Source organism: Corvus moneduloides, chromosome 3 (genome assembly GCF_009650955.1).
Source record: "Corvus moneduloides isolate bCorMon1 chromosome 3, bCorMon1.pri, whole genome shotgun sequence".
Lineage (NCBI taxonomy): Eukaryota > Metazoa > Chordata > Aves > Passeriformes > Corvidae > Corvus > Corvus moneduloides.
In genome coordinates this window covers 73,660,998-73,904,467 of record NC_045478.1, presented here as the reverse complement: position 1 = coordinate 73,904,467, position 243,470 = coordinate 73,660,998, and the positions used below count along the sequence as shown (strand labels likewise).

The 243,470-nt window shown below is 37.4% G+C and overlaps 2 protein-coding genes and 1 long non-coding RNA gene across 8 annotated transcripts; 2 read left to right on the top strand and 1 right to left on the bottom strand.

Annotated features, from left to right (window-relative positions):
- The first annotated feature begins 22,885 nt into the window (after nt 1–22,885).
- FMN2 (formin 2) lies at nt 22,886–189,176 on the top strand. 4 transcript variants are annotated; one of them, XM_032102200.1, is made up of 21 exons: nt 22,886–22,950; nt 37,145–39,134; nt 55,393–55,559; nt 67,825–67,972; nt 69,839–69,847; nt 72,268–72,329; nt 84,995–85,027; nt 88,230–89,905; nt 90,946–91,090; nt 101,560–101,647; nt 122,419–122,480; nt 129,961–130,052; nt 130,191–130,320; nt 131,211–131,357; nt 133,153–133,212; nt 133,393–133,513; nt 143,629–143,721; nt 158,057–158,108; nt 174,666–174,815; nt 186,907–186,988; nt 188,361–189,176. In XM_032102200.1, the coding sequence occupies exons 2-21, from the start codon at nt 37,196–37,198 to the stop codon at nt 188,385–188,387; spliced, it is 5,283 nt and encodes a 1,760-aa protein (XP_031958091.1). In that variant the 5' UTR covers nt 22,886–22,950; nt 37,145–37,195; the 3' UTR covers nt 188,388–189,176. The 4 variants fall into 4 exon arrangements, with proteins under 4 accessions (XP_031958091.1, XP_031958092.1, XP_031958094.1 ...); XM_032102201.1 differs by lacking the exon at nt 69,839–69,847; XM_032102203.1 differs by lacking the exon at nt 84,995–85,027.
- A 1,055-nt stretch (nt 189,177–190,231) lies between these two features.
- GREM2 (gremlin 2, DAN family BMP antagonist) lies at nt 190,232–234,788 on the bottom strand. Of its 2 annotated transcripts, XR_004238793.1 has the most exons (4): nt 234,473–234,788; nt 198,470–198,596; nt 193,192–196,361; nt 190,232–192,545 (listed from the first exon to the last, which is right to left on the bottom strand). XR_004238793.1 is itself a non-coding variant. In XM_032102217.1 (2 exons), the coding sequence occupies exon 2, from the start codon at nt 196,358–196,360 to the stop codon at nt 195,854–195,856; it is 507 nt and encodes a 168-aa protein (XP_031958108.1). In that variant the 5' UTR covers nt 196,361; nt 234,473–234,787; the 3' UTR covers nt 193,498–195,853. The 2 variants fall into 2 exon arrangements, 1 of the variants encoding a protein (XP_031958108.1); XM_032102217.1 differs by lacking the exons at nt 190,232–192,545; nt 198,470–198,596 and having other exon boundaries at nt 193,498–196,361; nt 234,473–234,787.
- Nucleotides 233,884–243,195, top strand: LOC116440888. 2 transcript variants are annotated; one of them, XR_004238794.1, is made up of 4 exons: nt 233,890–234,074; nt 235,794–235,848; nt 237,229–238,180; nt 240,690–243,195. It is a non-coding gene; the product is annotated as an uncharacterized LOC116440888 (long non-coding RNA). The 2 variants fall into 2 exon arrangements; XR_004238795.1 differs by having other exon boundaries at nt 233,884–234,074; nt 238,068–243,195.
- The last annotated feature ends 275 nt before the right edge of the window (nt 243,196–243,470 follow it).

Sequence of the window (243,470 nt, the reverse complement as noted above, 5' to 3'; positions counted from 1 at the left end):
AGAGCCAAAACAAGGGCAGAACACAGAACAAGCAATTAAGAGAAATGTAATTGTTTTGATTGAAGTAATTTGAGATTAGAAGTTGCAAGAGGGGTAAACAATCTAGAAAGTGTTTTGAAGCCTTCATCATGTAGATGCTTTCCTTTGGGGAAACTGTCCTTCCCTTCACTATGGGAGGATTCCCTTTAGATGCAGATCTGTAGAAGGAAATTTTGACTCCATTAATATACTACAATATTCTTTGACTGCTCTTAATCCACTTAATGACCCAGTCTGTTGCTCAGTGAATTTGCTCTGTGCTCTCTTCGCAATGGTGAAAAACAGCCTTTTCCAAGGGCTGATTCAAGCCCAGCTCCAGCTGATGGAAAGGCTCCCTCTGTGCTTCTGAAATGAATATTTTTCCCCAGATGAGCAGGAGGCAGCCAGGCCCCTGCACCATAGTGTGGGGCTGGACTGTGTAGCCTCCCATCAGCATTACAGACTTCCACTTCTGTACCCCCCACCTTGCACTCCCTAGGTAAGAGCCTGCAAAGAAATTTTCTTGGAAAACATAGATCAAACAGAGCAAGCCATCCCCAGCCATTTTCATACCTACATATATATATGTGTGTGTATATATATATATCTCCTTCCAGTTCCCGTCCTCCTTCCTGCTGCCCAGTGACAGCATATTCACACAACAAAAACTGTGGCTTCTAAAATAATTTCCAGCTGAATTGTAGACTTCAGTGGTCTTTATTACCAATAACGTTAGAGAAAAATGGAAATGAGGAATTACACAGCTCTGCCCTATTTATGACTCCTTTTCTTCCTTTCTCATTTAAATGATGTACACAGAACATTTATTTGTTTGGAGGAAAGATTGTGGCTTACTGGTGCAGCATTCTGATAAGATATTTTAACTTATTCAGAGAAGAGAAAATTCAGTCTCACAAATAGACATCTTGAATTTCTTTTTTATTTCTTACCAAATTAATTGCAGGCAGTTTAAGACCCACCTCTGCACAAGTGTCTTCCTGTGTTTTTGACAATTGAGCAATTGTGTCACATGTGCCAGTTTGTTCAAATTTTCTTTATCTGTTTTCTCACTAATGGTTTCTGAATTATCAAGCCTTTACCTTTTTGATGGTGCACAGAGTCTGTTTGCAGCAGCTTTAGTTTAAGTTATTGGGAGTGATCCAGCTGCAGTACGAATTTCCTGCACCTTACCTTATTTTACAGCTTGAATTAGACCCTTGGCATTCTCAATTATCACATTCTCAGCAGCCAATGAGTTTTGGCCAATTCTTTTAATCTTCATAATATTTAATAAAGAAATCATGTGCATATAATTGAGGTTTTAAAAATACAAATCCATAATCCATCCCATTACTTCAAAGTACCATACAAAATATATTTTCCTATTAGTTGTGGAAGGAAATATGTCAGTGCATAGCCATGACTAGCTATGTAGTCTGTAATGACATCTAATACAAAACAGATATTCTTCAAATAATTCATTAAATAATTTGACCTAATTCATCCTGGCTAAACAGACTTAGTTTAGCTCAACCCTGCTGTTAATCTTTCTTCAAAATTCTCATTAGCATCAACGGAAATTCTAGAAAGAGCAGATAAATCAGTCTCTCATTATAGGACAGATAAATAACACTTTGGGTTTATATTTCTAGCTAACAAATGTAATCAAATTACTTAAAATATAAACACTCAAAGCCTGTTCTGTGCCCTCAGGGAACCCCTTTATCCCACTGCAGTAAAGCTGCATATAGCAGGATATATTCCACTAATACAGTCAAAAATATATGGGTGTATATGACTAAACATCTTTAAAAAATCATACTGTAAATGATGTGATTGAGTGAAACTGTATGTATACTTTTAAGTCTTCAGAATAGTTGAAGTTTTAACTTATTTCAAATTTTTAAGTTGAAATCTATTCATATTTGGGAATTTTGTACAACCTTGTAAAGTTAAATACTATGTCACTGTAATTTATTTTTGTTGTCATATATTGACACATGCTCATTTATATATGAAGTGTACTGTTTATCAATTGCTTCTAAGGCAGCAATAAAAACATGAAAGTTGTTCTCATTTTCCTGTCACAGCTGTCATTTATATCCAGTACATTATTTAAATAATTGTAATTCTGTTGCTTACCTAAACACATAGTGTCCTGCATTCTTAACTATGTGTCTTCCAGTTCTCAGTGAACACATGGGCTATTCTTGCTTGTACTGTGAAAATTTGGGGATACACTTTGCAGAAGTCCTGGAAAGAGATTGCTGCTTCAGTGCATCACTCCAAGAGGACATCAGAAAGTGAAGGGGAACAAAAAGTCGGAACTCCTTCTCTTTTCCTACAAAGTTTGGTTTTACTTTTTAACTGAAAGGTTTCCACGTGATACCATGTGTATCAGCACTCCAGGCTCTCTGGAGTGTGGGGCATTCAGACCTCTTACAACAATGAATGTGGGTAGAAGTTGCAGAGCACCTTAAAAAAATCAGTCCCACTGTTGAGATTTGATTCCGTAAAATAGCTCTTCTCCAGTTTCCCTTCATCCTGAAGTAAAGGCTTTAAAACTATCCTCCACAAACACAACCTGTAGAGGTCTTAAGTACTTTCTTCACCTTGTACACTATGGGATGTACCTGCAAATTCACAGCCATTTGGAGTGGTTGTACATGTCCAGCTTTTTCCTTGGTCCAACCCAAAGGCCAGGTGTGTAACAAGGTGCAAGTATATGTTCCATACATCAAGGACCATTGGTTACTATGGAATACAATAATCTAGAGACATTTGTGTCATATCTACAGCCACTATGAAACAGAGGGCATGGGAGAAATGAACTTAACTGGAGGGGTTTCCTACAGTGATTCAACTTCTTTTTCTCCTTGCTGATCTGAGGAACATAAATGTAAAGGGAGCTCCAAACAATCAGTGTCACTTTATGTGATGTTCTCTGCAATAAAGTGCTAGAGGAAATAGGTAAAATACAAGAAGACAAAGACAAGGGCCTGGACATTGACCACACATAATAGAAAAGGGAAACAAATGTTGTGAAATGGGTTTGTTTGCTTTTTATGGTTACTGCAAAGGTGGATTATTTTCTTGTTATATGTAATTTGGCATCTGCTTGTGTCATGAGCCTTTCTTTTTCATCACTATCAAATTTCACCTGTTCATTTTCCTTCCTTTTGTTACAGGATGGAATAGACTTTTTGTCACCCTTTCAGGAATGACTGTGAACTGTGGATCACAGAATAACTCAAGCAGCTGGAGCACAGCTGGATGCAGTGAGCAGCTGAGGGTGCCACTCCTCCAGCCCCAGCCGGCTGATCTACAGTGGGCTGCTTGTGACAGGCTCAGGAGGGAGATGAGCGGCACCACACACTCCCAGTTACAGCTGAAAGTGGTAACTCTCCACCCAGATTAGGAATGCCTTCACAGCTGATACAAACTGACCTATTTATGCTGTAAGAGATGAAATAAAGAGTGGGGGTAAGGAAAAGGGAATCTGGGTTTTTCCTGTAGTGCTTTGTGTGGCTGACATGGGCTGGTAACTTTGGTTGGCACAGTCTAAGGGAAGGCCTGGCTATTGGAATGACAGTAGTGAAAGACCTGTCTTGAAAAGTCTTGTTGCTGCATTCAAAGGTCAGTTGCTTCAAGTTAGGCTAAAGCAGTTATAGGTTAAAATCCTGGATTAAAGTTTCAAAGGTGCTTTTAAGCAGTTCTAAAGAAACTCTGGGTTGGGACTAGAGTAAACTCCTGATGTGTGTACCTTGAAATTGTATAGTCCAACTGATGCTCAGAAGCCCAAATAAAAGTCCTTATGAAGCTACTTATTCCAAATTCTCTGAACATCCTCAGAAAAAGTCTGTACACTGCTTTGACCATAGCAGTGTTGCCTGTGGGAACTTAGTGGAAAAACAGGGAAAAATGAGAAGTGGATATAATTGTTAACAAGAGAGATCTACTAAGCGCAGAGAGAAGGATGATACGGAGCAACTACAGGTGTGTGGATATTTGTGGTTTTACTATGTTTTTCATTATTCAGAATTATTGTAGCTGTATAGTCCAAAAATGAGTCTGAGCCCGCTGCCTTGCTTTTGCGGCTGTGTGTTCTTTGCCAGCATCTTCCCTTGTGAGAATAAACACCATTATTTTGTTGAAATGGAGGGAAGGGGGAAAAGAAGAAAGGATGTTGCATGGAAGAAAATAATCTCAGGCTTTTGCATATTTCATTTTAAGAAATACCAGCAGATTCAGCATCTGTTCCTTGACTTAATTTGTAATGAAATTAATTTTTCCTAGTTCTCAAGCCTAAGTCTGATTCCTCCTGAATAGGCATGTATTTTGCTTCAGTGATTTTCAAGAGTAATAGCACATATAGAATATCTAGCCCTTCACATCCTGGTTATCTTTAGGAAAATAAGGAGAATGACCAGATAGCAGATGGTTGGTTGAGATGGAATATCTCCAATGGTAAGAACTATTTAATTGTAATAAAAATTAACTGCAAAGATATAGGAAGTGCACAAGGAGACCAGGTCTACAGATTTTCTGTTACAGAAAGCAAAAGAAAATAACATTTTGTCTTCAGTCGTCTGAGCATTCTCATAACTTTGAGTGGTGTGAATTCTCTATCTGTCAATACAGGGTGTTGTTAACCTTGTTTTGAATGCCTTTTTCAGAGGAGACCAAAAAGGAAAGGAACTGCAAAAGCAATCTCTCAGCTGCTGCAGATTAGTGCATGGAACACCAGTGAGGCTCAGTGAGTGGTCTAACAACAGCTGACTTATAGTTGCTGGTAGTTCCTTGTCAGAAGACTTACTTAGAGCTGCCTGACTGGCAGATCATCTAATCTACATGTGATCACTTTCTTCAACAATTCCTTCGTATTGTAGATATTCACCATTTTAATGACATACTAATACATTTTTAAAAACTTTAAAACCTGGCTTCCAGCTATTGTCTATTAACAACAGCCCAGTACTACACCACAGAATGGTTAAAGCAATGGATTAGACAAGTTTTGGGTAAGTTAAATTTGCTTTCAGTTCATCTACTATTTTTGGGAAGTGACAGAAACAGGGCACAATTATTTTATAAATCTGGGATACTTTGAGCTAACTGAGCTGAAGACAGGACAGCCAAAAGTTAGGGGAGGTGAGGGAAGTTAAATTTAACTGGAATAGTTTAATCCTGAAAAGTTTTGGCTTCTTTCCTGCTATGTGAAGGTGCCTAGGGAGATTCTTGATGGAGTCGATTCTGAAGCTGCTTTTAAGCGAGGACAGTGACTCCAAATAGGCAAGGTAAAATTAAAGCCCAAGAATCAGAAGCTGTGATACTTTGCTGCACAAGGGATGCCTGCCAGCTCTGATGGCACACAAAGCACAGAGAGGTCTGGCTCTTCAGCTGAGCCCATTCTCTTGCAAGGAGGGGACTGGGTTATGTTGACATTTTTTGTCATCAGTGACAAGTGTGTCAGATGGGAGGAGCATTATATGCCATACAAGGACATAATCTCTGATTGTGTATGTATGAAGACTATACAGACCATTATTCTGTCATAAGGAACAACACAGATAACATCACAACTGATAAATGTGTGCAACACCTGGCAATAGAGCACACCCTATCAGCGCCTCCTTACAGAGCACAGCAACTGCAACTCTTCTTACATGCTTTAGAATGATTATCACTAGTAAGTGGTTTGTTGCTTGTGGTTTAGCTTTTGTGGGACATGTAATACTAGAGTCAAGAATTATCCAAAGTGAGGAGGTAAGTGATTAATCATTCAAGACAGTCAAGGAGCAAAGGCTGTGAAGCTCCAGATGATGTTGAAGAGAGTATCAGTAGGAATGAATATTAGAAGCATTGATTTCTTCTATTGCCAATGAGGAAAGCTTGAAAATAACTGAACCAAATGACTTGGCTGGCAGTAGGAAGGTTCTGTTTGGGATCATGATGTAGCTTTAGATTCAGTAAGTGCACACCCATAAATTCCAGCTAAAATCCACAAGGATGTTCAAAGACCTGAGGATGTAAAGATGCGATATTTAGTGATGTATTAAGTATTGCTTATAAGAGTAGAAGTTGTTTCAGGTGAGCTTCATCTGGGCTGTTACACAATGACTCATCTAATGCAGATATCTAATTATGGCCCTCATGAAAGAAGGTGTTTGTCTCAATCACCTATAGTCATCTCAACAATTAGCTCAGAATAATATTTCTGTTGCAGGTATTTCAAATTAAAAGTTAGGATTCATCTTGCCATTAGTTGTAGGGGGGAAACATCACCACATAAAAAGAACAGGAGCATTTTCCCATCAGTTTGTTTTCTTATGTCATTGTTGCCGATACTTCATAGACACAAATAAGCCTGGTGTATGAGGTCAGTGGTTGCTTGCTCCAGGAAAGCCCTAGATTGAAAGCTAGATGGCTTCAATAAGGTGTCAGTGTGCTCAAGCACATCCATAAGCCCTGCTGGTTGTATACTTGCTTTCAAATCAGACCTTGCTCACATCTAGCCAGCTTGGTTAGATGAAGTGAAGGTAGGTCATCCAGCAGTGGGCTGTGTGCTCCCCAGTTGTAGTGCTTCACACAGGTTTCTCTGGAAACTCCTATTCCACTTTTGGCATCCCTGTGTTAGGTAAAACACTTAGGTACACTCAAGCCTAAATTACAATTTTGAAGTGTCCTGTATATGTGCAAGTAGAACACACAGAGTTATACAAGATTACAAACTCTGTTTTCAATTACACCTGTGAGTTACAAATTTGATCGTTCCCAAAGTTTGGCTCATGTTAAGCTCTGAGGATTTGGTGTGACACTAATTGTAAGACGAGGATAAGGCTAATTACAGCAAAGTAAACTGACCTAGTAAGAGAAACCAGATCCTTTAATCCTGTAAACATACAGATCAGTTAATTGCTAACACAGTTGGTACCAATTGCTCCCTCCCTTGTGGAGGGAGAGGCAGACAGCTATGTAGTCTCAAAGACTGTTCCAGTTTCACAGATAACATCTCACAGAAGTGAAGCAGCTTGCCCGGGATTCTAAACCAAGTTGGTGGCTGTAGCCCTGTATGCCAGCTCGGGGAGAACCCAATGAGGTGCATGCTCTGGCTCTTTGGGTTTTGTACAAAAGGTGTTTTGTGCAGAAGGAAATAAGAGGTCCTAGCTGGAGAAAAGTGTGTGGGGAAGAAGTAGTTTTTCACACCAAGAAACATACTGACCAAAATTATGTTGGAGCTCCTACCGCTAAAATCACTGAGCAGGGCTGCAGCTGTCAGTACCAAGCAGCCCCAGAAGGAAATAGGAAATCAGAGGATGCAGCTCTGGAGAAATTCAGAGCTGTTATCCATGCATCTGGAGAAGGCAGTACTCAGTAAAATGGGCTTTTGGACTTGGGGGTCTGTGTGGTCCCAACAGCAGCTTTAGCCTGCAGAAATGTTGCACAGCAAAGGTGAAGAGTCAGTGCTTTGACCTTCTAAGAAAAAAGAAAGCAAGGGAAAATGTATATTGATTATTAGAGAGAAGGTGAAAGACTACCTTTAAAAACACTCTTGATCTTGGACTCTTGCTTATACAGAAGGCAAGAACTTGTAGTTTGCTCAGAACACAAAAAATCAGGTATCGACCAGAATTAGTCTCTGCAGTATTGAGCTCAGAAAGGCTAGTGGCCAGATAAGCATGGTCTTCTGCCTGAACTTATACATTGTGTTTAACTATTCATTCCTCTCTGTAAATGTTTACTTTTAGCTTTAGAATGTTTACTTACAATGCATTCTTTGGGCATAGGTGTTGTGGACTTATTTGTGTTAATATTACCACAACGGCAAGAGACAGTGCATTTTTCTGTTTTGTTTTTGTATGATTAACAGAGAGCAGCAAAAAATTAAAACAAAAATATTCAATTTTTAATTGTACTTTTAAACTCCTTTTTGTATGCAAATATATATATATATGAGGGTTTTATTGCAGGGTAACTCCAAAGGCTGTGGTAACATTTAGTGCATGTCAGTATTTATTAAGGCTGGGCACTCCTACTCACAAAGCATTAGCCACCTCATTACACATGCATTAAGAGAACAGGTTTTGGTAAGAGACAGCATCACATGCCTTCCTTGATAAATGGCATGTGCCTTGAGAAAAGTCCTGTCAGATATGGGAAATGTATGGCAGATGTCTGGGAGCTGCTCTGTGAGCAGCCTGGTGCTGCTGATTAAAATTCCACTAAATTGTATTAGCAAGTTGGTTTGCTATTGCCAACAAGAAATGAAATCTTTCAGAATCAGACACCTATGATAATATCCAGAGCAGCAGTGTTTATATGTGACAGGGCAGAGGAGCTATTCCATTTCAATAAGGAAGAAATATACGCAAGCATCGTGGCAGCCAAGGTCTGACCTTACAGAAACACTGACAACCAGTAATGTAAGCAGGCTTCCTCTGAACATTTTGGGAAGAATGGTAGCAAGTGAAGGCAAGCTGTGTAATTTGCACACCCTGTTTGCAGTTATGCCTATGCACCACAGTAAAAGCATTTGCTTACTAACAGCACAACTGAGATAAGAATTTGGCTGTGGGACTCAAGTGGAGACCTCTGCAAGCAGCCACAGGGAAAGGATGGCATGACAAGGAGAGTGTGCTGAGTTTCACAAAAGCCTCCCAGCAGCCATGAGTGAGGCAGTGGGGACTGTCTGCCTTGTCTGATAAGGCACAATGCCTTAAATAAACTTAAATCAAAATAATGCTCTTGTCAATCTATAGTAGCACTATCTTTACAAAACTCAATAGTGAGAGAATTAAAGCACTGTGCTATTTTTTTTCAATCCCTGAGGCTAGAAGAGTTGGCTTAAAGCAGAGTCATCTACTGGTTAGCACAATATTCTAAGGTAACAGTTGGAAACATGTCACTTTAATTGTATTCCTGAAACTGAATCCCTCCATTTTTAATGGAATTACACTGCAGACTCTGTCCCCACTTCCCATGTTACATGATTACATTGAAATCTTTTGCTACCTGCATCTTGAAATATTTGATCTTCATGGATTAAGGAATCTTAGCCCCTTCTGCATAGAAACTCCTGCAACATTTCTGGGGGAGACTTCTCTTCATGGGGTAATGCAAAGAGATGCTGATTCATGATCTATTTCAAGGTTCAGTGCTTCTTATTATTCCAGCAGTGCCCAGCTGTGAGCTCAGTTGTTGACTAGATGCACTCAGTATATTCCAGGTTCAGATTTGAGGGAATAAAACAGAACTTGCTGCACAATTCTGATAATTTGAAATTGTAATCTTAAAAGAAGTCAAGTGCAGAAAACGTCTTTTCATGTACTCAGAAAAAACATTATTTTCCTCTACTTTGATCAGGGGATTTTATTATTATTTTTCAGAGTATGGATATTGTAGCCATGACAACAGTGGGTGCCTAGATGAAAAGTGTGGAGATGCAACAGATATGTCAGAAATACATTATTTGATGTGATAGAAGAGTCCTTCAAGACCTTTGAGTCACAAAACTAAAGTCCCTTAGAGGGTATGTTAGCTCATATTATTTTCAATGAAAGAGGGGCAGGGTAAGCTCCACAGCAAATGAATGGAAAAAAATCCCCAAACCTTTATTCCGTCCCTGTCTGCATTCCACTTTCTAGGATCTCGACTGGTACATTCGCATTACAGCGCTTAAAAAATAGAAGTGAGATTTTTCTTTCCATCTTAAAATAGCAAATAATTTTAAAATTTCAGTTTCAATTAAATGTAACAACACAAATATTTTTGCAAAAACCCTAATAGGAAGGAGGGAAGGAAGGTCTGTTCCCTCTGCCCCTAGCTAGATATCCACTCAGCCAGAATTTAGGACTGAGGACAAAGGGACCCCATCAATTTCAGTGGGAATCTTTCTCTTGTGTTCAGTCCTTACTGGTTCTGGCCCTCAAGCTGTATTCCCCTATACCTGGAATCAGAATACAGGCCTTCTAAAGTGTTCCCGGCTCCTGGGAGCCTTAGCAGGTTTCCTGATTTAGCCCCATGTACCCTCATGTGCATATTAGGGTAGGACACCTGCAGGTAAGTGCCACACTGTCAGAACAATGAGGTAAGTTTTGGGTTTCTTACAAACTTCTGATGCCATTGCCACATTACTTGGGGGCTCATCCAGGAGGGGATCCCTTGGCTGACTTGATTGCAAATCCTTCTGTAAATCCAGAGCATAGACACAGCACACCTCATTTTCCATCCATCACAAAGAGATGCACATTTTTATCTCTCCCCTGTGAGCAAGCTCACAAACAGAGCGTACAACACTGTGTCCATGGTGTAGGTTCAAAGTAAGGTTGACACTGAAGCTGTGGTTTGGTTTGCATTCAAAACCAAGGTACAACATGCAAGTGTGCTTATTTGCAATGGAATTAACTCCATTGTGAACGATGGAAGCCTCAGCCTCTATACCCATGGCAAAGGAGCCTGGCAGTTCCTTATGCCTTTGCCTACCCATATGATCCACAAAGAGTTGCACATTTGCCCCTTCTTACTGCATGCAATGCTTGAGCTGCAGCACAGCATAAATGCTGCCAAGCATCAAATGATCTCAGAGCCCTATGCCCTGGGGAAGGCGATTGCTTTGTCACTGGGTTTGTGTTGCCTCTCTACACCGACCACATGACGCTTTTCCAGCAATGCTGTTTTCTCTGTCTTATCTTGTTTCAAAAAGTGTTCCAGGGCTCTCAGGGAACTTGTGATCAACTGAGACAAAGTGATCAAAGCCTGAATGAGGAAGTTCCTAAGGTACTCTATGGTCAGAAAATGTGGTTTTTGTACAAGATTACAATAAAGCAAATTTTCATGCTTTGTGCTTAGAGACTAAAGAGGTAAAGTCAGTCATTTTTCACTATTGCAAGACCTAGTATGTTCCTTGCAGTGGTTGTAGGGATGATTTGTTCAGTCCAATACTTAGTCCAAACACTTTCCATTGCAAGTGATCCACAAAATGTCAGAATTAAATAACCATTAATTTTGTAGGCTTTAGCATGAAAATAAACTTTAAAAAAAGATGGATTTGCTCAAATACAACAAAATCTGTAAAGTACTAGGCAAACATAAATCCATATATATTTTATAATTTAGGAGATGATTCTTTACATGCAAGCCAACAGTGCCATCCACTGATTTTTTGTATGTTTTCACACAGATATTCTTCAAGATGTTCTAAAACAACAGGTGATCCTAAAAGCATTTTTAAGGATGCTTGCCTAAAAGGAAAGAATCCTCTTGAACAGATGAACAAATAGTAAAGAAAAAAGCCTATTTCATGGTGTGGTTGGATTTTTAATGGCTTAGTTCCTTATATCTGCGGGAAGCTGACCTGTATTAGTTAGACACTTCCTCATACCTTCCAAAAATTCCAATATCAAGAAAAAGTCTAAAGGTCAGATGGACCTGTTAGTACTGTTTATGAAATATTAGCCCTTATTCATTTATCAAAGGACCTAAATTTGCACTAGTATCATGCATGACTCTTTCAACTTGTTACATACTCTAGAGGGGACCCAGAAATCTGTACAAAATGAATCCTCTGAAAAAATCTGTTAATTCACTCTCTCTCTGAGGGGAAAGTGTTTTGATCCAGAATATACAGTCAGTTTCCACACTACAAATGGAAAGGTCATGCATTAGCACTCCCAGAATTAGGGACTTTTAAAAATATTTATGTATAGTTAAAGGAAGCCAGGATGTAGGAAAAATTATTTACTTAACACTTTGGTTTTTAAGCCTTTGATGTTTGTGTTTTTAAATTGTGTTCTGTAGCTGTTACATGCTGGAATCCTGTTTATTTTTGTTTGTTTGCCTTTTGATTGCTTACATAAAGGTTCCAATTACCACATAAGTATTTGAGATGCAGATCTATTTTTCTGTGGTCAATCATATTTGTTGTAACTGGTCTTCTCAAGCATCACTTCTTAATTGCCTTTTGGAAGTTTGGTAACTTTCTATGTTGTTCAGATAAACATGTTTTATATGCCATAGTAATAAATGTGAGCATCCTAAAACTGACATAAAAGTAAAATTTTTTAATATTCTACAAAGAAATGATGTTAGAATAATATTGAGGGAGGGTAGGAGGGAACAGCATAACCACCCTTCCTCCTAAGAGTCGAAGAAAATCACTTCTCTAACAACCCTTTAGAGAAGTAGTTGTTTTCAATTAAGTGTTTTTTCTGCAAACCTCAGCAGCAACAACTAGGTGGCACTGCATGACCATTTGAGAGAAAAAAAGTGTTATAGGAAAGAAAAGACAGCATGAAAATATATCAAGATAGTTAATATCTGAATTTTTTAAAAAATCAGCTTGTTAAAAATTGATTAAATATGTTCTATTAAATTCACTTGTAGTCTCAAACATTAAATATATAGCTATATGAGTATCTGTATCTATATATCTATATATACCTACACCATGTACACACTCCAAAAAAAAAGTATGCGATGTTAAATGGTATTTATTCCTAAATTCTACTTTCTGGACAAATAAAAACCAAGAATGTACCTCTTCAGTAAAACAGCTATTGTTCATGGTTCTTGATACAAAAGTGAACGTGACACAATGGAAAAGAAAACTTGTAACAGAACTACTTAATATTGTTCCTCTGTTTTTTCTTCAAAGGCAGAACAATCAGGAGTTAATCATGAGGGGTCAGTGTCATCTTAGGGTTTTTCACTCTAAGCAAAATACACTCATCTTACTACAGCTCAAACACCCTATTGTCAGCTCTCCAGGTGCCCATGCAAGAGAATTGCTGAGACCTGAGGAGGGTGACCTGAACACCTGTTCCACAAAATGTCTCTCTTGCTAAAGGCCACGTAAATCAATGCACCTACAGACTCCTAGGAGAAAGGACTGAAGAAAGAGGCCCACCTTTATTTATGCTGGAGGGAGTCAGCATCCCCTGTGCTGGATTCCCTTCCCTCTCAGCACAGACTGGCTGTGCCCCAGGCTCAGCAAACGCACAGGAGCTGCCTGCTACCTCTCTTGGCTCTTACCCTTCTCTAACTGGTGGCCAGAGTGTTGCCCTGGCCATATGGACAGGGAGCTTGACCTTTTCCACGTTTCCTACATGTTTAGCCAATTCCTGCTCAGCAAAAGCACTGTACCACTGCTAACTCTTGTCTGTACACAAGAGCATGCCCACTTTGGTTAGAAAGCTGCCCTCCAGGGGGAGGATGAAATTCTGAATCCCATGTATTTGGATACACCTATCTCAGAAACCGAAAACTGTTGAGAGATTACCTCAAGCTTTGGGATTTCTGCTTGTTGGGTTTAGGCAGCTTTTGTTTAATATTATAGGACAAGGAGTTACCACTTTCAGGAGCCTTCACCTCACAACAGGCTTTAAAGGTTTGCACCATTTATGTGGGCCACTGACATTAAGAAAGATCTTTTTTTTCTCCTAGTACAAATGCTTTAATTTCAAAAGTATACCTTAGTATATTGCTTCCTTCAGGATTAACTAACCCAAAAACTAATTGCCTCTAACCTATATAATCTTTCTTTCTGCCCTGGCAGGAAAGGATCATCATTTTTTCAGCCTGCTTTCCCTGTTAAACCCAAATGACAAATAAAAGCACTATAACTTCTCAACAGTCTCATCATCATACCTGGGGTTTTTCATATTCGTTTCCAGGTATGAATTTTTATCATATAATTTTAACAGAAAAAGATAACTCTTTTAGTAAGAGAAAAGAAGAACAAAGGACTGGGGCCTAGAGAAAAAGAGCATCTTTAGGATATACAAAAAGTGGGATCAGAGAAGGAGCCTAGGAAAGGAAAACTGGGGAGCAGAAAGAGAAATACAGTGATGTCTAAAAGCTGCAGAACTGACAGCTTCCACCAGTTTGGTGTTATGCTGCAGTGTTTTCCTAATGCTCCACTGTCTGGAGTTGGATGGTTATATGAAATTGCCTATTTGTTTGGTTTAGGGGAGAGAAAATTAATTCAAAATATATGGGCTATATTTGATTAATAGTAATTATTCTAAATAAATTGCTCGCTTAGCCATATTTATTTATTTAGATGTAGAAGAAAAGAACATAATATTGAACAGTAAAGAGACCAATATAACCTTTCCTAAGTGCTGTCCTGCTGACATCACTGGCAATACTAACCGGGAGATGGATTCCCAATTTCATCATTAGATTTTTAATTTGGTTGCTAAGTCTAGCTCCACTTAATTATTTGCTGTATCAATAAATGTGAAAGACAACCCATGCCTGTGGACTGTTTATTTTTCCATTATGCTATTTTGCCAATCAAACTATGCAGAAAAGCCTAACAAATGCATGTGAAACCAAATGAAACAGGCATTCTTAGTATCATCTAAAATGCACAAACATGCACAAAGTTTTTCACAGCTTAACTCTAACAACTTTCTGATGAAAGTGTAGCTGGTAGAGTCATAACCAGAGATATGAACCTACAGCTTTTTTTCTGTTCAGCCATCCACACGCTTGCCTTTATACAAGTACTGGCACCTTATTTGATTAAAAGGTAAGTGTAAGAGCTGATATATGTATTCTCATACTGGGGCCATCACCCTTACTCTCATGGCTGAGTTAGTTTGTAATGTTTTTGGTTAAGTGATAGAAAAATCAATTTTTTGCAGGCGTAAAAGTCTACATGTGTGCTCGTTTATACCCCATTTTGGGACAAAAATACGAAGTTATTAAATTAGTATAACAGTAAAACCTTTCCAGAAGTTAATGTGGGAATAATTTAATAATCTGTCGGCCTGCTTTTAATTGAAATGAAGTATTTGCCAGTACCCAAATAAAAATATTTTCCTGGAAATTAATCTTGATTTATATTCTAATTACTGTGCTGTGTCACAGTTATCTCCTGTCTTCACTACTCTACCTGCATCCAGCTCCCTGTGTAGGCAGCATCTTCCCTGTTTCAGAGCTGTGAGTTTACTGAGCCTCAGCAAGCATAATTCTAGTGCTTCAGAACTAAGATGTTAACCAGATGTTATTTATTGTGCACAAGACAGATTTTTCTCCATTTTTTAAGACTAGCCCAAAGTAAATTTGCAGCGATGATTTAAAAGACTTTTTATGCATGGGGAAAGCTGGTGTTGCTCATAGATGTCAATGCCAAAAGACTGGGGATCATACTGCTACTATCCTAGTTGCCTTGCCAGCCTACAGTGAATGGCTCTGGACGGTAAAGCCGTGTTACATCTGTTCTGCCTAAAACAGCTCCAGAAGAACTCAGTGCCAGCCCTCACATTTTTGCATTTCACTATGCAGGCAGAGCAGAGAGGATCTGCTACCAGTGAGGAGGCAAAAGGCCCTCCTGCTCTGCCAGCAGGACTGCCAATCTTATGGGAAGGCATTCAACAGCTCCCTCCTGCTTGAAAGAGTGTGGTTGTTTCTGCAGCCCAGAGCACTTCATTTAGCAATATGCTAAGTCTCCTGCCTCACAGCCTTGTATGCCTGGCTAAGCCCTGATTCCCCCACCAGTCACAGGGGCACACAGCTGGTCCTGGGCTGGGGAGACCCTCCTGCTGCCATTGAGTAAAGAATCCTGGTGGAACCCTCCTCTCAAGGGAGCCAGGCTGATGGTCATGCTCTTAAGGAATGCCTGCCACTGCAGGCCTTTCCTACCATGTGTTGTGATCCAAGAAGCAAAGGGAATAGAAAAAAGTTTGTGCCGTATTCTTTCTACCTAAACTCTTTTTGTCTCCTATTCTAGTTTCTTTCTTGCCCGCTTAATTTTTTTGTTTTATTTATTATTTATTTATTATTTATTTGTTTTATTTCTGCTATTTTCTCCTTTGCCCTGCTCTACTCTCCTCCACAATATTCATCCATCTTCCTCCAAATGCATGCCTGGTTTAAGCTGCTCACTTAAGAGCAATAATAGTAATAAAAAATAATAATAAACAGTAACAATAATAAACAGAGATTACTATGATGTTTGTGTACTGTATAAGTTGTTATGCTAATAGCCTTTTAGCAGGAAAGAGTCTTTCAACTTATGCTCTTCAGGGAGCTCTTCTTTTCCCCCTTTCCTGTATTTTTCAGCCTTTATTGTTTTCTGGTTCCTCCCTGTAAAATCTTAATACGGCCCACAGAGAAAACTACCTGAATATCCTTTGCTGACAGTAGTAATGCAGCCCTGACACAGGCACTGGGACACCTGTGGCAGAGTCAGGAGAGGTGGTAAAGAGTCACAGGTGCAGTTTCACAGCCCTGAAGAAATGGTAATTTCTACCGATGATTTATCAAAAGAGGGAAAGGTAGGTCTGACTTTCAGTGCTTAAACAAGACATGTAGGCAAAACACCTTAAAACTGAAATTTTATCAACTGGGTTCTTCATCCTGAACTCCATAGGAAAAGGTAAATGTCTCCATATGTATTTATATTTTTTTAAAGGAAGAACTAAATTATGTCATTTTTTTTTCCCTGATATTCACCAGTCACTCCTTAATTGTTATCTGTCTGACAGTGTACATGCATCTCTCTGGAAATGAAATGAAAAATCTTCCTTTCTCCTCTTGTAAAGAAGCATTATCTAAATGCTTCTTGGCAGCTGATGATAAGTACACAGCCTGTAATACATTTCTCCAATTAATTTCAGGCAGAAAGCCAAATGTTACTCCCATTCAGTTTGCCAGACCTATAGGAGCTCTTAGATTCTGGCTATCTGTTTTTTGACCACTACAGAGGTGGAAGGAGTCAGTACTAAGTCTTGCCATAAGCATTTGATTGAATAGGAGGTAAGAGAAAAACTAGAGCCTCTGTGCTGATTCTTCTTAAGGTAAGTTTTGCTGTCATTTTAGTGAATTCCTGGGGTTTCTACTGGGTCTTAAGATACTGTCTCAAGAAATGTATCTTTATATATTTATTAAAATCAGAATTGTTTGAAAGTTTGTAGGGGGTATTTTTATATTTTGTTAATTTTTAGACAATATTATCTCTGTAAAAGTTATTTTCACACCTAAAGATGTCTTGCAAGAAACCTTTTGCAAACAGAAATAATTATAGATTTTTTTAAACATGTTGTGTATACAGCTAATGTTTTGTATCTTAAGGGCAGGAACCTTTTAACTGGAAGCAAAATGTAGCTTGCTTTATTTCAAACTTAAATACCAGAAGGTCGCCAAGTTCAAGAAGAGGAATATTGTGGATAAACTTCATTCAGGCATCCATCTTAACATATTCAGACATTCAACATATTGCTCTGGAGGGAGGAAAATGTTCATAAGAAAATTTGGTTGTTTTTTTTTTTAAACAAGGAACTGAGCCCTGAATGAAGAAAAATAATTGAAGAGTGAGGAAGTGGCATATAAAGTATACAAACTGTACATCAAAATAATGTGCTTCTGGTCAGTGGGAAACTTCAGGCTGGTGGATGAGTTTGGAAAGCAATGTGAGAACATCCGTCGCAGCACTTGTAGCCTCAGGTTTAGGTAGGATGTGTTTTTGTAATAAACATTAGAGAACATAAACCTGTGTGGCTGCTGACACATGGCATCTCCATCTCTTCCCTGAGAAACACCTAAAAGGAGATGCATCCACACCCAAATCTTTCTCTGTCCTTAAACAGTGTCTGTCTCATTTGGTGCCACTGGCACTACCATGAAGGTACAGCTTTAGACTTCTCTGACAAGTGGAGTCTGAGGATCAGTTGGGGCCTCAAAACAGGGATACAACTTTAGTTAAGGCAATGGGCTTTTTTGTAAGGATTATAGTCTTCAGTGACTTGGACGCAGGCCTTGGGCTCGAGGAAGTTCTGTTACTTGTTTCACAGCTTTTGGAAAGGCACATTGTCTGTGCATTCCTTCATACTTGTAAAAGGGACAAAAAAATACCAAGGTATCAGTGAGGCTGCTGTTGCTGGGGACCCCTCCTGATTCATGTGTTTGCCAAGCATGTAGAGCATTACATACAAGTTCAGCTGTGTGAGTTACCCAGGATCTGCCCAGAAGACAATGACAGACACTAGAATTAAGTTTCATTTTGAACTGTGAAACACTTTCCCAATCCTTGCAATTTTCAGGAAGAAGCTTCATGGTTTTCTATAAACAAAGTCAACAGCTTTACTTTCTTAATTACCAGCTTTCATCTTCTCTTTATCTGCTTGCTATCTTTCTCATAACACAAGTTCTTCTTTAGAAGCTGCATGAAAGACCCGGTAGGCACAGTGTTAAAATCTGGAGCATATTCACTGGCAGGCACCTAATTTCTGAGGTAATAGGGTATTATCCCATATACTGGGATTATGATTCTCCTCAGAATCCCCTGCCTGGTGGTTCTCCCTGCAGCTGACAACAGCCAGTAGAGCAATGAAGTTGCTGTTTCTGGCTGAGGACAAGAATCACATGTTTTTCAATAGTGTAGTTATTGTAGACACATTCTGTACTATTTCTGGCCATTTGTGCTGTCTGATGGGGCTTTACTGGGAATTCTGCCTCTGCCTTTGAAATGTAGAACATGATGTAAAACCAAGTTGATACTCTAATTGGTTTATGAGTCTTTCTGTCTCCATAAAATGAGTGTTATCTCTGTACGGGCTACCATAAAATTTGATAATATCCATCTGGTGTTCTGAGGATGTTTTATATCGCATAAAAAACTGCTTATCCAAAGTAACTGCCTTAACTTACTCTGCAGGAACTCTGACAAAACAGTATGTTCGGCAGTATTTCAGTAAATGGATTTGAAATAATTATTTTATTTTTTTAAATTATTATTATTATTATTTTATTATTATTATTTTACCAGGAAGTAAAATAAAGACTAAAAATTAAAGAGAAATTTACAGAGATTTATCACTTAATCTCTTATGGTTTTCTGTGCTAGAGAAATGAGTCACCTGGCAAAATATCCACAAAAAAAAAAAATAAGGATATTAGGAGATTTTCTCTTTCTTTCTCTCTATGTGTAAAGAAATACTTCTGAGCAGTTATAATGACAGTGCAGACCTTTATGTTTCTCCATAATTTGGCTTTTTCCTGTGTCCTTTGAGTGCCTTCACTCTAGGTGTGATTCTCTTCTGTCTTGATCAACAACTCAGTTTAAACTGCTTAGTATTTCTGTATGCAAGAATTTCAGTGCCTGGACCATCACAAGTACCAAGGAATAACACACCTAAGAGAACCAAGAAATCAAATCAAATATTGTATCACAGGATTTGAGAGCAGTGAAAGGCCTTGCCCAGTACTGAACCTTCAAATTAAGGAAAATGGACATACTGAACACATTTCCTTATGTTAAAACTAGTTTGTTTGCTACTTTGCACTTCTACAACATCAGAGTGATGTGTTCCAAGTGAAAGTTCTTAAGTCACATGTGTGGCTTTCCGTCTTAAGGCCCCATTTTGGTAATGGGGGTAGGATTAGAACTTGTTACAGCTAAGTACTCTGTGATTTTGGTAATGGGGTAGGATTAGAACATGTTACAGCTAACTACTCTGTGATCCTTCAAAATTTGATGTAACGTCCCATTTCCCGCATATGGGATCTTCGCCTCTGGAAAGATTGAATTACATATAGAAACCAGAGTTCTGACTTTTTAATATTGAGAACCTCTGCAAGATTCTTCTTCAAAAAAGCTATTGTACTTGGCAACTCAGTTTCCAAGAAATAACATTTGGATGCTGCTTTGGGCAGTGGAATACCATTCCAGTATTGCTATCCTAGGCATGACTTCTGGCACGGCAATGATTTTAATGCATACTGCCTTCTATTTCTATTTCACCAGCATTAAATTTCTACTTACGCCCTGAGCAAAAACCAAAAAAAAACCCCAAAAGACCCCCTAAACCAACAGAAAAAACCTGAACAAAAATCCACAAACAATCAAGAAAAAATAAAATCAAACAACCAAAAAAATCCTATGTTCTCTGGCTCTTTTACTGCTGTGATTTTCTAGACAGTAGTACTAAATATGGCAATTTCACTATATTATTTTCTCCTGAAGGATACGAAAAACCAAAATCCACTTTCCCCTCTTGCCTCTTTGTAACACTTGGAGACATGTTGAAGCAAAACACATCCATGTAGGTGCTTTTCTTGTAGGGCATTAGTTCTTATCATATTTGTCTAAACATTAAGATAGAATCATTTAATAGTTGGAGGAAAATTATTTGCATCTGCAGTTAAATTAGCTTATGTAGTGTTAAAGATACAAAATCCACCCACATGTGACTCAGTAAAAGATCAGTGCACAGCCCTCTGTGGAGGGTTGAAACCAGGATTGTAAGTTCAGGTGATCCCACACACAGTCTGATAATTGAAGTGGAGAGAGCTCTGTAGATCGGTGAGATGGAGCATATTCAGTATCTGTTTAATTTGCTGTGGTGACGGCTCTATAGGCAAAATTAAGTCAAAAGGAAATTTTCCCATTCAATTTCTGAAGCAATCTTGCCACAACTTGCGGGTGTTTTTTTGTTGGTTTTGGTTGTGGTTTTTTTTGGGGGGGTGGAGGGTGTCAAGATTTTTTTAAACAATTTTTCTGCCTGTCCTGTATCTTCTTATATTGCTTATGCTATTTTCCTTCTTTTCAATATCTTTGCTTCATAAGCTGTCTTCATGAAATAGTCTCAAACGATATCTTCATGATAACCTTGCTAACCTATCCTGCATAACCCACTCTGGCAGGAGATTCCCCCTGTTTTGAACTGTGGATTTTTCAGATGGTCATGATGTCTTTGTCTAATTTAGTGTCTTAATAATGATGATGCTGTAAATATGAGGGTGGAGAAAACAGTGAGCTCATTAATATCCTTTAGATCTAGTCTTTTAAATCTAATATTGGGGGAAGAAATCTCATGAAGCAGGCATACTGTGGTTTCACATGGCTGCGTTTGAAGTTTGCTGGAATTCTTTATTCTAGAGTATGGAAGTTTCACACCTCTTGGCTAAAACTATATATTGTTTTAAAGAAACACTTTAGCTGTAATATAGACTCTAATATAGACTGAAAATAAATAGTAACATCTCATGCGCTCAAACTAAATGAAACTGCTCTACTCGCTGCCTCATTGTATTTAACTTTTGGGATGTACATGCAGGGTCATTCCCGAGAACTGTCTATGTTTCAGGGGAATTTTCAAAATGAATTACAAGATCATGTCTACTCTCAATTATTTGCAGGCATCAGACTGATTTGCCAGTGTGGGTGCTACTCCAAAAGTATAGTAGCTCTTACTGAAACACCACACCCCAACCATTTCTGTGGAACACCAACACTGGCTGTGTAGCTCATTCTTATTCAGTGTAACATGCTGCTGGTGTCCAAAATGCTTATGGAAGAGGCAGTTTCCTGTCAGTAATTCGTCCTTGAGGGACATGATCATTAATTTAGACTACCACTAGATTCTGAACAACAACAAAAGTCATTTACAAAGGGATACTCTTTGCTTCTGTCCTTTGCTCATCCAAACACAAAAAATTAGCCCCTTTCTGACAAATGTTGGATGAATTTAACGTAGAAATATGATACAGGCGATCTGTGCTTAGTTGGGAAATCTGATGGCCACAAAATATGTATAGGCTTTCTTGCATAACTTGCACTAGTAAGCAGGATTTTACCAGCTGTGTTAGAACAGCTAGTCACTGTACACTTACCAATTTATTATTTCTCCTGTACCTAGCACAGAATCTTGGTTTGACAATTGCTTGGTTACCTTTTTAGTGAAGGTGCAAGAGCTGTGGGAATCATATTAACGGGGAAAGAGGAAATATATGTCTTCTTTTCCTCTGTTTTTCCTTAGAAAAATACCAACATTCTGCTCCCAGAACCATGAAAAAGTTATAAACAATGTGCATGTATTGGTTTTATCTACATTTATCTGGCTTGGAGTTATTTCTTCCTCTATCCCTGACCTTAAAAGGGAAAAGGTTTCAAAACTTCTAAATGCTCCTGGTAGGCTTCAAGAGGTTCTTTGATTTTTTTTTTTTTTTTTTTTTTTTTTTTTTTTAATTAAAAGGACAGATTTTGGTTTTTTGTTAAAAGGACAGAGAGTGTAGAAAGAAAGTATCTCAAATGGGAGGAAGGCTTAAAATAATCCATGTAACTTCCATTTACACTTAGAGGAATGAGAGTCTGTCAGCTCAGACTTACCCTGCAATACAATGATTCAGGGACAGAGCAATACCACTTGAAGGTCACTTTCTGAGCATGAGACTTCCTTAGAGCATGAAATGAATTGGAACAGAGAGATGTATTCTGAGTGTCTCCATTACTGCAGTCCTATGAAATGTAAACCACAAATCTGTCATCTTCCCTGCCCCCTCCGATGCAGAGCTCCTTCAAATTAAGACAATGAAAATAAATCACTTTACAGAATTAAAAAATGTGTTTAAAATAAATAAAGGGAGGGAAGGGAGCTTACTGGACACTTAGGTGCCAATCACAGATTTATTCTAATCCACTACTTTTGTCAGTTTGTGGAATTCATCCCATTTAATTTGTCAAACTCCAACACCCATTTAAAATTAAAATGTCAGATTCTTCCCTGATTTGCACACAAGTTCTACTTTAGTGAGACTGTAAAGACATAAAATTTGGAAAAAAAACTTTATTCAATATGGTTTGCCCCACTACACAATATATAGTTATGTGACATATTACTATGAACACCTATGTTCCTCCAAATAAAACACATACCACACTTTCAATAACTTTTGTGCTAAGTCTTTCACGCAGTGAAATTTCTTAAGGCATTTATGATTTATTTTTTTAAACATTCCTGCAAATGTCAGTGGCTGTTAACATCTGAATCAAACTGTTCCCAGTTCATGTGACTGGAAATGGTGCCCAGAGCAAAAAAGCCAGACATTCTGACTCTCGTATAAGTATAGTCTGTGTGGAAATGTTTCTACTGAGCAGAAGTAGAACTTGCTGAGTTCACATCAGAATACATTTTGGCAGGAAACAAGGTAAGGCTGCCTTATGACCACTTTATTATTATTATTACCTTTATTAAAGGTATGTTTGGGAAATAAATGGTCTAAGAGCTGAAGAAAAACACAATGACCTGCTAAATAAGGATTCTGGCTGGACACAAGGCTAAGTGGCCCACATATTGGTGGCAGTATCTGAAACTTTTCTGGGATTAGATTGGAATTACCTCACAGGTAGAAGGCTGAATTTGGGGCTTTAGCTTATAGCCACTCCAGGGAGCAGTTCTGAACAGCCTTAGGCTCTTAAGAGGTTTTCCACCTTTTAAGTAGAAGGAATGCCACACAGCAACCAGCTGTGCATAAGGGTAAAGGGCAATTTTAGCAATGAAGACTGAAAGAGATAAACCGAACTCTATGCACATGTGAATGAGATTTATTTGGAGTGTCGCATGGGTGGTATCAAAGACAGAAAACTGTGCCACTCAGAGATGGCTGGACTGGGAGCAGCTGTAGACTTGCATTTGCCTCCAAAGGTGTTAGTGCAGCTAAAGATATTTAAAATATAACACTTGACATATGCACATACTTTCAGAGAAATTGGAAGATCTAAAAGCACAGCAGAAAAGCTGTAACTGAATACCTAACTCCCTATGAAGCTCCCCGTCCAAAAGAGAAAAGCTTTTTTTGTTATCATTGTAAAAATTTCGATCATAATTAAAGATTCAGATGAGTTCTCTAAACTTTATCTGTCGTTTAGGAATAAGCCTTTTTTAAGACTAACCACTGGATGGCCAATGTAGATAGTTAGGGTATGTGTTTAGACACTACTTTACTGAAAGAAGGAACAGGGAACAGTAATTAACTCCTTCTCCCCAGTCTCCAGCTACCTTCTCTCGTTGTTACCCGATACTGTTTGCGTGTTCTCGGCTACACGGAAGCAAGCAGTAGCTTCAGAACATGACAGCTGTAGTGCTTTGTTTCTCTTCTCTTTGCTTTGCATCCTGCTTACAGCATGTGCACAAGAGGAGAGGAACAGGATAGAGAAGCAGCTCCACCACACAGGAGGTTCGCTGCTTTGGCAGGACAGCATTTGTGTTCCAGTGCAACTACAGGGCAGGGTCTTCAGGCTGCCTACATAACACTGGACTTATATTTATGGGAACCAGGCTACCTGACTGAATGGATGGATTGCTTGGGGTTTTTTTTTTTCCTTTCATCAAAAAAGTTCTTTCCTCCGTGCCTTTAAGTGGAGCTATCGTGGCAGCTAAGAAAAATAGGTGTCAATAATTGGACAAAGGAGACTAATAAAATAGCCTTGTTGTGGTGCCAAACTGTGCTTGTCCTATCTATGCTGGATGTGGATTTTGTTTTAAAGAAAAATCCTCAAAGAAAAACATGATGAGTGTGTTAAATAAATAAATAACAGATAATGATGCATTAGAGCAGCTCGTATTCAGTCTTCCAGGATCTGCAAGTGTTTTCCCTAAGCTGAATTGCTATCATTATCTTACCATTTTTAACTGATAAAAAGTTATGAGTTGTCTAGGGATGTTGAGTGAGAAGCAGGGGGAAATCTTACCACAGACAAAAAGCTATACCCCCCATGTTTAAAAATAACAAACCAAGTAGGCGGCTTAGTACATCAGACCTGTTTTATCTGGTTTGAGATGATAAATGAGGTGGCAATATAAACCCAGTTTTTGTGGATATTTCTTTAGCAGAAGAAATGGTGTAATATATATGCAAAAAGCCACAAACCACTGAAATAACTAATACCACATAATCAAAGTTATATCTGTGTGCCTGTAGAAACCAGTTGCACTCAAGAGTGCAGAAGAATTCAAAAGCATCTTGTTTTGAGGTTTTATTAAGAAATTTTTTAACAAAGAAGTCAGAGAATGTTTTTTCATTAAGTCTTTATACAAATGGCTCTATAACAGAAAAATCTAGATGTGCCAGGCTTAAGTAGTGAGAACTTACTGTAGATATGAAACAGTCTTTGTAATCAATTCTAGTTACTGAAATTCTTAGTGTTTACAAAATACCTGTAAGATTTCTCAGTCTGATTCAGCAGATGGCAAGAACTCAAAATACCCCAAAACTCAGCAGTTTTCAAAGTTTATCGTCATACTGAACATATACAATGATTTTTGTGATTTATGTGTACACACATTCCTGACCTGGATCAAACTTCCTTACCTTTTTTTTTAGTAAATTAATTTTGCAGCAGAAGAAGAGAATTATTTGTTCTATCTCAAGATCTGAAGTCAAAAAATATTTACGTGTTCAAAATTTTAATCCTTACCTATACTAAATTCCTTATAATGTCTTCACAATTGTACATAAGAAAATTCAGTTTCTTTCCAATGCTTTAATCATTACATTCTGATCTGGAGGTTTCCTGCTTCATCCAACAGCCTGGGTCTTTAATATCTTTTCTATCAGAAATTTATGACTTTCTTCAGTGTTGTACTCTGTAGCACAGCAGTTTATATACAGGCTATATTTCAATGGAGAGTTTAAATTTGCATTCTCTAAAGCTGCCTTTACATATACTCATCATAAATATTTCAAGACTCTCTTCTCTGCACTTATTTTCATGATAGAATTGGAGGAGAATGTGGAATGAAATGTAATCAAAATAGAATAATAACTCACAGCAGACACTATCATTAGAGGAATTTTTAAGTAACTTGATACTCTATCTCTTTGAAATATAAGCTATACTGCATGCTAATATTTGAGTAAGAGATAGTTTTCTAGGTCATGAACAAGATATTTCTGTCTTTTATCTGTATGCCTTCCTCAGAAAACAGTGGGCAGGATCTATTCATTTCAAGCTACAACAACAGGAGTACCAAGGGTTCTAGGACACATCTGGAGCAGACCCTAATTGAGGGATCAAGGCAGCTGTGTCAAGATATATATATATATTTATAAATAAAGACAACTTTGGTGTGGGTTTTGCCTTAACGTCTCCCTGAAATCCTCCATGCAGTCAGGGCTTTAATTGGCAACATAAGCAGCCTATTAATACATTATTTGAGCTAATGCCAGTTTAAGGAACTGTAACTCTGCTGAGGACCATAGGAGTTGAATTTGAAAAGTGTATATATTTTATGCTTTTTATATCTTTAAAAGGAATTATTACAGATATGAAAATTTTCTGACTTATATTATCAGAAAAATCTTATATCCTGCATACTGCTAAAGAGATGTTTATTCACAGCTATTTCCAATTGACTTATTCCTGCCTATGCAGACAGTCTTGAGAACTGTGGTTTAATGGAAAGCCATCTGATTTCCTTTCTGGGACACAGCTGGATTTCCACATCAGAGGGAGTAATGTCAGACTCTTAATATAAAATTTCACACAGAAACTTTGGACTGCTTAGAACCCTGTTATGGCACTTGATATATTTTATATTAACACTGAGTTAGAAGGAACATAAGAAGCTTGTGTCTAATCAGATATTGACATAATGATTGAAGAAAAACAATTGTGTCATGAATAGTCCCTAATGGGAGTGAATAATAGTAAGTTCAGTAGAGTGGAACAGAAAGAAAGCAAGATCTGTAAATATCCTGTCAAATTCTTTTCTCCTTGTTTCTCAGACTGATGTAATGATCTGACAAGATTGAAATAAGGTGCATTTTCTAATATTGCATATTTCTGCTTTATCTGTAGATGTCTTGTGCCCTAAATTAAATAAAAAATAAAAATATAAATAAATGAAATCAAAATCAACAAAAATCACCAAGCAGACTCCCCAAAACCCGAGACTTTGTCTTCTGCTATGTTTACAGGGTCCTTAGAGCACAGTGAGCTCTTGATCTATATTAGAACCTAGTGTCAATATTGGTCCTGTCATGAGTTTCCTTCTCTTTCGCATACTCACATTGAGCTATAGCATCTTGCCACAAAAGTAGTACTGGTAACAGCAACGGCTGAAAAGAAAGCTTAATACATCAACGTGAGTAATTATATGTTTCTGCAATTGTGCAAGAGAAGTCCAGCACTTTGGTATCTGTGGGGCAGAAAAGCTCTTTGCTTTGCTTGAGAATTCATTGAGAGCTTGAGAATTCATGTATTTGGATGAAATAGAAACATGAGGCTAATTTCTACACCCACAGATAAGCCACACAGAAATCAGAGAGTTCAAGGCAGTTCTTCCTTATGATGTATTACAGAAAAGACTGATCTTCCATCTGTCTTCAGTTTTCCTTTTCCAATTCTTCCTTTACTTTCCTTAGCTTCTTTATAACACTATATTGTGATTGAGCATTTCATGTCATATTCATCCCATGTCAGTGACACGTATGCTCTGTACTGTCCTGAGCTTTTGTGTAGCTTATTGTCCTTTGATTTGAAAGTACTGACAGATTTAGCACTCTTTCTTTTCCCACTTTACACATACTTGCTGTAAACATGAAACAACCACTTTATTTTACCAGGCCAAGAGTCTATCCTTTCCACATTAAGAATCTATTTCTAGTTCATATTTTCTAGAAGGCTACTGGTATTTGTCTATCAAATACCTCTTTGCTGCACTGTGATGCAAAAGCGAAAGCAGTGAAAGGCAGGGGGAAGAGAATAAATGTAATTGAGTTAATGAGGTTATCCATGTGAGTCTACTTAGATTATCAGCTCTCTGGAGTAGGAATGATGTGCTTGTAGCACTTTGCTTAGTGTTTGGTGCAACTGGTCCCACCTTTGACTGACGTGTCTGTGAGCACAAAACACAGCTAACATGATAGCACACCCTGAACCAGGCACCCAGCACAACTGTTTGGAGTTGTGAGACTCAGTCAAAACAAACAAACCAACTCCCTTATCTAAGGACATTCATTAATAGGAATGACAGACTTGTGGAATTAAATTTCCCATTGCTTACTGTTAGAGTGTTTCCTACAACATTGTCTATACTGACAACTGCTGGAAGCTTGCTCTTGAACCAGATGTATCTGCAATCCAAATCCCCTTTTTTTTTTTTTTTAATTTTTCCGGTAATATATCCTGAAATATTTCAGTATCTGTGGATATTGGGCAGATTTCTGGCACAGAAGCAACTAAAGCACCAGATTATAATGGAAACACCCTATTTAAAAGTCACAAGTCTTCTTATGACTTTTTTTTCTTCTTTAGACTATGCTAAGGTAGCCTAACACTACTTTAGTAAAGCAGACACCTCCTGTAATAACACCCCAGGTGATCTGGCTCAGGGAAGACCATCAGAATTTTGTTAATTGAACATTTAATCGTTTTTTTCCCCAGATGGTGTTTTTCCCTTGGTGCTGAGTACATTATTTTAAAAAATTGAAAGGTAAGACCTCTTAGGGCATATTTTATCCTTCGTATTGTAAACACATACAAAAAGATGAGCTGCTCTATGGACAGTTCACACAAAGTGTCTCTAAGTTTAATTTAGGGCTGTTCCTGAGTGTTTAAATTTTGTTTACTTGAACATCTTTCCTGAACACAAATGAAACGGAAAAGTAATGTCATTTAATGTGTGAAACTGACCAACTCGGATGTTGGGAAGGACTCTGCTTTCTAAATAATTTTATGTAAGCTCTTAATATGAAGATATTGGCAAGGTTGGGGACAGATCACAGTAAAACATTTGCTTGAAATTTTTCTTGCCAGTTGTTGCATAACTTAATGCTTGTGTATTACTTCAGGTTCTATAACTAATTTCCTAAAGCACTCTAGGCTGCCACATTTTCATAGAATCATAGAATTTGCTTAGTTGGAAGGGACCCATCAGGATCATTGAGTCCAACTCCTGGCCCTAAGCAGAACACCCCAAGAATCACACCATGTTCCTGAGAGCATTGTTCAAACACCTCCTGAGCTCTGATAGGCCTGTTGTTGTAACCACTTCCCTGTGGTGGACCATGTTACAGTTTTAGGAGAAATTAAGACCTTGACCAAGCAAGCATCCCTCAATTATAACTCCCTACACTCTTTGCAATTCTCTCACACCTAAATTTTCAGTAATTAAATATAAATTTCCTTAATCTCTTTTCTACATTTTTTCACAGTGTAAACTCTATCTAAAAATATAGGGAGGCAAATATTTAATTCTTTCCTTTCTTTCTGATCAGTTCTGTTTGGATTGTGACACTGCAGAAGACTGGAATCCAACTAAGGGTATTCACAAAGGGAAAATGAATCTGCTGCATAAAGCTAAAGTAAATTGTATAAAAATTATAGAAAAAAATAGATGATGAATACAGAACATCCTTTACATTGTCAGTCATGTCTTGACAATATTTGAAAGACATGGGCATTAACATTTACTAATGTTATCCAAGAACCAAGATATGGAAGGCAAAAGTAAAAGCAATTAAAATGTCTGAACTGTAAACTGGTGAGATAATTTCATTGTATTCCTTATCCACAGTAATACATGAAAGAAAGTGATGCTTGGTCCTACATGCTTCTACTCATTACTGACTATCTGTCAAGAGTTGGAAGTGACTCCTTCCATCATAGTCACAGCTGTGCCTCTAGGTACAGTTAACAAGACTTTGGATTAAAAGATAAAAAATGAGTGATGATACACCATTTAAGGACAGGACAGTTATCATGTGTAGAAGAGAATGAGGTTAGTTAGCAGAAGGGAGAAATGGCACTGCAAGGGGAGGTGCATTAGAAACTGGCAAACCAATTAAAGTGTTTGAAATGATCAACAGCTTCAGAAAAAGGAATTAATGAAGATAAATTAGTATAGGAAAAGAGGTGCCATTTTTCATCTAGAAGCAGGTCACCCATCATATTGAGGATATTCTTGGTCTGTGGATTACCTTGGATAAGTCAGGAAATGAGACAAGATATCAAACAAAAAAATTCTTTTATACAGCAGTGGTGGAGACTAAGTCAAACGAGTTGCTCGGGACAAAAAAGACAGTAGGACAGTTGATACTAGATACTTGGTCAGTTGAAGACGTTGAAGTTGAGTAAGACGGCATAAGACTGAAAGACTGGGAATGGGTATAGTGAGCAGAACAGCGATCTGGTAAAATTTTAAGTTTCTATTGCTCATGGAATGAACATTCAGTTCCCTAACTAGATCACACTAATTGTTCTATTTATTTAGCCCTACAAAAGCTGTAGTGGTGGCTTCTATGCATGTCATAATACCTTTGATATAGAAATCTCATCATCTTAATTGAATTTCATTACCTTTGTCTGGGCATCTGGGTTATTTATCTGTTATTTATTATGTTTCTTCTGTCTTACTGTAGTTAAATAGTTTGCCACCTGTTCATCTGCAACATACTTCCTTTATTGCCAATCAGGACCTTAACTCAGCTTATTATGATAACCATTCAGCTGACAAAAGGAAAGACATTTAAACCACAAAACCAGTAGGAATTCACTGTGCTAATTAGGCTTTAGGTCCCTCATGCTAAGGTCTAACTGAGGACATAATACATAAATTATGGTTTGAGCCCACTTCACATAGTTACAGCCGTCTCCATGTAGTTAATTTCCACCACAGCTAGTTCAGCCTAGTGAGGCAGCCAGGACAGCTTGGGTGTTAGCAAGCACTGTGTGTAGGTGGACTTCTAGCCCAGCTGATGTCCATTGTCCTGCTTTCTAATTGCCAAAAGTATTTGAAACAATGCAACAAATGAGTACAAAATCAAAATAATCACATTTTTTAAACCTCCCTGAGTGTTTTACAGAGAGAGTTTGCCCCAGGGTTGTTTCCACTATGGAGAGCATAATGGCAATTGACAGGAGAATGGTTGGTGTTTCAACAAAAAATGAAAGCTGATCAAACGCTCTCTTTTTTTAATTTGACACAAATTTTACACATCCACATGTGTACATGCAACAGAATAATAACTGATGCCCAAAATAAGAGAGTAAAAAATTAATATCATTTATTCTCTTCACATATTTTTAAATCAAAGTTATTGGTTGAGATTTTAAAAAACTTTAAAGACTCTCAGGAAAAACTGATCTTTGTCAATTTTTCCTTGAGACTAGTAGGTAATTTCTGCAGTAGAAAAGATAAAATTAGAGTGCTAAGTACTTTCGTTAATCTCTTGTCTCCTGCAGAAAAGGACTAGGCTCAAAAATACGCCATTGTTTCATGACATTTTGGGCTCTCTGCAGGCAAAAAGGTTCAGTGATACGATCAAAGTCTACATTTTTCAAACCTGTCATTAAGTACTCTGGGAGTTGTCCAAGAAAACCAACAAGACAATATGTAATTTTCCACTTGATTTAACAGAATATGTTCTTTTCTAAGGAATGAAAATGAGGAGGCCCAGTTTCCTACAGTTTTGTGTTCTTTGTTCCTTTCTCTATCCTCTAGTACAATAAATCTTGTCCACTCTCAGTTTTTCCTATGAAATGCTTGCTTGTGGTGGGTTGTCCTAAACTACGTTAATCCTGTTTGATTGACTGACACAGCCAGTTCTGCTTATCTTTCCCCCTCTACGTAAATAGTGATTCTGCACATGTATGAATTTTGCAGGGGTTTAATGGTTTCCATCTTAAAAGTTTGGTTGGTGTTTCCTACTGTGTTCAAAAGCTATTATGATGTCTGAAGAAATAACCTTATTGCTTAAATTTCATTTGTTAGGAAATAAAAGACTGATACTCCTATTTTTTTTATTGTACTTTACAGTGGTTTAAATGGTAGAAACTGTTTTTTCTGTGCTTTGACAGTCTGGTCAGCAGATATTTTGCTAATTATTTTTTTCTTGGTGTAGCCTAAACTGTGTTGCATTGAATTTGTTTGGCACATACTAACAAACAGATGCTGGCAATCTGCATTCAACATAGAATTTGTCTGAAATAAACTTTGTTCAAGGAAGAGGGGAAGCTATGCCACAAGATACCTCACTTTTCAGTTGGTAATAGGGAACAAGCCAGATTTTCAGACTTCCTCATTGCTTGGGTTTGGATGCAGCAGTAGTGTAGTACACTGTGCTCCAAATGCAGGAGTATCTGGCTGTAGGATTTGCAGAGGCCTGGACTTTTGGAGCCTTCTGTGACCTAACCCTGAAATGTAATGCATACATCTCCAGAATGCTGGCAGGGATTTGACTGCAGCTGTTCAGCCAACTCCCCCTGCATGAGTAACTGTGATAGGTTCTGTAGAGCATTTATGATGAAAAGTACATTTTACAATAAAGAAGTAGTAAGAATATGGAAATGCAAAGGGAAAACAATAAAGCGACTTACTGGAATGTGTATGAGTTTTGCTGTGTCGAGCTGGTCATATTTTTAAACAAAAAGAAGCTCTATTTCACAATGCATAAATGTATTATTGCATTTAGGTGAAGAATTCAGGAGGTTAAATGCTTCATAGAGATTTTGGCTCCTAGCCAGTGGCCTTTTGCAGCATGTAGTTGGCAAACATTGCATTGCTGGAGACACTGCTTTTTCAGATACATTAATTTTAAATGATAACTCTCACTAGATAGAAATTATGAGAAAGAAAGTTCAGCATGATGTAGCAGGCATTTGAAAATCCTAGTCAATATTTTTTCATGCACTAAATAAAAGTTCCTAAGTAAGTCAAATCTCACCTAGAATCATTGCTTGCTAGGTTCAAGCTCCTTGAACCTTCCTAAAGGAAGCCTTTCAACAGGTAAACTAGGTTTCCCAGTAGCTGGATCACCCCTACTTAATATAAATACAATGCATACGGCATGATTTCATACTGCTTAAACAAGTAATAAAAGAAAAAGCAGAATCTCATATCCACTAGAAACTAAATGAAGCAAGGGCAGGACCAGCTTTAATCCTGGCCACTATGGTCTCTTAATTTACTTCATATTTTCTGATCTTCTGACTTGTCCCTTGCCAGTCACGCCTAGAGCTTGTCAAGTCCTAAAAGACAATTCTCCCTATGGCTGAAAGAGATGGGACTGTGGGGGCAGGAAAAAATTTTCAGCTGCTTGGAGCATGACTTTAGCAATATAAGGGAATATTTAATGGTAGCTGATGCCTTCTGAGAAGATAAATTTTACATCGTGCTCAAAATGGCGGCCAAGGAAGGCTTCTTGATGCCACAGGACAGCAGGAACCGAGACCAGGTTCCAGCACTGGGCTGACAAGAATGAGCATGAAAATTCAAGCTTTAGTAACATAGATGGGTGGAACATCTCGGTCTGCTAAAACAAGTTTTTCTTCACACCCTCTGCATTACCATATGCCAGTAAGTAATGCGACACCAGAGCACTTTAAAACCCTGCTGTTACTCTATGTACCTTTATCTCCAAACCAAACCCATGCTCATTTAGCAACTCATTAAAATTAATCTCTGCAGCATGTGTATGGCAGATGTGAAGATGCCCTGCAGCCATGTCTTCTCAGGGAGTGGTGTGAGAGGAGGGTGGAGAGCATACAGCGCTGGCGGAGCAGAGCCCAGCTCCGAGGGCACTGTCATGGCATCTGGGCCCTGTAGTACAGTGCTGAGGCTCTCACGCTGCTGCTGCCCCAGCCTCAGCCCACCTCTGTGTGAAGCCTGAGTCCCTGGATATTGAGATTCAGCCCCCTCTAGTCAGCCTCTACCCTGGCCTGCCATGTTGTGTCTTAAACCCAGGAGAGCACCTGCCCTTGGCTGCAGCAGCCTCATCACCCTCCATACTGAGTGTCCCAGCAGGAAGTGACAGGACAAAGAGCCCAAGTTTGTAGCCTGACCAGCCACTTTGGGCTCCTGGAAGAGCTGGCTGTGAGTACAGAGCCTGTTCCTCAGCCACTGTGCAGGGTGCTATGGGAACACGGGGCACAGTTCATTCTCTGCCCTCCACATCTTTGCTGCACAGTGGTGATGGTGCAGCATCACTGCCAAGAAACTGCTTTGGGTCCTTTGTGTCTTGCCAGCACTCCTGTGGATTAAACCCTTTCCTGGGGTCCTATGGGTGAAGCCTAACCCTGCCCAAAGGCTTGTCCTCCAGCAGGCACAGCCTGAGGCAGTAACAGGGTGTTATCTCCACTCTACTGGGACTTGCTCAACAACTAATATTGAGAACCAAATGAAATATCACAGCCAGTAAATCATGGTGAAAACTCATCCACTCCAAGAGAGATGTGTCTCTTCGGAGCAGGCTTCCCTAGGTACCCCTCTTTTCCTCCAGGCAGCCTGTGTTTGCCATAGGTCCAAACTACCAGGATGCCAACTGGTCACCAGCGTTTTTGTAAGGAATTGGAGGGAACATTCCTGACCCAACAGGAGGGCAGTGCTCTGCCTTGGCTGCGCTCCAGGAGGCTGAGTCCTGAACCCAGGTGTGGGCAATCACTGCTGCCCTTCCCCTCCCAGCTGATCAAGGGGATAGGCAGGCAGTGCTGGGGGATCTGCTCACCCTTCCAGGGAGGCTGCAGGAAATGGTAACTATCTTGAAGATAATCACAATTCTGTAACAGGTCTTGCATTTTTAACAGGAATATGTTAACATGAAGGTCTCTGGGAGCACAAAGATGATATATCTTGAGTTGTAAGTTTTGACTCTCCTCTGTGTGTTGCCATTTGCACCTCCTCAGCTTTGGAAGAGAGTGAGAGATGAGGAGGATCTCAGGTCTATGCCTGCAATCTCACACCTCAGTGGTTCTGGCTGGGCACTGCAAATACTGAATCAGGCAGGCAGGCTTCCTGATTAGCCTCAGTAGCTTGTTGACAATTTATACCAAGAATAAGTTAAGAACTTATTAAGAATAAGTTATACTAACTCTGAATGAGTTACTATCACTCTTAAAAATGAAATATCCTGCTTGAACACCTAAATCCTTTTCTTTTCCCCATTTAGTTTCTGTTGAAATTCTGTCTTTTTTTGGTGGAGAATATTGGAATACTTTGTTAGCTTTTAAAATGTAGCTTACACTGATGCCAAAATGTTCTGGTTTCTTGCTGAATTTCTTTTTGATAACATATTTTTCCTTAGAAGCTAAAAGACTGACTGAGAAAAAACAGACCCCAAAACATTAACTTTTTTTAAAATGTAATATATCTAAACTTTGGAAATATCTATGGCTCTACATTATGTGGGTTTTTTTTGAAGAACTGACTCATCAGGATGTGCTCTGTGAAGACTTCTAGGAAATAATGCACCTACGTGATTAAAACTATTCTAAGTTTCTAGTTTCTAATTTAAAAATTAAGATTGATCTTTAACTTGACTTTCTTACAAGCCTACCTGTGTCAATGGCTTGGTTTTGCAAAACAATTTGCAGAGTAATCACTACTGGTGAGTTATCAGTAGTTGTAATGAAAGTGTATGGGTTCTGCCAGGCAAGTTTACAGAGAAGGAAGGAAAGAGAGTGTTTTAGAACATTAAAGTAGTTCTACACTTCTGTTACACATTCAGGCCATTGTATCTTTATATTACTCGTGCAGTATGTTAATTTCTGGCAGGTTTTAGTGGGAAAAGAGTTTTTAAGTGAGGTTGGAAGATACAAGTACTCCAGTTGTAATCAAGGCTTAGATCCTTGTCAGTTCTAGTCAGTGAAAATACCCATCAGGGTATTATTCTACTACTATGGTTCTCTCAAACTGTGCCTTAAGTAATTCTTTCTGTGTATCTTCAACTGGACTGAAATTATATGCTCTTTCAAAAGCCTTTTCCAAATACATAATAATGATGCAAGAGGTAAAATACTAAAACAAAGTAGAAACTAAGTAGGATAGCAGAACCCAAAAGCAGGAATGGAGTAAAAAAGCAAAATCACTTAACATGCTCTTGCAGGTTTTGCTATACTAGATCTTGTTAGTATATTTATAATTTTTAAGTGTTAAAGGTGGAAAAAAATAGATGTTTGACTTGGTTAGATAAGAGAAAACTAAAAAAAACCCAACCCAAATCATCCCACTGAGTATACAAAGTCATCTGATCCACATAAAACACTCAAGTTTTGTAGACAAAAGGTTTCTCAAGCCTGAGCCACAGGCCCCTCAGAACAGGGCTTACGTCAGAGCAGTAAGTGACCAAGAAGCGCAAGGAAGAAATGATAGTTCAAAATAATTTATTTGCATGTGTCATTGTATTCTTTCCAAACTGAATAAAGAGAAATTATTACTATATAACCAGAGCCTATATTTTTAAAGGTATTTAGAAATCTTTGGAAAAATAAATAGTGTGTGTCTTGGGGGGAGGGGAGGATATGCCTGTATAGTTTTTCAAATGTGAATGATACTCCTTCTTCTTTAATGTATATTAAGGCAGAGGAAAGAAGCGAAATCTCTGTTAGGAATTACACTGAAAGTAGGAGTTAGATAAACCAGTAGATTGTTTCCCTGGAATGATGTATTGGTTTAAGCAATCCCTGATGGAAGGGAAGTTCACAGCTGTGAGGAATACATAAATTCTTTCAAAGAAACTGAACATAATAGACCAGACAGTTAAGAGATGGTAAATTATAAGCAGAAAATTTATCTAATTACTACTTGTTTGGTGTTGAACCAAAGTACTGGACTGCTAAACTGATCCAATTTGGCAATTTGGCATTCTCGAGCCCTTTTCCTTCTATTCCAGTTATTTTAATTCTAAATTTTAAAAGTGGAAGGAAATACGTCTGAAAGTTCAGGAAATGTATTTATGAAGTATTGATGCTTATACATCTAAAGCAAAAATTAAGGAGAAGCAGCAACAGATTAAAACTTTTGCACAAGCTTCCAAAATAGTTAGGAAATGTCAGCATCTAAATCAATTATTAAATATGTAGGGCAAAATAGATGAGTACTTCACTGTATCTTTTTCCTTAGTAGAGTTTGAATACTGCTATTTTTCTTATTTGTTTTATCTTGTTTTGTGCCAGATGTTCTTATCAGGGAAAACAATGGTGACGTGTTTTAATATTGATGAGTTGATTCTCCTGGGAATAATAGTGTATCTACCTTCTCAGAATACAAATTGTGGGAGGCTTTCTATAGCATAATTACCACAACACATTGAATTTTAAGTGCAACTATTTAAAACTGTGGAAAGAACTTTCTGTTTATTATCTTTGTTTTATCTATTTAAGAGGAGAATGACTCTTCTTTTAAAATTATGTACTGTTTTGATGGCCTTTAAAAAGCAAGCATATAAATCAGCAGTGGTAATGTGTAATCTGTCAAAGCAGCATATGCTTAAGCACCTTATAAACTATTAAATAATCATAATATTTCTCTTTCCAAGTTTGTTAGTTTATTTGTTGAAGCAATTGCAGAGCAGTTGCAGAGTAATTAAAGTACTTTACTTTAACTTTTTTTTTTTTTCCCTTCAGGAACTTGAAGTACCGATATTATAAATGATTTGGTGACAAGCTGAGCTTACAATGCAGGCAATAAAAACCGTGGAAAAAGAAGTGACTTTTATAAAGGAAATACTTTTCACAGAATCCTTCCTCAAGCACCAAGAGTGCAGCAGAAATCGGGAGAGCAGGCAGCTCCAAGTGCAGCAGCCATTGGAAGGAGCTGTCTGCAGCTCTCAGTGCTGTACTGAGCATGTCCCAGCGGAGCCCAGTGCAAGCAGCACATTATGCAAAAAGGCAGCTCTAGCAGATGGGAGAGAGGCACAGCAAGCATTTGCTTCACTTGCATCACCACCGCTTGAAAACAAACCTGGATTGCTAGGGGGGATCTCGCCAGCAGGCCAAAGGAATGAAATCCGGGAGGATGGCTTGATTGTCAAAGGTGTTGCACTGCGAAAAATCATGGGGAATCAAGATGGGAAGCTAAAGAAAAATACAGGTGATGTGCAAGAAGGAGGAGAAGATGTCTCTGGGCCCAAGGATACGGATGGCACAAAGAAGGTATCAGGAGGCAGAAGGGGACTGGGGAAGCATGCAAAAGGTAGCGAATCGGGTAAGAAGAAGGGTAAGTCGGACTCCAGGCCCTCTGTGTTTTCAAATCTGAGGATCAGAAAAAATCTGTCCAAGGCTAAAGATGGGAATAGCAGTTCACGGGAGGATGTTTTGGAAAGCCAGGCCTTGCAGCCTGGGGAGCTGGACAGTACTCATTCAATTGTAGCCAAAACTCCCGATATAAGCATCTCTGCAGATGAAGGGGGTCTCTCAGACACAGATGTTGAACATTTTGAAATCAGAAATGAAACTGCTCCAGCTGCTGCAGAGACACAGGATGGACAAAGGACCAGCTCTGGCTCTGATACGGATATATACAGTTTCCATTCAGCCGCAGAGCAAGAGGATTTGCTTTCTGATATCCAGCAAGCTATTAGACTGCAGCAGCAGCAGCAGGGGGCAATTAACATTGGAACTGAGGACCTTGTCGCCAAAACAATGGGCCGACACATGGCTAATTCACAAGCAACCTCCTTAGATTTCGAACGGTTTTTTTCAGTAACTACCACTGACAAAGAAAGGAGCCCAGACACGGAGGGGGCTTTTCCAGCGGTATCGGAAATTGTGGAAAACCTTCCTGTCTCCGGTGCCACTGAATGTGAACCGAAAGAAGCGGTAAATGGCACAGGCTCTCCTGGTAACGGCTTATTTGAAACACAGGAACGTCAGCTATTGACTGAGGAACAGCCCGTTGCTGGAGTGGATGCTGTAGCCGGTGAACTACAAGACGGTTTGAATAGAACTGCAGTAGAAAACGGGTCTGAGACACACAGCTCCACACAACCTTCTCCAGCCTCAGTGGCGGATGCTGAGGCTAAAATTGCTGAAGTGCAGGCTGTTGATTTTCAGGGCTCAGTAACAGAGGGTGGTATTTCAGATGCAGGCCGTGATCATGCTGCTGAGACTCAGGAAGGGAAACACACTCTGTCAGCCAGTCGAGAGGAGCTGCGTAATGGTTTATCCACGGAAATGAAAAATGGCAGTTTGTCCTCTGAAGGAACAGCAGACAGTCCGATGCTTGGTTCCCGATGTTTTAAGCCCTATCTAATTAATCCCTGTTACATCAAAACCACAACTAGGCAACTGAGTTCTCCCAACCATTCACCTTCTCCCTCCCCATCCCAGAGCCCGCTTTTCACAAGGAGGCAGGATTCCGTCCACAAAAAAGAAAAAGTCTCAGTCAAGAAGAAGAGGTCTGCTAGTTTGGCAGGTTTGTTTAGTCGTTCTGCAGACTGGACAGAAGAGGTGTCTAATCACAAAAGCGAGATCACAGAGAAGGTGAGCTCTGCAGACTATTTGGAGCACAAGGGGTTTAGAGAGAAATTTCAAACAGAAAGAGTGCCTTTGACTCATTCAAGAAAGTCCTCAGGGGTCCAGGCTTCTACAGAGACATTTCCCAATGTCTTTTCAGGTGAGTGATATGTATTAAGGGTTGTTTGGCTTTGGTATTTTTTTTCCCACAACAGCTTTGAAAATATTTTTTAAATACTTTAATTCACTTAATGCAATACTTTGCATGCATTATCATCTTTACTTGTGCTGACAGCTTTAAAATCCAAGGCCTGATCTTACAAACACAGTCACATTTCATCAGTCTGGCAATACTGCCACTAAAGGAAATGCATAACTCTGAAGTTTTTCATTCTGCTTGTCTCCGTTGTCTACATCCTGTAGAAAAAGGCCGAATGCCTTAAATTATTCTTGTTGAAAAATGCTAAAAGCTGCACTGTTGTAGGCAGACCAGCTCTCTGCATAAATAGATCTTTCAAATGTGAAGCTTTCTGTAACCAGGATCCTGTTTGGGGTTTTCTTGTGCTAGGTGCTGTTCTAATGTACTGTAAACATCTGAGACCTGCACCTGGTGTTAGACTGAGGTGGTGATGAGGATTTGCTTAGTACAAAAAGGAAAAAGCCATGCAAGCACAGATGGACAGCACTTCAGAAAGGAACCAATTTCCTCTTCAGAAGGGGGGAGGAGGAAAAGAAAAAAATGTTAATGTATTGAAGGGCAGCAAAAACAGGAGAGGAGAAGGGAACGCGGGGTTGTACAATTTGGTAGCTGTGTCAGGCTGCTGCTTAGGCTACATAAGGTGACTCATTCAGTAAAGTATTCTTTACCTTGCCGGTTAGGCAGCTTGCATCCTGTCACAATGACATGGGAATAGAGAGTTCACAAATGAAGCACTGTGAGTAGATGGTTGTATTTTCCTTCACGCTGAGGTTATTTCCCCTTTTTCTGCCCCACCCCCCACCCCCCACCCCCGAAGTTTCTTTATAAAGGTAATATATTCATAAATAGGAACATTTCTGCCACATAGGAGGTATGTATACAGAGAAAACTGAGCAGCATATTCCATACATTTTTCACTTAAGGAACCTGTAGAACTAAGAGAATACAGAGAACATACCCTAAGAGCACCTGTTATAAGATAAAACTGGTTTTGTTTTGAATGAAGTCAGTTCTAGATGCATGAGCACAGTAACCATATCTGTGCACAAGCTCTTTGCAAAAAATGGAGTGAGATTTTTTTTTTTGTGGTTTTATGAAAAGTAGACAGAAGAGTAAGATTTATGAAATAAATACCTAACATTACTTTCTAGATTCAAGTCACAACTGTGTCATTCTTCAGTAGTCTTGAACAAAATTCCCCAGTTTCGGTCTAGAAAATTAGAACTCAAATTTTTTAAAACAGAAAAAGCCAGTCCCCTCTGAGACTAGCCCTCTATGAAGTGAGCTGAATCTTTTTTTGTGTTTTAAATCCCTTTCACCCATTTCTAAGACTTAATTTCAGACATACTAGTTAAACTTTTCCAATTTGAGGTGTTCACTAATTTCAGATTTATAGCATATAAAAATCACGCACTTTTTTTTTTTAGCTATCAACATTTGGCAGCTTATAAAAAGCTCAGAAAAATTTTAATTGCCACATCAGTAATTAGACCTTATAGTGGTGCTATGACAGAAATAAATTTTATGTGGTAAACTTCAAGAACATGGTATTTCTTTTTAGATACTTGTTTTCTGAGAAACAGACTTTTTGCATTTCCTCACAAGGTTTTGATTTGCTTACTAAAAATTTTTGGATTGTTTTGTGTTTTCCCACCAATACTTCAGACTGTTATTGTGAAGGGACCAGTGTCCAATGCAACAGTAGTTCTATCTCTTATGGAAATCACAGTGACCCTCATTTGCATGTACATACCAGCTGTCTTTACAGGCAGAGGACAATTATATCTTTCAGTTCATGCAGAAAAGCTTAAAGTGAGGGAACTGGAAATGACTCATCTCCATTTGGCCATTCATAGTTTTAAAAAATGTATTTACAATCTAAAATTTATCAAGAATTTAAAAATAACAAGTGGTGTACATAAAAAAGGGGAATTAAACTTCGCATTACTCTTCCCATAAACTGCCATTGCTGCAAGAGCAGAAAAGCCTCTAAATAAACCATTCTGGTCAGCAATGATTACAGAAATAATTTCCTTGTAATTTGATACTACTTGTGAAAAATGTTGTATTTTACTTGCATGCATGAGATACATTGACTTGGGGATTAGCATCAGGCTTTTAGAAATAACATTCTTTATAGTGGGATATTTGTAGCTAAAAAAAAAAAAACAAAACAAAACAAGAAAAACAAAGGAAAGGCAAACCCAAACAGCTTCTTGCCTACAGCATTAAATCCCATTTTGCTGTGCAGTTACTGCAGTGTTGTTCTGCATTTCTAACTGGAATCAAGTAAAATATTCCACAACACTTCATCATTGATTTCAATGACTGCAGGTTCTATGCAGATGATTGGCCTACTTTTGCACCATGTTGTGGTTTGGCTGTGTGCCCTTTGGTTTTCACAGTGATACATACGAACTCTTTAAGACTGCTTTAATGTAAAATGAAGATGGAAGCCAAGGACTTGAATGGCAGAGACTTTGCATATCTAATTTTGCTTTCTATAAGAAGGAAAGTACAGTATTTCGAATTTGATGCATTTCTTAGGAATGTGGTGTGCACAAATTTATGGGCATTTTGTAATTCAGGCATTTGAGCTATTTCATTTTTTATGTGGACAGCTGTATTTGAATTTGCAGTGACAGTAATTACAAGTTCTAGATTACCCAGTGCACAATGGGGCCATGGCTTTTATATTGTGGTCCCAGGGGGACAAGAGCTCGATAAGAGTTGGTTCTCTCACTTTGTTGTGTGGCAATGAATGATTTGCACTAATGTGAAGAGAGTATCTTGGTGGGAAAATGAAATTGATATTTCCAAACATTAACATAACTGAAATGAAAGAGCCAGTAGATAGATTTAGTAAAAAGGATTTCATCCTTGCATTAATTTGAGGTGCAGTGATTGCAGAGGAGCTAATAAGGGTGTCTTTTACATAAATTGAATGAGTCCCATCAGCTGCCCCAGACAGTAATTAAACTTGACCCAGACAAACCCATGCCCTTTCTAATCTCTGTTGGCTGGTTGTAACACACTTGCTGCATGAAGCTCTTTCAAACAGATCATTTACCTTTAAATTTCTCTTCAGAGATTTTTATTTGTTCTGCTCTATCTGTAAAGAGGAGACAAACAAAAAGTCCTGGTTACCATAAAACAAAACCTGAAGCCAGTACTGTGCTTGTGTACTCATGTCTGCTTTCTGACTTCTGCCACTTTATTTCACTTCCATACTGTTTTAATGTTGTCTTCCCACTTCCAGTTCCATTGCAGTGTCTACAGGCATATACAGAGGTCTTAGTATAGATAAGTATGCGAAAACTCGAAAAAGTTGGATCAAAGTTTATTTCCGAGGCATAAAGTAGACCTTTTAAAATGCTTTTTCAAGGCTTTTTTTCTTTCTGATTCATGTGATGACACACACACAATATGGATTTGTATCTGTTGGCATCCTGAGTAGACTTTTTATCAGGCAGCTGTTATTTAAGATTACTTATGGTTTTCTGTTTCACTGATGATGTTTGTTAGCAGTAATACAAACGATTCTTTTATCAGATGAGGTATAGCCTCATCTATCTAAGGGAGATGCCCAACAGCAGCCCTACATGTGGTATGTGATCACACACTACACTGAGTGTTGCTAGCAAGCATCTGAAGGGAAAGATCCTCCTCCTTTTGCCTAGTACACACAAAACTCGGGGGAGGGGGGAGTCCAACACTGCACTTCTACTGTACTAAAATGTGCTTGAAAGTGGCCTGCAATATGTTATTGAAAGATGGGTGAGTACTGATCTGTTGCGTTAATGTTACTGTGCCAGAACCCCAATATGGGATTTGGAGAAATGTGAGTAATTTCACTGGAATCCAGTGCTGCCAGGCTTGTTTTGATGGGATCTCATGATTAATACTTTGATCTTTATCTAGAACTTCATTGGGAGTAGCAGATTTTGGTCATGGGATTGAGTGGCTCTGTCTGTTGGGCAACCACATTCTGACCAGCAACTGCATTCTGAGGTATGACTGGGAGCCTGACATGTCTGGAGTAGGAATGTGTGGACTTGGTTGCCTGATGGTCTTTTTTAGGGTGCAAAGGGGGAAGGGAGAAGGGACAGTTTATAGCTGGGATCTGTGCAGCTCTACTTGGTTCTGAGACACAGTATCATAAGAATATCCATCACACAAGGGATCTGTCTGGAACTGACCATTAAAGGATGTTGCGTGCTTCAGTGACTTCATTTCTGTGAAATGAGCAGCGGATTACTCCAGTGGGAATAATTATGTGGAGTTTAAGTTTGATTCTATTTCTTGGGTTTAATTGTGCTTTATTATTTTTAAAGTATGCACATATTTTTTAATAGCTTGGGGCATGGTTGGTATATTTTTTTAAAAAAATCCCCAACTGTGTGTGTAGGACTTATTTGCAGAAAAAAAAAAACCCTATTTCTTGAAACAGGCTTTTTTTTTCTCTGTGCTGTTCTGTTTAAAGAAAAACAAATTTGGAATTGAAAAGCAACTCTAGGGATATTTTAGGCTGACTATATATGAGGGATTAAGTTCTAATGTGAATCATGGTGATAGAATATGCAAAAATATTAATTACCCAAGATATTTTGTTTGTTTAGTGTTCTAATCAAGCTCAGGATATGGCCAAGTGTATTCCTTATGAACTACTTCTGCCAAAATTTGAGCTTACATAAGGAGTAGTGGTGATGAACCATATATATGTAGGTGTGGGTGACTGCAGCTTTGGTTATTTTTAGATACATTTGAAAACATCATTCTGTAGCAGTTTGCTGGACTGCAAGTTTCCAGAAACTTACTTTTATGGAGGCAGTTGATCGTTTTTGGGAATGGGGTGAGTTGGTACAAGGGGAACAGGACAGAAGAAGAAAGGACAGCTGTGAAAGGAAGGTGATGGACAGATGTGAGGACCTTACATTGTGTCACTTCATTCCTGCCTCTTCACATGATAATAGAAGGCCAGTTGCACTTCATTAAATGCTTTAAAAAGGCAGCAAAGGGGGTTCAGGAGCTGTGGCATGCTATCATTTTCTCTAAGCAACAGCAGCTTCCTGCATTCCTACATTGCAATTCATGTAAAGAAAATTAAGGACAACGAGGTGGTCTGTGTTACCTTGAGTATAAAAATGGCTGTTCTTTTATTTCCATGTTGCTGCTAACCAGAATGTTTCCTTCACACTGATGGAAATAGCTAGGCTTTCTGACCAGGAAGTGGGTGATGTTTTCTGATGCCAAACCATGTTTTATTCTCTCATAAATACAGACCATAACTTCTTTCATCTGTAGTTGCACAGCAGTAGAACCATTAAGTAAGTTAGCACTTTTGTAACAGTAAGAAGCAGTGGTTTTGAGATTGTGTGCAAATATCACAGGTTGTAAAAGAAAACCCTAATATATATAAAGCTAAATGTAAATACATAAATAAAGAAGTATGTAAATCTTTAGAATTTAATCTTTTTGGTGTCTTGACATATATAGCTAAGTAGTGGCAGGAAAGCCTAGTCAAAAATGAGATTTATTGAGACATTCTTATTTGTGAGTACAAGTATGACTTTTTTGGTCTCAGGATCTGTATAAGAGTTATCAGGAGTGCCAGAGCTCTGAACGTGGTGTGAATTTGAATGAGGAGCAAACATAGATAACTTTACTCTGGAACTAATTACAGAAGGCACCTTCATTCTAGAGTTTATTTGGTTCCAGGATCTGGCTCAGATGTACCAGAGATAGATGCAGAAGACGTAGAAATAGCATGTACCAGGGAAAAAGTAACTGCTATCCTTTCCTCTTCCTTGCACTGATAAGGAAAAAAAAATCACTCTAAAAAAGAAATGTGTGCTGCAGTATCACAATAGTTAACTAACTTAACATCTCTTAAAAGTCATGGAAGAAAATGTGGTTTTCATTTAAAAAAAAAAAAGGGAAAAAAGACCAAAACAAAAACATTGCCTTTATAATAGAGGTTGTGTATCCAAGTGCTATTTTGTCATGCAAAGAGTCAAGAAATAATTTATGCTGAGAAATTGTTGAGGGAAATACTTGATTACATCAGTGAAAGAAAATAAAGGCCCAGTTACAGCAAGGGAGTTGTGTTTGTAGGTTTTCTTCAGATGAAGTCTAGAAGAACATATCTGCACAAATACATAGATGTACATGTGTAGTTTTTGTGGAATATAGTTCTAACTTTTTGCTTTTCCCCTTTTTCATCTTACTGTTGTTTGTTTATGGACACAAAACCAAAAGCTTTTGTACATCCTGATAAATATTAAAAAGCAGATATTAAAGTTGGAGATTACCAAACCTTGGGAGCACAGCTCCTGGAGCAGAAAGAAAGCTAAGGCACACCTGGGATCTAATGAGCAGGTTGAAGGAAATGTGTTATTTGTGTCCCATTTTAAAGACTTCCTAGTTTGGTTCAGTTGTGTCTCGTGACTTTTGGCTGCTTGAGCACACACTTGAATTTACTTCTAAGGTAGAGATAGGCCAGACTGCTTTGAATGTAGAATAAAACATTGAACCATTAGGCATAAAGGAAATTGGGTTGTATGGAATAGTGTGTATCAGTTTGGACTGACAAAAGATGCTGCTAGTAATAGATGCCCAAAAAGACATCAGAGGAGCTTCTTACTTTAAAGAGCTAGATGGAAAGAATTGTGGCTTTCCAGCAGTCTGTAAGAACCTGGCACAGACTGCTGCCTTCACATCACAAATCACCACAGAAACTAAAAGGGTAAAGATGGACAAAATTAAATACTTGCTGAGAAGAAGCTAAGTACCTGGAAAACGCAATACAACATTTGCCAAAGATGCATATGGTGCCTAAAAGATTTGATAGACAGACACATATAGATTCTCCTTCATAATAAACTGCTATAATTATAGGGTAGCCTTGTAAATGTACCTCTGTAATCTGCAATGATACTGCATTAGAACCTGAAGAGAAATCAATGTGAAAGAACACATGCAATTTAATGTTGTGGGAGGGTGCATCTTGTTTATATTTTTAGAAAGATATTTTGTACTCTATGCCACTGCTATATCATAGTTGAGGAATTGTCTGGTATTTAAAAATTTTAAAACCTTCAGCTTCTGAAAGTTAATATATGAAAGCTTCTGAAAGATGTATCCTTTCCTTTTACTATTTTTGTCACATATATAGTTGTCGCTAAGTGACATATATAAATGACATATAGCAAGAGGAAGGGATAAAAGAATAGTTTAATATTCTGTCTCAGCTTATCCTGTTATACATATGTCATATGTAAGAAAATTCACTGTGGGGGAAAGGTGTAAAATCTTAGTCACCATGAAAGCAAAATTTCAAGGAGCTCATGTTCAAGTTAGGGAGAAAGAGTGCTTCACAGATTTGCTAATCTGGAAGAATGCTGAAAGCACTGTCACAGCCTATCACAAATATTTAATATGTTGTGAAACTCTGGTGATAGTAGAGATATAATACCTGCTTTTTATAAAACGTAAAATATTGTTGCAAATAAGCCAATTTTCATCATGTTTTGACTGCAGCAGCAAGTAAGGCTTTGGAACAAATCTTGAGGGAGGAAATTAGAAGATATAATTAACTATTGAGTATATGACAAAAGGGTAAAGAAAAATGACAAAATGCAGCATGGTTTTATCAAAGATCAATAAGACTACATTGCTAATATTTTATTTACAGCTGCTTTCTAGACAAAACAAGTGTTCTAAGAAGGCACTCACCTGCATTTCTGTACAAATGGTAACACTGCAAATCATTTATCCAAAGAAAATTCCTGCTGGTTTTAGATAAGGGACTCTGTCATGTTACTTCACTGCTACCAGAGGTAACAGCATCATTTTGGCCTGCCCCCCCTAGAGTTGTGATCGATGGGCTTGGTCAGGCTGTGGAAATTTATTACATAATTAAAACAAGAGTAGACCTGTGTCCTGACCTTTGTCATGGCCATAGCCCTTGCAGGACTTGAAATTTTCACTACCAAGTAAAATTTTTGTTAAACTTCTGTCTTTCTGTATTATGACACAAATTTCAAAATTAGGAACTGAGCTGACCTTAGGATTTCATTCATCAGGGTGAAGGTCTGCATTAATTAGATTTTCACATGCTTCTGCTCTTTCTAGCACGATTTGTGGAAATATGGTGCATGTTTAAGTAATCTTATAACAGACTACTGGGGAATATGCTGAAATTGGTGGTGTTGTCATGTCTCATACCCAGCACAAATGAACAGGTTGTTTTAAAATGTAGCCACTTGGTTCAATCAAGAAACACTATGGATAAAGTAGGAGATGCGTTTGTTTTGAAAACTGTTTGTAAAATCTTTTCTGGGGTGGATTTTTACTTCCTTAATTCAGTGATCTCTCTTTCTCACCTTTATTTTTGGAGAATCCTGTTTTCAAATTTTGTCAGATCTCCACTTTTCCCATGAGGGCATTTCTGGAGGAATTTCAGGGCCATTTGAATGAGGAGCTACCTTTGCTCTGCATGCACTGAGGTGGCCTTGGGGGCAGTGGCAGGATTCTCTTCCGGTGACAGCTAATGCCCTTGCTTCTGAAAGGGAGCATGCACACGTATTCTCTGGCTCTCTTTTGGATGTCTCAAGCACTTGAAGCTGTTAGCATTATGTGTTGCTCTTTCTTTTGCTGTATAATGTGTTGCTTGTTCTTAGCTGAGTTGAAATCTCAGTGATATGCTTATGAAAGTTGTCTTGCACAACCCAGAATCTGTTTAAATTTTAATAATAATTGTGGGGCTAAAATATAGGGAAAAAAGTACTTGCTTGACTTGCACAGGGGTTGATGTACTCTGGTCCTATCCTTAGAACTAGTGAAGAGTACACGGAAAAATTTTAACACTAAACAAGCATACTATGAAAGATAGGACAGTGTAAAATGAGAGAGATTGAGATGCCAAAAAATTCAGAGAGCTTGGCAAAAGTAAAGCATAGTTTTTACTGTGGCAATCAAGTACAGGACTGAGAAATGTGAAATTAATAATTGATAGTTTTATTCTAGTTGTTTGAATAGTCTATGAATGTATTCAATCAATACATTATTTACTGTAATTTAATAAATATGTGTTTCTGACTTTGAAATTACGTTGAACTGTCTGCAGGCAGTGGGAGTGAGGGAGATGGTGTTGATATATGTCTTTTTCTTAATTCTCTTGCTTAGACAGGCTTTCTGCTTTGACTTCTGAATTTAAGATGATGTGTGGGTTTAGTTCATACCATCCATGTGAACAGATAGGAAATCTGGAGGCAGAACATCAGAGAAGAAAAGTCAATCTTCTTGGGTATTTCCACACATCCCTAACTTTATTAATGTTCTAAGTACTAAAATATAAAAGTATATTTTATGTATAATATGATAATATACAATATAAATATGTAAAGACATCAACATATAACATCTGTGGGTTTTTTTCCCCTTAGAAACATAAGCTTTTATACAACTAGCAAAGGCAGAGATGAACTATTTCACTGATAATAAGAACAAGAAGAAATATATTTGACAGTATTGTATCAATTTGTGCCCTAACCCTAGACCTTGACCAATTTTTTTATATTTAAGTTTTATGTTGCCTGGAAATTAGACTTAAAACATATTTTATTTTGTGTTTATTCAAAGCAGAAAGCTTTTTTTTTTCTATTTGTTGTGAAACTATATTGTGCAGAGGCCGGTTGCTTACCAGGTTTTCTGTGTTTTATGTAACCAGGATGTGAGAAAACTGTCACATGATTTTAGGAAAGTATCTGTCAATAAAAATTCAATCCCTTAAAAAAAATTTTAAAAAACCAACCAAACAAACAAAAAAAAACCCAGCTAAAGCAACCTCACAGGATGAGAAATCTAGAATGGTTTACCCATCTAAATCAGAAGAGGATTAAAAACTCTACAGTGAAAAAGAACAATAAATGAAGTTTCTAATCCTGGCATATTCAGCATAATCTCCCAGGTCAGTCTTCAGGCAAACAACAGGCAAAATTAAATTGCTACTTTGTAACTGCAAATGCATATTTAATATGCACTTATGCAGTACTTGGGCTTATTATTTGAAGAAAAGATGGCTAGAATACCAATTTCTGTTTCATTCCCCAGGTTACGTGTGCACCTTGGAAAACTGTTCTCAGCAGTCACATGTTGCACATTATATCTAGGCTGAGTGGTACAGGTTAGCTGAAAAATGGGAAATTTGAAAAGCTTGTGAAATTAAAGGAAAGCATTAAAGAACTTTAATACTTTTTATCATTGAGGTATTAATTTTATATGTGAAATATTAGTGTGCTTGTTCTGTTTGAGACTTGGTAAAGTATATGAACAGTAAAAAGGTGAAAATGGAGTGCGATTGATTTGCCCCTGAAAAATTGTTCATTAAGCTTTTGCTGCATAGTTTGAGAAAATATGATAAATGTGTAAATTTATACTGAAAATTATTTAAGAAATTGCATCTAGCTGAAATTGCTATCTCAGCTAAAAATATGAACATCTTTGCAGTATTTCTGTCTCTCTGACATGTTTGTCTTCTTCTGGCATTCTGGGCCATGTTGGTGCCGCACTAAATGCGGCCTGAGTTAGCTGGCACTTTGCTGACAGAATATGTAGAAAAGGAGATAGAAAAAAAAAGTGAAAGGAAGGAATGATTTAGACTAATATGGGACAGCAGATAGCTGAAGTACAGCATTTTCTTCCTTTTGAATGCAACTCTTTTTTTTCCTCCTATTTTCTCTCTGGTTTTTAGTTCGGGGTTTTTTTTGGTTGTTATTTTTTTGTTTATAAAACTACAAAATTGAAATCCTTTCTAAATGAGAAACCATAAGAAGACTACAATTGTCTTTTCACATTTTGCAAGAATAATAGAAAATGTTAGAAATGGAAATTCACCATTTTGTCTATTTCTTCTTCCTTTTCCTTTATTTCCTCTACTGTCTCCCAAAAATAGAGCAAAGCCTAGGGTACATTTGGCTTCAAAGCTTATGAAATCACTTTGCTGTCTGAGCATTTCTGATCTTACTAAAATGGACAAATAAAAGAGGGAAAAGGAAACAAGCAGATTTCAGCTTTTGAAGATGTAAGCAATATGTGAGTAAGTCAAGTTAACTCTTGAGGTTGCTGAATAGGGTGTTCAGAGCTGGTGTTATACTGAAGCCATTCACTCTGCATTAGGAAGAATTAAAATGGAAAGTCTGTGTCCAGTGTGTGTAGCTGTACTGATGCAACTGCTGTGCTAATGGTGAAAGTGTGGTATAGTGCTCTGGGTTTTTGGAGAAAGGATCACCGAGACAGGCAGAAGGGGGAGCTTTTGGAGTATAACTCATTTTGATCATTAGTCTCAGCTGGTGCTCAGTGACAGCTGTGCTCCTGGGCTTTTGCAAATCCGGCGTAAGGAGGATAGAAGACACATCTTTAAAGATAAATGTGAGGTTATAACAGCAAGATCCTCAGGGAAACATTATTGCAAGCTCTGCTGTAGCACAGCGCCTCAGTGCACGTGTTTGTGTTTTCAGTATGACTATGACTGTTCTAGTTTTCTTCCAATTCTCACTTCCATTCACGTCTCTTCCTGCCCTCAATAATTAAGCAAATGCAAAGCTAACAATATTTTATGATATTGCTGATTCTTAAGGATTTTCTTTCTCACCTTGTAGCTCTTTGAAAGGCTTGTCTTCTGAGCATATCAAAGGTCTATAAGGTGAATTCATTGAGTCAGGACTTGTATTTCTCTATAGACAATACTGAACATGCTTTTACCCACATTTTTCATACAGGGAGACAGTATGGAAGGAAACCATACTTGAACTTGTGAATTTGCATTCAGTAGTGAATAGTTCTACATGTTCTACAGCGGTGGCTTTCACGAACAGTGGTGTTCAATTCTTGATCATAGGGGTTGGGTGAGGACCTGTTGTGTCATACAAGATAAATAGTGCTTCATCTTCATGAGAATGGGAGAAAGAGACAGATCATACACAGGTGGAGAACATGGAATTTGGAAGCAGAGCCAGAAGATTCAGGCTGAGTCACAGTAGCAGAATTATAACAAAATATCCACAGAAATCCAGAATACCTGATACTTCCAAACTTAATTTCATGTTCTCATTCTTTTAGTTGATAAACTGTGTAATCCTTTGCAAGAGAGGAAAAAATGAAAGTCTTTTTATCCCTTACTGGGGTTTAATAAGTCATTCCAAGCTCCTAAAAAATATCTTCTGAGTTTATAGTCATCTTACTTGCTGAAGATTTTTGGCAGGATCCTCAGAATACTGATTTGATCTAAAGCTGGAGTTCCTGTCTAATTCAAAACTTAGTATGCTTCCTATCCCTTGTCAAAATAATTAGGGGAAAGGTAAGAAAAAGGTTCAGGATTCATGACCTGGGATTTCTAGGAAGAAATGTTGTTTTATACGTGAAAAGTGGTAATTTATCCTCTTAGGGGAAAATATATCTCAGAGACCTTGGTTTTAGTTTTTACTGTTTCCACAGAGGGAAAAGGCAGTCAAGAGAAATTCTTTGCTATTCCATTTAACCTTGTAGCAGAAATCAGCCAATCATTTAATAATTATGAAATGATTAATCACTTAATTATTCCAGATTATTTGCAAACATCTTTACCTCTTGAAAGTATTATCTCATTTAATTTAGGTATATGAGGTGATTACGGTGTCTGGGGCCAAAAGCTGTTGCTGCTGCATTTTATTTATAAATTAACAATGTAAAATTGTAGCTCAAAATCTTGTAGTTGACTGAAATTTAGCCTATGCATTAAATATGGCTATGATTTTTTTTTTTTTGCCATTTAGGGTGTAGATGCAGGGATTAACATTGTACAGTCAATATAGATACAAAGTAATTTTAGTTTGAATTAATTCCAGTGTATAGTGCAGATAGACAGGGTACTGGCAATCCATCTGCAGTTCAAAACAGCAGCTGTTAAAAGCCTGTAGGATCGAGTACTAAACAGGTATTTTGCTAAAACTAAACAAAAATAGAACTTTCATTGTGCCCTGAATTATAAACATGATTCCTGTTGCTTCACAAATGTCTCTTACATCAACATCAGTGCAGGCATCGGTGGGGTCAGAGGGCAGTGAGGCGGGAGCAGATTCAGCACCCACCTCCCCAGGCTGATAACGACTTTGGAGCTGAAATGCTTCTGCTATAGTGATGCCTGAAATTAGGTATAAGGGAAATATCAGGTGCCCTTACCTAGGGAGAAACTACTTCTTGGTTAATGGTGGCTTTCAAATGTAATTTTCCCCTGTCAGGAACTACAGTGGCACAGCGAATCCATCCACCAGGCCCTGCATCATGGCATGGTGTTAACTTGAGGAAATGAGCCATATTTTCAAATATCAACACAACTTCTCTTGATAGGATTTACCTCTTCATTTCCCTTTAAGTAAAACTTGTGTTGTCCTTTCTATAACTTTGGTTTCTTTTTATGTTTGCTGGGGGAATGTGTGGTTCTTGCACTGGTATTGTCCACTCAATTTGATTGTAAGCCCTACCTGGTTAGGTACAAAACTTCAGTGGCTTAACACTATGTTCTGTCTGTATTGTATATGTTAAGTACTTTAAGCATACAACTCATTCAGTGCTGATACAGAGATTTTTGTCATAGCTTCTTGCAGTAAAACTTTTTCTCCATGCTTTGAAAACTGAGTATTTTCCAGCTTGCATTTAGTAAAATGTGTTAACTGAATGAACAAAACATATTTCTGTAATTTAAGTTTCTGTCTGTCCTCGATCTCCGTAGCAATTGTAAGGAACACGCAAGCTGCATTAGAGCAGAGATTTATATGAACATGGCTACCTTTGTGTTGAGAATGCTTATTTTTTGATTCAACATATACTTGATAAAAAGAACACCTTAATAGTATTAAAATCAGTTTAAATCAAGTTATTGATTCTTCTAGCTTAAAAAGTAATTGCTAGTATAATTAAATAATTTTTCTGTCCTATTTATTCCAAGACTACTTCATGCGCAGATGGACAAAATGATATAATTTCTCTTACCATAATCTGAATTACTTAAATTCATTACTGACTTCTTTACATATATCCTTCTTTTATGTTGCTTGAATACTAAAGTATTTTTAGACAGTAGTTAAAAACCACCATAAAAATTAAACTCCAACTGAATAGCAACTAAGATTCTGACCAATGCATTTGAACTTAAGCAAGACATTTAAATGCTGTAAAAATTAGCAAATTAATGGGTGGATTAAGGGGAAAAAAAGCCTCATTTCCTGTTTTGTAATTTACAGATATTTTTCCTGCTATTAGGTCAAAGCATAAGAGAGGGGTTCTGAATATGCAGGAAAAAACTCTCTAAACATGACAAGATTATTAAATGTTGAAATATCTGGGGGAAAAAAGAAAAAATCTATCAAGTCTGACATTCAGAAGTCATGGATACCCTTTTAATATATAATATAGTATGCAGAAATGTGTCTTTTTCTTGCATAATCCTTTCTTTTTGGGTGTGAGCAAAGTGACCTGTGGTCAACAAGAAAGACAGACTGTCTTCAACTAATAAATTATTTTGAAAATTTGAAAATTAAAAACTGAACAGTGATAGAGGGATACAGTAAATAAGCAGTTTTGTTAGCACTGCATTATAGGTGGTGTAACCAAGGAACAAAGGCAAATTGATTGAAAAATGTAACAAAATTTATGTCTCTTACAAGTTTATCTCATAGCTTATCTCCTGTCTTATTCCCTTGAATGTATTGCATTTTGTCTAATAAAGGGCTAGGAAACTTGGACTAATAATGAGATAATTATTAGATCTTTAGATGTGGCGAAGAAAGTCTTAGAAATATTTTCCAACATTTTAATGCATTATTTATTTTAGGGTGTATTGCCAGATGAAGTTAAAATAATACAGAAACTTCTGGCCAAATGTCACTTACAATATTCTTTTAAAATTGCTTCCAGATGTTTAAAAGAAAAATCCTTTTAGTATGTTCAGAAAGCCTGGAAAATTTTACATTTTGAATAAGTTTAATGTTCAATCAGAAATCTTGTGTGTAAAAATCAGTAGAATTATAATAATTATTATTATGCTAAATTACACTAAAATGCCTTCTTAACACAGTTTGGGTTTCTTTTGTTTTGTTTTTGGTGGGTTTTTTTGAAAATACCTTTGTCTTTGAATGAGTGGGTGAAAAAAACAGGCAATAGAAGCTTATTTAGGTACAAACTGTATTCCTAGCTGTTTTATACTCAAACATGAAATTAACTTTTTTACTCCATTTGTCTTTTCTCTTTCAGTATATCTATTTAATCTCCTTATCAATATAACATAAATCTATAAATCTGAACTTCGGCATCTTTTTACATTTGACATTTTAGAGCTTAAGCAACTTAACATTCTTACAAAGTAGATTTTACTGCAACCTGAGTATGTAACTAATTTTTATAGTCTATTTCTGGCTAAGTTCACAACGCATTGTCATCTTTCAAACCACTAACATTTTCTCCTCTAATATATTTTATAACATATGCTTTCCTTTCATGTTCTGGTTGGATAACAAAAGAAAATACTTTGATCATAAAATCTGGCCCTGTAAGAAGAATAAGTATCTTCTTGCTCTTTAAAGGCTTTACTTCTCTGAATTGCTGTGACACTGCATTTTAGTTTGTATACAATACAATTTTATATGGAATAGTTATGAGGGGTTTTTGTTACTATTCTTTTATTGAGAGTGTCTCCGAAGAAACAGAGCACAATTTCTCAAAGAATATAATAACTTTATGATTCAAAAAACAAAGGCTCATTCCAGGAGCTGAGAGACTAAACTCTATGCTAACTTTTGTGATGTCTTTGAAGAAGTTGTTTCATCTCATGGTAATGTCTTGGTTTTCCCTTCAGAACAATTGTACAGGAAATTGATGCTACAATAACAACTCATGGGTTTTGTACATACTTCACAGTGAAGCCAGCGCATATATATGTATACATATAATATATACATATATTTTCTTGAATGTCCTAATTATTCAGGCTCCAGATCATTTACAGTCATTATGTAGAAATATTTTACATTAAAGACTTACTATCAGATACATTTCTTAAGAATTCTTTTTTTTATTTAGTATTTTTTACTTCAGATAGTTCAGGTTTTCAATACGCATTGTAATGCCAATACCTGTGTTCTGCATATAGCTACAAATTCTTATTTCTCTCTCATCACCTTGGCAGGACGAACTCTGCTGGAAAAGCTCTTCAGCCAGCAGGAAAACGCACCACAAGAAGAAGCAGAAAAACTCTGTTCTCGCATTATTGCAATGGGTCTTTTGCTTCCATTCACTGACTGCTTCAGAGAGCCATGTAATCAGAGCGCCCAGCAAAGCACACCCACGTTTGATGTAAGTACTGAAAAAGTTATCTTTTGCCTCCTTTTGAAGCAGGACATGATTTGCTAATGGTTTATCCCTCCTGATAGAATTCTGTTTGTCATTTTAATGAAAATTGCCCTTAGAGTGACCATCTATTTTTCTGTGCTCAGGTATGTACACTTTTGTATCCATGTAAGCATAAGAACGTTCTCCTATAACTTGATTTCTTTTAAACTCCTATCTTAGCCTGCCATACTGTTCTTCATGTGCAGTTTTCATTAAGGCGTCTTCTTTGAATCAAAGCATTCTATACGACCACCAAGATTTCTATCGATAGCTGCTTCTCCAAAAAATATAAATGAAAGGAAAAACAGAAAGCAGCATGTCACAAAATTTTACAGAACACAGACTGGATGTCTATGCTAGACTTTTTTTTTTCCTCCCCTGAAAATACTTTTTGATACAAAATAGTGCAGGGGTCAGTGCAAGTTCTCTGGCATTCCAGCTATAGTGTTATCTGTGCTTTCCTAAATATCTGTGTTTTCCTAAATAACCCAGTTTATCTACAAAATCGTCCCATGGTCCCTCTAACAATATTATATGCTTATGTTTTGGATTTGGTGTTACTATTTGTTTTTAAGATGCAATATTTGAAACATTTTTAACTGGTTTTTGAAATTAATTGAAAAATGCAGGTTAACTATAAAACTGAGCTTACTCAGGCAACTTAAAATCACACAGCATTTGAAAGTACTTGGGGTTAAATATGCTCATAAAAGTTACTGCAAAAGACAAGTTTCTTATTTTTCAGGTTGTTTAAAAGAGTCTGGTAATGTTTTCAGTTCTACTGCTGTTGCTATATATTCAGCAATGTCCTTTAGAGTATTGAATATCATATCCCTAAAAAGCTTCTCTGTTATAAATAGATTTTTTACCAAATTCGAAGTTTTGAAAGAAGCAGAAAAGGCTCCTTTTTTAACTGATATACCATGCTTTGTGTAACAGGTATTTTAGTTACTTAGTTTAGTTAGTTTAGTTAGTTTAGTTTAGTTAGTTTAGTCTTTTGTTTAAAGTATCTGACAGGAGGGACATATTAGTAGCCTAGTACCATGTCAACCATCTGTCAAGGTCAGGAATTTAAGATGTTGCTGGATTAGCAGTGTTCTTAATGTGACTTGGTCTATCAGTAAGCCACAAATGTCACAGCTTCTGTGACTATTTTTCTGTATAAATCCACTAAATAGATCACACTCCTGGTAAAACAGTGTCAGATGTGGTGTATGGCCCTGTTATGTAACCAATAGTTCATTCTTCTTCAAGGGAGCACGCAGCTGTCTTGAACACTGGGATCTCAATAACTGAATTCCCCATGGTGCAGAGCTGAGAGCTGCTGATATTGAGTTTTGGAATAAGTTTCTCCTCCAGCCTTGGTGACCACAGTACAGGAGCACTGATCAGTTTATTCATTACATGTTCTCTGAAATGAAAATATTTAGGCCTTGCAGTATAAATTCTAATGGCTGAAAAGTTGAAAATTCTCCATCTCCTAGTTTCTTAGAGTAAATAAAATATTTTACACGAATAAATGCTAACTATTACGTAAGGGAATGAAAAAATTCAAAATTAGCACCAAAAATTATGGTGGTGCTGAATATTACTTAAAAAAGGACATGTAAGGTTGGTGAGTCGTGTCCTCTTTTGCATCTCTCTCCATGTTTGTACCTTGGGTTTTTTTTCTTATTCACGTTTTTCTTGTTTGTTCATTTGCAATTTTTAAAATTCATTAGAGCAAGACTTGAATGTTGATCTAACAGATTATATCAAAGACACACGAATCACACTATCCTTAAGTAATACCTAAATTTCACCCATCTAGAATTAAGAGGTACATTTATTAACCTTACTCCAAAACTGGGAGCAGAGCCAGACCCATATTATTCCTTCACCTCCAAGCTCATCAGACCCCCAGTTCAGTTTCAGATTGCCTCCAGTTTGTCAGATGTCATTTTCACTCAGCTGGAAGTGCCATCAGCAAAGCTTCTGTAGCTCTGTCCTGGTCCCTGCCACCTTGTTGTTCTTCCTCCCTTCTTCATCCAGCTATGGTGCTTGCCTGTTCCTTAATGTTACTTCTTTGGCTGTTTTGATTTTCATCTTAGACTGGTGCTTGTAAAGTCTCTTAGGTCACTCCTTCAGAATATATAAATTTTTTGCAGAATTTCCAACAATTTTTCCACTGAAACCCTTCTTTGAATCCTGCCTATTCTCCTATTGTGACATATCCCTTGTATTTCTGAACTTTAAAGTACTATTTTTTTTTACATTGAATAAAATCCATTATTCCCTTAAGTGTGGTCCCACAGACTTTATTTTTTGAAGATGTTGTGTTACAGTTTATGAAAACAATTCAGTAAATTTTGTTCACTATCTATTGCTCATGGCTTGAGATGAATATAAACAGATTATTTAAAAGTCCTATACCCTCACTTTGATCCCCTTTTCTGGATTGCCTCTAGTGAATTTAATTTAACGTGGCTAATGCTGAAATCTCTTTAAATGTTTGCAATTGCACATTCTGATTATATTCTCATTTTCTTTATTATTCGTGCCTGCTGGTCACCTCTACTTTTCCCTGTCTTAGAAATGTTTATCCAAATCTTGTGTCTGTTTTCTCAGTAAGGCAAGAGATCTGGTTTGCTTTTCTTCTCCCAAGATATTCCAGGCTTCGGTGTAGGCCATTTAACAATGATACATGCCCTCTTTTTGATTTCTTCTTGTATCCTATTTCTTTCTCTTCCCTTCTGTCTGACTGCAATTAAGCAGTGCATTAAAAGTAAAGAGAACTTTCACAGCTCTTAGTTTCTTGGGCTAGTATTCTAATGTCTCCTAGAAGTTAGTTTAATTTAAATTCTTGGCATGTGTGACTCTGGTGTATGCTATGCTTTGTGGATATGGTGCTTACTCCTTTTTTCATATATGGTAAACGTGAAGGATCAATAAATGCCAAATGAGAGCACAAATCTTCAGAGAATTAGTATCTGTCATCACATTTATGCTCAGGACAGTGTCTAGTTTCCAGAGGCTTATATATTAGTCAGATCTTTGGATAAATTTTAATGATGATTGGAGGTGGCATGTTCATGAAGTATCTCTGAACTTTTTGTCAAATTACCCCAAAGGACAGAAATTTTAGAACTGTTTGAAGACCTTATGAGAAAACTTGCATGCTCAGTCTTGGCCTGTTTTATCATTTCTTTTGAAACATGATGGCAGTTGCCCAGAATAAAAGATTAGTCTAAAAAATAAAAGTTGAACAGAGCTTTAAAGTAACAGAAATAGACAGGGTTGGGGGTTTTAAGATGTTTGCCGTTGAGAAACGGTGGAAGCTTTGGTTATAGCTCTTCCTACCTACTCTTACAATGTAAAAAAAGTATCTTAAAGAGTAAGTGAATGTTCAGTGGCAGGTTCTCTGTCTAGAAATATGTTGCCCTGACTGCTAGTTTCCCATTTGCTGGAGAGATGCTAATTATTGCTTCATGTATGTCATGATGACTTACTCATCAGGCTATCTTTAGTCTTTCATGCTTCTGCTAGTATATTATAAAAGAGAACCAGAAGGTTGAACTAAAAAATAAATAAAATCAAGTAATTAAATGGGTAACTTAGATTAGCAAAAGCCTACAGAAAGCATGTTCTCTGAAAAAATTTCTTGTCTTTTGAATAGCTGTCGACTGCTTGCCTTTTAAATTTTTCCTTTTTTAGCAGTTGTGAGTTATTCAAGAGGGTTTCTAAAGATTCAAATTAAAATAAAATACCTTCTGAGTGAATGATATGAAAGAAATTAATGCCTTGTGAAAAACTCTTCCATTTGTAAACTGAAGAATCATAGAATCATTAAGGTTGGTAAAGACCTCTAAGATCATCAAGTCCAACCACTAACCTGGCACCACCATGTTCACCATTAAAGCACATTCCCAAGTGCCATATTCACATTCCTTTTGAACTCTTCCAGGGATGGTGATTCTACCACTTCCTTGGGCAGCCTGTTCCAATGCCTGACTACTCTTTCAGTGAAGAAATTTTTCCTAATATCCAATCTAAACCTCCCCTGGCGCAGCTTGAGGACTTCTCCCCTTGTCTTGTCTCCTGTTAGCTGTGAGAGCTACCAATCTTCCTACATGTAGTGCAGCTGTAGTCTTCAGCTTTTTAGCATGTTTCCTCATCATATTTTCCCATTAGAGTAGAACAAACATGAAATTGTCTTGGCTAAGTGGTCCATCTTTGGCAAGAATGTAACAACAGGCAAGTTTTGTCTTCACCTGTTGGAGGATTGCAGCTTTAATAAGGAGAGATCTCATCCACTTAGGTTCTCTCTTAATATTCTCAGAGAGCCATCAGTAATGTGTATAAATTATACATATTTGCATTAGAATTTAAACTGTTTATACATCAATTAAAGAAGCTGGCATTTTCCTATCAGTGTGAGGTTTCTTTAACATCTCAGTGCTAAGAAATATCAACAGGACTTGGTGTTAGCATTTTATCCAGTAGTTGCAATTAGCACACACTGTGGATGCGTAGTCCCTAATTATGACTTCCCATTTCAGATTTTCCAGTTCATGTTGTATAGTCTTAAGCTACGGGCAGTTTTTTATTTCATAGCAAGTTTCTATGTTTTTTCTGACAAACTTTTCGAGTAACTTTGTGTTGCTTCTGAGCAATAGGTTTAAAACACTTAAACTCTTAATGAAAACTTAAATAATTTTGTGATAGGGGCTTTTTTTATAATTTTGTAAGTGCTTTTGAGAAGAAAACCAAGCACACCTTAGTATCCATACCGTATTCCTTGTCTGAGGAACATAATCTCTATTTCACACTGAAGGGTCCAATAACTGCTTCTTTTCAAGTGGCACTAACCAGAAGTACCATCTTCTTTCATCTTTCTTTGTTTCTAGTTTGATTTTGACTGGGCTATCTCTCTATGTCTCTTTTCAGTGCTTCTGTTTAATCCTCTTACTGTATTGAGTACAGCTCTTAAGGCCTTCTTGATTTGTCAACAATTTCAGCACATTCTGTAATGAAAGGGCTAAATAACATCATCTGGATGGTACCTTTCTTTGCCATGCTATGATGTGATTTTATAGAGTCATGTTTGACAGTTTGGGATAGGCACTGCCCCTTGTGCCATTTGTAGTTATGATGCCTGACTAGGCTGTCATCTGTTTCTGAAATAATGCTTCCCCAAGGAAGCAGAGAGACAGAGAGCATAAATGGAAAACACTACAAAAAATGGTTGTTTTCCTATTATCTCCTGGCCACCTGTGGTGATGCAAATGCTTTCTAAGGAAATTAAGATGCTGCTTTCTTTCTGCTGAGTAGTAGCAGATGGTGGAACTTTGCAAGTCGGAAGAAAGAGAAATTAGTGACGTGAAGGCTTGACTTAATTTGAACTTATTTGCACTGCTTGTATCAGTCTGAAAATTAGTGGGTAAACAGATTGCAGATAGACTCCTTTCTCAGAAGGCAGAGAGCCAAAATACCAGTGATCATTTCTTTACCAAAGAACTTTCCCAAGTACTGACACCAGCTAGGAGAACTTCAATTCTAAACTGCAGCACAGAGCTGGCAACAATGCATGCAGCATTTCTTCAAGCCTACTTTCAATGCTTGGGCATATAATGTATAAGACTGAATGTAGTCCCATTTTAGGAAATCTGTCAGAGCAGTACCTTGGAGTCAATAGTGAATAAGACTTTAAAAGTGAACAAGTGAAAACTGTGGACTACAGCAGAGAAAACAGATTATTAATCTTTGTTTGTAGTGTAGGTTACCATGGCAGTTCATTTTGACTAAACCAAAGCCCCCATGCCTCCTCTTCCATTGCCCAGTCACACTTTGTGACACTTTGTCTTTTGTGGTGAGCAACTCTGAATATTCTTGAGTGTAGTAAAATAGAAACAGTTGGTTGATCATTGGGCTGAAGTATTGCTTTTATGCTACTTTCCTGCTCCCATTTTTCTTTTTTTTCAATTTTAATTACATATTTATTTAGAGTTGTTAGCTCTGGCCCTGCAGCTTTCTACTCTTTTTACTCCTTTTCTTTTTTTCTTTCTCTTTCTCTTTCTTCTTTCTGCCTACTTGTGGTGATGCTACTGTATACACTTTCAACTAAAATGCTTTATGTGTGGGATGTTGCTAAGTTTTCAGGTTTCTTTTTGCAATGAACATTTCTTACCTGCTTGTTCTGAAAAACTGCTTCAAGAGCCATATACTGACTGTTAAGTTTATACCACCTGTTTGAATTTTTTAGTATCATTGTGCATATGGTGAAGGTGGTGGTCAGCCTGTCACCTCAAGAGATCTTTATATTCTATGACTTTCTCTAGGTTAGTTCTCTTTCTTCAGAATTTCATTCATAAAAAGATGTTTTTTCTTGCTTGGAATTGTGAATAAATGGAGGGTTTAATTTGCATATATTGCATATCTCTCTTTCAAATAGAGTTTTATAGTAGTAAAAATCACATGATCAAATTGCATAGAGGTGAAAAGAATTTTCTAAGGAAGCAGTTTGATTTGGGTAATTCAGATTTTTCAGAACCCAAACTTACTGAAGAACTGTGTCAGTGTAAATGAAAACAACTCCTGATGAAGGAGCTTCTTGTCTTGGCTTACATTTTCTTGTGAGTCAATAAGAGGACAAACCATCAGGTCATGTCAGTAATAGCTGATAACCTCGTGGTCTTGGCATGCAGCCTTCCAAGTGGGTGTTCTAGTTGGATGTGTAGAGAGGCTAGGTCTTGATCTCTTTTCTTGAAGGGTAGCCACTGTTCCCTCTTCCAAGGAAAGTTTACTGTAAGCTCACCAGTTGAACCTGTTCAGCTACATTAAGTGTAGAAGTTGCTGGGGAATAGGAAAACCAAGACAACAACTCTGGAACAGAATAAGAATAGATGTGGAAATCTGAAATTTACTTTCCTGATTTCCTTTTCCCGTGAGTGTTCTAACTGCAGGGCTATTGGCTCTCTTTACCTCTCCTGGAATATTGTGTTGAATCCTGAGCAAAGTTTGATGGGATCAAACATATTTTTTCTCTCTGGTTGAGAAGGTTGAAGTCATTCCATGGGAAATGTATGTTTCATGATCTTTGACACTTGAAGTGTTTTTAAATTCATTGTTGAGGCACACTGGTTCCCTGAAAAGAAAAAAAATCCCTTGACTCAAGTAAAATGCTTATGTAACAAATTTAGTTCATGAGGATAAAGTGCTGCTTCAGCAGCACATTACAGTATTATGAAGGACTTGCTCTTTTCAACCTTGGAAAGCATCTGTGCTCACTAGTACAGCCAAAGGTAGCACAAGTTGAGGGCCATGTTTAATTACTGCTCTGGTTCTGTCAGTGGCAAGACAGAGCTTTGTTACTGAACCTGTCCTCAAAAAGTAAACCACTTTCCCCATTCTTAAATGTATTGATTTCTTTATTTCAAAAGCTGCTTAAAATAAAGCAGTCTCCTGCTGCTAAGAGCATTTTGAGGTAGTCTGGCTCTAGTTTCTCAAACTAAAACCTTGGTTCTCCAATTAACTCTTTGTCTGCAGTGGAGAGCATGCAGTTGGCTTTCTTTCATTTTAGAGGCTGTATACTTAAGTATACTAGAATGAATAAACCTCCTGAATGGAAAAAAATTAATTCCTTCCATGCATTTGAAACAGACTAAATGCCAAGAAATTATATACAAATGTGGACAAGCTCTTTGGAGCTCTTAGCCTGGAAAACACCTCTGAGATGGAGTCTGGGCCCTTCTCATCCCAAGTAACAAAAAATGTAATTGCTCTATGCGTTTATCTTGTTCCATCTTAAATACAGTTACACTTTTTCCTCTCCCTGTTCTTGTTCCATCTTAAATTCAGTTACACTTTTTCTTCTCCACATTCTTCAACCTCTTCCTACTGAAAAAATGTCATCCAGAGTGATTTGATGAGTAGGAACCTCCTTGTAACGACTGCTCTGTGTTTACTCCTGCCCCATTTATACTCGCCTGTGAACACGCCAACACTTCTGTTCTCCCTTTTCAGGATAACTTCGAATGTTTATGGTTCTAGAGAAAAATTTTTCAAGTGTACTATTTAAAAAAGAAAATCTCTGCCAAATAGAGCCCTATTGCATCACAGCTCAACACAGGAACCACCAGGAAAGTTAGTACAAATGCACTGTCAAGTAAGAAAGTTTAGAGGTACTGCTAATGTACTTTCTCCCTCTACCACTGTAGAGCATTGTGCTGCTGTACTGCCTCACCTTTCCCATCTGACTGTGCTTTGGTTTTTTTCCTTGAGAATTGTCAAAATACTTCTGGTCAGATTTTTTTCCCCTTGATTCTCACACTGCTAATTCATGCTTTTGCAGCCATTGGGGGCAAAAGTGTATACACCTATTGCTATTTGAACTCCACCTCCTATACCTCTTTTAAAAGTTTCTTACAATGGATATTTTTGTTCTTTGAACTGGACGCAGATAAACAGCTGATTAAAAACAGAAATGACATTGAGCAGAAGGTTGTATCACCTATATATCTCCAGGAGCAACGCAGCATACATTCAAGGTTGCATGTTATATTCCTACAGTGAGGAATACACTACTCTGTAACTCATTCTGTGGCCCAGGGAACAAAACTGTTCTTTCTATGAAAAATGTATGACCCCTCTTCAAAAATCTCTAGGCCCACCAGAATCACTTCAGATGTTTGTTGCAGGTCTAGCTCATGGCCATAGTTTTGGGTTCACTAGCTCCATGTTATTTTCTAGAGTAGCTTCCAACATCCATTTGCATCTTTAAAGATAAACCAGAAAGAATCTACAGCTCAAGCAGTGAAGGAATATATTTAATATTTAATTTATTATGTACTTGAAGTGTAATGCTGTGGTACCAGAGAAGGAAAAGTTGTAACAAAAAGCCATTCTCTGTGCATACTGAGAGCTGTCTGGGAAGGGAGTGAGTTAAACTACAGACCTGACTCTCTGCTAGCATCTATAAGTGGTAAAGTGTATATTGATTAGGTACCATCAGATCCTGCAGGCAGTTTGCCTCGCCCATGTGCAGATGCTCTGCACTTTTGAGAACCAGTAGAAAGTGCTGTGTAAGGATGTGTGGAAATGAGAACTCTTCTTGACATCATGTTTAGTGTGCTGGACTCAGACAGCTTGAAGATTCCAGTGTCTGCCCAGAAATGAATCTGAATAAATAAGACTGGGATCATTCATTACAAGGATATATATGTAATTTTTTCCCTCAAAAGAGAAGCTTTAAAAACTAAATAGTGGAGTTTGAGCAAGATGAAGTGGAAATTCCAGATGTATCCACAACTTGATCATGGTAAGTGTATTCACTGACTGTATGTACAATGATATTTAGTAAAAATTGCGTCTGAAATGAAAAGATTAAAGGAGAAAAGTTGAATGTGGAAATCTAGGTTCATGGATGATTACTTTGCAATTATTAATACTAAAAACAAATCTGGATTTTTTCATTTGGATTATTTTGTTTCTTTTGCTTCAACAGGACTTCAGCAACACAGAATTGGCTGCATATATCTTTCTTCAAACTGTTCTAATAATCATGTACATTTATGGCATTATCAGATTTGAAAAAGGAGAAATGAGATGACTTAGTATATTAACTGACAAGGAGCTAAAGACAAAACATAAAGAGGATTAGGTTTTGGACCGTAGTTTCAATATGTAGGAATTAGGACATTAAAATGATTTGTATTTTTGAAGGGCATGAAAGTAGACAGGGTTAATCTTTTCCCTTTTAAAGTGTAATTTATGGACTATCAACTTGCCTCCAGAGCTTCAGACTACCTTTCTGTCATGAGGGTTTTTCATATTTTAAATTACATTTACAAGCTTGCAAGTAATCTAAAAAAAGTTGTTGTTAAATACCTTGTTTATGTGTTGAAAATGGATATGTTTTCATTGTAGTGCAAGTCGAAGGCATTTTTGGAAAGTCTACATTTACATCTGTAAATTTCCATTACATGAGGAGTCTATTCCATTGTCCTTCTCTGCACTGAACAGTGAATAAAAAAAATCCCCCCCAAATGCAACACAAACAAATAATCCTGTCTTTTATACTCACAAAGCTCCAATGCTGGGTTAAGAGTTGTTTATTGAGTTGTGTGATGTTTTAATTTATAACTGCTTGTATAGAATATGCTGTAAATTATATCAGCAAGAATATGGGTACTTCATATTTTCTTACCTTCATAATGCATACCATCTGTACAATAATTCTGAGATTCTTTTTTTTTTTTAAATGTATCTTGATTCATATGGACTAATCTTACTTCAAGAATCTGTCGCTAAATTATTGTATTGTGTCTTTCAAGAACCGCCATGGTGAAATGTCATGCCCAGGAACTAAACTGTTTGTCTTCCTTGTTTATGCTATGTCAATATTATCTACAGCCAGTTGTCTTTTGTTTTACTGCCCTATAACCCTACCTGTAATCCTATTGAAGTCATCTGTGCTTAGCCAGTTAACCGTGTGCAGAGCATGTTCTTCCCTGTGTTCCTTGGACTGTATAAGGTGGTAGAGTGGGCAAGAAAAAAATAGTTCTGGTTTGTCTCAATGACTTTTTCAAGTCTTACTTACCTCTGTGTTTTTGAGATTTAAATGGTGCAGAAACAAGACAAATAGCAAAATCCAGCACTTTTTCTCTGCACAGTATGTACAGGTAGGACTCTCCTCCTTTTTATTCAAAAAGTATTGGAAATTGGGCAGAAACTCAGAAATACGTATCCTCTAAAAAGCTGGAAATAGACAAAGGGAGAGAACTAAGTGACTCAAAGGACTGAATTAATCAAGCCTTTTCAGATGTTCAAAGAGAGTAGCATGGTAATGGGAGAAGGAACATAGAGTTCAGGGCTATGTAAAGAACCTGATGTTATTTTTTATTAAGCTTTTTATCCTTTTTTTTTACCTCTAAAGTCAGTGTACGTGTCTGGATTTTTGCCATGTTTTTCCTGCTGGGAAGGTCTAATGAGCTTCCTTTGACCCTGACCAAGGCACCCTCTGTAAAACAAAGCTTTTTACTTTATAACCAGTATTTGTTTGTTCCACATAAGTTGCTCTCAATAGAACATTATCACTCTTAAAACAATTTCTTTCTAGGCAAGTAGAAACTTAGTCACATAGAATAGTGATTATCCCAAAAACAAGCATCATTCTTCTCCCTGCATATGCTTCTCCCTGCATATCTTATCAAAGTTTATTATCTGTCAAATTAAAAAAAAAAAGTTTTAATCTAAAAATTAAATATGTACTGGTTTTTACTCAGGCCATAGCATGAATGAAGTCTAATGAGCATCATCTTTATAAGAAGGTATTACTGTGATATGATTGTATTTTCGTCCTGTGACTCGATTTTTTTTCTAGTTTTGTACTACAACATTTGCATCTTTCCACATCATTTACTAGGTTACTCGTGCAATTGCTGTAAATGATCTCTATAGAATTTAGAGTCTTCTAAACATTTAATCACAAGCTGTGTGTGTTGATGCAGACCAGGAGTCACAAGAATAACTACCTGAATTGTGGTCATCTGAAATCTTGCTGTTAGCTTAAAGCATAAGTTTGCCCTAGTTTTCATCAGAAAGTCTTCGTGTCCTACTTTTAATCATAGACTCAAACTCAAAGCTATTGAGCAATAAGGATGTAATCTGATTTGAGCCCAGAGGACTGAGAACACCTTTAGCTGTTGGTTTGTTTGTTTGTTTTCCTTTTACTGCAAAAGAAAACCCACCTTCTTATCTGCTTTTCTAAAAATATTAAAATGGAAATGATAAATGCAGGACTGCAAAGACTGCATATATCAGTTTAATTTATGCTGAAATAATTCTGTTCATTTCCCTTGCTTGTATGTTTGGTGTAAAAAGTTTATGTATGGTGTGGACTGAAATATTTCCCTCCAACCCATAAAACCGGCCATATGTGATGAAGTGCAGTCATGATGGACAGAATGTGTTACCTAAGAAAAGAAGTGTCAGAGTTCCTTGCTCAAAAAAGTGCTGAACTGCATCCTAGCATGTTGTTGTGTTGTAGAAAATTAAAAGCTTAATTTTCTGTTGTTAATGAACATAACTATTTTAATATAGATTTCTCTTAAGTCTTTATCAGACTGAAGAGCATAAAACCAAGTCTGTCTTGATATAGGGGATGTTATTTGTACTGAAAACAAAAGCTTAGATATTTTCACCTTGTCTTTCTATATGAACTTTTCAACCTTTTTTTTTTTTTAAATCACAGCAAGACCAGCTTTATACTTGGGCTGCAGTTAGCCAACCCACACATTCAACAGATTACATTGAAGGAAGCTTTCCAAGGAGAATTCCATCTGCATGGCCCCCACCCAAACCTCCAGATGAAGAACAAAGACTCAAAATTTCAGAAGAAGGTACAGTTCTTGGACACAGAGAAGATAAACATATAGCTTAGGGGAAGCTGCTGTGTTTTACAATCTGAGATATAAACTTGGTATCTTAGCTACTAACAAACACCTGGTTTTGAGAATCTTGGATTAGCATCAGAAATAACATTAGCTAGTATGAATCTAATAAAAAATATTCACCAAAAATGCATTCTTTTTGTTAGCAACCAAGATGTGTACTGTGAGGAATGGATTTTGTCGGGTGCTGTGATCTTTATTCTTTTTCAGTTTACATACCTTCAGAGCTATTAGAAATGGGTTCTTTTCTCCTCTTAAAAATATGGAAAACTTCAGAAGCCCACTGGTGGTATACTGAAAGTTATTAGAGTGGTGTAAGGTATTCCTTTGTAGATTCAGCAGTCTCATGCTGACAGGGGTAGGAAAAGTGTATCTGAAAAAATAAATTGTAAACTTTGTTTACAAAGTCAGTTTATCTTAAAAATTGTGAGGTTATGCTGCCAGCCAAATTTCTGCAATCTTCTTCATGCTCTTTAAGATCTTCATTTAAGCTGAGCATTAAAACAAAACCAAGTAAGAAAAAAACTCCCCTGTAGCTGACAAATTTAGAAAATAATTTCAAATCTGTTTACTCTTAGTAGTGTTGATCCATAAATACCACAGGTTCTTGGAGGCTTTTCTTTCCATTAGTTAGTATTCAGCAGCTCTCAACACTTTAAGATTGCATTCATCCCCATGCCCTCCATGGAGAGCCACTGGGCATTCTCAGATTTTCCATTCCTTTCCACTCCTCCTTTTCATTGCTCAGATTTGAAGAGTTAAGTCATTATTTCAACAGATCTCTTTGTATTGCTTGTAGGCTTTGGGTGGAGTTAATTTCAGATTTGCTTCCTTTTGGGACTTCTCTGCTACTTCCCCTGGAACATGAGCAAAGTATTTCTTGCATGGACACCTTTTACCATGGCAACAATTTACTTTTACTGGTATCACTTATTCCAGTGCTCACAAGCAAAATATCTGATACCCACAAAAATGCAGCACTGCTATATTGTTCTGTTCATGCTGTGGCTTTTACTAAATTAGTTCTATTGGAGATCAAGGAAACATTTCTGCACCCATCTCACTGATTCAATTCAGAGTGTGGAACACCGCAGTACTGGATTGTTGAGCTAGTCCAGTTTTTAACTGATGAGCTACTGTTTTATGCTGTATTCAATGAAAGTGCTGCCATACATGGTGGTAGAATTCACTGTCATGTACTCTGAGAGTTGTGTTTCTCAGCTTGGAGACTTAGCTAATGGATGTGTGATCACAGTATTTATGAACATACTCTGCACTGGGAAAACGAAAGGGTGAATTTCAAATTAAATAATTTTGAGATTTTAGCCCAGCAGAGGTTGGTGCAAGGTAACAACAGTTTTGTGCTCTAAAATCTAGAAGAATGTTGATAATATAAAATATTTTACAATGTAAAGATACACTTAGAAGTGTATTTCGACCAAAAGGACAATACTTGTAAGTTTTAAATGTATTCATTTTATACACGGTTTGTTTCCATCCTATGTTGTTCTATTTATTATGCCTGCTACATGGATGTAAAGTGTACAGGAATTGTGTGTTCCTTATCTCAGCCACTGCCCTCTCAAAAAAAAAGCAAAAATACTAAGAAATAGAGTTAGAAAAAATCAAAATACACTATTTTCCACTTTAAGTTTAATGTAAGTAGTTCTTAAAATTTATTCATTGAAATTTCGGTGTGATTTTTCAGTGCAGGGCATGGAGGAAAAAGGAAAAGTTACAAGTTTTTTTGAATACAACTCAGGCAGGTGAATAATTTAACTTTCTTTAATTGTTCACATGCTTGCCATTTGGAAGAACCTGGAGGTGAGTGATGTGAAACCTGAGGATAAACACCTTCCTCAAAATTTGTAACTAAATTATTTTATGTATTTACACCTTTGCAATTTTGTAGGGGACAAATACTTTTTTAAAGGTTTAAACTATTGTGTGCAGGCTAGCTGTATTTTGTATTATATAGAATTATTGCTGTCTGGGTTACAGAGATACAGTAATACTAGAAACAATAGTTCCTTCATAAAAAACCCCATGCATTTTAGACAAAAACATGCATAGATTAACAGAGGAATGGAGCAGGATATTTTATAGAGTCTTTGCTTTTATTATATACGTTAGCATTAGAACAATAGTGGACCTCAAAGTTTAAGTAAGGCAAGACAAAACTCTCCAAGGTTTCAGGTAATCCAGCCTAAATTAGCAAAGTAGTTGATCATGTGTTTAGTATAGTATGTATTTAATAGTCTTGCTGTATGCTCTGTATCATGTGAAGCATTGCTAGATGTGTGAAAAGGGGCCATTAGAGTGGTCAGGAGTTTTTGGGGTTTTGGGGCAGTGGGTGTGGTCAGGTTGATTGTTGTTGTTTGGAGATTTTTTTAGGTTGGCTATTTATTTTAAAATGGACATTTGGAAATACCTAATATGAATTTGGGTTCAAGTCATCAAATACGATAAAAACATTTTTCAGTTCTGGTTTCAGTTAAGATGGTGGACAAAATGAGCCAACATCACCAGTAAGACCAATGTGTATGGGACTAATTTTCTATTTGAATACCCCAAATCTGTTCCTGTCACTTCTTACAGCATTTCACTCTACCATTATCGCATCTCAGCACATTGCCTAAATCTAAACTCACCAGGGTATCTGAAATTCAATCACTTTAATGCTTTGCTGATGACACTACTCTACTTAACATAAAGGAAAATGCAAGTAAGCAGGCACTAGACCCCAGTCATCCTGTCTCCCCTGTGACTGTTTAAACACTTGTGAAGACACTCAAAGATTATGCAACTTCTGCAAAATGAAACAGTCTCAGCCCACTAAATATCACTGTGGGTTTACAACCTGAAATCTAAGTTAGTCTCTAAAAACAAAAAACCAAAACAAAACACCAAAAAAATTAATGTTTGGTTTGGTTTGGTTTAAAGGAAAGATTCATTTCTCATGTAGCACTTTTTTCCTTTCCCTAACTGTTTTTTTCTAACTGTGGTGGTAGTGCTTGGGTTTTTATTTATCCTTTCGCTTAACTAAAATGGTTGGTTTGCTGGGAATAGATTGCATTTGCCAAATTTTGTCAAACTAACCTTAAAGTTATCTGCTCAAATCACCGTGACTTCAAATTATATTTAGAATCCTTTTTAGAAGGATAACATTTCTGAGGTAAAAATAAGCTAGACAATTCTGTCAAATTGTTAAATATTGACCAATACATAGGAGCAGTCTGTTCCTATTTTTTAAAGTATTTTTAGACAAGGGAAGTAGTTGTGCTAATTTACATGGTAGAAAACATTAAGTCGTGAGGGTACATGCCTAATACTAGAAAATCAACATAGAATAAGCCTGTTGTGAGCAAAGATTGAATAGTATTAACACTTCCCTTACAGAGAAATCTAAAATCTAAATCATGAGTTATTTTTTCTTAGGTGCAGCTAATCCACATCCAAGTAAAAAAGTTGTGGATTTTTAATTTTCAGGAGTTGCAACATAACTCACACTTGCAATGATTCTTCCTTCTATGTGTTGCTTCCCAACAGCTGGGATTGTCAGAAAGCTGTGAGGAGGCCAAATGTCTAGGAATTATGAATCCAGACGCTCTGGTTCACAGCCGCTTCACTCTTTCTGCAAATGGTCAAGAGATTTCTCTGTTGAATAGTAGTACCTTTAAACACATAGGAAGGATGCCACACATACATTCTCTGGGCAGGTGTAAGAAAAATACTTCTATTCTTGCCATGTGTAAATAATTAGGCTATGATCAGTAAAGAGGCATCATTAGCAGTAGCTCCTAAACTGATTAAAAATCTTTGCACTGTGTAGTTGCTGTGGAGTTGTTTGCTTGTTTGTTTTCCTTCTCATTAGTTCTTTTTGGGCAAGGAAACTGAGGTGCGGTGAGGTTCTTTAAGGTCAGCAAAGTTTTAAAATAAGAAATACGATCTAATTGTGGAGTGTCTTATGTTTTGCTGCCCTTTTTTAGATCTGTATTACTACCTATGTCATTGCCAAGTTTTCAAATTTCTGTGGTAGTGGAGGAAACAAAAATGTAGTTAGCAACAGTCATCAGTTTTAAGGACAGTTAATTTAAGAGATAATTTGGAAAGCGGGACAGTTAATACTGTTTTCTTTTTAACTCTACACTCCTTTCATGAGTTTCTTAATGTGTATTTCAAAAAATCAATGAATTTTTTATATATATAGGATTTTAAAATCTGTATCTTCTTTTCAAACTCAGAGTTGAAATCTACAGTCCTAGAAACAGAGAAGCAATGCACAGATGGTGTTCAGCGGGCACAGGTAAGATTCTAACAGAAATATTTTCTCATTTTTTAAAAAGAGTGCAGAAAGAAGTACTTCTTTCAGACATTTTTGAAATAGTTTTGTGTACTGAATGTTCTGTATGAAAAAATTCCAAAGTGAGGGTGTTTTACGTGCTCCATAGAGTATCTAGGTATAAGGATTGAAGGTTCCTGCCTGCCTAAAGTGATTCTTACAAAAATGTTATTGTTCACTCAAAAGTAATTTAACCCTCTGATGGCATTACTAAGGAATAGTTATAAAAGATCTGGTTATAATAGCTAATCTACAAAGGTTCATGTAAGTAATAGTGGCAGGGATTTTTTTCTGACTCTCTCCTCAAGTTTACGGCAGTGGTAGTAAGTGAACAGGTTTAAAGGGCCATGCTGGACTTAAAAAGGAGATGGTCTAATACTGGGACAGTGGAGACATTCTGGGTTGGACTTGTGCCACAGAAATATAGTCTATCATATTTTTCCAGCATGTCACCATACATGTTCTATACTTCAATAAAGATGGTACCGCTTGATGGGGACTAAGGAACTTCAAATTCTGTTTCCTCAAAAGGAAACAGACTTATCTTACTAGGGAATAAGACTATTCAGTTGTTCTGGAAGTCATTAGAAGGAAGACTAAATTCTGAAATCTTCTTTTGAAACAAGGAGTGACCAAAAGCTCTTGGAATCTCTTTTCTTCCTCCTCTGTTTCCCTCCTTGTTTCCCCTTTTGGGTTTGTTTTGTTTGGTTTGGGTTTCATTTTCTGGGGTGGTTTTTTTTGTTTGTTTGTTGGTTTTTTTGGATTTTTTTGTGGGGTATTTTTTTTGTTTCTTTTGGTTTTTTGGCGTTTTTGTTGTGAGGTTTAGGGGTTTTTTTGTTTTTTGGTATTGTGGGGCTTTTTGTGTTAGTGACAAGACAATTCAAGCATCACTGCATCAAGTAGCATTTGTGAAAATGGTCGGTGATTTGCTTTTCAGGGGGAAATAAGGAATGCCTAGTTAAATACATACAATACATCATAAAAACATGATCATTAGACTCAAAAATTTAATTTGGGCTTGATCACGTATTTTGTGAGCCATGGGTGGGGAGAGTACGTGTATTAACTTTATGGCTTCTGTCTTGCCAAACAACTTTGAAAGAGTTCTTCTAGTTGGTTACCTAAATTCTGCTACTTTCATAATATGGAACATTTTAAAACTACAGCTCATTAATTAAAATAATATCACAAAATAATTCTACATTGCAGTATTTGAAGTTTAAACTAAAATATATTTGTCCCATAATATTTTTGTATTTCAGTCACCCAGGTTTCAGTAGCAATGGTTTCTAGTATTTATTGTGGAAAAGTACTTTTTCCCCATTCTTACAGAAAATTATTGCATGTAAGGAGCATATTTAATTGGTCTCTAGTATTTTAATTCATTGCAAGAAATGACCTATTATAAATGGTTTTCTTATTGGAAATATAATTAATTGAAATAGGTTTATGAATACTTAGGTATTTTACTATTAAAAAAAAGTATTATGAGAATTACTATGAGAATGATGTTTAACCAGGAGCTCTGGAGCACTGTGTGACTGCTTGAACGAACGGCATTTGCTTCTGGTTGGCAGCTTTTCTGTATTTTTAAAACTAGTCTATTATGTTGTCCAATTACTGAATTCCATCTGCTAGTGTTTAGGAGATCCCCATCCCTCTTGCTCAGTGGTGATTTCTTATGACAGTAACATGAACTTCTTCCATTCTATACTATTACTCATCAATGACCTGCAGAACTAACAGGATCACCTCACTTGCAGAAAGTCATCTCAAGGTTTTGCTGTATTATGCCATCACCATTCTAGTTTATTTTGAAAATCAGAGTGGAAGCTTTTTAATTTGAGGAACTGTGCGTGGATAAAACTGTCATGTTGTCATGTGTTTAAATTATTTCCATGGTGTCCCAAGCAGCTGAGCATATTCTACCTATACATCAGTGTTTAACTATATAAATCTATGAAAGCATCCAGAAAGTAGAATGGCCACCGTGTTTGTAGGTAAACCCTTTACTACAATCAGATCATTCTTGGTGTTATTTTTACTTTTTTGAAGTGATCAAATGCTATGACATGTTTCTATAAGAGATCTACCCTCTTTTGTTATTTGTCTACTGTTTTAATTTCTGAAATAAGCATGCATTGCCTGAAGTTAGCCTAGTAGGTGATTTTTCTCTTTTTCTTTTTATACATAAATGAAAGAGAGCTCTAGTGTAAAATTTGAAATTGATCAACTAAGTCTACTTACAGACTTCTTCCCTGTCCTTTTTCTGGGAAAAGACATTTCCCACATACTAATATAATTGAAGATTATTGGCCAGAACACAATTGTAACTTGATGTGCTGATAAATTATCTCACTTCTGATAAACAGTTAATTAAAAGATTCAGAATAATTTTAAATTAAAGGCACAAGTAATACAGCCTGGATTCTATACTCTCTTGTCACTTGAAGGGGCTTCTTTCTATATATCCTTTCCATTTCCTTATCTTTACAATGGTAGATATAATCTGCATGTTTTGCAGCATAATTTCTGCAGGTTTTTTAAGAGTGTTTTTTTGAGTCTAAAATACCTAATTTTTCAAAATTACAGCTAAAAAAAATGAGAACGTAGGGGTGTGCTTGTTTTTAGTACAGGAATTGTTAAGCGGTGGAAAAATAAGAAAAATTGGCAGCCATTTCAAGTCCTGGTTTTGAAATGCCAAATAGCAACGATGTCTGCTTAGTCTTCCCAGTGTGAACAGAGAAAGTTTTGTTAGGCTTAACTCCTTTAGTGAAAGAAGAAGAGAAAAATTGAATGTCCTAATTTAGAAACTCCAACTTCAAACCTGATCTTTAAATTTGACAGCCATACTTTGTGCAAGAACCAGTTTCTGCTCTGTTTGTACTCCTGATCTTTTGTACTATCCTCACAATTTTCCTTACATTTTAACTCAATTTTCAAAGTTGCTTGATTTTATTTACATGGTAGGTAAAAACAGACTCTTAGCAAAAAGAAGAACAAAAAAACCCCCATCTTTTAATTGAAAAATGGGTACATGAAAACTAGGCTTTGGTTAGTAGTGGGACATCACAGAGCCAGAAACCTAAAGTTGTTTGAAAGGCACCTAAAGCACTGTCTTATACACCTTATTATAAAATTATTTTAAATTTCTATTTTTGATCATTTGTGATGAGAGTCTCTTCTGTATACCACACAATTTTAAAAACAAAGCCCTTATTACATTTGTTTAATTGTCAACATCCAGATAAAATGAATATTTCATGCCACTTCATGCCTGGTCCCTGTAATCCCATCTTGGGAGACAAGTTTTTGCCAGACTGTTGCAGTCTCTACCAGTTTGGTTATAAGATAGTTTACACTGACTATTTAGACTATATTTACATCAGAAAATCTTGTCATCAAAAAATTCTTATGCTCATGATGCTTCCATCTTAGTTGGGTTTGGTTCACCACATTTTACCCAACAAATAAATCCTCAACCAAAATTATATGCCTTTTTGGAATTCCAAGTACTTCCACTGGGACTAAAAGCCAGACAAAATTTTGGCAGTTCTGAGGTGCTGAAGACTGGTTTCTACTGCATAATCTATTGGTGCACTTTCCAGCAATATCATAGGGAAACAATGCTAATCTTAAAAAACTTAAATTACAAGGCAGGTTTTGCCATCTTGAAGATACTTTCTGCTTCAAAAAAACAGACTCGTGGAATGTATCTTTAGAATATTCCTAAGCGGCCCACTTTACTAACTCCTCTCTCAGCGTCTCAGTAGGAACCTTTCTTCTTATGCTAGATTTAACTATGAATTATTATAATTCCTTTGGGTAATAGCTTAGAGATATTGGAAATGTTCCAATTTTGACACTTAGTAATACAAGAAAAAAGGTTCTGAAATCCTTCAAGATAAATACATAATCAGTCTATTTAGAAAGTATAAAACATTGATGGGACTGGAATTTACTTTTCATTATTATAAAATGTCAGTGCTAGAATTTGTCTCAGAAACATGCATGCTGCCCAAAACACTCTCTTAAAAGAAATTTCAGAGATTATTCTTTACAGGTGAAGGTAAGATAAAAAAGGTAGATGAAAGATTAGTCTGAAGTGGTGAAATACAAAAAAGACTTTTTAAGAAAGATTTTATAAACCTGCTTTAGACCATTATGACACTTTTAGTCTGCTATAAAACCTGTTTTATATTGGTATTACATGGTTTTCACCAGCACATAGACCAACTGTAGACAAGACTAGTGAACCACTGGCTTCAACAAGAACTTGAGGAAAATTGGGAACTCTTCCTCTATTGGCTTGCAAACTGTTCTGTGGCTGTGGCTCTTTTAACACTGCTTGATTTTTGCATGTTCTTTCTTGAGATATTTATTAAGAAAAAACCTGGGAAGAAGTGTCACTCTCCTTCTGTCCCTTTGCTATTTGATGGGTTACTTTTCGTAAGGGGGAAGAGAAGGCTTGTGGAAGCAATGAACATTTACTCTAAAACAATTCTTTTCCTACAGAGATATGACTGCCAAAGTCTTAGATTTGAGCAGGGAAAAATAAGTTACATACTTGGGTTAAAAAAAAAAAAGCCAACCAACAAAAATATATGACATATTCAAAGGGATCTACTATATACAGTTTTCTCATTGAGAAAATAAAGAATTATGAAAGAAGCAAATATTTTTGTAAGTTTCCATGTGAATCAAATGATACTGAATAGAGTTTTATATCTTCTTTTAAGAACTGTATCAGTGTAAACTTTCTGCAAAATCATGCCAGCATACCCAAATTTCAGAATATAAAAAGTTAAAAAAAATCAGATGTATGTATCTGGGGGTGTCTTATCTTGCAAAATATACACCCAGATTTGTAATATGTGATGTGGAGGAACTTATATTCTAATTCTAGGTCCAATGTTAGCATTGGGATACCTTAGCTTTAAGCAGATGAATATCAGGAAGCATATGTAGACAAATAGTGTTTTCTTGTTAGCATTCAGAGTGAATGATGCTTTGTCAGAAATGTACAGAAAGGAAACAAAGTTTGTATGAAAAGAGGTAATACAAACCTGAGAAGACTTTAGTGCCAGGGCCATAGGAACTGCTGAATTGTAGAGCATTTTGCTCCGGCAGTAAAGGGAATCTAACTTTATGGAACTTCACCCCAGGACAAGTTAAGTGCAAATCAAGTCGTTCATGTTCATGAAACATAGTTTTTATGGAGAAATTTCAAGTTCTGTTGATGGACATCTTAGATTCTTAATATTAGAATTTACTTTTCAGTTCAAAAGTGCTGCCATTTTCAGGTTTATTTTTTTGTTTATTTGTTTTCAGAAAGCCTAACAAGCACAATTAGATTTTTTTATTTCCTAAAACCATAGCAGTTTTATTTCCTAAAACCATAGTCTAAATTAACGAGACTTTTTGAAATACGAAGTGAGATTCTCTGAGTTGAGACCTTAATATAGCTCAGAGACTGTCCGTTCCAGTCTGTGCTGCTTCCTGCACGGCTAGTAGCCAAACTTTGTAATTAAATACTTTCATCTCATCATGCTGGGGGTTCTTAGGCCGTGAAGGAAGGATGAGAACGCAAATAGGAATATTAGAAACGAGGGAAGAAGTATTTCTTTAGAGTCTGAACATCCTAAAACAGTCTGCCCAGGCAGCCACTAGATGGCACTTAAGCATTTTTGAATGGACAGCAAGGCACTTGTAAGTCAGTCCCGGGCGGTCCTGCAGACACCCTATGGAGGCTTTCTTTTTTTTTTCCCCCCAGTCAAAGGGGTGGCTTTCTGCTAATTGATAAATTAGCCTTTAAAATGTGCATACACTTGCGCTGTTTAATCTAATCAAGATTTAGCAATCCGAGCATCTCTCAAAGCAGACCCTCCAACCTCCCAACCCCCCGAAATGTTAAGTATTTAGAAAGCTCTGTTCTGTCACTGTTAAGTTGTTTTGTTTGTTTGTTTTAAACCAGTGAAAGGAAAACATTTGGTTTGGTCTTCAGCCTTCTGGATGACTATCTTTGAAGTGATAATTGAAAAATTTTACTGCTGAATTACTATCACTTAAATAAAGAGGTCAATTTTCTGTTGAAAATGAAATTTGTTTCTTCAACCACAATCTTGAACCCACTTTTATTTAGTTCTGATGAGGCAGAATTTTTAAAAAATTAAAAGGATAAAAGTGTGTTGTGCATTATTAATTGACACACGTATAGAATATAAATCACAGGCTACATATTTAAATGAAAATAAAGGAGTATAGAATATCATGCCTGTGTGGTAGAAAAATGAAAGCAGTTAATTCTTAGAACAAATGTTAGTATTTTGTATTATATCCAGACTTCACAATACTTGGATTGACTTCTTTTATTTTGCTTGAAGGCAGCGTTTGCCTCCTTAAAAGAAACAATAAGTTTTGTTATTTTAAGTGGAGCAAAAATAACACATTTTTGCACTCTTCCTCCTGGTCGTGGTGAGACTAAAATTTGTTTTTTCTAATGTGTGTTCTTCATGTTAATGTCAAGATGAAGTTTTACTTCTGCGCTCATTTATGTTTCAAAGGCTCTTTATTCAGTTTTTCCTCTTTCCTTGAGACAGCCATATATCATAGATCTGAAACACATAAAAATCCTAACAGAGTTCAGGGCTGAGTAGACATTAGGAGGTCATGATGTACAAACCCTTTTCCACCAACACTGTCTTCCATGCCACGCCAGGTTAGTTTAGATGTTTGGTGTTTTTTCTCAGGACTTTGCTCATCTCTGAGTATGGGTATGAGATAATGATAATATGTGTTTCCTGCTTTGCCTAGTCAGTGGTAAAATGTTAAGTCTTGCTCTGTTTCTGATGCCTTGTTTTGATAACAGCTAAAAGAGATGAAAATGTGCTGTAAAAGTCTGTATTTCCTGTGAGTTACTCCTAATTCAAGTACTGTGTCCTTTCAGGCATTGATTAAAATTCTCAGGAAACTGTGGGTCAAGTTCTTGTGATTCATCTTGTTTCACAGCTTCTTCATCACAGACTTTTATAAGAAAGTATATTAATAATAATAATAACCATAATAGTAATAAAAATATACATTTTTCATCCTTTAATCATAATGGATATTCTCCTTCTTCCATTTTGACTATGCTTTATACTTAGACAAAGACAGGTTTTTTTGTCATTTTAGTTACAAATTCTTGGAAATTTAGCACCAACCTCAGGGTTTGGGCAATAATTGATGGGGGAAAAAGGAGAATGAGAGTAAAACTGAGAAAATAATTTATTTTAACAAGAATTACTCGGCAATACTTTAAAGCCTTGTCTATAGTGGGAGAGACTTTCACTTCTTGAAAAAGGAGAATTAAGGGATAGGGACTCTATAGAAAAATTACCTCTTTTCTGTCTGTGTGTGATTCTAAGCATTAATATGTTTCTTCTCTTGCCTTTTACAGTGAGTTTTTTGTAAAATAATATCAGAGTACTGTAAGTTCCCTGAGGGAACAGTGAATAGAAATGCATGATATAGTTATATACTAATTGACAATTCTGTTTAAATTGCTTACTCTCTTTTCCTCTGACTCCTCACTGGTTTTGCTCATGAAAATAGATAAATTGAGATAGTGCTCATGCCATCTATACATTTCTGGTTAGAGCAAAATATATGAGCTGTGTTCATTAATTGTTAAAATATCATTTTTTTTCTTAAATTCTCTAAATCAGAAATCCTATTTCAGAGGAAAATCTGTAAACTCCCTTTATACCAAAATATGATTTATACTGGAAGTTCCATTATTTACATATGAAATTTCTCTCATCTTTTGGAGAGCAGTGAAAACAGATTTTGCACGTTCAATGGTAGCATCCTATACTTGGATTATATAGAATATTTTTGTTACTATAGTATTTACTTTTCAAGCTTTTTGAAAAAGAATTCCACAGAAATTGAAGAGAACAAGTGAAGAAATTACATGAAATACAGGAAAGCAGTTTGAAAAAGTGTATATATGTATGTCTGTGTATTATGTGTACATATGAGTATGTTAAAGAAAGCATCTTGTGACATTCCTAGCAGGACATCTCATTTGGCAAGTGGACTTTACCTATTTGAGAGACCTCATCCAGTCAAAAGTGAGAACTCTTTCAAGTTCTTATATTTTGCTTGGCATTAAGTATCAGGTGCTACCTTTTAGTGGTGTAGATCCTGAGATTTTCCGCAGGACCCTGTATGCAGAAGAGAGATAAGAAATATTTTTCTTAGTAAAAATCAATATTACTTTAACCTAGAAATAACCTAAATAATTGAAAAACAAAACAAAATAAATAACCATTATATACTGCCAAACCTGAATGAGAACTTAAAAATAAGGCTGAGGATAATTTTTGCTCTTTGGATACAAGATAAACCAGTTACTCTATCTTCTACTTACACTTAGATCAAAAGATAGTTATCATTAGGTTTTCCATCTTAAGTTGGTATAAATAAAAGCAGTAAAATCACTTTTTTTCCTTTTATGTTTTTTGAATTCCTATTTTTCTTTTATTTATTCTTTAGAGAACAAACCCAAAACTATTCACAAAAACTAACTCACATATTCCAGAATGTGTAACTGCTCTTTGTTATGATTATTCAACTTTTTCTAAAGATACAATTTGCTTTTTCTAATGTCCATGATACCAAAATAATTTTACTTAACCTCTTAATACCTGAAGATAATTCTTGAGTCCTTGATTTTGATTGACTTTTTTTAAGGCTCTTTCACTCAGACCGATACAGCCTTGTTTTTAATATAGCTTTCATGCCTTTAAAGAGTTAAAGAAGATGACAGACTTTCAGGCCTCTGCCTTCAGCATGTTTATGGATACATTTGTGAAGGCTCTCATTCCATTTCCCCAGACCTTTTCTGTCGTGAGTAGTAGGCTCATGCTTCAGGGTATCTACAAAGATTTATTCTTACTGTGGATATTTTTTTGCTTCTTATTCCCTGCTGGAAGCCTAAAACAAAAGCAACATGTGAACCTCCCATTTGGTTGTCTGGCTGAACTCTTGGATAAAAAGGGCAAGTACTGTGTAGAAGTATCATACTCTGGACAGTTGCTTATCAGGATGTGGCAAAGTCACCTGGAAAACCATTAGCGTTTTTGATCTCCCTTACTAGAGATTAAAGGCATTAAATTTAAACTATTTATGTTCACATTTTAGCTCATAGAATCCTTATTGTTATTTCTAACATATAGCATATTAAGAGCACAGATATAATAATAGAATTAGTTTGCACAGTGATTGCTTTACAGGTTGCTGGTCAGTTTCAAGGTGAATTGAAAATCAGGGAAAGGTCTGGTGTGAAAAAGTTTAACACTTTTCTCTAATATGTCAATGAAGTAATGCTCATGGTATGCCAGCCAGATTTTGTGTTTTAACAGAATGAGATGAATTGTTGCCTTGGCCTGGATACACAGGAAAACTAACCAAACACTTTAGATTCATAGTTGGAATACTTTATAGCAAACACAGGTGATAGAAGAAAAGAACCAATTCATCATGTCATAGGCATTTCAATAAGCAATTTAATATTGAGGAGAAAATAAATCCAGACAGTTTTTATCCCAACTTTTAAGGAAATATGTGACTTTTAAGGTACCTGTTGCTTATAGACTGCTGACATAAGTGGCTAGGTTTTAGTTATCTCTTCATCTTCAGCAGCAGTCTCTTTGCAATCCACAGCACAAAAAATAAAAGACGCCAGAAACAGGTAAAATAAGGTTATATTAAAATTAACAAAGTTCAACTTTTCTTTTCTTTCAATACCCAGTCTCATTTACATACTTTACACTGGATAAGTGACGGAACACTTAAACGAATTTCTGAGCTAAATTAAGCTATGTGTATGGGTAAACCCTTTTTGAAGTCTTATTTATTGCTGTATTGTTTCATGCCTCTCTAATAATGAATTTTATCTAGGCCAGGACAGAAACCTTCAAGACTTGAGAGGGACTTTCTGATAGGTTTTTCAGCCTGGACAGTCAGGACATTGCTCATGGCATATGGAACATGTACAGCCTGCTTGAGAAATGCTGGGCACTGTTCTATAACCATACACCTCTCAGTGTATTTTTTTCTGCTCATTCATTCATACTCAAGGCACCAGGATAAAGCAAGGGTTAAGTTTCCACAAGCTTATTTTTTGAAGGTTTAGAGTAATATTATGTAAGACTACAGTAATTAAACTTGACTCCTGTGCATCTCCTAGGGTGGTCAGTGGTTCTGTCAGATTTTATTTTACCTTGTCTTGTCTGTTGTCTACAAAAATTCTTTTGAGGTTTCTATTGTAGTAAAACTTGGGGATAACCTAAGGTTATTTTCCAACTAAGTTCAGAGTTACACCTTAAAGAGACAAAACTCTTTCAATCTTTGATGTATCTCAAGTTGATTATTTGTTAAAGTGGGTACTGTAAAGAACTGAGATCTTATCCTCTGAAATACACTTAGCTCAGGGATAAGGAATTCAAACTGTTCAGGAACAGAAACTTCAAGAAACTAAGCTCTTTTTCCTCTGGCTTCCAGCTTTCCAAGTTGGCATTTGCAATGCGTGCATCCTTCTTCAAAGGTGTATGTTCCCTGTTGATTCTGTGATCGTTTATTTGAACTATTTGAATTTCAATAATTATTGAAATTATTCAAATTATTTCAATAATCATTGATTTCTGCATGTAATGGTTTGGGGTTGTCACACATGATAGGTTTTTACAAAACCACTTGGTTGATTAGACATGTCTCAGCTCTTTAGGATAGGAAGAGCTACACAGGCCATTGCCAGCATAGTGCAGGGTGGTGTAATCCATCTGTTGCAATGTGTCACAGAGTGGGAGAGTGGCTCACACTCACCACATAAGTTTTATGACTTCAGGCAGGACAATGCACTGCACTGTTTTTGTTTCAGGGCTTGCTCATTCATTGCTGTACTGGGAAGCTCTGCATCATGTTTCCTTGTGGTTGTAGGAAGAAACGTGGACTATTGTGAAAATGTCTACCCCTGTCCCCGTATGTGCAACTTCAGAATAGTAAAAGTTTCCCTCAAAAGGCTTTAATCAGGTAGTCTGAGGAAGAAACTAATATCCAATACTAATTCTACTCCTTCGGCAGTTCTCCCTGATGCTATTGGCAAGTTTGCCAAATTTTGACTCAACTTCTACTGCTGTAAAAATAACATGCTGCAATGGGCCTTGAGATTAAGTGAAATGTGAGAATTAATTAGATGGATGCTATTTTGTTTGAATGCAAATCAAGTCTCCACCAGTACTTCTCATTTGCCAATTACTGTAGCACTAAAAATGCCTGTTAAATGTTGTGTCTCCTTTTCTTAAGGTTGATCTGCAGTTGCAAGAAGTAGCTTTGAAAATGAGACAGCTTTAAAGAGAGAAACCTGAATAGAGATCACATTTCTCTGACTGAATTAAATTCTTACTGTGGCTCTACTTTGTGCCATTCGGTGAGCGTGCGCGTTCAAAATGTTTCACTTCGCGTAGAAAAGAGGCATTTATTAACAGAACAGTTGGAAACAGCATCCTTCCAAGTAACTGTGCACTGCTAGTACCACCAAGTGCTCCCAGGCACACTTACTAGAAGACCTGAGGGGTCTTATTTTGCCATCTTAATCCTGTTTAACTATATGCTTCTATTTCCTGTGTGTTCTTGCAACTAGGTAGCAGCATAGACTCTGATTCATGAATTGTGATGTAGAGAAACTAAAAGGTCAAGGTTTTGGCAAAAAAAAAAAAAATCAAAGCAAATATAATCTTATCATCTAAATACAAATTCCATCCAGAGAGGAAATTTCATTACACTAAGTGACAAGTTGCTGAAAATTATCAAACTGCTGATGCAACTTTTTGACTTGCAAGAGTATAAGGTATTAACTTCTAAAACTAAACTGTAATATGTCTTTATTTTTCAAATATCCCAAAATTGCCATTAAGAACTGTCATTATGTTTATTAAAAAAAAAAAAAGATACATTATGGCTGTTCATAAAGCATATAAGTGAATGAAAGCAGAGATAGATAGACATAAACAAATACATAATACAGACACCCATATACGTGTGTCTATATATACACATAGACTAGGGCTGACTTTTACAGATGTGGGTTTTTTCTGCCTGGAAATTTAGTTATAGAAGGGTCTATAGGTTTCAGTCACTCATCTGAGAAACTAGGTTGTCAACTCTGTAGCAGGAGGTAGCTGAAATCTGATCTTTTACATGTTTGAAGAACCTGGGCATGTTCTATCCATTTAGATCAGCTTTATGCTGGACATCTGATGTGCACACATGGAAACATGACAAGATTGGAATGAACTGTATGAAATGTACATGTGCAGATCCAAGTGTACAACATTTAGCCAGTAAAGCAAATATTCCCAGATCTGTATACAAACAATCCTAGCAGTGCAACCCAAAGAGGACATCGGTCCCAGACTGAGCATCCAACTCATTGCACATGGAACATGTACAGCCTGTTTGGGAAATGCTGGGCACTGTTCTATAGCCATACATCTCTGAAATGTTTTTTCCTGCTCACTCTTTCATAGCCAAGCCACCAGGATAAAGCAAGGGTTAAGCTTCCACCTTTCTTTCTTTCTTTACAGAAAGAAGACTGTTCCACAGTACCTGGGTCCTGGGTAAGAACTCTAGGCAAGACAGAGTTTCCTCATATCTCTTTTAAACCCCATAGGTTTCTGCTGTGGAATTGTCCCCTGGATTGAAAATGAAACTTCTTTTCATTATGTGTGGATTTTTAGTCTCAGTCTTCTGATCCTTGTCAACAGCTTTTGACCATCTTTTACATGTATGAAAAATTAAGTAGTCTCTTGCTTAGTCTCTAAGAAAATTGTAGAATTTTCATTTCTGATTGGATTTATATAGTTTTGATTTCCTTCTTTGTTGAGGATAGTGGAAGCATTCTGTGACTTACAGTTGTTTGATAAGCCCTCTCAGATCTAGAGGTAGACTTTAAACTAGGGCAAAGGCAAAAATCCAATTAAACTACTCTGAGGGCACCTTAAAAGTCTAAATGAAAAATACCTCTGTCTAAAATAATTACTGAAACACATAAATGCAGGGGCCATGTTTTGTTTCGCTTTTGGTTTCTTTGGTTTTTAGACCAAATAAATGTAAGTATATCACATCCTCTGGATAAATATCTCTTCATTCACATCAAAGTCTTGTTTGTTCATACTAATGCTGTTTCTATGAAAACCTGGGTATGTTGGTGATTGTTAGGTAAAATAAGATAGGAAATCACCAGCTTGTTTGAAATGCCGTATCTCGAGGATAGCAGAAACACTGCTTCTTAGGGCATGGGCTAAACAGTTCCTTTAATGCATCAGTATATTTTCATTTCTTGTCTGAATTGCTAATTCATCTCACTGGATTGCCCATTTTTAAAAAACTTTAAAAAACAGTTCTTCTCTTGAAAGAAATTTCATTATCCGCAGGGTAAATTGTCTTGTAGAACAGTGAATTCTAGGTTTTTCCTGCAGCTAACATAGAATTTCAGTATTCAAGAATTACTTCTTTTGCTTGTTAGAAGTTGAATCCAATCTCCAGAGTAAAAGAGTTTTTAAAACAGGCAACTGTTCTGAGATCAGCCATCATTAACGCAAATCTCTTCAGAGCCACTGAATATTGTGCTTGATCCTGTTGGGTGCAGTTTGTTTATGGCAGAAATGAATTTGCCGTATCTCTTATAAAATCCTTGCTGGAGTGTTCTTACAGTGTAAAATGGGAGCTTAGGAGAATTACAGTCTGGGGAAACTGTATTTGATCTCAGCTGAAAACTGGTGTGTGGCCTTAATAATCCTAGCAACACATTTCCTTTGATAGTATTGCCTTTTGAACAACTGATAGGCCTTATAGTATTTGCAGGTGACTGCTAGGGGGATAAGAGCAGAAGAGAGAAAGGGATAAACAATATTGGATTCCTCCTTTATTAAGAATTTTTTCAATAAAACTGTTGCTGCTACGAAGTATTGAGTTATTAAAGGAAACTGGATGGACTGAAGCACCATGAGTAATTTGTAATGGAAATGTCTTTCTCAGCCTTTTTCCCTTCTTATTATACTCTATGTTAATGTAACTCTGGTAATTCCTTCACTGTTCATTTTTTCATGTTCCTTTCTCTGTTTTCCTTTTTTTTTCAACCTGTGGTAGGGAGACCTAGTTGAAATACATAACTTTTGGTTCAAACTGCTGTTCCAGAAAGTTCAAACAATCTAAGAGATTGTAAGTTTTTTGATAATGGTACTTCAAAATCAAACAATAATTTGTTTAAATGTACTAGTTGCTGTTTAACTTCCGGGATTACTTTAAGACAACTAAGAAATTCTAAGATAAATAAGAAATTGAATTTTTGTGTCTGAAAACCAATTCTGTGCAGAAACATTTTTTTTAAGTATTAATGAATATAATATTTTATTAATAATCCCCAGCTGGGGAATTTTTAACTCCATTTTCCAGAAAAAAAAAATTACTTTTAAATGCTTCATGTGTCAAAAGAGGAGAAAAAACATTTTTCTGAAACAAATCAAGGCAATTGGTATATCAAGTATTGCATGTTTATTTGTAGGGTTCTTTACAAAATCTTTAATCTGAATATTTGAAATATTTCCTATTAAGTAAGCCTATGGTCTCATCTGAGATGCATATGATTTTACAAAAGGGAATAAAGAGGCACTAAACAAGTTTGACTGTAACCACTCATGAAAGCTGTTGCATGAACAATTTAATTCAACTAAATACTTGAAGTGCTGGCTAATATTTCAAAATGAAAGAGAGAACAAAAGTACTAAAAAGTAAATGCATGCAACTAGAAAATAATTTCTTTATTAGAAAATTTTTTGTTGTAAAGTCATGTCTATCTCCTGTTCATCAATCCTGAATAAGCACAAATGGCTATTTTTGGACAAGGTTGCTTCTATTGGTAGGTTTGGATGAAAGCACATATCCATTAAATTCAGTACAGTTTATTACTGGTATTTCTTTAAAAATGTAGGAATTAGTGTGCCTTTAAGGTTAATGGTTCCTCGACTCAAGTCTACAGCAAGCAGGATCAGATACTTCAGAGAGATAAGAAATGTGTAATCTGTCAAATACAGATCAGCCATTCTGGGAAGGAATCTTTCCTACCACAGTCTGTCACTTGGCAGAGGAGTCATAAATTTGGGGTAGGAGGAAAGTTCTCCCTTAGTTTTGTCTTGCTTCTTTTCTTCCCTAGTCATGCTGGCTGGAGAAAAGCATAATTATTCTGTCCTGAGATTTAGCTGTTTCCCAAAAGAGAGCATTTGTAGTGTTCTGCATTCCTGATCTGTGTTGTATCATTAAGGTATATACTGAAATGCAGCTGTCAATACTATGTTCAGTCTGTTATGCATGGTGCATCCCTTTGAAGAAATAACATTTTTCCAATTAACAGAATTAAAGCAATGCTGAGCCCTCCCACCACCATGTCCGCATATCCATGTGTAGGCAAATGCTTGCAGTACTTGTGCTCAGTGGTTGGTTGTTTTCTTGGTCAGGATATTTGCAGAGAGGGAGGAGTTACTACTGATTTTTGGTTTTGACAGGTATAATCACAGTCTAAAATATGCTTGTACTGATGAAGGTAGTGTCATACTGAAGCAAGTAATTTTCCTAAACTGTCTACTTCCAATTAAAATGTAGCTAGCCAAAATTATTCCTCACTTTTTAAAGCCTTAAAATAACTAGTTTGTTTTGGAACCTCTTGAATACCAGTATTCTTGATCTAATATTCTTGATCTAAATTCAATTTTTTATATAGTGATAAATGTTATTCTCTTTTGTGCTTATTGTTTTCTTTGAAAGGATGATTTTGAGGTGAAATCTGAGGAGCGTGCCAGTGTCATCCAACAACTTGAGCAGACTATTGAGGATCTGAGGACAAAAATTGCAGAACTAGAGAAACAGTTCCCTGCTGCAGAGGTACAGACTGCTGGGAGGGAGCAGGAAAATGAGCACACACACGCAGACTGTGGGGAACTCAGCAGTGTGACTCTTCAAAGGAATGAAGAGGAGACCACACCCAGGACTGTGTCACAGGCGAGATCTGTACAAACATCACCAACAGAGGATTATTTAACACATACAATGCCTTCAGCTAGTGCACTGCCACAGCCACCCCCACCACCACACTTAGAAGGGGGCAAAAGTTCCGTGCCAGATCTAGAACTACAGCCCACATTCTGTTCTGAAATTTCCTTAGTTCTGTCACCGAAGCTAATCTCAGTGCCACTGGATGCAAGCCAATCAGTACCGAGTATACCACAGTCACCTCTTCCAAGACCCGAAGTTGATTCGTCCCTTGCATTTGAAGGAGAGACTGAAACGTCAGTTTCCCATCAGCCTCTAAGTACTGTAGATGTAACTTGTAGCGAACATCCCCCTTCTTTGCCCCTGGAGCCCACATGTAGCATTCCTCCATCACTGCCAGCAACCGAACAGGCTGCCCCCCTGCCTGGAGCACATGGCCATTCCTTTGTTACTCCAATGTCTATGGCAGGAGTACCACCGCCACCACCCCCACCTGGCTCAGGACTCCCGTCTTCTACTGTTTCAGCAGTGCCACACCTGGACCACTCTTTCCCAGGTGCCATGATGTCACCTCTCCCTCCTCCTCCACATTTGCCAAGTGGGGAGATACCGATGCTGCCTCCAGCTCCTCCCCTCCCATGTCCTGGATTCCCTCCACCACCTCTACCGCCACCTTTGCCTGGTGCAGGAGTCCCATCTCCTCTGCCTGGTTGGGGTATCCCACCTCCCCCTCCACCACCACCTTTACCTGGAGCTGTTGTCCCTCCTCCACCTCCTCCTCCACCTGGCCTGGGATTGCCACCCCCAGCACCACCACTTCCTGGAGCAGGACTGCCACCACCTCCCCCACCTCTGCCCGGAGCGGGCATTCCACCCACTCCTCCACCGCCACCACCTCTGCCTGGTGCAGGTGTACCCCCTCCTCCACCCCTGCCTGGTATAGGTGTTCCCCCTCCACCACCTCTGCCTGGTGCAGGTGTGCCTCCTCCACCTCCTCCACCACCTCTGCCTGGTGCAGGTGTGCCCCCTCCACCTCCTCCACCTCCTCTGCCTGGTGTAGCTGTGCCCCCTCCACCTCCTCCACCTCCTCTGCCTGGTGTAGCTGTGCCCCCTCCACCTCCTCCACCACCTCTGCCTGGTGTAGGTGTGCCCCCTCCACCACCTCTCCCCGGTGCTGGTGTCCCTCCACCACCCCCTCCTTTGCCTGGGTTGGGGATGCCTCCTCCGGCCCCACCACCATTGCCTGGAAGTGCACCACCCCTCCCAGCATCAGTCCAGGGCACCACTTACCCAGCAGTCCCACAGGGCTGTGGTTTTCTTCCTCCTCCATTACCATCTGGTTTATTTGCAATGGGGATGAATCAGGAGAAAGGGAGCAGGAAACATGTGATAGAGCCTTCTCGGCCAATGAAGCCTCTTTACTGGACAAGAATTCAGCTTCACAGTAAAAGGTAAGTCACAGAGTTGTGTAGAGAGTGGTGGTTTTGCTTTGTGGCTGTCTTGATAGTACTGTTTGTTATTTGCAAAAGTCTTTACTGCTAGGTAGGTGTCTGAGAGGATGTCGGGGCAAACAAGACTATATTTAGTTGGATACATAAATAGGGTACCCCTTTTCTTTAAAGTGAGCAAAAGTTATTTGCACATGGAAGCTCTTTGATGGCAGCGTTTTCAGTGTCCTTTGGGGTTACATTTCACATTTTGATCAGAGATCCAGGGGTGACTATGTGCCACCAGGTGTTCTGTGAAATGTTTTTCAAAATGTCATATTTGAGATTCCCCTCAAATTGCAAAGTAACATCTATCTCTGGAGCAGCTTGTAAGTTTTGGCAGTGTCTTCCTTCTAGATGAAGGTATGCTGAACGCATTCTATCCTTCTCTTTCCTTTCTTCAGTGACCTAGAAATACTTTTTTTTTTTTCCACCTTGTACACTCTGCAGACTCAGATTCAATCTGCAATTTATTTGCATAAAGCGATTCTGATAGCCCTTACTTTGACATGACTGGGTTTCAGTTGTTGATGTTTTTTGAGGTTTTTGTTTGTAAAAGATCATTACGGTCACGAGAAGAAGTTTCCTTATAAATATTTTCCTTTATGTCTCTGAGTAGTAATTATAAAACCCATCTGCTGTTATTTAATGATGAATTTATTCTTTCTTTTCAAATTCTTGCCACTGTCACACAGGTTGTCTGTAAATAACTATTTCTACTTCTCTTCCTGTCCATGTCTGCATGTTTTATAGCCTATATACAGCCTCTTTCTATTCCTATGCATGTAGAGTGGGTGAATATAAATAAGCCTGACTATATCATGTGTGAACACAGAAGAAAACCCAGAAGTATAAGGGAGAATTAACGGTAGTTCTTATCAAAATGCTGCTAGTAGAATTTAGGCAACAACTTTTAAATTGCTGCTATTTTATTTTTTAATTCCTCCATTTATGACCTTATTTAGTTTGACATTGCCCTACATAGGTCTTTTGCTTAACTTTAGAGATTCTAGTGCTTCACTTGTGTGGGAAAAAATTGAAGAGCCTTCCATAGATTATCATGAGTTTGAAGAACTGTTTTCTAAAACAGCTGTTAAAGAGAGGAAGAAACCCATTTCGGACACCATTACAAAAACAAAGACTAAACAAGTGAGTACTCATTTAATTTTGGATCTTTTCTAGGCTGTTTTTTACATAAAGACAGATTTTTGCATGCAGCTTAGATGAATTATGCCTTGTGTGGAATTCTTACCATATATATATACACACTACAGAAAAATAAAAAAAGGAGAGAATGTAGAATGGATTTCAAAGCTGTACATGTTAAAGACTGAAGATTTCTTTTTTCATAAATTACTTCTCAAGTATGTATTTTCTTAAAAATATCTTTGCTTTATCCACTTTAACAAAAATAATACCAAAATAATTAGGTGCATATATGACGCTTTGAAATTGACTGCAGATGTGCAAGGAGTAGTATATATATTATTCTGATTAATTTTATACATTAAATAATGAGTTGCACATGAAGTACCATGACTTCAGAGAAAAATTATGCTTCAAATCTAAGTCCTAGTGTTATACCAATCAGAGTGGTTCTAAGTTTGTGTTGTGTTTATGTCTGTAAAGAATATGAAGTTTATATAGACAACAAATGACAAGCACAGCTGGGAAAAATCCAATATTAATCAAACAGGTTTCTTGAGACAGAATGGTGTTCAATATAATAAAAATGGGAAGCATACTTTAAAATGTAGAAGTTTAAACCCCTGAGTAAAAGAATTGAATCTGAATGTTTACATGACTATTTGGCTGTAATCTTCTTGGTATCTGTGTAAAAATCAAATTGTGGTGGTATGCTAAGTAATTTTCAATTAAACTTTTGGATCACAGAGGGGATGGTCTTATGTAGGATCCTAAAAAGCAGTTAAAATTCTTGTTTTATCTTGGTTTCATATTCCTCTACTCAATTCAAAGCTAGGCAGTTCTTTCCATCATCTTTTGACATGCAGGTTAATGCTGTACAAGACTTTTTTCCACATTGGATATGCAGTGGGACTCTTTAAAATATCTATTCACTAGACTTTATATCTGAATATGACCTGTTAGTTCTCCACCACTTAGTTCTGGAGATGTTGCCCCCATACACACATTGTGGTCAGCAGTATAAATGCACGTCCTTTACTGTGCTGACAACCTGCTGCAGGCAACAGAACTGGTAAAAAGTTAGGATAATTATCCCAAGGTGTTGGATAAAACCTTTCTCTGGATGGATGGGAAGGACAGTGCAAACACATGTCCCACTGTGCTGCACTAGGCTGTACTAACTGGGATGGGAGGAAATGTAAGGTTCTGCTGCTATCTTGCTGTCCTGCACTAATGTTCAAAGTGCAAGATTTTTGCTCCTCCTTCCTCCTTCTAGAAAAAGCCCTTTTTAGTGGTTATTCTTAGCTTAATTACTATCATAGTTGTTTAAGTAAAACAAAAGAATGCAAAATGATGTTGTTGGTCCCTGCATATTTCATAAGATTTGGTGATGAAAATCTCTCAACAGAGTAGAAAGCATGACTGCTTACTTCTCGAACATAAACAGAGCTTAAAGACAGTGATTATGAATAAATATTAGATGTGGATTTTAATACTAAATGTTTCTTTTTCTTGCAATGCCAAAAATGTAGATGTCTTTTCAGTAAATTAAAAAAAATGTAGGTAAAGCTAAATTGAGTAATTGTTCTTAACTTCTTTGTAAAGAGAATTATTTTCTGACAGGAATTTCCACACAGAAGTTTAAGGCAATCAAAGTAGTTGCTGTCATTTAGGACAAACAGTCCTGTGGGCCACCTTAATTCCGAGAAGAGAATCCTCTGTTTCTTTTCTTCTGATAACCAAACAAATGTACTGCTCTCCAAAATAGAGAGAAATTGCTTAATAGAGAAATCTGGCTTGTTGAATTGAAGTATCTGCGGAGAAAAGATTGACCAAACAGATAATCATAGGCTTTTATCAGAGCTATGAGAGCTATCCTTTATTGCAGATGTCAAGGTTAAATACTCGTGCAAGAATCCAGTTAGGGCTTTTCAGAGTACTGCCATGAGACAACTGAAATAGAACAGCTTCACAAATATATTCCACGTACACCCTCTCAGCAATTTGGAATGCAGGACTTCATTTTTAGAATTCTCTTCATTTATACTGCAGTAAACACTTGGATAATGAAGTCCATCCATGTTTAGGAGAAGAAACAGTTACTTGGGGAAAGAATGGCTGTAATTCCACAAGTATGTTTTTTACAGGGAGCACCAAGTGCTCTCTAAGTGGTTATGGACTTACATGGCTTCTATCATAGTTACGGGTGTTGTAAAGATCTTACAAATGGTGTTTCTGTAGTGATTTTTACAGGGACATGTTATGCAAAGCAGATGTGTTTTGTCACCTGTTGAGCTATGAAGAAGCACTGTAGAGCACAGAACCAGGACCCTCACTATGCTGCTTTTCAGAAACGCTCTTGTCTGGCAGTTGGTTTTGCTCCTTGTGTTGATGTGCAGGGTCTGCTGAGTGAATGTATTGCTTAGATGGATTGGATGTAAAGTACTGGCTACACTGGTAATAGTAGTCATGAAAAAATGTACAGATAACTTTCAAACATATAAAGTATTTGGTACTCTGTATAAACATACGATTTTAATAAAACTCTTTTTATTGTAAGCTAAAATAAAAATGGATTTACAGAGAAGGCCGCATGGCAGGAGGGAGAATTCTAGCTAATCTGTAGAAAGATTTGATAGGTTTGGGATGTTTTAGTGCGTGAAAGATTAATGATTTCGAAGTAAAATGCTGTTCTGCACACAAGACTTTTTATTCTCTAAACCATAGAGCGTATGTATATGTTTGTTGTGTATGTATATAGATACGCATGATATAATTATTTCTGAATAGCGAGCCCTTTTTAAGTGGTAAAATTATTATCATTCTGGGTTGTTTAGGGGTTTTTTTTTAATGAGTGTGTTAATTTCACCCTACACAACTATTGTTGTAATTGTTGTAATTGTTTTCTCAGCATGATCATCTGCAAGTAATACAATATAAATCTATAACACTTGTAAAAAAAATCAATATCACACCTAGAATTGAATGAAGGCCACATTAAAATCCATTCCAGAACTTTAAAGAAAGAGAAAGAATGAAGTGTTAATATTTATTTGTGAATGCAGCTGATTTTATTCTTACCGTCTCTTATTTGGTGCTATGGCAAAAACTGTGATTTATTTTGCTCTGTTAATGCATATATATCAAATTCTCAGCTGCTGTAAATGTGTGCAGGCTCACTCAATGAGAATGCCAACTAAATCTTCAAAGAAAGTCCTTTATAGGCTGTATTGTAGGTGGAGCTGCCATTGCTACCTATTAAAGTGGTCTGACTTTCATTATAAGTCCCTGTTATAACTTTGCCAAAATTTAGCTCTTTAGACTGCAAGTTTTTTTAGGTTGTGTTTTTTCCCCCAATTTGTGTATTTTGACAAAGTTACGAAAGGAAACAAAGTCTGGTTTTGCTCATGTCCACATAATTTCATAGACTTGAACTATGGAGAAATTTATTACATATATCTTTTTAGTTGCATAAAGGGTTTCTTAAATTTTGACATTCTACAGATTATAGGCTGTTCCTGTTGCTTAGGAGGGACTTCAGGTATAATCCTGAAGATTTTTTTCTGACTTTTTACTGGTAGTTTGGAAAACAGGAGCCAAGAGGAGTGATGCAAAGGAAGATTAAGAAAATTAACTGGGGAAGGAGTGAAGAACAGAGGAGATCTGACAGCTGAAAATACAGAATATATTAGCTGTGATTCTGTGTCACCTCTTACTCTGTCTAAAGTAATTTCCCTCAGAAACTTTTTGTGAGACTGAGGTGTCCTTGACCTGGATCATCCTTTCACCAAGTTGTCAATCTCATCAAACCTGTGGTGTTTGATGCAAGCACAAGGTAAAACTCACTCTTGTGTCTTGTTCAGCCGTGCCATGTAGTTACAATACTAGTTTTGATTACAAGCCTGGGTAGTTTTTTCCATAGAACCCTTTCCATAGCTAGTGTGGACTGTGTGGAATGAGCACAGTCCATAATGATTACTTACTAATTTAAACTGCTCCCTGTGTCAAAAATTGCTTTATAGCAGTTGTTGCAGCACTTAAAACCCATGTAATTAATAAAGCAGGAAGAATACACCTCATGATTAAGGATAGACATACTCAAGAATGATGGTAAGTGCAATATTAAGCGTATACTTCATGGCAAACATTGGCCAGCATACATTGAATGGGTTCAGTGGGAAAATGGTACGTAATCAGAAAATCTTGATACCACTGTCAGCACAATAAAGATGTAGAATGCACTGAGCTGACGTGCATAGATTACTTTCCTAACTTTTGAAAAGTCATTTTAGAAACTTTACTGATAATCCTCTAACTCTACTTTTGGAAAATATTATACAAGTAATATGATGCAATGCAATACAATGCAATGAACTTTTCAATCACAGACCAGTTGTTTATAATCTATCATGTAAATGAAAAAAAGTTAAATATTTTCTGAAGTGGAAATTCCACTATTAACCTATTGAAGTTAAAATTTTAAACACTGTTTCCACCCCAGAATATAAATAGTAGGTTACTAAAATTTCATTTGGTTTCAAAAGCCTTAGGTGCATAAAAGATGTCAATAAAACAGTTTAGATAATGATTTCAGGATATTCGAATTTTTAAGTTGGACGCAAAGAAGCTGTAGTAAGAGAATACTTCTAGAAATAAAATGCCACTCCTGTCCTTAGAGTTAGAACATTATTCTTATTTTTCAGTAAGGAACATTTTACTATTGCTCAGCCTCCTGTTGAGGAATACAATGCTTATCTAACTTAACTAGTTTCTAACTAAATTTAAGCAATCTAGGTATTTTTTTCACCTAATGATAGAAATGATGAATATTACTGGGGCAGCAATCTCTTGGTGAAATATTATTCCTACAGTAATTGTTTTATTATGTTAATTTCAAGCAGGGCCCTTTTAGTGATAAAACAGCACAAAAAGGAATGAACTGTTTCTCATCTACATCAGTAAAAACTTTATGAATGAAATAACACAACACAGTAATAGAGAAAATGTATGAAAAGTAAATATTATGTTTTATCGCTACCCTCAAGCATAAAGTTTCAGACATGGCTGCTTGGCTTCACTAATTTGCATAACATGTTAACAACTTGCCTCTAGATTAGTATGAGAAAGAGAAAGATATAGATTATGAAAATCTTCAGTGGGGAAAGAACCCAGCTAGTTTCCAGAGGGGATTTTCAGTTTTGGTTAGGATAGGAGACAGAGAGATGCTGAAAATTATGCTTTGTTATTGATGCTCTGTGAGTTCAGTTAAATCATTATGTGCCATCAGCATGGATATATTGTTAGACAGCCACGACTGGGTGTTGGTTTTGGGAGGTCAGGGGTTTTTTTGTAGGTATTAAGGAAAAGTTTTTGATCTCCTATTATACTAAAGTGACCTGACTACTTGAAGTAGTACCGGTTTCCACTCTCACAATTGCCATTACTAGCCAGAAGTTACTTCTGGATTTGCCTTTTAAAAAAGGCAAACAAAAGGTTAACTAAAACCCATGACACACACAAAAACCCCCACCTGTAAAACAATATATTACTGTTATACCTATAAGAAGGATACATGGGAAAGATATGATGGGTCCACTTCTGTGATCGCCCATTTTACACTTCGAATATACTTGAGTCTGCAGAAAAGACTTCTTGTCACAGCACCTAGTGAGAAGGTAACTGCATTACTGCCCTGATCCTGTCTCTTAACATTTTATTGGAACTTTGTTGTTTCTTCCTCTTCCCTGCCACATATATGAGCAATAGGCCTTTGTAAAGTAGAGTTTCCTGCATGTGACTTCATGTAATGTACAGTAGTTTTTCTTAACCAGTGAGAACTTTGGGATAATTTTTCTAAGCGCTGGCAGTCAAAATCAGAAACAGAAAGCAAGAATCATTGAAAAATTCCATGCATTAACTAAATATTATTCTGGGGAAAGGCAATCTTCATATTTTTTGCTTCAGGGTTCTCATCAAACATGTGTCTTGCATTACCTTTCACTAAATATCTCTTTGACTGTTTCTGCTTGTGTTAAATAATCAGGAAAAAATTTGGCATGTAGTTTGTTTACTGCTCAACAATGAGGACCACTCAACAATTAGAAAGTTTGTCCTAGACTTCAGGCTGCAGATAATATCTCTAGCTTCCTTTTTATTTATTTTTTTAAAATTTGTTTAAAGCAGAGTTCCAGAATCCAGACTAAAAAGGAGCTGTGTATTGTGTTTGAGGCTTTAGATCTTGTCGAGATTGGATTTATCAAAGTTTTGTTGTTCTGCCTTTAAATGGCGTCACTCGTCTGTAGCCTGTAGGCCCAGACTATGCAGCTGATTTGTTTTATTGTTTTTCTTTTAAGTGTGGGAATTGCTTTAGGCATTTATGCTAATATTCATATTTTGTGAATTAGTGTTGTATTGTTACAGCCATTCTATTGGAGGAAACTCTAGTATTCATGCAATTGACTGAAATGGGAATGAACTGCGTAATAGAGATTAGTATAAAAGTTGACATAAACCCTACATTTTAAATAAAACCAGACAAAATTGGTAGCTTCTATGTGAAGCTGCTTTATCTATTGCTGTTCTGCACCCATTCACCTGACAGTCATGCTCTTTGTCACTATTTTGATATCATCATGGTTCAGAATTTTGCAGCAGAGATAACTTATTCTTCATGAGGACAGTGGTTTTTTTGTTTTGCTTCTAATCACTGTCAAGATGTGGCACTCAGCAAATAATTATTCTCCTGTCTATCAGCTCACTTTCAGAAAAAGCAACTTCTTTTTCCTGCTAACTTTTAAGCCAGGACTTGAAAGGGTCTACTAGGTCCCTGAGTCCGGTCTTGCAGCAGTGACAGCAATCATGTTCTAGCCTGCACGACAACAACATAATTTATTTGGTTATTTTTCTCTAGTTTTGGTCCCCTTGTTGTGTTTGTAAGCCTGATCTTAGTAGCTCTCTGAGCTTTAGAATGCTGATAGAAGAGAGAAATTGTGATTTCACAATTTGAAGCAAATATAATATTACAGGAGTTATGAATTAGAAGTGGGAGTTTCCTAAGAACAGACTCTAACTCATCCCTGATCTTTGGGCCTCCAAGAGGGAACAGTGTAGTTCTGCTTCCTTTGGAAATGTCAGGTTGGTTCTAGGTAGGTTCACACCTGAATGCAGTTGTAATTTTGTTTTGTGGAAGACCACTTAAAGATATTTTACTCTCAGTTTCCTTCTTTCGTTTTGGTTTACTCTGGACAACATAGTATCCAGCATCAGTTCCATTTCTACTTTATTTTTGCAGCATCTGAGTGACAGGAAATGTACAAGCTTACTTCAGATAAGCTCTTGCCACTTTGTGTGACTATTGTTTTCTGATAGCACTTTTGCAATAAGTTTGCATTTCATTTTTAATTCACTTTGTCAGCTTTGGGATAGTTTTCTTGTTCAAAATAAAGGCAACAAAGGACTCCCACTATATGCTGACACCAGCAAGTTAAAGTTATGCTGTTAATATGAGCTGTTTCAGACAAGCAATAACAATGGGAGCTGAGATCAACAGTTCCCCCAACATCTACCATACCAAATTCAGTCTTTTTGATGTTGTTGGAGCACGCAACTTTAAGGTGAAGTTTTTGAACTTTTGTTATGTAACATACTACATTGTTTTTTGTGTTGCTCTGCCTTTTCTGTAAGTATGGTTCGGTAGCAACATCAGTTGAAGAAATTCTGTTCTTTTTGAAATTTTGAACCCCTTGTTCTGTTTTTTTTTTTGATAGAATGAAAGGTACTTGTTTGGTTGCTATTATGGATTGCACCTTAATTGTTAGAAAGTTTTGATCTATACCTTGCTACTCAAGATCTACTTTATCTTTTTTAGCTGCAAAGTAGTAAATCAGTAACAGCTTCTCTTTCAAGAAGAAAATCTCATATTGACCCAGCTTTATCTCAGTTCCAGGCTTAAATGAAATTTACATTACATTTTAAAAATATTTAGAGTGATTATAGCCTATTAGAAGACTAGTGCAGGTTATCCTAATTATACTTTTCTGAATCACATTCGTTTCCCCTCTGAATTCAGACAAATCTGACTATCCTATCGTATTTTAGTCCATTTGACTTCAGTTTTAAATTCCTAATAGTATATTACGTTTGCATAGGAATTTCTTGCTAATTTTTGACAGGTGATATCAGTAGCCATGCCTTGAATTTAGGTCTTTAAACTTGTGAGCATCAGTTATAACATACTTGTTTTCTAATGCTAAAATTTTTGGTTAATGAGCAGTATTTTTGCTGTTGAGGCATACCACCCCAAAAGGGAAGGGAAAACCCAGGTGTACAGATGCTCATGGTCAAAAAGGAATGACAAAAGTCAGGTCCGTAAAAGCCTACAAAGTTTTAGTAGCAAATTATACACTTGTCATGGAAATTGGTATGTCATTGCCTTATTTTCCAGTATAAGCACACAGTGGTGGGTTTTGAATAAAGAGGTAGAGGGAGGGAGAAAGATCACCAGTCCTTGCTCCAGTGTCAGTCCAGCTAATGGGATGTCCAGAGTCCTGGAGCATGCATACCTGATCTTCATAGGGGTACCTATTCATAGATAACTTTTCCCTGCCCTGGAGATAAGTTTCTTGCTTTTTATGCAAAACAGTTATCATGCACAGTTCATTCCTCTAGACCTTTCTGGAAATGGGTTGGAGGCCTTTGGGGGTCCCTGGTGTTTTGATCCCCTACTACTGGGTTGGCTTTTGGTCAACAATCCATGCCCTTTTCTCAACCTCATTCCCGCATGTGCACTGTACCATGTTGTGCTTATCTCCAGGAGCCAGAACAAAGCTTCTGTCCCAGAAAATTGCTACCCTACCCCTGCATGGCCCCCTTCTCCAGCCACATCCTGTTACTTCTCACAGCATGTTATTACCAAGGATCCTTGGTTGGCCGCACAGCGATCTGGCTATTCGTGTTTGAGACATAGACATTAGCCCCTTATCGTCAGGGCTTCTACTGTTGTATTTTCACTTCACTGAGGCCAGTTTGGCATCTGTGAAGAAAGGGGGATGAAATATCTTCATAATCAATGGTTATGAAGGTTTAAAAAGGGAAAAAGTAAAATTAAACAATTGGTCAGCCAACCACATCCTCAGAAAACCTATACTGTAAGTACCGTGAGTTTCTCAAGTTTCCGTTCCTAAGTAGTTCCAGTGGCAAAGTTCTGGGTCAGGATTTTCATTCTCTTCTACTGTTCAAGCATCAGTGTACAAACCTGTGTCTGAAAATGTAAGTGAATCAAAGTTGTCAATGGATCAGTGAATTACAGGGCAAACATCTTCTGGGTACTTTTTTGATTTTTTAAGATGTGAATTGAATAATGAAATTCTTTACTCTGGCTAAATTCTACTTTTTCTAATCTCTTTTCTGTTAATTAATTTTTAAATCTGCCAGTGTGGCTGTAGATAATACAGCCTCTTGGTGCTACAACAGGAGCTGTGTAACTTGAAAAAATATGTATATGCTTCCTGACTTGATCTTACAGTTCTAATTATGTGGCTTTTTTTTTTTTTCTCCAAGTGACTCTCAAAGGTTTTCATCAGTGTGCTTAGTACAGTGTAAAACTCAGCAACCTAAATTGCTGAGATTAAATATTAACCTCTTCCTTCTGTGCAATGGTTCTATCTCCACATTGAAAAGTATTTCATCTAGAATAATGTCGTTTTACAGATATGATCCTTTTCTGGCATTACTTGTTTCCCCTGACAATGATATAAAATTTACATCAAGTTGAATTCAAACAACTTAGAGCCCTGTGGAAGACAGTCTCTGAATTACATGCTGCTTTTATGCTTGCAAAACCAACATGTATGAAAGTGTGTTTTAATCACTGATTTTAACCCCCTAAAGCAAGATGTTTTGATGGCTTGATTCTGTTGGGTTTTTTTCTATTTTGAAAACAAAAAAGCTTTGTGACCTTTTATATTCCTTAAAGTGATCAAAGAAAACCCCAATGTGTACGTGGTTATTTTGATTTTAAAATAAAATTCATATTGGCGCCTACTACGTCAAACATTCAAATAAAATATAAATTCTCACAGTTTTAACTTACATCAAAGATGGAAATCATTGTGTGGTTTTGGAAACCAAAGCAATTCCAAGATAGACACAGTTGGAATTTTTTTTATTTGACAGCGTGTTTCATACACTTAGTAACATCAGTGTGAAGTAAAGTGTGCATTCTAACGAAGAAGGAAAACTAGGGGAACCTTTATAGGGACTCTTTTAGGATTAAATTCAACTAGGTGACACAGCTACATATGCTTGTAATGGATTTATACAGCAGAAGCAAACTTTTAAATTAATAAATTTGCTCATTTTTAAATGTATATATAGACTACAAAGAACTATTTCCTGAATATGTCGTTAGTAATGCAAACTATCTTGTACATTATCCTGCAGATTGATAATAATAGTTGCGTTTCTTTTGGCAGGTTGTCAAGTTGTTAAGTAACAAAAGATCTCAAGCTGTTGGAATATTAATGTCTAGCCTTCATTTAGACATGAGGGACATTCAGCACGGTAAGTGAAATAACTATTGATTATTCTCAGATCACATAATTAATAATCTGGAAATGCTAAATATTTATCTCTTTTGATATGTAAAATAAATTAATATGAGGCCTTTTTTACACTATTTTTCCTGAAAATAGCTTGTTCTGGCATTTATATTCTGCTTTCAACATCAGCAGTATAAGTGGTATATAATATAGACACTTTGATTTTTGGTCTTTTTGAGGAAGAAAGAATGATGTGTTGTTTATTTTAATTCAGATAACCTTGGGACATATTCAGAAAAGTGAATTATAATGTTTAATTTATTTGCTTTATAAAATAGTTCCTATATTTGGGTTAGCACAAACTGTAGAGTTCTTTCATCTTCAACAGCATTTTTTACAAAGTGAGATCTTTTAGGGGAGTGTAATACTTTTCACATTTATGCTAAGAGACAGTAGTGCAAAAAGGTGAAAAGTGGAATTGCATTTATATTCAGAGCATCCCTTATGTTTCCCAAAGGCTTTGGATAGATTTGAAGCAGATTGAATTATCCTGTGAAGTGCCAGCCTATCTATTAAATAAATGTGGTTTCAAGTATAACACAGACTTCATAAATCACAAAAACATCTTGTGAACTTTCTAGGCTACATATTTACAGCCATGCATTCAGTTTACTATGATTTGCTTATTTTGCAAAATTATTCATAAATAGAACAAATTTGAGAGCACTCTGTCAGCTAGTGAGTAACTCTTAATCACAGTTTTAAGGTTTTATTAAACTGTTTTGATGGTTACTAGACTTCCTCAAGCTGAAGCGCTTAAGATGGTAGTCATAGAGCAAGGCGCCAGTACTGGCGCCAAGAAGTACTTGGTATTTCCAAAGCTGGCAGATGTAGTTCAGTTAAGTCATAGAGCAAAATCTGAAAACAATGATATGGTCCTTTCCTTCAGTCAAATACTCAACTTGGTTTCAGTTAATAATGAGAACCTTATGAAAAAAGGAGTCCGCCTAACATCTGTGTCTGTGGTAAAGCCAACACAAGTTCATTGAAAATTTGCTTGCTTAACATGCAACACTAACAATAATATGGCATGAATGTCAGTAGTTGAAAGGGTCAAACAATATTATTCTTAACCTTTATCCTATTACAATATTAAGCACACATGATCATCTAAGAGCTGTGTGCAGATTTTGTATATTCCTCTTTCAATAGCTGTTTTCTAAAACCAAAAGTTTTTGCAAAAGGGAATTTAATAGTTCATTTATTCCCTTGCTGTGCAGACGTGATTGAACAAACATGAGAAAACTTTTGTCTGGTGGGGGGATTTGTGAAAATGGTTGATGCTAGAAGTCTTTATTTTTTTTCCTTTTTTTTTTTTTTTTTTTCTTTTTTTAAGAACATAAAATAGGCGTGGAGAAAAAGTGGTGAGGAGCAGGAAATAAATTTGCATGGTGGGGGCAAGGAAAATAGAGATCTCGCCCAGCAGTATTTCTGGCATCAGTCACTCCATGCAGAGGTCTCTGAGTGATCTAACCATAGAGCCCATGCAGAAATTACAGAATCACAACCCCAAGTATTTAGCTTTACCTTTATGTAGGCAACAATTTTAATTTCTTATTAAAAAGAGAGGTTTTTACACGTTTTTGACTGTTATAACATTTAGGATTTTCTGCTGCAATTTGAATATACTTACAAGAATGTACTAACAAAAATTCAAATAATGATTGAGTGCCTACGTTAACAAAAATAGTCAGTTGATATATTTGCACCTTTACACATTATTATTTAAGTTGTATGGCAATGACTACAGTAAAAAATGGGATCAGTGTTTTTTGTCCCCTGGTTTTTTGTCCCAGGGTTTTAGTAGATGTCTTGAGTTTTTCCATGTTTGATGTACACTGACATGTAAATTTACACATATCTCACTCAGTACAATACAAGCAGTGGTTTTCCATAAATAAGAAATGCAGTCAAATGAAACTTCCCCCTGTCCCCCTCCCAACAATTTGTGGTACTAGACAACATATAGCTTTCTTGTAAATATTCTCTATATCAAACATAAAGAATATTTTTAGGATGCAGTGTTCATACAAATTGCAGAAATGTAATTTTATTTTTTTTTACTGGCCTCAGAAAGGCAACCAGAAGGAGAGAGAAATTTTCAATGCAGTGTGATATTCTGTTTCTTGTTTTGCATGCTACCTATTGTGTTGTATTTTTCTGGCACTTTAGAAAAATTTTCAAGTTCTACATGAACAGAAGAGAAAACAATTATGCTGGGTACTAATCCACCTAATAAATTTAGTATTTAAAGTTGTAAATCATATTGTGTTTAGATGAAGACCTTAAAATAGCTTGAGACCTGGTCACATGTTGTATTTAATGTCTTGTAAAATTTGTGTTCTTTGGTTGATGTTTTTGGAGTATTTTTATTTGCTTTTTAAGATACAAAATAATGATGAAATATTGTCTGCATATCTGATCCGATGTGGCATTTAATAGAAGATCTCAGTATATTGTAATACATCTTAAATAGATTTCTTTTATTATGTGGCTGTTAAGTGTCTGCTTGTAGAATTGCATGTCTGCTTCCAGCTTTGAAAATAGGTTTAGTAAGACAAATGCCCAGAGCCTGTCTGCTTTTAAAACATTTTTACAGTGTGGAAGGAGTAGTTGTAATAATCAAAACACATTTGTTCTGAACTCTGGTGCATCTTTCTAGTAGTGCTCTAAAGTTTGCTAGGTTAATTTTTGTTGTTATGGGGGATTTTTAGTAGATTCTAATTGCTAACAGAACTCCCATCTACTTCATGCACTCAAGGCTAGAACTGTAAGAAATGTTGGTCTCTTTAGTTGCAGTGCCATTTCTCTGTAATTAGTACCAAAACGAGTACTCGTGGTTTCTCTGATTTTACGCAAGGTTTTACTGATGCCTGGTTTTTTTGCAATCATCTATCAACTATGCAAAACACTTTATCCAGGCATTTTACTTGCTTTTGTGTTTTCAGTATACCACAAATATCCTTTATCCAGTATTTTGTTCCCACTGGAAATATTGCTGTATTTGGCTGCATGATATGGCCAGTGCTTGAGAAATGCCAAACAAGCACTTCTTACCTCTTTTTCCTTTATAGTTCAGATTTTCTTCCTAGAGTAAATGACCTGGGGTTTAACGTTAATATTCTGGGTTTTTTTCTTAACATTTCAGAGATGCAAAGTGTGCTCAAATTAGAGATACAACAAGTTTCTGGTTTAATTGACTAGAGTAAGCTATGATGAATATCCTATACATTAAAATATAATTCCATGTTAAGCCTGTGTCTGCATTTAGGGACAATGTCTTGTGAATAAAGTACCTCTTTTTGTTCAAGTTGTCTGTCTGCACTTGAAATGTAACAACTGTTTGAAATTGCAGCCATGTTGCAGATAGCAAGTTTTTCAGTGCCTTCCCCAGCCCCCTTGTTTATAAAGAAACAATGTGTCTTCCTCTGTGTTTACAAGTCATAGTAAGCGCTGTAAGAATAGCAAAAAGTTCTTCTGTGTGTGTATAAAAATAGAATGAACAAATTAAACTGAAGATGTCAGCCAGGAAAAAAAGGCAAATTTGGTATTTTGTGCAGCTAAATATTACATTTATTACACAGTGAGATTTTTATCTAGTATTTCTTTCTTGTATGGAAATTATTCCTTGGCACACCAAAATAGCCTTAGTTCTAACCATGCCTTCTAAATGTTGAAAGTAAAAGCTTGTCAAAAATGGCATATGCAGTTCTTTGTCTTTTGAAGTTATCTGTTATCTTTTCCAAGTCAGTAAGTTTCTCTTAACAAGGTTTGTCTCTCCAGGTACTGTGTTGCTACAATACTCTTAACTATTTTTCTGTAAGGTTTTGCATAGCACCTTGTGGTTGCCCTGGCTCTGTTAGAAGTAGTTTGGAGATTTCTGCCTCTGAATTTTGGATGACTTTTCTCATTATCCTCATTTAATAAGTCATTTTTTCCCCCTCTCTGAGACACTGGTAGTCTGCAGAATTTGATGGAGATACCTGTCCCACTCTGATATCTGCAGGGGGGAAAAAAAAGGAAGGCCAAGACACTGCCTATTATAGGCCTCAAAAAAGAATGAAATAGGAAAAACCATTACAGAAAAGGCAGGCAGATTCACCTAACAGCTGCTAAAAACCAACCTTGTAATCTGAATTTGAGCTTATTTTACTGGAAGTTATACCTGCAGCAAAGTTTGTTCTGCTAACAGCAGTACAACTTTGAACAACAAATATATCTTCTGCCCTGAATTCAAGACAGATGTGCAGGAAGTGAACATACTTTAAATGTTAGCAAGAAAAACAAATGTTTATTCTTTAGTATTTGACTATTAGTGACAAAAGAACAAGAGAAAATCTTGGGTTTGTTTTCTTACTTGACCACTCATGCTGACATGTAGAAATGATGAGCAAGGAGAGACTGTCAAAGGTTTGACTAAATGATTTCACTGGAGAAGGATGATAAAATATCTCTTACATTGCATTATTTCAATTTTCTGTGCAGGAATTACTCATGCATTGAACTATCATGTAGTCTGGGTCCAAGAGATGCTCTACATAGAAAGCAATCAGGGAAGAATGACTTAATATCTGGAAAATAAGACTCAGGATTAGTTTATTTTATAGAAGGTCCAGAGGTGATCTAAGCATTATTTATCCTAACAATAATGGGTGTGCACAAGCACTATCATTTGAAACTTATAGTACCCATTCTTCACAAATATTTCAGTACCTTCCTAAAAGACATCTTACTGATTAAACAAGTTATGAGGACAAAACAATACATGATTGGATCAAGTTATTTGGCCACTGTTATACTAGAAAGTATAAGTAAACTTGCTGCCCAAAATTGTTATGTCTGTCCATTTAAGTCATGGGGAAAAATGTTGGCTGTAGGAAAATATGAAGACCTTTTTTTCTGTTAGATGGCAAGTCTTTATTTCTTTATTAAATTAATGATAAATAAAGTGATTGAAATCAGTGTAGGTTAATTACAAAGTTTGAAACTTTACCTGTTACTTCTGGTTTATCAGTAGAAAATTGAAATTGTTTAAATGTTTCTCTTTTTTCCTCAATCAAATACTGTATATGCAAACACCCAAAACCTTAAAAGATTATGGTTTAAACTTTCCCTCTGATAGTCTTTACAAAACCTGTTTAGATTCTTCAGAGACAAACCCAAGTAAAGATTGGTTTGATTCAGCATTTTTCTGTCTTGTGTACTAGCACTTCCTCAAAACTTCACACCATAATTCTGAGTCTTATTCCTCTATTTCTTCTTGACTTTATGCTACCATATTCATTATATTATGCCTGCTGTTAGATTGTATGCTTGCATGTTTTATTTGCTTATAATTACTTTACAAGCTCCTGTTGGGAAATTATTGGTAAGGAAAACAATGGAATACACAAAATTACTTTTATAGAATACAGACTAGAGTTAAATTAGAGTGTCACACATATGTATTGCTGCAGATGTTTCTATTGCTTTGATGCTGTTATTATGCCCACAGTGTTCTGTATTGAGCAGTGATTTTGGAGCCCTTGTCTGGCCCCTCCTGTCAGATGCAGTTAGGGAGGAAGAACAACAAAGGGCCTTGGAGACAGGTGGAGTTTCCAGTGGATGTGGCATAAACCCCTGAGCTACGGGTGAAGGTCCTGAAAGCCAGTCCTGAGTATTTAAAGCATGCCTCAAGTCCTCTATTGTCTTAAGATTTTCTGAAACTTAGTTTACAGTGACCAGAAGTCAATAAAGCAATGGCAACAGTTGTTAATGGAAAAATACAACTTCAATAATAATTTTATTTTAATATATGTGCAATCATCAAGATAATGAAGGACAGAAACATTAATATAATCAAGAAAGGAACTGAATGCTTTATGCCATATATCTCTTCATAATTTACACTTAAAAACCAAATTTATAGAATTATACCATTTTTTTCTATAATGCAAAATGCATTTTAAAGAACATAAGTTTAGGGTTTTAAATGAGGAAAATAATATTGAGTTTTCTTCACAATATTTGAATCAGCAGAGACTAATTACTGCCACATTGGATAGTTTGGATAATTAAAGAATTTTTGTTGTTGTTAAGAACATATGAATGTAATTTAATAGAGAAGTTTTGTAAGAAAATGTAACTTCATTGTCTGTCTGTTGTTTCAGTTGAAACCGAGGGTTTTTTCCTTGCAAGTCTGATGTAACTTTGAAAATTTGAGAGAAAAGTTTCAGGAAAGTTCTTTTCTCCAAAAGGAAAAAAAGCAGTCCTGTTATTTCTCATTTGCATACTGTATACTCTCTCAGAAGAGGGATGATTACAAAATTCTTAGCGTAAAAGCTAAAAAGTATGTGCATGCATTAGTACCAGGTAAAAATTGGGTGGGGAGAGGAAGAAAAAGAGCACCTTGTCCCTCTTTTATAGCAGAAGTAATTTCCACTGGTCATACTTTTACATTGCTGAACTACATAGAGGTTTTAGCATTATTAAAATTAAGAAATGCCTTTTCATTAAGAAATTCCAATAATACAGTAATGTATTTTTTCATTAAATCAAAATGTTTAGAAGAAAAGGATGTTTGCCACAACAATCTGTTTGTGATTTGTCACGTGTTTTTTAGATTTGAATACATTTATGCATAAAAAAAGTCGTATTCAAAAATTAATGCCACTTATATATATGTATAGATGCTAACAATTTAAATACAAGGTAGTTAAAATGGGGATTTAGTAAAACTTGCAAGAAAAATTGGTAAATCCCTTTTTTTTATTCATTCAGTGTACCTATAACTGTATTTTTCTTATCAGATTTCTTAAAAAATCAATTTAAACTTTGCTACATTTGGCCAAGTGGAGCTCTATCTAGCTTTGTACCCGATCTCCTCTGTAGATAATCAGAAAATAAAAATAAAAAGCTGAGTGGCACTGACCGCTCATTATGTAATTTTTGTAGGTCTCTTACCTTATTGCAGGTAGTTCACCTCAAACTGAAAAGTTTATTTGGAACAGCTTTCATTCATGTTTTCTGTTCTTTTGATTTTTGTCACCAATCTACAGTCCATGATTCTTTCTTCTCTTTGCCAATGAGGTGACTGACTAGCTCTGCATGCTGCTTTCAAGATCTGTGTGCACCACATGTCTGTGCCAAGATGTCACAGCATCTTCTTTCAGGCTCTGTTTTCTCTGTATTGTTGCTGTTGTTTTGTTTACTCTTCACTGCTGCTAATTTTTGAGCTTATGTTTTCAGAGAACTCTGAAAAAAACTGACTGTCTTTTTGGGGGTAGCAGTTTTGTTCATTTTGTATGCATCACACGACTTTTACAGTCTGGGTTCTTTTTTTCCCACCTACTTTGCATGTATTGACACTGAATATTTGAGAGATCCTTTTTTATGTGTTTGTGGTCAGCTTTTAAGTTGTGTTACTATCTGAGAACATTGATGCCTCATGTTCATTAAACTGCACAGTAACCTGCAGAGGTCCTAGTAAGGCTTCTTCTTCGCCACAAATTTCTACTTTGAAAATGAAACATTCATTTTGGTAATTGATCTTTTTTTTTTTTTTTGAGCTGCTTTCTCATTACATTGGTTTATTTGTATGATGTTTAAAAAAACTGTTTTTCTGTATAATACATAGGCATTTCCAGGCATAAAAATCAGATTGACTGGTTTCTAGTTTCCAGTATCATCTGGGGAATCCTCTTAAAATTTTCATTTGTATGTTCTGAAGCTTGTTCAATTTGAGACAGTGCCCAAAACATATCACTTGAGAAGTACAGAACTTGTCTGAGAACATCTTTGACCTTTTCTGTGGTTGTGAATCCTTACACAAATACTTTGTTTAACCTTCTCTGATTCTCTTTCTTTTGTGCTCTTTTTACAGCCAGATTATCTGCGTGCCCAGCTGTTTCCTGTCAGGCTTCATACATGTGATGTGTTTGAAAGCAGTTTTATTACTAGCTTTATGCATTTGGCAAGTAGGGTTTAGACCTTTTTGTTCTTCTCCAATTTACATTGAACTTACAGGACTTTGCTTTTTGTCTTGTTTGGCTGATTTCCACTTTTGAAGAGTATCTTTTATTTACAGGTGTCCCCCATGCTCTTGTACTTAATCATATACGTGATTTTGAGGAGTAGGAATATTGGGGGTGTGAAAAGACAAGGGAGGGAAAAGGGTGTATTTAAATTTATCAATTGACTTTTTTTTTTTTTTTCACTGTGCCTCTAATGAAGTGTCTTTAAGCTTTCTTCTGACCTTCAACCTTTTTTGGCTTTCAACTATCCTCTCATTTTAAGGTAATTTCTGGTTGTAAAATCTAAAGTTATGGTGTTACTCCTAAAAATCTAATTCTCTGGTCCTATAGAGAAATTTCGTTAAAGGTTAGTTTCATGTCTCCAACTGTTTTGTATTTTATTCAGAAGTAGATCAAGTGTTACTTCAGCTCTTTTGGTAAATCTGCTTAGTTGCTTTGAGTAATAACTAGTAATAACTCTAACCTAAAATTTAGACTCCAAAAGATGGCTCAAACAATATGGTTAGCAGATTAAACCTTAGACTAGCATGTTTTCTATGTGGCATATTGTCTTACACCTAAATGGTAAAATACCATTTAGGAGTCATTATTAAGATGCTTTTTGGATGGTCTGTATTAGGTCACTGACTGTGTTTTTTCTATTTAGGCTTGAATTTATTATTTTTATATTATTGTTATTATTATTAGGCGTGTATTTACAACCAATTGCTTTATCTTACCCGGCTAATGCTCCCTTCGGTATTCGCTGCCTCTCTTCTGCTGTAACGCTTTATGGCACCATGTACAGCCTTACATTGTTACTGTCACACTGGTTATCGTCCTTTTGTTCCATTCGGAACGGCCATTGCATCCACCAGTAAATACAGATCTCCCCTTTGCAGATGTTAGATGCCTGGAAACTCTACGGACACCCATCATTCACACAGCCTGGCCTTTACCCGTCGGGCTCGGCTTACCTGGGCCGCGGCGCTGCCTCGCCTCCCTCGCTCATGCCCGCACCGCGCTCCTCCCCGGGCGGGGCCCTCCCGGCCCCTCGCCCATCCCGGGGCCGCCGAGCGCCGGGGCCGCCGCCTGCCCGGCCGAGCGCCGCCCGGGCCCCGGGTCCACGCTGCCGGCAGCAGGTGGCAACAGCGGCCCGCGCTGCCGCCGCCGGGGAGCTCCGCCGCCCTGCCCGGGAGACGCCGGCCCGGCTGCCGGCAGAGCGGAGTCGCTGCCCCGGCGCCCGGGCTGCGCCGGGCAAGGCGCTCGACCTCGCGGCTCGGCGAGGCGCTGCCTGTGGGCACAGTCCTCACGCAGGGAATAGCTCCTTTAAACAGTAGCTCCGAGTGTAAGGAAGAGAAAGCATGATGCGAAGATGGTAGAGTGGCTTGTTTGTTGTGTCCATGCATCATCCACTATAGGGGAGGGTAAGAAAGAGTGCCCGGGAAATTACGGTTTTCTGCTTAGCCTGAGTGCCCACTGTTCCTCATGCTGCAGTCAGTATGTTGGTGTTCCTGTACCTGTCACTTTATGAGGTACCTGGATTTCTCCTACTTACTGCTTTCTCTTCTTTCTCTTGTTCTGTTGTTATCCGCAGGCAATGAAAAATCAGGATAATTTCTGTTCTGCTGTTTCACATGAAACCTCCCCAAGCAATGGGTGTTACGTTCTGTTTCAGTGTAAAGTATTTTCTGATTTTTAGTGAAGTTGCAATTGCTTTTGCTACCTAGACACAAAACACAGCTCAGTGTCATTGAACTGAAGCAATATCAATTGCCTCTCATAATCCTACAGTCCTCAGTAGGCCAAAGCTAGTCATGATACTGAAATAAATATACATATGTGGTTCCAAATAACTTTTGGGGGCTTTTTCTTCTAATGTGCGTATTTTGGTTTTCTGTGTACATGGGCATTTCGTTTTGTTGTTATTTCAGCCCTTATTTCCTTGAATTAATACCAGCTTTTGAAAAATGCTTTGGAGTGTGAAAAAAGGTGGAACTTAAACCATATACAGGCATCCGTCTGCGCTCAGCAATCACAGTATTGTGATTTGAATTAGTAAAGCTGTGTCATCTGTCATGTACCTAGCCAAAAATCTTTTTGCAGTATTTTCGTTATCCCACCACACTTATAACATGGTATCACAAGATCATTACATCACTTTCTTAGCATCTGTAGCTCCTTAGTACTATAACTTCAGAATATTTGGTGAAAGGCTTAACGTGCCTTAATACGATGAAATCCCTGGTGTGTTTATCCAGACATCAGACAGGGCAGACATGTAGAATACTAGGCAACATCTAATATGTACTTTGCTGTGCCAGGAGAAAAAAAAAAAAAATTATTTGGAGAATAAATTGAGAGTATGTAATTTTATTTCAGTGAGATACTACTACCATTTGACAGAAGGAAAGAAATTTGATTTGAGAGGAAACCTCTCAAAAGTTTTGGTTTTGTTATTCTTGACCAAGAAAACTTGTATTTTGAGTTGTGACTAAAACGGTTGCTTGTACAGCAATTACAGGCAAATGAGGACCTGCTTTGCATGATGTTTGAAACCCTGTATATTTCCATGCTGTGCTTTCTAGCTAATTCTGCTAGTACGGATACTGGTAACACACACAACTGGCTAGCTTGAACCATAAGCAGGGAAAGCTCGTTTCTGAATGATAATACATGTCTTCATGGCTAAAAGAGCTTGCAGTACTTTCTGCTGTAAATCATCAAAGGGTAACAACATTCCATGTAGTCTATGTAAAATGATTTAGGCTTGGTGATGTTACAGAAGACTAGTAGAGAATTTGAGAGGTAGCAAAGGGCAAACATGCAGCTCAAGTCTAGGTTTTTAGACAGAGCATTCTAAGCATTTAGTCTGGCTACTGAATAAGGCAAGCTATGTAATATTGCCTGCTAACTTCTGCCTCAAACTATTAGTCTGTATAAATATGAACATTTTAGCAGTATAAATGATCTTGAGTTCCAGCTGAAATTCTGACCCTTCAACCTTTTGCTTTCTTTGAAGTTGCTGAAAGTTTTGCAGTTGACTTTGGTGAGTCTAGGATTTCATAGAAATACTTTAAGTGATGGAGAAGTCAACATATCCCATGAAACGTTGTTCAAAAGGTTAATTTCTCTCACTTTTAGCACTTTAAAGATTCTTTCCATAGTGAATTTGCTAGATTAATTTACAGATACCCTTCATTCTTTCATGCTTTGCCTCTGTGAAATTACAGAGCTGTCTACTTTCAGATATCTTGTCATGCAGGTATGTAATCATGTTGCTTCTTAACTTTCTTTATATAAGTTAAATAGATCAAGCAATTCAATAGACAAGTTCTTGAGGTTATTCTGCTCCCTCCTTTGTTGGTCTTTTTGATACTACGCTGGTTCTAGCTCTAGTCCAAAAATTGCTCTAACTTCTAGCCACTTCTTGAGAGTTTTAGATTAGTCATTGATGATGATTACAGAGTGCAGTCGAAGCACTTCTTTGGGTGAGTTTGAGTCTGCTCAGGAAAGAGCGGCTCTCCCATTAGCATTGCCACCTGGATTTCATTGAGGATTAATCACTATTTTTAATATCTTTCTTTTCAATGTTGATAAAGTTATATTTATTTGCAGTGAGCTGAGAACGAAGTCCTATGAAAGCCTAAGGTACTCTCTTGTTTGTGGTAATGTTTCAAGAGCAATTACATTTTCAGATCTATGAGCTGGCAGTTATTAGCTCATTTAGTGCTGACAAATAATTTAATGTAAGTGTTCTAAATTGCCAACCAGACACACCGGGAGCTCCATTAACTATGCACTAACTGTGGGTAAATTGAGAGGAAAAAAGCTAAAATCCCAAGTTAGCTTCTTACTGCAGAGAATCTACTTTTTGTAGAAACAACGTGTGTTAGGTATCTGCCCTCATAACTTTCAAATACTAATCAAATACAGCAGTGCACTACCAGATAATTCCAAATAAAAATCTTCTTTCTCCTCCTCATGCATTTTGTTTAAATTTATAATTTAGAATGAGCTCTCTAAAGCAAGAAAGGAAAAGCTTGCCTTTTTCTTATAGACTGCACTTCCCAGAGTTAGACATGACTTAGTTTACTGTGAGGTATTCTAATAGATTAAGTGGGATTAAATCAAAAGCCAGCAAGTTTGGTTACTAAAAAAAAGCCACAGGTAACTTAAAGCCTCAGTTAGTTTCAAGCCTGAAGGCTCATTTGTATTCCGAACAAGTCTTGCTAATGTCTCCCAGTTACACCATCACTGGTACCACAATTAGCCTGTGGAACTCCTGGTCTTAATGTCATTGAAACAGAGACTGAAAGGCATTAGAGCCTACGTGGATCTGAAAGAAAAGTTTAACACACAGAAAACCCAAATTTTATGTCACCTGACTCATGAATTTAAAGCTACAAATCATGTCAGTCTTGAGGCAGATTGATACACAATGCCAGATGTACTGCATATGTGCCTTTGCAGCTGATGTGTTTGTACAGTTTAAACGTACACTGTAAATACATACTGACAAGTAAACATCCCCAAAATATATTCCTCAGATATCATGTTCCAGTAGTCTGCCCCCAAAAAAGATAGACTTGACAGGTATGACAAGGTTTCTTTTGAGAACCTCTAAATGAAATGCCTGTGGCATGCTGTACTGCCCTAACCAGGAAGTGAAAAAGCTTAGTACAAACTGGTACTGAAATTAAAAGCCAAGAGCATTGGGGGGTTTTTTATAGCAGCAATTTTATTTTCTGTAACAGAAATTCTTACATATAAAATACACCTGTATGTCAATATTAATTTTTATATAAAAATCCTGTTCTTGAAACACTTTACATTTAAGGGTCAGGAAGTTTGCCTAGAGAACAACCCCCTACTATAATCATAAAGCACAATTATATATTTATTTAAACTTATTTAAATGTGTCTTATACAGTCTGCATTTGTGTACTATGTTAAGCCTTAAGTAGTGTTTGGGGAGTTATCATAGTAATCGTTTTCAGTTTGTTGAAAATCTTGAATCCTGCCAGTCCGTCTCACATTTCAGATCCACCCCCCCCCAATGACCAGCCCCTGGCAGGTTCATAAAACTGTTTGCTCCTCTATGCACTGTAGTTTAAAATAAGCATAATCTGGTAAAATGCCAGTCTTTTCTCAACCTTCCTATATCCCACACCCATGTTTTTTTCACCTGCCAAATTCAAACAAATCTTATCTAAACAATTAAGATAAGCATTGAAGTACTCTCTATAGTCAAATCAGCAAACCTCTCAAAGCCAGAACTGAAATACAATCTCTCTAAATTAAACAGTCTACAATGGCAATCATGTTTGTATTTAAACATTTTATTCTGAAAGGATTACAGCATTGCTCTCCACTTTTTTTTTCATGCCTAGACAAGAAGGCGACATACTGAGTCAAACAAAATATATTTGTTCTCTATGAGCTGAGCTTGCACACTTTTTGTAAACAAACTGTATAGGTGTATGAAGTTTGACTTCATATAATCAGTAACTGCTGTCCTTAACAAAGTAGGCACTTGTTTGAAATCTATGTAATGTAATTGTTTATATTAACTATGTACAGCTATGTAAAATCTGGTGATATATTTTGTTGCATGTGTGAATGTATATTTACATGTATGTAAAAAAATCTGTTGATACAGTTTTTATATTAGGGATACAAGTGAGGGAACAGAAATGCTAAGGACAACTTTCTAGAAGTTTAATTGTGTTTATAAGAGAAGAATCATGGCGAAGATTCACTCCTTTCAACAAAGTCTCCTACTTTTTTTCTTCACATTTTGCAAAACATATTAATGCTTAATTTATTCTTACGTTATTGCTTCCTAGAAATGCGACTGCATGTTCTTGAAGTTATTTAAAATTCTTAAGTCCTTTAAAAACAGTCTGAAGCAACAGCTCAACTTAATCCATGGCTTCTGCTTGGAAATTTTGTTTTCTGTTCTGGTTTCTTACACAAGCTTTAGATCAAGGTGAATTACTGCCACAGTAAAACTGTGTGCAAGCAGTTCTAGGTGGTGTCTTGCCTCTGATCCATGCTGTATGTACTTGTGCTGAAGTTCCAATCTCCCTCGAGCTTTGTGCACTTAAAGTTTTCATCCTGACAATTTTAGAGTATTTCCTAATAGATAAATATATCACGCAGGTACTGAGGGCAGGAAGGTAGGTAATAATGTGAAGTTGTTCATTTATGCTAACTCTACCAATGCAGTCATGTGCCACCTACCCATTTTAAGGAGGGGGGGAGGGGGAGATAGTGTCTGCTAGTTATGCAGTTTATGTTTAACAATTCTTTTGCTTATTTTCTGAGGAACTTTAAAAATTATACAGTCATGACTCTTGTGTGTTTGCTGCAGTTTCCATTAGCACAGGGACATTAGGTCTTAGCACTGTTGTGTAAACACAACATTTATTTCAAAGAGGCCCATTTGGAATTTAACTTTCTGCATTGGAGATACACATTTCTATTCCTAATGATAAAGAAAAATCCCAAGAGAATAGCAGCAGTTGTCAAGTTGTTGGAAGTATTACAGATAAAAACATGACCTTGTCGATGTCAGATGAATGATGCCAAAAGTCTCATGGGGGAAAAAGTAAAAAAAAGGGGGGAGGGGGAGGGAAGGAGGAGTGAACCAAAGGATATGAAGTTTTGAAGTTGTGGGTTTTCCATGTGATCAATAAGAGACTGAAAGTTTTGCAATTTAGGTTTTTTTTAAATGTAAATCTTAAGTTTCACGTAAATCTGGGTTTACTTGGCAAGTAGCTTGATATTACATCCGAACGTAATCTTTATGGGAGCAAAAGAAGCCATTGCACTTTGATCATCTTCTTAGGCTCTCTTGGCTCTTTTGTTGATGAGAACATTGATGCAGGTGTTTTTTCTTCCACTTCTGAATTGAGCAGTTCAGCTGTCCATCGTTCCAATGAACCTGACGAAGTTGTCTGCATTGAGACTTTTCTTCATGGATTGCTTGTGTTTGCATGTGCCGTGTTCTTGCATTTTCCCCCAAAGCCACCTGTCAGAGAAATCTTCCATTCTGTATTCACAGAACAATTCTGTATACATTCTGTATCTATTCTTTTTCTCTGTTTGTTGATAAAAGCATAAGTTGATCAAGCTATATATTATCTGACTTGTTTTTCTTGTATCAGTTTTCTATTTTTTAAGATTTGCCAGTATGCTAGTTTTCTAATGATGCTGGATTTTGACCTCTTTCAATTTACTGCCTGTACATTATTCTTGAGGAGTCTATTGTTTTTAATTAACTCAGAAATAATAATTCAAGGAAGATAATTCAAAGTGACACATTGAACCTACTCATCTACTTATGTGCCTTTATTTTCTTGAAAATACACTTTTTAGATAATTTAAAATAATTGTAAATCCCATTAAATTTGGTTGAATGAATTTTAATAGTACCGTTCTGCCTCAAAATTATGTAGTAATTTTGAGACACTAATTATATAAAGCTTACTGTTTCTGCAGTTCTCTATATTGATACAGATTCTTAACAACAACAGAGTCAATTTTTTTGTCATAAGTTTGATGGATGCCTTTTCAGTTTCTTTCACTCTTCAGCTTACAGTAATATTCCTGGGTATAGATGATTTCACTGGAGCAGAAATATCTGGGGATCAAAGCCTGGTAAAAGTACTATGGAAGTTGTAACCTCTTAGTATCCTGTAAGCTTGCTTTCATGAAGGGCGTAACAGCTGAGAAACCCCCAAATCTGTGCCACACACAGAACTATGTGGTAAGAGTACTGTGGTTAGTTGTTGCAGAAGCAGGACATCCTTCACTCAGTGAAGAAGAATAGCTCTGCCTTTGTATTTTGCTGTGCTGACCATCTGTTGCTGCCATTTGTCAGAGAAGTTGTGAAGTCTTGCAGAAACTCCTGGTGCTCTTCTGGAGAAAGAGAGCAGATGTGAAAGTGAGGAGGCAGAGATGTGCAGGAGGAAAAAAGGAGTGGCTTCTTGAAGCAATACTCCTTGGTTTTTGGAGAGTCACAGAGAAGTCAGCTGAGGTAGAAATCAGCAGGAAGGACTTAGATGGGTGGTTTTCTTGTTTGTCTCTCTGAAGGACGGATCTGTGTAGGGCAGGACAGGTTCAGACGTGGTTTTACTTCAGCTACTGCTTCTTTATGAGGACTTAAACTGTGATCTGTTATCAGTCAAGTAGGATTTGGAAAATGGTTAGTCAGTTTTTTGTGAGACGGCGGTGCTTCCAGGAGGTTTCAAGAAGGAGACACTTAATTTTAGACGGAGTCCAGAGCCAGAAAATCTTAGGCAGCATACTTGGAAAGGCCAGAGAAATGGAGTGGGGTTTGAAACCTGCCCTGAGAAAATGGAAGCCTAAGACTAAGAATTCAGCTGAATACCAGTTTTCTGAAAGTCATCCATATGTGATTGTGTTAATGACAGTTTTATGACATAAAATTTGGATCCAAAGGATCTGGTTTATAACACTTTTTCTTCTTTCTGAAATGCTACTCAGTGGGAAACTTCAAATTTTGGCCTTTTCATTTAAAAAGGAAATTCCAAAGTTTTAGACTTTGAAACAAAATGGAGTTTCCAAGGACTGGGTAGTTGTAGGAAGTTGTCTTTTCTCTGACACTTTATGTAAGTGGTGCTATTGGTGTATTTAGAATCACAGCCACAGGGAAATGTGAGTTAGCTGTGTCGGCATTGCCTGTCGGCTTTGGTTTAGTGGCAGCTGGTAGTTCGTGTGCTCCTAGATACAGAATAGCAACAGAAATGATCTGTCTAACAAAGGAAAAAGTACAGCCGCTGCCTTTAGAGTCTTCCTGACAATACACTGGGCATCATGCAGCTTGCTGCCAATGGTGTTTTCTCATACATTTCCTCTTCAGGATTACATTTGCTGGCAAAATTTTGATCTTGTTGTTGGCTTGGTTACTGTCTTCCCCTGAAGACTTGAGGGTGGTGATAATTTATTGTGTTTGGTTTATTTTTTGTATTTTGCTTTGTTGTCGGTTTGGGGTTTTTAAAATTGTGTCTCTGTTCTAAATTGTCTTCTATGTATATGGAAGAAGATCCATTAGTTCTCAGTTCAAATATGCCTCTGAGTATGATCACGTGCCCTAATCTCACTTTTTTACCAGCAACATATCCTCCTGTCAAGGGATGTACCTTCTACACTTGTAAATTAATTGATATTAATAAGAGTAGTGAATCTTTGTCTGTCTGCTTGCATTTTTTTTTCTTTCTAACTCCCAGCTAGTACCTAAATTGGCTTTTCTAATGTGAGTTTGCATACATATTTTTTTATTCCATTTATATTTTAGAAATACAGAATTGAAAGGAAACTCTTCCATTCTGCTAAAATTTCCATATTCTGTCATTAGATAATAAGATATCATTTCTGCCACAAAGATACCAGTTTAGATTTCCATGCAGATTGTGACTAAAACAGTGACAGTATCAGGAAATGTGAGGACGAGCAAGAGTTCCCCGAACCCGTTAATTTGGCTATAAATCCTTTGAAATTTCTTCTTCTTTGTCCTCTATAGTATCAAGTAATCATTTGTGATTGATCCCCAAACCCTCATTTTACTGGGTGGATTTTTTTGTAGTTATCTGTTGACCATGGCTTGCTTAAATAGAAAAAGAAGTTGTTGGTTTGTAATTTCTTTAATTTTTTTTTCTTGGTTCAACTTTGATTTAATCATATCTATGTATTTGTATATATACATCAAATAATTTTACAGTGTTAGCTTGAACCTAGTGCTGGTTTTATTGGCAGGAGTGGCAATAGGAATGCAAGAAAATAACAAAACTATGAGATCTTGACAGTAAGAACTGAATTCCTGGGTCTGATGTGATTAAAGTTCTTTCTATTAGAGCAAAAGCCAATAGATAGTCTTCACTTTCATAGTAGTCAAGGCCAGGAAATATCAATGTCAACTTTGAAACAAGAAAAAATCACTTTCTAAACTAGTGACATGGGTGAAAATATCCAGTGACTGCAAGACTAATACAAACCCTTCTCCAGTCACTTGCATCAAAGTGTACTGGAACTGCAGCGTGGCTAAAAATATTTTCATACGAGGAAATTAATCTTTGTCTGTGTTTCATCATTCTATTGCCACCACATATGGAATACTTTGGTTAGATGTTTGTGTAGTCATGCTGATTGTAGGGGGCATGTTTAGCTAGTAAGCTTGGCTACATAAGGAAACATGATTGTTTTTTTCAATTCAAATTGTCTAGATAATGGAATTGAAAATGCAGTAGTTCTGGTTTATTTTTCCAGCTATCTTGTTCTGTATGGCAATGCTGCAGGTTTGGCAAAGAACAGAAGCTCATACCCTGAGTCCTCAGAGTAGGGGGAGCGCACCTAAAATGAGTATGGAAAAATCCTAGTGAGATGTCAGAGCGCTGTTTATGAACATACACAGGTTTAGATGAAACATCTAGAAATGTATTTCTCTTTGGAGGAGGAGACTTGAAGGATATATCCTAGAATCTAACTTCCCCATGTCCTTGTCTCAGACTGATTTAAGCAGCTCCCTGAAGTATGTACACTCTTCTGCATACCTGTTTTGTTGAAAGTACACAGACCTGGCACCATTGTGTTTGCCAGGCGTTCTCTTATCTCCTGCAAGCATTCAAACAAAAGTGTTCTATTGCTCTCTGAGTAATCCGTGGGTGATCTTAACATTCAGCAAAAGTCAGGGCAGGAACTTATGTTAAATTTCTTAGCACAGGAGTGAACGGTCTCTGGAAGGAAGGGGGTGGAGTAGGGAGAAGGAAGCCACAACTCAAAATAAATAGTTGAAGGGTTGTGAGTGTGTCCATATATGAAAACATTGAGAAAGCATAAAAGTGCTGGAATGTTAGACGGTATAAACTGGGTTTCATAATATAACCTGGGTTTAATAAAGCTGTTTGTACATAGGCTTTGATGTTAGTGTTGTCTTAAAGTAGAGCTCTCAAACCAATCTAGACCCAGTTTCTATTTGCATGCAAACTTTAGTGTCCAGTTCTACAAATCAAATTTGGCATGTTTTTAAGCATACAGCTAGTCTTATTGAGCAGCAATATCTTATTAAATACAGTGTATAATACAGTGCCTTGTGTAGAGGGCATCTTTAAGTCTCTGTTGCAACAATTATTACACTTGGATGGGGGAGGGAAGTTTAAAAATATCCCATATAATTAGTAGCAGCTTTTTGCACGTGCCTCCTCCCCCAAAAGAAAACAAAAAACATGTTGCTTCCTGAACTGTTAACTGTTACACTGGCATTATCTGCTACATTGCTTTCTGGTAAAGGAAAAATGAAAAAATAAAGAGTTTTAAAATTATTTTTTGTTTAGTCCTAGAAGTTAGCTTTGTGCCCTGCTTAGAGATACAGTGTGGCCTGCTTAGTTTAATCAAGATCAACACTTTTTTGTTTATAATTTTCTTATACTGCAACTAAAACTATGTCTCAGGCCTGGAAAGGGGAAACATGATGAGTCCCAGACTCAGAGTGGTATCTCTGGATGCTTTAGAGCAATCAGAAACATATGAGCTTGAATTATATTCTGTAGTCTTCAGGTGTATACAGAATTTCTCTGTGACAGTTAAGGACATGGATTTATAGGACAACAAGCAACCCAGTGCTGGGTCTCTATCTCTGATCAATGTTGCAATTTCTAGATTAATCTCACCTAAGGAATTTATTCAGCTTATTGTACGAGTGCACTCACACACCACACACACACAGAGCCCATTACAAAAAAGGGTACAAATTAATGAAGTGCAAAGTAGGAAAAGACTGGTATAGTATGATAAAAATTATTCATTGCCATCATATATATTCTAATGCAACATTCTAAATGTCAAGATATAAAATCTGGATGAGGAAATTTGGATTTATACACCTTTTAAACGAATGGTCACAGTGCTTGCAAAAATATGTAAGCGGAAGACTGAAAAGCACTATTTGAGAAATAAATCTTTGTATTAGCCGAGAACAATTTTTCAGTAGTTGCAAAAATATTTCCTATGCCTTGTGAAATGTTTCTAAAACAAATGGGGAGTCAGGGTTCCATTTCTAAAGGTGTGTCCCTCTTAATGATTTTTTTTTTTTTAATTCAGGTTAGGTAGATAGAAATCATTGTCTTTGAGCTGTTCCACTGGGTTTTTTTTGATGCTGAAAAAAATACAGTATGTGTGTGGCGCCAGAATTGGTTGGGAACAGGAAAGGCATATTTTGTATCCATACTAAACGTGTCGGCTTAGTGCATAGAAGACTTGACCCTTGTCAGGTGTTTTGAAGTTAACTGGCTGACTTATGGATTAATGAGTTTAAGACTGAAGTCAAACAGTGACAGGAATGAGCTTTGTTGTGCGAGTGTGTATGTGTGTGTGGCTGTGGTGCAGATTTACAAATTTTTATAATGCTTTCAGCTGGACCATGAAAGTCTGATGTAAAGCTTATCTCTGATCTCTGACTATGGCCATACTTGTGGGATCATGTTTGTGTGTTTGGGGGGAGGGAGATGAATTCTTTAACACTTGACACCTGGCTCTACCAGGTTTCCAGCCATACTCTTAGAAACGGCACTATTCAAGGCATTAATAAAGTTAAAACCCTTAAGCTGTATGACCAGTAGGTCATAAAACTGTTGTTGAGTATTGTGACCAGTCTTTCTTTCACAGCTGGATTATCATCCTGAACAACTAACTCTTTTTTTCTTTTGTCTTTTTTTTACAGCTGTTGTGAACTTGGACAACTCTGTGGTTGACCTAGAGACACTGCAAGCCCTGTATGAGAATGTGAGTAATCAAAGGAAGTCCATAAAATGTAGGAATATTGTGTGTCCATGTGAAGGTATTTTTACTTGGCATCAATAATATTCAGAAGTCTTGTAGAAAAAGTCCTATTTGGAAGTGACTTTATTTTCCACAAAGCAATGAAAACACTTAAGTATTTACATTGCATTAATTGCCATTGTGTGTTTTACATACTGCGTGTATTTCTGCATAAGTAAAATTATCAATGTCTAAATGACTAAGCAGAAATCAATTTTGCTCCTTTTTTTTTTCTTGGCTGGTGCAATCTTCGATCAATCGGTATCAAACCTTACACTCCACATCTTTGCCATCACTTCGTAATTTCACTGACATAAAAATACTGTTCAATTGAAAAAAAAAAAGCTTTGATAGCAGAAATCATTCTATTTGTGAAACTGTAGCATTTAATTATTGTTGCTTCAGGGATTGCTCCAAAATAATTTTAACTCTTTGAAAGGAAAAGAATTTCTCTAAGGTAATGTAATAAAAAGTAGCAGAAACTTCCAGGGCCTTCATAAATGTCTGGTACTAATAATCAGAGAGATTTGACCTCTAGGTATGTAAAATCAGGGATTCAGAATATGCTCAGGCATGTTCTAAAACTTCACAAGGCCAGTCACATAAAAAATTCAAAATCATGGATGTCAGAAGTGTGTTTCTGCCTTCAGCTGAGGCCAGCGAACACTACCCCTTTCTGTGAGTGCATTGCCTGGATATGTGGGGCTCTGGCTACACATCTGTGGAAAGAGTGAGAAGGCTTTTGCACTCCAAAAGAACCTGGAAATATGAGACTCAAAGCCATGAGCCACGGAATGGCATTGAAGGCCAATGTATGCTATTGTATGGGGTCCTTTACTTCCCTCATGTAGTTTTGATAATGCTAATTAATTTAACACCTTTCAGATGTTTGGTTTTTAGTCTTTAGCTTTTAGTCACCTGCTTTGGAATGATTTGATGATTTATGAAATCCCTCTAAATAATCCACTTTGGAGTACAAAAAGGGAGATAGTAAGCTCTAGTCCACTTTAGAGAAAAACTGAGGAGCTAAACAAAACATAAAAAAACTGGAAGTCTCACAACAGCTAGAAAAGACTTTTACTATTCATCCCTGAAGAGCTAGGTTACTCAACACTGCTCAGGAAGATAATGGTCAAAAGAGAAACCTATTCTAACAACCTCCAAATCTCTATGAACACTTCTCTTCTTTGTGCCACAGCATTTCTGTTTTGGCCTATGGTATTTTATTTGACATTAATTTTAATCTGTTTCGTTATAAAGTGAAGATATATCCCATTCCATACAGTTTTTAGCACGCAAAAAAATTGAATTAATTTTATCTGTTACATATGTGTGAATGTGAGAGATTTTCTTGTGGGAAGTATGGAATAGATACTGCAGTCATAATCAGTTTTTGCATACTTCCCTCTCTTATAGTGAGCAAGATTTTTTTATTATTTTGGTTTAAAAAATACTCCTCTTATGTTGATAATGTACTAATAATTTTCAAATGTTTACTTAACGTCATCTCTAATATACTTCAGAATCTGAATATAATGGATTATTTGCAAATTTGCAGTTCATTGAAATAACCAAATGTCATTGTGTTGATTTTGTAATTACCTTCACTTATTAGAGAAAATGTCTAGGAAATGTCCTGACTAAGGAAAACACCATATGTTAATCTCAGGAAAGACTCAAGTTGTTCAAATGTCTAATATATTTCTTTGCTTTGAATAGAAAACAGATCAGTCCAACTTTATTATATTTGCTTGGTTACAAGACAGAAAAAAACCCCACAACCAAAAAACCCAACCAAAAACCAAAGAGAGAACAAGAAAAGTCATCAGTTTACTTGGAGAGGGTTTTATAAGGGGACCTGAATTTTAATCCTGGATTTTTCTGTTTGATAAAACTGTGTCTTGAAAGAAGCTTTCTTTTTAGTTGACTTTTGTTTTCTTTTTCTCCTTTCAGCCTTTTGTCAAAACACTTCAGACCTTGCATTTTCTTCCCTTGCTAGCTTCATAAATTATAACAATATTGTTCAATAACAGTTGTAAGCAATGGGTGGTACCAGAGAGCCTGGCATGTTTGACTCCTCCCCTATTTCTCAATATCATCCTGTGTTGTAAGTGGGAATAATTTTGCAGCATTCGTTTACTTTGTAGCCAGTAACTTAATTTTTAGTTCTTAGGGTTTATTTATTAGATTGAGATTTTTTTTGCTGGATATTTAGATACCACTGTACCAGTCCTCAGTCTTTCTATTTGATCTGTATGGAACATATGGGAGCATTTGTTTTACAGTCTTCCTTTAGAATGGAATCTTTTTTTCTGATTGCATGTGTCTGGCATAGTGCTTTCCCTTCTTAAATGTGAATGAAATTTGGGCAGTCTCCAAACCTAAACACACCCTAATTTCAAAAGCCACAGAACCCCAAGGGTTCAATTCCTGTTTAGTGAGGAATTAAACTCTTGTTAAACCACAAAGTTGTTGTATATATCTTAGTGACTTTTTATAAATGAAGAAGCCCACACCCCACAAAAGACCCAAGTCCTCAATAATTTATTTAATATTATTAAGTTGAACTGCATTGAGTGAGAAGGACTGTGTTACTGCAGCATTGTACTGTACAGTCAGATAGCTCTTACATGTGGTTGTGTAGCTCGGTTTGTGAAGAGTTGTTTAAATATGTGTTGATAATTAGCTATGTATTAATATCTAGACTATTTTAATAGGAGAATCTTAATAGATAAAACTACCTGTGGAAGTGTTACTTAAATGTGCTTTTACAAACTCTCTAATAACAACGCTATCAGGTGAGGGGAGAAGGCAGGTAAAATCCATTCAAGTTTCTGTATGGGGTTAGGACATATTGGTTGTGATGAGAAATGTACTGATCAGCAAATAAGTGAATGTTTACTTTGAAAACAGATTTCCTCTTAGCAGCTGGGGTTGTAGCTAAAGTATCACTGAAACAAGGTATGTCTGCTTCTGCTTGCATGTTCGCTATATCATGAAAACAATTGTATAAAAGTGGATTAAAAATGCTGTCAAATTATTATCTTTCATCTATGAATTTGCCCTTTTCAGTTCTTTTCACATCACAAAAGAAACATGCATACATTCACAATTAGGCTCCCAGTTTTGTCCATACTGCCTTTAAAAGATTTAGGTCAATGCTTTCAAAAACCTCAAAATGCCTTTGCAAGAATAAAAGGCATCCAGAAGTCTGAAGCGCATGAATCTGCCACTAAGATTCAAACCATCTCCTCAGTTATTTCTTGTGATTTTTTTTTTTTTTTGAACTAGCAATGACAATGTGATGTCTTAATATTTTTTGCAGAGCCTATAGATGGTACTTGAGTTCTGATGATCCAGCTTCAAAAGAATATGATATTTATTATTAACTGTGGTATCTCTGTATATCCGTGTTGTTCCAGCAACTGTTGACAAAATTCCTTAGACAAGTCACTTGATGTTTTTGAAATATATAACACAAAGTTTTAAAGTCAAGTTTGGCAAAAAATAAAATTGCATACATTTAAACTGATCCAAACTCAGAGCTAAGGTTCTGTTGCAAGGAAAAAAAAAGCTAACCAGAAAATGGATAAGATTTATGTTGTGAGATTGAAAAAGGGCCGTTATGAACTTTGGTAAGACCAAATACAGGCTAAATTTATACTCTGGAAAAAAATAGGAAAATAATTAAACTGAAGCAGAATATTTTTGCAGTAATTTCTGTTAGATTTATGCTGTCTGATTTTAGATATGGTTAAAGCAAATTCTAGTATATTATGTTATTTTTTCTAATTTGGATGCTATATAGCTATATATAGCTAAAATTCAAGGAAAGAAATATCAGTGACATTCAAGGAGGTGCTAATGCAATCAGATTAATTACTTTTATGAGAAGTATTTATTGAATGTGTTCTCTCTTTGAAGGGCAATATAAAAGCTTATTTTAATTATCCATTTGTAAATTAGAGAATAAATAGCCATTAACAATAAAGGAAGCTGGTAAAACTTCTGAGAAATGATCTTCAATAATAGCTGTGCAAAAGATACAGTATTTCTTTTCTGTCAGAATTTAAAGTACCCACAGATCACAATTCTGGATACCTGAGCCAAAATTAGTGACTTGAAATTCAGGTTTGATTCTGAACTTGGACCATGTATTTCAACTTCTTGATTTTGGTGAAGGGTGTAAACCTTCTCTCTTGAGTTTTGCTCTGGCCTGCCCATGAGTGGATCATGCTTAGCCTTTGTATCTTTGACAGTTGTTACTTCTTTGCATAAACAACCTGGGAATAATGGCTTTAAATAAGGAATAGAGAGTCTGCCTAACCTTTGGCCATGGGATTTGGTGGAGAAACATTAAGAGCTTGAACATACATGTATGTAATAGATTGCTGCGATAAGCCCTCTAATATTTCACTATATGTAGAAGGCCAGGAGAGAGAGAATTCTCAGTATTTATTCTAAAATATTTGCAAATAACCATTTAGTTTTATGCTTCATGTTAAAATATTTACTTCTCTTTAACTGTTATGAAAAAAATGTCAAGTGATTTTCCTTCAGTTTAACAGAAGAGAACATACTTTACAGACTCACCAGAAATAATGGAACTTAATTTAAATTGTTAGTATGAGAACTTGTTTACTTTTACAAAAAGTTAATTTTTTTTTCAAAAATTTACAAGTGTGAATTGAATACATGAACTTTTTGAAATTTGAGTTGAATAAATAAAATAGCTCTTTATACACAGTCATGTCATTTTCACATCTAGACCTCCATGGCTCTGATGATATGACCACTGGAACAATGCTACCTTTCTTGGCATCCTTCAAATTTCTAAAATCTATAGATTTCACTTATTGCCAAGAGAGTTCTTACTGATTTGAGAAGTGATGGAAATTTTCTTTTCTTTTAACTCTCACTTGATTAAGAGTATTCTAGATTAAGTGTGGACATCTCCCATTTACATCTGCCTTTTTAACACAAAACCATACCCAAGCCTTCTCGTCAACAGCACATGCAATATTTAATTTAATACTTCTGCAGTTAGTTGTCTCTTTTCTAGTCCTCATCTTGTCTCTGGGTGAGTCTTCTAAGACTGGATTAAAAGTGGATTAAATTTTCTGATCCTAGGATCTTGGAAACATTCTTCTTCTCAGGATATCTTGATACAAGAAATAATTACTATAGTAATTATATTCACAGGTCCTATGTCTGCATTGACTTTATGGAGAAAAATACCTTTGGAGGATGAAGGTCCAGGTTTCTTTCCTCACACAGAAGTGAAACTGGGCTAGGGAATTCAGGAAACTAAGTGTTATGAATAGGCCACTGCCAGTATTTTAAAATTAAAAACTGATAAAAAATCCTCAGCCTAGTCCTCATTAACTGAGAGAGGTGTGATGCCATATAAACAATCAGATAAAGGAAGGCCCAAACAGGTCAGGGGAAGTGACCTGCTCAGCACTCATGGGATCACATTTAGGATTCTATGTGCAGGTGTGGCCCCTCCAGGGCAAGAGATAGTGATATATGGGAGCAAGTCTAGTGCAGAGCAGCAATGATGGTTAAAGACTTGGAGAAGTGTTATACAAGGAGAGACAGCTGGGTTGCTCAGTCTGGAAAAGAGAAAGCTCTGGACAATCTTATCAGTATGTACAAATACCTGACTGGGGAGGGGGAGTAAAGAACACAGAGCTAGACTCAGGGATGCCCAACATAATGACAAGACATAGTGGGCCTCCTGAATTTGAAACACCAGAAATTCCATAATTCCATTTAAATAGAAACACCTTTTTTTTTATTTTTTTTACTGCAAGGGTGTCCAAACACTGGAACAGTCTGCCTAGAGAAGTCATCAGGTCTCCATCCTTGGGGATATTCAAAACCTGGCTGGACATGATACTGAGCAAGCTTTTCTAGCTGCCTCTGCTTTGTGTCAGTGTTCACCTAGACAGTCTCCAGGGGTCCCTTCAAACCTCAGCTATTCTATTAATCTTGGGTACAGGTACTACCACCATAATAATTTCTTAGTGTCGAGAACAAAGTTTATTGCTGGAAAAAAGAGTTTTTAATACTTCCAATCTGTTGAAGTATTTAATATATAAGATCAGACAACTTTAGAGATGACCTTTGAAGAACATCCACAGAAACTCTGGCTAAATTAGGATATGTGACATTCAAGATAGGTGGCCTTGCAGTCATTTCCAGACTTCTTGATGTAATAAGAGAAACTCTAAAGGGCTTTTGCTAAATGTCTCTTCAGTCTCTTCATCTTTCTATTTTGCATCAGTATTTTCTCCTTTTTCATGTGGGAAGATGTTCAACAATCTCAGAAAAAGTGTCCAAACCCAACTTTCTGGTTTTAGGTTCCTGATGGAGCAGGCACTATGATTTGAAACAGCTCCATCCCTCTTCTGCTAACCCTGCAAAAGCATTCAAGAGAGAATGCAGATGCAGCATATCTTATGCTTTGCCATTATCTAAGTGCTTAGAATATAATTTTCCACTGTTGTCTTCAAGTTCTGTGGTGGAGAAAGTTAAAAAATGAGTGTAATGTTTTCTTAAAGGAATAATGGTAGATGTACCTTTTTTTAACACTTGGGCAGATTGATGTTTTGAATCTCTTTTGAAAACTGCTATATTTGTCAAAAGAAGGGTCAGAAGGAGGAATTTTCATTTCACTTTTATTCCTTTCCATGCCATTCCATTTTCCAGTAATACAGTTTAGAAAAAAATTTTACCATAGCTTGGAACACAGAAAAAAGTGAGGCTCAGTTTCTGTTGATTGGAGTATTGAAGAACAGATTTCACAGTGTGCCACAGGGTTCTTCAGGAAACTAGGCAGTTTATATGTAATTTTTTTGGCTTATTAAGATAAAAATAAAAATAATTTTACTCCAAAGAAATATGCAGTAGTTCTCATGTGTTATATGTATGACAGTTCCATTATAAATCAAATATATGTTCGTTCCATTGTGGTTTCTCAGATCCCTACTAAAATTTAAAATGCAATAAACAATACAAAAGTGTTTTCATTTATTAAAAAAAAATATTATTTAAATGCATATTTAAAGATCAGATGACATTCAAACGTAACCTAACAAATTTGTGACGAGAAATACCACTCTCCTCTTGAGTCCTTCAATTCAAAGACTTCATAAATCAGCAAAGTAAAGGCATTGGGAGTGAAGACTGTCATCTCAGTGCATCATTGAATGAGTAAATAATTTGCAGACTGCTGGCAGTAATATTATTTGCAAGATATTCTATTCTCTATCAGATCTATTTATACATAAAATCACTCTGTAGACTCTTACAGTTTTACTATAAGCAGTTGCTAGAAAGAAAAGAAAAATCTATGAATTTGATTTGTTACAAGGGTATCTTTATCTGTGTTGTTTGACTAGTCACAACAATTTTTCGGTTTTTTTTTCCTTTATTCCAGAGAGCACAATCAGATGAGCTAGAAAAAATAGAAAAGCATAGCAAGGCATCCAAGGAAAAAGAGAACGCCAAGTCTTTGGATAAGCCAGAACAGTAAGAACACACTTATGAAAGAGCAGTTTTGCTCACTTCAGAAAACTTTCTCTGCTGAAGCAAAATATGTATGAAAAAAACCCCAAGCCTGTACCTACTGACAGTGACCCAAATAATTTTCTTTAATCACTTCGACAGGTTCCTCTATGAACTCTCACTGATTCCCAACTTTTCAGAACGTGTGTTTTGCATCCTGTTCCAATCAACGTTTTCAGAAAGCATTGGTTCAATCCGTCGCAAACTTGAATTGTTACAGAAACTGTGTGAGGTAGGTTGTGCTCTGTGAAAAAGTAGATCTAAATTTTTGATATTTAATCTTGTTAAGCTTTACTCATATTTCAAAAGTTTTCACTTTATTTACTTAAAGTACTCATTAAAAATCTAAAGGATAGTAGAATAGAACATTTTATGATTGTTCTTCAACATCAAAGTGAATTTTAAGATTAGCTTTTGGTTCTGAATTATATCATGGTTTTGCCATCAGTGTGTATCAGTCTCTGGAAAACAGTGCACCTTCTACATTTTTTAAAGCAAAATCTTCCCTCTTCATAGTCACTGTATCACTCCTTTTCAAAGGAATGCCAGTTCAGCTAACCTTGTGTTTGCTCGAACTTGAGAAATGTGCAACTTAATAATATCTCTGGTATCTAACATCAGATAGAGATAGCAATGTTGTATCTAGTCTGAAGAGATTACTGGAATTTTGCAGTCCCATGCAAAACAAATATGGGGCTTTAAAACGCAGGTAACATCAGTATTTTTGATAACTTAAAACTGTTTCAATTGTTTTATGTTTTACTATGTAATGTTTTTTATTTGATTGATTAAATGTTTTACTTGTTCCATCTGAGTGTTTTATGAACTTCTTGATTAATTTTCTCAGAAATTAAATATACCATTCACAATTTCAGTATCAGTCAAGGATTACTATTTTGATTTTTTCAACAGGTCATGTCTGGTAATACTGTACAGATTTTCTCTTATTTTTTTCTAAGTCTCCATTTTGGAGATAACATTCGCCATTCATAAAAAATTACATATTAATATTGTTCTACTTCTATGTGTTGCAGTAGAAGGTAACACAACATCAACAAATCTGCTCATTAACCATAAATATTAATGGGACTTTGAACTTTTTTTTTTTTTCCTGTATTTTAGACATTGAAGAATGAATCAGGCGTTATGAGGGTTCTAGGTTTGGTTCTTGCCTTTGGAAATTACATGAATGGTGGAAACAGGACACGAGGACAGGCTGATGGGTTTGGACTAGATATCCTGCCAAAACTGAAAGATGTAAAGAGCAGTGTAAGTTGACTTGAGACTTCCTGAAGGCCTGAGAAGCTTAAATTCTCAGAAAATTACTTCGTTTCTGAGTAAATGTTGTGAAGTTTATGAAGGCATGTGGAAGGGAATTCTTTTGTTGCTGTGCTTATCTGATCACACTTGTAGAGTTGGATGTATTTGTAGAATTATGAAAATTAACCATCTCTTTTCACTACTATACAAACAAAAATACCTAAATTTATGTTTTAGTTCCTAGTTTGATGTACATTTGACTTTCAGTACACTTCATAGTTCCAACTTTTCTTGTAATTAGATACTATGATCTGACAGTTAAAAGTTTATTACAGAAGTGGAAAGAGTTCCATGCTGATTCAAAATATTTGTGAGGGAAAAAATGTCACTCCTGGAAATGATTGAATAGGCATCCAGAGCATTTTGGATAATCCAAAATTCATTCTTTATGTACACCATGATTACAGAGTTTGTATTTAATATTGAAACATGGAGCCACCTAGTAAAGTACTTCTTGATTCAAGATCTGTCTAGTCTAGTCATCTCAGTAAAGACAGTGATAAGTAATGTTTTTTCTTGCTCTGTGCTAAACTGGAATTTGTGTGTTACCAGCAATTTTTGGCTTTGATTAATCACTTCAGGGTTACATCAGATATCTACTTTTGTTTACAAGGAAACAATAATCTTAAAGTTTCTATGGCTATAATGAAAAATCTTACCTGAATGTGACAGATTATAGCAATAACTCTTGACCCTTAAATTAGTTCCTACCAATGTGATGAGTCACTGTCAAGATCTTCAATTCTGCAAATGGCAGAAAAAGAAGAGTTGGTTTCCCTGCTTGGTCCCTCACTAAATATACATTTTTTTAGCTGCTGAGGTAGGTCGTGTGAGTAGACTGTTAACCCTGAGTTGAGAGACCATGTCAGCCATTTGCCTTTTTAAATGGGTGGAGGAATTTCATTCTTGCATCCTGGTCTCTTTTTTAAACCAAGGGAGTGGTGATGTGAATGACACTTCAGTACAACGTATTTAGAGCAGCTTACTCCAGCTGAACCTTCAAATTGGCTCTAGATCTGATATGTCACCAGTTTTAGAACTCTGCTCAGTAGAAAATGTAGGCACACTAAATTTAGTTTGGTAACTCAAGACTTGAGTATGTAATTTGCTGGAAATATTTTGACTTTTAACCTTGCAATTGCAAGATACATTTTCAGTTTATTTGCTACTGATCTGTCAGGAAAGCTCTTACAAAAATCCTTTTCTTAACACATCTGAAAATTTAATTCTGTCAGAAATCCTCTTCAAATGGAAGGTTTTCTGCTGAAGTTTCATTAGAGAGATTACACAGGGGAAGCAATGAAAAAGCTCCCTCCCTCACCCCCCAAATTTCATTTATAAAAACAACTTTCTTTGTTTAATTTAACTTTGCTTTGGTTATAGTTATAGTGTTGCCTTGAAGAACTTGTCTACATGAACCCAGAAACAATTTCTCTTTTCTTTGTTGAAAAATTTCAGAACATAAGGTTTGAAATCAGGTAGAATTAAAAAATCAGGAGTGTGTTCCATGAGTGTTATATCTTTCTTCATTTTATTTAATGATTAAATAGGACTTCAGGGTGAGGTTTGATTTTGATTTGGGTGGTTTTTTGTGTGTTTCTTTTTTTTTTTTTTTTTTTGTGAAGGGACCAAACCAGCAAAGTATTTTTTTACACTAAATATTTCATTTATATGAATTACCTTTTCTGAATTTTTTTTTTCTGTGAGTTTCAGTAACACAGAAAACTCTTCCTCTTCTATACAGGACAACAGCAGAAGTCTTCTATCTTACATTGTCTCATATTATTTGCGTAATTTTGATGAGGTGAGTGAAAGTTAAATTTATTCTTTTAAATTCGGGTTAAGCAACCCAACTGACTAAATTTGCTCTTCTGCTGGCAAGATGCAGAAATGTGTACAAATATTCTCTGTGCTTTCAGTTATATATTTTAGTATAGGAAAAAGTAACGAGCACTATGTAACTGTTCACTTGTGGTTTTGTCAGGATGCTGGAAGAGAACAATGCATCTTTCCTCTTCCGGATCCACAAGATCTCTTCCAGGCTTCGCAACTGAAGTTTGATGATTTTCAGAAAGATCTCCGCAAAATGAAGAAAGATTTGCGAGGTACTGAACCCAGATCGTGCTAATTATATGTTGCCATTATATCTCTTCTATTTTTGTTTGTATCATTTTGAGAAATTAGATGACACTGTAAAAATAGTTGTGTATTTTTAACTTCTCAGCTATTAGTTTGTTTCTTTAATTTGCTTTTCCATGACTATGGAAATAGTGCAATAATACACAATTTTCTGTAGATAACCTGAAGAGGTTTTTAAATTAAACAGCATCAAACCAGTTAGGTTAAATCTTTTGTTTCAAAACCAAACCAAAAAACTAATTTAGTTTTTCTTTTTTGCACACTGATTTCAAGTCTTTGACCATAAAAAGCATTGCAAAGTGTTGGACTATGTCCATGATCAAAAAATAATAAGAGGTTTATAACCAGGTCCAAATAGTATCTAGCAGATAAAAAGTATGACATTGTTAGAGACACTTCAAATAACTGGACTTTACTGAAAAGTAACATGCAAAGGAAGTATTTTTTCTCCTCTTATGAAATGTTTTCTTTAAATGAATTCAGCAAGCTTAAGATATATTTGCTAGACTTTGATGAAGAACATTTACCATATATTTCTTAATAGCATGGGGATCTAAGCACTAGATTTGTTAAGCAAGAGTAGTTTGCACAAACGATCCATGATCTTCAATATTTTTTGCAAAAAATCTGTGTTAAACTGGTCAGTTATGTTACTGTGCTGAATCTTTGAGGGGGAGATACAAATCAAGGAGTGATCTGCCCATTACTGTTGCCTTGCTGCTTTTAAATGCCATGCCTCTGGAGAGCTAGAAAAGGTTTGGTAATCCATTAATCCCTGATCAACCTACAATGGGAGGTTCTCTATTAAAACAAAAACATAACATGGTTACTAAAGGATATCTGACCTTCCCTTCTTGCTTCTATCAAACTTTGTTTGGATGTTTTAAAAGTTATTTTAAATATTTTGAGGTAATATTTAAAGTTGTATCAAGGTCACTTAGTGTGATACTAGGGAGTGAACTGTAGCATCATCCATTTACTGCTCCTGAACAATCTAGGGAGCAAAAATCTCACAATTCAGTCATGAAAACTTGTTCTATACTTCTTGCAACTTCCAGATAATCTCAGAGCTGATCTCCAAGCTTGCACATGTAGAAGATACATAGGTCTTATTTAAAAAAGATACTTGAATTCAGGTGCATGTTAACGAATATCCATGGGGGCAGAGTTTATTCCTCACAAGTTTACCAAAAATGTTTTTTGGTACATTAAAGGTTAAATATTTTTAGATCAAGGTTGAAATTTGCACACAGACATAAATCTCTTGTGGAATAAATCCACACTGTGCAGTGATCAAAGCAGGGGTTCTGTAGAAATGGAAATTACACGCTTCGATCTGCCTTCAGATTGCAGTTGAAATTCTTTCTGTGCTTCCAATCCAACCCTCAGGCTCGAGACTCTTCTCTGTAGTTAATGAAACTGAAGAATAACTACAAACACCATTGCTGGTACAAGCTTTTTTGGGGACAGCATCAGCATCTTCATCCTCTCCTGAATATGTCATGACAATTTCAAAACCAGACTGCAGTCTCAGTCATGACTTCTTAATAGTGTCCAGAGATGCAAAATGCTTTGTGGTTCCTTTTCCAAAGAAAAGTGTCAATCTAAATTAAAAACAATTTCTGTTAAAAGATTTTATGACTGCAAGAGCAGTAGAAGTAAATTTTAGTAATACATTAAAAATTCTAGGTATTCTGATAGCTCGTTATAATGATTTCAGTGAGATAGAATAGCCTGTCTTAATGACAATCATTTCTAAATAGAGTACAAATTTTAACAGAATGCATAAAATTACTTGCAAACGGGTTTTTTACTGCATTTACTCTAAGTACACTGCCAGATTTGCTAATGAAGACATGGAATCTTATGAGTTACTAGAGCTATTAAGTGCCTCATCAAATGACTGAACAAGAAGAGAGTTGTATGATGCTGAGAAAATTCTGACAAAATTCTAAATATGAACCGATTAATTTGATGTCAGTGTGAGTAAATGAGTATTGATTATTCCTGGGAAACACTGACTTTAAAGTCATAGAAATAAATGCCCAGAATACATTACTGTTTTATACTGAGACGTGGACTGTAACTTTGTACTTATATTCATCAGTAATTAGATGGCAGATTTCACCATTTGGTGAGGGTGGGGCATTTGATTTGTTCTTTGTCACTGAGAAACAGAAACTTGTTCATAATATTGATGCAGGCAGTATCACCATTTTAAGGGTATTCTGTTCATGTTAGTTTCAAATACCCTGAAAACCATGCAGTGAGATCATGCTTATTACAGTGGGGGAAGGAGGTGTTGGTTCACCCAGGAAAAAAGTCTTCTGCAGATATTTTATTTCTGACTTTGAAAACTTTCCTGGATCATTATTCAAAGGTAAATTTCATTCCAGAAAGATCCTTTCATAAAACTTAAAAAACCCCAACAGAATACCCACAAAGTGGAGGACAGTTATTATTAAAAAAAAAGTTTCATAGCTGTAACAATAACAGTTCATTTTAGTACTGTTGTATTTTTCCATCCAAAGATGACAGTAATATACACAGAGACATGCAGCTATAAATAGTCTTCATGATTCTGTAAAATAATTTTGTTGATGTGCTCTTTCACAGTTTTGAGTTTGGGCTTATGTTTGTATTAGAGTTATTATGCTGACTGCTTAAAAAGAAAAAGGACTCGTGATGTTCAAACTTCTGTGCTTTCTTCCCTTGTGACTATCGAGGCTATTGTCCATATTTAAGTGTTCATGAACTCTATGCCTTGGCAGTTTTTAAAATCTTAGAAATGAAAATTTCTTCTAGTATTTCAGATTAGAAGTGCAAGTCCCAAAGACTTTTAGAATCATACCGTGTCTGTTCCAAGATGAATAAGACAGAAACTTATTTTTTTTTAAATAATACAGCTCTCCAGGATAAAATTTATATACCAGATTTTTTTTTTTTTTTTTTTGGTAAGGTAGAAGACCAAAGAACAGGTAGATCCTTTAACTAACAAATCAAGTGAGTTTGGCTCCATCTGTTGCTCCTAGATTTCACAGCTCTCCAGGATTCCCACTTTAGCCTTTTTGACTTCAGTGACATATAGTTTGTTAAGCAACTTGATCTGCTTTTGATCTCTCCTCGCTGTCAGCAACATTCCTTGATGCAGTCATGCCAAGCAATGACTTCTGCTCCTATGTCATTCCACAGAAGAAACTTTAGCACTTGCCACATGACTTAAATCAACTCACCATGTAAAGAAAATTGGGCATCCAGGGTCACAGGAGCAGTGTGTGATTCTCACTGATTAGGACCTCTGTTATGTAATTGTTAGTATCAGTATGTTTTTCTAGACACTTCAGAGTGCTCCAGGCAGAGCAGAAAGATGTGGAAAACATGTATTAATCAAGATTCTAACCCTCTTTGCTCTGACACTCTTAAGGTAAAATTGTGGTTTAGGAACATGTTGGATTTCTTGCCCATGAAATTCTTCAAGATGTATTTAGGAAAGAACTAGAACACTAAAATGGCATTGAGAGTTATAAAATTATGGCAAGTTAAAAAATGTTTAGAAGCTATTCTTTGGCTACACATTAGCATTCTAGCCTTACAACATTAAGTTTATTCTTACTAATCAGAAACTAATTCATCACTTGTCACTTATTGCAAAACTTTCACTTAAGCTCAGCTAAAAGGGAATTAGAAACAATGTCAGGCAGAAAATAAATCTCACTAGTAGAAGAGATTAATAGTACAATATGATGCAGATTGCTATGAAACTGAGTTGAAGTCAGTACTTGTTTATGTGTCATAATGTCATATTTAATATATTTGATTAGTCACTGACTACAAGCAATAATTATGATAATTTAACATTATTTTTTTAGTGATGCTTTCTTTTCCTATTCTGGGTGTTTACAACTCACTGAAAAGTCTCCATCCAAAGAAGCTAGGCTGTGTGGCCCAGTACATCTCCCTGATTTGGAATAAATGTGACTGAGAATGTTTATAAAGTGTTAAGCATTTGCAGAACACTTTGTATTTTAAAAGTATGTTCCAAGAAAAGCCCCAGAGTATCTTGGAAAAATACACGTTCCCTATTTTTTTAGTGCATCTTACAGTCACCTAAAGTTACCTATTCATGTTGGACCTGCTTGTTGTAGAGCTGTTATGTGCTCTCATGTTTAACACCTGCTGTGTGAATAAGAGCACTGGAAGTACCATAATGTGGGATAGAAAGACTTTTTAAAAGTTGTATTTGGGATGGTGTCAATATGGGACTGAGAGAGTTCGGACAGTAATAGGCTCACTAATCATTCCTCTTGCCTCAGTAAAGGTTACCCTTAACACCTAGAAAGTGTTCCCATACCTCAGAGTTCAGTCAAGCTGTAGTTGAAACTGAATTTTCCTCTTCATGGATGAACTGTGTCTGGGGTGTAGGGATTACTTTGCAAAATAAGATTGCATCCACTATTAGTTCTTTCATAAGTAATATTAATGCTTTCAGACTAAAATTTTTAAAAATGTATCATTCTATTTGCCCCTTTCTTTCTCACACACGTATGTATCCTTGTATCTTTTCATATTCCCAACTGTTTCCATCAGAGTTCTGATGATGGATCTAAGACACTGGCGACATTTCAGTGCCACTTCTTGATCAGAAGCAGGAGTGGTATTAATTGTGACTTCAATTAACAAACTTGAGCAGCCTTAAGCCATTTATGGCCCCTCTTCAGATGGAAGAAAAGGAAGGGATTGATCTTCTGAATTTGGTTGTCCCCCTCCTTAAGGAGGAGAGGGACAATCTAAGGACTGATTAATTTTCCAGTTAAGGAAAGGCCTCGAGTATAACCTGGTGATCTATCTTTTAAAAAGCTAAAGTTTGGTGAAATAAAGTGTATCCTCAGAGGTTTTCCAAAAAATTAAGGTTTTTTTAATGTGCTCGTACACTGATATTTCAAGTTTCAAGAGAAGACGGAGATGAAGTAGAGAGAATTGAAGTAGTGAAAAAATTGTACTCTTTGGAGGCTGAATACATTTCATCATCAAAAACATCCTGTTCTAAGACAATTTGAAATTGTAGTTTTGTAATTCTCTGTCAATAGTTTTGATATAAATGTGAATGAAGATATTTTACAATTAATAAATATATTTCTTTTTTTTTTTATGATCCATAGATTCATATTGTGATAAAATAATGCCTTCAGTCTTATTATAAAATGCCAAATCACTCAAGGTAATTAATAGCAAAGTGGTTTGGGTCAGTCCTCCAGTTATCTGTACCATTTACAGAAACCTTTACAGAACCTGCCTTTACAGAAACAGATATTGTTTAACCATATTAAATCTTTACTTTTGCCTACTCATTAACACCTGTACACTCCCAAATTCTAGCTGTTTGTTCAGTTATCACAGAAAGGGTTAATTGCTGCAGCTATGCTGCATGCAGACTCCTAAACCTAAACCAGATGTAAACTAAAGCCAGGCTTTCAGTCAATCTGTGAGTCATATTTTACTGTCCTTAAAACTCCAAACAAGGAGCTGTCTATGGAAGCCCTTGAAGACTCAGCAGTTCTTAGTGTAAGTCATTGCAATTCCAAAAAAAATAAATAAAAGAAAATTAAGAGCTCTTTCTGTATTTGTGGCTGGGTTCATCAGAGTTTGTCTTTTGATGAGGCCAGCATTGTTTCCTTTAGATAAAGTCTAAACTTTCTCTTAAAGTCACAGGTTGCAGTTGTAAGGAACCCAGAAAGCACTGAGGAAGTTGAGAAAACAGTGGTTATGTTGTCGTATGGTTTTCAGACAAGTAGGACACCGGCACATCTCTTGTGGAAGTCTGAGCACTCAGAACCTCAGAAAATTAAGGACATAATTTCAAAGCTTCCATAAAGGCTTAAAAGCAAAGTCTATCAAGTCTCAATTAAAGGTGTGCTCTCAAGTATCTTAAACGATCTTGAAAATCCACCTGACTTCTAGCAGACTTCTATAGATAAGTATGTGGTTTCTGAATTGGTTAATAAAAACAGCCTAATGAAGCTGTTAATTATTCATGCAAGACAATTCATAAGTCTGCTTGCTTCCTTTTTTATTTTGTTACTGTTTGGTGTGGGGGTTTTGTTGGTTTGTTTGTTTGCTTTTATTTTTCATTTATTTTTTATATTTTGGGGGTTTGAAAAGAAAAATCCTGCTGCCCATTGTTACCCTGGCCAAAGAAAATGCAGAAAGCCTGAGGAGCAGCTGGTCATCTGCTCACCCATTTTGTTCAAAAATACATCTTTTATGTTTAGAAGAGATTTGTACTTCCAAGGGCTAAAATTTGGCATCCAACAGAACCAGCTGGGAAATGTGCACTAAAAAGATACTCTGAATGTTGAAAACTTTTTATTTCTCCTTTGAAAAAAGGTAAAGCAACTATTTCTGATAATGAGACTGAGTGTATCTTACGTCACAGAATCACTAACTGAAAATGTTGGTGCAAAGCACAGAAATTTTTTGTCACTTTTCTTTTCCGTATAGATGTCTCTTAAATTATATTTGCTGTTGTGAAACTTCACATGTTTTTAGTAAGGTGACCTGAAATAAAAATAAAAGAAAAAAATAGGATGAGCAAACTAACACAATGGCTTGAAAAAATGCAATTATTTGTGTTTTAACACAGAAATATAAAATGAGATGAATTCTTGAGATACTGGATACAGCTGGAATTGCTGTAAAATTAAATCTCTAAACTGGTTTTGAGCACAGATTTTCACATCAATTTCCAGATCAGGAGCATTTGAGAGACCTGTGTATGTATGGATAAAAAGCTACCAGTTTGAATTGCCCACAAGAATCCATTTTGCTGCATCTGTGAAAAATGACATGGAGTTCTCTGCAGCGTATGATCTTGAGAGGAGATGAAATTAGATGTATTATTGGTCCTTTCCATTGTTTATGTATTGCTTATATGTTAAAATTGGTTTAGAGGGTTGGAGAAAGGGTGTCTCTGCACTCGCCAACTTCGGGTTAGGATTTGAGATCTTTGGAAGGTCTGAAGTGCATGATTTGGGACTAGGGGATGCTGAAACCTTCACCTTGCTTCAAAGCAACGCAGAGTTTTTATCTTTATTCCTGTTTGGGCAATTCAGTCTTGTGAGATAAGTTTCTACCTAGTGCTTGGCTTTTGTGACTGCCTATATGAATCTTATTTGTGGTGCCTTGAATACCTTTCAGTTCTTTCACCATAAGAAAATTTAAAATCTGCTCGAAATAAGTGGAGTTTAGAAATATGCTAATTTTGTCTAAGTTTTTCAATTGTATGCACATCTCCTAAAATGAGAGAATAACTAAACCTGTGAGAACAGGGATGATAAGACCGAGTCTGGGTCTGTTAAGAAACAGCAGATAAGCTTTTGTTTTAGACAAAACTTTTACAAAGTCGTCACAGCAGATCCCCTTTGCCAATGTATTCCTTTGATATCTGGGATGTTTAGCTGAGCTGTTTCATGGAGATGAATGTGTTTTAATATGAAGCTGAAGTTAAAAACATCAAATTTAGAAGGCTGTTTGTATTCTCACATACTTTTTTTTCGCCCCCCCATGTTTTTTCTCCATGTTGCTTAGAAGTTATTAAATACTCTTCTGACACAAGCATTTACTTAGTATCTTACTTCCTCATTTGGGCAGAAGTACTGGGAACTATCCGATATTTTGTACTGTTTGCATTTGATCAGCACTTTAAATTCTTCAGTTACAATGAGGAATAGCAATAGCTCATACAAATAGTGGGGGGTTTTATTCTAGCGACAAATTACAGAAAATAATAGATGAGTGCTCTATCCAACAGGCTGTGAAGGGAGACTAACATTCCAGTCTTGGTGATCTGGAGAATTGAGAAACTTAAGAACTGCTTAGAGACCTCTTAATTCTTTAATGAAGAAAGCATCTGATGAACTAGTTTGTTTTAAGCATCATAATAATCATTAGTATGGTAATAATGACTGGATTTGTTGATTTTTAAGGTCTGAATGCTACGTACAATATTTTACACTCTCTAAAGCAAAAGAAAGGTATTATTTTCCCCTGTTTTTTTTATTTTAAATTATTTACACGGTGTTTGCAATTCAGGAATAGGGCGAAAAATGGTCCTGAACTGTTATTTTTCTGAACATCATTGATTTTACTCTTTTCACAGAGGGAGGGGTGTGGGCAGAAAAGAACAAAAATAACTCCACCAAAAACTGGAGAAACAAAGTTGCCATTAAGTGCACACCCTTTCCCACACCGCACATATGTGCACAAACAAATCAGCTATGGGAGAGCTTCCAGAATCTAAATGGTTGAAGAAGAGACATTTCATTTTGACAATCAACATTACATGGTTTTGTTTCCTATAACAAGATGAATATAAAACATAGAATATCCCACATTTCCTTAAACATTTTGAAATGGGACTGCTTCAAGCTGTTGACATAGGTATAGGCTAAGATTTTTGTTGAGTATAAGTTTTCATAAGATATATTCTTCTCTCAAATTGGCTGAGAGTTCATTTAAACTGCAAACATTCAAGAGAGTATAATGCAAGTACTGCTCTGAAAAATATTTAATCCATATTCTGGAAAAAGGTATGGAATTTTGGTGATATCAAATGTTATGGTAGGTCTGTCGCCTCTTTCAGCTCTGACACTTGTTTCTCCATAAGAGAAAAGAGTAATACAAATCCTATATATTACCATCAGAACATCTCTATCTGCAGAATAGTACATAGGTTCTCTATTTCTTCTTCTGTCATATGTTGTTAGAAAATTCATGGTCATTTGGATCCCCTCCCCTATTTCACATGTGTTGACTAACATTTGTTTAAAAATTACAGGCTTCCAATTACGTAGTTATATTTGGCGGAGGATAGGATTCTTTAAAATTTTTAATATCGCTGCATAAGCAGGTTACCTGTCTAAGTAGACACCTTCATGTTTATCTTTCCCCTAAAAGTCTGCTGTTATTATTTCCATTTTGATCTAAGTTTAAAAAAAAAATAATTAAAATTGAATTTTATTATCACCTTGGTTTTATTCCACTTGTGTGGAGTTACCAGTTATTTGAGTCAGTCTGCTTTTCTGTATAAATATTAGGATAGTGCTTTCTACTACCTTAAAATATTTTTAAAATGTTAAACAAGTTTTCTGTCTTTAAAGATGTACTAATAATTCTTTTTTCCTAAAGAAACCCTGGAGGGTAAGCAAGGAAATGTATGTTTTGGAATATGTGCACTTGAACTGGAAATTTTTAGGCAGAATCCAGCAGAATTGATTCCTGTTGAATGGCAGGAACTTACCACAGCCTAAAGAGGTTTTTCTTATAGTGGAAACAAGTTTAATATTCACCTGAAATAGTCTCAGGTCTTCTCTTGACCCAAATTAAATCAGCTTGGATAGTTGGTGGAAGTATGATAGTACCACCTTACCCACAAATAATCTTTGTGTCAGGGGTGCTTTAGGCCCCAGATTCTCTGTCTTGGTTTCTAGTGCAATAAGAAGCAAGCTGTTCTTCAAGTTCTCTCATAGAGTTTAAGCAATGAGTACTGTACTCTTACAGTCTTCCACTTTAATCCTTTTGCACTGTTACTTTTGAAGAATGCAAAACTCTTCAATACATCTGTGATTTTATCAAGTATCAAGCCCTCATCTCTCTTAACTTACTAAATTAAGGTCATTCCTACTGTTGGTACAGGTTTTGCATCTGAACCTTATTTTGATTCAGGCACTATTACCTGGGGCCAGGTATATCAACACGGCCTGGAATCTGAGTTTGTAATTTTGTTCCCATGCAGTTCTGCCCCTGAAATTTGTCTTTCTCCCTCAAAATAATTGAACACTTTTGTTAACTTTTGCTACCACTCATTTAAATTCACACACTGGCCACAAATTATCTGCCTATAAAAATATTTTACTGGGAATATAACTGTTCCTAATTCTATTATTATAGTGTTTGTACTTGTTGTGTGTTTGAGGCACATATTCCAGCAGTTTCACTGGATATGAATTTAAGTGTTTTTTACTACAGTATACAGATCCATGGTACGAATGTGTCACCCTAAACTAATCTGTTATTTCAATTTCAGCATGTGAGACAGAAGCAGCAAAAGTTTATCAGCTATCACTAGAAGAGCACCTACAGCCCTTCAAAGACAACATGGAGCAATTCATTAGTCAAGGTAAATAATGAAATGTCACTTAACCTTTTCATGACATTTCAAAGGAAAGTTATGGGAACAATGTTTATACATTGTGGGAAAGGGACTGTTTATTTTGGCATCATAGAAAGACATGGATTAGTTTAATCAGATGCCACACAGTTCTAACAGATTTGCAAAATGATTCTCTTGTACTGTAGGTGACTCACTCTCTTTTGCATGACAGCAAAGACAAATGCTATTGGCTTGAGTGTGTGATCTTCTAAGTTCAACATTCCAGTAGAAAACAAACTTGCAGCCTTTGTTCCTTGAAAAATTATTGAAGCTGGATCTGTTTCATTAACTTCATTCCAATGAGATAATTCTTTTGGGTGTGCCAAAAACATGGAATAAGCATAACAAAAGTAGTTAAAGCTTTTCCAGATATACTGCAAATCCATATGAAATACTTGGATGTGGTTAATGGTTAACACTGCAAGAGAAAATATATTAGAAATAGCCAGGATCAACTGGCATCCTGAGTATTAGTAGGAAAACCCTTTGAAAATGAATGGACTATGCTTTACTAGATGTTTCTTTGACAAGATTATAGGAAATATGGATAACTTTAGGTTTTCACAAATGTTATATCAGAGCTTGAAATAGTACTCTGCATTGACCAATTCATGTTTTAATACAAGTCAGAAATCAATGCATCAGGGTTAAAGTGCCCTGATGAGTACATCAATGTAATTGTAACATTTTGCTGCTCCTTCTGCTTTGATATTGCCTCTTATAATGGAAGGCAGACCTGTTGTCTCCTGAATAGGCAAATTATGTGAGAATTCTGATTCTTGTGCTGATTCATTAATTCATTAGCCTTGACATGTGTTAAAGAGCTACCACTCATAAATATAATTATTAACTGAATGTGCTTTGTGTTTGAGAGGCTGGTCAGATTTGCATGTGTCTCTTCCTGGTTAGAGTATCCAAGATGACTATATATCCAAACATTTTAAGTGCAGTACCTATAGAATCATAGAATGGTTTGGGTTGGAGGGGACTAGACCAGGCTGCTCATGTACTCTACCATGTACTGATCCATGCTATAGGACTCTCAATTACAGGGAATAAATTGAGCACACCCAATATTTTGAATCATCAAATATGAACTGATGTTTTCTAAGACAAATGTCCACTATCCAAACCTGGCGCACAGGATGTTGTCTCCAGCACAAGTAGGTATGAACCAAATTAAAACTGGATGCTGGTTATGTATATGGCATATAAATATTACAGTAGTGGTATGATTGAACATGTAGCAAGTGCTTTGCATTAGGTTTATATTATAGTTTTTATGTATAGATAGGGAAAATTCAAATCACAAGTTTTTCTGAAAGATATCACTATTGGCATGCTGTAAATCATGTCGTTTTAACCTTATTGACAGAGTAGGAAATCAAACATGAAGATTATCCCTGGAAGTGTTCAGGGCCAGGTTGGATGGGGTTCTGAGCAACCTGCTCTAGTGAAAGGTGTCGCTGACTATGGCAGGGGGGTTGGAACTAGATGATCTTTAAAGTCCCTTCCAACCCAAACTATTCTATGATTATATGATTGTATTTCAGCAGACGGCTATCTGTTAAATTTGTTTCTTCTTTTAGAAACCATAGTTTTAGAAGTGTCTAACTTTAGCTTGTTTTATGATTTTTGACTATACTTTTCAGAATATAATTTTATATAATCTTTATAGTGATCTGTTTTTGCAAGGATATGCAATTTCCTTTGTGATTACATGTCTGTACTTTAGGAGAGTGAGGAAAAAGAAAAGAAAAAAATATATATCCATCGCATCTGTTAAGAACTTTGCTGTGTTCCCATATTAGATGTGTGTGTTGTTGACAAAAGGAGAAACCCATAATGTCAGTAAAAATATCAGTGTCTCATTTTGATAAAAATAATTGTGTATTGTGAGCACAGTAAAGTGTGACTAAATTTCTACATTTTTTTAAAACCGTAGGGCCTATTATGAAGAATTCTGTCCCAATGTAAGAAAGACAAAGGTTAACATATAGCAAAAAAGGAATCCCTGGTTAAGATCCAAAAATAAAGTAATTTAAATACCTTTCATTATGAAATCCTTTGTTTTTACTTCATGGGATTGAATTCCGACTTGAAAGAGGCCATGTTTAAAGCAGGATTTCTCTTTCCTGTTCAGTGTTTGACAGGCTTTTGATCTAGATATTTTTTCTAAGGGCTTTTGTTGTTTATGTAGACATAATCGATGAGTCTTTTCAGCTAGACTGCACACATGATCATTTAGAAAAACAGAGGGACAATTCTTGGCACCTTTTGGGGATTTTTGTTTATATAACATATGCTCTGGGCAAAGAAAAATCAAGCTTTACATTTTTATCTTTTCAAGTTCCAGTTTCTCTAAAGTCAGAAAAAGTTTTAACTTATAATTCAGATGAAAAGCATTTTTCAAAAGGTTGAATAATTTGGCATGTTTGTATGATGCCTTTTTAGAGCGGATAACTTGTGTGCATAATGGGACCCAAAAGTTCAAAGTAGCTAGTTACTTACAGCATATTCACTTATACATGTTGCTAGCAGCTAAAATGGAAAATGGTTTTCCCATTGGCAAAAAAACTTGCACACCAAATTAAATATCCTTGGCAAGGGGTTAGAAAGGCTCTGCTTTATAAGAATAGTTACTGTCACACACAGATAACTTTGAGTTATGTTACTGCAACTCATCTGGCTGATTGTTACTAATGATGTATTAATAAAAAAAAAATCTTTTTTAATGTTAACACTTTTGTTAGATTCAGCAGAGACAAAAAAAAGGTTGTACATCATTAGCTTGCTGGTAGATTATTTCATTTGAAAGCTAAAGAAGGGGAAGAGGCAAGAATGTGTTCAGAATCACGAAGTTTTTAGATGAAAGTGCTAGTGGTATGTGTAATGAAGGCTGTTCAGTATTTGCCTTGCTATCCAAGTCAGTAGCCTAAACAATCAGTATGTGCACTAAAGTATGCAAATTAGCAACAGGATACCAGTCCTTTCTTGAGGGACTTCATGTCTCTGTTAAAATGATCATAATACTTAACGAGATTTAATTACCTGTGTTCCTTTCTACATTGGCTTAGTGGATATTGGCAAGCGTGATTTATCCTATGCATTGGGCTTTTGAGGGTCTGTGTGCCTCAAAACCTCCAACAAAATCCTCTCTGTTCTTCCAGGTTCTTTTGTTTTCTTCCATGTTTTTTCCTCCTCTTTTTCTTTTCATGTCCTCTTTTTGAGTCCACATACTGTAATCACATCAAATCACCAAATGTATCATGTGGTTCTCTTGTTCTTACAAATGTTATATTTTTTTCTGAACTTCTACGTAGCCATAGGGTTTAAAAATGGAAAAATAAATTAAAAAAAAATAGAAAATCTACTTCAAAAAAGGAGATTGAAGAAAAGTTGTCAGAAAATACAAAACTTTTCAAAAATATATTGCTTATTATTTAGTTTGCTATAACCATTTCTCTAAGCATTTCCAATATGTGAGTAATATATAACTGTGAAATATAGTAAAGCAATTGTCCTTTTCCAATGAAAATTTATTCATACCAAACAGTAGAGATTTAAAATTTGCATGTCCCCAGTATAGAATATATAGTCACATTTTCTCTCTTTGAGTTATTCCCCACAAGTTATCATAATTTGAATAAGAGAGATTGAAAGCAAAGCTCTATTTGGGAACCTTGTCTCCATTGTTCCATATGTAATTGTGGATACATAGGGATGCAAATACGTGAGAGATCACATCCACCAGTTTAGAAAGCTTCAGAAATCACTTCTTTTCCTGGCGGGAATGAGTCTGACACGAGACAGTGGGTAAATGCTGAGGGTGCTAGTTATCGTGCAGTTTGTAGAGGAATTTCATTAGCAGTTAGTAATCCTTTAACCTTGTCCCCACTGGATAGGTTAGCTAGCTCATGCTGAAAGAATTGTGTGTGCATGAACCACAAATGATTCATAGTCCACAGGTTTTAACTGTGGTTAACTTTGCAGTGAAAAGCTGTCTCCGGGTGTTTGCTGTTGGGATGCCGTCTAGGCTGGGCATTCTTGTCAGCTTGATAAAGCAGGAAACTTATGGCAGGAGGCAGCAGTCATCACTCCCTCAGAACAGTAAGATTTGTTTGGGAAGTAGGAAGATTCAGTATGTTGAAATCACAGCTTTTCCACTGAGATTCTATAAATTGTGAAAACGTTGCGGACTTCAAATCTGAGCAAATCATCTGTCATCATATTCAGAAACCAAGCCAATATAATTAGTTTTAGACTTTAGAAAGAACAGTCTTCCATGGGACAAATACAGGCATTGTTTGCAGAAGTAAAAACAAAAATTTCTGATTTTTCACTATTTCATCTAAAAGCAATGAGGATTATTCCAGTGTAATTTTAAGATTGGGACCACAGCGTAACCCTTCAATCTTTGGTTCCTTCTAGTCTTATTTTGAAAAATTTTGCCATTTTGCTATTTTAAGTGAATACCAGCACCGGATTTTGTTCTGCTGGACCCAAGAATATAGACTCTTCTCCAGACCTAAATTCTAGTCACATCCTCATGATCTTACAGAACAAAGATGCTAAAATTGTCCTTTTGGTTGAACTGTCTGTAATCATCTCCTCCTTTTGCCTGGAAGAGAATTCAGGAACCTGGTTTCCAAACTGTTAGTAAATGAATGTATAAATCACAGTGAGTTCTATTTATCGCTGCAGCTGCAGCCAGATAGTTGGTCATGACTTGTTCTTTTAGGTCAAGCAGCAAAAGGCTGTGCATCATCAAATGATGGATTGTGAATGAGACTGCAGCATCAGACTGCATCTTGGATGTCTGGGTTAAGTTCCTGGCTCCAGAAGTGTTGTAGATGATTGTGAAATGAGTGCTGCTAGGGTAATCTTAATTCTGGCATTTTCTAACCCAGAATGATTGATTTTGCAGATTCCATTTTCTTTAAATATTGCTCTTAAAATTTGATTAATATAAAGGAGATCATAGCAGTACTTAATAATTTTTCTAAAAATAATTTGAGGAAAATATGACTGAAACATGATTAGGAAGATATATGAATGAATGTTTTTTTTGTTTTTATTTGAAAAAATTGCACAGAACATTAAGAGGTTGGATATTAGTAATTTATGTGGAGACACTGACTTTGAATATTATTATGATTACCAAAATATACTCATTACTAAGATCTAAAAAAAATTTTTTTTCCTTTGAGAAGAAAATTTTGGAGAAATCTGAAGGGCAAGAAGCATAAACCCACTAGAACAAAAGATGCAGGAATTCAACTTAAGCAATTTAATTTAATGAATGTTTAAATTTTTCTGTTAGTATTCTTTTTGTTGAATTATTGAAGGAGCTTTTAAAACTTGTTCTTTGAGTCCTAAAAGTATTTTTTTAATCTCACACTGACATCTTAATGCTGATAAATAGTTTAACGTCAGTGCGATATAAACTTATCCTTACTTCAGATGTCAGCACCTCCATTGGTGTGCAATTTTACATAATAATGCTAATTCAGATAGTGTTGCATTTGCAACACTAGACAGGCTTCACTGAATTAGCCTCCCTTGCTCCATGAAAGTCCATGAAAGACCAAACTTTTAGACTGGGGCTGTCAGCTGTTTTGTGCCTTTGGCACAGGATCTCATCTAATCATTTTTGTAGGCATCGCAGTGCTTTCAGACAGCACAGGTGTGGTAGAGTTAAAAAACGTATTTTGTCATCACATCAGGACAGAACAATGTATGAGTATCACAATAGCATGATATAAGTCATCCAACTCGAAATACTCTGAAAAAAATGCCCTCTGAAAAAAACCACCAAAAACATTGTGGACAGGGGCGGGCAGAAAATAATTCACATTTTAAATCCCTTCTCTAGTAAAAATGTAATCAAATAAGATTCCTTTTATGACATAGTTCTTGGGATGGAGAACGAAAAATAAGAGGACATTAAAGCTTAAGAGCACTTAGGTCCTTCATAAGCCGTAATCACAATGGCATATGTTCTTCAGCACTGTGGAGTCCAGGCTTACAGATGAACAGCCTTCCTTTTAAATCAGGCCTGAATTCTCTTGCTGTATCTTTATTGTACCCAAAAACATATATTTAGTCATAGGTATGCTGTCCAGCTTCACATCTGTTTCCTGCCTAGTCCTGGCCTGACTGAGACCTTTCAGCAGTGTTGGATTTAAGATCAGTAGCAGGGAACATCGAGTGAGAAGCTCAAAGCTGCACACGAAATACAATGCATTGTACTTCTGTGAATGTGACACAAGTTCTCAAATATGATGGATGGTGGCTTAGCCACTTCCTCGGATATGGATGCATCTCATCAGGTCCCATGAATGTGAGTACCTTCATGTTCCTCAGTCTCAAACCCAATCTTTTCCTTCTTCATTCTCTCAGTCCTTGCCTTTGCCTTCTGCAACTTTGGCAGTGTGGATAGACCACTTGCTGATGAATACTGAAGCAAAAATAACTATCCTATTACCAAACTCCTGCCTGATGGAGTAAAAGAGAACACAAATAGCAAAATGTGGAGGAAGTTTGCTTCTTGAGACACGTCTCAGAACTTGAGATTAATTTTTTTGGTTTTATTATTAATATAATATTAATCTGAAAAGTAAATCTCCTTTTATAGTCTTCTTAATTTTAAAATTTTTTAACTTTTAAGGAAGTTCAAGTTTCTGTCCTTGCTTATTCACTGAGGTTTTAAGTTGTGCTTCCAGAAATCTTGCTCATAATCTATGGAGCTAGCACATAATTTGCATTCCTGTTGTGTGACGGTCTAGTCATAAGGAAGTATAATTGGTTGGAATCTATATAAGTATTTATGTGTTTAACTGATCATAGGTTTTGGAAAAAAGAAACAACATAATCAGGAAAATGTTCAGCAGATTGGATGCTCTATCCCAAGTTATCTTCAAGAAACTGGGGCCTGAATTTCTAAATTTAAATATTCTATTTCAATGTTCTCTTACCTGTAGGCATAAAAATCTTAGAAAATGGGGGAGGGGGTACAGGTATTCTTCATGCTGAAAACCTTTTATGAATTTGTCGTAGGAAGTACAGAAGGATGTAAAACTCTTGCTAGGATTCCCAGAAGAAATCCTGCTGTATTCTCTTGTAAAGCTTTCTTAGCATTATTGTACCCGATAACAAGCCATCCAAATGTACTTGGATCTTTGTTCAGTGTAAATAGAAATTCTCAAAACTATAGCAACACAGCTCTAATGAGTCATTGAAAAGGCTTTGTATCTGTCAAAAAAAAAGAAAAAAACAACTGGCTCCACTTGAAAGTTACTGGAAAGCACATTCATAGCTAATTATAAACAAATACTAGTTAACGCTTTAAATAAAGAGAGGAAAAAAGTAAAAAGATTTAGGATGTAGACAAGATGAAAGGATTCTTGTTGCCTTCCATCTGAGATTACTCAGATGCATTCCTGTATTCAATTACCTGAGAAGATGTGATATTCCCTTAAGAGAGTTCAGGAGATCAGAAGGGATGGCAATTTCGTGCATCTCCTTACTCATAGCCCTTTGAAACTGGTTCAGCAGAAATAGCTTAAATTGCAACAGGGATTGGGGCCAGACGGTGACTACAGACAGTAATCACTGGATCAAGATCGTACCACAAACAACAAGAAATTCTGGTGGAACAAAAGCTCTGGCAGGGTGTTTGAATGTACTTTGAGTAGACTTACAAGGTCTACTTGGAATACGTTCTGAATCGGCACCAATGGGTCAACTTGTTTTGTGGCTATGCTTATCTAGTACATTTACACATAAAGGGCATTGATGATTCTTATTAGTTGCTAGCTTTGAGTCTATTTTTCTCATCAAATCCCTTGCATACTTCATATTCAATTCTAAGCTTGAGGTTTATGGATTTTGGTTTTTTTTAGAAAGCCACCAAGCACAAGCCCCTGTCATCATTTAAAAACTAATGATCATCTAACTTTTCTTCACAGTCTTCCGCAAAAGCCACTTCTTTTTTCATAGTGTCCATCTAAAATGGCTTAGTTCTTCCTAGTGCCACTCATGCCCTTAACCACACTAATCCTATTAAATAAAACACGCAAAGAGAACAAACAACAACAAAATCCAAAAATTGACGCAAAACAAATTCAAAAGTCTAAAAGGGAGCGGAGATAAAGGGGGAGGGGAAGAAAGAGACTTTCCTCAAGAGCTTTCTATTGATTCTGGTGTATTTGCTATTCTGCTTTGGTGTTTCAAGGTTTTTCAAAACACAGTCTTCAATAGTGTGCTAACTGCCAAAAAAAAATTTCTCTAAGTGTTGGTGTTTTCTGAGGGTATTTAAAAGTATATATACTACCAAGGACAATAGGGAAATTTTCTCAGAAACACTGACAGAGCTCTTGTTAACTTGGACCTTAGACCCTAATAATAGCAGAGTAACTGCATGCTGTTGCTTGTGGTAGTTCATCCAATATTTTCTCTATATCCATTTTCTTTCTGTCCTAGTCATGTGCTTGAGATACCTACAGAAGGTATCCTTGTGGCCTTTTTCAGGCACCTCAGGTCCTCAAGCCTTAATGGAGCTAGGACAGACGTGACAGGTGAACTGCCTGAGGTTCCATAAACTTTTTAAGAATGTTTTTCCCTCAATTTGGTTTTTAGTTTGTTTTGTTGGGACTTTTTTTGAATTTGTGGCTCTGCCATTGGAGATACATGGTATATTTTCAAAGCCCCAGCTACTATTTGTTCATCACCAGTGTGAAAGAAAATATGTCTTCTTTAAAGATCTTCATAAATCTGCAAGAAGGGTTTGTAAAAATACTATTAATAGGGGTTTTTTTCTATAAATTTTGCTGCTTTTTAATAATGTGTATATAAAAGAGGAGCACCATAATCCCAGTCTAAAACAGTTGTTGTATGTCTTCAAGTTCCCAGTTAGTTGTAAGACAAATATTTCTCTTTAGATTTTTTTTAATCCTGTGGAAGAGATGATAGAGTGAAATATCACACTTTCAAACAAGAAGTTGCAACAGCTGATAATAGAAACAACAGATGTTATTTCCAATATCTGTCCACACGGAAAATAGTCTGTACCCATAGAAAGAAGATATATTCATGTTATTAGCTTTTTTTAAAGTCAGATTTAATGCACAAGGTATAGTGGTTAAATTTGGAGGAGACTAGTAGAGTAAGTTTATTGGCCTGAAAATGAAAGGATACTTGGCAGTTGTCTTTGCGTACAGCATGGCTTCATTTCCGCAGAGAACTTAGTATAACACATCCAGAATGATCCACTGAGGTCAGAGGGGACAATTTGTGGTCAATCAATGGTTTATATCCTTGCCTTTGAACCCCTTTTAATTTAATTTCATCTTCTAGGCTTCTTAAAAAAAAAAAAGACTATTTAGAGAAAAGTGAATTATACTGTTCTGCTGAAGACCAGCATTTTCTAAAATTCCTGTGTCTATTTCTCACACTCAATTTGGTGAGATACATCAGATTTTTCATAAATGCATAGGTCACTTTAGTATGGTTGTTCATATATGTTCCTTTGTAGAAGTTTATAAGTAACATTTGCAGGACTCTAATCAAAAAGAATTGGAAGAACATGCCATTGTTTCATGTGTTTACATCATTCTGGAATGTGGATATATGCTGATAAGGACAGAAAAATTGAAAATTCAGTTAATTATACTTAATTTGTGAGATCTTGTTTGAAAGCTCATTTTGAGATGCATGAAATCAAGTTTTATGTCCCAATTATAAAACATCAAGCAGTAAATTGAATCAAATTTTTTTTAAAGTGATAGAACAGAAATTAGAACATCTGATGAGTAATTTTTGAAGAAATATATATGTCCTATAGTTATAAGAATTGATAAAAGAGCCTTGGATATAGTACAGTCCTCATGCTTGGTAAGCAATGATGTAGGGAGGAAGGAATGTACTTGAATTTTGACCAAATATATAAAGTGTTTAGGAAGTATAGACCTTGCTCTAAAAGGAGACCAACTTTAAATAATCTGAAGGTATCTTAATGGAAAAAGCAGGCAAACAGTGGAATGTCATCCAACAAGAAGGCATTAAAGATGCTTTCAAATGAAAAAGGGAAAATATAACTAAATCAGTACATGTTGTAAATCATTGATAAAGTAGCTTTGCTCTGTGTGAGGTCACTTTGACTCCAAAATGCTGTGGGTTTTGAGATGGCCATGTTTTTCAATATGACCTTAGGTTATTTTCCAATTATATTATTTAAAGTAGATTTTTCAGAATATCTTTGTCTTCAGGATTATGAAAGTTGCATGTAAAGCCCGACAATATATAGAGTGTATGAAGGCTGACATATAAAACTAAGTGTTACCTTTGGTGAGTGATGCATTACACAAAATAGTGGGGTTAGTATTTCCTGGTATGATATAGTCTTTAATAGATTTGGAACAGTGTATTTGGAGGTACTTCAGCAAATTGGTGTCAAGAATCAAGAAAAGTTCTTAGCTGGGGGTCTTAGAAAAGATGATGAGCCAATAAAATATGGAATATTTGGGAAATAAAACTAACCCAAGAGCAGAAATTCCTACATCTGTCAGAAAACCTGCAAGCAGTCACTGCCACATTAGCTAGTGGATTCCAAATAGTTATGAAAGCAGATATGGATACTGCATGACTACAAGATTTCTTTTAATGTTTTTCAAAGGAAATCAAATAATATTTCTGAAATAATCTTATTTCTTGAAGATAGAGAGTAATTGCAGTGGCAGAAGAGTGTGCTCAGATATGGTCAGCTGCCATGATATCCCTGGATTTATCTAATTCTTCTAATATTGACCATTGATATGTTATGATTGCTGTGGAATGGGCATGGATATTCTTTTTTTTATTATTTCACCTGTTGTAGGTGGTTTTTTTGTAACAGGAAGTACACTATTCTGCCCTGAATGTTCTCCCAAGTTGGACATCTTTTAGCTGGCATTTGGCACTTAATGGATATATGCCAAGAATGAAGAAGCCAAACTGGTGCCTTTCATGCACTGTTTTTACACCTGTGATGAACTGCTTTGGAGGAAGAAGTGATAATAAAGATGCATTATATTGAGTGAAATGATCAAGTATAATGCACCTTCAACTGGATCCACCATAACTACATTTTTTTTCTTTCCCTGCTCAAAGAGGAAAGCTAAATTGGAAGCAGTTTACCAATGGGGTGATTAGTACAGGGCAAAGTACCTATAATCACTGATATCAGGAGGTAATATTAGTGGCCCATTCCAGAAGTTATAACAGTCTCCAGCTGTTTCAGTGTCTACAAGTTATTCCATTGCATCCAAGTGATAATAAGAACTCTGTCACTTTTATAACAGGAGGCTTTCTTCCCTGACTGATTAAATTTCACTGGATGTCTTCAACTAGCCATTTTCCATAGCTCTTGGATGTTTACTGTATACTACTGCAAAAGCAGTCATCTGATTATTTTCTTTGGACAGGGACAGATCTCTGAGTGTATATACCATATTTTCTCTTTCACTGGTCCCACCTGTGGTCTTGTGGAATCAGAATTGTTTTCATAATGTCTTTAACCTTTTCTGTCTAGAAAAATGATAATGCAAAAGGGTTGAAATTAGATTTTCACCTGAATAACATTTTTTGATAGCATGCGAAATGTTTAAAAATATCATCACATTTGGAACAAACTACAAGGAAATTCTTCTTCAGAGAAAATTCTTTTCCTTGCAAGACTCTGTTTAATACCAAGAGGTGATTTGATGCAGGATGAAATCTCTCTCTGTGGGAATAGTAGCTGCCTTATGCATATGTACTTATTAGAACATATTAAAAAAAAAAAAATTAGAAAAAAAAAGTGCTATTACATGCATCTCTGCCATTCAGGGTTTCTAGAGTTTCTTTTCATTGTGTGATTCCAATTCTCTATGAATTTATTGAAAGTATATATACCAAAAATAATTTGGTTTTTTTTTGCTTTAATTTGTTTTTCTTCTTCTCTGGACCACAATAACTTTCTTTTTTAATTGAAAGGAAACTTGTGCCAGAATGGGGATATTCTGACATGCTTCAATAAGCTTAGGATAATATGTTATGCTTACACTCTTTTGAAAAATAAATTGTGGAATATTTGTTCCATTATTGGTGTGTAAATAATTGTTTGTAAACATGTGCAGAACAGTTGAAGTAAACAAGAAAGGACCTAAAACAAGGCAGGTCTAATGATATTCCATCCCACCAATCCTGGAATGATAAAAAAATTTATATCCTAAGAATGCGATATGTGTATACAAGACTGTCATAGGATGGAAGATGCTAGCCTCTGTTTCTAAGCATTGCTTCAGTGAAAGAAGTCCAAATTGCATTTTTCAGTTATAGAATTATTTCTTTTAAGAGTTGTATCCACAGATACTTAGGGATTGTGTTAATGCAGAATTAGATATTTGGTCTCATTTCATTCAGAGAGTTTGTGCACAGCTTCTTCTCTTTTGAACAATATGTTTTTACTGGTAATACCTTCACTTTCAGGACTGAAATATGAAGAAAAAAAAAGTATTAATGAAAATCTCTAAAACCTGCAACATTTCACCTGGTTTCTTATCCAAAGTGATGCAAGGCTTTCAAGAAAAACTTCAAGTCAGCCCAAATTCACTCAGCACTGGGCTCAACTTCACTCAAAAGGGTTGTGAGCCCTCGCAAACCTTTTGAAGAATCTGGGCCATGTTTCAAGTCAGTATTGAAACCTGTAATCAGGCAGGATTCACGTGCTCTTCAGTTTCCTTGAGAGCATTTACCCATCTCTGCCTTGAGTTTTCTGTGGTTTGCTGGGATTTTTTTTTGCTTTCAGGATAACAATGGTGGAGCCCAAGTAATGATTACTAAATACAATTTTTTCTGCTGCAAATATCCGGGCACTGGTCACCCTACTCAGCAGACTACATTGCTACTAATAAAAAGCATTTGCAGCCCTAGACAAAGCTCTGGTCATTGTTGTGACTGGGGAAAGTATAAGGAAAGTCCATTTGTATACCTTTGCTACAGATTTCACACGCCCATTTGAGTGCATGTTTGTAAATTGCTGTTTATTGAAACATTGTAACAGAAAAACAGCAATTATCTTTGTATCCTAATTAAGCCACTGGTTTGCTCTTTTTTGACAAATTTAAAATCAAGATTTTCTTTTTCAAAGGCACTGTATCTATGATGTATAAAAATAATTTTAATGAATTATTATTATAGAGCTATGTAGGGAAAGTGGAATAAAAAATAGCTTAAAGGTTTCTTCTTTTTTACATTTCTACATGAATTTTATACTACTGACATTTGTTACCCGGAAGTTAAGAGCTTTTGCATGTTCCAAAAGCTACTGACTCTTGGGAATCCTAAAATTCTACATGCAACTTAACAGGCCAGAAGTCTAGCAGACTGAAAAGGGAATCAAGCACCAACTTAAAAGAGCTTTCTGCTAAAGCATGCAGATCTTAAATGAGATTTAAGTTGTGCTACCTGAATGACTGCATAAATATAAATTTCACCTAAGCACATGCACAGAGCAGATTGGTAATTGCTTTGCACATTGGTGATGCCTAAGTTAATGTGCACGTTCTTGTAGATTTTTTATTAAGTATTCTTTCACTGATGTAAGTTAAGTGAAATTGTGCACAAAAAAATTATGAGAGAACATGTGGCAAATAGATAATTTTTTCACCAATGTGTGGGAGTGAAAGTTTCTTATTTGTAGTTTCCTTCACATGATCACCAAATGATAATATCTTTCATATAAAACCAGTCATGTTTTCAATATGTGCCTGCTACAGTTCTAGTACTTCACTAATGGATGTGTGTACAGGGAGCGGGAAGAGTTTTCATTTGTCAAGCAACTTGTAGAAAAGCTATAAGGCTGAATCTTTCCTGCTCTTTACTCAGCTTTTCCTCCTCTTGGTAGACAAGTTCCCATATTATTTAAGTTTTTGGAATCATTATTTAAGATCTGGTTTTAAGTCAATTTCATGACTTGGTTGTTGTTTATATTACTGCAAGATTTTTTTTGCTTTTTAATTTTCAAGTCTTTGAGTTTTGTGTTGATTTCTTTTTGTGGTTGTGGTTTTGGATTTCTTTTTAATAAGGTTATCAAAATTCGTGCAGTTTTGTTTTGTGGTTGTTTGTTGAATGGGGAGTTGGTTGGTGTTTTTCTTTCAGAATTGATCCACATGAGTATATCCTCAGGTCGTTTCAATATATTTTACACATTACATACTTAAAATTATCCGGAAACATCTCTATTTTTCACCTTGTTGATAATTATTCGATTGTATTTTTACAGCCAAAATAGACCAAGAAAATGAAGAGAAGTCACTGACAGAAGCACATAAAAGGTAAGAAAGAGCAATGCAGTAAAACCTTTCTTTGAAAAATATGGTTTTGTAGCAGTTGTTGTATTGATAACCAGTATTACTGTATTTTTGAATATTGATAGAAATGCACTCAGAAAATGAAGTGATATTTAGTTATTTTCAATTTTAATTTGACAATGAAGAAAGATTGAAATTCTATAAAGAAATAGTGTACATTACTCCTGTCTTTCAGAAAATGCATTAATCTTATGTAAAAATAAATTCAGAATGTACCATTTGGACTGAGGAAAACTGTTCATACTACACAAGAATCGTGGTGATTTGAGAGATATTTAGCATTCCTCAAACAAATATTATTCATTGGGCACCGTTTCTTCTGCTTATAAAATGTCCATTTTATAAAAAAGAATTAAAACCTTTCTTTTAATAAACTAATGTATGTATAGTTAAATGTGACTTCCTTTGTAGAATTGCTAATAGATCTTCAAATACTTTTTGTGGCAAAAGGCAAAATACCTCATTAAATTTCATCACAGATGTGTGCAGTTGAGACAATTTCCAAAACTGGGAACCTCACTGCATTTGCACCACACGTGGTTTGGTCTGATTTTTTGGAAGAGTTCTCCAGCAGCAGTGTTTAAATGGGACAGATTTTTATCTGTCCCAGCAAGAGATTGAAATATGGTGCACAGCATTTATAGCCCAGGTTTAGTGAAACTCACAGTCTGCATTTGTTTATCCTTTGCTAAAAATAGCATTTTCTTTTTGTACTAGCTACAACTATCACTTAATACATACTAGTGAATATATCCATTATATATTCCCAGAATTATGAAGTCTCTCAGTAGGATTCCTGTAAAAGATATCACTATAAATGTTACTACTATGGGGTTTTTTCTACTAGTTTTTACTACGGTTTGTTAGCCATTCTATGATCTCAGTGCCCGAATTTGCTACCTGCAGTATTGCCACAGGGCGGTTGACATCTTTCCTGGTACAACACCACATTCTCTCTCTATTCTCTTGGGCAGTGTACTAAAGATAATAGCTGAAAAAGAAGCCCAGAGGAGTGAGTGCCACAAGAACCTCCCTTCTTACTTGTACAGAGATGGTAGCTCCTTGAGTGGCACATCAGTGGTGTGGAAGTGTAAGAGAATCACAGACAGCTGCTTTGAGTAGATTCCCTTAAGTTTCATGATAGAATTACAGAATATTCTGAGCTGGGAGGGACCCACAAGGGTCATCGAGTCCAACTCTTAAATGAATGGCCCGTACAGGGATCAAACCCACAACGTTGGTGCTATTAGCACCATGCACTAACCAGCTGAGCTAATCTCAGGGTATTGCTGTGGCTTAGTATCACACCTCTTGCTCAAGTATATGAAAGGCATTCCTGACATTTCTTAGGTTTGTTTAACTGTTCGGTTACATAATTCTTATCTTTAAAATTTTCCTTCACAATAAAACTTTGAGAGAAGATGGTGCTGTTAGGAGATTTTTGTGATCTCTGACTGCTCTTTTAAGGAAAATGTTTTTCCTGTGGAAAATGGATTAGAACACTACTCCAAAGGTGACAGGAATCTAATGACAGTGGAATCAGCAATCTGTTCAGAAATCTTGTGATTTATCACTATTTTTTGGTGTCTAATTCATTTTCCATTCTAATCTTTTTCCCTGACAAGACTGGAACCATCATATAAAACTTCCTATTGGTTTAATTAGCATAAAGGGGGAAGAAAGTAAACTGCTCCCTGGATTGTCATTCAACTTTGTCTGCTTCTTCTGACTTGTCCTAATTCTTTCTTCTCCCCCTATATTGAGTGTAGCAGCTCCTTTTACACAGTTTGTCAAAGAAGAAAATTCTGCTTCATTGCTCCTCCTTACTGTGAATATCTCGCAAGGATACTCACAGACATAATCTTTCATGGAAGACAAGGAATTATGCTAGGACCACATTTACTAATATCTAGGTTACTAGATATTATTTTCTTTCTTCCCTCCACCTTCCCACTGAAACTCTTGATCAGATTAGTGGTATTTGTTAAAACACTGAAGACAACTTCATCTATAGTTTTAGTATTATGTGTAATTATTTCTCTAAAATTTTTAATTTAGCTTGGAAATAAAATGCTTGGGATCCTTTTTGGCAGGTTTGGGTGAAAAAGAAGATGAGAGCTTAAGAAGCTAAATAAAAGATTAGTTGCATTTGACTAATCATAGGTAGATAGCAGTGCATAGGATAACGAGACGAGCAAGTAGTGCAAAGGAAAGTGATGGATTAGATGGAGCAAAGTTAATGTGATTAATGTGCTTGCATTTTCCTTGTTGAAGTGGATGACTTCAGCCCATGTGTAAGTTCAGGTCTACTGCATGGAAGCATTTCTTTAGCTTTCATTAAAAACTAAGATTTTTTTAAAATTATTATTACTATTATTATTTTCTTTGTTAGTTTCTCTCCATTAGAATACAAAAGCCCAAAAGAAAAGCTGTTGCAACAATAACAAAAAAATGTTTCTGAAATGAATAATGATTTGGGGGAAATGCAGCAATGTGTATTTTAAAAAAGCTCAGTTGTGCAATAGATGAGCTGAAATGGAAAGTTAATCTTACACACAAAATGAAGACAAAGCAAATGGAATGTCTGCTCCAGGGACTCCATACAGTGTATAGCTGTTCATTTGTCACAAGTGAGAAAATGTTTAATCAGTTTTGAAATGATGTATTCTCTCTTTATTTATCGTGTTTAGTGACTTTGAGAGTGTCAGTATGTAAAGTGTTTATCCAAGGAATGGATTTCTGGCACATGGATAAAATGAAAAGTGAAATGTTTAGCTCGCAATAGGCATATGTTCCAAGATCTCTCTGAGTAAGTATCCTGAGATGAGAAGAAAGCACACAGGTCTATGTTTATCTAGCTTACGCAGGCAGACAAGGAAGGCTCCAGCCTGGTATTAACACTGAAGTGACATGGAATGTCTTCACCAAACCCCAAACAATTACATCATTCCCTTAACAATATTGATAAAGTGTAATAAGAAAGAACCTGGCACTTTCCAATTAGATCCTCATTGCTAAATGCTTGAGAAACTGTGAAATACTTGTCAAGTTAAAGCAAAAAAAAAACTCGTTTGGGGGGAGGTGAAAGAAGTAAAACAGAAAAGAGAGAGGAGGAGGAGGAGGGGAAAGAGATGCTTCTGTATTTTAGGAGTCCTCAGTTCGGTGCACCTTTTTTTTTTCTTCTTTTTTTTTTTTTTTAAATTTGAAATAACATCCTCTGTCCCAAGACTTATATTATATATATGTTCTCTCTTTTCTGTATTTTCATTTACTTAGTGTTAAATACCTTTCATCTTTTCAGATGTGATTTTACTTAAGCAGCAAGAAAAAAAAATTGTAGTATTGTTTCCAGGTATGCTTAATACAATTTCAGAATGAGACAGACTTTTATCATAGCATCCACAGCAGGTAGGAACCAAGATTGCAACAAAATTATTGTCCAGATAATATGGCAAGTGATACCTCGTTTGCCATGCTAGGATGAAAAGTAACAGCAACAGCAGAAATACCATTTTGCAGACTTATAATCAGAAATGAGTTAGTTACTCCTCTTCTTGCACTTCATTTCTGAAGAACCAATAGCTAAACAACCTGACTGAAATTACTAGCAACAGCATTCAGTGAAGTTGGAATTCCTAATTCTCTGTCTTGCTATCTGAAACAGCTCTAGAGGAGTAGCATGTAACTTTATTACTTTCTTATAATACCTCACCCAGTATTAAGTTCTTGTCTGCTTAGAAGGCTTCCAGATTCACCTCTTTTTAAAAAGAGGAAGTGTAACTTGTAACACTGGTCTCTCCTCCACTGAAATAGTACAGATGGTGTTTTCCTTCCCCTTTCCCTGCAAACATTTGTGTCTTCTTGGAATAACACTGTGGGAATTATTCAAAAATTTAATTGGAGATGTTTGTTTTTTATATCCAAGACACAGTCAGATGATATTCAATTTTTCCTGTTCTCAGTCTAACATTTGCTCAGAAGCATTTGATTCTAAATTCAGTTCAGCAGCACTGAAAATTGTTCAGTTACTCATATTTCATATAATTAATTTATATTCCACTCCTGTAAAAGACAATGTATGCTAGAAATGTTTAAGAATGCTACTAAAGTTTGGGGGTTTTGTTTCGTTTTGTTTCTTTTTTAGTGTTTCAGATAGTATAACCTTGCTTGAAGTGATAAGTCACTAAGTCAACAGTCCCATACACTGGTGGTTTAAAACCGTTCACCTGTTTTTCCTGTTGATGCCTAACAAGAGCTGGAAAGATAGAAATGCCACTTGCTGTCCTGGCTTTCTGTGCATCACTCATTCAAAAAAATCTTAGAACTTAATTTTTTCTTTAGCAAATCTCAAAGCATTATGAGAATATATATTTGTTTTATAAAAAGTCAAACAGAGGCCTTTTTGCCTTTTGACGTAAGTATCAACTGGGGAATTTAGGACGTGCGTGGCTTGGTATGAAATGCTCATCTTTCTATATTGGGATATTTTTATTTGGTTTGTTTTATAATTTGCTTCCATTACTTGCACATTCCAGTGATTTTTGGGCTTTTAAGTGCTTTTTGAGTGCAGCCTCCCAGGCACCTCTTCTGTTTTCAGGACTTTTAATAATCCAGTTAGAAATGTGTTGTTGCTTTCTTTTGCTGTAGCAACAAAACGACATTAATTTTGAAGAGAAATGTTTACCTTTAAATTGCTTGCAAAAAAAAAAAGTATTCCTGACACAACAGTCTTTGCAGACTTCCATTGACTTCACTGAATATGAGACTTGTGGAGGAACAAAGGTTTACACCTGCTTATGAGCTGACAAGTTGATGACATTTAGAGAAATAGCAGACAGTATGGTACAATGGCACTGCTGAAAAGCAGCACCTCGAAATGTAGCACCTAAGTCTGGTAATCCTTTAAAACATTAAATGTTCTTCCCACCTCACTACCCTCCACACAATGTTTTGGATTGTTTCCAAAAGTGAACTGTAAAGTTAAAGTGAAAATTGAGTTAATGATTGAAATAAACTGGTGAAAAGCTTAGTGGAAGAGGTATGTATTTAAAAAAAAAAAAAAAAAAAAAGGCAACAAAAAACAGAAGGAAAGTTTTAACTGAAAGGCAAGAATATGCTATGGGACTCTGTCTTTCACTACTCTTTGGCCATTCATCTATTGTTGGTTCCTTCACTGTTATGTCTCTTTTCTCACTGTGTGGCTCCCAGCATGCAGGCTGGAATTGCTAAGGGTAATACATTTCAGACCGTAGATATACATTAGTTGGATCAGCAAAAAGTAAATACTTGCTGAGCAGAGGATATGTGTATAGAAGAAGCTTACAGACTGTTAAACAGTTTGGATCATTCTAGTTTAGTATCCTGTCTCTGACAAAATATCAGGACCAGTAGATATGCAGTAATGGAAACTTAGCCAGCAGTTTAGTTATGTCAGAAAGTCTCTTCTAAAATATGGGTAATTGGTCTTATCCTGGAAGATGAAGTCCTTGTCCTTTTCTGAAAATATTTGCCAAATGATACAAGTCCTTAACTATTTAGATGATTGCTTTTTGCCTGTAAGAGCATTATCTTTTCTTTTAAAGATTTTGGCTTACTTGCTTTGAAAATAATTTTATTTTATTGGTTTGAAATTAGTTTGTATTTAATGGCATTCATTGCTAGTATGAACAAATGGGAATACAACTTCTAACAGTCTGGGGTACAATTCAGAAATCTAATATTTTATGCAACTTATTCTAAAGTTTATGTAGAGGATTTATTCTTAGATCTTACAGTAAAAGATAAAGGACGTTAGTTTAAGGTGCAACTACAGTTACACTGCTAAATAGCAGCTAACACCTGGATAACAATATAGTTAAAATAACTTGGGTCTGATCAACCCAAAACTAATGCTATGGCATCAAACTGAGGATTAGAAAAAGAGAAAATAGAAGAATCAGGTAGCTAATAAAATTAGTGGGAAAAAAATACATGAATTAAAGTCTTTCAATGTGTCATATCTTTTTTGGTTTCCAGTTTATGTCCAGCAGGTGGTTTCACTGAGTAGCCCTCAAAAATTCAAGATATTCCTCTTGAGCTGTTGCAGCTGAAGTAAAACGCTTGTGTGCGTGCATGTGTGATTAGCTCCAGTGCCTCTGCATTTTGCATCAGCTTCTGATTGTGTTCAGCAGGACTTTTCTTTCATCATTGTCTACCTGAGCTGTTTGGTTAGATTGTTTCCTAAGACCTTCATAGTACAGTGTTCACATTTGCAAGTACTGTGACTCTTTTACTCTCTTGTGCTGATTTGCCACTAGAGTTGTTCCTTTCTTCCTTGCTGTATGTTAAGATTTACTTTAAGTATTACAATATTATGTTGCTGTTGTCATGTATATGCAAATGGAAAAGCAGAACGGCAGGGGTGGTATTTAATTAGGTCACAACTGCTGTATTAACTCATCTGGGAACTATCCAGTAATAATCTGTACAATATAGGTCATTCCTTCCATAACAATTTCCAGCTGATGGAAGGCTGCCATCCTCAAGTCCCTCCACGATATAGGGCTTGCTTCAGCCTACTGCTGAAACTCCACTGTGCTTCTCATATATGGAGATGAGGTGACTAGGGAAAAAAAAGCATTGTCTCTTTACTATTCCTCGGTTTGTTGCTCGGCCTCATTGCCTTGTTTCTTGACTTCTTCGACAAGCCGGTTCAGAAACAGCTTTACTGGGCCAGATCCCTTCTGTACTATGTCTTAAATGAGGGCTTCTCATGAGATAACCTCACCCGCTTCTTTTCTCAGCTGCTGCCTGATAGTTCTACCTTAATCAGTCTGTGGAGGAGGTAAAACTTCCTGCTTCACCCTAGAGAAAACAATTAGGGCGTGGTCACCCCAGACACTGTGAAGCCTTCATGTAAACCTTGGAAGGGATGGGAACAGCTCCTCCAGACATGAGATAATTTTCTTAGGTCAAAGGAGTATGGTTTGTCTAGCTTGGCTTGGATATGTGAATATTGATGATTCACAAATCCAGAGTGATGCGGTTATTTAATACAATATTTCTGTTAATTCCAGTGGCTGCCACCTTTTCATTTAGACTTAATCCTTGTAGAAAATGTTGCCCATTTTCTGAACTCATCTACACAAAGTTTCCATCATTTCTATGAAGAGGATATATTGGGATAACTTGAGAGTTGAATCTTAAGTGCTTAAATTTGAAAAATCCAAGTAAAGACCTTTCCAACCTGGCGGTTCATCAAGGCAGATTTTGAAGTCTTTCAATTTCCTTTCATGGGATTTTGTCATAATTGACTCTAAGAATATGAAAGCCCCCATGAACAGCTCTGTTTTCAGCAAAGGATGGATTTCTTCTATTCATAGTTGTGCTGACCTATGATGATATTAGTGGATGCATGTTAAGGAGAGAGCTCTTGGACACTGAATTAAGTAAGAACGCTCTCCAGAGCAACCACAAAGCATTAAGGTGAAACTGCATCAGACAACATTTAAAATGCTAGGATGTTCTATAATACCCAAGTGTTTAATACCATTTTTATTTCATAAAGAATAAAAGCATTTTTATTCTATAAAGAATAAAATTTCAAAGAATAGAAACTGAAACCTAAGTTTTACTTGAGCACCAAAATAGAAATTATTATGATTATGCCAAAAAAAACCCGTACATTCATTTCACATGCTATATTTAGAGGGTATTTTTGTCAATGCACATATATAAAATTTAATCTATGCTGAATTTTATTCTTAATCTTATGTGTACCTGACATTTGATAAAGCATGTGTGTGGTTTCCATCTAGATATCTAAATAATCTGCTCTAGATTTAAGAAAAATTATTCTTTCATTATATAATTGTTAAGATTTTTTAGATAACCCTGACCTTGCCTTTTCATGAATTTCAGTTATAAAAGTGAGCCACACCACGGGAGCAGGCAGATCACAAGGCTGAGGCTGTCATCAATAAATTGAAAAAACATAACAAGCTTTTAACACAGTATTTAGTGCACAACAGTTCTGCACTACTTCCAAATGTGATTATAACCTCTTTAAGTAATAATGGTTGCTCAGAAGGTGCGGGGACTTTGGGTGAGTCGGACGGTCGGGACGGACGGAGACGAGAGATCTCTGAAGTCAGATCTTGGAACATGCGGTTTATTGCAAAGGGCATGGGTACAGGGGCACTGCTTAGAGCTGCAGCTGGCAGCTCTGAGCAGGCCCAAGAGAGCAAGAGAGTAAGCGGGTAAGTAAGAGAGAGAGAGCAAGAGGAATGAGAGTGAAGAAGAAGTGATGAGAATAGAATGGAATGGTGAAGTCCTGGTTACAATACAATAAATCATCTTCTGTACTGAATATTCTAATTTCCACTAACCAATCTAATACAAGATACAAATCCTATAGCATTTACATACAGCCTATAAGAGTTCTTATATTACCATAGAGTGTTACATCTTAACTCCTAAAAACTACTCTTTGGACCCCTTCTGCTGAGCTAGTAGGGTCTGCTCTGACCCTTGGACCTGTCTGCAAGCAGAGGGTATTGTTCAATCAAGAGGGGATTACCTTCAGTCGGCCATACCATTGTTTTCCAGTTGTTCAGTAACTAAGACTTGGTATTTCAAAAGCGGCTTTCATTTCGATGTCGCTTATATTTTTCATATTCCCCAAATCTTTTGTCAGGCAGTCATATTTATAAGGCTTTCCTGTTTCATCTTCCCCAACAAGAAGGCCTCCAGTGAAGATGAGGTGTGTTAATAATCTGAAGCCAAGATGGGCTTTCAACATGAGGCTTTTAGCAGTTTCTTACAGCACTGAGGCCAGCAGCTTTTGTGTCAGACCACTGCTGTTGAAATTCATTCTACCACTGTATTCTGCGTCTAACGGCACCTTATTATTTCTTCAAGTTCAACCAGACAAGGGTTATTTAATATCTCTGAAGCTCACATGTTTGTCTTTTTAAGATAGAAAAATAGTTTTCTCTTGGATATGTTTCTAGGCCTGACTTTCCAGTGCACAAAATTACACGGTATTGTTTTACACATGCTCATATTGCTTACATCTAGTTTAGCACAGAGCTATCCATACGTCTGGAGCAGCTTAGCATGGGCATGATATCCACTGTAACATGAAATTAAAAGCATTAAAGTCCAAGATAGAGAGCCTAAACATTTATGCAAAGTATTCAGATAACAGCAGATTGCAGCTGACACCAATTCATCTAGAGAACTTTAACTACCTCAAGCCATGATTTTGGGAGAAAGTTTGAAATTAGTTAAAATTGTAATTTTAAAATGACATGGAAAAAGCACATGCAACTTAAAAATGCATTCAAAGAGTCACGCTAAAAAATGCTTGGGTTTTTTTCTATTTTTCTTCTCAGAGTGGCCTGTTAGAATACAGATGTCAGAGGCAAGGAAAAGACGTAAAGTTAGTTCTGTTTCTAATGTACTATCTCAATTCATATTTTATTCTGAATAATATTCTTGAATAGAGACATAACCTTTAAATATGCACAGCAGAATTTAGGTTCACATAAACCCCAGATAGTGGGTGAGATGTAGCTGACATGCTTTGCATGTGATTTAGTGAAGGTAGCAAAAATATCTCTAACCTACCTTTCCTGAGCTTTGATTTTCAATTAGCTGGAAACTGACTCAGAAAAGCAGAATGGCTTTTTCAGCACTGTGGTTTTTTTGTCGTTAGAAAAGTTCTGTTTGCCAAGATAGCTCCCTCCTGATGAAATTTAGCACCTAATCCTATGCCACCTTGGATAAAAGATGGCATTGTTATATCAGTGGAGCACTTGTTTACATCAGAGTAATGCAAAAACCCAGACTCAACCCAAACTCAACCCAAACACACAGAGGGACCAGGTTAGAGCCTATTGTTTTAGAGAGAAAGAGAATAAAAATACGGAGAAAAAAGTAATTAAACCAGTGAGGGAAAATCTTGCAGAATACTGTTTAAATGTAGTATCAACTGTGATCCCTGATAGCCTGCTATTTCCAGAAGATATAAGGAACAAGACTTGATTAGGCAAATGTCATCATACCCAACGAATAAATCTTATTCTGGACCTGATAAAATTATTTTCTAGAAATAGAGATTTTGAAGGTCTCAGAGCTCAAGTTCACCTTTTAACAAAAGTATCATTTGGTTTAGTTATGGCCATTTTATTTTGCTGTTTTGCAACCTTTTGTTAAGAGGCCCTTTGTTCGTGAAAGACAGGACTAAAGTAATACTCTCCCACTGAAGGAAGTAAATAGAAGGGTCTGGAATAACAGTTTAAATTGAGGTTGAAATGGCAATCTGATATGTGAAGGGTTTATTCACTGTTAACACCATGAGATCATTGGTCTTCCTAAAATTTTATTTTTCCCAAAATGTTTGAGTGCAAAGCTTTAGTCCTGATACCTGTTGAATTTAACAGTCTGTGTCATAGTGTATGCTCTGTGCTATGAAACAGTATTCAGTTACAGGGTCTGCTGCCATTAGTGTAAAATATGGAAGTTCTGCATTTGTGTTACTAATCATTACGTAAAACTAATAATACTGATCATTGAAGATGAACATTAAAGTTGCAAAGCATTCCTAGTATTGGAAGCGAGGGTGTTAAAATTCTCATGAGCAAGACAGACTGGCCTGTAAAAACATAATTTTCTGTTCTTCGTATTGGATGCTTTCTGTTGAGCTTTTGTTGGGAGAAAAAAAATGGTACTTCAAAGGTAGAGGGATTTCTTTGCTCTTACTGAAGCTGCTAATTTTCATATGGTTGGAGCAATAAAACACTTTTTGTTTAATATGAATTTATAAGAGGCAAGGGACTAGACATGAGGGAGATGACTTAGGATTCAAAACATTGCAAATGTTTGGCAGGTTTTTTTTAGAGGGAAGGAAAAATCTCTTGAGACCGTTGTTTTCTAAGGAACAATATTACAAAATACGTAGTTACACAATAGGAATTGGCAAATGAAAGAAGAGATTAATGATTCTGGCAGCTAATTTAAGCTGGAATATTATCTCAACTTTCTTCTTAATATAAGAAAGTTACTTTTCTTCCTTTATAAAAAGGGGGGAAAAGTAAAAGGACAAGAAGAAATTTCTTACCAGCATTTAAGTACTATTTATCTTGAATGAACCTGTATTTATTTTTTATATTTTCTCACTTATAATCATGCAGAACAAGAGACAGCACTGAGGAAAGGCAATTAAACTTTTTTTTTCTAAAAAAAAACAATAGGTGAAGAAAGTGGTGCAAAGTTACAGTGCAAAAAAGGACCCTCAGCAAAATACATCAATAGATAATTACAGCCTTCATAGGATGCTATGCATATAAAGTTTCCTAACAGTCTTGTGCTATCTCAATAACCAGGATGCTGTTTCTCTTTTATTTTACATAATTTTGTGTGACCTTGTTGGACTGATTGGTATTCTGTCTGAAGATTAACTCTTGGTATTACTTTCAGATGTTGAATACACTTAGAAAATACATACAAAGCCTTGGTCTCTTTATAAAACAAAACAAATACTAATGTGATGATTCAGTTATCACAATTATTAGCAATTATTATCAATTATTAGCATCCAGGAAGCAAATACTGTTACTTAGATATTGTACTCATCTTTCAAATGTAGTTAACAATTCAAGATCAACACTCTGAACAGGCTTACGTGCCTATCGATTCAATTTGGCTTTAGATAAGACTCATGCCAAATTGAAAGTAGTAGGAGGCACATACAAGCTTTTCTTTCCCTTTTACCTTCTTTGTTTTGGTAGACTATGCTTAGTTCTAAATTTTATCTGTGAGTTTAATCAAACTAAAAGGTACTTCAGTAGTTTCAGCCTGATTTACACAACTGCTTTGCAAAAATAACAGATTAGCACCATTTACACTAACTGTTCTTAATCACTAATGTATATAAGTGATGCTTAGAGATTTATAAAGCCAAAAGAATATCCATGTTGCAACTTCAACCAAAAGATGTAGTCTGTTAAACAGTGCAGAACAGAAACACTTCTTTCTGCTGTTAAATCCACATTGAAGCAAATCTTTACTCTCTCAGGTGATTTAGTTTGCTGCATGGGAAAACCAGATGCAAGTGTGTTTGTGCATGCGTTCACCATTTCTCAGGAAGGTCAGCCAGGGCGTGTCTGTACCTATGGTTACTTTGCTATTTGTTTAGCCAAGGAAGCCTGATCAAATAATGCTGAGATGAAACTACTGCTGTCTATTGCTTAGTATTGTTGATTTGCTTTTGTACATGTTTATAAACCAGCCAATGCACCCCAGACAGCAGGTTTGAATTTGAATTATTGTCTGCAACTTTTTGCTAGTTGTTCTCAGAATGGAATGGGGAAAAAACGTTGAATAATCAATAGCTGCTCTTTAAATATTCCTAATGGATCAGATCTATTAGCTAGTATTGCTGTCAGTGAGCCATTTGCAATGTGAACAGCTTCTCTTCTTTTTCATATGATTAAATTTGTCTTGGCTTTTAGTACATCCATTCCTTTCTTTCCTCCAAATAGAAAAATCACTTTCATAGACTCATACTCAAGGGAGCACACATAAAAGTCCAGTGATTCATTCATCAAATTTCTACATTTGAGTAAGCAGTGAGTTTAGACATCAGTCTGAAGTGATTTTTCTGAATTACACAAACCAAAGACATTAGAAGATAAGAAAGGAAGAAAAGGAACTAACCATCTTTATTTATTTCCTTCCTTACTTTTCAGAGATAAGCAGCTCTTCCATTGTTCTGAGAAAGTTGGTGTTACTTAATTCTCCTTCGGGGCCAGCTTGAGGGCTATGAAACCCAGTCTGAAACCTGTTTAAAGAATTCTGGCTTTTGCCATGTCAGGATAAGACAGTAGTGTGAACAATACTGTCTTATTTTAATCATGCTTGAAAAGTCAGGCTGTTTGAAGCAAAGGCAATGACCTCCTTTACCTACTTTAATCCCTGAAACTAAGTTGCATGCCCTTCCTTCCCTCTTCCATGACTCCAAGATCTCCAATGCACATTCTTTTCATGACTCTCAGAAAGAGTATGGATAAGTATGAACTTTTCACTTGAGAAATGGACACTAAACAAGCTTTGCAATACTTGTTTCAAAATAAATATTTAATTTTTCAGATAGATGAAATGAAATTCAGAGAGGTCAGATGAGTTTCCCAAGGTTGTATGATGCAGAACTTAATTTAAGTATAGAAACAAAAGGCTTTTGGGCTCCCTTATTTGATCCAAAATGTCTATGTGATGCACAGTTAGGAATAGTGACAATAGTATTTGCATATATTTTGTTTCAAAATCTGCTGAAGAATGAACAGGAAAATTTGAATGGCTTGCAACAGAGAAAAGCACCAGAAATATTTAAGATATTTACTGCCTGGCTGAATTCTGAGAGGATTGTATCTAGTCTTGGGGCTATGGCAATGTCATCCAAATTTCTCTTTCTATTTAAAATGCATGTCCCCTCCTGGAATTAGCCTTGAGATATGTCTAGTTTGACATATGTAAACATTTCCAAATCAGGTATTTAAAGACCATGGTAACAGGATTTATTTCTGCCCATGTTTTATTATCTGATGCATTTGGATTGGCTTTATTTGCTTTGTCTTTCATGTGTGAATTATGCCATTTTGTCTTGTACTATAAAAATGACAGCATCAAATGTATAGCAAGCAGTTTCCATATGTCTTCTAAATGCACTCTAAGAGACTTTAATGCTAAATAAGGGTAGACCTCTCTGGTTAGAAAAAGTGTGGTAACTGTCTTGACTGTTTGATCTGCATGTATAGAAAAAATTATTTGATCCATAGAGATTTGTGCCCTGAAGTATTATTGTGCTGCAGCTGATGTCTTGTGCATTGTTACTGGGCATTAGAAAGGTGTGACATACTAACAATGACAACCTGCTATGCTGCTGCTGTTTCACATTTCACAGACAGATAATTTTCCTTACCTCCCAAACTAACTGCTAGGGAGTCAAGCAACCTGTATGAGCATTTCTCTGCTCTCTATAAACCTAGTAATTATGTTACAGCTGTTAGACACAGCTGTATGAATGTGTAAGATTGCACTGGTTATACAAGTGGTCCTCAGGGAGATTTTCAGTCACCAGAGAAAGAACCACTGGTTATCTCCTCCTCCTCTCAGAGGATAGTTGGAATAACTGAAGAGTAATGGAAGTCTTTGCACCTTTAACAGACGTTAGTGCTGTTTATCTATTGTTTTTGACTGAGCATTCTTTTATATGGTATGAATTTCATTTTGATTGACTTCCTGTTTCTTGGGATGTTTTCCTGTCATGGAATTCATTATCTCAAATATAAAAGCATTACTTAGGATGGGCCATTCACTGTCAAATTCTTTTCTCATCGTTGTCATTTGCAAAATGTTATGAAGACACATTTCTCAAAACAAGGCTTCTTATTTGAAATTTTGTCTTTCTCTGTTTTGCAAATCATTAAGGGATTTCATTCCATTAAACTCCAAAGAGCTTCTTCAAAAATAAGTCATTGACTCAGCTGACGCCTCCAGATTTCTCTCTTGTTCTTTATTCCTCACGTTCCTCCAAAAATATTGTCAGTTCATTCTGAAAATTCAAATGAGCCTTTGATATGAGTTCCCTGCTAGCCAGCTACAGAGCTGTAACTCTGGGGGAAGAGACCGGGAGAAAAAATATCTCCCTGGTATGTTTGCAGTCTTGCAAAAAGTTGAGAATATGTGACAACAGGAAGAAGTTTGAAACATAGTGCAGCTGACTGCAGTGTCAGGGATATTCTTTTTGAATGATTCTGTGGAATCAGAGGATAGATGATAAATACCTTCCCCAGTATAAAACTGTGGGGAAAATGTAAATAAGTAAAATGGAATATTTTAATCAGTACTATTACTCATTAATAAATAATTTGAAAAAAAAACCCAAGCCAAAACCACAACAGAGCCAAGCCCAGAAAGAAAAGCATTCTGTTTATTGGCCAAGCACTGAGTTACAGAACAGAGTGCCATGGTAGTCTAACTGAGAGAGCTGAAAAAATGGCATAATCAGGTGAGGAGGCATTTGAGTATCGATGTCATGGGTTAAAAAATAAGGATGTTTTTGTCTTCTGTATTTTTATGTGCTACATCTTTGTTACTCAACAGCTTCAGTTTGCTTCAGCGAATGGAAAAATAAATTGCAAATTAAGAGAAAAAATGTGATGTAAAATTTGGAGTAAAATTTGATTGGTAAATTGATGTTAAATTTTTAAGATGCAGGCTTTTTTATTCAGCAACATGATAATATATATAGATGCTTGTTTTTCAGGTTAGGGAAAAGAACTGGAATATTCGGGTTTGAGAACTAAAATAAACATTTTCTTGGAGAATTTGTGAGATTGACCCTCTGAATGGTTGAATCTTTGTATGTTATTGTCACCATCATAATCCATGAATGAAGATATAACTTCTGTGACTAAAATTACATTTCCATCCATTTAACTGGAATTGGATTTTTACTCATAATTAAAGTGATTAAAACTGTGATGATTGCTTCAGAGAAAATTGTAGGAGCCAATGAATAATAATAGATCAGTGAGAAAAACACCTACAATTATATTTCAAGAGAGAGTTTTCTATTGAATTTTTTGTAAAATAAGCAATTCTCCAGTGGCTTCTATGTTGAGCTTCAGATCAGGAAAACATTCTTAAAATCTCCAGTATTTACAAAATGCAAAGTGAAAAACAAAATGGAGTAATAGTTAATCAAGCAATATTTTTAAAAATAATTATTCTGTACCCTCCTGTAACATTCCTGAAATAAAAGAGAAACCAGTCAAACTCAGAAATACACTACATTTTCTTTGCAGTCACAGTCTGCATTCAGTGTGGGAAATATGACCTTTGCATTTCAGGAGTAGTTTTTACTTGAGGAGTAGCTTATGCGTTTGCTACACGAGCTTTACTTCTGCTGTGTTCAGAAGGGATTGTTGGATTGTTCTGCTAGAGTCACAATGGACACCTGTTTTCTAGCACAGCTGCTGCTGGCCAAGTTTTCTGTTGCGTCATTTCTTGTTTAGTACAAAGTAGGTTTGAGTTTTAATGTTTCTATGTAGTCTCCAGCCTAAGCTATTGTGTTGTAGCACAGATCTAACAGAACTTGAAGAAGTTTATTTACAGTCCTTTATGGGCTTTGACTCTGTGTTTTGAAAACAGCTTTAAACACAACAGAAAAGCAGTATATGGGTGGGTGTGGCTATCTGGATTTGCAGGGCTGCAGACAGCGTGTTCATTTTAGCTTTTGAAATGGAAAATTCTTTGGTCAAAACTAGAAACTGTGATAAAACCCAGATCCCAACTTTACTGAAGAATCATCTTACGTTGTGTACCTGCTTCTGTATGAAGAGCTCAGAGCTGTTATATTTTTATATTCTTTTATTTTAGATTTGCTACCAAGAATAATTAAATAATATGTCAGCGTCAAATTAAAAAAAATGCCTCAATAGGTACTGAAGCATTTGCTATTTCTGCTTTCTTCGACAGCTTTTTGGAAACGACAGCCTATTTCTGTATGAAACCAAAAATGGGCGAGAAGGAGGTGTCCCCACATTCTTTCTTCAGTATTTGGCATGAATTCAGTTCTGACTTCAAAGACTTCTGGAAGAAGGAAAACAAACTTATTCTTCAAGAAAGGTACATTTGTTTGTTTGTTCAAAGGCTTTTCTCAAAGAATGTTATTGGGAGCAATCGCACAGAAACCAGTCAGCCGCACTTCATTAGCACACAGCCTATTGAATGCCTTTTGGAGTTTTCTCAGGTTTTGTTTTTTTAACAGATCATGACACCCACCCCCACTGCCCCCAACCCCTAGTCATACTAATTTTTGAATGGGATTTTGATACTAGTTTGTGCTAAAGTTTTTTGGGTCTAGTGTTTTTGGCAGAGCATGTAACTACTCTGCTGCTATGAATCTGAGGAATGGAAGGCTTGTTTTAGGCCTGAAAGTTGATTAAAGATTTTCCATTAGCGTATTTAGTCAAAGTCAAGGCATTAAGACATGGCATTGCGGAGATTGAGACATTCCTGACATGGCATACTGTAAATATTTGTGTGACGATGTTGGGAAAAAGGAAGACAGAAATCACAGCCCAAGCGATGGGGTACACAAGAGTAAGTGTGGTATATATGGCATGAAGAAATGCTTTCTTTGAAAAATCAGCCATGGTGTCTGGTCCGTGTTTTAAAAGTTAGGAAGTCTGTACTCATCTGCATACAGATAGTCCATTGTGGTCACCCTTTGTTTATAAAAATTATGCCAAGAATTAATCAGTTGTTTAAAAAGTAATAAATGTCATATAAGGAAAAATTAAACAAGTGCAAACATGTAAATTCTAAGCACTGTTATATAATCCTACAACTGTTAGCAACTCCAGTTGAAGCTGTATCTGAGCCTGAACATTGATGGGATTGAAGCTTTAGATTCATTAAATTTACTTCAGCCTGTTATTAGGTAAATTGACAAGAACAGGCCCTTTTTTCAAATATACTCATCCTATGTGATTGTCACTGACATCTGACTACTGGTTTAGAAAGTTACTGAAAACTTTCCTGAGGCATCTATATAGTCAATGTCATATATACCATATATATATTTGCTGTAAGTGGGTACATTTTGGAACAAGCAGTCTCACAGTGAAAAAGTCTGGGTTCTGCAACCATGGCAAGAGCATGGTGCAAATGTTAACACAGTACAGCAGATCTCTGGGGATCTATTTCATATTACTGACTGGATGAATTAATTTTATGTAATTAAGTGTATCTCTTTGAAACAGATTTGAAAGTTAAATAATATCTTTGGTTTGCTATGCAGGGATTTAGCTGCCTAGTTAATATAGGTTAATTTAGTCTTGTGTATTTTACAGAAAAGCATTTAAGAAAAATGTCCTTTTATTTCAAAATACTAAGCTATTTTCCTTAACCCAAAAATCTTCCAGAGGGTTCTCACTGTAAAATAGTTTTCTTTAAAAGACATTAACTAAATGAGCACAAAACTTCTTCCTCCTATTTTTCTTAAACATCTAAAGCTTAAGAGAAGAATGGGATTGAGATACGATCATTTGACCCTCTTTGAGTTCAATCTATGTGTATACTAAGAGGATGTGTTGAAGCAGCAGAGAAAAACATGGTGTCTGCCAGCTTGTCCCTTCTAGGGCAAGGGTGTTTTTAGCCTGAAAGGAACTGAACATGTATAATGTACAAAATGGCTGCAGGTGCAAGATGTGACAGGGAAGGGAAAGGACAGTGAGAGGGACCTACAGTAGGAAAAGAAACTGGGACATCCCTTGGAAGAACAGCAGGGAGATCCAAATCCAGGCTCGGAACTGGTGGTTTGAAGGCGGTTCTCCCAGAGGGACAGACAGAACTGCGTAACTTCAGTCCAGGAAATCACTGAGATTAAGACTGAAAAATTATATATCATGAAAATCACAAGTAGATTTTTGTTTTGAATTTTAACTTTTACTTGCCTCATCAAGTTTAAATCTTCTGCTCTATTTCATTTGTTCAGGTGAGGCAGGGCTTAGACTTAGAAAAAGTCTCACCATTGCTGTCAAAGGTTAGTATCAATATCATGTCATAGATACCAGATCAGACCTTCCTAGGAACAGATGAATGGTATGGCAGAAACTCATATGCAGGGCCACAGTTCCATCCTCCCTTTTCTGGATATGAGTGAGGTGCTTACACTTGTTGGTCCTCTCCAGCTCTGGATGTGTTTCCCTCTCTTCAGACTGCTTGCTATTCTAGAGGGCCCATGCAATTCAGCGAAGATTTACCTTATATTAGTTGTATTTCTAGATGGGAGAGCTGGAGGAGGAGAGAGCGAGGGGCAGATATATGTGTCCTCTAAATGTATATGTACGTATAAGTTATACAATGCTCATAAGCTCAGTGTGGCCCTTGCCTTTACTAAGAGTCATGTTGCTGAACAGAGGCTGTGTCAGCGATGCCAGCAGAGGAGAGTTCATAATCAAGATCAACACAATGGTAAAATTCTGTAAGCCCCTGATATCTTGCATCACACTAAGCTCGAGAATTTTTTTTGGCTGACTTTATTCAACCCTTTAACTCCCACGATAAATCTTTGACACATTAAAAATAATGTATAAACTCAGAAAAATGCACTCGCCTCTCAAATGCAGAAGTTGCCCATTCCCGTAAGAATAGCAGTTAAGCTGGCACCTGGTGTGTCACACTGTGTATATCTAGATGAAAGGGAGATTCCTGGCCAGCATGTCTCCACAGCTCATTGATCTCCCTCTGCAGAAAGACTGGTATGTCTCCCTACAGACTCCTCGGCAGGATGATTTAAAACTTGCTGTTGAGCAATTTAAAGTCTGGCATGGGATATCTGTACGTTGCACAGCGAGGAGCATATTGGTAAGCTGCCACTTCTGCTTGCAGAGGAGGGCATTAAATCCCATTGCACGAGCAATGTCCTCTCAGACCAATTTAAGGGATGTTTTGTTAACGCTTATAATATGAACCAGTGAGTCAGACTTGAGAGTGAGAAATCAAGGGACATGGGAATAGGCACTTGCAAAGAAATGCAGAGATGGAAGAAAAGAGAAGAAAAATGTATATGGAGTTGCAACATGAGAGGGAAATGATGAACATGTGGAGTATGTTTAGTGGGGTAACATTTTGCTTGGCATGGTTCTGTAATGCCAGCTAAAAGCTCCAAGTGTTATGTTAGTGAGTAGTCATGGGTAGATACATTTTCTGAGTTGGGAGCTTTAATCTCAATGTGTTTATTACACTCTAACCAACTGAGCTGCATGCTGGTAGGCTTGGGTTTACGACTCATCATGACATTTCAAAACAGAAGACAGTTTTACATGACATTGAATTGAATAATTAATGGATCTTCAGGTTTTGGGAGTATTTCAAAATTGTTATCTTTAATAGATTTCTGATGACAATATACTGTTATGGGCCCTGGAAAATCTACTTTAAAAAGCCTAGACACACCAAAGATTCAGCAGCTAGGAACAGTCCTGTGAGGCAATACCTCAAAAAGAGACCATTTGCTGTTCAGATAAAGAGGTTGCTCAACATTTCAGTATGTTTTTTTTTCTTCTTCATTGTGCATTTTTGGCAATTAGTCTTTTTTTTTTTTTATGAATACACCATTGTGTTTTGGTTAGGGGGAGGTGAACAGAACTTTCATTTCTTAGCACTGCTTTTGAGAGAAAAGTTTGTGGAAAAAAAGCAGCATTTGGAGATAAGTTTCTCAGTCTGGATCTTTGGTGGAAAATCCTTTTGAATACCTTAGTCTAACATTTTTAAGCAATTCTGTGTTTTATAGGACAGGAAAAATATTTCCATTTGCAGCTATGAGCCAAGTGGTGCTTACAAATATTAAACATAGTGAAGGATCTAGTAAAAAACTAGTTCCAAATGTGCAATATTTCCTAATTTTTGTGACTTCTGTGATGTTGGATTCCAGAATGGCGCCCACATAAACAGCAGAAGGGCTTCAGTAGCATCTATCTGGTGATGGTGGTGTATCATGCTGGCACATTACGTTGCATCCTAGTATGTATGTTTTGCATAAAAGAAGGTGGATACCAATCATAATTTCATAATTAAGTTTACAGACTGTTTTCATAGCTGTAATGTCAGATTGGGTGGGATCGTTAAAGCCACAGTGATATAGGATACCATCATTCCTACCATGTAGCGATCTTTTCCATCTTTTTTCAACCTTTTCCTCTTCACCACTTCTTGTATCAAGAACTACATTTGCCTATGATGAAAACAGGGCCAACATATTCAAAAAATACTTGCATATTGGTGAAAATAATTACATAATTAAAAATTTTAAACAGACCTGTCACTTTTTGTACTTGTCAGTGTTTTCATTCCCAGGCAAAATGATCACTTTGGCATTTGAGGTGCAATAAAGCATTGTAATGTTTTACAAATGAGCAGCATTTGTCATTAAATACTAGTCCCCAAAAGTTTTGAGATGGTCATAAAGGCTTAAAAGCTACTGTAACCCGGACTGACCCTGAACTACTGAAGATGTGAACTTCCTTGCTCACGGGCAGTTTGCTATACCAGTGCATGGAGTTGGCATAATGGCAACATCCATTACGTGTAAGTGCATGGCTCTGGGCATGTTTTATGGTATCAGTATAGGGAATAGTCTAACATCAGGGGGTTTTATTACGTGTTTGAGAAGAACCTTACTGTGTCTTTTTGAGTCATTTGAGTCATTTTTGAGTCACTACATAATGATGGATGGGCACTTTTTACCTCATGCAGCAAAGTTCAAAGCCTCTTACTTTCCCATCTCCTGCACTGGAGATACCTTAATGTTGTGGCTCTTCAGCTGACTTCATTTTTTTAAATTTTCTCTTCACTAATCTCTTCTATTCACTCAATTCTCATCTTTGCTTGTACTACCAATCTTGTAGCTACCAATTATCCAATGTAGTAGCCCCAGCATACCCAGTGTAGCAACTCTTCTGTCCAGGGAATGTTTCCATATTCTCTTTAAGTTTTCTTTTCCATGTAGTCTGTTTACTGAGACTTTTTGTATCGTTTTCTACACATTGGGTTTTTTGCCTTCATTTACCCCATCTGCTGCTTAAAAATGTTTTACAGCTAACACAGAGTTTCACACTTCTGTTCACTCATGAGTTTAATTTCTTTTGCTAGCTGATTACAAGTTTTACCTCACCTCTGGTCTTCTTCCCTTCCCTTATCATTTCCTGTTGAATTTCCTAACAAAATAACCCAAATGTAGCCAGCTTCTTTGAGAGCAACATGACTTCAGTTGGAAGAAAAACAGTGGAAGGTGATAACTATCTTTTCTTAGTTTAATTTCAGTCTTGATATGTGAAGTCTGTGGAAAAGTGATTTCCATTTTGCCTGAAGATACAGCTTGAAATACTGGCCACTTTGACAATTTGTTTACAAAGGTCATGAAATGTATTTAAGTGGGTATGTGTATGTTCTCATTTTATTAGAAATATAGCCATCCTTAACAGTTCAATTTTTTTATTTCATTACATTTTCAAGGTGAAATTCTCTTTAATGTCAAAATTATAATTTTTAAATCATGTTTTGCACAGTATTCTTTTTTTTTTGTATTTATTCACATCTGTATATCTCTGCACAGATAAGACCCGAACCCCTAGATCACCAAGAGTATGATTGCCAGAGAACAAAGTGAAACTAAGTATTTCTGAATTGAAATACTTTCAGAATATTTTTAAGTGTTTGGTGAACTGCAGTGAGACTCTGTAAATGGGAAAGTCTGATTTTCATTTCAGTTGGCCTCAAAGCTTTATTTTAGGACCATTTGACATGATGAACACTAAAAAAGTCTGAAATGTATTCCCCAAAGTCTACAGTGTTGACAGAGGAGGTATGTTATTTAGGGTCCTGCTACAGGTTATTTTTTTTTGTTAAGTGGCCAGATTAAAACATTTTAATTGGTTTTTCTGTGGTCCTCTGAGTGAAATTATGATTAATCACTGTGTCTTTCCAACAGCCACTGTCTGCCTCGTGGTCCTTGAATTAACCAGGCAAGGAGTTGGCAGGGTTGTCATGATAGTCCAATATATTATTTCTCTATTGGTAGGCAGAGGTTAGGTTTCATCAGTTTGTTTGAGGGGTGCAGGTATATTACAATGTACTTCATATCTGAATAAGGTCTTTGCAGTCAGTTACTGAATCATATCTGTGTCATGACTTCAACCCTATCGGCATGAAAGTAAAAGGTCTAAATTTTTTTACTCCACTTTTATGTTGGGAATTGTAATTTTCCATTCTGGGTTTTATGGTTCAGTTTCTCCCTTAGCAAAAAATATTTTCAGTATTTTAGTCAATGAATAAAATATAGTAACATCACCCTGGCAGAGTTTAAGGAGAGAGTTTTAAAGTTTTCTGCCCTTGAAATCGGAAAGATGTCTGGCATGTGATAATTTAGTGGAGGATTTTTTATTTGTTTTTATATGTAAAGGTACTATTATTATTGTAAACAAGTTTAACTCAGTCTTCAACCCAGACAAAGCTACATAAAATATTTTGGCAACACTCCTTTTATTTAACTGATAATAAACACTTAGTAGTATAAAGAGTATTGGCCTCAGCTTTGTTTTGTGTTAAAAAACACAGAATATCTGCAGAAAAATGTCTTTTGGGTTTCATGAACTATACTGTCAGCTGTAAAAGTAATATCTGTCTGAGTTTATCATGGAAGTTTTTGTGAGCAGCTCTATTATCTAAGGCATAACTTTCCAGTCCTCTCACTGTGATTACATTTGTCATGTCATAGTGCTCGCTAGTGAAGTGTAGCGCGACCAAGCCTAGATGGAGCCAGTAGGAAATGAATCTGTCTGCCACTGATACTTCAGACAAAATTATTAATGTTTAGTGGCAGGGAAGTGGCTACCCCTTCAATGGATTGAATGATGACAGAAAGTCTTTAAGCCTTGATAAGGTTATGGCCAGGCTGGCTTTTGGTCTAGAAGGTAGATAAAAATACTCTGTCTTTTGGGTTTTTAAGCATGTCTGGTTTCTTTTTCCTGTGTGCATGCCAAAGTGTAACTTGCTTATTCATCTTACAGGCTATCTTTATACTTATTAATAATTTTTATATCTTTGTCTCACAATAAATACGAGGTATGAGGAGGTGATAGTGCTGGAGAAGAGTTTTTATTATGATGGAAATAAGAAACTACTTCTTTTGTTACAGGTGACAATTGATAGACTCAATCTTATTTAGTACAGATTTCAGGAACATAATTCTTAGGCTCTGTAAGTGACTGACTGTTCATTCCCTTGTAGATTTTTTGTTTAAATTTTTTTTAGCTGATCCATGGATTGCCCAATGTTGTATGTTCCCTAAACATTTTCTGACTGTTGAGGCTGTTTGGAAGTATATTCTGTCTAAAATAATGCTAGAAATGCTTTAGCTGAATTTAATATTTAAGGAAATTCAAGTGATGAACACTCTTAACAAGTATTTATAGAATCTGCCCTAGGCCTGAATAACTCTGCTCCTCAGATTACTAAAGTGAGAGTTAATCAACTCTCTGGTTGTCTAGGCTGGGAAGACTAGTTTTTTTAGGATTATGTTCTCACTAAGACAAAATCAAGAAATTACTTGAGAAAGGAATAAGAGGCAAAAATTGCTAAAGGTAACACAGCTGATGTTATCTTTTCTGTCAAACTGCTATGCTGACTTTTGAGCCTGAATTGGCATAAGATGGGACAGGGAGTGACAGTAAATGAACCCGAGTCAGTTTGCTGAAAGAAATTAGAGTTTGAGAAGCACTTGAAAAGTATGAAGTGGGATAGTTTGAGCATCAGTTTAGCAAAGAAGCTTGGCACACTGCAAGCTTGCAAAGCATTCCCATCACACTTACCAAGTGACCAAGCACACCATGTCCTTTCCACATCCATCCTTTCCACATCCATCTTCCTCTACCACTCTCAGATCATGCCTTGAAGATCTGTCCTACTTCTAAGGATTTGGTTGCCGTTGAGAGTGATGGCTCTATAAGGGGACTGCACAGCCTCTCTAACAAAAAGTGTTAGTAGTGTGGAACTAAATAGCTTAAAGTAAAAACAGATCTTCAGAACAATAAATCAATCTATCAAATGCCTGTCTTTGCCTAAGGGTCGTAATTCTCAGGAACTGGGGAACACTCACCTTCCTCAGACTTTTCTTCCACAGTCTCCCCAGTGGCAGCCTATCTTTCCACACAGGGCCTGATAATTGAATACCCACCCCTTTTCTAGGAATGTCTTTTTAACTGTTTTTTTGCTCTTTGACCTCTGCATTGGCACAGTGGTAGTGTCATTTTGGCCTGGAGCTTGGAAATACGTTGTTGTATGCTATTACTTCTCCTTTTGTGACTGTTGCGACTCTTGTGTTGTTTTCTCCAAACATCCTTTTTCCTCCACCCATTATTGAATTAGATCCATTTGTTTCTTCATAAAGCTCTATCAATGCACCACAGCTGAGTTAACCCAGTCTTGAGTTGAGTTAACCCATAATCAGTAGTGTTCATGCAATTTTTGCACCTTTTTTTCTCAGATTATTATCTTGCCTCTCCATGCTGATCAGGGTCTCACTGATGTCAGTGGGAAGTAGTGCAGGAAAAGCCTGAACAAGAGGAAGGTACACAGGGATTTGCTTGCCACTGTGAGAAATATGACTTGAACCAGGCATGAGCTGACAGAAGCAATGTGGTTTTGCTTAAGTCTTTTTAGTTTCATGGAAAGATGAAGAAACATTCATGGCCAATAGAGAAAACCTAAGATGACAAAAACTTGCCAGTGGCAATTATTTTCCAACTGAAGTAAGACTATTGCCCTTACTTTAAAGGTAACATTTTATCTGCTTTTCTGCATCACAAAGTTTAAACAGTGTGGATCCTCCTATCAAAACACATCCTTTTCCTCTTCTAGAAGGATTAAGTTATTTTATTTTTACATTTAACAAAATCTTAATTAAGCTGAACAATCAGCCTTCACAAAATACACTTGCACATTGTAAAAATTGATAATCACTTTCACTGGTTTATGATTTAGCCCTGTGGAAGGCTAATGGTTACCTTCACCTCTATTTCACCAGTCTACTGGCTTTTCTTTTTCAGATACAGCTGTAGATTTATACAGTTCTCCATGCTTCCAGATTTAACATGGTCACAAGCTAAGCCTCCTTGAAACAAACCTTTGGTGTGCTATCTTTACATTTCTCAGGGCATTCTTGCTGAAGAGGCATGTGTATGGGTCACATGGGCTTCACTGAGGGTCTATCCAACTGCTTGGATCTTCCTGCACAGAGAGCAGGATGCGAGCCAGGAGGCTGTGAACTGCCCCAAACCCACACAGTGAGTCAGTGATATGGTTGGAACTGGAACTAAGTGGTTGCTAGCTCTCAGCTTTAAGTACATTAGGGAGTAATGTATCTTCTGTATTTCCCTTGGTATGAATAAATAGGCTCAAACTCCAAGGAATTTCATAAAAGCTCCCAAAACCTTGAGGACCACAACCATACTATTGAGACCAGCACCTCTTACATAATCCTGGAAATTTGGGTAACACAAGCTTAAGGTTGTCACTTATCAGTCTGGAGGTTGTGGATCATTTTTGAAGTGCTATCTAAGGGACACAGGAGTTCTGACTTCCTCCTTCACAGAGTGGCGTGTTACTAACATCTCGCTGTTTCAAGCAGAGACAGCCTTTCTCTAAACAGCTGTTTCTCTAATTGAAGCAGAATATGTAGAGATGTTACACTGACAGTGACACTTAATGGGACCTGCTCTGTAGAAAAGAACTGCATTATCAAGCGTTCCTTACTGTGTGAGGATTTTTGTTTTGAATTAACATGAGACCCACAGGGAGCTGTGTTGTCTTGTGACCTGGTACGTTAGCCAGCAGTGGGTAATCCATCCTGGAAGGGGAATATTTAGGTGGGACAAAGACTGGAATTGAAGATTCCCTGTCATTTCCCAAGGATAACATCTAGATCTGTGTGAACTGGTTTGGTAAATATTTTTGTAAGTTACATATGCTGCCATCTGCATGTTGAGTAGTTGGAATACCTGCATATATTACACTGCTTTGATAAAACCATCATTTAGATGAGCTCAATAGCTCCCTAGGACTTGATACTAATTTACTCCCAAGTAAGATTTCATTTTTTTAGTTAAATGATGTCTACCAGTGAAGGGAGCCAGCTATACTTGTATTTGAAAAAAAGGAAATTACATTATAGATGTGTTATTTTATATCAGACTTTGTAAAGTGGCTTTTGATAGGTTAGAGTGTGTCTGAGTATTTGGAAAAGATCATGGGAAGATCAATGTCACAGATATTTTTCCTCTTTTGGAGGAAAGTAGACATGAAGCAGAAGAAAAAATGTTGTAGGGAAAAGAAAATGTCCTTGAATTTTGCTTCATTCTGCATCATTCCCATAAGTTTCTATTTGAAGCTATCACCACATTTTGGCTGCCAATTTTACTGAATCTATTTAAATACATTTTAAAGGTGAATTACTTGGCTGCTTGACATTTTTGTTCTGGATTATGCTGCAGCAGTCTATCTGATTTGCGGTCAGAGAAAGCATTACAGCTTGAAAGTAACAGGTTTCAAAGCTTCCCCCCCCCCCACCTGTGCACATGAAGGTTTCCCCACACTGACAACATACAAGGCCATCAAATGGAGAAGGCAACTTGTGGATGTGCTGGAAAAGAACTGACATTTAAATTAATTTTTGAAAGTATAAATTTGAAACTTATGAAGAGAACAAGGTGTGTCTGGTGAAGTTGAATAGAGGAGAGATGAATGTGAAGGCGGTTTTTATAATATGCTTAGCAGACTCAGCTGGAGTTTTATTTTCAAAATCTTGGCCCTTACCACTCATAAAAATATTCAAAAATAATAGTAACACAAAGTCTGATTCTCACATTGCCGTGTGTAGCCTCAGTGAAATAACAGACATACAAGTGGTCTGGAGATGAACCGCAAGGAACCAGCCAAGGACATATGATTTCTTAATATCATTTAACTTTTGTTTCTTTTTTTCACTCTTGGATAATGGTGAAAAGTCAGACTAACTGCCATCTCAAGTCCATTTTTTTGGCAAGATCAAGCCAATATAGGACATACATTTTTGTTTTCTACTTTCTTATTTAGCAATAAAATTATCATCTCTCAATAAAAAAAAAATTACATATCTCACATGATTTAATGTTCTTATAGAAAGTGCTTGTGTAAGTCTTTGAAGCTTAGAGAATTCATAACATAAATCTGTATTGTCAGTGTTTCAGCAACCGTGTGTATTTACAAGGTTGATCTATAAAATGAGTGAAAATGGTAAAGAAATACTTCAGTGTGACATTGAATCTGCCAGCTTGATTCTGGCAGGTTCGTAGTCTGAATGTAGTCCTCTGCCTTTCACAGTTTGTTTCCTATCTGCATGACAAAAAAGGACATTTTCTCACCAAAAATGTGGTGGCATTTCACAAGTTCCTGATTTGGTAGTGTTTGTCAAGTCAGGAAGCACTAAGAAGTGGACCCTTACTTTTAGAACCTGCTCCTCTCTTTATCCAAGCGCATTCATCCCCAGTGGTCATGTAAGCCTTGAGGTTCCTCAGCTTTGGAATTAAAGAGATGGGTGCAGTGACATGCATCACCTTGGTTTAAACATCCTATTCCAGGGAAATTTTCCATTTTTTGTTTTTTTAAGTTAGAGAGTAAAGACTAGAAATTTAGGTTAAGCTATTTTGCCATTTTAAATACAAACAAAAATGGGTGGGAGAGAACATAGCTTGGTGAGAAACTTTGTTTAAACTGTAGCTGAAGTACTGAGGGTTAGAATGGATGAAGAGTTATTTTAAACAGTGACAAAAAGGAGTTTTCTTAGCAATATTTGCATGAATGCTCTGAAATGTAAACTTCATGTCATCCAGTGTATTTTAAACACTCATACATTTGAATCTTCAGCTGCAGAAAGTACTGATTGCTTTTGTAACTAGAATTGATTATGCAATTGATTATGCCTGTCCACGTAAGTGCCAGATATGGCTACAAAAGCCCTGGAGTGCAAGTACTATTTTGTGGAGCATGCTAATGACTATATGGAGAATAAAGTTATCCACTTGTGTCCTCAGGCCTTAACTTGTGAGTTATATACTGCATTGTCTTTGTAAATATTGTTGGTCTACAGGAGTATTTATAGATTTTTGTCTCTCTTCAGAGTCAAAGAAGCAGAGGAAGTCTGCAGGCAGAAAAAGGGGAAGTCGCTGTACAATATAAGACCAAAACATGACTCTGGAATTGTAAGTAAAAAATGTAGCAATACTTCTATCACTTATTCTACCTTTTACCCTTTGCATTTTATAGGTAGATTATTCTTGATGTATGGTTTTGTTCTGAGTTGGTTTTTTGTTTTTATTTTTTTAATATTTGACATTTGCCTTAAAGGTGTTAGATTAACAAACTTGAAATCTGCCTATGAATATTACTCCTCAAAATAGATGTAGCACAAGCAAGAGCAGTTTATTATTGCCCCACCGTGCCAATCTGTGTTGTTCCCAGTCTTGGTGTGGGATGCACGTAGAAGGCAGAAAGGCGAGTCTGGTCTTCCAGCTTATTCCGTCTGTATTCACTCTCTTTTCTACAGACATGGAATGTGAGGAAGAATTTTGTTAGTTACACATTTTTCAAGCTGGATCACTGTATCGAATACAGTGGTTTCTGATCCACTGATATGGATTTGTTTGGAATAGAAACACTAGAAAAAGATAATACTGTGCTTTCACCACTCTTTTGAAAACAAATAACTTCTGTGATAATAGAGGAGTAATTCTGGCCATTCAATGAAACTTTGCCCCTATGATTGCCTAACCATTGGGAGGATCATGACTGATTTTACAGAAAAATTATTCTGGTACCTCACATTTAAATCATAGCTGTAGCAACTGGCCATCATTTATGTTTTAAAAATATTAGATTTTTTTAATGTGCCTGTGTCCTCTTACCCCCGCCACCCCAAGACATGACTTAATTCTTTTGTGCTTCGTAGTCATGGCTGTGTAGTCATATTGTCTGTGACACATCTTGTAGATGAAGCATGTGGTAATTTACTGTATTCTAACTAACATAATCTGACACAGGAAGCAGTAATATTGCATTTATTGTTCCTTATTTTGAATGATTAGTGAGAGTTGACTAGTTAGTGCCACAAGAAATGCAAATGGAGTACTAGCTTGGTAAGGAATTATAAACTACATTTTATCAATTTTAGGTAAAACAAGATCAACCTGTTATTTCAAAAAAAAACCCCAAAATAAACATTGTTTTGGATTTCTCCATCTAACTTATAGCCTGCTGTATATAAAGACACTGAGATTTCTTTTAAGAAATAACTATTTGTTAATTATCCCTGTATAGTTCTTATTTGCACTGAAAACAGGGACCTTCAGTCTTACTGAAAATTTGATGAGTGAAAAGGAAACAAAAATATTTGACAAGCAGTGTACAGCTGTAGTCTACTTCAGTTCTAGCTTCAGTTTATTTGTGAAATCAGTTCTACAGTAAATATAGTCAAACATTTGCCTATGTATTTCTATGCTTTTCATACTTGTGTGAGGTGGTTTTGTGTACACTTAAATTTTCTCCTTATTTTTTTAAATTTATTTTATTTTTCAGAAAGCAAAGATAAGTATGAAAATCTGAGAGAAGAAATTCAAAAGCCATTGTTACCTGGTTACCAAAACTCAACATGCCTGTGGGTGGGGACTGAGAGGGAAGGAAACTACATCATCCTGATCATTTGCTTCCTTGACCTTTTAAAATTTGCGTTTTGTTCTCTAGAGTTTTCCACCAACTGATGTGTTACTGTACATTCATTCACGAATGTAATCACTTTAATGGAGTGCCCAGAAACAGACTAGGTATGGACTTGAAACACCTTCCCTGTACTCTGTATCTCCTTTGCCACTCGAAAATGGTATTTTGTAAAGTATATGGTATATTACAAATAGGACAAGTCAGCATGCCTAAAAAGCGGCATCTGCATCAGTTCCGAACATGCTGAAAATTGCATTAAGTTGAACTTCATAAGAATACTACTTGGTACAGTAAAACATTTCCATTCCTACTGGCAACATCTAACACAAATACTTCATGGCACTGCACTTAGATTAGGGAAAGAAATGTTACTCCTAGTGAATTGTTTGTATCCGTTTCATGTTGGCATTTGTAGTTTGTATTTTGAATCGTTAAGTGCTGTTTATACAGTATAATCAATGCTTTCCCAACTTGTTTGGTTGCCCTCCATGACTAAATATTTGTGGAACAAGATGTTTACTGTAACTATCTTTAAAATCGATAAGGCAGCATACTTTTACTTCATCTTTTGCCAGATAGTGAATGCCAGGTGGTACGGGGGTCAGAAATCCAGCATCGTAAAAAAAAAAAAAAAAAAAAAAAAAAAAGGAAAAAAGTGAAAAGCAGGAAAATACAGAAAAGCACAGAACTATGATAGAGAGTATGAGAAATTGGCTATTATAGTTTATTAATATATAAAGCAGCTAATACTTTTACATGAACTTTAGAAGGTATAGTATAGTTTTAACTGCGGATCACTTAAGTCAGGCTTTTGGCCATATGTACATGACTTCCCTTCTGGAATTAGCTTTACAGTTAATTTAAAACTCCTTTAGAGAGCCATTAAAAGATGCACATGGAGACGACATTTATGGAAAACAGTAGCCAATTCTAGTGACAGAACATAGACTACCAACTAATTGACATCAATTTCACACTTAACTGAATTACAGACATTTCCTCCAGGCTTTCAGTGTCCCTGACTAGGAGTTAATGATTGAAATATAAGACTTAGGGCTTCCATTTTAGACCACGTGCTTAATTCCAATTTGCAATCCAGAATTTGCTGTATCAGTTTTGAACTGCTCAACTGATAGCAATCCCTTCATCCAGTCCTTATTTAAGAGCCCCAAACCAACCAGCTTAATTGGTAACATTTTTCTTTCAAAGCTAATTTTTCCTGAAACCAGACCGTGCGTGCAACTCAGTTGGATGCACGTGCTCACAGATTTGGAGCCTGAAAGACACTGGGGTAAGGCAGATGAGCTCTAACCTGCTGGGTTGTGTTATTCCCTGTCCAATCTAGCACATCAAGAGACATTCCGAGCTGTTCAGAGGCTAATATACTCTACAGGGTGTCGTAAAAGGAAGTGCAAAGTATGACCTCAGGAATCTGTTATTCTTCACATATACCAAGCACTAGAAAAGATGGTTTTTTTCACTGTGTGAAAAGCAAGTCTCCTGTTGCTGATAAACCTATATGAAAATCTGTACTACTAATAATTTCTGGCAGGGATATAAATTACCAAGAATGGAATTCTAAAATTTTGTGTTGATGGGAGTAACATTACTATTTGGGGAAGAGAAAATAAGAGATTATTTGCTGTTACAACTAACTTATGGAAAAAAAAATCTTTAAAGAATAAAGCTATTTTAATGGCACTGATTCAAATCCATGTTTGTATTTATGTAAACAATAGTCTTTTCCTCCTAACTTTGCTCCTAAGTGCAAGGATACAGTAGCATGTTTTCATTTGTAGCCTTCCTGTTCTCTTCAGTACCTACAGTATGTATATTACTATACTAAATGAAATAATAGATCATCTAACAAAGATCACTATGTGCAATACTGTATTTAGTGTTTCTATTCCAATTTTTTTAGAATGTTAATTTATATGAAAATAAAAGGAATAATAATGAAATAACTGCCTTCTCTTGTCACTCTCTGTCTTGGCAGTAGTGTGGTACAAACTGTTTTCTCCCTAAGCACCACATCCCATTCTGGCTCCTGTGATCAAGGAAGAGCCTTTGTGAAGAGATCAGAGGAAACAAGGCTTCTCTCTTTGCTTGCCTTTTAGAAGGATAGAGACAGTAATTCCCAGTTATATGTATATACTTCTCCAGGTGGTGGTAGGGAGAGCTCCAGCATCCTTTACCCAATGAGACCATGTAAAACTCACTTCTCCAGCATGTGCATGCCTCCCAGTCTTGCATAGGACCAGCAACCTGGTCCTACTAACACTGCTGAAGTAACAGTCTCAAGAAAGTGCTATTAGGGCAAAAATATGCATTGAAAAGTAATTTCTGTATATTATATTCCTTTTATATATATGCATGTGTTTTGTCCAGCAACCTGCTAAATCTGTCACATACATACATACCCTTTCTACAGGATCTGCAGCATGTATGCTAGAGGTTATTTCGAGCCTCTGTCTCCCTGAAGAAGTGTCAAAGGTGGACTGCTGCTGATGGAACCACTACATAGATTTTTCTTTCATTTTCCTCAGACCCAACCTACTTGGTTGAACATGTCTCTCTTTTATATAGCTTCTCTCCAGCCTGTCTCAAACTTCCATGCACAGTAGCCCACTATGTGCAGTACCACAGCTGACCCACAGAACCTCACGGGGGACTCCAAACACAAGTTTCACTTCTGCTTTTTTTAGCAGCACACTCAACTTTTTACAGAATTCGGGACCGATGTTTGTTTGTTTGGGTGTGTTTTAAAGAAGTTCTCACTCCCCTCATTTACTGCAATCCCCCCCCCCTTTACTGCAACATCAAGCACTCTACACTTTGAGTTGGCCCTAATTTAACAGTTCCCACAGACAAAATTCTGAGCCTTTGTTGATAACCAACACCACGTATCGCTCACTGTTACTTAAATGCAGCAGCAAAAGAAGGACTTTCATACCTGAGCAGCAGATGTGACTTACTGACAAGAACAATCTGGGTTTTTTATGAGGAGCTAAGAGGATTCATGTTTTCTTGCAAATTTTCAGAAGCATGGTACTTTGTCACATCATGACACTGTAGTGGTGAGCTTTTTTTAAAGTACCTTTCATCACCCCAAAATACTTCCAAAACATAGTTAAGTATTAACCAACTGTGGCAGTAGGAATAATAATTAGAGGCATCTTCCACCGACTGACTTTTTTTCTTGCCCAGTTTTTCAGTGATCAGCTTAAAAAGTTGGAAGCAAATATTAATTTCATTGAGAGAACATATAGCAAGTCATTGCATTGCAATTATTTTGTTGCAGGCTCTAGGTTAAAAGCAAAGCCAAATTTGTGACAAATCCACTATACCAGTTACTGCAGTTACACAAATTTTAAACTGCTATGGACAGAGTAAGTGAAAACTGGTGAAGATAGTGTAAACAAGTGAGCAAAGGGAGGAAAGAGAAAACCATGCCCCACACCGTTCATGTCTGCCACCCACCAAGAGGATTCTCATTAAAGAACAGGTTTTCTGAGCTATTCTCGTTTATGACAGACCCATCTGTTCCAGTGTATGATATTCATCCAACCTACTTGTAAAAGCATCCAATAGTAAGTCCATTGCTTCAAAAAATGGTGTCTTTCTGAGGATAAAGGGTCTCTATTGCGTCAGCACTGTTGTCTCATTTATTCCCAGCTGCTGCTCAAATTTAAGCTCTTAGAAATTTCACTTGCCACTAACCCCAAATTGGGGTCCTGCCAGCATGGTAGTCCCATTGTGGTTGAGCTTAACATTCACTGTCCTCCTCCCTTCTCCTGTCCTGTAGCACCTCTCCACTTTAAGAAGTAACTGCATCCGTCTGACCTACAGCATTTTCACCTACTCAGAGAGACTCATCTTGTTCTTGGATTGCTTCCACAAGGGGGAGATTCTTGGATCACAGCGTACGCCTCTGGTGTACAATGGTTCAACAGTCGGGCAGCAACAGACTGAGAGAGCTGGAGCTGGAGACTGGGCCGTGCCTCAAGCAGAGGAGGTTCAGGTGGGTGCTGGGCAATGCATTACCTGCAAAGAAGGAGAGTGGCCAAGAGATGGGTGGAAATGAAGAGAGGGGCATTCGAGGAAGTGAATGCTAGGCTCCCTTTGAGTCAAGTGACAGGAGGTGCTCAGGAGTCCTGAGCAGGGAGCCTGACCACACCTAGGCAGCTAAGGCAAAGCAAAACACTAATTCTCTAAAGCAACAGCTACAAAAAAAAAAAAAGTCTCCAAACATTGAACTGTGAGAAGATTTGGGCAAGAGACAGGGAAGACAAGGGCTCCTGCAAGCGTAGTGCCATGAAGGACATAGCCCTCCCTTGCTAGCTGTGATCTAAGTTCTCCTGCTTCTTTCAAGACCCATCACAGGCACCTCTTCTGGTCATGTTGAGGCTCATCAATCAAGTGATAACTCCCTTTCCACACAGAAATTTGCCTTTGAGAAATTGCATTATCTCTGGGATGGAAAAGGAAAAAAACCCACAAACCCTAAAATACTACCCTATGTTTGGAGTGCCATATGGTGTACCTATTCAAGAGCTGGTAACAACCACTAAAGCTCACCTTTATCTTAAGATGTAACTTTTTTTTTCCCCTTATGAGTAGTTTGGTGCCTGTTACATAAGGATCTATATATATTTTAAGCAAAATTATTTAGGTCAGTTACGTCTCTTACGGCAAATGATGGCAGTGTTTCAGCCAGTGGTGGAGCTTTGCTTGTCAGTTGACCAAAAACACCCAGAAGAAGGGCATGCAGAATCAACTCCAGAATCTAAGATTAGTGCATTTTATTTTTCCCTCTTGCCTTCCAGGTACTTCTGACGGGAGCGGGAGACAAGCAGAGAAATAGTTAGGTTTTCCCAAGCTGTCAGGGTGAGCCATCATTCACCTGTATTTGGGAGGGTGAAAAGGAAGCTGGAGAATATACTGATTAGAGAGCAGTTGGACACAAGCTATTGAAGCAAAACACCTGGATGCCATATAACCCTAGAGTAGCTTTATTATTTAATCTATAATTTAATAGTTGACCTATAAAATAATTACATTATACTTAAAGCATTTCTTCATTTTTTTTTTCATTTATAAAACAAGAATTAAATACAGTTTTAACCATTACAAGCTCAACTCAGTTTTTACATAAACACAGCTCCTAGAAGGAGCTTTAAGCTGCAGCATATTCATATTGCAAACTGGTGAAAAACCCAGGCAGGGCATAGCTTAAAGGTAAAGATTCTTGCACATTTTTCTTAAGTGAATTTATTAGGGTGCTTTTCTCTCTCTGGTCCAAAACGTCTGACTTTCAGTTCATTCCTTTCAAGTGGAGACTGAGATCCCCAGAGTCTTAGTAGACTATATTGCCACCTTCCCCCCCTGCACCCCGCCCACACCCACACTCTCAAGACAACACTGAATTGTACCCATCCTGGGGCTGGCACAATGCCACAGGGCAGCAGCAACAGCCCCTAAAGCATTCCCTGTGGGAGGAGCCTCCCTGTGCACTTCCAACACACTGAAAGGTCACAGCAGAAAAGCGACGTCCGTTCATATAACATGGTTGTCAGAGCCGACCAACCTCACCCTGCCCACGCCAGTCCCTGTAAACCGCTTGGTGAGCTCTTGTGGAGATCAGTCCTGAAAGCCTCTTAGGGAGGCCTGTGTCACATAAGGGAGACCCGTGGCTCTGAAGCCCCAGCTGGCAACAGTGCTGAACATATTAACCCCTTGAAGTGGCTGCATGCGAAGAGGCTGGCGGGGAGGGGCTCCAGCAGCAGGCTGGTTTCACTCGCTGCAGATGCTGAACTGTGAGACATGCACAGGGCGTCGGCATGTCATTTTTAATTTGTGAGCTTCAGACAACTGAGTGCGCACTGGCTTCGGTTTGGGGGAAGGGGCTGGTTTGAGACAGGATTTTAATGCAGCTGGGACTAATACAGATCAGAACTGTAACAAATGGGATATACAGGACATGTTAAACTCCATCAACTATATCAATAACAATGTAGTATGACTTAAAATGAACTGCAAGTGTTCATCAACACTTACTGAGCAGGTCTCACAAACTGAGTGGACCACCAATAGTGTAGCAATTACAGCTTACTCTTTACCCGCTCCCACAGCTGTGACCCATTCCAGCAGCACTGACTGAGGTGTTTGTCCTTTAACAGGGACACATTAACATGGTTTCCAATCATGGGAGAGACACCACTCCCAAAACTTGGTGACACTTACGTAGCTTTCGTATTCAGTCCAGCAATGACCAAATTTTGTCCTTTGTGTGACAGTGCTTTTATAACCTTTGGGGACACATCATTCCCTTAAGTGTTCTCTCCCACTACCCTCCCACCCTCCCTGGTCTGAGCAGGCATAAATAGGTGGTCATAAATGAATGTTGTCCTTTTTGGAGTAAGAAACAAACACACATATCTAACATACAAAAACCTACCAAAAGCAGAGTAAAACCATGTCCATTTTAAGCCAGGCAGCTGACCTAGCAACCGAGTCTCTTAACATATTTTAATCGCTGGCATACTCTGCCACAAGAAAAATACACATGGCTAGGTCTATAATACTTTAAACAGCTGTTTACTATAGCTAGGTTACAAAATAAACAGTGCTGCAGAGGCCATGTGTTCAATATACTCTAACCACAACAGCATCAGAACCCAACCTCAGTCTGCTCTGTGGTCACCGTGGCTGACCCAGCGCCTCACCCTCTTCCCCTTGCTTCTGATCTGCCGTTCAGACAACAAGCCCAGAACCATTTGTCATTGCACAATTGAAGTCATCTTAAGGAGAGAAGCCTTGTCAGACAGTCTCACTTGCTTTTCACACATTACTCCTTGTTACTCTCCCTCATCTGTGTCCCCCAGTCCTGGGCAGCACCCCAGCACTTCCAAGTGAGAGAAGCAAGCTCCAGACCAAAGCACGGGGAAGGCATTCTCAACTTGTGGAGGGAACTGGAGTGTAGGGCAGAGGGCTTTACTCCACACAGTGGAAACATTTAATGCTGGATTCAGCCAACTGGTCACTTAGATGAGCAAACCCAACTTCTGGGAGCCTGCTCCACTCCAGAAGATTCAACTGCCAGATGATATTTAAAATACAATACAACTTTATGGTGAAGTGCCTAACACATCCCGTGAAAAAGCATTATTCCAGTAGGCAAGTGACAAGGAGACTTTCCTTGCTGGAGAGATGCCTCCTGAAAGAAAACAGAACACCAAAAAAAAAGGAAAAGAAGAAACAAACCAACAAAATGGACAGTCTGCTCAGTGGGAGAGGAGAGGCAGCAGTAAAGCTGATGGAGGCAACACCAAGCAGCAGCTACATGCCTGTTCTCACAGTTTGCCTGAGCCATTTAGATTCACAGACATGCACCGGCACTGCTTGACCTTCTGAATTTTCTTGAGTCGGAACGGTGGGTCCAGCTCAGGGCACTCCAGCTGCACAGTCGAAGAGGTGACCTTGTGTGGCTTGCAGAAAGCACAGGACTGAAAGGACTCCTCCTCCTTTTTCACGTGCCGCGGGATGTAGAAGGAGTTGCACTGCCCGTAGCAGAAGCGGTTGATGATGGTGCGGCTGATGCAGCCCTCCTCGCTGACAGTCTGCCGCAGCGGCTGCGTCTTGCACCAGTCGCTCTTGAGGTACTTCCTCTCGGTGACCACGAGGGCCTCCTGGCTGGAGGCCAACACCTCCTTGTTCAGCTGCTGCCTCCGCTCCGAGTGGTTGCTGCTGCTGCCTTTGTATGGGGAGGGAATGGCACCTGCAGGCCGGTTTTTCCTGGCGTCCGTCACTCGAACCAGCGCTGCCATCAGAAGAACGGACAAGGCAAATTTCCAAATCATCCTGCAAGGGCAACACAGGACACTGTTAGGAGAGACGCATTTCCAAACCTCAGAATTGGAATGGAGTTGGTACTTCACGCATGCTTTTAGAAGAAGTGGAGATCTTATCGTCTTTATAACCCCATCACTTTTCCTAGATCAGCTCTATTCTAGGGTGATTGCTTATCATGAAGAGGCCAGGCTCTTTGGAAAGTCACACTGCTTCCCCTCACGCCTCCACAAACTCTCCAACTACTTGCTTTTTCCCCTCAGGGACACTAATGCTTTGATGACTGAAGTGGTGGTTTTACAGAAGCTTCAGCCAGAAACATTTCCTCCTTGTCTCTGAAATCCTGGGCCAAACAGCTGGGCAAACTCCTGGCTAGCAAAGGCTCAAGAGACTCCTGCCAAGATGGTGAGAGCTGATTTGGGGATAGCAGGGGAGAGGGGAAGGGAATACCAGGTTACACAAAGTGAACTCCCCTGTCTCTTCAGCCCCCGAGTCCAGGCCCGGCCTCATTCCACACAGAAGTAGCAAGGGGTGTCAAAAAGACTATTTTTATTATTTTAAATTGCTTCTGAAGTTTCTTAGGGCTTTTATGGCACTTACAGGCTTGTATTTGTTGTCTTTGTGTGAGGTCAAAACCTTGATGGATTTATTTTTGCAGTAAGAGGAAATGCTTAAACACAACTTTGAGGACTTCACAATTGAAGGCCTCTTGGGCAAATGGTTTAAGAAGGTTTGTAAACAGGAGAGGATTAAATATTTATTTTAGATGTTAAGGAATAAGTTAGAGCATAAGCTTGTTGATAAGTTGAAATAGTCTGCCAGACGGCAAAAATATTTTTTCCTATGGTTGTATATTATGTATTCTTGTTCTGTGGAGCATCTCTTACCAGCTCTTGTCCAATTTATTTTAGTAATGTCTCTCGATGTGCTTCCAGAGTATCAGAGTAGGTGTACTAAATTTCCTTATAAAGTCAATGCTCACTAGTGAACTGCTCATTTGACAGTTCATTTCATATCACTCTCCCACTCTCCCTGGGAAAGGAGAACAGAGGGTCTCTGCAGTGCCATAAGTGGGTACACAGAAGCTTCCCACTTGGAGACTAGAACACTTACAAAAAGTGCTCTGTTCACCCTTATTCTTAATGGATATTTTTATAATAGTGTACAAAAGACAGACTTATCCCTCTATTCCCAGTAAAGCTTCAAACCCTTCCAAGTAATGATTTTAATTTTTTTCCTTTAGAAAGATACCAAGGCAAAAAAAACTATCATCACACTGGCAATTATAATGCCTAACACTACAGACACTTCAGATGTTACCCAGGTACTCCCATCTCGAAATCATGTCATTTTCCAAACAATGAAACCAAAAGATCAAAAAAGTGTTTGCAGTAAAGGTGCAAGAGAAGACAAGAATAGCAGTAACAAATGCTTCTCACCTAATAAAGCAGATCTAACATGTTTGACTTCTGTGGAGATGAAGAAAAAGAACTACTCTAACAGACTAGGTGAGATAACATCCCTTAAGGTTATTTTCTAAGTCTATTAGATCTCAGTGTCAGACTTGGACTAAGTTTCTAAGGGGATAAGTCTGAAGTGCTGAAGGAAACAAAAGTGCTAATCGTATAGCTGTAAACAGAGGGTGTTCTGATGCAGAGTTAAATTTCACCAGACTGTATGCTTGAAACAGAACCACCTTTAAATGGCAACCAGTATTTCTAAACCACAAAAAAGTTCATTCATCTGCAACCATGCCATCTCCCCACTGAACACTCACTGTAGCCATTGGTACTTTAAATCAGAGGCCTATTTTCACACTGCTTAGCATTCAGCTTGCAAGTCTAGAAGTTTTGTCCAGAGTCTTTAAATGAAGCAAGACTAGACTTGGCTTTGCTGGCAGGTGTTGTCGCCAAGTCCATTGGATGTCAACCCACACAGGCAGGCCAAAACCTAATCAGGTAATTAGTTTCAGTTGAATATAGTGTTCCATGCTTCCTTTCAAATTGTTCTCATGTTATTCTGCACTGATGGCTGCATTTCAGTAGTAGATAAAATAACTGATTCCCAGTGCTTTGTGTTTTTATATAGAAAGGGGAGGAAAAGAAACCAGATTTACAAACCTATATTTTCTAGAAAAAGACAGAGGTGAGCTCTCCACAAGATGCCTTATGCCACATTCGTCAGGCATACTCTTCCACTCTTTTGATACACAAGAACTATTGCCTCTCCAGTATCATCTCTCTGAACCTGGCATAGAAGAGGGCAGCAAAGGTCAGAAGGAGAGACACACCCGTTCCCCCACCCCTCCTCTTTTCTTGGGATGATCTTTACAAAGCTTTTTCCAACTTTCATGACTCTACAGTTCTATGAAACTCTGTGTTACCACGCCTGCCCTTTCTCTTCGTAAAATGCAACTTGAATGGACATGTTCCTTTTTGTATCAAGTGGTGGCCACATAGAAATCCGATGCAGGAATTCAGGAAAGCTGACAGAGAACTAACAACTCCAAGTCTACAATACAGAGAAATACTATAGCAGTATTCTAATTACTTAAATGGTTTTATGTAGCAATGGAGAGCCATTCAATAGAGTAAGTAGGATTTATTCAGTAAGTCTGTGTTTATAACTAATAAAGCATTATTAATCAAAGCCACTATTGTGTGGTTATAAACCAAACACTGCAATACATGTTAGCAAGTACTTCTACAGACAGGTAGGAACACACCACTTATTTCTGTCATTGATCCTTATCAAACTTGAATGTTAAAATATTTACATAATGGAATAATAATCTATTTTACACTAGCAGGTCAAATGTGCATTCTGTCAGATTGTGGAATTTCTAATCACAGTGCTACTCCTTACTAGCCTGCAAATCACCCCTTTCTAAGCCCTGGCACACAAATCCCCTATTCAAGCAAGTAAGGGTGCAAACAAGGTCACACGGTGCCAGCAACTTGCCAAGGACTACATATATTTTCAGTGCTCACATGCAAAGAGAAGAGAAACTTCAGGACCCTCAGAGAAAGAGAACATTTTGGCAAACTCAATTTGAATGCAAAGCAACCTGGTGAATGCTGTCTGTCTGCACACAGAGCAGGATGAGAAGAAACACAAAACGTATTGGAGAAGAATCTGGCTTTTGGCAAGGACAGGGCAGTTCTGCCCTACTTAGATGGAACAGAATGGAACAGCATGTGGCTGAGACCATGCAAGTGAGAACTGCCTCAAGAGACCAACGCCTGCCTCTACAGCTTGCACCAATACCAGCCTGGGCCCCCCATTCCTGCTACACTGGGGGTCCCCACAGCAGACCCAGTGGCAGCTCCTTTGTGACAGTTTTCAGCTTCTTCAAGCATTGTTGCCAGCTGCTGCCAGTCCCCTCCATGCCTTTTTTACAGTGTGTGAGCTGACAATAACTTAACCTTAGATGAGACACCCAACGAGGCCTGGCTGCATTTACATATCACATGGCAGGTTTTTTTCTCCCTGAGATAAGGAAATCAGCATCAAGTATGAGTTCATAAACTCATCAAATCCAACATGCTGGAGCTGGGCTATCAGGCCCAGGAGTGTAAAAAAGCCTTGTCCATGGAAGCAAGAATGCCAAAATCCAGCTCTGTCATTCAGAGGTCAGGTCACTGTGCTAGGAGGGGAAGACCCAGGATCACTGTGTCTGCCCTTAGCTTTATTTCTTCTTTGTATCCAATTACTGTGTAACATAAAGTATCTACCAAGCCAGGCTACCTTTTGCATACCGACCTTCTGGCCCTATAACTCATGCATTCTTGAAAGTAATCCAGCTCCAGAGCAGGACAGGCAGTAATGTAACCCCCAAAATAGCTTAGTTTTGTGCTTAGGGAAGTCCTCTCTGAATTGAAGCATTGGAGTTGATTTCAGAACTCAAACTCATAGTTTTCAGAGAAGTCCTGCAGTGAAGAAGTGAGTGCTATGGTATGAAATGCAGGGCAGGAGGTAACACCAGTGTCCATCTGTGCTGAGTGACTGCGCTGATTGTTTCCTCTAGTTTTCAAAGTCATGACCAGTTTCTCAGCTCAGGATGCAGATTCTGACTGGGAATTCCTGTTTTGTAGATCAGCCTACTTCTGGGCTGCAAGTGGACAGAAAGAAAGAGGGATGTAACTGGAAGATCACTGTGATATTTTGTTAGCTGCTCAGGAAATCAGGAGGTGTGAGACCCATTTGTTTGCTGTAGCATGCACACCTATAAAACACTCAGCATTATCAGCATTCCTGGAAGCATTCAGCTCTGATACAGGTATGACACAATCATCTCTTCACCAGGCCTGTCTGGAGGGAATTCAGAAGTAAAAGTCACAGGCAATTTAAAACAAAACAAAACATAACAAAACAAAGGGAAAAAAAAAAACCAACCAAAAAAACCCAACCCACAATCACCAAAAAATCCAAACCTGCAAAACCTGTCTTACCATAGAACATAAGACTCTACCTATTCAGCTTAATCACAGTATGGATTCATGAAGAAGAAGATTTAGTACTATAAACCTATCATACACCCATCAAAACTACAGACTCAAGTACTGTAAGAACCAGTGGCTTGGAAGATGATAAATTCAGAGATATTTCACTTTTTGAAAAATTTAAATTTAATTAACAGCTGAAGATCTTCCTTTGGACAAATATTTCTCTGTAACTACCAGCAAAAGGCAGGCATTACAGACTAGATTAAATCAGGTCCCATGACATAGTATTGTACATAGATGGCCACATTTGACCACCTGTATTGCTTGTTTGCAGCTTCCATCCTGCAAACTTCAGAGACATGAGAGCTCTCCTTAGGGATCACTTGAGCATGGCTGAGTATGGGAAGCCCTGTTACCAAAATAGTTTCAAGTCCCCACTTACTTTCATAGTAGACCTAGTCAGAAAAAGAATCTGTATAAACCAGTCATATGTATAATAATGCAAGAACACGATGTACATGGTTAGTTCTCACATTTAAGATGGGACACAAGAAGTGTTCCTTGAAGACAAGCCAGGCAAAAGCTTTTCAAATAATTAAAACTTGGCTTTAGCAACAGATGTGGAAAGCCAGGAAATATCCAATACTTTACCAGGAAGCCAAAAATGCTATTTATTTAATTTATTAATAGTTAGGCATGATTCTAATGGTACAATGTTCTCATAAAGGCTACAATAAAGACTAATCAGGCATCTTTGTGCAAGGGAGGTATTTGGTGCTAACTTTTCTCTTTTAACTATCCTTTGGAAACTATTTCTCCCATGTCTCAACAACATCAGCAATAACTGAACACTGTACTGTATCTCCTGTTGCAGAGACATGGGCGTCTTATTAAATTGTTGCATCATTAATAGATTCCCATTATTAAATTGCCAAGACTGAGGCCAGCCACAACAACAAAACATGCAGGAGGCATCAAACTTTAAAAAACAGTAGAAACACAGTACTGCAGCTAGGATTCAGCTATTCAGGTTTGCATTACAGCAGTAGTTACCATGTCCTAGGAGTACTAAGCATCACTTTTCAAAACCACTGCACAAAACACAAAAGGCAGTAATTATTTAAATAAGAATAATTAATGCCATTACCGAAATTTACACACAGATATTTTTCCATTCTTGCCCTCTAAGAACCTTCTATAGCAATCTGAAAGAAAGCTATTTAGCTGCATCACAGCCCTAATAGTAGATGGTTGGGGCAGAAAACATTTCTTTCAGGCTTAATAAATTCCTAGTACCCTCACTGGCTCGCTTGGATGGAGATCCTTCCTTCTCTCCATCCTTCTCTCTCCCTTCCACCAGGGAGATCCATCCTCTTTTTTTGCACCAACACCTCTCCCTCAGAGAGTCAAGACTGCCTACAGGGATCATCACGAAGCTTTGAAGGAACCAGGAAAGGTTTTCCTGCAGTCTGGATGTCTCAGGAGCCACACTCTATTGTGCAGGCTCTTGCTTTGTTTTTTGAAAGGGTGAGATGAAGTTAGGTTTCAACAATGCCAGCCTGCATTCCTCAGAATAGGACAGCATTTCCCCAATAATGCCAGAACTTAGAAGTTCTCCTTGCCAAGACAGATCCTGAATTTATTCTCCTTGTCAAGACAAATCCTGAATGAATTTAAAATATTGAAACACAAAGTAAATCATCAATGAAATGGATGTAGAAAAAAGATACTGGTGGAGACAGTCTATGCTAGTTGAAAGGATGTTGCATTATACTAATTCACTCTCACTGAAATGATTTTCTACTATCAAGAGCTTTATCTTGAATTTTCCCTTAAAAGGCTGGGAGTTTAGAAGAATTCTTCATCCATGCACAAAAATATAAGAGGAACCAACAACTCAGCCAATTATTCCTGTCTTTCAGCAATGTGTTATGTGTTATTTTTAGGACAGGAGGAATAATGAAGAAATCTTGGAGGTAAACTAACCAGCTTGAATGCTGGGTTTTTCCTTCTCATCTTGTCCTCTCTTTCTTATCCGCCTTTACTGCCAATAGAAATCCGTGTTTATAACCACTGAACTATTCTTTCTTTCAGGAACTTCAGACAAGCTTATTTGAAACCTGTTTAAATGCAGCTGGTCACTTCATCAGTGTTAAAGGATCACACTACTCCAGCAGTTCTTCTTTGCACTGTCATCCCGCCACGAAGTATATTGACCGAAATATTGTATGACTGATCTATATTATCAGGCTTTTCATAGGCTGAATCTTTCTTATCTTGCATAGCTTTTAAACCTGTGGTTAATTTTTTTTTAAAGTAGTATTAGTACTGGGGGAATAAAGAGAAGTTTCTCATTTTTTAAAGCCAGGACCATGATTGTGAGAAAAGTCACTGAAGAACCTGGTTGTAAACTACAGCTCCAGAAGACTGGAGAGAGGAGAAGGAAAATATTGATGAAGTCAGCCCTGGTATTTTGACATACTTTTATCATTAGGGAGATGGAAGTAGCGTTAGGCCACTTGGAATGAATTTAGAGAGGTTGTCAGAGAAGTAGAAATGAGACAAGGAAGGTTGAGGCAATCTGGAATTCAATCTAGCCAAGTATGTCAGTAAGAACAAGAAGGGCTTCTTCAAATATATCTATAGCTAAAGAAAAACTAAGGATAATGTGGATGCATTACTAAATGGTGTGCGGACGCTGGTAACAGAGGATACAGAGTTACTGAAGATCTTTGCATTGGTCTGACGCAATCATCTCTTAGGACTGTCTGACCCAGGAGACCAGGATGAAGGAATGTTGAAAGGAAGGAGGATTGAGTTAGAGAACACCTAAGCAAATCTGACATCCACAAGTCTATAGGCCTTGACAGGCTGCGTCCATGAGTGCTGAAAGAACTGGTGGACACCAATAGTGAGGCTGCTCATGATCATCTTTGAAAGGCCGTAGCAGGCAGTAGAGGTGCCTGAGGACTGGAAGAAAGCAAATGTCACCCCAGTCTTCAAAAAGTGCAAGAAGAACAACCCAGGGTGAGGCCCGTCAGCCTCACCTCAACCCTGAGAAAAGTGATGGATTGCCTCATTCTGGAGTCCATCTCTAGCCCCATGGATGACAAGAAGGTGATCAGGAGCAGTCTGCATGGATTCACAAAAAATAAATCATGCTTGACCAACCTAATTGCCTTCTAGTGTGAAACAACTACCCGTATAGATGAGGGAAGAGCAGAGGATATTGTCTACCTCGATTTCAGCTAGGCTTTGAACACTGTCTCTCCCAGCATCTTCACAGGCAAAGTCAGGAAGCGTGGGCTGGATGAGTGGACAGAGAGGTGGATTCAGAACTGGCTGAATGGCAGATCCCAGAGGATCGTACCCAGTGCACATGGTCAAGTTGGAGGCCTGTCACTTGTGGTGTCCCCCGAGGTTCAGTGCTGGGCCCAGTGCTGCTCACCTTGTTCATCAATGACGCAGATGGAGGGGTAGATGCCTCCTCAGCAGGTTCACTGACAACACGAAGCAGGGAGGAGGGACCAATACCCCAGAGGAGCTGTGCAGCCCTTCAGAATGACCTTGACAGGTTGGAGAGATGGGCAGAGAAGAACTGGCTGAAATTCAACAAAGGCATGTGCAGGGTCCTCCACCTGGGGAGGAATAACCCCTGCACCAGCACTCCCCAGGCTGCAGGCTGAGCTGCTGGAAAGCAGCTCTGTGGAGAAGGACCTGGGGATCCTGGTGGACAAGAAGCTGTCCAAGAGCCAGCAGTGCTCTCATGGCCAAGAAGGACTGGGATGCGTTAGGAAGAGCATTCCCAGCAGGTCAAGGGAGCTGATCCTGCCCCTCTACTCAGCCCTGGTGAGGTCACATCTGGAGTCCTGTGTGCAGTCCTGGGCTCCTCAGTACAACAAAGATGATTAAGGGACTGGAGGATCTCTCTTACGAGGAAAGGCTGAGGGAGCTGGGCCTGTTCAGCCTCGAGAAGTGACAACTGAGAAGGGACCCCATCAATGCCTGAAAGATTCAGAAGGGAGGGTGCCAAGAGGATGAATTCAGGCTCTTCTCAGTGGTACCAAGCAATAGAACAAGAGGCAACAGACAGAAATTGATGCATGGGAAGTTTCATCTGAATATGAAGAACAACTTCATCATTGTGTGGATGACCGTGCAGTGGAACAGATTGCCCAGAGAGGTGGTGGAGTCTCCCTGACCAGATATATAAAAGAATTGTCTGGATGCAATTCTGTGCAATGTGCTCTAACATGACCCTGCTTGAACAGGAAGGTTGGACCAGATGCCCCACTGTGGTTCCTTCTAACCTTACTCGTCCTCTGTGATTATGTCCATGATATGTAACAGTGCTTCCCAAAAAACACACACAATAGTGCAGGAAACAATGCTGCAAGTTTTGTTGGTTTGGGTTCTTTTTAAGGCTAAATGTCAGGTAATACAGTGAAGGAAGACACTATCAAGTTCATATAACCCTGTATTTATCAGTAGCCAAGATTTTGATTCAACAATTGTGTCAGCATTTATGATTTTAAAACAGGAAAAGTGAAATAAAGAGAAGGAACAAAAGCTAGAAGAAATGTAACTCTGGTAATGCAGTAATGCCTTTTTTAGGGGATAAAAGGAATACACATAACTCTGATTGAATACTAGCAGGTAACTGGACAAAGGGGTTTTTTGTATCATTATGATTAAAAGTCCTAAATTTTGTTGCTATTTCAGTTTGAGGAACTTGTGGTTTTAGAACCAGCCACAGACAAATGTCTGCCTGGTGAGCACATGTGAACTGTCCCAAGCAGAGTGAGATGTCCTACTCAGAAGTGTCTGGGTAGTCATCAGTACTGGCAGCATATGCAACACTGGGGAAAAAAGGGGGAGTGGAAGGAGGAAAAAACCCACAAAATAAAACCAGATTTCTGCTAGCTGTCCATGAGGCTGATTTTCTTTCTCACAACCTGGTTTTGAAGAATGCTACAGTCAGGGGGTGGAAGGAATGGAAACAAGAAGAAGAGCTTTTTTGGGAAAGGACTGATAATTCTATGAATCTAAAAAATATCTCTCTGCAAGAGTGAACTAAGTTGAAAAGATACTTGGTCAGTGTTTCTCAGCTTTTCAGCACAAAAGCCCCGAAGAGTCAAGTCAGTTCTGTTTGCATATGAACTTTTTGTCCAGCAAGTAAAAACAGCCTACATTTAACTTTATTCTTCTGTGTTGAACGCAGCTGTTACACTCCCATTTGGCAGCATTTCATTCAGGAGAAAACAGCAGACTTCTGCCCTTGGGAAACTAAAAACTATATCTGAAGGGAAGCGGTGACTTGAGCAAATATCTTCATTTGTGACCATCCCTCAGCCTGTTGGAAAGGAGGACAGTCAACACAAGAATGGGGAAAGTTCGGCATTTAAATACAATAGCTCATTTCGTTGCTTCCTCACTGGAGAATCGATGCTACAAAAGATGATTTTGCAATGAACCATCTCCATTATATTTTTGTTGTTTGCATTACAACAGAACACAGAAACCTCGTCCAAGACCAATGCCTAAGTGACACAACTTCAAATGTTTGTAGACTGACTTGGTGACCAACATATGGCTCAGAACTGAGCTCAGAGGGGAAGTGAGTTACTGGAGGTCAGAAATTAACTGAGAATGGACTGTTTCCAGCATCTTTCAATTGCACTGCATGGCACCAATACTCTTCTTTTTGCAAAGAAATACAGATTTGTTGCCCTTAGGCAAGCTTCTCTTTAAGAACATTATACTCTTGTAAATAAAAATATAGTTTCCCTGAGTTTTGATAGAACAGGCATGGAGTTAGGAGCTTCATTTCTTTGTAGCTTCAAACAACACACTACTTCTAGAATGCACAGCTCATTTTCTAGCCCACAATAAAGGAGATGACCATTGATCTTCAATATATGTTCCTTATTGTACTTGCACCATTCTAAGAAGAGGGCATTTGAATGAGTTTTGTTCTAGGAGAAAACTGAGCTCTCTAAAGCACCATAAAAGTGCTCAAAAGAAGTGCTTGCTTCTCTTAATGATGAGAAAAATGCAAGTACTTCTAAAAATCAACAGGTGGCATGTAATCTTGTATATAATAAACACTAGATTAACCAGCAGAGAAGTAACATTTAAGTTTTCCAGATTTTCTGGTAGATTCTGATAGTTTTATCCTCTGAGGCTCTCTATCAAGATGCTATCCTCAGGTACGACACTGTGACTCTGAAGTGGTCATGTTCCTGTTTGAAAAATCTAAAATGTTACTGATGGTCTAGTCTTTATATTATGAATTTCTGTAAGCCATTATCTTATTTATAGAGTTGAAACACAGATGGTTCAAATAAGGATTGCTCTTATCACAATATCCCACAGGCTAATCTTTCTATCAGGTAGTATGCAAATTCCCATACAAACAAAATTTCCGCTATATATATATCACTACTTTCCAACATGTCACTTACAGGAACCATTCCAGCTGTATTTTCATACACTTGTCTTAAAAATGGCATAGATTTATTGCTTCGAGCGTTTTTCATTCACATTCATCTCTGCTCCAATTTGCCTGACAAAGCATCAGTCCTCCTGACTATAACTTGCAGCAGTTCTGGGGACAGAGTGCAGAAGATCTATGCTAACAAGCAAATAAAACAAATATTGACCCCATTCAGCCTGTTAGCTGCAACCAGGTCTATGCCACGCAAACATGTAACTAAGTGCCTTACCAGAATTATTAGTTTCACAGAAAAGCCCTTTTTCTCCTCAATGAGGCTAAATCTAGGGAATCCTCTCATCCTATCTTGCCTTTCCTACAGTTTATAAGCAACACATCTGACACTTCCTCACAATGAATTTTTTTCCTCTGCCAAATTTCAAATGAGTTGGACAGCATGGCAGGTTTGAAACTTCTACTGCATTATACTAAGTGTGTTTTGTCCTAGGGTACACAGGGAGGCATGAAGAATATTTCAGGGAAGGGGATGGGGGGGAACAAGTCAATGGTATCACAATTTAGAACATGAGGATGTTCGGGGGCTACTGTGGTGGACTGGCACACTGAACACACCCACAGAAAATCAGAGTTCATGAGCTCTAGTGTTCACATGTAACACAAGATACCTTGAAACAGCAGTGGGTCACCTCAAAGTTTTTAATACATTCTCTCAGCCAGGGTGTAAGCTGGCCCAACAGCGTAAAGCTTGTTTGCACTCTGTGTTGATGGAAGCCACGCCATGCATGGTATTATCCTTGGGTTGATCCTGTAATATTTTGTAACCCCTTTTGTTCAAAAACTTACTTGGAGAATTACCAGATGTTTTCTTCTTTCCCTAAGAGCACCAGCCTTCTGCTTACTTTTGCAGTAACTTTTTGTGGGTTAACCAATGGCCCATCACAATCCCTGTTTAATTAGTTTTGTTTCAAATGTTTAACTCAGCTGTGGGCTTTGCTTTGAAAGGAACCCTGTTCACTCAGGGTGTCTACAAGAAAAACTTGATGAATTTAACTGAAATGCAATTCAAATGCAAAAGAGCTGAAAAGTGCAGCAACCATGTGCTCTGATGAGGTTTTTCCTGTGTTTTTGCAAGCCTATAAACACAGATAACATTTGGAGTTCAAAACCTTCAGAGTTACATGGCTTCTTGGCTACCCTAGTCCATGCATCAGTTGATGCCTTGATGCAAACTCTTCAGTTTGGAAATATTTTGACCCTTGTTTTTAAGTTGTTTTCTAATACAAAAAAAAGAAATTTTATTTCGCTACATGTCTATTGATATTTCCAAACTGACAGTAACCCTTTTGACTGTCAGCTGTCAAATGGACCAAAATAAATCATAGCAGCTCAACAGCTGTCAAAAGTAAAGAACTTTTGAGATGCTATGAAGTCAGAAATACAAATAAAATTTTAATTATATATACACTATAACATAACATGCTAAATACCTATACACTTCAAAATAACTTTCTAGAAATATCAGGAAACCTACAGCACACAGAATGAATGGGCAAACTGCCATTTTTGCACTGTTAACTGGCAGTGTGTGTCACAACTAAAAGTAAATAAAAGACAAATTTTCAGTTAAAATGCTGCAGGATGATTTGTAGGAAATTTAACATCCAAATACTGGAAATTTACTCCATCCCTCCCACTTCACACTGCTGGTAACACGTGGCTGTCCCACATCTATGTTCTTGTGGCTTTGATTCATGCTCAGATCAGTGATTCTCCCTCTGTCATTACACACAGAATGTAAATATTTGCTCTGTCTGTATTCTGGTTTACAGACTTGACCCACTATTGAATATGAAGGCTGTAATTCAATCATAAAAGGATCTGTTGCCATGTGTAAACCAGGACTTTATGTTTTATGACTTAGGCTTTGCAGAGCAGCCGTCTTCCTACTCACCTCCCCCTCTCCTTGCCCATGACTGAATTATAGTTCTGTCTCTAATTGAAGCCTAGTATTATTCTATTTCTCTTCTGCTGAGAGAAAGACCAGAGCTATTATTCTGAATACACAGCAAGCCACAGGAGCCTGGATGAGGTACTCTAATGACAGGTCCTCCTCCACAGCACATTTGCAGTCTTTCTGCTAATTAATTTGATTTCCTTTGTCTAGACTAACATAATACAGCAAGTTATGCTCATTTAAAGGGAGATCGTTAGCCTCTGAGTTCACTCCAAATGAGGAAGAAAGAAAAGTCAATAGACTGGAATCTGGGGGAGACTGACTGACTTTGTCCTTGACTACACCATTGCTTATGTTTTCACTTGACCAAGACTTTGTGTCCAGGAGAACCCAAGACAGCACTATCATCAGAGGAGAGACTATAATCAAAATCAGATATCGTTGGTATGTGCATGGCAAGGCAGTGGCAGATACACAGAAAAGTTCTGTCTATAATGGACTGCAGTCAGCAGCTTTCTTCCTGGCAATCACTTGGCATTTGCTGTTCACAGCTCCTGACATCCTCAGAGGGCTGAACAAACATGTAATTAAAAACACACACAAGCTGATTTCTTCAGACTCCCTTCACAGAACAGTAGTGTGCCACTGGACTAGAAAACCAGAGGCAAAACTAGTAATGGAGTTAATGAAGTAAATCCTCACTATTTGGAAGGCAAGACCTACACTCACCAGTTTTGACAATGACTGAAATTTAGAAGCTGGATGAAGTCTCAGAACTGTCAGTCAAACACAGAACTTGGGAAATGGAGTGATGCATGATAAACAGATGAACAGAGCTGGATTTGAAAGTTCAGCCTTCTGAGTCATCTGGGCAGATCCAGTTTTAAAACCCAGCAAGAAAAGTGACAAGAAATCAGCCATCATATAGGTGCCCTGTGGGGTGGAATGAGTTCAAGCACTTTTTAATAATGGCAGGGAAGATCTTCCCCTATGACAAAAGAGGAAAGGAGAAAGCTGGCAGGGGCAATCACCAACCCCTTCTGCTTGCACATCCACAGAAAAGTGCCAGAGCTCCCCTTCTGTAGACAGTTTCAGGAACACTTCTATCCTTGTAACCTCAGCTGCATTTATAATTTTGCAGCATCAGAGCGGAAGGATTCCAACTTGATGACTTCCTGGCTGAGGGGTTATTTTTTTGGCTCTTAGAAACTGGGGACCTTCTTTACTCAAACACAAGCAGAAGATAAACTGCACCTGGAGGCTCTTTATTAACTTATTCTGACCTTGTTTTTTTTACAGTGTTTGGCCACAAGCCATTTAAACTGTGTCACCGAAGTTAAGGTTTGAGTGTTTTTCCATTACTGACGCTTTCAAGCTTGGTAGAAGTAGGCAGTAAGTAAAAGGAAATCTAAAGATTCTTCTCTTTGGCTCTTTCAGAAAGCTAATCTCAGAAAGGTCAGGAAAGTATCTTGGAAAGAGCCAACATCTTGCTATAAATTTCAGTGTGAGATTGCAAACTCCATTTCTCTTCCAAGTCTATTCAAGGACTCTTCCCCAGATCTACCTCAGGCAGCTCCTCCTTGGATCTAGAGAAGAGAGATGACACTTCTGGTAATCTTGGGTGACCTCATGTTACTACACAGAAGGACAAAGATACAAGACCCCACTGCATGCCAGTGCTTAATTGGATTCAGAGGAATGAATGGTCCAAGTGAAGTGGTAAAGAGCTTCCCTTCTGACATGACTACAATGGAAGATCCTGGCTAACATGTGACCAGTAAATGCAAAACTGATTGGGAAGAGGGGGAACAAGTGATCAGGAAGATTGCCTGTTCACGGTTTGCTTTGGTTTCTTTTCTCTTATTACAAAGTAGTCAGAGAACATAAGCATTACAGTTTAGACCATTTTACTAATCCTAACCACTTAGTGCTGGTTCAAGCAATCATGTATATCGTACTGAAGCAGCAAGGGAGTTTGATCAGATGAAGGTTTTGTTCAAACAGATCAAAGTACTTGTAACGGCTCAGCAACCAAATGCCATCTGTGCCACTACCTAAGTCTCACTGTAGCTGATTATAGCCACGTAAGATCATCCCAAAGAAAATGCTCTGATCCATAGGTTTGTTCTGGTTCCTAATGAGTGATCACACACACAGCTCATATATTCATTTATGAATGATTTAGACCAAAAGTACAAAAAACATTACGTACGCATGAACTAGACTCTTCTAATTTTTTTTCCTATGTCTTGGCTAAACACGAGACTTTTTAAAGAAGCTATGTGTAATATGGAATTAGGAGGACAGGAATCTAAAATAAGGAATGAGGGAAAATATATTTTGACACTGAGAAATAGACATATTGAAAGCCTCATCTCGATACTGGAGGAAATATTAACATTGGCCTATGTCTCCACTTAAAATCAGCTAAATTATTAGATTCTGAATTTTCCCTTATTTTTCTTTTCAAAAAGGAGGTGAAGTGAGCAAAAACTGGTTTTAAGATACTTTCAATGTGAAATTAATAAATCCTCAAAAGCCAAGAAGCCATTTCAGAGAGTTAAGATGAAACATGTTTTTGTCTCAGTAACGGGAAAGTCCTAAAATGCATTTCAATTCGAACTAGGGCCTTCAGGTGCTTTCAGTCCGAAAATGACTGTATCTCTTCCTTTGAAAAAGCATTTTTGAAAAAAAGTTTTGATCAATACTTCTGAAAACTTTTATTCCCACTGTGTGAAGAGACAAAAAAAAGTTTCAACTGAACTTACCACAATTCCTGTAGTATGATGGTCCTCAATGGGTCAGTGATAACCACAGCCCCATGGGACTTTCTACGCTTGTATTTTGAAAGGAGGCTCAGTAAAGAATTTGGCTTAGGAAAGCAAGACTATGCTTCCTCTCTTCCCTTACTTAATTTCAGAACAACAGCTTTTGCTTTTAGTTATTATTTCAGCTTCCATAATTTTTCTCCAGCACAAAATTACAGAGAAGCTTCATACATACCAGATCAGTGATTTGGGCAGTGTAAGAACATGGTGAATGTCAGAGCAACAGAACAGTAATTAGGAAAACACAATAAAAAATGCACCTAGCAAAGGTCAAGCTAAAAGCAGCTCACCTGTCTGAAAATATGTTAATTTGCCAAAACCCCTTCTTCTTAGAGGATCCTAAGAAGCTCTTAATTAGCACAAAAACTGGAGAGTACTAATTGCTAGTTGGCAAAACTCTGCTTATTAAAAACACAGGGACATTTGTGGGTTTTTTTTCCTTGTTTCCCACCCTCAAAATCAAACACTTTGTTTTACAACATAAATGACACAAAAAGCTACATGAAAGCAAGTGCACACTTCTGTATCTACATCTTTATTATAACCATGAAGGGGAGGACTCTTAAGTTTACCTAAAAGAAAAAAGTATAAAAGGACTGAGAATTAAATCATTAAACTGTATGGTTTAAGCAGAATGTGCAATGGCACTGCAGACTTGAACAGAAAAGGAAGAGAGGTGATTTTGAATTAATTGAAACAGACTTAAGAATGCAAGCTATTGAGTGGATTTACAGCATAACTGTACAGAAGACATAAAGAGCTCCTTTAGCTACTATAGTTTTAACAAGGTCCTCTCTATAACTATTCTCCACCCTCCATAAAAACCAAAATATTATTTGTTCAAAGCTGCTTGCCAAATCCATGGCAAAGCATCTAAGAGAAACAAGAGATTTAGAGACACGTTAGAAATAGGTGACGGAGACATACGTATCACTTGAATCAATGTGAGAAATCCAGAAAACACCTGTTCCCACACCTACAAAGCCTCCAGTTTCATTTTAGACTGTGACATTGCTTATGTGTCCATATGCTAGTGCTCCTGTAGGATGCCCAGATGTACAGCTGGGTAGGTGGTGATGATGTCTTCTGCCATTCACACAGAAGGCAGATGAAGTTTGGGAACCTCTCAGCAGCTCCCCAACAGTCCTGCTTTGTCATGTGTGTTTCACATACAGTCACCACTGAGTGGAAGATGAGCAGCATAAACTGCTTGCTACTAGTCATCCAAAAATCCAGCCAGTGGGGACGCTACTTAACTTTCTTGTAACAAGCCTTTCAACAACATCTTCCCTGTTTACGAATGTAAGCTCATGGTTTCAGTACACACTGGAGGTATTTTGACACACATTCCCCTCCCGTTGTAAAAAAAATCCAACAAACTCTAAAAATTGCAGAAAAGGTTAGTGAGAAAATGGAAAGCACAAATAGGCATTTCCCATATTTTACAGTTAAAGCTGGGTTATTACGTAGAGAATAAACACAAAATTCCTGGACCTGAAGGGAACTACAGTACCATATCCAACATTGTTTTGATGTCATTAGGTTTTGAGGTATGGAGGGTGAAGTCTTGATTTAAGCTCCTTGAATTATATCATCTTCCCTTACAAATTAAGAAGGTCAATTATTCTAGATTTTTGAGTCCAAATGAAACTAACCACAGACAAAACCAATTAAAACCTATGCCTTTTTCCCTCAATTTCACATTCCAATTAGAATACTGCAGCGTATTGGTTCAAACACATATTCCCATTATATGTAGTCATTTTAGGACAGGACAACTCCCTTTTCAGGAATAATGGCACATAGAAAATCCTGCATCTGACCTTGGGAAATAACCAAAACAGCAATTAATGTCAGCTGGATATATTTCTGATTGCAAACCATGCCCTTCTGAGATAAAGCTTAAATCATCTTATGCTGTCACCCAGTCCAGGATTGAGGACCCAGTTTGAGTCCTTTAGACTGTGAGCCACTGTCACTCTGCTCCTGATCTCGCCTTCCCCCCCACAGGACACAGGCATGTGTGCAGCCACACAGTCAGCAAGACAAGTTTGCTGATCCAGCCAAAAAGGGTTGGTTTTTTCTGTTTTGCCGGCAGGATCAGTGGTGCTGCTGGACTCCTGTGCCAGTGCTGGGCTGCTCTACCTTCCCAGTGCCAGCCTACAGGCATGCTGCCTCCAACCAGTGGCCTCACCACACCCTGATACTCCTTCCAGACTGGGGCCTGGGAAAGCTGTCACCCAACTTACCTGTTTCAGGGCGGAGGAGGCTAATGTAACTGGGAGGGTGTGGCTGATAAAGGCGGCGTTGACAGATGAAACTGCATGCTTTGGCTTCCTATAAGAGATGCATGGTCCTTATATCTAAATGGCTTGATGTCAGTAGTACAGTCTGTACCACAGCAGTGAGAAGGAATAATAATAATAATAATAATAATAATAATAATAGAATAGAATGTGATGAGTAGTACCATTTCAGATGACCGAGAGCACCACAAAGATGTTTGTTTAGGCCAACACATCCAAGATAGACCCTGTGAGAGATGCATACTCCTCTACAGTGGCCACTGGAAGCCAGGTGAGAGATGTGGCATATCTGAACAGGCATATGTGCTAGGGCAGCCAGCTCTCCATCAGAACCTCATTCTGCTATGAAGACTCAAGAACTTGATTATGGCAAGTGTCTTAAACACTACAGCTCTGACTTATGACTAGATTTCCAAAAGAGGTATGCAGCGTTTATCTCAAGTCCTCAATGGATATGGGGTACTTAAAAAGAGGATCTTTTATCTTATCTTGAAAATGTGCTCTGCAACTGTAGTGCAAAACTAAATATTAAACAAGGGAAAAAAGCATGAAAATGTACTCTAACTTCTCCATCCTACTGTCTTGACTTTGGAGTGTCTTGCCTTTTAAGTGCAAAGGTTTCTACCACCAAGACATCAGGGTTTTAAGTGATTAAACACAACCACTGGTTTTACTGCAAAGAAATGATCTACATAATATATGAAACACTGATGCCTTCTGCTTCTCTGTCTCCATTATCACCCTCCCCGTCCTAAAATTTATACTTGCTGGATTCTCCATACCTGATCCAGAATCTAGCCTGGAAGATGGTGGCAAGGTAGCTCTATCTTTGTGTGAAGATGCGATGTACCCATGCAATTAGTGCAATGCAAAGTTAAACAAAACTGAATTAAGGACAAACAAACAAACAAGTAGTGTGGGTTGCAAAAAGAAGTTGGAAGAAACACTTTTCCATTCTCTTTCCAGGTAACAGACATGCCAGAATACTTATGAAAAAAAACCAATTTGCGGGCTTGTAGCTTGAAAAGAAATCTCTCAGAAGTTATAATACATTTTGAATGCAAATATTTGTCCAACCTCCCTTTCAGAACAGAGCACTAGAGCTGTCAAAAGAGTTGGTCACTTGTTCTGCTGTTGAATTCACATGGATTTTTGCCCTCCTCAGGCAAAAGCATAAGTTGTGCATTCACATGACACAGTAAGAAATGGAGTGATGCTGCTAATACCTGAATAAGAAAAACACAAGGTAAACATTCAGGAGCATTCATTCAGCAGAAGGCTGAAACAGTCTGTTCATTTGGTCCCATACTGTTTCTCAGGTGACAGCTTCAATGCCAAGGAGCACCAGCTTGTACATCTGCCACCCAGCCAAAGGGTACAGACCACAGTGACCAGCCAAAGGGAACAGGCCTTATGCACAGAATCTGTTCATTAAACTTCTCCCTTGTTACTGATCAAAGGCACCTTCATTCTCCAAAAGACTGGGTGATTCTGAGAACCATGTGGGCTAAGGCTTTCCATTTAACTACAGCTGCTTTTATGCAAGAATAAATGTAATACAATTAATAGTCAACAGATAGGACTAAGCTCTCATGCAGGTATGGGAGCATTTTAGTAATGAGGACTCTGATCAAGACAGGGCAGCTTTAAACTAACGCTGTAGAACTTAAGCAAACACTTAATTGGCTTCCTGCATTCAGGCCCAAAACCCCGTTAAAGTTACCAGACCCTAGAAGAAAAGTGTGACAACGTACCCTGCACACCAGCAAGTCATAAGCACCAGGGAACACACCCTCTACCCGCTTGTAACTAAAATTAGGAGATAGAAATTGTATGGCAGTTGAATAAGTTTGAAGTTTGGATCAGCTGGCATTTAAACAGGGAAAGGTGCCTGCCATCTAAGATGTACAGCTCTCATTTTTAATCAATTGCAAAGTAATATTTATTCTTCTTAAAGGAAGCTGTAGGCTCTGTACTTCACTGACAGCTTTTTCAGCTTACACAGACTCCCCCAGTTTTATATTGTTTCAGTGTGCACTGCTGTCTCTCACAATGGTCATCACAGTAACACATCAGTCCCAACATGTTCCACAGTAGACAAGAGACTCCTCTGCACCTGGAAATTTAGACAAAAATTCAAAAGCAGAAGCTAATGCAATTTACATGTTAATCTCAGATCTATGACCACCACACTTCACTTAAGGATGTTAAGGACAAATCAAGAGTCTACTTTTGGCCCTGAAAACATGGGTGCATAAATACATAATGGAAAGTAGTAGCTTATGAACTAGTTCTGGGCACCATGCTTCAGGAAAGCCACGCAGTCTTCTCGAGGGGAGACAAGGAAGAAAGGTAAGAACATTTATATACACAGAAACCAACTCAATGTGGCCAGATTGCAGGAATCAGTGACCTTTAATATGAAGAAGCAAAGTCCAGAGGAGTGATGTTAATAGCCTTTAAATGCACAAAAGGCAATAGCAAAGAGTGAAATGATACATTTTTACTCTTCATGGATTCAAATGCAGTAATGTTAGTAAATAAGACTTCAGACAATATTCCAATTAGCAAGCACCATGATACAGATAGTGAGGCATTGGAATTGATTTGCCGAAGTTTGTAGACTCATCATCAGAATTATTAAGGAAAAAGTGACACAAAAGGAAAAAAAAAATCACATCTGCCATGAATTATGTTAGATGAAATGGATCCTAACAAGCAGGAGAAAAACCAGATGACTTCTCAAAGTTCCTTTAATTCCCTTTTAAGTAAATAGACATATATATATGTATATATATTATATAAAGCAATCATTATCCACCAAAGAACCATCTTTTTAATAGGTTTGGGGGTTTTTTTGACTAGTTTTGTCATCTCTGCTCTCATCTTCCTAGGCTTTTAGGTTTTTGTGCTAGCTATCACAGAAATAAATCATCATTCTTTTTGCTATGGGGTCACCTATCACTACTCAAAGCCAGCCTGATGTTTAACACACTGCAATCTGCTAAATGTGAACCTACCAGGTTTATAACACAGATATTATCAGATGGTTTCAGAATTAAAGACTCGGTTTGACTTCTTTTGCTGCAGGCAGAATACGTAACTTCTGTGCAATGCTCCTCTGTCGGCAAAAGAGGTCAAGACTCAAAATTTTGAAGAATGTCTGGGCTTTTCCAAAATTTCAGTTATTTAGAGGAAACATTGCCTTGTTTATTTTTTTGAAGAAGATGAATGTAATTTATAAAGCATTAGAAAATAAATCAGGTTTCCTAAAACATATTTAAATATGCATAAAACACACAGACACCATTTTCCACATAAGGCTAATTTAGGCACAGTTTTCAACATTCTTTGAAGACCGATTTCAAGACAGAGGAGTCAAAACTGCTTAATTAGCCAGAGTGGGTAGATGGGAAGATGGAAATATGGTGCCATGCACACTTCTTCCCCACAGTCCTTTCAGAGCTAGCAACAGATGCATTGAACTAGAAGGTTTGCAACGGCACTGCTGCTGCGGCACCAGCTGATGGAGCTGCCAAATTCCATAGTCAGCAACTGAATGGGACAGCTGAGTGGCTTCTCACCCAGAGGTCTCAGGATGACAACCAGGCCTACAAAAAACCACATCCTCAAAGATCTGAGGCCAACTGCAGAGGTTAGCACAGAAGAAAACATCTGTTAATGTCCTCATGACAGCAAACACCCAAATTCCTCTCTATTTGTAATACCTGTAATTAACAGGTGTGGAATAGTTTGTCAACAGCTGTTATCATAAAGCTGTGGTATTTGTCCTACAAGCACAGCAGTGCTCTGTGAAGCTGTACCCACTGTCCAACACTCCCTTTCCCACAGAGCACAACAAATAAGATAATGAAATTGCCCTCAAACAGAAACTGAACACACACTGGAATAGAATTCAAGTTTCCCGTCTCCCTTTTTTATCCTTCCAAAACCGATACAAGTTTTGAAATTCGATTTACTTAAGTGTTGCTAGTTCCCTAAAATTAATACAGAAAGGAAAGGCATCTCCTCAACATTTTCCTATGAGGAACTGCTTCCTTACCTAGATACAGTCTAATATTTCTGATTACTTTAAACAGGTGGAGTGACATTGCAGTGCATGGTTTACTAAAAGCCAGGAAAGTCATTCACCTAAGAGCAACCTACAACACCAACATTAGTTATTTCTTTAATATTATGTTCTTATTATTTACTGTTATTTAGTAATCAATATACTGGTATTTCTGAGAGAAGCCAGTTGTGGAGGTGCATTTTTTAAACCAATGCTACATTTACACTCTCTTGTAACCCAATAGAAAGTAATGATCAAGTGGATATACACATGTTCACAGTCTAATAAAAAGTACATCACTCATTGCCATGGAATTACTGCAGGATTGAAACAAATGGGAAGTGAAATACAAGACAGAATCCTTTAACAGATCAGTACAGCAGAGGATGAGAAGAACCAGCAATGCTTCATGCACTAGGCAATACTGCAATGCTTCCTAACAACAAAAATTTCCCCACCTGCCCACTGTGTTCCATAAGCTCAGGAAAAGAAAATATGGCAGATGGGTAGATTCTCTGAAAATATGTATTTAAAAATATTTTAGAGGCTTTATCTTACAAATACTGACTTCATCAAAGCGAATAGAAAAACTAATATTTTAGTTCAATACAGACAATAATTTTACTCTGTGGAAATATCAGTACAAAATCCTTGAGATTTAAAATATACAGTCATTTAGGCCAGGCAGTGATCTGTCTTCAGGTAGACTTGCTGATATTTGACACATTTCAGGCAGCACAAAAATGTACTGCCATTAAAAATACTTTATCAGTTTTAAGTAGCCAGCAAATGCTTACAGATAAGTTATTTTGACAGCTGATGGATGGAAAAAGAAAGAATAAAAATGACACCAAAAAATGTTTACCAGGAAGTAATTTAAAACAACAGATTGACAACATTTACGTTCTTAGAATATCTTGCAATTCCAATACAAATTATTTTTCATTTGCACTTAATACCATGCTACTTCTTTAGGTATTTTTCATATTTAAAATGGTACTATAATTTTAATTAATTATTTTTCATCTAGCTATAAAGAGGAAAAAAATGGACAAGGGAAAAGAAAATTCCGAAGATTAATGTTTCTTGCCTAGTGTGACACACCAAATAAATCTAGCCTAGTTAGTTTTAATCTAGGGTAGAACTGCCCTTGGCTTTACAAGAACACTAGTATTTTAAAAGGTTCCATAACACATGGCTAAAAAGGTATCCCCCCAAAGCACCTGTAAGACTGGGCAAGTTCCCTCTTTTTAAAGACATCCAGTCCAGCGAAATTCTGCAAGCCAGAGGTAACCCAAACTTTCTGCTTTCTGATTTTTCTTGCTTATGCAAGTCAGTGAAGCTGCCTGGCAGGCTCACTTACGACATCTGAGAATGGTTCAGTCTCCCACTAAATGCCTTTCTAAGACGTTTGAGCCCACAATAATTTAGGACCAACACACAACAGATAATTATCTCCTAATGTTCTTTCTTTCCATGTCCTTAGGTATAGGGATCTGGTAAGAACTTAATGGAAGAGCATTGTGGGTAAAATATAGAAGTAAGTGAAGAAGGAGAAAGAGCTGCAATACAAATTTTGCAGGGAGAAAATGTAAAGAAACGAGGAGTATTTTGTGGCACAAGTGCCATGCAATTCTAAAGCAATAAATATATAAATATAACAGGAATCAGCCCATACTCCATTGATTTACACCCCTGGTTGTGAGAGATACCAAACCAGCTGAAGAAAGCAGAGGTATCAGATCATCTGAAGTCATGAGGTTCAGTTTCAGCAATGGTGACACATAACTGTTTTTCTGAAGCTAATGGTAACTTTCCCACAATGTTTGCATTACTTGTTGGCTTCATAACACAAATGTCTTGTTTGGTAGTTTCCTGGCTGGAAGGACCTAGTTACTGCCAGTTGGCGGTACCAGGCAAACCATTTCAGCAAAGAAAGGCTGATCCTAATCTCTTCTCATGCAAGGCTAATACAGTATCAGTGAAGAATTCAGTATCTGTATTCCTCTGTGTGCACAGCTCCCAGCTGAACTTTGGACTTGTAAAATTGGTTGTTATAGAGGACTTCCTCATCTTGAAGTAAAGTCATGTTCAGTGATCCTTAAAAGCATCTAGGAAATCCCACAGACCCTGAAAGGTGCACCAGCTCCGAACTGCGACATTCTGGCTACTGGCACCAGGGGCCAGTCCTTATGTGAGGGCTTGACAGTAGAGGGGAGGGGGTAAAATGTGTCTAGCTGTACTGTGGATCTAATTACATCTTCTTACAGCTCCAAGGATCTTATCAGCTTTAGTTCCAGAGCGTAATTTAACCTATGCATTCAACTCTCATAGTGATAGTCTCCCCAGCCTGCAGTTGCACCTTTTTCCTTACAGAGTGAAAATCTCAATAGATACATCCAAAAATGGGAGCATCAAGCAGCATCTTGCAGCATAACCTTTCTTCCACCTTTTTTTTCTAAACACTTCTGCAGAAGCCTCCGCTCATGAGATGCAGGGCTCTGCAAACACTCATTTCTTCAGCATTATCTGAAGTTTAATAATTTCCCTCTTTGGCACACTGATTTATGTGCACTAAGCCTAATCCCCCAACGCCCTATTGGCAGCACAAAGAGTGCTGGTGTCTACCCTACCTCTGGAATTCCTGATACTGGACATCTAATTTTTGTGTTCTTCAACAGTCCTTAGGACTGAGAGTGATGTCTCTACTGAATTATTTTGTTTGCTCAGTTTCACATTCAAAACAGGTGCTTTGAAAAACGACAACTTGGACTTCATACTACTTTGCAGCTCAGTCTACAGAGCACTTTATTTCATTTGGAAGCCACCGAGGCAGGTGATCACAAAGCAGTTTACCTTAGCTATTAGACTCCTGCTTCTCTGCAAGATTTATTAAATTCAGACTGTCAGGCTAATCTATCTTCACAGCTCCACATACTGAGCAAGGATCATGCAAAATTCTTAGCCTTTGTAATGTTAGGCAGAGGAAAACTTAAGCACTCTAAGACAAAGGTTTAAGGGAAGTTGCCCAACAGATAGTTTGGGGCTTCGTGTTCACAAACTAGCACTCTAGGCATTGTTATTTGTAGAATTCCTTTGACCTTCTTAACAGGCCAGTCTTCTGCATAGTGAAAATAGGTGGGAGGAAAGAAGGCAAAGGCTACTTTTACCACATAACTAATCAGTGCCACAGGGGCCAGATACATTTAGATTCTTCTTAAGTTCTTCTGAAGTTACTCAGAGATTGTGCTGAAATTTCCAGAAAAAAAGAAAAATGCTCCTTTCATTAACTTATGCATGAATCAAGGTTTTACTGCGAGTCATATATATATGTAAGGTTGGGCTAACAGGCATATTTTAAGTAAAGGGTAAGCTGATATGAGAAGGTGACCGAGACAGAGGAGCAATGTCACAGTGATTCTGGACTCCTGGTCTTTTTAGTGTGGCAAAATAATGCAATCCTTTGAGCAAAAAGAGGGAAAGAAAAAATGGCTAAATACTTAGCCTTCACCTCCCCACACCCCTACTATGCCCTGCAGAGCTGCCCTGTGAACAGCAGCAAGCAAAATCTACAAATGTGAAACCTTTCTCCTTGCAGACACCAGCGACTGCTGTCCTCAGCGCAGATTCAACCAGCGTTTGTCTTTCTCCCTTTTCTCCTGCACATTCCTTCTGCACACCTCTAACTACAACTCTGCATCAGGGCAATAGCTGCCTGCCACAAGATGATCTGGAGAGAGACTGCTGTCTCAACATAGCATGGAGATGACTCGATCGTGACAAAGTAAATCATCCTTCAAAGATAAGTCAATAGTGAATAAGTAATTTTATCTGTCAAGAGTTAGCATGCAACAAATACCTATAAAGGTTACACAACATAAAATCTACTAGTGGTTAGACATGAAATTCCCTCACATATGCTAACCAAGGAAGTCTATGAAGGAATAAATCCCACTTGACTTCTCATGAAAAGCCTTAAAAACAGCAAGCTGTATATATACACTCCTAGGAAAAGATTATACCCTAAAAGATTGTTAGTTTACAGCCAGATATCTTACTTGAAGATGCATCTTGTATTTCTTAGGAATCAGGTTAAATTTCCATGTAAAAATACTTTTAAAAAAGTGAATGTATGAGCAAAATAGTTTACAATGAATAATAAAAAAAAATCCTAAAGCTGCTTTAAAAAGCCCAAAACACTTCTTGAACCCACACACACTGTGAAGCCATAAACAGTCTGGAATTTAACTTCAGACCACTGAAAAGTTCAACTCACTTTTCATTTCTGTCACTATTTGCATTTTTCTTTTTTTTCCAGTTACATAAAAGCATTAATCTGTTATGATTTTCTTCTTGAACGTACTTTTCAAGTTCTTATATAAATTTCTAGCATGGCATGATATCTCTCCTATAAACTTTGTCAAAATTTAGCTTATGATGTTTAAAACATTCTATTTAATTAAAAGAAATTAACAGTCCTCTTAAAATGTGCAAGCAGCAGTTGTGTATTCTGAAATCCAGGCTGTAAGTATACATCCCTTAAATTTTCCTAACTTCTTGAATAAATAGATACTTTGAGGTTTCCCAGATAAGATATATTTTAGATTACTTAGGCTAGCTAAAGAATGCTTTTGCCACTCTGTGCAAGTAGAGCTGAAAGTGCAATTATCTTGCTATAAATAAGGTGACTCTTAAGAATGAAGTTCAGAAGTGTTAATGTCAACCCTTTAGCGGACATATCTCTGATAGGCTAACTCCTATGTGTCTCAAAGCACCTAAGCTAGTTTTAACTCAAATTTTAAATCAATTCTGACCTTTGTAATATATGCAACTCAGGAAAAGGTGATTGAATAATTTCAGAATTAAATTATACAAGTTTTGCCATAAAAACTAAGTAGGTACAAAGCTGTTTTGAAAGTTTCCATTTAAATATTATGTTGACTCACAACTACCATCACACATAGCAAAAAGTCTAACTAAAATGTCCAAGAACAATCTATGCATGGAATAATCCAATTCATCAGAAGCAAATCCTCTCTTCCCTACTTTATAGTACTTGGATTTAGATATGCTGCTTCAAAAGAGAAAAGTGCAAGCACAATTAACAATTGTTGCCTCTTTCTTTTACTACAGTAAAACTTTTTTTATAGGTATCGATGGCCTTGTGCAAACCATAAATTAAAATTTTGGATGTCCCAGGTTAGAAACATTAAATAATGAAGATAGCACAGCAATACACACTGGGGTGAAATTCTCACTGTATAGAAGGCATGGTTAAAAGCATTAGGTTTTGTAAGTATAAAAGTATATTTGCATTGTCTTGAAGTAATAGATGGTTCTCCTTCTCTGTGTAAGGACTTTAATCCAGTGTGTGTAAATCTGCATTAGAATTCACATCCTTATAGGCCTTACAGAAAAACGAAACATCTAATTTTTTTGTATCTACACAAAAGGTTGTAACTACCTCTTTTAGATACTATTCATATTTGCTTACATGCACACGCATCACACTGCAATAAGCAGTTAATAAGAGAAACACTTCAGCCTTTCATACTTTTTTTTAAAGTGCTCAATGACAACAAGAGTTTTTATAGCTCATAAAGTGAACCATAAGGTACTGTTCAAATAATGACAGCATTATACAATCACAGAATGGTCTGAGTTAAAAGGGAAATTTAAAGACCTGACAGTCCAATCCCCCTGCCATGGGCAAGGACATATTCCACTAGACCAGGCTGCTCAAAACCCCATCCAACCTGGTCTTCAACATTTGCAGTGATAGGACACACACAGCTTCTCTGAGCAAACTGTTCCTGGGTCTCACTACTCACATTAGCCCACATCATTTCAGAAGATTTGGGAATTCTGGTCTCCGGGTTGTCTCTTAAACAGCAATCCTATCCAAAGATTTTCCACACTTAGCAACTAAGCCTGTCTACCTAGACCACTAAGGCCACTCAGTACTAAAAGGGTTTTTAAGACATCATGCACAGAGTCTGCACCTACAAGCCTCATCAGTCAGAGGATATACAGTGTTTTCAACACTTATGTCAATATTTACAGCACAGTTTCTGAGCCAGTTTCCCATATGTATCGATTATATACCATTTCAGACATGCCAGAGGACACAAAGAAAGGCTGGAACAGAATTAAGACACAGCCTAACAGCCAGAAGCAGAGCCAAGGGCAGGATGATCCTTCCAGTCTATAAATGTAGACTTACGGCAGGCTGAAGGGATATCACATGGGCAGAGCTGTAAGCAGAAGAACAAAACACGGATACTCTCTGGACCACTAGCACTTTGTGATGCTTTTGGCAGGGAGAGTTAATCATTTTCCTGACAGTAGCTGGTATAGGGCTGTTTTGGGTAGGACAGTGTTGATAACACAGGCAAATCTTAGCTATTGCCAAATAGCAGCTTCACAGCATCAAGGCCTTTTCTGCTTCTGACCTGACCCAGCTAGAAAGAAGGCTGGGGATGAACAAGAAGTGAGGGGACACAACCATGACAGGTGACCCCACCTCACACAAGGGATATTTAAGACCATATGGTGACATGCTCAGCATATAAAGCTGGTAGGAGAGCTGTTTGGAGCGATGGCATTTGTCTTGCCAAGTCACCACTGCACATGGTGAAGCTCTGCTTTCCTGGGGATGGCTGAACACCTGCCTGTATTTGGGAAGGAGTGAACTAATTCTCTGTTTTGCTTTGCTTGTGTATTCAGCTTTTGCTTTCCCTATTAAACTGTCTTTATCTCAACCCACAAGTTTTCTCGCTTTTACTCCTCCAAGTCTCTCTCCCAATCCCACCAGGAAAGGAAGTGCATGAGCAGCTGTGTGGGGCTTAGTATCCAGACAAGGCTAAAACCATGACGCAGAGATTGTTAGATTCTGCCACCTAAAAAACACTGGTCATGAATTGAAATTAAAAGGCCATCACAGAAGCTTTAGGAAAGGTTTACAATTAGTATGCAGACAGGACTTAAAAAAAACCCTGAAGCATGACTCTCACCCAAAAAATTCAATCAGCACTGCTGTGTGACTAACTTATATATGTTTTCATGCATCTAGAAGGTTCAAAGTGTATGTGTTGCTAAAATTAGGGCATCAGCCTTAATCACAGGAAAGTAAGTCAGTGTTCAAATGTTTTAAAAGAAAAATAAATATACTGGTGAAAAAATCTAATTTGGAGCACTTCATAACCAAAGAATCTTAAATTGCAGTTCACTTTTATAACAGAAAATAAGATTCTCTTAATGAATATAAACCTAACCATGCAGATTCTGATTTAACCATAAAAAACAACTAATTTGGGGTGGTTTTATAAACAGTGACAATAAATATAAACCCATGATAAATATAATGACCAGTAAGTTTCAATGTTCTTAAAAAACACATCTAAATTTCGGTGTGGAAGAAGAAAACCCAAACAACAAGCATGGCATCAGCATCTCAAACTCTCTATATTTTACACATTCAGATAAAGTAACAGCTTAATTCAATAATGTTTGACTGCTATCCAGTTATTTATATAAGTAAACGAAGCTGGCATCCAAGTGGGGAGATGAACTGGCAATGTGCCGTAGCCTTGAGTTACAATTTGTATATAATGGGGCAAACTGCAAGCACTCTGATTGCAGTCTGTCTATCTATGTGGACAAAGCTAAGCAGAAGAGCCAAAACAGGCAATGCTCTGGTTTACCTAATGACAAAGCAAGATAGACATTTCTCCAATCTGCAGGTGAACTTGCCGAGGACAGATCTGCAGAAGAACCCCAGGCTGTGGCCTGGAGCCTGGACTGCCAGCAGAGTTAGATACAGAGCAGTCTCCCATGAGGCAGGAAACACCTGCTATGGGCTGTGCACCCATGCATTTGCAATTCTACAGCCTGAACGGATCACCTAAAACCAGAAAAATAATTCCCATGGCTCCTGGAAGTCTCGAAGACTCAACAACATGCTGGACTGTACTACAGTCATGGTTATAATGGAAACGCATGGCCTTTAATGAAAACGGTAACTTAGCTGGCATGAAAAGGTGATCTCCACTGATTCCACAGACCTTTAAAGACCATTTGTGGTGGGAGAAGAATGCAGGAGAAAAGAGATTATTCCTCCACAGCTTGAACAAATTACATCAGACTTTAATATCTCAAGCAGGTTAGGAGCTCACATTCATATCTTACATCACCAGGAAAAGGAATGAATATTTTGGGGTGACTTAATGGGTAGCATACAAATCCATAAATTTCACACAAAGAGTGATCCTTGCTTTTTAGGCTTGTTTCTAAGAAATTTCATAGTTGAGAGGAGTGTGGAGATTAACTAATTTCCCTAATCACCTATTTATCAAATAGATGTATTATCACACACGGCATGAACAGCTAACCACAGTAGCTTCTATAACCAACAGTGACTTCATCCTGCAGTTCCTACTAATTACCAACACATGGTGGGAATAATCCACTGGCCTTTTGTGGTGCTCAGAAGCACACAGTGAGCAGCTGCCCACTTTAGCAAGAGATCTGCCATTTTGGAGGTGATGAAGACATTTACAGTAGTAGCTTATGTATCACTGTGTGATTATACATTCTCCTCTACTCCCAATATTTCCAAAAAGCTTCCCTGCATGCACTGCACAGCACAGTTACTTCATTCTGTTTTACTGATTTGTAAGCAGCATTTGTGACCTTGTAAAAATGACCTCTTAACTCGTACTTAGGAACGAAAAGTCATCCCTGTGGCCTTTTCTTTCTCCAGAATTCACTCTCTAGTTGAAACATTGGCCAAGGCACAAATAAACAAACATTAGTAAATACGAGACTGGACAGCCATTGCTTCTCAAGAGTAAAGTCTGCCAATGCCAGATATGGATCCAGAGATATTGCTGGTTTTACCTCTTCCAGAATAACTTTTCCAAGGAGCTACACCCTTGTCTAGCTTGCTCAAATTCTGAAAATTGCTGTTTATGACTGTGGCTGTAATAGCTGACCTAACCAGAAGTGCCAGGAATCAAACCACAGTCTTTGGAAAGCAACAGGATCCATAAGATACAGACTCCTTATTTTGAGAGGCTATGCTATGAGATTCCCAATCCTAAGCCACACGAGATGGCTATGCCAGGGTAACAGTTCAGATTCCACAAATCACATCCACATTGTTAAGTTTTTTTAGCGTCTCGTGTACTTTTAAATGGACACCAAATCTGTTTGTCAGAGAGAGCCTGAGCTGCTAAATAAATAGTGATAAATTTCCTAAGACTACTGGGCAGAGTGTTCCTTCAAGTACAACGTGTGTTTATCAGTTTCCCACTGAGCTAGCGTTGACTTTCAAATTTCCTTTAATCTTATTATAGTAAACATAGTACAGCTCTCTGGCAAACAAGAGGAACATTCTTCCTGTAATATCATATGCTTCTTTTAAAGAAACCTTAGAGATGTCCAGAAAATAATGAGGCTCAAGTTGGAATAACACAATAAACTTGTTTCCAAAGAAACAAGTTCCACAAAATATTATATTTTTGTACTGGAAAAAAAACATGGCTATTTTTATAAAGAGAAGACTGGCAAATTCTGATAGGTACTCAAAACAGCGTTTGCATGTATCATATTTTTAAAGTCAGCTATTGAAACACCGACAGAAAAATATTTTCTAGTTGGAAGCAGTCTACCTGAATTGAAGGAAAATGCAACCGGAATTTCGGATTTAGAATTCAGAAAATAGTAGACTGTCGTTTGTGAAGGAACTTTTGCAATGCTCCTTTGAGAATAAAGAACATCAAGTGCAGACAACTTTAAAAGAAATTAGATAAAGAAAACAAAATGGGATCTATTAGAGTACAATTTGTATTTAAAGCCTCTTTTCATTTGAGAGGAATGTACGGTAGACAAATGTGAGACTTGTCTTACAGTTCAAAAAAACCCAAAAATTTGAATAACTTTATGTAAGTGACTGAAGGGACGTCGGGAACCTGAAAGCAAGACAGCTTCAGGTGACATAAACTAGCTCAATTTCCATTTGTGTGCATTTGTCTTGTTTGCTTCAGGGTTTCTATAGAAAAAGGGTCATTATATATATCAAAAATGGAACACAATGGTGCTATTTTCACGTATCTTCTGTGATTTTTGAACAAAACAATAAATATTCCTAATAAGCAGTTTCTGTGACATTTTGAATCTTCAGCTTCAGCTACCACTAAGAAGCCACAAGTTCTAAGCCATTACTTTACTGAAGGCTCAGCTTCAGTAAGGATGTAAGTATTAAAGAGACAGATGAACAATCTTCCCCTGCCTACATGGAATCCAAGATGCTTAGAATTTGTTTCAGTTTGTAAGTAGTCACGCTTCAGACTATCTCAGCAAAAGCTGTTCTCACTGAAGAATCATGCAAAGTTTCCATGGACATCATTAATGAAGAACATAGACCAAAGTCAACAAATATGTTTAGTATAAATCCATTGTGTGTAGTAATCCGAAAGGTGTCAGCCAGAGAACAACTTAAATCAAAATACAAGCGATAGCCATCTCTCTCTTCATTAGCAGACTTTACTGGGTGCATCCATTAAGTCATGCAACATATTCACATATTCCCATCTTCTTTGCCTGTCAACCTCCTCTCGCTCCTCACAAAGGACACTGAGCTCCAAATTATGTTGACAGAACAGGAACAGACAAAGGATAGATGGTTCATAACAAAAAACATGCCTAGAGCAAGGATGTCTGATATCTGAGAGCTTCCTTTTGGATGTTTTCCTTTTGGATAGAAGCTCTGACCCACTATTTACACCCCTATCCCAAGCTCTCCCACATATTTTTAAATTACAACTTTCCAGATGTTATCTCAATGGAGACTGGCCAGATTTATGGGCAGGATCTCGCTTAACTCTAAGCCAAGCTAGTGTTTTGGCCTCACTGGAAATGAGATTAGGTCTGAGATTTGCACCAGGGACAAAACCTGCTATTCCATGCCAGAAATGGTCAATTTTTACAATGCTGCTTATTTTTTTGTTAGCACTACTGTATAATATCAGTCTATTTTAGCATTATCATAACAGCACTTAAGTAGGGTAATAGGATAGATGAGGCATGGCTGGAATCCATAACAAAACTGCATGTAAACGGAGATGGGCAACTAATTCACATCTAGACCAGCTCAACAGAGTTTTCCAACTCCAGTAAGTGTTTGTACAACACAAGGTCAACAAGGCGTTCTGCATGAGCTGTACAAGTGTTGTTTCCAAGTCTTAAGAGATGTTAAAAATTCAGGAAATTTTGAAGATTTATTGTGTTAAATCCACAGTCTGATGCTGTATTTGTGCACTGCCCACCACACTCAATAAAATGAAATTTGGAGGGTAAATAATACATTTTCCTTTCACAGTATACTTTACTTCTCCCACTTCCTTAACACAAAATAGACAGAAACAAAACCTTTATGAGTCTTTCTCTACTTGAATATATCACAGTTTTAATTTCCTCAAGTTTCATTGCAAATTATGGTTTCTTAAAATACTCACTTCCTAAACACCAATTACTTTTAAATTGTCGGGAATGAGAGATAAATTTACCCTTTCTCTTTCCCTAAAAATCTTGTAATAAAGGCAGTAGGATGCATATTTTTATATACAACACACGTTTACAGTATAACTAATTCTATATGGCATCACAGTCTATATTAAAAACTGACCTTAGTAAATCCCCCTTATTTTTATGACTAATCTAAAATACACCACTATAACTCTTAGAAATATTATTTGGACAGCAACAAAGAACGAAATATTCAGAATGTCATAGATAAGTATGGTTAAGCACAGAAGAAAAAAAGAATGTTAAAAGTAGGTGCTGTAAGATGACTTTTTGAGAAAGACAGGTTACAAGTGAAGTTGCCATAATTGTATCACACCAGATATTGAAAGATGGATTGCCTGCTTCTTTAATGTCCTGGAGCGAGACAGATTTTTATGGTCTGCTTCCCTTTCTGAAACAGGCTTCAAAAATCTTCTTAAAATTGATAATGAAAGGCTTAATGGATTGAAAACAAGAAATACCATGGTTTCAAGTGACATATCATCATGTCTCATGTTAAAATCTGTACTTCATCCCACAGAGAAACTATGCATTGAAATAAGACTTGAGTACACAACTTCCAGCAACAGAAATAAAGTCATGTGAGAAGGAAACGCTCTCCTGTTTTTCACTTCCTATTGTTCCGCTTAGTAGTACATTTTCTGCAATCTAAATCTAAAAGCAGTCTTGGAGCAGTCACAGTGATTCAGGACAAGAAGAACCTTTGTATCAAGCATGCTATACACATGCAACCCTACCATTTCCATCACCATCCAACAAAAATGTACGTAGAACTGAGGAGTTGGTAAGAAGGCTACTTTCTGCAGCAATGACAACCGTCTTCTGTGTCTAAGTGAAAGAAGGATCTGATCCCTAACTGCTCCAATAATATATTTTTAAGCAACAAATGCTTTCATAGAAGAGATAACTGTTTATAATTAACAGAATCATTTTTCAATTTAAAATATTTTTCCCAAAAGAAGGAAACTAAAGAAAAACATGAAACTGTAAGAAGCCAGCCAAATCACCAAAAATACAGAGAATGGAAATTTTTCCCTTTACAGCAAAAACTGCAGAAAAAATGTTTAACATGTTTTAATCAAGCTTGAAGTTTTAAGTGGATGTTTCTAAACATCTCCCCTCAAACATTCCCCCCTGCCTGAGGCAACTAGACTCCAGGGTCAGAGCACGATTCTCACCATGTGCTGGAAATCCAGGAACTACCCCCACAGGTGGAACCTCCTCCCAAGCAGTACTTCTGGTGCCCTGTGGGAGATGCAGTCAGCCACGATGCTGCACCCAGGGAACACAGGGCAGCATTTCTAAACAACAGTTTTAAAGTTTCAAGCCAACATTCCTCATCACTCCCAAATGCAATGAGGAATACAAACAGCCTTATGGACCTTTATACGCAGAAGGGCTATGGCCAGTGACAGGCAAACAACCATGAAGAAGCACCAGCTGTCCTTTCCTAAATGCAAATGCCGTGTCTACACCCAGTAGACAAGCACAAGGCTACACTACCCAAACCTCCCACTCAAAACCTAGTCTGCTATCACATGCCAGACTAGAAAAAAAAAAAAATTATCCATCTTAATTTTGAACTGAAGAGATCTCAGCAGGACAGCCCCAGTTGGTTGCACGGCTGTGCTCTCCAGCTGAGCCAGGAGTTTCTTGGTAACACATGCATGGTGCAAGAAGCAAGGACTAGCCCATGCCCCCAGGAAAGATGGCTAGTATTGGCTTCAGACTGCGTGGTACCTCAGTAATAGCATGCTTCAAATGGACCAGGTCTACTGTCGCAGCCAGCACAGCCCAAAAGGAACTGACAGGCACAGCAAAACATCTAGGCACAGAAGACACTGTATGTATCTTATAGGGTTTTACTTCAGGCTAGATCTGGTCCGAGCAACAACTCTAGCACATCTTTTAGTTTATATTCATCTTAAAGGAATCCCAGCTGGGCCACCATGAGGTATATGGAGATGGACAGTAGGTGGAAAAACTGAAAGATGTGCATCAAAAGCCCACTCCTGACACGAACCACAACACTATAAATGCACAACCACACTCGAGAGCATCTGTGAGTGAAGGGACAAGGCTACTCTTGGAGATATTCTTCAGATGTCAGTAAATCTGCACAGTACCTTGAACTACTTGATTCTTACTCGGTAACTTGGAACTGCTCACTGAAAAAATTCTAACTCAAGATCAGAAATTGGTAAATACCACTGTACCAATTCCAAATTGGAATTTACCAGTTTCTGATTATTGGGTTAGAATTATTATGTGATTTTAGTAGTGTTAGAATTAAACCAGTTACCAAATTTATTAAAGAAAACTCAAACAGGACTATTTATTACAAAAGATGATCTGGATCTCTCAGCTTTGCACTTTCACAGAAATTGACAAATGGTGACTGAAACCAAGCATTTTCCAATTTATTGATGCAGTTCAGTGGGTACTTCAGGTATTAATTTTTACCCTCACCTGATACAATGAAAACAAACAAAAATCTCCACACTTAAATTCTTCAACTTTTCATACATTTGTTCTATTCCCCATTGAAAGTCATGCACAGTCTATTTGAAAGATAAAAAATGGAACATATTTCAGCTGAACGAATCAGCTCAAAATCTTGGGTTAATAGCATTTATTTTTGTGGCACCCTTGTAGAGGTCTTACTGATGCTTTTCATTGACACATCTTTCACTTACTTATCATACTGCAATGGAAGACTGAGCAAAACCCGCTGCTACGAGACACACCTGCTCCCCACACACAAGAGCTCTGCCCGAACAGCAGGCTGCAAGAGAGGTGAGAAGGCAAAATCCTACTTGCTAGGTTTCCCACTCATCGTACAAAAGAAATTTTCCAAACCAGTCCTCTCTTTTCAGCTGCACAGTAATCACAAATGTTTAGAACATAGGACTTCACTTCAGTGATGACAGAAGTTCATGAGGACCATGCAACAGAAGTGAGAGAGAGACAGGTTGCTCAGAGCCTGAACACTGTCACAGCACCCTCATGTCCTGGCTCTCAACGTAGGCACACTGCTGATCCACTCAGTTACTTTCTTGAAGCGATTTTTTTAAATCTTAGGGTATAATTCTTCTTTAATTTTTTCAAGTAATGAAGAAAGACCAGCCTGAGAAGCAAGAACCAAGTTTTGCAAGTGAAGCATCTGCATTAAAATACAACAAGCATTATAAGCAAATATTTCAGGCTGTGCGTACTTCTTGAAGTTCAAGAAACAATCTAATCCCCTAAGGAAACACAGCATCTGTATTGTATTGGCACGGGTGGGAAGACAAGACTGAAGTGATTGCTGATTTCACCCTGGTTTAGCAAGAAATAGCCTTGAAGCAGCCTGATAACCAACTTCCTAATTGGGGCTCTGAGAGGACATTGCTTGGTCTTGCACCTGCTGCTTCTTGATTGTTGAGAGGGCTGTGGGATCCATAACCTGGGGTTTTTTCTCAGGGAATCTCTATCGTTGGGCTGAAGTTCACCTGACTCTACTCACTGAGATTTCATCCCGTTTATTTCTCCTCTTTCAGAAAGAAAAAAAAAAAAAAAAAGAGGTTTAACTTTTTATGAGCTGTTAATTTTTTGTCCTCAAAAATCCACCAAAAGTTATATAACCACTTTCACAATCGCATGCTAAAAATAAGAGCTGTTCAGCCAAATGCCACTGCAATTTTTTATAAGACCTGTACGTCCAATTCTGCAAGACCTGTGGAAGCACAAATATCCCCTTAACTGTAGCAGAAAGTCAATCAGGAGCTCCTTCTGAGACAGACATCGGTCTGTATAATCCCCAAGTTCAAGGTATTAAAATACGAGTGTATGTATACACACGTGTATTTCCAAGTCATGACTTAAAGTAATGCTATTCGCTCTTGGAGCTGATCCCTCGTGGGGTTTCATAAGCACAAATCATCATTAACCCAAAGCAAAGAAAAAAAGGTACAAAGGGGCACAGGTTTCAAGCACGAACTATTTTTTTTTTTTTTTTTTTTTTCTGGTTTGCCTTTCTTTTTCGGGAGCGTGGGGACGCGACGCACGACGCTCCAAACGCTGGGGGACCTGGCCATCCAGGTAACTTCCCAGGGCGCTCGGAGCGAGGCGGCCAGACCCCAGCGCCGCTCTCGCTGATTTCGCTCCGTGCCCCTGCAAGCGCCCCGCGGGCGGCGGGGTCTCGGACGCGCCGCTCCCCCGAGGCGAGCGGCGGCCCCGCCGAGGTCCCCGCGCGGGGCCGGGCCGGGCGGGCGGCGGAGGGGCGCGGTGCGGGCGGCGCGGTGCGGGACGGGGCTGCCGGCGGCCGGAGGCGCTGCGGGCGTCCCCGCGCTGTCACCGCCACCGCGCCCGCGGGCCCCGCCGCCTGTCCCCGGAGGGGCGGTAAGAGGGCAGGGGAGGAAGAGGAGGAAGGGAGCGAGCCGGCCGCAAGGGCAGCCGTGCCGGGTCAGGGCGCTGGGCGCTCCCCGGCCGCCCCATACCTGCACGGAGGCGGGGAAGGGTCCGCAGCGCGCTCCGTCCGCGGGCTATAGATCCCAAGGGGCGATGAAGCGGGGTGGCGGTCGCCGCCCTCTGCCGCTGCTGCCGGTGGCGGTGGTGCGAAGCCCTCGCCGGCTGCAGATGCCCATAGGCGCTCGGTGGGGCCAGCGGTGCGCGGAGACAGCGAGGCGGCTGTGCCGGTCCCGACGGCTGCGGGGAGCGCGGCACTGGCTCCGCGCAGCCACTGCCCGAGGAGAGGATCAAGGCCCCGCTTTCGATTGGCTCCGGTGGCCAAACAGCTCACACCGGCCTGCCCGCCCGCCCGCCGCCTCCCGCCCGCCTCCCCTCGGTCGCCCCACGCGCTCCGCTCCCGGCGGCCCCGCTCCTCCCTGCCGCCCGCCGGCTTCCCAACCTGGCGGGCACAGCCAGCTCCGCTCTTTCCCCCTCACACCCTCCCGCTCCCCCCTTTCGCCCCCCCCCTCCCCAAGACGACGTCCAATCCCGGGCCCTTTGTTTATGTCGGGACATTCTCACCCTGGGTCTCACAAAACACCCTCCTTCCCTTCGCATCTTCCTCCGTGAGCTGAAGGACTCGCAACTTTAAGCATTCATGACATTTTGTGTCATGCTCAATATTCAGACACGTTTGTTCTCTGAACATTTCAAAAAATATCCCTAGCTGGTAAAATTAAAAGCATGCAGTGCCTGATCACCTGAGGGCTAAATCTGAGGTAGGACAAAGCATTCTTTGCCTGAGTTGAGTTTGCTTTTCTTACGCTGTTTGGGCTCCTAGCCCCAGCTGGGTTAACTACACGTCAAATCTTGGCATGCACAGAAAATAGGATCAGGATGCCTTCTCGTCCTGATCTCAGGTTATTCACTTTCAGCGGCTGTGGTTGTCATTCCTTGGTGCATCTTTGGTGTTGGTATTTCTTTTGCTCAGGATGACTTAAGTGACCCGTGGAAAAGTATTCTTCCTCCTGCAGATGTGCTGTAATCTTAAGGCAAATCTTAGACTTGTCTTCTGGGCAAAATGGCAAGCCTTTGCTTTCAGTATGACCCTCTGTTTAAACAATATGCAGTTGAACCAGATAAATAGGTCCTGTGGGTTTTCTCAGTGCAGGAAGATGTTGTAATATTTCCAGTAAGCATGCTGGCAAAATTCTTATTAAAATTAGGGAGAACAAAATGATGAGTTATAATAGATGCACTCTTAATTAATGCAATGACCTGCATTTAACTGATGCTGTTGAATTAAGCAGCATCTATAGCTGCTGGTACATTAGATGCCATTAAAAGTCAATATTTATCCAAATTTGGCAGATTGAAGCGTTTGAGACGGAGAATGGAGTTGCAGAGATACCTTTGCATGACACCAGTATGTACATTTTTAATGGTGACCTCCATATCCTTTTTAATTGATTCTGTATTAATTTTTTTCCCTACAAAATAGTATGTTATTTTTCATTCCCTAGAAAGCATGCATACTTTTCTCTCTTTGGGGCATACAGAACTAGTTAAGAATGGTTTTGTTTATATTTTGTACAGGCAAAAGTCAGAAAAATAAAAATAGAAATATTGAGAAATATATAAACCCAGACATATTTAGAAATATCCATACTTGGAGTATAATAGAGCCCTCATTTAAAAAACTTTATTAGCAAAAACATCCCTCACTGAATTCAGTGAAGCTACACCTCTGGAACTTTAATTACCCCCCAAGAATAACTAAAAGATCCTGTTTCTTTTCTATTATATGTTTTTCCTTCACATATTGCCAATTTATTTTTCCCTGGAGAAATGAAATTGCTGGTTTAGAGACCAAGCTACATTTCCAGCCATGGCCCAAGAGACACAGAAGCCACTGCTTCTCTGTCTCCTCCCCCAACACCTCTGTCACAGGCATCTCTCCCTGCATGCTCCTGATCCAAATGACTGGCTGACATATATATATATATATATATGTGTGTGTGTGTGTATATATATATATATATATGTGTGTGTGTATATATATATGTATACATATATATATATGTGTATATATATATGTATACACATATATATATATATACACACACACATACACACTAAGTATTTCCTTAGTCAGAAAGTGTTGTCTGTCTTCACTCTGACTTTTTTCTGGGAAGAATGCAGACTCCATTTTCAAGGCCTCTTTATAATTTCAATGCAAATTTTATATCCTGCTTTGTGTTATTTAAGGGAAAAAGCTCTGAACTCACTACAGAAGTTTTCCTGTAATATAGTCTTTATAGTTGTCCTAACGGACCAAGAACTTTCTTTGGTACAGATGACTTGGGACTTAATAAGATTTTGTACTTCCAGAGTTGCTACTTCCCATTAGTTATTTTCAACATTTGTGTTTGTTTCCTTCTGTGTTTGGATTCCTTTACAGCACTGATAAGTTTCCCTCTATTCTTGTTCAATTTAATAGCTTTTAACCTGTCTGCTTTATTTATGTCTGCTTAAGTGCTTATTTAATCTTTTCCCTTATAACTATAATGACCTTCCACAGGTTAGTATAATCCTAGAAGGTATGTGGGGAATTTAAAGATTTAAAAGTCGTTTGACTTCATAAATAATTTTTATTTTCTCATTACGTGCTTTATTTTTAAACCAGAAATGTTTCATTTTCTGTTTCATCAATGATTGTTTTTCAAACATATTCCTTTCACATGTATAGTAGTTAGCAAACTGAGACATTTTGGATTCTAAACAACTTTTTTTCTTTTTTTTATAGTTTGGTTAGTGAGAACTGCAAAAGGTCTTGATCTGACATGGGAAATACACAGCATGTTTATTCTTTGGTGTGCTCTACAACTAGAATTTTATGTCATTAAAAATACTTTAGTTAGTTACACGGGTTTTGTTTAGATTTTAAAAACTGAAATACTTATATTCTGCAGATAGCATTTATCCACTGATATCACTGTAAAGCACGTTGATATTGATATTGCTGCATCTTTCCTCCACTGTGAGAGCCTAACTGCTATTGTATGCTGTGCTTAAACTAACGGACTAACCTTTTAATGTCCCTTGGCAATTACAGAGCCATTAATTCAGCAAGATGTTGAAGCCTATACCTACTTTTAATCTACAGATTTAATGACTACATTCTACTTCTGATGTGGCCACACTTCAGGAATGACTGTAATCCATGTCTTTTGTCTCACACTGAGACAAAACACAAACAACTGGTGCCCATCTCCTTCACAGCAAGGACCATATCTTTGTCATCGCCACTACAGAAACTGTTCTGCTTTGCAGCCCTGAACACAGAGCTTGTCTTGATCTGTGAACACATCTGGCAGGAGTGCCTGCAGAGCACGAAAGGCTGTAGCACAGCTCCAGAGCCAAAGGAGGCTTGAGAGATGGTACAGTCAGTCACATATCCCAATGTCAGTCCTGCCCTGAGACATGATCCACAGAGTTACATAAATCAGAAAGAAGAAACCGGAGAGATCCAGAGGTCCCGACTGGTGATTATATGAATTATTCCTGTTTGTAAATTGACATATCTGCCCTGAATGAACAAACTGATAATTTGTGTCAGATTACACACATATCCTCCTCTCTTAGGCCCTGAGTAAGCAATCAAGCTCTGCAGCCAGGAGCTGGCTCAATACCCTCCTGGGAGATTGGTGTCCTGAGACTCCTGACTGTCCAAGGGGTGCCATATGTTTCTGATTCAGGTACAGTTCTACAAACTGCTTTCATTGCCTTACAAGCACCCCTAACACCCCTTTGTTTCTGCATGGTTCCTGCCTCTCGACTAACCTGCATTGTCTTGTTCTAGTCCTAGCTCATGTTTATCCACAACTTTCAGTGCAAGCTCTTTGATTTCCTGACCTGGCTCTTGATTTGCTCTTTGGTTTGAGGAAGCCCTCATTTATCAGTTTTCCTTGGTGCATTTCCACCTGGAGCTTTGGGCTGGTCTGTCCTTGGTGACTGAATCCTGGTCTTGAGTTTCTTCAGTCTCAGTGGCTGGACCTGCCCCAGCAACACTCACTTAGCACAAGTATTCCACTTGTGGCTCCTTAATAACTTCCGTTCAAAGCCACCTTTCTGAATGGGAATTATAAAACATGATATCCCGCTGTTGACGCAGAACATTTGGCACATAGCTTATCTGCATGATAATTCAGCCGCCGGTGGGATAGGTTGTATGGGCAATGTTGGGTCGTGGCTTAGGAGAAGATGCAAGAATGCAGGAGAATGTCGCGTCCCTTTAAGATTAATCACACTTGTCAAGATCTTCAACGGCTTGTACTGTTTTCACAGACAATTAGGCACCTAAATGCCTTTGGACATAGTGCACCTGTTTTTTAATTTGAAGTCCTTTCTAACATTGTGGATTCAAGCCAGGAAAGCACTCTAAGCAGCGGTAATTTTGATCCTGTTTTTTTCAGTACTTTATCTTTGCTATGTGATAAACAACCCTAAAATATGTCTCTACCTAGACAGGACAACATCCCATCCCAGAACATGAGTAAATACTTCACGTAACTGCCAATAAAGAACTTCATTAACATGGATAAATGTATTCCTGGCAAAAATGCCATCTCTGTATTTCACAGTTGTCATGAATGAAACATTCTTAGTATTGCCCGATTCTGACTTCAAATATAAATTACTCTGTGCACACCTTAGAAGAAAAAGAAAGTGCTATCATCTGTCTTTACCTTTATTTTCTTTCATTTCATTCCCATGAAAATTTCATTTGAGCTATCTAGATGCCCTGAGCACATCTGTGTGCTCCAGGCACTCGGGCTTTAGGTAGTTGAAAGTTGTTTCTCCTTTGTGCATTCTCTTGGAGGAAATAATTGCTCCTCACAAATTTACCATTGAGAAGTCTCCAGAAGGCTCACAAATTCAGTTTACCAGATTAAATAAGATTAGTCCACACAGGGCCTGAAGTAAATTTCTCCTTGATTGGAATTTTTTTCTACCCTGGGGATGATTCTTACTTAGACTGGTGGAGGCTTAGTATCAAATGCTGCCGTACTGTTTTTCAGGAGGTCATCATAAGAAAAGGGATAACTAGTGAAGAACAGAAAAAAAAGAAGAGGGAGGGAGAAGGGTATGAAATGTTAATGCCATTTTAAGACAGAATGGGTCTGTAAATATTCACTAGTCCTCTCTCAGAATATGGTGGTCCAAAGTACCTCTCAACACTAACTTTAAAGCTGTGGTTCATTAAGTCGTGAACACTTTACAAAACGCTTCAATTATCCAAAATATTTGAGGAATATTCTGAGCTACCCAGAACCCTTCAAAAACTGCTCAGCTAGAATGAAAGCAGTCATCTCATACACCAAAGCATCACACACATCCTGTATTTTCTGTCTCATATGGTCTATGGCCAGTCTAGATTTTTGCTTAGAACAACTTTCAGTGAAAATTAAAAGAAAAAAATTATGTTAACATCTCTGATGTCTGTCATCCCCTTCTCTAATTTAACCTTAGACACTCTTTTACCCTGTTTTGATGATGCTCTACTGGTTTTAGAGCAGACGATCCTGCTGAAATATGGGATGAAATTAATGAATGAGGACACCAGTTAATCTCCACTCCATCTCTATTTTTCCTGCTTGGATTGTGATATTATCTAGAAAAAGAAGAGAGGTGAGTAGCAGAGAACAGAAGTCCATTTCAGATGAATTCTCTTCCTTCTTCACTGTCATGAGGGGTTTTGGGGACATCTGGATCTCTAGGGAACATCACTAAATAAGACCAGATAACCTCAAAATATTAGAGTCACACCAGCCCTGTCATGAATGATTCACTTGCTGTATAACACCTAATAAAGGCAATATGTGTGGAACCAGGAAGGCAGCCAATATGGCTTCTTCCAAGAACTGTGAGTAATTAACAAGGTCTCTGGTTAATTTCTTTCATGAAAACGTGTTGAGTGAGATTCTTACAAGTGGTGCTTTTTGTGTGACATTCCCTCTACTCCCAAACAGCACAAGTTCGTGCAACTTGAAAGGGGGAAAAAGTAAAAGTCAAAGTTTCAGAATTTGGGGGGAGTTTGTCTCCAGCTGCATCAGCTAGTGTATCCTTGCTCCACTTTTATTTCCTCATCTCCTGGTGGTTTTCCTCTCAAAACCTGCTGTATAACCCAGCTATAGTTATTGTATCCTTGTATAACATGCCCCAGCTTCTTGCTTTTTGAAGTGTTTCAAATCTCTGGTGTTTCAGAGGAAAAGTCATTTGGAACTTCCCTGAGATGAAAGAAGCCTAATTAGTTGCATCATGTTGCAAAGGAGAAGGAATTCACAAAAAGCTCCAAATTGTCCTTGTTTGTGGATCTCATTTCACAGCAGCTATGAAGAGGAAAGGATGACTCTCAGCCTGCTGTCACTGTTACATTTTATAAGGAACACTCCATCTCTTTTGCTCGGTGTACTTCAAGCTTTCCCCTGGTACTGCTCTTGAAGCAGTCCATCACTGTCCATGACTGAAGACATGTCTCCTTTGAACTTAACAAGCACTTTCTTCCTCACTACAACAGAGCAAGCAAGTTGTGAAAGATGTTTGAGTTGCCCAAAGCAAACAGAGCCTACCCCCACCCCAAGCAGCAGAAGATGCTCCAAGCAAACAAAGTGATGGGTGGTTCCTTCTGACAGCGGGGGAGATTTTAAGTGACAAGAATCCTGCCAGGGAGATGTTGAGGATGGAGTACATATGATAACAATTTAATATGTGCATCACACAAGGCAAAAGTTAATATCCCTTGTTATATTAATATCACATGGCACAATTGAATTTGATATTTTAATTAAACCTAAATATATCTCACTGATAGTGATTGCCACTGGATGTTTTGGGAAATACACAAGCATTTAACTGAAACCATCAGTTCAAACAAAAGGACAGCATCCTCTTCGATATTTCAAATGTATTATGAACATGTCAGCTAATTGTTAGGAAGAAATAATACTAAGCTGCTTCGGAATTAGGTGATGAGGTGAGAGAGCACAGAATATCTTATAATGTAACATTTGCCACATATGGCTGTCTCTGCAAGCCCTTGAAAACATAATGCCTGGTCTAGATCCCTTTATGCTCAACATCTTTGCTGGCAATATGGACAGTGGTATTGAGTGCACCCTCAGCAATTTCACTGATGGACCAAGATGAGTGGTGTCACTGAGTGGCAGTGGACGTGCTGGAGAGAAGGGATGCCATCCAGGGGGACCTTGACACACTTGAGAGATGGGCTGATGCAAAACTCATTAAGTTCAATAAGCAAAGAGCAAGGTCCTACACCTGGTCAGGGCAATCCAAGGCATACCTCCAGGCTGGGCAGAAAAGTGATGGAGAGCAGCCCTGTGGAGAAGGACTTGGTGGTGATGGTTGATGAAAAACTCAACATAAGCCAGCAATGTACACTCACAACCCAGAAAGATTCTCCAATGGAATCCTGGGTTGCATCATAAGGAGTGTGGTCAGCAGGTTGATGGAGGTGATTCTCAACTTCCACTTTGCTCTTGTGACACCCCACCTGGAGTATTGTGTTCAGTTCTGGTGTCCCCAGCATAAGGACATGGAACGGTTGGATCCAGTCCAGAGAAGGGCCATGAAGTTTTTAAGAGCACTGGAGCACCTTCCCTACAAAGGTAGATGAGAGAGTTGAGGCTGTTCAGCCTGGAGAAGAGAAGGTTTTGTGAAGACCTCACAGCAACCTTCCAGCATCTTCTTGATGGGGGCCTACAGGGAAACTGGAGAGGGACTCTTCATCAGGAACTGTAGTGATAGGACAAGGAGTAATGGTTACAAACAAAAAGAGGGGAAAATTAGGTTAGGTATTAGGAATAAATTCTTTATACAGAGGGTGGTAAGATACTGGAACAGGTTGCCCAGGAAGGCTGTGGATGCCCCAACCCTGGCAAGTGTTCAAGATCAGGCTGGACAAGACCTTGGGCAACCTGTTCTAGTGAAAGCTGTCCCTGCCCATGGCAGGTGAGGTTGGAACTAGATGATATTTAGGGTCCCTTCAAACCCTTAACATTTTATGATTCTCAATAATTTTCTTTTGAGGCTTTTTTTATAATAGGAAGTAAATAGATGTGATCAGAGACCATGAAAACTGAATAACAACAAAAGAATTGTATCACTACAAAAGCATTCACTTGTGTTGCATGAAACAGAATGGGACTGAGATTTGGCCAGAACAAGTGGAATCTTTTATTTGCTGGGAATCTAGGAATATTTACATATATTTTTAAGTGAAATCTACCAGTTTGAACAGCATCAGCTTGTTTTTATTGCACAATTTGACCATGAATTGAATTATTTTTGCCAAGTTTTGTTAATTTACCTGGCCAGTTTTATACAATTTTTGCAGTTAATACTTCACTCATCAACTCTCAGTAAATGATGGAATTCTTCCCTTCTCTTTGCTCCTAATGTCACACAATAATATCTGCCCATTTCTGACTAAATTACGCAGCTAAACTTTGAGGTATATACGTGTACTAACTAGTATAATACATTGTTTCTTAATTCCTTCTGTTCCTTCTTTATTTTTTGTTAGTTATTAAGAGATCTTTGTCAGCTGTGGATGGATTCACAATGAAGTCTTCTCTTAAATAAAAAATTATCCCAAATACTGTGTGTTATGCAATAAAAATTATGTATGTAAAGAGAGACTATTTAAGGAATTGAAGAAAAAATTAAAGATTTGTCTTTTCCTCTTCTTGAAGAGTCTAGGAATTTCTTGGATTTGAGCTACATCCTTTACCACAAAGGTACAATGTCAGGTTCAAACTGATACAAGAGCAGAACTACTAAAAAAAGTATATCTCAAGAGCATATCTGGCATCTGAAGAGTTCTGTCACAAATTCTAGGAGCAAGGTGTGCCCTCTTCCCACTCCCACCAGGGAAATCCTGACTTCCATGAAGACCACTAGCTGCTAATCCAGATCACCTGCTGCCTTCTGGGAGGCTGGGCTGGAATCTGAAGTACTGCAGATGAC

Coding starts and splice junctions, on each gene's coding strand:
- FMN2 (XM_032102200.1), top strand. CDS start 37,196: ATGCAGGCAATAAAAACCGTGGAAAAAGAAGTGACTTTTATAAAGGAA. Junction 72,330..84,994: donor ATGGTGTTCAGCGGGCACAG/GTAAGATTCTAA, acceptor CTTTCTTTACAG/AAAGAAGACTGTTCCACAGT. Junction 133,514..143,628: donor AATGAAGAAAGATTTGCGAG/GTACTGAACCCA, acceptor TTTCAATTTCAG/CATGTGAGACAGAAGCAGCA.
- GREM2 (XM_032102217.1), bottom strand. CDS start 196,360: ATGATTTGGAAATTTGCCTTGTCCGTTCTTCTGATGGCAGCGCTGGTT.